Source organism: Mesoplodon bidens (assembly GCF_964165515.1).
Source record: "Mesoplodon bidens genome assembly, chromosome: 6".
NCBI classification, from domain to species: Eukaryota; Metazoa; Chordata; class Mammalia; order Artiodactyla; family Ziphiidae; genus Mesoplodon; species Mesoplodon bidens.
Window position 1 is genome coordinate 97,657,386 of NC_138162.1, and position 288,358 is coordinate 97,945,743.

At 39.8% G+C, this 288,358-nt stretch overlaps 2 protein-coding genes across 4 annotated transcripts; both read left to right on the top strand.

The window, feature by feature from the left end:
• Positions 1-4,749: 4,749 nt before the first annotated feature.
• Positions 4,750-18,892, top strand: NFIL3 (nuclear factor, interleukin 3 regulated). Of its 2 annotated transcripts, none has more exons than XM_081238339.1 (2): positions 4,750-5,027; positions 17,036-18,892. In XM_081238339.1, the coding sequence occupies exon 2, from the start codon at positions 17,211-17,213 to the stop codon at positions 18,597-18,599; it is 1,389 nt and encodes a 462-aa protein (XP_081094465.1). In that variant the 5' UTR covers positions 4,750-5,027; positions 17,036-17,210; the 3' UTR covers positions 18,600-18,892. The 2 variants fall into 2 exon arrangements, with proteins under 2 accessions (XP_081094465.1, XP_081094464.1); XM_081238338.1 differs by lacking the exon at positions 4,750-5,027 and adding an exon at positions 5,452-5,698.
• A 50,681-nt stretch (positions 18,893-69,573) lies between these two features.
• AUH (AU RNA binding methylglutaconyl-CoA hydratase) lies at positions 69,574-233,765 on the top strand. 2 transcript variants are annotated; one of them, XM_081237695.1, is made up of 10 exons: positions 69,577-69,903; positions 89,622-89,689; positions 89,805-89,892; positions 126,707-126,793; positions 155,724-155,816; positions 157,495-157,551; positions 223,647-223,834; positions 226,900-226,950; positions 228,504-228,551; positions 232,374-233,763. In XM_081237695.1, exons 1-10 carry the CDS (start codon positions 69,642-69,644, stop codon positions 232,449-232,451), a joined length of 1,020 nt encoding a protein of 339 aa, XP_081093821.1. In that variant the 5' UTR covers positions 69,577-69,641; the 3' UTR covers positions 232,452-233,763. The 2 variants fall into 2 exon arrangements, with proteins under 2 accessions (XP_081093822.1, XP_081093821.1); XM_081237696.1 differs by lacking the exons at positions 89,622-89,689; positions 89,805-89,892 and having other exon boundaries at positions 69,574-69,903; positions 232,374-233,765.
• Positions 233,766-288,358: the final 54,593 nt, after the last annotated feature.

Consider the following 288,358-nt stretch of genomic DNA (forward strand, 5'->3'; position numbering starts at 1 on the left):
TCGGAAAAGAAGAAGTAAAACAGTCACTCTTTGCAGATGATATGGTACTATACATAGAGAATCCTAAAGACGCTACCAGAAAACTACTAGACTGAATCAATGAATTTGATAAAGTAGCAGGATACAATATTAATGCACAGAAATATCTTGCATTCCCATACACTAATGATGAAAAATTTGAAAGAGAAATTAAGGAAACACTCACATTTACCATTGCAACAAAAAGAATAAAACACCTAAGGAAACAAAAGACCTCTATGAAGAAAACTATAAGACACTCATGAAAGAAATTAAAGATGATACAAACAGATGGAGAGATATACCATGTTCTTGGATTGGAAGAATCAACATTGTGAAAAGGACTATACTACCCAAAGCAATCTACAGATTCAGTGCAATCCCTTTCAAATTACCAATGGAACTTTTCACAGAACTAGAAGAAAAAAAAATCACAATTTGTATGGAAACACAAAAGTCCCCGAATAGCCAAAGCAATCTTGAGAAAGAAAAACTGGGCTGGAGGAATCAGGCTACCTGACTTCAGACTGTACTACAAAGGTACAGTAATCAAGACAGTATGGTACTGGCACAGAAACAGAAATATAAATCAATGGAGTAGTATAGAAAGCCCAGAGATAAACCCACACACATATGGTCACCTTATTTTTGATAAAGGAGGCAAGAATATACAATGGAGAAAAGACAGTCCTTCAATAAGTGGTGCTGGGAAAACTGGACAGCTATATGTAAAAGAATGAAATTAGAACACTCCCTAACACCACACACAAAAATAGACTCAAAATGGATTAAAGACCTAAATGTAAGGCCAGGCACTGTATAACTCTTAGAGGAAAACATAGGCAGAGCACTCTATGACATAAATCACAGCAAGATCCTTTTAGACCCACCTCCTAGAGAAATGGAAATAAAAACAAAAATAAACAAATGGAACCTAATGAAACTTAAAAGGTTTTTCACAGCAAAGGAAAACATAAACAAGACAAAAAAACAGCCCTCAGAATGGGAGAAAATATTTGCAAATCAATCAACTGACAAAGGATTAATCTCCAAAATATAAAGTAGCTCATGCAGCTCAATATCCAAAAAACAAACAACCCAACCCAAAAATGGGCAGAAGACCTAAATAGACATTTCTCCAAAGAAGATATACAGATGGCCAACAAACACATGAATGGATGTTCAACAGCACTAATCATTAGAGAAATGCAAATCAAAACTACAATGAGGTATCATCTCACACCGGTCAGAATGGCCAGCGTCAAAAAATCTATAAACAATAAACGCTGGAGAGTGTGTGGAGAAAAGGGGACCCTCTGGCACTGTTGGTGGGAAAGTACATTGATACAGCCACTATGGAGAACAGTATAGAGGTTCCTTAAAAAACTAAAAATAGAACTACCATACGACCCGGCAATCCCACTACTGGGCATATACCCTGAGAAAACCATAATTCAGAAAGAGTCATGTACCACAATGTTCATTGCAGCTCTATTTACAATAGCCAGAACATGGAAGCAACCTACGTGTCCATCAACAGATGAATAGATAAAGAAGATATTGCACATATATACAACAGAATATTACTCAGCCATAAAAAGAAACAAAATTGAATTACGTGTAGTGAGGTGGATGGACCTAGAGACTGTCATACAGAGTGAAGTAAGTCAGAAAGAGAAAAACAAATACCATATGCTAACACATATATATGGAATCTAAAAATATGGTTCTGAAGAACCTAGAGGCAGGACAGGAATAAAGACACAGATGTGTCCACACATGGACTGGAAGACATGCGGGGGTGGAAGGGTAAGCTGGGACGAAGTGAGAGAGTGGCATGGACATATATACACTACCAAATGTAAAACAGATAGCTAGTGGGAAGCAGCCGCATAGCACAGGGAGGTCAGCTCGGTGCTTTGTGACCACCTAGAGGGGTGGGATAGGGAGGCTGGGAGGGAGACGCAAGAGGGAGGAGATATGGGGATATATGTATATGTATAGCTGATTCGCTTTGTTATAAAGCAGAAACTAACACACCGTTGTAAAGCAATTATACTCTAATAAAGATGTAAATTAATTAATTAATTAATTAATTAAAATAAAACCTATGGGTTCCTAGAATTTTTTCACCTCCTGTCCATGAAATTTAATAAAAGGACAGAAGAGCTTCAAAAACCACAGTGCAGTGGAAAGACAAGGGTCATAGACACAGGGGCCCTGATGCTGCCCCTAGGGCCCCAGTGGTCACCAAAGGACTTTCAGTTGTGGAAAGTTTTCTGCAAAGAAATCCAGAAGCCACTATCTAGAACCCATGAGGTGGAGCTGTCCAATCTGGATCACTAGGTAGGGAGCCTGCCTTTCAGCCTCCGATGCCTCTCTTCCCCGGGGCATTGCTGCAGAACTCCTCCATCAGAGGGCAGACTCCATCTCCCTTAGATGGGGCATTTTCTCTCTCTCTGTCCCAGTTCACATTCAGTGAACCTGAATTCTCATTAGATATCCCAGTTTGCAGCTACCCCTGCCTGAAGAGGCCCAGGGTAAAATCTTCTGAATACATATGTCCTCTTAGGTATTTTCTCCCTTGAAACATCAGCAGTCGTAGGGTGCTTCCCATCTCAAGAAGGAGAGGCCACATTCTTAGTCATTCCTCTCTCAAGTTATTGGTGTTATATTTGCTTAATCAGAAAGTGTGTTGGTAGTGTAGTCAGATAAGGCTGAATGTGGTTGATTGTCTTCTGCCAGAAGTTCTCATCACGGTCCTGAACTTCTCTTCCCTCATCCCTCCCCCGCAGCACTGGAAGGAGCTGAGGGTAAGGAAGTTTTGACTTCATCACTTCAACCAGACCCCACTTCCTCCTCCTCCCAGGGACGTGGTAGCAACCCTGCTCTACACTCAGGCCCATGTTGATGTCTTACTGGAAGCCTCCCCAACCTGAGTAATTTGTTTCCTATGTTTCAGATTTTATGCTCCATTTACTCATATTAATCTGCAAGTGCTTGCCTAGTCTGTGAATGTTCTAGGATATAACATTGGACACCACCTCTTGAGTCATGCAGACAGATCCATCGTCGTATTGTTTGGTGGTTTCCTAATCACCAGGAGGAGCTAAAGAGTTATTTTCTAAGTTGGTATCACAGATGTATTTTACACCTCACCTAATTTCCAAGTAAGATGGCAGTTTAAAATGATGCACAAATATGATAGAGGCACAATCTAGAATACCCTCAAGTAATTAGAGGAGCATCGGGTTTCAAAATTCAGCATAAAGAACCAGTTTCCAGGTTCAGAGAATTCCTCCGCTATCACCAACTGGGGTGACCCCAAGCATGTTACCTACCTTTCTTGAATTTCTAAGTTGTTTTCTATAAAGCCATTTACTACTCATTCTACAACAGCTCTGGAATTCTATGAAATTATTTAAAAAGCAGAACAATGTGGAGAATATCTTTCCGGGGCGTATGCTCTGGGTGGCTCTGGATTTCTAGGAACTAGCTGCATTTCTAACCCTGAAAAGGTAACTGACATGCATATGGTTTTAGTTTCATCTAAGAGAGATTTTCAAAGCTATAATGGGTATTGTGAGGATTTGGAAAAAAGGAAATATATTAGTAAAAGTGAGAAAAGTGGAAAATATAAACCAAAATCAGGATTCATTCTCATCAGAGGAGTCAACTCTTTGGAATAAATGTCTAATAGAGGTGACTGACTCAAAAGCCATACAGAGATGTGCTTCTTGAATTGGCAAGCATCTGGAAAGGTGGATTTTGAAAAGATGCTAAAACTCATATTGCATGTCTACGTTTTCAGAGCCCTGTTGATAAATCTACACTTTATCAGATAAATTGTGAACATGGGTGTGTTCTGAACCACAACATTGTCCTTGCAGAACAGTTTGAAATGTGAAGCCTTCCAGAAACCTGATACGTGATAAGCATGTTTAAGCATCAGTCTCTGGGTACTTATAATTCTGTAATATGAGAATGGGGAAGATAGAAAGGAGACAAACTAGCAAGCATATTTTCTATTGATGATGGACGTTGGTGATGGTAACTGGGGGAGGGGGGTGTTCACTCTACTTTGGTGTTTAGTTCAAATTTTTCTTTTTTTAAAAAGTGTATTTTTATCATAGGAAAAAGAAGTGGAAAGTCATGGAAGGCGTTCAGCCCAGCTCCCGCATAGTCAAAGCAGACAGGAGGTCCTTCTGCACCTGCCACATTCTGTTTGGGCAAGTCGGTGCGTCACTGTCAGGAATATGGCTCCCTTAGCAAAGGCAGGCACTGCCGCTTTATCTGTAAATGCGCCATGTGTGTGCCACGTGCCTTTACAGTCTTTAGCCCTGTGACTTAAGTCGCCGCGAGGTGCCCTTTCTCCCATTTCTTTAGGTCTCTTACGTAGCCCGGGAATTTGGGGGAGAAGACAAGCACATCCAGTTAGAGGCAGAAATGACAGACTTGCTCCTAGCTTCGAGATTAAGAAAAGAGATCCTGAGCGGCCGTCTCAAACCCCAGTAGCAAACGCCAGCGGGCGTACCAGCTGGTTGAATCCCGCGGACCCGTACCCCGGGCAGCCACACTCGGCGTGGCCGAGGGACGAGGGCGGTGGGTGCCGATGGACATCGGCCAGCTTGGTTTGCCAGTCGTCTTACGCAACAACTTTGCAGCCATCATCTTCGTCCTAATAGTGGAGGGGGCGGTGTTCGTGCGTTGCGCTTTCTTCCCTCCATCCGCCCCCTCTCTCCGGGCAGTCGCGCTCTCAGGGGAGACGCGCCGGGCTTTGTAATCTCTGCCTACGCAGCACCGCGGGGCTCTGAACGGCCGCCCGGCCCCCTCCCCTCTGCTGCTCGCCCCGGCTTCTGGCCGTTCGCCAGCGCCCCCGCCTCCCCTCTCGCCCACCCCAAGGAGGAGGGGTCCTCCTGGAGTGTGAGGGGAGGGGGAAGGCGGAGGTCCCTGCCACGCCCGGGCCGCGGCAGCCTGCGGCCCTCAGCCCGGCACTCGGTCGGCAACAGGTAGCTTGGTCGGCTGCGCGCTCGGGGAGACGAAACGCGCGCCTCTGCGAGTGAGCGAGGGTCGCTGGGCTCAGAGAGGCACCTCGGTGACCGAGAGGGCTAAGGAGGCGGTGAGAGGAGCGGGACGGTGAGGCAGGGGTCTCGGGCCCCTCCCCATGCTCGCTCCGGTCGAGACGACCGCGCCGGCCGTTGCGCAACCCTGGAGCGGGGCACGGAGCGCTGGGCGCTGGGCGTCCCGGCGCTCGGGCGGCGGCGGTGGCCGCGGCCGGGAAAGGACGCGGGCTGCCGGTGGCGCTGCCGGGAGGGGGAGTGGGCGGGGGCGGGTCGAGGGCGGGGCCTCGGAGAGCCTGCCTCCGCTGGCCACGGCCATTGGAGGCGGGCTGGGGGCGGGTGCGGGCTCGGCGATTGGGGCCGGGGCCGCCCGTCACGGCGGGCTGGCGGTCGGCGACGTAGCGCCGCGCTCGGAACTGACCTACTAACACACATCTCCCGGCGCGGCCACGGCGCCCGCGGACCCGGCGCGCCGCCCGCCTCCCGCGCCGCGCCCTCGCCTCCGCCTGCTGCCCCAGAGGCCCAGCCGGACCCCGATCCCCGAAAGCCACCGGCTTCGCTCACGGCCCCCGTTCTTTCTCCCCGCCACCCCAGCTCGCCGCCCTGAGAGCAGGAACACGGTAAGCGCTCCGCCCACCGCCGGCCCGGGCCCGGTGCCCCGCTCCCCGCCCGCTCCCGGGGCGCGCGGCCGCCTGGCGCGGGGCGCGGGCCAGGCTGTGCGCGGGGTTCGGCTGTGCGCGGGGCTGGCCGGCGGCTGCGAGTGTGCGCGGGGCATTCATTACATAAACTTTTGCTGCCTTGTCAGGAGGGGACTCGCCACCTTAAGGTGGCTGCTTTGATTGCAGCGCCCTCGCTCCGGCACGTAGTCCGGGCTGGCTTGCGCTCCCCCCGCTGCTGTTGCATAATGTCTCCTGATTTCAGGAAAATTGATGTTTTGATAGAGAAGTGCGCCGGGGAGGCTGAGCCGAGGCTGAGCCTTCTCGTGGGGAAGGGCAGCGCTCTTTCCTTTCTCGTCCCTTCTGCGGGGCTGGCGGCGGCGGAGAGGAGGGGAGCTGAGTAATGGGGAAGAGTCTTGATTTTCTCGTTGAGAAAGAGCGTTGGTAGCGTGAATGGTGACGGCATTCGGAGAATGCCTGCGCTGCGTTTGTTTGTGTCCGGGGCTGAGTCTGCACAGACGTTTTCCACCCTGTTTGTCGTCAGCGTGTTTTACCAGCGCTCGGGGAGGTTGTGGGATTTGTACTTGCATACATTGCATAATCTGCCCACAGTGAAATATTGGCAAGGATTACGGGCTGATGTGGGAATGTGCGCGTACGTGTGCAATGATTTGGTAATTTTAGCGCCGCGTTGGATATTGGATCATTACTTACCTGTATACTACGTCCCCAATAAAAAAGATGTATTTTTAAACACTCCTACAAAACATAAAAGGAAGAATTCCTCGGTTTGTATTCTGATCTTGGATACTACCCGAGCTCGTCCCTTAGGTGTTCTGAGCTATTATTTTTAAACCTGGGACGAACCATTGTGACGTTCACCTCCCCACCTTCCTAATTTTAATGCATTCCATTCGATCAGCCCTTTTTCTCACCTTATTGTCATTGCTTTTTCAGACACAAGACAGATCACATAATAGTTTCCTGGAAATGTTGTATTATGTAACGGACGAATTTGCTGGCAGTGAGCACAGGAAGAGGGAGCTAATTACGTGATTTTATAATCTTGCTACAAAGAAAGTAGGACGATCTCAGTCTTTAAAATGTCACTGTAACAGTTTTTTTTTTAAAGGATATTTTAAACAGGAAAGTAGACAACTGGGTAAGCATTGAGTTTGCTCATGCAGCCGAATGTGTGTCTTTTGCCCTAAATGAAATGTGCGTTCTTCTAAATTTAGCCCTATCACATTTTAACAATTGTGGCCTCACAGCGCTATTTCTGGCGTTTTCTCCAGAGCTGTGTGCAAATACAAGTTCAAGGCCATTTGCTGTAGTTTTAACTCCACGCCTTCGGAGACCTTTGATAAGATTGTATTTTTAGGAAGGCATTTCGCAGAGCCCGGTGACTTGCTGGATGCTGACTCCCATTTATCTTTTTAAAGGACACTTTAGGAAAGTGCTGTTCCCTGAGAACAGCAGGGGATGGCCGAGTGTCATCTTCTGGTCTTGGCTTTTGTAAATAACAACAGCGAATGGGGTCACAGTATTTGTTTCACATCGTATTTTTATTTTCTCCAGACCAGATATGATTTATGGGAAACAGATATAGGTTAGTAGATTGTATTTTTTTGGTGGGTGTCCTAGTTTTATTCGTGTGAGGATTATATGAATATATAATGTACCCAGATTTTAAATTTGTCCTGGACTCTTACGTAGTGTGTATGTGAATATATGTATATGATGGTGTGTGTATGTCAGATTTGTTTTCCCCTAATGTACTATTAAAATAACTAAAAAGCAGGGTTGTGGACGGTTTTCGGTGGGAGGGGTCGGAGGAGGGGACGTATTACAGAGATTCACCTCTGGAACAAATTTATTACCCCAAGTAATTGAAGTCGCTTTCCAAGAAGCTAATATTGCTCCAGGCCCCGAATGTCAGACCCCGACCTACTTTGGAGCGCAGGCCGGGAGCCCCGGGCCTGCAGGGGGCCGCGTAGCGCCACCTTCCGATCGCGACCTCAGGGGTGCTCCCTCGCCTCCCGGCCCACCCCTCCCTCCTGCGGGCCCTTGGGGTCTGGGGGCGATATGGGGGTGGCGGGCGCGGACCTCGGTTAGCAGCAGGGAGCGCCCTTGGGCGGCGCTTGGACGGGGGCTGCAGGGCGGCCTGTGCTGCTCCTCCTCGCCCCCTCCTCACATTCCTTTGTTCTGGCGCGGGGGTCCTGGCGGCGCCAAGGCCCCGCTGCGCCGCCCACCCGGCGGGGGCGGGTCCTGGGGAGGCGCGTTGGGGGGCGCCGAGGGACCGCCCGGGACCCGAGAGTGCGATGCGCTCTGGGTTCGCTTGGGCAGGAGGAGGGAGGGGGAGGACGAGAGGGCAGCCGGAGCGGCGGGAGGGGAGCCAGGAGAGCGGGAGGGACAGGAGGGACCCAGGGCGAGGCCGCTCCGCAGCTCCAGGGGCCTGCCTTATTGCTTTTTGCGCGCTGAGCTTCTGAGCACCGCAGGAACCTTTGTTCGGGGAGGCTTCATTGTATGTCGGAGCCGAGGGCTTCTGATTCTCGTGAAGTGAAAAAGACCTAAGAAAACCTCCAAATGTCAGCACACCACAAAAATTGGGGGGAGGGGAGGTCCACTATTGGTGGTGGTGACGAGGAGAACCCCATCTTGACTGTAGCCAGTCGAGTCGATGTATTTATTTTTTTGAACCTTTAGTCTATGTAGTCAAAGGCTAGAGTAGAGAGAACTCAAATCCCCCGAGTTCAAAATTTTAAAAAATCAAAACACTTGTGTGGATGCCGCTGTCCTGCTATATAAGACTGTAGTACTTTCATCCTGGCAATAAGTCTTCCGAGGCTGTGCTCATGCAGTAAATCGCAGTGAATTCAGGGCAGCGTCACAGATGTTCTCTGAAAGGGCATCAGCGCAGTGCTCTGTTGAAAAGTTGGCTTCTGTGGGATCAAATCCTACACCCCATCCCTAATGGTTTCTCTCTTGAGTTTCAGGCCAGTCAGTAGTTAGGAAACAGTGAAGTGCTAAATAAGAACACAGGCTGTGGGCTCAGAAGAGCTGGGTCCCAGGCCCCAGCCTGTGATCTTGGGCACTGCCCTGATTTCCATAGGCCTCCAGGGTAAACTGAGGGAATAAAACCTGTTTAGCTGGGCACTTGTGGGGAGCTCAGTAAATGCTTCCTGTAAAAGTGACCAGGAACTATATATATATATATATATATATATATATATATATATGTATATATACACATATATATATATATATATATATATATATATACACACACACACATATAGACACACACATATATATATACATACTTTTTTAATAAAGGTATTCACCTTCATTTTTCACTGCCTAAGTCTCTGTGCAATAAGGAATAAAGTTTGAACTAAGCCTATAGTTAATGATTCTCCTTGGGACTTCTGTGGTAGTCCAGTGGTTAAGACTTCACCTTCCAATGCATGGGGTGCAGGTTCCATCCCTGGCCAGGGAGCTGAGATCCCACATGCCTGGGGCCAAAAAACCAAAACATAAAACAGAAGCAATATTGTAACAAATTCAATGAAAACTTTAAAAATGGTCCATATCAAAAAAATCTTTAAAAAAAGATTCTTCTTGAAATACTGTACTTTTTTGTTCTAATAATGATTAATTTCTTTCTCAAAACTATTTGCCATTACGTTTGATGGTAATTTTACTTTGAAGGGAATTCTTGACAGGACTGCAGAACCTCAGAGTACCCAAGTCATTGGGTTAATGTTTGGGGGAACTGTTTAAAGGAGCAGGGAGAGGTGAGTTGATGGTTGCAGGAGTGGTGTAAAAAGTGCCAAACAGCTGCCTTTTTTCAGTTCCCTTTACCTCTCTGTGATGGTTTTCCTGGTCCTGGATAATCTCTCTATCTGAAATTCCAGTCTGAGATCAGAGGCTGGTTAGACCTCACAGATGAGCTGTGTTGGGAGGGAGTGTGTGCAGCCTGTATGGTTAAAACGGTAGGACATGCCCCAGCTGCTGATGGTTGGCCCTTTTGACTAACACAGAAGTAAATTTCATTTGGTTTACCCTTACACTTGCAACATAGGGCAGTGCTTCACTATGAATTACGAGAGGCAAAAATTAGGCCTAGAACTAATCATCATCATCGTTTCCTTGATGCTGCTCATTCTTCAGAAATGAGATGAAGAGCTAATATTTGCTAAACATGTACCCTGCCTGTGCCAGGCACTGTGTTGACTGTTTTATTAGTGTCCCCATTTTAGACATGAGGAAGTGGAGACTAAGAGAAATTGATTAGCAGCCCAGGCCAGGAGCCTGAAAAGGGGATTGGGGGGTGGGTGACCCTCTGTCTCTGTCCCCTCCCTGAGTGTGAGTGCCAGCTCACTGGAGTTTTTGAAACAATTTCCTTTTCTGTGTTAAAGACTTATCTTTGCGAAGTGCAATTATAACATCACTATGATGCAACAAGCTGAAAATTAAAACCCTTTGTTCAGGCCCTTTCCCATGTTGAGCAATGTGCCTGACTCACCAGCTGAGTGGATATTTCTAGTTGACCTTGCTTTGGTCCATAGAGTCAGTTCTGAGATGTGAATGTGATTGCAGCATGGAATGGAAAAGGTGCAGTCATATTGCAGAGGCTTTATTTTTACCCTAGTAAAATCACACATACTTCATTATTTCCATTGTAATCCAGATGGCATTGATGCTGTTCAAAGTTGTTTATTTTTAATTTGTATTAAGGAATGAGAGCACACTTGGGATTCAGTTCAAAATATGACAGAAACAATGTAATTGAAGTTTCCTTTAATATTCATTTCTTGTTTTTGTAAGGTATGCCTGTATTTCACAGGGTTAACACATTGTTTGATATCCTGTTATTTTTCTAAATTATATTTGAGTTGATTTTTATCCAGATTGGACTTGTATAAGAATGTCGAAAGACATTGACCTTTGATCACAGACATTACATAAGAGTTTTCCAGTTTCAAAATGAGCTTGTATTGCCACCACCCCCCCAATTATCTCTCAAATTTCATTACAAATACCTTTCTTGTAGTTAAAAAATTACTGTTTCTCATATGGTTTTAATTAGAGTATGCTAGCTTGTTTTTATGGTAAGAAAGTTTAGTGGGGATTTACTAGATGCCTTTCGTAATAATCTGTGCTTTGAGGACTCATTTTCATTGGAAGCAGAATGATGTTTATAAGCTTTTTAGTTATCAGAACATGGTGTCTTTTATTAATTAACTTTCCAGGGATCTAAAGCTGGAGTTAAGTAGCCTTCAAATAAACACTAAAAATAAACATTTAAAATAATTTCTTCTATTCATGAGGCACATAATAAATGACATTTGTAATCATCTGCTCACTGGGAAGGAAAGTGAACAAGAAATTAAAAAGTCAAGCTGAGGAAAATTGGAATGATTCTTCAGTATAATTAGGGAAATTCAAAACCTTGCCCTACCATACCATTTCCTCAGCCAACTCTGCATGCACCCCATTTTTCCCATCATTATCCCATGTTGCATGTAGTCTAGTATTACCTACCTGTTGCAGAATTTCCTATAACTGGATAACTTCATAATTACCCATGTCCCTTAAGATTTCAGATTAGTTGCTAGACTGATAAATTATCTTTTTGGAACTTTCAAGAAAACAAATGGTCCCCATTTTGAAATGAATGCAGAATTTTTCATAAGGCATTAGTATTTCATCACCCCCATCCTCCCAGTTCCCCTCCCTGAAGCCTTGAAGTTGTTTGGATGTGTTAGCGTCTATGCATTTGCCCTGAGCAGTCTTCAGAATATTTTCATTGAGAGTTAGATTACAAACAGTAGCCTCTTTTTATAAAAGAACGTCAGGTCATACTATTTCATATTTCAATCCCTTAAATTATATCAATGCTATAATAAAATACAGTGTTGTCATCATATTTATTAAGTTTAAATATAATTTTCAAGTAGTCCTTTGTTGAGGATGAAAGGGCAAGAAACTTGAAATATTTTCATTTATCATAAAATTGCTCTGGTTTTGACACATTCATTTATAGAAGTACCCGAATAGAAAAAGTAGGCCAGTTTGTTGCTATGATAGGATAGATTTTGGCAAAGTGTGAAAGTCTGTTTATGTGTGTGTTCATAGCTGGATCAAGTATACATTTCTCTCTGACTTCAGAGTCTGTGTTACTAGACACAGAATTATATTATTAATGGGAGGCACTTCACTGGCACTTAAAGAGGTTTAACATAGTTTTCTTAATTTAAAAAGCATTTTTTTCAGCCTGCTTAGAAAATCCTCATGCAACTTCAATGTTTCCTTAGTGTTTTCATCCCCCACTCCCCACTAGATTTTATTTTCATCCATGAAAAGAAGTAAAGCATTTTGCTGAAACCATCATGTCATGGATTTTACCCACAGGAAGAAAATGTAGGTTAACATTTTCTAGTATTACTAGTTTAAAGAGCTGTGAATTGATTCATTAACTTTATTTTTTCACTAAGATGGCACTTATCTCAAAAATAAGCAACTGCTTCTTAGTAGAGAGATGGTTTGTAGTTTAACATAAAAGAATATTTTTCTTTAATGGTATCTATACTATACCTCTGAGGGTGTAAACAGTACATTCAGAGAGTAGAGAGAAAATGAGGTAGTTCTATCAAAATATTTCCAAATCATTGGGCACATCAAATAGTATTTCATCTTGTATTGACGGAATGTTAAAATCAAAGTATAAAATAGAAGCAATTTGCAATCTCTTTAAAGAGATAATAATGAATTTCTCTCATAGTAGATTTTAACATCTAAGCTATTAGTAAGATTTTAGATGCTTGAAACAAAATGTTTCTTCTCTTCTTGTTTTGTAAGAAGTTTGAATTGTCCACCAATATTTCTCTGAGAGATGTGTTGGCGGCCAGAGAACATATAGGTCTGTCATTGTAAACATAAGTCAGAAGGTCCCTCCTCAAAAAGAAATTTGGACTAGAATTTGTGTTGTAAAGCTTTATTCTTTTAGATAATTTTCTAAACCAAATTTATCTTAATTAAAAACAATATTTAGGTCATCTGACTTAAATAGACTTTAAAATCTGGGTTTATGAAACATAACTCATGCCTGCAGAAATAGTGTGATGTACTATGAAAAAGCATTAATTAGCAATGGTATATCCGAGTTAGGTGTGGGAAAATATGTCATTAGCATGTGATGATGACTCCTGCTCTTAAATTCCTCCTTTTATTTGTGTTTTTAAGAAGCACCCATATTATCTAATGTGTGTAATGAAGCTGATCATGCTGAGCACCCCAGCACCATAGAATTGTCATTTAGTGTCAGTTACTCACCAGAAAGGAAACTAGTGGTGACTGATGTAACACAGCATTAGTGGTGATCTGAAAACATGAGGCAGAGGTGAAATGACTGTTAAATTAATCATAAGGGAAAACACTGGAGTCTGAAATAAAGTCATTAGTTAGTTGAGCATAAAAACTGATGTCTTTAGAAGGCGTTGTAAACCACCTTTCGATTCACTTTAATTTAAATTTATTGTTGAAGGGCACAAATAGATTCTTTGCCCTCAACATCTCTGCCCTCTAGTGCTGCATGATCTTGGGAAAGTCACCCAGTCTTTCTGTATTTTAACTGCCCTCTCCCACCGTGTTGAAAATGGATACATTTTGGCTGTGTACCAAAAAATCACAGGTGACAATGCTAATAGCTATAATTATTTTCCTTCTATTTATTTTAGCATGTAGGTTTGCCTGGAGATTAAAATTTTAGCAGAGATATGAAAATTTAGAATGTTTTCTCAATTCATGAAATACTTGCAGGCTATACAACTCTGTGGAAGCTGGAGAAAAGTCCCAGATGGTACCTTTGTTGTCTTAAAGAAGTTCTGGCAGCATCTAATAGTGCTTTACTGCCCCCGAAGTCACTTAGTAAGTGGGGATATATTACCCAGAAATGAGGGTAACACAGAAAGGAACTATATGTAAATGAGATGCATTGCAGGGATACACACCAGAACAACCCTCTGGCAGTGCAGGAATGGGTACTGTTAGAGGAATTGGATTGGGGTCAGGGCTGTCCTGGAATCTGAGCTGTGCCCCTCGACTAGCTGTGCGACACTGGGCAAGTTGCTTAACTTCTCTGAGCCTTAGTTTTTTCATCTGAAAGTGGTTCTTATGAGGGCAGTGAAATAATGACAGGCCAGGTTCACAGTGCCTGTTGCATAGTCAGTGTTGAGTAAATGGCACCTGTTATAATTGTGTTTATTATCACCATACAAAGAAAAAGGCAGTGCAGCCAGAAACAATGTGATATGTGCACCAATCCCCTTTGTTGGCGGTGCTCCTAGCACACCCCTGGATGAGCGCTGTATTCACAAGCCTGTCTCCCACCAAAGACTAAGGGGTCCCTTGACTCTTGGGAGTTTGATTCTTCCTTCCCTCTTTATGTGCCCCCAGTCTGGCTCAGTGCCAGGTATACAGTAGGTGCTCCATATGTATTGAATAAATCAAGTAATGAATAAGAGAAGCTCTCTGTTACTAAGTTAAATATCTTTTTTAGAATTTATGTAATAATCAGATTTAAAAGAATGTATCAACAAAGTGTTTTTGGCACAAAGTTCTCTTACATAAGGCAAATGAGTGACTGTCAATCAGATGTTGAGCACCTAATAGGTTCAGTTTGTTGCTAGGATACAAATATATTAATTTGCGCCCTGAACTAACTTGCAGTCTAGTTGGACATACAAAACAAACATGTAAGAAGATACACATTGTACAAAATCAGCACCTCTCTCTACAGTATCTCGCACTGCTGATAAACTCTTTTCAACACTGCAAGGTTATTTGATAAATAATATTACAGAAAATATCCTAATGTCGTTATGGGGTGATTTGCTGGTGGAATCATAGAGGCAGTTAATATGTGCAGATGAAGGAAGAATCCAGATTCTAGTACACACAGTGAAATTCAAATAGGAAGAAGATTAACTGAAAAGAAATGGGATTTTTCTGCAGGTTTTGAATGTACCAACAAAGTTGTAGAGATGACAAAGTGGACATACAGTACTTAGACACCCAGAAGAAATGGGTTAAGAGATTTTAGGACAAGTGGGATATTTTTGTTGGAAGTAGTGTTATTTTCTCTATGCAGTGTGACAAGGGCTGCCTGCCCGCCCTCACTCACACTAGACTCAAGCGCGATTCTTTGGACCAGGAGATTGAAAAGAGTCCTAACTCACTCAATGTAGGTTTGAAATGATGAAACGATATGAAATGATGAAAGAATGAAAAGTTTAGGAAGAGTAACTAACACAGAATTGTGGTGCATTTCAAAAGCGTAACTGTAAAAACTCATAGGTGAGGTGAAATGTAAAAGGAATGTAATTTTTTTTTCCAAGGAAGGGACAAATTAAAAAATGCATGGAAGAGAAAGAGTCTCAAGTGGAGAAAATACTCACAATAATAGTGTGCAAGGAACTGCATAATGTTTTAAAAAACAGTAGTGTCTGGGGATACAGTGGAGATTTAAAAAAGCATCTTGGAAAAGTTCAATGTAATTATCTTCCTGGAACTGGAATTTTTACTCTTTGCTTCAACATTCATTTGATTTCATGGGGGAAGACTTAACTGAATTAGGGAATACAAATTCTTGACAGGAGGGAAGAATCCATTCAGTATATTGAGGGAAAAGGGGTTTTCATATCAGAACAAGAAACCTAACTGGAAATATAGGAAGCAGTGTTGTGTACTAAGTGATAGCTAGGAAGCTCCCCTTTCTACACCATCACGGCCTGCTGTGGCAGACTCATTGCCTTCATTTCCCATTAAAGCTATATTTTCAAAAACAAACGGAAGCTCGGTATTTGTAATCACAAGTTTTGCTAAGTTGCAACTCACTGTTTCCATTGGCTCAATTTGATGGACAGAAACATGGCGTTAAACCTTATTCTTGATGATGCTGAAATTATTACATCATTCCTTCTGTTCCTTCTGGAAAAGACACAGGAAGCTGGCAGTCTTTTCCAGCTGATAAAATTAAACGTCATTAGTCATTATAAAACTATGTACAAGAAAGAAAGAGAGACCTGAAACAAAAACATTAAATCTTTTTAATAGAGCAGGAAGAGTGCCGAATGAACAGTTGTCTTACCATGTCTCCTTTATGAAAGTATTACCTACTGGAAAATTAGGCAGAGGAGCCCTGTCCAGGAAGACAGATCCAAAATGACCACGAGAAGATTGTTATTGGAACTTAATATGGATTTATTATCTCCTGTCAGGCCAAGTTCAGATTATAAATATGTCATCAGTGGAAAAGGAAGCTAGTTGATGGTTCTATTTTTGAGTTCTTATATTTTGTTTGAAACTAATTAGTAAAATGGAAAGAAATTCTTTCCATAATTACATTCTCTTGGTTTAAAATAATTTTAAGTTTCAAGAAGGCACTGTACTTAAAAAAAAATCCTTTTGAATAATAAGCGTTTATTTTAGTCTGAAGCTACTTTATCAATGAAATCTATTATGACAGAATTGTCAGGACCAAAAAAAGCACTGTGGATGCTTCCATTTTAAGTGAATGTTTGATAAATCAATTTGAAGGAACCAGAAAAAAAAGAACATTTCTAACCTCATAGCACAAATGCGTCAAAAGAGATGGCTTTATTGAAAAGAGTCCTTGTCAGGTGTGCTGAGTCACTTGGCAGAACGACCGTGACATCAGCCACATAAGAGATTAAACAACTACAACTCAGTTGTTTGTGTGGCTTTTATTTTTATTTTTGTGGCAGTAAAAATTTAACTCCATTTGTATTTGATTCCATGTAATTACAGAATTTGTTTACTGACATTAAAGGGGTTTACTTGGAAAAGTTCCTTTTATGAGGTGAGCTTGTTTGCTTGGCAGTGATATAAGTGCTATCTAAAAGTATTCAGAAGCCCCACAAGATGCAAGTACTATTTAAAAACTTACCAACCAGATGCGATCTGTCATTTCCTTCCTGTAATGTCCTATCCCCACATGCCCCACCCCACCATTTTTTCTCCTGAAACACAGTCTTCCTCTGTTTTTCCCTGGGGCAGATGTGTTTTTTTCTCTCACTGTCCTGGACCACAGGTCTCACTGTGGACTTGTCCTTTACAACTTTACCGTATAGGTATTTGGGTACTTAGTTTCCTTGCAAGATTGTAAACTCTTTGAAGGCCAGAAATATCGACCCTCAATGCTTCGTGTACTTTCTTGTACATAATTGGTAATAAATATTTACCAGATGGATAACTGTTTCTCTTCATGTATTGCAGGTGACCTAGAAGACCCTACTCCGTTCAGTGAGAGAAGCCGAAGAGATTTATCCTGGACGGTAGAACAAAAAGAAGAATATTGATGGATTTTAAACTGCAGTTTTTAAAGCATTTGAGATTACTGAGGAAATAACTTCTTCTCCTGCACCGCATATATAGGTTAAGGTTGTTTCTGATGCAGCTGAGAAAAATGCAGAGCATCAAGAAGGAGCAGGCGTCTCTTGATGCTGGTAGCAGCGTGGACAAGATGATGGTTCTTAATTCTGCCTTATCCGAAGTCTCCGAAGACTTGACGACAGGGGAAGAGCTCCTTCTCAATGAAGGAAGCGTGGGGAAAAACAAATCTTCAGCATGTCGGAGGAAACGGGAATTCATTCCCGACGAGAAGAAAGATGCCATGTATTGGGAAAAGAGGCGGAAAAATAACGAAGCTGCCAAGAGGTCTCGGGAGAAGCGTCGACTGAATGACCTGGTTTTGGAGAACAAGCTCATTGCACTGGGAGAAGAAAACGCCACTTTAAAAGCTGAACTGCTTTCCCTCAAATTAAAGTTTGGTTTAATTAGCTCGACAGCCTATGCCCAGGAGATTCAGAAACTCAGTAATTCTACAGCTGTGTATTTTCAAGACTACCAGACTTCCAAATCCACCGTGAGCGCCTTTGTGGATGAGCACGAGCCCTCGATGGTGGCCAGCAGTTGCATTTCTGTCATCAAGCACTCTCCACAGAGCTCTCTGTCTGATGTTTCAGAAGTGTCTTCGCTAGAACATTCGCAGGAGGGCCCTGGGCAGAGTGGCTGCAGAAGCCCAGAAAGCAAGTTCCAGGTGATCAAGCAAGAGCCGATGGAACTGGAGAGCTATGCCAGGGAGCCCAGAGATGACCCGGGCGCCTACCGAGCGGCTGTGTACCAGAACTATATGGGGAATTCTTTTCCTGGCTACTCACACTCTCCCCCTCTGCTGCAGGTCAACCGATCCTCCAGTAACTCTCCAAGGACATCAGAAACCGATGAAGGTGCAGTAGGAAAGTCATCCGACGGCGAAGATGAGCAGCAGGTTCCCAAGGGCCCAATCCACTCTCCCGTCGAACTTCAGCGTGTCCACGCCACCGTGGTTAAAGTTCCAGAAGTGAACTCCTCTGCCTTGCCACACAAGCTTCGGATTAAAGCCAAAGCCATGCAGATAAAAGTGGAAGCCTTCGATCACGAATTCGATGGCACGCAAAAACTTTCTTCGCCTGTTGACATGACATCTAAGAGACATTTCGAACTTGAGAAGCATAATGCCCCCAATCTGGTACATTCTTCTCTCACTCCCTTTTCAGTGCAAGTGACTAACATTCAAGATTGGTCTCTCAAATCCGAACACTGGCATCAAAAAGAACTTAATGGCAAAACTCAGAATAGTTACAAAACTGGAGTGGTCGAAGTGAAAGACAATGGTTACAAAGTCTGTGACCCAGAGAATTTGTTTTTGAAGCAGGGGATAGCCAACTTGTCTGCAGAGGTGGTCTCACTTAAAAGACTTATAGCCACACAACAAATCTCTGCTTCGGACTCTGGGTAAAATTACTACTGAACAAGCTCTGGGCATTTAGAGATGTCATTTGCAATAGATAGTACATTTTGTATTAGGCTGAATTTTCACTGGACTTGTGATGTCATTTCACTGTAATGTTCACATGTTGACTGTTGGATGTCTTTCTGTGCACAAATTATTATGAAGATTAGACTGTGTTATCACCCTGCCTTGTGTATAGTCAAATAGTCCATTGCAAAGGCTGTATATATTGAACATTATTTTTGTTGTTCTATTATAAACTGTGTAAGTTACCAGTTTCAATAAAGGATTGGTGACAAACACAGAACTTCTGCTCCATTGCACTTAATTTTATGGGAAAGAAAGAGCAATTTAAGTTACAAAAGTAGATACTGTATTAAGATATTCTGCATTTTACTTATTTGGGGGAGTTTTCTCCCATCTATAGGGAAAACCAAAACATAAGTTCAACACATAATATTTCTTTTTCTAATTTGGCCCAGGCTATGGTAAATTCGAAAACCTTCCAAAGAGGGAGAGTAGGGAAGAGGGGGTGGGGAATGCATTTTCTTGCATTTGAGACCAGTAATTTACTAAATTACCCCCCATTATCTATTTTTCTTTAAGGTTACCTTTTCTCTATCCTTTTTTTTTTAAGTAGAAAAATCCAACTTGTTTAGCATCATTGTCTCTTTAGTCATCTCTCTTTTACGTATGACACATAGATGTAGATAGTTGAATCACTGACCAGTTTATTATTTAGAGGTTCATTAAAAGAGTGGATAAAAGACTAAGGATGAAGTCATTTTTATGTTATTGTAAATCTTAACAGTTCTCGAATATAAGTCTAGGGAATTAAGCTAGCGAAATATTGTTTTTATTTAGTTTCCAAAATTTCAAGGAACACATCAATGATCACATTACACCACATTCAGTCTATGTAATGACTGGTTTTTTTTTACTATTTGTTAAAGATGAATATAAATAATAGCTCCAGTTTGGAAACTCTTTATAATATAGAAGTCCAGAAGAAAGCATCATTCTAAGTAAACCGATGATATGATCATGACTGATCATTTGTCCAGGATCCTCAGTTGCCCCATAGAAGTAAGTGTCCTCAAATACAGACCATGTGTATCTTCTGTTGCAAGGCAGGACTGGCTTCTGGCTGGGCTGGAAGGATTGGGTAGATGTTGATCAAGCACAGCTTTCCCCATAGCTCTTCTCACCAAAGCCCTCTCCAGAACTGCTTCTTTTCACACTGACCTCTTCTGTATCCTAGAAGTGAGGGGGAGGACTTGGAGGCTTCATAAAACATGTGCAGGGGGCTTCCCTGGTGGCGCATTTGTTAACAATCCACCTGCCAATGCAGGGGACACGGGTTCATGCCCTGGTCCGGGAAGATCCCACATGCCGTGGCAACTAAGCCTGTGTGCCACAACTACTGAGCCTGCACTCTAGAGCCCGCGTGCCACAACTACTGAAGCCCACACACCTAGAGCCCGTGCTCCGCAACAAGTGAAGCCACCACAATGAGAAGCCCGCGCACCGCAACTAGAGAAAGCCCGTGCACAGCAGCAAAGACCCAACACAGCCAAAAATAAATAAATAAATAAAATTTAAAACGTGCAGGATGACTTAACACTCACTCTGTCACCCGTATCTCGTGGTGGCACCTAAGAAGGGCCCAGTTATAACATCCCAGTTTGGGGGTCTCCAGCGTTTTTGACTGCCTGGTTTGAATAAAAGCCTGATTTTTGATATCTTAAACTTCCTGCACTTTTATATTTTAAAAAACGATCCTTTGACTTAAAGGAAATGCTAGAACACGCACACATGCCATCCACTTTGTCCTTTTGGACACAGTGACCAGTTTTCTCTCTGAAATCTCCTGACTCAGAGAAATGTGTTGCCAGTCTTGGCCCTTGACCTTTCTTTTTTATTAGTGACTGGGTGAGGCCCAGAGGGAAACCTATCTCATTTGCAAATGTTATAAAGCAGAAGAGGGCTAAGATATGGGAGACAGTTGAGATCCAAAAGCATTTCACAGTCTAGAATGGATGGAATGAATCTAACACAATGAATTATAATAGCGATAGAGGATAAAGTCAGGTTCCTATGCGAAGTTGCAAAACAAAAAGCTGTCTAAGTTCACAACTGGGAAAAAACAATAACTACATATGGAGGGGAAAAAGCTTTAGTTCCCTCCAGCTTAATGTGAATCAGTGCCCAGTGGAATGCTGGATTGTGTCAATACAGTGTCCAAACGTGGACAACTGTCCTGCTCTCCTGGGCACACGCATGCCAAGAGTTGCAGTAGTAAACATAGTAAACATTCCAAACCCATCAGAGATGGAAGATTTTGCAGCCATGAAATAGGAGCAAATATTAACAAAACTGTTGGTAAACTGCCCCGAAAATGGACAAACCTTATACTGTGTGGTACTTAACTGTAAGGATCCAAGTGGATAATAGCAAAAAAGGTAAATCTTGAGTTGTTTCAGGAAGAATTATGCATCTGTCAGAGCAGTGCAGGAGCAAAGCACCCTGCCTATGAGGCCATAGTACCCCCCCCCATTAATTGCTAATGTTAGCTACTGTGGTGAGTATATTACATTTGGATGCCCTCTTCCTTAGTCATTTTATCTTAAAATTTCAAGGATGTAAGATGTAGCTTGGATGATGTTTAAGATGTTACTCCTTAAAAATAAAGAATGACATAAGCAATTCCAAACTCACTAGGAACCAAAGAAAAAGTCCAATTATACTGTGACAATTCTGTTTCACAGTGTCAACCGAGGAAATGCTATCTCGTCGCCCTCCCACTCACATCGTTCCCCAGAATAATAGAAAATGTGTTTGAAGCCAAATAAATCTATGACTGTACTAAGAAAGTAAGAGATGGAAGCCTTGGAGCACCATGATTTCGTAGGAATTCCCAGAAAGATGGCTATCAGGTAGGCTTGGATAGGGAGGAAGCTGCAGCCAGGAAAACACAGAGGCCCACGTGAGTCACTGGACACAAGCAGAGGGAGGGGAGCCTGAATGGTCAGCAGTGGGGCTGGTGGGGAGGCTGCAGCAGAAACAGCTGAATCTCCCCTCTACCAGCCCAGGACGAGGTGAGCAAGAGCAGGGACTGTGGTGGGGCAGATCCAGAGAGGCAGGCTGTGTCCCAGGGCCAACATGTAGAATGCAGACCTGTGTGTCCCCTTGTGGCCCGCCTACAGCCCATCCCTCCTGTGTCCAGCAGTATCTCGTTATTCTTCTTATTTTATTATTGTGCCGACTTTATAAAGGAGAATACTGAGACTCTGAGACGTTAACTTGCCAAAAATTCTCGCAGCGGCCAGAACCCAGGCCCCGTGGGACCAGGACGAGGCAGGCTAGCCAAGTATTGTCTGACACTTTAGCTTTTCCCCTGATATAATCAAGGGAGATGAGACTAGAGAGTTTCTCTAGCCTGCTGGAAAGAGGGGGGCAGTCTACGGAGGTGTCCAAGCTGTAAGTGCCTTTTCTCTGCAAATTAGTGAAAGTGCTATGTCAGCATCTACTCTTGTCTGGCATCACAGCTGTGTAATAACTCTTTTCCATCTTCAAGGGGCAAATATTCCCAAATAAAAACAGCTAACATCTGGGTAGGTCTCAAAAGTTATGCTCGATTTTTTTTTTTAAATGGTAGCTATTGAACTCATTTTGAAAACTAGAAATTATCTCTCAAAAATGAGAATCATTGCAGCACCCATTTGATTTTGTGTGTGTGCGCGCGCGTGTGCGCGCTTTGAGGGGCAGGATCTGGGGCTTGTTTAGGAAGTAGTACAACCATTGGAGTGACATTGTACGGTGTCCACGAACTACTCGCACCAGAAACATTTAAGAAAAACTTACCAAGGATGTGAAATTATGAGATATTCAAGATTCCAGTGAAGACAGAGAAATAAGAAACAATTTCGAATTCTGAGCTATAGTTGAATTAGAAACGTGAACTAGGATGTCTTATGGGAAGGTAAGATAATTTAAAGACTCTGGCAGCATTTTCTGCAGAGCTAGCTTACACTGATTCTAATGGATGTAAGGAAACAACAAATTCAAGAACTAATGGAGATAAGTGGTAGCAGTCTTGGCCAAGGAGAACAGGTGACATTAGAAGGTGACAAAGAACATTACTTAAAAAGTCAGGAGGGCTTGCAGCTATCTCCACTGAGTCATCATGTTGGAGATTGCCAAGGCATCATTGCTGTTGTTGAGTATTGATAATGTTACTGGCAGATGAATAGAAGTACTTCCTAAAGTAAACTAAATAAGTGAAGTAACCCAGACAGGTATCACTGCCATTTTTGATATCTCCATTTTGTCAGCCTTATCCACTTGAGACGGAAAAGGTTACTTTGGGGTAAGTGCTTGAATAACGTCCAAGGTTCTGGAGGTCAAGAATAAGTCCCTTTTGAAAGCACACAGGAACGAAATCCTGAAGATAGGAAAGCGGGGGAGAGGAGGTCATTCAGTAACAATACGTGGCAATTTAACAAAAGGGAAAGGAGGAACAGCAGAAGCCTCAGAAAGAATTACTCTTGAAGTGAGCAGATATTTCAACGTAACAAGTTTTTTTTAAAAGTTCTTCTAACAGCTGTACCAGATTTCCCAGGAGAGATAGAACTTTCTTCTTGAGAAGATAGCTTTGATGCACTACTGGGGTCACAAGGGAAGCCCTAAAAGCAATGGTGTCGGTAGGTACTGGGCACCAAGAGAAAGAGGTAGGTTGCTTTGCAGAGAAAGTGAAAGGAGATGCGAGTGGGGAGTGGTTTGCGCTTCTCAAGGAGCTACTTTTGAAAGGATGGGGGTAGAGAGAAAAGAGGAGGGAGGGAGGAGAGAGGAGGCCCAGGTAGGCCACTGATGAATATGTGTGTTAGAAAAAATGTTAGAAAAAACATTTCTAACACTTCCTTCTCAAATTGTCAGTAAGTCCTACTAGGCGCTCAGATGCTTTTGTGAATGGATTTTTGTTTGTTTGCTGGACTTTGGATCAGCATTCTGCAGAGCAAGGCAGCTCACCTGGGAGTAGGGGGATGGGGAAGGTTGATGACCCCAGGAGCCTGCAGAATCTAGAAGGGGACTTGGACCTTGACCACCCATGTAATTGAGGCTGGGAGACCACCTTATTGGGATCTCGGGGGTTATGGAGGCCCTGATAATTATCAATAAATACGATTTGCCTCTAGACACCCAGTTTTCTGCTGCGTATTATGGAGGAAACCTAGCAAAAAGAGACAGTATATCCTCTTGAAGAGTTTTGAATTTGCTTGTAACAGAAAAACCAAGACACTAAAAGTGGAAACAACCAGTAGACATTACCAAGAGGTAGAATGTGTGGGAAAGAGTATACCTGTGAGAGAAGGTGGAGGGCCTGAGGGACATCCCAGCAAGAAAAGAACAGGCTGAAGGGGGAATTAGAACTTGGACCACCAGGAAAAGCTGAGAGCAGGGATCATCATCACCACCATTGGGGGGGTGGGGAGGGTGCAGGTATTCTGCATCCCTGGAGAAGCGAATTCATTTAGAAGATTGGTAAGAAATAAAATTCAAAAGTAAGTGTAGAACCAGTTGCCTAAGGACTTTGAGTTCCAGTCCTGGAATTACCCCGGATTCACTTAGGAATGGCTGGAGGAAAACGTAATCTCCTAACTGCCCACTGAAAGACAAATTCAAGTGTGAGGTCAGGAGAGCAGGTGGGCGGCGGTGAAGGGAAAGATTTGAGGAAGGCCAGGATGAATCTGGGAGAGGGATTCACAGTCGGTGTGTAAAGGGTGAACAGGAAAGGATGCTGTGGATAGACACGAGCAGAGGTCTCCGAAGCTCCCAGGTTGGGGGCTGGGCTGAAGTCCTGCAGAGCTGGGGTGCGGGCTCCCAGAGGTCCACTGGGCAGGTGAGAGTGGACAGTGTGAGCCCTCCCTGCTCCTGAGCAGTTGCCGAGGTCACTGACCTCACCTGCCGCTCTGAGCCGCCCTTGTGCCCAGCCCGGGCAGGGATTGAAAGTGACAGAGCATTTTCACGCATCTGTGTCACCGGGTTGGAAATGTCCTAAGGGCGCTGCGGAGCCTCCAACTTCCATTCACTCTTGAAGTATGGACTCATAGCTTCTCCCCGCAGGTCCCCTAGTCCTGCCCAGGTGTGCACTGAATTCTCTGGAGAAAGAGGATGGGAGAAAGTTTAGAAAACCTGACAGTGCTGGGAGGAAAAGTAGTGCAGGACAGACAGAGACCCGAGAAAAGCAGGAGGTTCCCTGTGAGGCAGTCGGTCCGGACCTGCCAAGAAGAAATGGACCAGGCAGCTCCTGGTAGGAGAAGGGGGCTGTGGTCCTGCACTCCAGGAGGTAGTGGCAGTTGCCTGCGACACCAGGCAGCTCAGCAGGGATGGAGTCGGTGAGGTCAGCGACAGCAGTTTTCCTCCTCAGAACGTATCCAGAACAGCTACATGTAGAAGAATGAAATTAGAACGCTCCCTAACACCATACACAAAAATAAACTCAAAATGGATAAAAAAGACCTAAATGTAAGACGGGGCACTATAAAACTCCTAGAGGAAAACATAGAAAGAACAATCCTTGACATAAATCACAGCAAGATCCTTTTTGACCCATCTCCTAGAGAAATGGAAATAAAAACAAACAAATGGGACTTAATGAAACTTAAAAGCTTTTGCACAGCAAAGGAAACCATAAACAAGACGAAAAGACAACCCTCAGAATGGGAGAAAATATTTGCAAACGAAGCAACTGACAAAGGAGTGATCTCCAAAATATACAAGCAGCTCATGCAGCTCAATATCAAAAAAACAAACAACCCAATCAAAAAATGGGCAGAAAACTTAAACAGACATTTCTCCAAAGAAGACATACAGATTGCCAACAAACACAGGAAAGGATGCTCAACATCGCTAATCATTAGAAAAATGCAAATCAAAACTACAATGAGGTATCACCTCACACTGGTCCGAATGGCCATCATCAAAAAGTTTACAAACAATAAATACTGGAGGGAGTTTGGAGAAAAGGGAACACTCTTGCACTGTTGGTGGGAATGTAAATTGGTACAGCCACTATGGAGAACAATATGGAGGTTGCTTAAAAAACTAAAAATGGAATTACCGTATGACCCAGCAATCCCACTACTGGGCATATACTCAGAGAAAAGCATAATTCAAAAAACACATGCACCCCAATGTTCATTGCAGCATTATTTACAATAACCAGGTCATGGGAGCAACCTAAATGCCCACTGACAGACGAATGGATAAAGAAGATATGGTACAGATATACAATGGAATATTACTCAGCCATATAAAGGAACGAAACTGGGTCATTTGTAGAGACATGGATGGACCTAGAGACTGTCATACAGAGTGAAGTAAGTCAGAAAGAGAAAAACAAATATCGTATATTAACGCATATATGTGGAATCTAGAAAAATGGTACAGATGAACTGGTTTGCAAGGCAGAAATAGAGACACAGATGTAGAGAACAAACGTATGGACACCAAGGGGAGAAAGTGGGGGAGGGGTGGGATGAATTGGGGGACTGGGATTGACATTTATACACTAATATGTATAAAATAGATAACTAATTAAAAAAAAAATTTCTTTTAAAGAACTTACCCAGAACTCCTAAGCTGCCACACCACCAGCCTTTTCCAGCAGGCAGTCATAAAATCACTTCTTTTTTCTCCTACAATCTTAAAATCACATCACCAAACGATATGACAAATACAAGTCAGAAATTTAGCTGAAAAGCTCTGACATGACCACATATATCATCAGCATTTTCTGGATGCTTCACCAGTAATGAATTGACCCAACCAGGGTTACTGAGAAGGTGGACTGGAATGAATCTATTCTTGGTCTTCTATAAAGTAGGATAAATGTCACAATAAATTATGTTTTGCTTCTTTGATTTGTAGTTGCTTTTGTATTGTAGGCCAAGTGGCATCTGGGATCACATCTACATCACTGCTGAGAGAAATTGTGATAATTATTTAGATAATTCAAGTGAAAGGATTCTGAAATTTTTGTTATTGTAAATGAATGTCTTCTTCAAAAATCAAGATAATTGCCTTGCCATGAATATGCAAATTAGGCCTAAAGCTTGCAAAACACACAGAAAAGTCATTTTCCTCAGGGAGGAAGAAGCATTTTAGCACCTCCTTAGAGTCATGCAATAAAGCAGAAATGAGGACAGTGTCACTCTTGTGTTCATTGAGTTTGAAAATAAATTAACCTCAGGCCAGAATGTTCTGTGATGGAGAAAAATGTAATATAATAACCGATGAAAGCAATAAACAATGGCTAAGCAGAAGGAAATATAAGCAATTACTAGAACCTACTACTTTTTGTTTGTCACTGCCTACCATTTTTGCCAAGTTCTCTGATGCCTAAGTAACATGAACAGGATGCCAAAATTGAACTCTGCCTTAAAACTACAGTAATATGTATTTATGATGAAAGCATAATAGAGAACTAATAATAGGTCATTTTCCTGAGTATGCCTTTATAAGAACTCAGGGTGTGCTTTAAATGTATAAAATTATGGTGTGTGCCAAGCTAAGAGCACAAGCAGAATGTCCTCCGCATCCTCCTTTCTCATCCCCACCTCATCCTTCCCCACGCCCACCAAGACTGGAGAACAAGGTGATGAGGAAACCAGGATTCAGTGACAGCAGATGCCAAAGCTCCACTCAGAGGCATTTTTCTGCCTTTACTGACAGGAATTGTTTTGCCTCAGGAAACGTGGCTGGCCAGAGTAAGGATATGGGTGCTCTGGGCTTCCACACAACGCCATTAGTATTATGTATCTATCTATCTATCAAGAGAGATTGATTGAGATTTATTATGAGGAATTGGCTCATGAAATTATGGGGCCTGAGTAGTCCCACAGGTGCCCTGTGAATTTCAAACTGTGGGTTGCAACCATAATGGATTGTACCATTAATTTAATAGAAACGAATCTACTTTTCAAAGGAAGGAATAGACAACAGAACAATACATCAATACATCATATATATAAGTGTAGCCCTGGTTTTGTGAAACAGATATCCTTACATGTTTCCATTCATGCTGTAAAATAGATCTCATTATAGGTTAGCATTATTAAAATAAATTCTGATACAAGAAAATTAGAACTAAGTTTTCAAGACAATCACTTTGTAAATTAGATTATATCTATGATGTACTATTACTGCTGTTACTGATTTTTCCATCTAAAAATTAGGTCTCATGTTGTACACTTAAAACTAATATAATACATCAATTATATCAATATCTCAATAAAAATAAATTTTATTTTAAAAAAGATAAAAATTAATTCTTTGATATTGTACCCCTTAAGGAAAACTTGAGTAAGTAAACTGATCAGGCTCTGAAGATGCAAAACAAAACTGTTCTAGTACTGGGCTGGCCAAAAGGTTCGTTCAGGTTTTTCCAGACGATGTTAGGAAAAACCCAAATGAACTTTTTGGCCAACCCAATATTTTAGACCAGAGATTTCTGTTTATCTCACAGTCCTAGCTTTAAAAAAAATGTCCATCCATCCATCCATTTATCTATCAGTCTATCCATCCGTCCATCAATCCAATTCCAAGACACACACAAGCACACGCACACACACACACACACTCAGAATGCATGTACTAGAGTCAGTGAAAACATTAAATGATAGTGAAGCTTAATGTAACTTATTTTGGACAAATAAAAGTAAAAAGAAATTCCAATATTTTCCCTGCATCACAGAGGATAATCTTGTAACATCCTGAGCATTATGACCCCACTTAAAGACCACTGCTCTGCGTGAGGGGGCACAGAGGTAGAGGGATAATAATAGCTCTTCATTTACTTGATGAACCAATTGGGAGTTTCTTTTTAATTTTGTTTAATGTATGTATTTAGGACCTCAGTTCAAACTCTTCGATGTTCTGAATTTTAAAGATATACACACATCCCTATTTATTCTTCCCTCTATTTCTTCTCATTAGCTGGGATTTGAGGAGGTAATATAGCCTTATAAATATTTTAAAAGTTTGAACTATTTTGGTTGCCTATACAATATTTTGGAATTGAGGCTGAGTTTCCTAAGGTGCCTAAGACTGGTCTGTTACTAAAGTGAGCAGGAGAGTCATGGGCCTGCCTGAGTCTCTCCCAGGGGTCAGGGAAAGGCTGCATCACTGAGTGAAATTTAATGAGGCAGTGGGAACTACATAAAGTTGGGCTTTGAATTCATCAGGAGTCGTGTTTATTCAAGGTGCTGGACACCCAATTATGGAATAAAAGGCCAAAGAATATAAGAACCCCTTTAAAAGCTGTAAGTCCTCTGAGGGCTGGTGTTCAAATAGGCTTTGGGAAAATAACCACCTATTAAAGATTTTTGTGGGGAGCATCTCTGAATTAATCTCTTAAAGAATACCATCTGGTCTCTGAACTTAGAGCTTCTGTAAAATGACAACTGACCCCAAAGTCATTCTCCTTTGCTATTTTCTGCCTTCGGTTCCAGCAGCCTTCCTAATAATTATAAGATATTTGTAAGATTCACCATCTGTTACTGTTCACTATACGTTAGGCTTCTGATGTCATAAAAATACTAGTTACTTTAAATAGTACATTTTTAAACTTCTTATCCCCATTTGTGACTGTTTACTAAGGACTCCTTATTAAGCCATTAAGGTAAGTATGATAATTTATTATTACATATTTGTTTTTCTATAAAATGAGAGCAGCTTGTCTATAATGGTAACAGAATCTTCAGGAGCATCTGCCTTGGAGCTAACTTCTAATAGGCCTCACATGTAACAATCTGTTCTTCATGTATGGGACTCAATCACTGCTTGAGTCCCTGAGAAAAGATGGCACCAAATCAACTACTGCTGCTTCAATTTATACTATTTTTATGTCACTTTATTTTTGGCTACAGATATTCTCTTCTTGAAACATACAACTTATAAGAATCCCACAAAATTCCGTTTCTATAGTAAGGCTAAACTATTAAATTAAGGTAGTCATATATAGTAAATTCAAAGGATGCATTTTTTGTGACTATTTGAAGTAATCTTGCCTCCTTGAGGAATTCCCACAATGAATCAGCGGACCAGAAATCTAAGGTAAAGTAATCTTTTATAACATACAGGACAAATATCTGCAGAACTTTTGTTGTGTGATTAACTGAAGTAGCAATTCATTTGCAACCAATTTTATACACGGTTTAACTTCCGGTTTAACTTCTTAAAATACAAGTGCAATCAAGCCAATATTCTGGTTTCTTGCTGTGTAGACTAAGCTTTACTACTCAAAGTGTGGTCGAGGCTCCAGCAGCAAGGACCTGACATAGAAGCTTCTAGAACCACAGACTCTCAGGCCCCACCCAGAATTAGAATCTGCATTCTAACAAGATCCTCAGGTGATTCACGTATCCCCATTAAAGTTTGAGAAGTGTGATCTGTAGGGTGGCCCCCCCAAACTCTGTCTTGGTGAAATTAGTGAAAAATGGAGAATACAGTGTGTTTTTCATAAAGCTAAATGTATTCAACATTTTTTTTAGTAGAAATATGACTTGCCTACATTCTTGGTGTTGCTCCTTGTATAAAATGATGTTGAATTTCAGATGATAGAAGCTTGGTTTTTACTTAGTAAAATAAAAATTCAACAATCTTATGACAGATTTCCATTAACTCTTTACCTCATAAGAGATGTGCAACAATCTTGACAACATCTGCTATATGGGTTGAAGGCCAAACTCCCTCACATGCATAGAAGGCTCTTAGAATTGTCACCCCTCCCCGACCCCCCCCCAACCCCTCACCACTGTCCTCCAGTCTATTCTCCAGCCACCATGTTCTGGGCTCCACGTCACACAACTCTCAACTCCCCAAGTGAAGTTTCTGCTGGAAACCTGACCTCCATCTAACAAGCTCCTTCACTTTCTTTAAGCTCAGAACAAATTCCACCACACCTGTGAAGTCCTTCTCAATGGTGTTGCTGCAATGCTTTACTCACACTGTTATTGTAGTACTTTTCACACTGTGTAAAATATTGCTCATTTAGGTGTCTGTCAACACATCTAGACTGCGTGCTCCTCAAAAGCAGACACCATGTTCTCTCCATCACTGTCCCCTCAGCTCCTAAGAAAGACTGACACACACACGTGCTCAATATGCATTTGCTGGGTGGCTTTGACGTACTTGGAAATAAGTCCCATTTGAGACAGTTATCATTAAATATTCCATTAGATAGGAAGAAAATGGTTAATGGAAAGGCTACTGGTCCAGGAGAACAAGCCTCCAAATCTGGTCTCTGTTTGCCCTTCACTTGTTACGTGACTTTGGTTGAATCATTTAATCCCTTTGTGCCTCAGTTTCCTTATTTGTAAGGCAAGAATACCTGCTATAACTAGCTTCACTGAATTATCCTGACAGGGAAAAGCAAAGAATTATGAAAGAGTTTTTAAAAGTTAAAAGCTAATTCATCCCAATTCATCTTGGGATTGACATATATACACTATTGATACTATGTATAAAATAGATAACTAATGAGAACCTACTGTATAGCACAGGGAACTCTGCTCACTGCTCTGTGGTGACCATTAAGTGGGAAGGAAATCCAAAAAAGAGGGGATATATGTATACATATTGCTGATTCCCTTTGCTGTACAGTAGAAACTAACATAATATTGTAAAACAACTCTACACCAATAACAATTTTTTTTTAAAGTTAAAAGCTAAAACATTAAACACATAGTTAGATGTAAGTATGAAGCAGTACTCTTTCTTTTATCATCCCACTAGGATGAAGACATACCAAAGTTGAACTCACAGAAACAGAGAGTAGAAAACTGGTTGCCTGGGCTGGAGGTTTGGGAGAAATAGAGAAAGGCTGGGAAAAGGGAACATACTTTCAGTTATAAGATGAATAAGGTCTGAGGATCTAATGCGTAATATGACAACTATAGTTAATAATACTGTATTGTATAATTTTTTAATTTGCTAAGAGAGTAGAACTTAAGTGTTCTCACCAAAAAGAAAAAAAAAAGTACATATGAAAGGTGATGGATGTGTTAATTAACTCAATTGTGGGAGTCCTTTCACAATGTATATGAATATCAAATCATCATATTGTATACTTTAAATATATTACTATTTTATTTATCAATTATACCTCAATAAAGCTGGGGAAAAAAGAATAGAAATATACCACATATGCATATTAAGTAACTGTACTAGTTTGCTAGGGCAGGCTGCACAACAAATACCACAGACTGAGTGGCCTAAACAACAGAAATTTATTCTCTCACAGTTTTGGAGGCTGGAAGTCTGAGTCAAGGTGCAGACAAGGTTGGTTTCTTCTGAGGCCCTTCTCCTTGACTTGTGGACGGCATCTTCTCCCTGTGTCTTTACATGATCCTTTCTGTACATGTCTGTGTCCTAATTTCCTTTTCAGGTAAGGAAACTAGTCATATTGGATTAGGACCCACGCTAATAACCTCATTTTAACTTTATTACCTCTGTAAAGGCCTTATCTCCAAACACGTCACATTCTCAGGTACTGGGAGTTAGAACTTCAACATACGTATTTTGAGACCATTCAGCCCATAAGTGACGTATTTAACTTTGCATAGTAAGAACTTGGTGGAGTTTTAATAAAGCTAAGGTATCTCCTATGTGGTTTATCCACTCCACAAATCCAGCCAATTATTGGAGTTTCTAATTTTTTTCCAACAGTAGGTCATTTCAGAAATGCAGGCAATGTTAAATTAACAATGGTGAGCCAAGGCAGTTCATCCTTGGTAAATGGGATTTGATTTTAACATGACTCAAATGTATGGGTTTTCACAATGTTTTTAAAGTTATAAAAATATAAATTAAATATAGTATAGAAGTATAGAAAGAAAATGTTAAGGCTTCCCTCCACTAATATGATCCTCCTAAGATGACCAATGTTAAGTTTGTATTTTTTTCATATTAAAAATGCTTCTATATGAAAATTTACACTAAAACAGATGCACATATGGAGATTCCATATGGAGGTATTTTCACACCCATTTCACTTTTATCAGTAACCCATCATAGTATCCCAGTTTCATGGTGTAATTTCAGTGAAATTCATTTAATGGCTCAACATTACAATCAACACTTTTCAGTGTGTGGGGGGGAGGGGCAAATAATGTGCCTTCCACTTGCCAGTAACAGCAGGAAGCCCCAGCACTCAATTCCTTTCTTGTGTAGACTTTGCCCATTGGCCTCCCAATGCCTATTTCCAGTCCCTTCCCTCTTGCCATCCTCAGAATATAGAGTCAGTAACATAAGAGATGCTCACTTTTCCAGACTCCCTTGCAGCTAGGGGTGGAGATGTGACCCGATTTGTCAGTGAAATGTAAGGGAAGTCACTTATACTGCTGAGAGTGATCTGTTTCTCCTCCTGATAAAAGGGAAGGTGCCCACAAATGCTCTTCCCTGTCATTAGATAAAGTCTTGTGAGGCTATCCAGCCCAGAGAGAGGGCCAAGAAAACCACAGTCATGCTCTGACATCCAAAAGAAGAGTTCCCCAGCAATTGCACTATGTTGAAATTAGGAATGTCTGTTCATTAAAATACACCAGGTGAATGTCTTGTCAATCCACAGTGGGGGAAGATTTCTATAAGCACATACAACCAGCAAGACAGTCATAGAACATATTAAAAACTTCTACAAATCTGTAAGGAAAAGGACAGGCTTCACAAAAGAGGATATCCAATTGGCGTAAGTTCTTAGTTATCTGAGAAATGCAAATTAAAACCACAATGAGACACACTATACACCCACCAGAATGGGTAAAATTTTAAAGCTGAAAATACCAAGTATGGACAAAGATATGGAGCAAGCAAAACGTTCATACATTGTTGGTAGGACTGTAAATTGATACAATCACTTTGAAAATGACTTGTCAGTAGCTGCTAAAGATGGGCATATACATACCTTATGACCAGCAATTGTGCTCCTAGATATATCCCCAATAGAAATGAAGACATCATCCACAAAAAAAACCTGTACATGAATGTTCATAGCAACACAACTCACAACACCTAAAAACTGAAAATAATGCAAATATCCCTCAACAGTGGAACCGATCAATTAATCCCAATATATTCATACAGTGAAGACCCATGAACAACCTGGGTGAAACTTACAAACATAATATTGCACAAAAGAAGCCAGACTTAAAAAAAATACATACTGTGTATTTCCATTTACATACAGTTTTTTTGAAAGGGGCAAAACTACTCTATGGTGTTAGAAGTCAGGAGAGTGGTGGTGGACTTTGGGGAGGAAGGAGAGGTAGCACCTGGGAGAAGAAATGAGGAGGGCTTCTGGGATGTTGGCAAAGCTCTGTTTCCTGACCTGGGTAGGTTCACTTTGTGAAGACGGATGGACTGTGCACTTATTACTCTGCACTTTCCTATACACTTGTTATACTTCAACTAACAAAGTTTATTGATGAAGACACTACACTGAAAAACAGAGGAGGCAAAGTTTGTGCCCCAAGAAAATATTTGAACTTGCCCTGTAAGAAATGAGGAGCTGGTAAAGATTTTTCAGCAGAAGAGTGATGTGATTAGGCCGTAAGAACGCATAGGATAAACCAGAGTGGTGGTGAAGGGGAAGAGACTGGTAGGGAGAGCCGTGAGAAGCAATATTGTAGGAAAGAGAAAAAGGATGCTGTGCCTGGCAGGAGGTGGCAAACACAGCCTCTTCTGGGTGAAGCTGGATTTGCTGTCTTTGCTTCTTGATGTTACCATTCTCTTGTTCTCTTTACATCCCAGCTTTTTAATAACCATAAATGTTTACGTTTCTATCAAAGGAATGCCAATCTAGCAACACAACAAAAAGCAAATATAAACCTCCCATAGTCAAGTGATCAAACAGCAGCAGCAGAGTGAGGCAGGGTGAAATGATAAGCCTCCTAATGCGACCCGAAAGCAAGTACCCAGATGACAGCACTGCCATAGGATTCTTGCCTAAATACGCAGCCTGAACCTCACCCTCAGGAAATAACCAGTGAAAACTGAAATCCAGACATTCTACAGGACAACTGGCCTGTTGGACTCCTTAAAAAAAGTCAATGTTCTAAATTAAAAGAGACTAAAGAGGCGTCACCAAGTGCAATGTGTGAATTTTAAATAGGAAAAAGCTATGGATGACATGCTCAGAAATTCTAAGTATATAGGATCTTTTGGAATAGTTATTAGGTTTGTCATGTGATATTGTATACATATATGGAGACAGAAGAATTTCCTCATTCTTAAGGAATGCATGTTTAAACATTTAGCAGTGAAGTGTCATGATGTCTATAATTCACTTTGAAAAACAAATTCGAACAACTGGTGAATATACCTTTTACCAGTTAACAAACTGGTAAAAGGTATATTCAGGTGTTTGTTGTACTCTTCTTTCAACTTTTCTGTAGATTTTAAATTTTTCAAAAGAGAATTAGAAAGAAGAATCTCGAAGTACCATATGATTAAAAATAAAACTTAGTTTAAAAAATAAATATGGTTTAGAAACAATATGGGCCATAACACCCTATTTGAGAAATATTTCATAGGGCCAAATATATGACTGAGTTCCACGTTCTGATCAGTTAATGAAGCAAAATGTAGAGAAATGGGGTATAAAACCAGAGAAGGAACAAGATGGCAAGAAAATGGATAACGGCGGAGGAGAGAAGGTGAGAACAGATCCCAAATGCATGTACAGAGGCACAGGGCTCTCACGCTAAGCGAGAAGGAGACAGTACCGTACTCTGGAAAACTACCACTGAAAATGTTTAGTGATCAGAAGCAGCACAGTTCAGGAGCTCAGGCACCAGCTCTGGGATTCACTGGCTACAGAACTGTGGGCACGTTTCTTCCCTTTAATTTTTCCAGTTTCCTTTTCTCTATCAAAAATGAGGATTAAAATACAAATATCCATAGGTTGCTGAGAGAGGTACATCAAACACTTAACAAAGTACCCTGAATCATAAGTGTGTAACAGTCACTGCTGTTATGATCACAGATATATTTTACAAAGTTAGGCAGAAATGGGTACTCTGGAGTTACAGCTCCACGTAAGCTATATCAAATGAGGGTAATAGCCCACCTGGTGGGACAGGCAGCCTGGAGAAATCGTAATCAAAAGGTGGGTATTCAAGGAAAGTACAACCTTGGTAATCAAACAGGTCTGGGATACAATTCTAGCTCCATCACTTTATACTTATGTGTCTTTGGGTAACTTATTTCATCTTTCCAAGTCTCGGTTTTCTTGTGGGGTGCCTAAGAAGTTAAAATAATGAATGCCCTGAATAAATGGTAGCAACTTTTATTAAAATCTGAACAAATATGTGTAAAACATTCCTCATGATGTTATATTGTTTTAAAAATATTGATTGAACTGAATTAAGTAAGAATTTTTACCTTCATATATAAACAGCAAAGATGTTTTATTTGTGGGGGAAAAGACATAGATAAGGTAGATGACCTCTGTCTCAAAATTGTTTATTTAAAACAAAAACTGACCAGCTCTCCATTAGATTTTAGATAGGAAAGATGCTGAGAAGATAAGAAAATGCATCTGCATGTTACCACATCCCTTTGACATGCTGATCACCTTTCTCTTCAGTTCGGGTTTTTTTAAAAATTTTATTTATTTATTATTATTATTATTATTTTTTGCGGTACGCGGGCCTCTCACTGTTGTGGCCTCTCCTGTTGTGGAACACAGGCTCCGGACGCGCAGGCTCAGCAGCCATGGCTCACGGGCCCAGCCGCTCCACGGCATGTGGGATCTTCCCAGACCGGGGCAGGAACCCGAGTCCCCTGCATCGGCAGGCGGACTCTCAACCACTGCGCCACCAGGGAAGCCCTGGGGTTTTTTTTTTTAGCCTTCTCTTCAGTTTGTTATATTTTAGATGAAGTGAGGTAACACATAGTCATCCAGGTATGGCTGCTCCATGGCACGATTACGTTCTATCTTGTGCCTAATACCTTCTTTTTTTCAAGATGGAACTTAGGAGGTAAACAAGGGCACCCACATAAAGCACAGTAGAGAAGGCCAGCCAGTTTCTGGAGGAGGACACCACTCCAAACGCCAGAAGGGACTGAGGACTACCACGGCCAACCTCAGCGCTTTCCTCTGCCATGACTTCTGGAGATCTCTCCCCACACTGGATGCCATGTTGGCAGAAAGGAGGAGATGGTAATCCAAGAGGCTAAGAAGGGCTGTTCAAATTATTGGATTGGGCTAATTTTTTTTCTAGTTTTTAAAAATAGACTATTTTTTTAGAGCAGTTTTTTTAGAGCAGCTACATCACAGCAAAATGCAGCAGAAAGTACAGAGAGTTTTCCCATATACCCTCTGACCGCACACAGCACAGGTTCCCATACTATCAACATTCCCAATCAGAGTGGTACACTTGTTACAATGAGTGAACCTATATGAACACATCATTTACACCCAAAGTCCATAGTTTACCTTAGGGCTCATTCTTGGTTTTATTACATTCTATGGGTTTGAACTAATGTCTAATGACATGTATCCACCATTATAGTACCATACAAAATAGTTTCAATGCCCTAAAAATCCTCTGTGCTCTGCCTATGCATTGCTCCCTATCCCCTAACCCCTGAAAACCACTGATCTTTTTACTGTCTCTATAGTTTTGTGGATCAGGCTAAATTTAACATGGAGTAGGTATTTGGTTACATTTTTTCCCTGCTAATAAGTAGAAAGAAGCTTGAGAGAAACACCTGAATAGTTGTACACAATTGGAAGGAGCTATTCTTGGAAAGATCTGAGTTACAGAGTGAGTTCAGTTTTTCAATGTTGCTACATTGTTTTGAACAAGTTGAAGGTGGAGAGGCCACTGTATTAGCCTAGTGGTCAGGTATACCGAGTGTGGTGGTTAATATTATTGTCAACTTGACTGAATCATAGGGCACCCAGGTATTTGGCTAAACATTATTTCTGGGTGTATCTGTGAGGGTGCTTTTGGATGAGATTAATATTTGTATCAGAGGACTAAGTAAAGCAGATTGCCCTCCCCAATGCAGGTGGGCCTCAGCTAATCCATTGAGGGCCTGAATAGACCAAAAAAGATGGAGGAAGGGAGAATCTGCTCTCTGCCTGACTACCTGAGCTTGGGTTGTTCTACTGTCTTCAGAATGGGAATTATACCATCAGCTTCTCTGATTCTCAGGCCTTTGGACTCGGACTGGAATTTATACCACTGGCTTTCCTGGGTCTCCAACTTGCCGACAGCCTATCTTGGGACTTCTCAGCCTCCATAATTGTGTGGGTCAATTCTTATAATAAATCTCTATCTCCCTCCATATGTGTGTGTATATATGTGTATATATATACATACATATACTTCCTATTGGTTCTGTTTCTGGTTCTCCAGAGAATCCTGACTAAAACACTGAAATGTGTGACTTAGCAGTGCAAAGGATGCAGTTAAAGCCACAGATGTGTATAATATCTTCCCAAGAGGGTATGTCAGGAACAAAGAGACAGCACCTAGGTCAGCACCCTGAGGTGCCCACTCAGCATCAGCAGGGAGTCTGTAAATAATACTAGAAGGAGAGGCCAGAGAGGGAGGAGCAAAGCCAAGAGGCCTGGGTGTCACAAAAGCCAGAGCACAACCACATGAGAACACTGGACAGAGAGGCATTTTGAACAGAATTTAGATCTTTCCCCTTGCTGACTTGAGACTTTCAAACAGCAAATTCTCTTCTTTGACTTGCCTAATTTTCAGCAAATAAATATATACAGCTTCTCTGTATTTCTTTGAAATGTCACTCCCTGGGAGAGTTGGAAATGGAAATGAACACTGCATATTAAAATGTTTTCCTGTGAGGCTTAGTGGGGAACTGACATGGTGCCAAAACATCACTGTGCAGATTTCTTTTTGGAAAGGGCGCAATGCAGTACTCAATAGAAGGAGCTGGTTGTGATCTGTGTTAGCATTACTGAGTGGGCAGCCAGACAGTGGCTCTTCCTTTGGTGGAACAATATGAACTTTATGCTATTACTTGGGAGGTGTCCTTGTCCAAAATGGTTAACCTGAGTTTAATGAAGCCTTTCTACTTACCATCTGGTTTATGGATAAATACACGTAAAGGAGAAAGGGAAGTGGCTCCACAGGAAACAAACAGATGAAATCAGGAGGTGGGACCTTCTACGGTACAACTGTATTCAGTACACAGAACACAGTATAACTGTCCCTTCAAAAAGTTAAATTTGTATGAAAAGGGGTTGGGGTGGGCCCAGGAGGGGACTATGTTTTATTAAGAGAGATTATTCTAGACATAAAATGTAATGTACAGTCCTTAATTGTATCCTAAAAAAAGGCAGGTTTTGAGATAATTGGAAAACTTAACTATGAATTGATATTGGAGATACTGGAGAGTTATTAATTTTGTTAGGTACGGTAATAATTATGCGATTATAAAGTGAAAGCTTCATTTTAAAGAAATGCATACTGAAGTATTTAGAGGTGACTTGCCATAATGACTATAATTCACATTGTAATACTGTAGAAAAAATGGGGAGATGTCCTTATTCTGTAGAATATTTAGGGGTAAATGCTATGTCTGTAGCTTACATTAAAATATTCCAACCTGCTCCCAACAAATTAGTAAAGCAAATAGAGCATAATCAGAAAGCACTAATGTTCACCAATATCTGGTTGCCCCTACTTTCTAATGCCTGGAGAATTACACTCCCCCACGTTCTTGAAGCTAATATATTAGTGGCCAAGTTATTAGATCTGGCAGATAGAAAGTGTGCAGAAGTAATGAGGTACTTCAGGGGCAAACATTTAATCACCTGTATCGACTCTCCAGACTGCTCTTAGCCTGTGTCACAGCAAACCCAGAAGCCTCTTAAAACTAAGTGATGGGTGTATTTTATTACTCTCTCTACTTTTCTGAAATTTTTTACAATAAAATGTCTAAATAATAACTTTCTTTGAAAATGAGTGTCTCTATCACTGGCATTAATTCTTTTGAGATTTTTGCTTATTCACACCTTGTTTTGTGATGCTGGAGCCGACTCCATATCGTCAGAGTAAATATTTTGGTAAATTGGAAAAGAGTCAGGACCACATACTGCTTCTCAAATTTATTCTGATTGACAAGAATCAGATTCTTTAGATTTCAGTTTCCTTCCTTATAAACTGAAGGGCTTAGGCAATTCCTTGCTGGTCCAGCGGTTAGGACTCCGTGCTTCCACTTCAGGTGGCACAGGTTCGATCCCTGGTCGGGGGAACTGAGATCCTGCAAGCAGCGAGGTACAGCAAAAAAAAAAAAAAAAAAAGAATGAAGAGTTTAGACAAGACAGTCCCTAAGGTACTTTCCATTTACAAAATGGTATGACTAAACAATTTATGTACTTAATACCAATTATTTTTAAGTGAATATACACATATATACATGTATTATTCACAGTCGATTTTAAATCTATTTCCTTTTCCTTGAACTTAAATTTCATTCTTGATCATATTAACTTTATTTCTTGTGTAGATGCACTGCTTAAGGAACACATTTTTAAGAAACTTAGGGGGAGGAGAGCAAGTAAATTCTGTTTTACCATCTCAAGACATTGGCCAGAAATAATAGGCCATATGAAGAACCAGTGCCTACAAAACACTCGAAGAGGCACAGAGCCAGAGGGGAGAACTCAGTACATGGTACACTTAGAGAGATAAGGCTATTTATTCTTTTTTTTTTTAACATCTTTATTGGAGTATAGTTGCTTTACAATGGTGTGTTAGTTTCTGCTTTATACCAAAGTGAATCAGCTATACATATATACACATCCCCATATGTCCTCCCTCTTGCGTCTCCCTCCCACCCTCCCTATCCCACCCCTCTAGGTGGTCACAAAGCACTGAGCTGATTTCCCTGTGCTATGCAGCTGCTTCCCACTAGCTATCTATTTTACATTTGGTAGTGTATATATGTCCATGCCACTCTCTCACTTTGGCCCAGCTTACCCTTCCCCCTGCCTGGGTCCTCAAGTCCTTTCTCTACATCAGCATCTTTATTGCTGGCCTGCCCCTAGGTTCTTCAGAACCATTTTTTTTTTTTTTTTAGATTCCGTATATATGTGTTAGCATACGGTATTTGTTTTTCTCTTTCTGACTTACTTCACTCTGTATGACAGACTCTAGGTCTATCCACCTCACTACAAATAACTCAATTTTGTTTGTTTCTTTTTTTTTAAATTAGTTTCTGCTTTATAACAAAGTGAATCAGTTATACATATAAATCTGTTCCCATTTCCCTTCCCTCTTACATCTCCCTCCCTCCCACCCTCCCTATCCCACCCCTCCAGGTGGTCACAAAGCACTGAGCTGATCTCCCTGTGCTATGCGACTGCTTCCCACTAGCTATCTACCTTACATTTGGTAGTGTATATATGTCCATGCCTCTCTCTCGCTTTGTCACAGCTTACCCTTCCCCCTCCCCATATCCTCAAGTCCATTCTCAAGTAGGTCTGTGTCTTTATTCCTGTTTTACCCCTAGGTTCTTCATGACATTTTTTTTTCTTAAATTCCATATATATGTGTTAACATACGGTATTTGTCTTTCTCTTTCTGACTTACTTCACTCTGTATGACAGACTCTAGGTCTATCCACCTCATTACAAATAACTCAATTTCGTTTCTTTTTATGGCTGAGTAATATTCCGTTGTATATATGTGCCACATCTTCTTTATCCATTCATCTGTCGATGGACACTTAGGTTGCTTCCATGTCCTGTCTATTGTAAATAGAACTGCAATGAACACTGTAGTACATGACTCTTTTTTGTTTTGTTTTGTTTTGTTTTGTTTTTTGCGGTACGTGGGCCTCTCACTGCTGTGGTCTCTCCCGTTGCAGAGCACAGGCTCCGGACGCGCAGGCTCAGCGGCCATGGCCCATGGGCCCAGCCGCTCCGAATCCTCCCGGACCGGGACACGAACCCACGTCCCCTGCATCGGCAGGCGGACTCCCAACCACTGCGTCACCAGGGAAGCCCACATGACTCTTTTTGAATTATGGTTTTCTCAGGGTATATGCCCAGTAGTGGGATTGCTGGGTCGTATGGTAGTTCTATTTTTAGTTTTCTGAGGAACCTCCATGCTGTTCTCCATAGTGGCTGTATCAATTTACATTCCCACCAACAGTGCAGGAGGGTTCCCTTTTCTCCACACCCTCTCCAGCATTTATTGTTTGTAGATTTTTTGATGATGGCCATTCTGACTGGTGTGAGGTGATACCTCATTGTAGTTTTGATTTGCATTTCTCTAATGATAGTGATGTTGAAAGCTCTTATTCTTCTGAAGAAAGCTGGAGCTATTTTAAATGTCAGAATAAGGACTTGAATGCTATTTTAAGGCAATAAATGAAATACTTGAACAGAAATAGCAATCAGTAAAATACCTCAGTGGAATACTATGATTTGATAAGACTCTGTGGTGACTAAGGGCCAGAGGTTGGAAGCAAACACTTCCCATCATCACTCCTCTGGTCTCTACGTGGAGGGAGCCCCCTGGGATGACACCCCCGGCCTCTCTCACCTCCCCACTTTTTCCTTTGCCCCAGGGAAGAGGAGGAAGTCATCTGATGGTCATTTGGGGAGAAGAAATAAAGGGTTTGTGGCTTAGCCCCTTCCTTTTTTGTTTCTCTTTAGGATCTACCTCTCTGAGAAGTGTGCTTTCTCTGCTTCTCAGTTCCTTGAGTGTTAGGGGACCAGGTCCCCCCAAAGATGGGGAGGCAAATAGTTATAACAGCCAACCAGTTGTCCAGTACTGACAGATAAGTAGGTCTCATTCTGGAGCCCAGCACTGGCAAGCCTATTGGGTTGCAGATGGAAGCCATATTTGCTAATAGCCCTAACAGTGATCAGAATACTGTAACAGAGGAAAACCCGAGATAACACGAACAAGGACGTTGACTCCCTACCCGCTGCCCCATGTCTCAACAGGTGGGGCTGGGGGTAATGTAGTGCAATGTGCACTTTTGTATTGTTTGTTAATATTCAATGATACTATAGAAGACAAGAAAATAAATGGAGAGGAGGAAAGATGTAAGATAGACAAGTAAGTATAGGTGTAAGACATAAGTCTAGTTAAGTAGCTAGTAAGCAAGTAGAGTGGAAGATATTGGCAAACTTCCTAGGATATGTAGATAACGAGAAGAAGTTCCCAAGCAGAGTCTGTGTGTGTTAAACACAGATAGAGAAGGAATGGAAAGACTCAGAGAAACCTAAAATTCAAGACTATAAATATCCATGAGGCCCTGAGGCATGAAAGATTCATGAGGTTATAGCTCTATGTGTCCTCAGTCTAAGAAATGCAGCTAAAACCTGTAGCTGCTCAGCAAACTAACTGGAAAACAGTAATGGGGCCAGACATCCTTGTCCCACTGGCCACAGCCACCTTCTCTGATTGCACCTCCTTGCTCAACTCTCGATTCCAGTCTTCTAGCAACACAACAGGGACACTGACACCACAGAGACAGACAGGCAACATGAACACTGTGTCAGCAGGATTCAGAGTATGGCCTTTCCAACTTGTTTGTTCCTTACCCCGAGTCCGTTAACTAACCCTCTATCTTCCCCCTTGCTTCTCCCTGTGTGTTTTAAACTGACTCAACAAACGAAGTGCTTGGCGTAGTTACATTTGGCACTGTCTGTGCTGGGACCTCTGGGACCACTTGGCTGGTAGTATCCAGTTGGCAATGAATATGGGATAACTCTCCATGAAGTTAACCAGCTCACACTGGAGAAATGTTCTCTGAAATTAAAGCAATACTTAAGAGGAAAACCTCCAACCTAAGGGGACTATGAAAAACGGACTTGTGGTCTAGTGTAGAAAAGGCATTACACAAGAGATTAGAAATAAATCCGGGTCAAAACTCAATGGAAGCCTGGTCAAATCTGTAAGGAAAAATACAAAAAACAAAAAAACCCAAATCCCAAATCAAAGGAGATGGTTTCGGTGTTAGTGGGAGCTGTGACTAATGTGGATAAGCAGAGGTGTGTGGCAGAAATCAAGCTGAGGCTGCAACTGCCCACCCCTGGGAGCTGACCCTGGAGGACTCTGACACCCGACCTCCCAACTCCCCAGAGCACACAAGGAGGAATATTATGATCGAGCAAAATAGCTTCTGCAAATCTGAAAATACTGCTCATGATCCATCACTCATCAGAAAAATGAGGAACTTATACCAGATCAGAATTAAATGAATAAAGAATTTAGTCAAATCTTAAGCAACATACTGAATTAGCAGAGTGAAAGAAACAAATTCTACTCCAAGTCAAGCCATCAATATAGTTTTTGTCTTTTCAAGGTTGTCTTACAAGTGGAATCACACCATGTTGCACCTCTTGAGCCAGGCTACCTTCACTCAGCGTAATGCCTTTGAGATTGATCCCAGTCCTGTGTGTATCAGTCATGTGTTTCTTCTCATCGCTGAGCACAATTCCATGGTATGTTTGTACCACAGTCTGTTTATCCATTCACTTACTGAAAGACACTTGGGTTGTTTCCAGTTTTGGGCTATTACAGGTAAAGGTCTGTGCAAGTTTTGGTGTGAAAAGAAGTGTTTATTTTCTAGGGTAAAAAACCAGGAATGAAGTTGCCAACCAGGAGTGGGAAGTGTGTGTTTAACTATACGAGAAACTGTCAAACCCTTTTCCACAGCAGCGGCACCATTCTGCATCCCCAGCGATGTCTTAGGGTTCCAGTTGCTCTGTATACTCACCAGCACTTAGTAGTGTCAGTATTTTTTATTTCAATCATTCTAATAGGTATATAATAGTTCCTTCTCATTCTTTTTCTCTCTTTCTTGGTAAACTTTGGAGATCCATTGGTCATAAAAAACAAACAAACAAACAAACAAAAACTCTTTCACTTATTACATACGTGGAAGAAAAAGAATGGAAAGGGACTGAGGGAAAAAAATCCAAACAAGTGGGACTTACCTGGTGGTCCAGTGGTAAAGAATCTGCCTTCTAATGCAGGGGACACAGATTCAATCCCTGATCAGGGAACTAAGATCCCACATGCTGCGGGGCAATAAGTTTGTGCACCGCAATTACTGAGCCTGCGGGCCTCAACTAGAGAGAGGCCCTCGAGCTGGAACAAAGAGCCTGCGCTGCAGTGAAAGATCTTGCACCCTGCAACGAAGATTCTGAGTGCCACAACTAATATCCTACACAGCCAAAAAAAAAAAAAAAAAATTCAAACAATCAAAACAGCAATAAAAATGTCACACATCATCAGATGAAGGGGTTTGTTACCAGATGTTGTACAATAAAAATAAAAATGAGGGCTCTTCCGCTCTGACAAGAAGACCACACAAAGCCAACAGTACATTCAGAAGTTGGAGCTATATATCTAACCTCTGGCCACCCCTCTGTTATGGGAAGATCCAGGAAACTTGAACCTCACAACAACAAGATGGCCTTTGAATGAGTTAAGCAAGCCCTTCACCCCCACCAGTCCCTTCCCTTGAGTTGGAAGACACTATGCTTGACAACCACGTTTTCTTGCCTCGGTTTCACATCAGCAAATAGGCTTTAGGACTAAAACATCTGTCCCGCTCTGAATCTAAATAGACACCAATTTCTCACATGTGCACACATTTGCTCCGACAACATATTGGGTGTTAGAACAACCTGAAACGATAAGTTGAAACTATCCAAAACACTGACAAATGCTAGCGCAATGGGCTAGATGTACCCCAGTCCAGACTTGGCGGGAGCCAGGCTCTTTACTCATACAAAATTAAGAGGTACATCACAGAGCAGGCCAAACCAGAACCTGGGCCACTGCATTCCTCTGTGAAGCCACGTCCTCCCTGAAAGGGGCCTTGCTGCCGTCTCACAGAGCTCATAGAGGGAGAGGGGAGGGCCCACTGGGCACCTGGGCCCTCTCTGGCCTGGCTTACTGACGGAAGTGCTGGGCTGATACCCCACGGGGTTGCTTGGAAGGCGCCTGCTCTCCACCCACCACTGAGACCACAGTCAACCAAAGGTTGGGGAAATGTATCCAGTTTGCTCAATTACAAGCTATAATTGAAGACGTAATTGGCAACATATTTACACTTATTCCTAAACAATACCAAGCGCTGTCACTATTTGGTCTGCAACTGGCAGACTATAAACTGAGAAGTTGATGACAATAGGGTAGAGAAGTATAGCTAAAAACCACAACAGTTCCAAGTAATGGTCGGGTAGTCCAATTAACACCTTAAAGGAAATATCTGGAGCCATATAACAGGAAGTAATGGTCAGAGTAACTCAGAAAGTAAGTGTACTAATCAGACAAGAACACATTATCTCCAAGAAAATAGCAAATTGAATTCCCAAAGCCTTAGGAAACTCAGGAACAAATTCTTTGATAACAAGAGCAGAACACAGACACATTTCTTTAAATAAGGAAGCTGGTCTACGGCCACACCATCCTGAACACACCCAATCTTGTCTAAACAAGGAAGCTGTATTAACAGCTCTCCAAGGAAGTATGCCCTTCATCCGTCAAGGGAGAAATGAAATTATCAGAGGAGGTAAACTGAGCCAGAGACAGCAAATGGATTACAGACAGATACTCTACAGAGTGAAGAAACACTGTCTCACCACAGTGGCTATAAACTCAGGGTTAGCAATTGCTGTCCCACTAGGTCTGCAATGTCAAGGCCATTCCTGCAGGTGTCCAGCCATCTCTCTCCAGTAATGGGACCCGCTGACATACAGAAAATGACAGAGACACACTGGACAGTTAAGCTGTCAAGTGCAGGAAGGGACAAAGGACTTGGCTCATGCACTCAGATGAGGCGTCTCCCTCCCCTCATTTCCAGGCAAGAGGTACGTGAAGTTCCTTTGACTCATTTGTCTATGGAGATTTCTTTGTCTTAGAAATTGCTGGTTTTAAATGGAAGTATAGTTGAGGTACAATATTATATAAGGTACAGGTGTATAATATAGTGATTCACAATTTTTAAGGTTATACTCCATTAATCATTATAAAATATTGGGTATATCCCCTGTGTTGTACAATATGTCTTGTAGCTTATTTTATACATAATAGTTTGTACTTCTTATTCCCCTTCCCCTATGTTGCCCCTCCCCCTTTCCCTTTCCGAACCCAACCTCTAATTTGTTCTCCATGTCTGTGAGTCTGTTTCCTTTTTTTAATATTCACTAGTTTGTTGTATTTTGGGCCAATAGAGATTTAAGAAGCACCAATTAAAAATAGGTCAGAGTACAAAAATGAAAAACAAAAATAAAAAATAGGGTGTGTAACAAAATAAACTTCCAAGGTTTGAAGAGTGCTGGTGTTTCAAGATAAGCCTTTCTCTAACAAAAGTGGCCAAGAGAGAGCCCATAACAGTGACAAATTCATTCCATAACTAGATAAATCAAAAAGTAGAGAAAAAACTTTTATAAGTTAGTACTATTAAACATAGGTTAAATCGACTCTAAAATTTGATCTGTAAATGCAGAAGTTTATAAATTGTACTGAAAATTGCATGAATAATACTCCTATTTTACATGAGTCCTTGGACAAATTTATTAGTTTGGCAAATTTGGGTTCAAAAATTGCTGTATATCATATCTCTAATCTTATTATTTTAAACTTTCTAAATTTCCTCTGTTGGTCTTATGGGTCAGATAAATTATTGTTTACAAAAAATATTTTAAGGCATGAACATATAAACATACATATTTAACTAAATTAAGAAATAATTGTTGTTTTATAAAAGAATTGGTTCTTATAAACTTCAAATAATAGTGCCAATCATTTTAACTTGGCTATTTCACTTCCACTATCTGTATATGATTTTTAAACATCATCTTTTTGATTTTTAAAATCAACAACGATTATATTTATACTTATAATTTTTAAGATATTATACTTCAATTATACTCCAATAAAGATGTAAAAATAAATAAATAAATAATATTAATTCTTCAAATTCATGAACATGGTATATCTTTTCATCTGTTTGTGTCATCTTCAATCTCTTTCATCAGTATTTTATGGTTTTTCCCAGTACAGGTATTTTGATGCGATTGTATATGGGATTGTTTCCTTAATTTCTCTTTCTGACAGTTCGTTGTTAGTGTACAGAAATACAACAGATATCTGCATATTAATTTTGTATCCTACAACTTCAGTGAATTCATTGATAAACTCCAACAGTTTTTGGTGGCATCTTTAGGATTTACTATGTATAGTATCATGTCATCTGCAAACAGTGAGAGTTTTACTTCTTCCTTTCCAATTTGGATTCCTTTTATTTCTTTTTCTTGTCTGACTGCTGTGGCTAGGACTTTTAATACTATGTTGAATAAATGTGGTGAGAGTGGGCATCCTTGTCTTGTTCCTGATCTTAGAGGAAATGCTTTCAGCTTTTTCACCATTGAGGATGATGTTAGCTGTGGGCTTGTCATATATGGCCTTTATTATATTGAGGTTTGTTCCCTCTATGGCCACTTACTGAAGAGTTTTTATCATAAATGGATGTTGAATTTTATCAAAAGCTTTTTCTGCCTCTATTGAGATGCTCATATGGTTTTTATTCTTCAATGTGTTTATGTGGTGTATCACATTGATTGATTTGCAGATATTGAATCATTCTTGCATCCCTGGGATAAATCCTAGTTGATCATGGTGCATGATCCTTTTTCCTTTTTTCTTTAAATTATTTTGCATCCCTCATGACTTTTAAAGAGGGCTCTTTTTTAAAAAAATTATTTATTTTTGGCTGCATTGGGTCTTCATTGCGGTGTGCAGGCTTCTCATTGTGGTGGCTTCTCTTGTTGCGGAGCATGGGCTCTAGACGCACGGGCTTCAGTAGTTGTGGCTCGCAGCCTCTAGAGTGCAGGCTCAGTAGTTGTGACGCATGGGCTTAGTTGCTCCATGGCATGTGGGATCTTCCTGGCCCAGGGCTCGAACCAGTGTCCCCTGCATCGGCAGGCAGATTCTTAACCACTGCGCCACCAGGGAAGCCTGCATGATCCTTTTAATGTGTTGTTGGATTCTATTTGCTAATATTTTGTTGAGGATTTTGGCATCTGTGTTCATCAGTGATATTTGCCTGAAATTTCCTTTTTCATGTGATATTTTTGTCTGATTTTGGTAATAGGGTGATGCCGGCTTCATAGAATGAGTTCAGAAGTGTTCCTTCCTCTGAAATTTTTTAGAATAGCATGAGGACAGGTGTTAACTCTTCTCTAAATATTTGGTAAAATTCACCTGTAAAGCCATCTGGTCTTGGACTTTTGTTTGCTGGGAGTTTTTTGTTTGTTTTTATTTTATTGCTGATACAATTTCATTACTGGTAATTGGTCTATTTATATTTTCTATTTCTTCCTGGTTCAGTCTTGGGCAAGTGTACATTTCTAGGAATTTGTCCACTTCTTGTAGGCTGTCCATTTTACTGACATGTAGTTGTTTGTAGTAACCACTCATGATCCTTTGTATTTCTGCGGTGTTAGTTGTAACTTCTACTTCTTTATTTCTGATTTGGGCCCTCTCTCTTCTTTTCTTGATGAGTCTGGCTAAAGTTTTATAAATTTTGTTTATCTTTTTAAAGAATTTAGCTCTTAATTTCATTGATCTTTTCTATTTTTGTTTTGTCTTTATTTCATTTATTTCTGCTCGGATCTTTATAATTTTTTTCCTCCTATTAGCTTTGGGCTTTGTTTGTTCTTTTTCTGATTCATGTGGAGTAAGCTTAGGTTGTTTGAGATTTTTCTTGTTTCCCCAGGTAAGCTTGTATAGCTATAAACTTTCCTCTTAGAACTGCTTTTGCTGCATCCCACAGATTTTGGATCATTGTGTTTTTGTTTTCATTTGTCTTCAGGTTTTTTTTTTTTAATTTCTTCTTTGATTTCTTCAGTGACCCATTGGTTGTTTAGTAGCATAATTTTTAGTGTCCACATATTTGTGTTTTTATATATAGTAATCTTTATATATATATATATATATATATATGATTAGTTTAAGTTGCTAATCTCTTAATTTCAAACACATTTTAACAACCCTGTTTTAGCACTCTCCTGCCTTCATGGTTATTGTTTTTGACATCACATTTTATATCTATTTGTTTTGTGAATCCTTAACTGCTTATTGTGTATATAGATGATTTTAACCTTCCTACTAGCTTTGTATGTGGTTGATTTATTACCATTACTGTATATGTGCCTTTACTGATGAGCTTTTTTCCTTTCCTAATTTTCATGTTTCTGGTTGTGGCCTTTTCTTTTTTGTTTAGAGAAGTCCCTTCAACATTTCTTGTATTGGTGGTGCTGAACTCTCTTAGCTTCTGTTCACCTGTAAAACTTTTGATCTCTCCATCAAATCTGAATGAGAGCCTTGCTGGGTAAAGTAGTCTTGGTTAGGCTTTTCCCTTTCAACATTTTAAATATATCATGCTACTCCCTTCTGGCCTGCAGAGTTTCTGCTGAAAAGTCAGCATTATGGGAGTTCCTTAGCTTGTAACTTGTTGTTTTCCATTGCTGCTTTTAATATTCTCTTTTTATCTTTATTTTTTTTGCCATTTTCATTACAATATGTCTTGGTGTGGTCCTTTTTGCATTGATCCTGTTTGGAATTCTCTGTGCTTCCTGAACTTGGATGTCTGTTCCCTTTCCCAGGTTAGGGAAGTTTTCAGCTATTATGCCTTCAAATATGTTCTCTGCCTCTTTCTCTCTTCTCCTTCTAGGATCGCTATAATGTGAATGTTAGTACAGTTGATGTTGTCCCAGTGATCTCTGAAATTGTCCTCATTTCTTTTTAGTCTCTGGCCCTCTCACCTGTCTCATTATGGTTCCTTCTTTATATCTTTAATTGTAGATTTTTCAGGTAGGTTACAGTCTTTTTCATCAATAGCTGTTCTGTAAATAGTTGTAATTTTGGAGTGCCAGTGAGTAGAGATGAGCTCAGGGTCTTTCTACTCTGCCATCTTAGGACCTCTCCCAATTTTTGAGATCTTTAACTGACTTTAAGATGTCTGAGTAATATTAAATTAAGTTAATGAATAACATTGCCACCCAAAATCTTCGGTGATTAGAGTGTATAAATATAGATGGATTATAAAAGTGATCAATCACTCTATAATGCATATTTGCTTTCTGCAAACCTCCAATTAAGATGGTAAATTTATGTGAAATATATTACCTTTTATACTACACTCATAAAGTTAATTTATTTTAAAAAGCTGAAGTTAAAATTTAAAATTTTTAAGTAACTACATATATGTATTTGTGTGTACTTCAACAAGAATGCATATAAAATGTTTTAAACTGAAAAAAGCTTATGAATAATAAAGAGAAGAACAAATAGTTCAGATTAAAAATTATGTTGATCTTTGAAGATACAGTCTACTCTTTAAAGAAAAAGGAAACACTTTTGTTCTTTGTGTTCTGTGGAGGACACAAACCCACAGCTAACTCTTATCTTCCAAAAAGTCAACCTTCCAAGAAAGTGTTCTCTATTGGTAGCTTTGCACTAAATTTCTTGAATCTTTTTAAACAAAAATCTCTCATTTCTAAAAATCTAAATTTTAAACCTTGGTTTTCTGGCTTAATAATTTCCTGTCTTTAAAAAATATGACATGTATTCATATCCTACTGTGATTAAATATTTGACCACTTTCTTTTGATATTTCCTTTCCTTAATCTAAGTCCACAGTTAAGACAAAACTCTCAGATCCAAAAAGAGAAGTCTGATTAATTATGTGGTGATAAAACGTTATCAATATGTTTTAGTAATTGTTTACTTTTCAGGTTGAATAGAACATACTTGGATTCATGTATAATGATTGAGGCAAAACTGTTCAAAAATTGATGCTTTTATTTAGACACAAAACCGTTGTAATTTGGTAACAACTATAATACATACTTCATGAAAAAATTAAAGGTCCTGGACATTTGTCAGTATCCTCATTGATTGCAAGTTTCTTCTCTCTGGATCATTATTGGCTAGATATACCCCAATAGAGGCTTCCACTCTTCTACATTCTGATCTAAATACCATCAACTAACCAGAGCTATTCAGTATTATCACCCACAGGTGGTTTCATAAACTATAAATCAAAAAATGAGTTTTCTAGAACTGGCAACAACAACAAAAAAAACTCAGTAGAAAATGGTACCAGGTAACAAACAGACTTCCTAAGGGACAGTTAGGATTTCTAGGACTCTTTCTATCTAGAAGGAGATGTCATGTGTCTTATGCTTTTTTTTTTCTTTTAAAGCTTCCTAGGTAATTCTTATGTTCAGCTATGGCTGAGAACTACTGACATAAGGTGTGAATTGCCCATCAGTTTTGCAAAGTCACCCAATATTGAGAGTAGAAAGACATTCTTAATATTAATAAGTGGTGTTCTGATCTGCTTGGAGCTCTTGAATGTGGGGCCCATCTGTACCTGGGTACTGGAGCCCCATGATCTGCTTGCATACATAATGTTGAGATGGTTAGTTGTTGCATTTTCTAGCAACAAAGTTTTAGCAGAACTTTCTGAGTAATTCAATTTTATTATAAGAGATCACATTATTAAATTACTTTCAGAAGAATATACTGACCATAGAATTTAGGTTGTCAGACATACTTATAGGTAAACAAATCTGTGATATTAAAACTAAAAAATTAAATTATTTTTTAACTTAAAAATATCTTAAAATGAGAAGTTTGCCCATGCTTGCCTGTTTGAAATGGTGGTTTTCAGTTTATTTAAATGAGACTCAGAGAAGTTCTTTAACTTGAAATATTGTCATTTAATTCATGGATCCCATTGAAGAATGAAGTATTTAAAATATATGACTAAAGAAATGATGATATAATTATTTATTCTATAAGGATTAGTACAGCAGTAACAGATTAATATTATCTGCTCTACAATTCTAATTGAAAAATCAAATGCTGAATCTTGAGATACTTCTAAAATTAATTAGTAATTTTGGGGGGTTTGATCCTAGCTCTAAGTAACTTCATGGAAAGCCATAGACCTTATTTTTATTTGTTCAACAAGAAGAACAAATATTATCAAGAATCTAATTTGTATTAGGCATTGTAGTGAACCTTGGGATACCACGGCCAATAAAATGTACAAGGTGCTGTTCTCCTGGATCTTACCATGTAGCAGTAATTGGGTGTTGATCCTGGGAGAATACATAAAGGACACAGACAGTCTTCAAAGTACTTGAGAATTCAGTCCTGGCCTACACACTTGAAAAAGAAGAGCGCTCAGCCCCAACTATCAAAATTTGACATGTGGCTCTGGATTACATTTTCTGTAATTAAACTTCTGCACCAGTAGCATAACCTCAGTGGTGTGCTTGTTAAAAACACATGTTCTTACTCATATTTACTATGAAACAAGTCAGCTTTCTCTTTGGAGCTGAAAATGCCTTTTGACTCCAAAGGACAGAAGATTCCAGGGTATTTGCTGGGTTCTGGTAGATTGACTATCACAGAACTGATGTCAGTCACAAGGGGTTCCAGACTCTCCACCCCCTCCCTTAGGATCCACACCCCAAAGCACCTAATACTTGAAGGGGACATCTCTATTGTCTCAAAAAATAATGTGTATAATATGTATGATATTCTTAGGGTTTTCTCCTTCTCTTTCTCTTTCAATGTGATTAATTTATTATTTCCAGCAAAACGTTGATGATGTCTTCCTTTTCTCCTAAACAACAGCCACTGCCATTTTCTTAGAAAAAAGTCAGAGGCTCCACCACGGTGGGTACTCTGAGCCAGCCTCCTGAGTGGTAGCCTTTCACAAATGTAACACATGACAAACTTGTGGGCAAACACAGAAAGTCCCGCACTGTTGCTGATTATTAGGGATTGAAAGTCAAGAGTTCTTTTTTTCATGTCTCCCAAGGCCCAATTTAATTTAACTGCGTTTTCTATATTGGAGATACATAATTATCAAATGACTTCAGATGAGATGACATGTATGGTTTTTCTACAGGACACATTTAGAGTAAAGTTGCTGATCAAAACAAAGTCTGTCTCATTTTCTGAATTATTGATAAATTCAGTTGCTTAACATAAACTAAGCGTCCCAGGCAACACACTGCCCTTGGTGTGGTGGTTAGAAACAGGAACTTGCATTGAGTGTTGGGGTTGCAGATAAATGTAGCACGCTGACTTTTGTGGCCTTGGTCCAAAATGGGAATATTCTCATCCCACACTACAGGCTGGCAAACTTTAAATAATTAACGAATGATTTGAAAATATTTTGTGGTCTGCATGAAAGAAACTTCGTTTTGCAAATGAAAATGCTGTAAATATATGCTGTAAATATAATGCTATAAATATACACATGTAAATATATATGTGTTTTGGTTAAATCTCTGAGCCAATAGTCTCTAATTTTTAAAAGATCACACATACCATTAGGAATAGGGTAAAAAATTTAAACGTGTAACTTGTTGTGTGTATGTACATACATACATATATATATACATGTGTGTATGCATACATATAAACATACACAAATAAAAGTTATAGGAAGAGGTAAAAATATAAGCAGAGGTCCTAATGTCTTTTTTCCTACCACAATATATATTCTCTTAGACATCATTGTTCAATGCTAAAGTTATTGTATCTTAAAAGTGATAATAACAGCTAAGGTTTATAGAATTTTTATAATATGCTCTTTTATAATGTGCTTTAAGTGCTTTACATATATTATCTCATTTAATCTTCAAACAACTGTAGAGAGCAAATAATATTATTTCTCTCATTTTACATATGAAACGCCATTTCTCAAGGACACACTGCTAAGAGGCATCACTGAGACTGAAACGTATCTAGTTTGAGTCCAGAGACCATACTTTTAATCAATCACCATGCTGCTACCTGCAAACGTGACCTTAGTTTCTGCAAAGTCTTTTAAATTTCACTTCATTTTTTTCTTCCCTTACATCTAAAAATTATCAAATAATAAATTAATACGATTTTTTAAAACCGTAAGGGTAGAGTATATACAAAAGGAACAGGAAAAGTTTCCCTTCCCTCCTGACTCTATTTCCTAAGTGACTTGCTAAAAGATCTTAGGTGTTCTGATATGAAACATAGGAAGCATTTTTTTTCTCAGAAGTACAATTGAGTCTTTTTTGCCTCTTGTTTGGAATTCTGTTTTTGGTAATGGCAGAATAGCTCATATTGGACCAGATTTCTTGCAGATAATAATTGTAACCTCTGGACAAAAACAAACAAACAACTACTACAACAACAACGACAAAACCCACAGAAGAAAAGTAACTGAAGGCACTGGAAAGGTAAGAATAGAAAGAAACTGGAGGGGAATTGGAGGTACAGTACTGGGTTATTCTTCTGCTTTTATGTGTTTCTGCCTAGGGCAAGCCTCAGTTTGTATGGTGGATAAAACTCAGAAACCTGCACATGTACTGGCTGAGGAAGCAGAGGAGAATGTTTGGGGCAACCACAAAAGCTAAAAGTTAAGGGGAGAAATCTCAGAAAGGAGAGAGTTACAGAGCAGATGCCCCAAATTATCTGTGTAAACACTGCCCAAATCTCTGGCTGGCCTCTGGATGGTGCATGAGTCTGGCAGACTCCAAGCAACACAGATCAGGCTAAAAGAGCTAACAGGAGATCTCAGCTACCGTCCATAGCAGGAGAGGCAGAGTTTGTGTTCAGACAAGTTAATCGCCTGCTAAAACAAAATAATCAGTGCTATTCAGAGCAACGATAGAATCCAGAGTCTCTATAATATATCACCACAATGTCCAGAATATAATCCAGAATTATTAGATATATGAAGAAACAGAGATACGTGACCCATACTAAAAGCAGTGCTTCTCAAACATTTTGGTCTGAGGATCTCTTTGTACTTTTTAAAATTATTGAGGACCTCAACAGGGTTTTACTATGCATATTATACCTATTGATATTACCTCATTAAAAATCAAAGTTGACAATTTATAAAATTTATTAATTATTTAAAAATTGGATTTATTATTTAATAAATCCAATACATGCCAACATAAGTAACATATTTTCATGAAAAATAATTGTTTTCCAAAATAAAAGCAATTAATGAAAAGAGTGGCATTGTTTATATTTTTTCAAATCTCTTTAATGTCTGATGATAGAAGAATAGCAAGATTTTCATGTTTGCTTTTGCATCCAATCTATTGCAATATTATAGTTTGGTTTACATTATGAAGATAATCTGGCCTCACATAGTTGGAGAGATAGAAATATTTTAATAGCCTTCACAGATAATTGCGGATATTCTTTACTACTATACTAAAATTTGATAAATGATAGTTTCTCAAAGGTTTGTTGCAATGTGGAATCTGAAACTATATCATAGTCTGTTAAATTTCATGTTCTATTATATTAAAATCCATTGTTCTATATTGTATTTTTTTTAATCTTTAATCCACACATGATTTTACAACATTAGCTTTGGTCATTTGTAAAATCCTGGTTCATTAAGTTATGCAGACCTTTCAAATGTTGACTCATTTCATTGTTCAATATTAAAAATCACAGTCATTAACGTCATTACTGATCTCATTAGGCAAGTCTTTTTTTTTTTTTTTTTTGCGGTATGTGGGCCTCTCATTGTTGTGGCCTCTCCCGTTGCAAAGCACAGGCTCCGGACGCGCAGGCTCAGCAGCCATGGCTCACGGGCCCAGCCGCTCCGCGGCATGTGGGATCTTCCCAGACCGGGGCACGAACCCGTGTCCCCTGCATCGGCAGGTGGACTCTCAACCACTGCGCCACCAGGGAAGCCCTAGGCAAGTCTTTAAATATCAGGAAACTCTTACTCTCATGATGGTAGATACAAGTTTTTAAAAATTCCAATTTTCACTTGAAATTTCAAATTTTACTGTGGGCAATAAATATTGTCAATTTTCTTGAAGCGACAAACTCTCATTCATTTTTTAGAAAATACTGAATTCTGAATAACCAGTGTGTCTACTCATTGTCCTTTCAACTAAAAATGGTGTTTCATGAAAGAATCAGCTAGTTCTGTTCACAACTCAACCAACCACACAAGTACTTTTTCGATCTGCTTCATTATGCAGCAAAAGTGATTTATGCATGATTCACATCTTGTTAAAGAGAATATTAAAAAGACACGTATTTGGGTTTCCCTGGTAGCACAATGGTTGAGGGTCCGCCTGCTGATGCAGGGGACACGGGTTCGTGCCCCGTTCCAGGAAGATCCCACATGCCGTGGAGCGGCTGGAACTGTGAGCCATGGCCGCTGAGCCTGCACGTCCGGAGCCTGTACTCCACAACAGGAGAGGCCACAACAGTGAGAGGCCCCCGTACTGCAAAAAAAAAAAAAAAAAAAAAAAAGACATGTATTTAAAGGTTGAGATTTGAAGAAATTTGAAGAAAGTCATAGTATATCTGGCTTCATCAAGGCAATTCTTAAATAACTAGCCACTAGTACAGCTTGGGGCCACTACCTTGATTCATTCTAAAATGTTAGGAGTTTTACTGACAACTGCTTTTGTACCATCATTGCAAATGTTGACATATTGAAGAAGGCAAATAACATGTTAGTATCATTAGGAAAATAGTTGTGACCTTTCAAACCCCTGGAAAGCATCTTAGGAACCTTAGGAGTCTGCTAACCATACTTTGAGAACTGCTGCAGAAGAGAAAATATAAACAATGAAGACTGACCTCAAGACCACCCAGATGTTCTGATTAGCAGACCATGAGTTTAAAGCAACTATCAAAAGAATGCTCAGATTCTTAAATGGAAATATGTTCAAAATGAATGATCAAATAAGAAATCTCAGCAATAGAAACTACTCAAAAGAACCAAATGGAAAATTATGGAACTGAAAAATGCAGTTCTGAAATTTAAAAAATTCACTGGATGGGCTTAATAGCAGATTGGAAAGGAAAGAAGAAAAAGTCAGTAATTGGAAGGTAAATCCATAGAAACTATCAAATCTAAAATACAGAGAAAAAAGATTAAAGGAAAAGAACAGAGGCCCAAGACTTTAGAACTAGGAGACAACATCAAAATGTTTAACAAACTTGTAGCTAGAATCCAAGAAAAAGAGAAAGAGTGAGGCAGAGAGAAGTATATAAGTAAAAAATGGCCCAACATTCAAAGATTATGGAAAGACATAAATTTATAGATTCAAGTTGCTCAGAGAGCCCCAAGTATAAATACAAAGAAAGCCATACCTAGGTGCATGATAGTCAAACTGCTAAAAGCAAAAGATAAAGAGAAAATCTTAAAAGCAGTCAGAGGAATAACACACTATGTACAGGGAACAATAACAAAAGAAAATGGGTTTCTCATCAGAAACATGAAAACCAGAAGATAAAAGAACTACATTTTTAAAATGCTGAAGGAAAAAACAATTCTCAACCCAGAATTTTATATCCAGTGAAAATGTCCTTGAAAAATGAAGCTTAAATAAAGACATTTTCAGATAAAGGAAAGCTGAAAGTATTCATGACTAGCAAATGTACAGTTTAAGAATTGCCAGATAAGTTCTTTAGGTCAAAGGGAAATGATACCAGGTAGAAATTCTGATTTGCAGGATGGAATGAAGAGTACCAGAAATAATAAATACGGGGGAAAATATAAAAAACTATTTTCCTCTTGATTTCTTTAAAATACATATTGCTGTATAAAGCAAAAATTGTAACAAGTATCGTGTGTTTGTTATAGATGTAATATGTATGACAACTATGGCATAAAAGATGAGTAAAGATATAAAGAGACCTATATAGTTGCGATTTTTTAAAACATTTTATTTGAAACAGTACAAAATTAATTTTTTTTAATTTTTTTTCTTTTTTTGACGATACACGGGCCTCTCACTGTTGTGGCCTCTCCTGTTACGGAGCACAGGCTCCGGACGCGCAGGCTCAGCGGCCATGGCTCACGGGCCTAGCTACTCTGCGGCATGTGGGATCCTCCCGGACCAGGGCACGAACCCGTGTCCCCTGCATCGGCAGGTGGACTCTCAACCACTGTGCCACCAGGGAAGCCCCCAAATTAATTCTAAATAGACTATATGAAGAAAGTATATTGTAATCCATAGGTAACTGTTCAGGGGGAAAAAGAAGTACAGTTAAAAAGCCAATAGGGAAATTTAAATGGAATTCTAAGAAATTCAATTAGCCAAAAGAAGGCAGGAAAACAAGACCAGTGGAGTAAAATCAGATGCAACAAACAGAAAACAAATAGCAATATGGGAGGCCTAAATCGAACCATATCAATAGTTAGAATAAATATAAATGGAGTGGCTTCCCTGGTGGCGCAGTGGTTAAGAATCTACCTGCCAATGCAAGCGACATGGTTTCGAGCCCTGGTACGGGAAGATCCCACATTCTGAGGAGCAACTAAGTCTGTGTGCCACAACTACTGAGCCTGCGTGCTGCAACTACTGAAGCCCGTGCGTCTAGAGCCCATGCTCTGCAATAAGAGAAGCCACCTCAATGAGAAGCCCATGCATCGCAACGAAGAGTAGCCCCCACTCGCCACAACTAGAGAAAGGCCACACGCAGCAACAAAGACCCAACACAGCCAAAAATAAATAAATAAAATAAATTAATTTAAAAAATTATATAAATGGAGCAAACATTCTACTTGATGTCAGAGATTGTTACAGTAGATTTTAAGAAAGCAAAACTCAACTATTTGCTGTCTACAAGAGACACACCTTAAGTATCTGTCTTTTGTTTATAACATTTGAAGGTATAATTTACTTTCTTACATGGGCAGGAGAATAATAAACCCTAGAGATTCCTTGCTCTGCAGCAAAATCCTGACAACCAGCAGAACTGGCCATAGTTAAAAATTAAGACAAAAGTGTGCTTTGCTTGTGGCATCTGTCCACCCCTGTTTGAGTGCTCCCCCAATCCCCACCCAACCAAAAGCCCACTTCCTGTGTTTTGCCTTCTGACTTAAAGCAGGCTATGCTCTGTGTTTCTGCTGGGTGTAGCTTTGTTCCATTCCAGTATCTCCAAGTCCAGGTGTCTGTGGATTACTTAATTTGATCAAATAATTCAAGCTAATGTGTTATTCACTAAAAATATATTACTGTTCCATGGCATGGCTATAACAAGGGCAGCCAGTGTCTTAATCATAATAACTAATATTTATTTAGTAATTAAAGAAGGACCATGCTCAGTGCTAAGAACCTCACGGGTGCCATCCCATTTAGTCCTCCCCAAGAACTTTATGAGGCAGACGTTGTAACTGTTAACATTTCCCAATCAGGAAAAATAAGGTGTGTCCCCCCTGCCACATACGCACTGAGTTACATGTTTACAGTTAAAGTGTTAAAAACAGGATTTAAACTCAGTGTATCCAATTCTAATATCCAGTCCCTTAAATCTAAGGAATAGTGCTGGCATAATGACAGGCATGAGAAAAGAGACATGGGGGCAAAGTAGCCTTTTCATCCTTCAAAACTGCTTAAGTAGTCCCTGGCCCTATCTACGTATTGACCATGTAACCAGCATCTTTGTGGGGGAAGTGAAAAGGCACTTTGAATGCCGATGATGCAGGTCTTTCAGGTAAGTTATCTCATTTATGCTTTGTCACCTGGAAAGGCGGGCTCTTCTTACCCCGGTATGGCAGATGAGAAAGTATAAATGTTTTAAAAGTTATAAAATAAGGTGTACTGATCCTTGGTTTCAGTCATGCGAGTAACAGATTAAAAAAACAAAACATATATATCAGTTGTGAGTTCATTACTACAAACCTCTGTTTGCTTTGATCACTTCTTACAGAAAGCTTGTATTCAGATATCATTAGTATAATGAAAATAACAAGAACAAATGTGATTCAGAAACACTTTCTGAGGGTAGAAAAATCTTCTTCTAACATACTGGAGACTTGGCCTCTGAAAAGCTTGATGGCTATCCTCACAAATGTTGGGACACCCAGAAGCACTACACAGGGCTCTGAATATATATTACTTGCCTTACAGCCTCTCTGTCCATGAAGAAACCATTATGACCCTGATACTACAGTGCAATAAGAGCAGTACCACAAAGTCTTGAGAAGTAGTATCTGTTTGGTTGCTTTTTAAATTTTTGTTTGTTTGTTTCTGGATAGCCACTAATCAAAAAGATAGATGAACTGCACTGTCATCCGTTGTTTTCCTCTGAAGCTGTTGAAAGCCCTAATGGCCAGAGCTTAGCTAATACCTATTCTTTGAAAGTGTTAAGCTATCAGCGCCTCCACTATCACTGCCACCTGCCTAAATATAACAAGGACATTAATGAGGATAGCTAGGTGTCCTGGGGAAAGAAGAGAACTTGAATAGAGAGGTAGGACATTATGACAAAATTCCTTGTGCTGATTTGCACAGGACTCTGCAGCTTACTAGTTTTTTGACCTTTGACAAATTGGTTTACAAGCCAGAGTACTCCTCTGAGAGTGTCAGTGTCCTCCTCTTGCGCTTGCTCTGAGGATGAGGGGGAGAGCTGGCGGCACTGTTTGAGAAGAAAAACTTGCCCCCTATCCTCTTGCTTCAGTGCCTGGGGCCCTGCAAATTAAACTGGCAAAAGACATATCAATAGGAGAAAAAAGGTTTATTTCTATGTGTGTGCATACAGGAACCAACAAAAGAAGTAGCTAGCTCCCCAAATGGTTAAAGTTAGAGGCTTTAGACCTAACTTAGAAGGGGAAAGGGAGGGGACCTCTATGAGAAGAACAAAAAAGTCTCATTAAGAAAGACAAATGGGGCTTCCCTGGTAGTGCAGTTGTTGAGAGTCCGCCTGCCGATGTAGGGGACACAGGTTCATGCCCCGGTCCGGGAAGATCCCACATGCTGCGGAGCAGCTGGGCCTGTGAGCCATGGCCGCTGAGCCTGCACGTCCGGAGCCTGTGCTCCGCAACGGGAGAGGCCACAACAGTGAGAGGCCCACGTACCGGAAAAAAAATAAAAATAAAAATAAATAAATAAATAAATGAAAGAAAGACAAATGGGTTTTAAGGAGAACAAAGCAAAGATAAGAACATTTTTGATAATGTTTGTTTAAGCAGGTGTGAGTGGTCTTTTTTCTTCATGGCTGTGAAACTTCCCAAGGAAGGGATTTACAGTATGTTTATTTTGGTCTCTCTCCTGGGAGTAGACCCGCCTCCAAGAGGGGATTTATGACAGCCTCATTTCTCAGCAGCTCCTGCTTAGTCAGATAAAGGAAGTTCTTAGAAAGCTTCTTTCTGCATCTGTTGAATCTCAAATATCTTCAGCTTAAAATCCGGAGGCTGGTGTGGAGCTGGGTTAAGGGGAAATAGGTCAGCAGAGCTGGTTACAGGGAACTGAGGAAGAAGAGTCTCTGTTATAGACTCTATTGTGCCTCCCCAAATTCATATGTTGAAGCCCTAACCTCTAATGAAACTGTACTTGGATATATGGCCTTTAAAGGGGTAATTAAGATTAATAACATAATAAAAGTGGGGCCCTAATTCAATAGGACTGCTGTCCTTAGGAGAAGAGGCAGAGATGCCAAGGAAGCATACACACAAAGGAGAGGCTGTATGAGGACATAGCTAGAAAATGACCATCTGTAAGCCAAGGAATGAGGCCTCAGGAGAGACCAAACCTGCTGACACCTTGATCTTGGACTTCGAGCCCAGTTTGTGGTATTTGCTATGGCAGCCCACGCTGACTAATAAACCTTCTTTAGACTCGTTTACTGATGTAGAAGACAGAATAAACTCCTACCTACTTGAAAAGTGTATAAGGAACAAGGCACAAGAACCCCAAGACCTGAAGAGGATGGGCTAAATCACGGCTTTCCAGTTACACTCTGACAGATTGGGAACCCTTTTTACCTGGCTGAGAGGTAAATGAGAGACACTATAACTCTGAAGGCTAAAAGAGGTAAAGAGCAATGGTGTTGGCCTTCAAATCTTAGAATTTTATGGCCAATTCTCATCCTAGACATGCTCATAGCCAAGCAGAGATGTACGGCTCAGTGGGGAAGGCACTATTATTCAAACGTTCCCTGGGTTTGTCTGGGGGACCTTGATGGAGGAAGGGAATTTCAAAGGATCTGAGGGGCAGGGTAAGGCAAACGGGTGGCTTAGAAGAGAAGGCTGGCTGAGAAGCATGGAGTTCTTCCAGAAGCGTCAATGACCGGTTGACCAGGGCAGGTTTCCAGCTCAGTCCAGGGCAGCACAGGCTCATTGGCTTTGAATTAGGGTCCAGGTGGACTGTGGCATCTATCTTTTATTTTGTTTTAATAATTAAAAAAAAATTCTGTAACTGTTTTAGACTTACAGAAAAATCGAGAGTGTAGGACAGAAAGTTCCCATATACCCTACTCCCAGTTTCTCCTATTATTCACATCCTACATTAGTATGGTATATTTGTTACAACCAATGAACCTGCATTGACATGTTATTGTTAATTAAAGTCTACACTTTATTTGGATTCCCTTAATTTTAACCTAATGTTCATTTTCTGTTGCAGGATCCAGCCAGGATCCCACACTACATTTAGCTGTCAGGTCTCCTTAGGCTCCTCTTGGTTGTGACAGTTTCTCAGACTTATTTTTGATGATCTTGACAGTTTTAAGAAGTATTGGTTAGGTATTTACTAGAATGTCCCTCAATTGGGATTTGTCTGATATTTTTTATCATGATTAGAATGTGGTTATGGGTTTTGGGAGGAAGACCATGGAGGGAAGATGCCATTTTCATCATATCATATCAAGAATGCATACTATCAACATGGCTTATCGCTGTTGATGTTAATCTTGATCACTTGGCTGTGGTGGTGTTTGTCAGGTTTCTCCACTGTAAAATTAGTCTTTCTATTCCCCTTTTCATACTGTACTTTTTGGAAGGAAATTACAACATGCAGCCAACACTTAAGTAGTGGAGAGTAATGTTCTCCCTCTTTGAGGGCAGAGTATGTACATAAATTATTTGAAATTCTTTTGCTTGGGTGATATGTCTCTTCTCTCCTTATTTATTTATTTATACCAGTGAGTATTCATGGATATTGAGTTATAATTCTATACCCCTTCCTTCCTTCCTTCCTTCCTTCCTTCCTTCCTCTCTCTCTCTTTCTTTCTTTCTATCCAGATTTGGCTATTGGCAACATCCTTCAGGCTTATCTTGTATATTTCCTATGCTATCCCAGTCCTAGAATCAGCCATTTCAACAGGGACCACTTTTACTGAAGAATGGTATTAGAAACCAAGATCTGGGCACTAAGTGTGCTCATTGCTACTGGGATGTCATTGCTTCTAAGTAACTCAGCTGAGAAAGCAAGGAAATATATGTGTGTATACTAACCCATGTACATAAACTTTTCTAAATATTTCTATATGTAACCATCTGTATCTATACTAAGCTAAATATGAGTTTATACTGATGTCTCCAACTCTATTCCCTTATCACATACATCTTTCTAGCACCTCCCCTGGCTTATCTGTATTCTCCCACTCCAAGAGTGAGAAACTGGCAGCCACCATCTGCCATCCATTTACTTAGTTTTTCATTGGCTTAAAAAAAATTCAAAATGTTAGTATCGTTACTGGCATTATTCCCTTTGATGCTGTAGTTGTCCCAGATTTGGCCAGTGGGATTCCTTTCAAGCTGTGTCCTTTCACTGATGGAGATCCACCAATCTTTGAGCAACTCATTGTTTGCTGGCACAAGAAGATATTCTGGACTCTCCTTGTATTTTCTGTCTCAGATATAGAACCAGCCATGTCTTTAAGGAGTCCTAATCTACCCCGGCTTTTACTGAGCTATAATTCACATACAATTCACCCATTCAAAATGTACAATTCATTGGTTTTTAGTATATTCTCAGAGTTGTGCTACCATCACCACTATTTTAGAACATATTCATCACCCCCAGAAGAAGCCACATACATATTCTTTAGCTATCATCCCCCAATGTCCCCATCCCTAGACAATGATGGCATGTATCTTCAGAGTCTGGTGTGTATGTCTGTTTGTGTGTATGAGTGCATATGCCATTGACAATTATGGGGTTGGCAGGCGGAAGAGGCAATATCTGGGAAATCATGATCACACAGGATCTAATGCAGAGGGTGAAGTTTCCAAATGAGAGGATAAGAAGGGATTGGCCAAATTCCCCACAGATGGGAGTGGGGGTAGGGATGGGTAGGGTAAAGCCCTGATGATTATTTGGGAAAAGTAGATAATACAAGGTAATAATTAAGAACTCAGTTTCTGGAGTCAAGTGTTTGAGTCTCAGCTGTGTAACATATAACTGTGTAACTCTCAGTAATTTAAACCCTCAGTTTCCATGTCTATGCAACACCTACTCTCTGTCTCATAGGTCTCAGGAACTCACAGGCACACATGGTTGTACTTGGCACCTATAAATGTGACCTACATAATCTTGGTGGGGGATAGAGTATGGTGTCTGGTCAAGGAGACCTCTTCAGGGCAGAATGAAAGAGGGTGTCCTCTGCCATACTTTTTCTCTGGGGACAATGTCCTTGGGAGAGGTTCACCAAAAACCTCCAAGAGTCTGGGGATTAAAAAGAGATCCAAAGAAATTCAGGGGGCTGTTGTTTTAATTTTTATTTTGGGACTAAGCATGAGTAAAACTTTGTATCCTTCTTGAAATGTACCCTGTCCATTCTCTGTACCTTAAATTAAAGTTACAAGTATTTAAAATGCCTATTTAATACTTAAAAAGCTTTATAGAAAATTACACAGACAACTATCTTACCATGAGTACAATTATATGTATATATTTCTTACCATGAATGCAATTATATGTATATATTTCTATCATTTTCTGATCATTGTCAATGTGCACAATTGCTCATATTTTTATATCATAGAACATGTAGATTACAATTGTTCCCATGAGTAACTGTATACGTAGATCCTCATAGATTTAACATGACTGTAACTGTATACACAATTTCATACACTTGTCTTTTATATTATCGTTCAATTCTGAAACATATAATTAGCAATTGCTCCTAGATAGCTTATGTGGAAAGACAGTATTCAGTTTGTAGTTCCAGCTCTTTCTTGTGAAACCTATCATACTTTAGGGCTGTGAATCTTTATCTTAGGATTCATGAAAGTTTTGGTTTAAAAGTGAAAAATGAAAAGACTCTGTAGTAGGGACTTCCCTGGTGGCTCAGGGTTTGATCCCCGCCTGCCAGTGTTCGATCCCTGGTCCGGGAAGATCCCACATGCCGTGGAGCAACTAAGCCTGTGTGCCACAACTATTGAGCTTGCGCTCTAGAGCCTGCAAGCCACAATTGCTGAGCCTATGCACCGCAACTACTGAAGCCCGCGTGCCTAGAGCCCGTGCTCCAAAACAAGAGAAGCCACCGCAATGAGAAGCCCGCACACCACAATGAAGAGTAGCCCTCGCTTGCCACAACTAGAGAAAGCCCACACACAGCAACGATTACCCAATGCAGCCAAAAAAAAAAAAAATAAAGAAAAAAGACTCTGTAGCAGATTGTGCTCCAGAATATCTGCAATGCCCCTCTTTTATAGTAATAGAATTGTAGTTGGGTATATGGCTGCCTAGCACAAGGTTATATTTTTGGGCCCCCTTTGCTGTGGAGACTGTGTGGTTGCAGGAGGTGAGTAGAAGGAACAGGTGCCTTGATAGAATTGGGTGCTCCCTTCATCTTTTCTGTCTTGCTGGTGGCAGGGAGCAGCTACTCTAGACCCAGAGCCAGAAGTGAAGTCCCATGTCGAAGGTGGCAGAGCCATTTTACCATGTCTGGATGGTTAACATTCTCTTATTTAAGCCATCACATTCATGGGTGGTCCAGCCTTTACTCTGATATACCACTTTCTCGTTGATTGTTTCAGGTAAGACAGTTTTAAAATATACCCTCATTTTGAAAAAGCCCAGAAGCTTTGCTTTGTTCCTCACATAGTGTTTGCTAAGCTATTTTTGTCTCTCCACTTGTGGTTGGTCACATGTTGGTGTTTCATTTTACTGGTGACACCTATGCCCTCCTATGTGTTCTGTGCACAGAGCTGTGTTCTAGGAGGAATGGCTCCTGCCACTGGGGGTTGGCTGTATTCCGGGAGCTCAGTGTTGGTCATCCTGTATTGCACACGTTTAATATTACATAGAAGTAAGCATTAGAAAAATGTCAGGATGTGGCAGAATAAAAAGACTGTTAGCTGAGAGCTAGCTGGAGGCAAGATCCCAAATCCTGTAAACGAATGGTAGCAATTGTAGTAGTAATAGAATTCTGCAAACACCAGCCCTACCTTCCTCTCCTAACTGATACTCATTGTTCCCAGATCACATCTTTTACTGGAAAGTAGAAGGAACCAAAGGAAATTAAATTTTATTGGACACCTTAAGATTTATTGAGAGGTTGTGCAAAACAGTGATTAAGAACATGGGGACTGAGGTCAGATATATCAGGGTTCAAATTCCAGCTTCATGACTTATTAGCTGTAGGGTTTGGTAAGTAACTTAATCTCAGTGTACTCATCTGCAAAACTGAGAGAGCAATACCAACTTTGAAGTTTTCTGGACATTAAATAACATATCTAAAGTCTGGAATGGATTAAAAAGGAAGTTGATAAATGGTCATTAACATTATCTATTCTGTTCCCATTTCTTGATGTCAAGTGCTTTACATACTTATGCCATCAACCCTATAAAATGGGCATAATGTATTAAAAAACAAAATTTAACTGAGTAAATTTGAAGGTCTAATTGGCTTTATGAAATCTAGCAAACCAAGAGCTACTTGGAGAGGTTACACAACAAAGAAGGCTTTTATAGTAAGGAGGGTGGGACAAGGAAAAGAAGTTATTAGCAAAGAAAAAATAAAATTTCATTGCAGTAAAGTAAAAGTTCAGGTGACACTGGCTCCTCATTGGCTGAGCTATGGTGTTTTCTATTGGCTGGGCTTGTTGCTGGGCAAGAAGGAAGTTTTCCTTCCTCCCCTGTGGTAGTAAGGTAGTTGTACTTCCTGTTTGGGAGCGCAGGTTACTTCCTGGGGTAAGTAACTGACCAGCTTCCTGTTGGGGTAATTGTCCTCTTCATGCTTGGGGTAATTGACAATGAATCGTAGGATGTGAGAGTTCCCTCTATAGGCCTTCCAGACTCCTATTTTAGTTGCAGTTTCCTTTTATTAATTTTCACACATACTTATGCTGTCAACCCTATAAAATGGGCATAATCCTTCCCATTCTATAGATGAAGAAATTGAAGTTAAAGAATTTCTGAGGTGAAATAGATATCATACTAGCTATTTTGCAGATGAAGACATGGAAGCATGGAGTGTTTAAATAGCGCATGGATGTCTCAAAGCAAAGCAATTGTGGAGAGACGATCCAAAGCCATGTCCGACCTGACACTTGGCAATTCTCTATTAGTTGTCACCCCCGACAGGCTGTCACAGTCATGGTGATATTTGTTATTTGCACTAACTTTCAAGAATCAATTTTCTTCACAGATGGGCATATCCACATGACTCCTTTCAATAAAGACCAGAGTCACAACACTTAGGGAAGAAGCAAGTGTCCCTAAGTGGTGTTTTCTCAACTGGCTCTGTGCTCATCAAAACCATAGGCCATCCTTCTTACTCCGATTTCTAATATAACATAAACAATCTATGATTAGCTTTCTGCAGTTGTCCTAATCAATCACAAGTATTTTCTGAGGTTATATTATTTCAAATAGTACTGTGTCAAGTGTTCTGTAACTCCTTTATTTGAATTTACAATCTCTTGATGAGCCAACATAAAGATACCAAAACAATTAGCAACTAATACAAGGGAACAGTAATTAAATATTTAATTAAATAGCTATTGATTAAATAATAAAAATATTAAATTAATATTTAATAAATATTTAAACAGTAAATAAATATTGCAATTATTGCAGTAGTTGAACTGTAAATAGAATTCTGAGTTTCTTAGCAGAAAAAGTGAACATGATTATAAGAAAAGGGGAAAGATACAAGAGGAAGCAAAGTTTTTCCTTTTCTTCAACTTCAAGAGACTTCACAAGTGGCACTTTACAGAAGATAGAATAAAAGATGCCCTCAACAACGTTCTCACAGGAGACACAGAAATGGAACCCAACTGGCTTTTTCTTTTCATTTTGGATAAAGCTGAGGGTCTAACATTGGAGGAAGTTTTGCTTAATACTCAAAAATGTAATCAGTGCACAACAGCAGAAATTTGTGTGGCAGTGGGAATATTCTCGTAGCAGCATGTTTTTCAAACAATATTCCCAAACACGCCTTTTCTCCGTTGAGATTTGATAAAAGCTAGGTAGGAGAAAATTGTATACAGTGTGCTTTGATGGCCACCTACACTCTAAGTTGATATTCTGCGTTTCTGGTTGAGGGAAGGGCCTCTATGCTTTAAATCCCACCTCAGCATAAGGTTTGGCTGAGCCTCTTTGTTAAGATGGTGGCTCCTGATTAGGACTAGACTCCGGGACGGGCCGTGCCACCTGCTTGCGTTGGTGGGCTGAGGACCCTTGTTTTTATTGGTTGTTCTCACTACCTTCCTGAACTCTGTATGGTAAGCCTCATGTATGTTTATAGGCATGTTTAACCGATAACCCTTGGCCCTTATATACATGAGTAAACTGGAGTCCCACGCAGAGCTGCTACCCTGTCAGCCAAACCCGAGACCAAACATTTTAGTTCACCTTTGCTGCTAACTCATGACCCCAGGGCATGGCCCAGGGAGTGTAGGGAGGCGACTCTCTCCGGGGAGTTCTTATAGAATATGTTCCCCCTAAAATATTCCACAGCCTTGGAGAATTACTTTCTCCCTGCCTTTGCTGTACAAGCGATTACACCTCCTGTCAGGCAAGGGACTCCTGAGAAAGTGGAACCTGGAACGCTCAGTCATCGGTGTTGGGCGGGGCGAGGATTCGGGGCGGAGCCTGGCGCGAGAGGGAGGCTCTAGGGGCGTGGCCGGGCGGAGCGAGCTGGGGGCGGGGCCTGGGCAGGCCCTGCGGCGTGCGGGGGGCTGGCCTGCGCGCGGCGGGGGCGGGGCAGCAGCCGCAGGCTCACGCCGTAAACAGTCAACATGGCGGCGGCGGCGGCAGCGGCGCCCGGGGCCTTGGGCACCTTGCAGGCCGGCCGCGCTCGCTTGGTGGCCGCTTGCTGTGCGCGGCTTGGCCCTGGGTGGAGGCTGTCCGGCTCCTGGACGGTCCCGCGGGTCGACCCGGCGACCTGGGCTCGGGGCTGGACACCCGCGGCCGGGGGGGCGGCCTGGCGGAGGGGCTACAGCTCTGAGGTGAAGAAGGAGGACGAGCTGCGGGTGCGGTATCTGGAGGAGGAGAACCGAGGTGAGGGGCGCGACGCGGGCGGCCGCCGGTCCTAGGAAGGGGTTGCAAGGTCGAGTGTCCGGGCTGACGTCAGTGTCCGCCGAGAGGCTTGGGGGCCCTTCCCCTCCCCCACCCAAGCATTGCAGCTATATAGTGCTCTCCTTGCCTAAAAGCTTACCTGTAAAAGTGGCCCTACTCGGCGCCGAAGACAGAAATGCGGCTTACGTTCTATCTCTAGACGAGCCAAGGTCATTAAACCGGCTGTGTGATAGTTGCTTCCAGATTTTGTTCTTGCTCTGTGATTCCTTTCTGTCAACTCAGCTGTCAGGCGGAGAGTTTTGGAAGCTGCCTTGACAATGCACCTTATTACTCTGAGTCTTCTTCAGTTTAAAGCGGTGCATCTGGAACAATTTTTCCCCTTGCCCATTTTATCTTAGAAGGTTAGTTTTGTGGACTATTTCAGTTCAGTTAGACAATTTTGAGCATTTTCTTGGTCTTCCAATTCCCTTGCTAAGCCCTGGGAGACACAATTGTGGATGATGTTGATCTTGCCCTTGAGCTACCTCCTTGGGAGGAGATAGATGCATTAGCAGTACAATACAGTGGGAGGAAGGGTTGTGATAGAGGATGTGTGCCAGTCGGTGGGATTGCTGTTAAAGCTCAATTCCTTTCTTTCACTTGCCTTGTTGGGAGAAGTTAAATGGATCATGAAAGGTGGAAATAGCAGTTTGCCGGAAGAGTGGTCATTGAATTTTGACATGCAGTTATTGAGCACCTATAATCGGTTAAGCAGAAGTGCAAAACGAGTTAAGTCATGATTGCTGTCTTTAAGCAGCACCCAATCTAGCGAGGAAGATAGTGGTGATTAAAAGGTTATGCTGGCCATTCTGACTGGTGTGAGATGAGATATCATCTCACACCAGTCAGAATGGCCATCATCAAGAAATCTAGAAACAATAAATGCTGGAGAGGGTGTGGAGAAAAGGGAACACTCTTGCACTGCTGGTGGGAATGTGAATTGGTACAGCCACTATGGAGAACAGTATGGAGGTTCCTTAAAAAACTACAAATAGAACTACCATATGACCCAGCAATCCCACTACTGGGCATATACCCTGAGAAAACCATAATTCAAAAAGAGACATGTACCAAAATGTTCATTGCAGCTCTATTCACAATAGCCCGGAGCTGGAAACAACCTAAGTGTCCATCATCAGATGAATGGCTAAAGAAGATGTGGCACATATATACAATGGAATATTACTCAGCCATAAAAAGAAACGAAACTGAGCTATTTGTAATGAGGTGGATAGACCTAGAGTCTGTCATACAGAGTGAAGTTAGTCAGAAAGAGAAAGACAAATACCGTATGCTAACACATATATACGGAATTAAAAAAAAAATGTCATGAAGAACCTAGGGGCAAAACGGGAATAAAGACACAGACCTACTTGAGAATGGACTTGAGGATATGGGGAGGGGGAAGGGTAAGCTGTGACAAAGCGAAAGAGAGGCATGGACATATATACACTACCAAACGTAAGGTAGATAGATAGTGGGAAGCAGCCGCAGAGCACAGGGAGATCAGCTCGGTGCTTTGTGACCGCCTGGAGGGGTGGGATGGGGAGGGTGGGAGGGAGGGAGATGCATGAGGGAAGGGATGTGGGAACAGATGTATATGTATGACTGATTCACTTTGTTATAAAGCAGAAACTAATTAAAAAAAAAAAAAGGTTATGCTAACTTTAAAGGCTTGGCGAGAGCAAAGGGCTGTAGTACCCCCAAGGTTCATAAGATAGCTATATCTGGGGAGATTGGAAGACTCCAGAAGGGGATTCTGAGGGTTAAGTTAGGGTTTTGCCAGATGAAAGGGGTCCAAGGCATTCTTTGCAATGGAATGTGACATTAGTGAGGGTTCCTAGGCAAACTTCTCTGTGCTTCAATTTTCTTCTGTGTAAAAATAATACCAACTTTGTATGCCTACTGCGGAGATCAGACGAGAGGGTAATATAAATTGCTCACTGAGTATCGATCTAGCTCATAGGGGGCCTTCTGGAGTATGATGAGTTATTTCTTTTATTTGTTTATTATTTCATACAGACAAGAGCATGGTGAAAGGCATGGCATGGGAACACGTGTGGTGTTTTGGGGAAATGGCATAAGGCAAGTGTGGTTGTAGTGGCATGACAGGCAGAATATTGAGAAATTCAGCTGGAAAGTAGATTGGCAGTGGAGTGATTAGAGCCATGAACGCTACCATCTTTTGGGTAAGCTTAGTCTTGCCAGCATTTCAGTTACATTAGGTGAACCAGCAGTACATTAGATACAAACGCATTGTAGGTACAGCTAGTAAGGTGCACCATATTCTGTATTTTTTTGACCTAAATGAAGGCACATTGAAAGTAAATTTTTAGAAAATGTCTGGAAAGTCTTTCAGTTAGGTTTCAGATGGGTCAGGGAAAAGAAATCAGAATATAAGTCAATTTGATAAATTCAGAATGTTTTGTCCCTTGAAATGTAAAAATCAGCTATTAGGGAATATGGGTTCTTAAGAAAATTGACCCACTTCCTTTCAGGATTGGCAAGGTGACAACTCAGTTTTGTTTAACATTATATATGCTTTGCTTTGCTTTGCTTTACTGTCAAACCAGCAATAAGCAGTGCAAAGAAAAACATGAGTTCAAGGCTGGTGCAGGTGAAGGAATCTCCCTGGTGCCTTTGCTTATTAGAGGCGAGTCCAAAATTTGGTGCTCTTAGCAGCCTGCAGGGAATATGACAACTCCACTGGGTCAGAGGAGCCCCAGACTGCCCTCTGCCCTGTAGGCCTCTTTAGGCTGGTGGAGGTGGGTAAATGCAGAATACATCAGTACTCATAGGTTGCTTGGGTTCCAGATTTGTAATTTGTTGTGGAAGCACAGTTAGACAACCAACTTTCTTTAGTTGTTATTTCTTGCATTGTTGTCCAGCCTACTCAGGGTTTCAGAGCAGCAGTCCCGGTCATGGTTTACAGAGGTCTCTCCTGGTTTCCTGCAGTGGCTGCCTTTATAGGTCAACTGGTCTCCAGTCATTCTCCTTCCCAGTTTGTTCTTTGCACTGGTGCTGGGGTTATTTTTTCAAGGCCAAGCGAGAATCACATCTCTGTTCAGTTAAAAACCTCTAGTGGTCTCTAATGCCTACAAGCCCTCCCAGCCGCAGGCCTTTACAGACCATCCATCTCCCTTCTGCTGCACCTAAGCTTTACCTTTTCTTGCTCTTATGTGTCTGTGCTTTTGCACCCACCTTCTGGAATGACCTCTCCCTTCTCCCTACCAACCTTCTCCCAGTCTTGCAGGGTTCTACTCATAATTGTGACCCATTTTAAAGATCATTTTTGTGAACCTTATACCAACTTCTGGTAGAAATAGAGCAAACAAGCAAATGCATAATTCAAGTTATTGTTAATGCCTGCTCCTACCTCACCATTCACATCTGGCTTATCATCAGGTCTTCCCAAGTGCCTTTGTAGTCTTTCCATTTTTATCCATGTTCTTCTTTACCAACACTGCTCTTGTCCAAGCCTCTATCATGTCTCAGGTGGCCTGTTGCAGGGGTCAGCTAGCTCATCTTCCTACTACATGCTTTTTTTTTTTTTTTTTTAAAACAGGTTGATTCCTTTCACATTTTCCTCATGTTTTAAAGAATACATTCTTTAATTCCATATATTTTATGGCATGTGAATTCTATCTCAATAAAGCTATATATTTAGATAGATGTATATATTTTAACATTTTATTGAGATTAATTCACATATAAAATTAAAAATGTACAAATCACCACAATCCAATTTTAGAACATTTTTATCAATCTAGAAAGAAACCCTGTTCTCTTTGGCAGTGTCTCCCCATTCTCAATACTCCCTCTCCCCCCAGACTAAGACCCATTTATCATCTACTCTCTGTCTCAATAGATTTTTCTACTTTGGACATTTCACATAAAGAAATCATATGTGGTTATTTATGGCTTCTTTCACTTAGCATTTGGTTTTCAAGGTTCTGTTATGTTGTGGCATGTATCAGTACTTCATTTGTTTTTTATGACTGAGTAGTATTCCATTGTTTGGATTTTTTTTGTCTGTTCATTATTGATGTACATTTGGATCATTTCCACTTTCTGGATCTTGTGAACAATGCTGCTTAGAACATTCATGTATAAATTTTTATGGACATCCTTTTTTATTTCCACTTAGGAGTGCAATTGCTGGATCATATGGTAATTGTACTTCTATGATTAACATTTTGAGGAACTGCCAAAGTTTTCCAAAGTGGCTGCAGCATTTTACATTCCCACCAGCAAAGTATAAGGGATCTAATTTCTTCACATCATGAACAGTACTTGTTTGGTTTTTGATTATAGCCATCGGGTGTGTTGGGAAGTGATGTCTCATTGTGGCTTTGATTTGGACTTCCCTAATAGTTAAAGATGTTGAGTATCTTTTCATGTGCTTATTGGCCATGTATATTTCTCCTTAAGAGAAATGTCTTCTCAAATCCTTTTTAATTGGGTTGTTTGTCTTTTTGTTGTTGATTTGTAAGAGTTCTTTATATATTCTGGATGCAAGTCTCTAATCAGATACATGACTTGAATATATTTTCTCCTATGGGTTCTTTTTATTCTTGTTAATTTCGAAGACCCTAGGTTTTTAGTTGTGATGTAGTACAATTTATTTGTTTCTTTTGTTGCTGAGCTTTTGGATCATATCTAAGAAATTGTTGCCTAACCCAGGATCACAAAGATTTATAACTGTTTCCTTCGAACAGTTTTATGGTTTTAGCTCTTCACATTTGTGTCTGTGATCGATTGTGAGTTAGTTTTTGTGTATGGTATGAGGTAAGAGGTCACCTTCATTCTTTTGCTTTGGATATCCAGTGTACCAGTGCTATTGATGAGACTTATTGTTCACCACAGAATTGTGTTGGCACCCTTGTTGAAAATTAATTGACTGTAAACATAGAGTTTGTTTCTGTACTTTCAGTTGTATTCCATTTATCTACATGTCTATCTTTATGTCAGTACCATTTCTGAAGAATTTATACCAGAATTTCTAAAGAATTCTCAGTTTTTTCAGGGAAGTCAAGTCAACTGGTATTTTGATAGGAATTTCATTGAATAGGTAGATCAATTTGGGGAGTATTGCCTTTTTAACAATTTAAAATTTAACATTCCATGAACATGGAATATCTTTTCATTCAGCAGTATTTTGTAGTTTTCATTGTATAAGTCTTACACTATTTTTGTTAAATTTATTTCTACCTAGTTCATTCTTTTTAGATACTATTGTAAATGGAATTGTTTTCTTAGTTTTGTTTTCAGATTGTTCATTGCTAGCGTACAGTAATTCAATTGTTTTTGTATGTTGATCTTGTATCATGCAACTTTCCTGAACTTGATGATTTTTTCTCATAGGTTTTTAGTGGGTTTCTTAATATTTTCTATATACAGGATCCATGTCATCTGCACACAGAAGAAATTTTACTTATTCTTTTCCAATCTGGATGCCTTTTATTTCTTTCTCTTCTGTAATCTCCCCCGTTGGACCCTCTGTTACAGTGTAGACTAAAAGTATCAAGAACAAACATCCTAGTCTTTTTCCTGATTTGAGGGGAAGGCATTCAGTCTTTCACCATTAAGTATGATGTTAGCTATGGGTTTTTTGGTAGATGTCCTTTATCAGGTTGAAGAAGCCTCTGTTTATTCATAGTTCAAGTGTTTTTATCTGGTTGAATTTTGTCAAATTCTTTTTCTGCATCTATTGAGATGATTGTATGACTTTTCATGTTGAGCCTATTGATATGATGTATTACATTAATTGATTTTCAAATATTGAACCAGTCTTTCACACCTGGAATAAATCTCACTTGATTTTGGGGTGTAATTATTTTTATACATTGGTGGATTTAATTTGCTAACATTTCGTTGAGGATTTTTGCATTTATGTTTATGAGAAATAGTGGTCTTTAGTTTTCCGTTCCTGTGATGTCTTTGTCTGGTTTTGGTATACGGGTAATGCTGACTTCATAAAATGAGCTAGGAAGTGCCCTGTCTGCTTCTGTTTTCTGGAAGAGATTGTAGAGAAATTGCATCATTTTTTTCTTGGAATGTTTTGGTAGAATTCACTGGTGAAACCATCTGCATCTGATGCTTTCTGATTTAGAAGCTTATTAATTACTGATTCAGTTTCTTTAATATCAATAGATTTAGCCTATCCAGCTTATCTATTTCTTGTCCTGTTAGCTTGTGCCTTTCAAGGAATTGGTTTATTTCATGTAAGTTAGCAAATTTGTTGACATATAGTCGTTCATAATATTTCTTTATTATGCTTGTGGTATCAGTGGGATTCAGTAGTGATGAATTTCTGATGTTAGTAATTGATATTCTCTTTCATTTCTGATATTATTAATTTGTTTTCTCTTTTTTTTTCATGGGTAGCCTGGCTAGAGGCTTATCAATTTACTGATCTTTTAAATAAAGAGCTAACTTTTGATTTGATTGATTTTTCTTTACTGATTTTCTACTTTCAATTTCATTGATTTCTGCTGATTTTTACTTTTCTTCCCACTTATTTTAATTTAATTTGTTGTTTGTTTTTTAGTTTCTTAAGGTGGAAGCTTAGATTACCAATTGTAGACATTTCTTAATATGTGCATTCAATGCTGTAAGTTTTCCCCAAGCACTGCTTTTGCTGCATCACATGTATTTTGATAAGTTGTATTTTCAATTTCATATAGTTAGAAGTATTTTAAATTTCTCTTGAGATTTCTTCATTTATTTATATTTTACTTAAGTACCTTATTTAACCTCTAAGTATTTTGAGGTTTTCCAGCTGTTTTTCTGTTATTGATTTCTAGGTTTATTTCCATTGTCATTGAGGAGCATACTTCAGTATGATTTCTTTTTTTAAAAAATTTATTTATTTTATTTACTTTTTGCTGCGTTGGGTCTTCCTTGCTGTGTGCATGCTTTCTCTAGTTGCCGAGAGTGAGGGCTACTCTTCGTTGTGGTGCGTGGGCTTCTTGTTGCGTTGGCTTCTCTTGTTGCGGAGCATGGGCTCTAGGCACGCGGGCATCCGTAGTTGTGGCTCACGGGCTCTAGAGCACAGGCTCAGTAGTTGTGGCACACGGGCTTCGTTGCTCCGCGGCATGTGGGAACTTCCCAGCCCAGGGCTTGAACCCTTGTCCCCTTCATTGGTAGGCGGATTCTTAACCACTGCGCCACCAGGGAAGCCCTGATTTCTATTTTAAATTTGTTAAGGTGTGTTTTTGGCCCAGAATGTGGTCTGTCATGGTGAATATCAGTATGACCTTGAGAAGAATGAGTAGTCTGCTATTGTTGGATGCAGTGTTCTATATTCAAGTAGATCTAATATTCAGTTAGATTTAGTTGATTTTTTTGTTCGTGTTCAGTTCAGCTATACCCTTAATTGATTTTCTGTCTGATGGATCTATAAGTGATAGAGGTGAGTTGAAATTTGCAACTATGCTAGTGGATTTGTTTATTTCTCCTTGTAATTCTATCCGTTTTTAAATCATGCAATTTGATGCTCTATTGTTAGGTGGATATACATAGGTTATTATGTTGCAGAAGTGATCCCTCCAGCATTATGTAATGCCCCTTTTTCTGCCTGAGACTATTCCTTGTTCTGAGATCTGCTGTCTCTGAAATTAATGTAGCTACTCCAGGTTTTATTAGTGTTAGCATGGTTTATCTTTCTTCATCTCTTCATTTTTAATCAGTCTGTACCTTTATGTTTAAAGTGGATTTTTTGTACACAACATATAGTTGGGTCTTGTTTTTAATCCACTCTGACAGTATCTGTCTTTTAATTAGTGTATTTTAGACCATTCACACTTAAAGTGATTATTTAAATAGTTGGATTATTATGTATTTGTAACTGTTATCGGTTACCCTGTTGTTCGCGATATATATTTACAACTAATCCACGCCTGCTTTTTAATAACACTATACTGTTCCATGGTGGTAATGGTATAAATGCATATTCCTATTTCTTTCCTCCCATTCCTTATAACATTACTGTCATTTATTACCCTTTTCTGTAAGGTACAGTCACCCCATACAGGTACAGTCACCCCATACATGGTTGGCATTATTGTTTTGAATAAGTTGTTATCATTTAGATCAATTAGTTATGAGTCAAAAAGAATCTTGAAATTTACTTAGTAGTCTGTTGTTAGCAGTAGTTGGGCTTAATAATTCTGAATATGTTTCCTTTTTATTATAGGATAGAGTAAATGAAAAAAATGTTGTTCTTGGGAAACAGACTTTTCACTGTGGTAGGAGAGGGAAAGTACAAATATGGGATGGGGGAAGGTGAGGAAGAAACCTGTTGCCTTGGATTTGAATTAGAGTTATCAGGACACACTTACAAAAACCATAAGTATATTGTATATGTACATGTTTATATTTATTTCCTATTCTGACCATTGAAACAGTCTAAAAGGAATGATACCACAGTAGCAGTGAACATATCTAATGTCCAGATTATGGTTTCTAAAGACTGTTCCCCCACTGAAAGAAGCCAGAGCTCTTTGGAGAAATGTCTGATTTCAGGTCTGGAGCAGGGAAAGTGAAAGGTGAGCCTGGAATATCTTTGTGAGTCAAAAAACAAGGAAGTGTTCAAATACTAAAAGGAACATGTCAGAAGGACATAGAAACATGTTAAATACTGAAAGGAACATGTCAGGATATAAGCTTACAAGGGCTTTGAACATTAAAAAATACAGTGATAATGCATTATAGCACCTTGAATAAAGAATCCATGAAGCCATGGTGATTACTCAAGATGGTGGGGTAGGGAAGAAGATGTTTTTATAGAAGAATGGTAGGAATGATAGAAAATCACCACTTTTGAAACCACCAATGTAAAAATAAAGGAATTATCATGGCAGTGTGAGATACAGACCCTTTATCTTTTTCCAAATGGGTATCCAGTTGTCCCAACACCACTTATTCATCTTTACCCCACTGATTTGAAGGGGCATTTTTATCATGAGCTAAATTTCCATCTGGTCTTTCTGTTCTGTTTTATGGTCTCTGTAGATGTTGCACTTCTACATTATTTTATGATTAAAGCTGTGTTGTGTTTTAGTGTATGGTAGGGCTAGGTATTCCCTCCTTCACCTTTGCTCTTTCTTTCTTTCTTTTTTTTTTTCTTGGCTCTTCCTGCATGGTTATTTTTCCACATGAGTTTTGGAATCTCCATGTATAGTTTCAGAAAAAGGTATTTTTATTGACATTGTGTTGGATTTAAAACTAGGGAAATATTTATGATACTGCTTTCTTTTCTACCTAAAAACATGGTATGTGTTTCCATTTTTGCAATTCTATTTTGTTTTTTTTTTAAGGGGAGTTTTAGAAGTGCCCACCAGTAGGGTTTGCACATTTATGTTAAGTGTACCCCAGGTCATCCTGCCTCCTGTCTGGTTGTTCATAAAAATGAGATGATTTCTTTCAAATATATCTTCTGTGTGTTTGCCTTTCTTCCTCCCTCCCCCCGCCTCCTCCTCCCTCCCTCTCTCTCCTTCCTTCCTTCTATATGAAGGCTATTTTATCTGGATATTTAATTTCATGTCTTCTAAATAATGCTCTTTTGTTGCAGTAGTTTTTTATTTGATTGTTTTGGGTTTTCTAGGTTTACAGTCATCATCTGTTAATGATTTTCCACGTTGTTTCTAAAATTTGGGTATTATAAAAATTACATATCTCCTTTTGTTCATGTGAAGGAGTTCTGGGTTAGTTCATTATGTTTTTATTGTAAGTTCTTACTACTTTTGTAGTATTTTAAGGAGACTGAATTATATGTGGTTTATCAAAACTATTCTGTCAGTGGTTTTCAGTTCTTTGTGTATTACAAGTGATTTGTTAGTAAAAATAGTTAAATTATTGAGGTCTACAAAATTCTAAAGTAACAATATATGCTCATGGTAAAATAAACAAACAAACAAAAAACACTATGGAAGGGTGTCATCTGTTAACTTTCAAACCGTTTCATAAAAGTAAAGACTTTAAACTTATATTTTGAGTCTTTGCTGTGAATGATAATTTTATTCACTTTCTGGTTTGTTACCTTTATAATTATTTTTATAGACAGTATCTGGACTTTTTTGGTGTAAGTTCAGAAAATGTTTGCTGTTCTATATCCTTCATCTTCTAACCATACAATTTCTGTCATTTGTAACTTTATATCATCAAAGTTTATGATAGTTACATTTTGTTCTCTTACAGTTGTCCATTGCTCTATCTATAGATTGAATATAAACAGGGTTTATAATATTATTGGTAATAGTTATGTTGGTACTGCTTTCAGTATATCTCTAGAAGCAGTCTGCTTTCCATCTCCACTCCACAGCCTGAAGCCTGTGTGCTGTATCTCTCATCTGGATCTCTGCAGTAGCCTCTTGTTTGGTATCCCCCAGTATACTTTTTTTTTTCTTTTTTGTAACTGTAGGTGAAATTCACATAATACAAAGTTTACCATTTTAATTTTTCAAAGTGTACATTCAGTAGTTTTTAGGTTATTCACCATGTTGTACAGCCATCATCACTGTCTTAATTCCAGAACACTTTTATTACTTTCAAAACAAACCCATGCTCTTTAGTCAGTTTCTCCATATTCCCCCTCCCCCCCGTTTCCAGAAACCACTAATTTCCTTTCTGTCTTTACAGGTTTGCCTATACTAGGTATTTCACAGAAGTAGAATCATACGATATGTGGCTTTTTGTGTCTGGGTTCTTTCAGCCTAATGTTTTCAGAGTTCGTCTGTGTTATAGCATGTATCAGCACTTCATTCCTTTTTATGGCTGAATAATATTCCATTGACTGGATATAGCACATTTTGTATTTTTACTTTTTAGATATTATGAGTAATGCAGCTAAATACTTGTGTACGATTATTTGTTTGAACATAGGTTTTCATTCTTTTGGATAGGTATCTAGGAGTAGAATCATTGGGTCATCTGGTAATTTTATGTTTAGTGTTTGGAGGAACCACCAAACTGTATGAGAATATGAGAGTATGGTTGAGAGTTCCTATGTCTCCACATCGTTGTCAATGCTTATTTGTTTCCTTTTTTAAATTACAGCCATCTTATTGGGTATGAAGTGATACCTAATTGTGGTTTTGATTTGCATTTCTCTAATAACAAATTATGTTGAGCCTCATTTCATTTATATATCTTCTTTGGAGAAATACCTATTCAACTCCTTCGCCTGTTTTTCAGTTGGGTTGTCTTTTTGTTGTGAATAGTAAGAATTCTGTATATAATCTGAATATAAACCCCATATCAGATGTATGATTTGCAAATATTTTCTGTGGCTTGTTTTTTCACTTCTTGGTAATTTTGATGAAGTCTGGTTTATCTGTGTTTTCTTTTGTTGCTTGTACTTTTGTTGTCATATTTAGGACACTGTTGCCTAATCCAGGATCATGAAGATTATACCTTTGCTTCCTTCTAAGAGTGTTATAGTATTAGCTCTTAGATCCATTTTGAGATAACTTTTGTATGTGGTGTGAGGAAAGGGTCCAACTCCATTCCTTTGTGGGTGAATATCTAGTTGTCCCACAACTATTTGTTGAAAAGTCTTGCACCATTGAATGGTCTTGGTATTCTTGTCAAAAACCAATTGATCATAAACTTTTATTTACTTAGGTCTTTTAAAATTTCTTTCAATGGTGTTTTATAGTTTTCAGTGTACAGTCTTGAACTTTCTTGATTAAGTTTATTCCTAAGTATTGTATTTTTTTGATGTTATTACAAATTGAATCATTTTCCTAATCTCATTTTTGGAGTGTTTATTGATAGTGTATAGAAATTTAACTGATTTTTATATATTGATGTTGTATCACGCAACTTTATTGAGTTCATTTATTAGCTCTAATAGTTTTTGGTGGATTCATTGGGATTTTCTGTGTATAAGATCATGTTATTTGTGAATGGAAATTATTTTACTTCTTTTTTTTCCCTGTCTGGATGCCTTTTATTTCTTTTTCTTGCCTAATTACCCTGGCTGGAATTTCCAGTACAACATTGAATAGAAGTGGTGAAAACAGACATCATTATCTAGTTATTTATCCTAAGGAGAAGACTTTCAGTCTTTTAACATTAAGTATGATGTTAGTTGTGGGTTTTCTATAAATGCCCTTTATTAGGTTGAGGAAGTTTCCTTCTGTTACTAGTTTGTTGAGGTTTTTAAATTATTAAAAAAAATCATTTAAAGCATGTTGGATTTTGTCCAGTGTTTCTTCTGCATCAGTTGAGATGATCATGTAGCTTTCAAATGTTTTCTTTTATTCTGTTCCTGTGGTGTGTAACTTTGATTGATTTTTGTGCTGAACCACCCTTGCATTCCTGGGATAAGTCCCTCTTGGTCATGGCTGCTAGATTTGGCTTGCTAGTATTTTGTTGAGGATTTTTACATTTGTATTCATAAGGGAAATTGGTCTAGTATATTCTAGTATATTCTTGCTTCTAATCTGTTTTCTGCACTGTGGCCTGAGTGATCTTTTAAAAATGCAAGTTTGAATGTAGAAATAAATTTCCCCAACTTGAAAAAAAGCTATTAGAAATGCATAGCAAACATTATACTAAATGGTGAAATACTTAGAAACATTTTCATTAAAGGCATTGATAAAATAAGGGAACTTATTATTTTTGCTAATATTATGTTGGACTTGAAGTCCTAGCTAAAGTAAAACAGCAAGAGAAGGAAATGAGAAATTAACATTGGAGCAGACCATGTAACTGCCAATATTTCCAGGTAATGATTGCTTGTTGTCTTAGAAAATTGAAGAGAACCACTTGTTAAAAGTCTATTAATATTTCATAAATTTTGCCAGAAAAAGTTCATATAAAATAGCACTAAACTTTCCACATCCTCTCAACATGTGATTAGAAAATATAACTGATATAGAAATAAAAGCATTCACAAGGGGCAACAGATAGCCTTTGAAGATGTGCAAGATGAAGTCTCTTAAGTCTTTATTGAGGAAAAAAACAAGACCTGAAAATTTGCAGCATTGCTCCGTTATAAAGGGAAAGATTTAATACTTTAAATATGTTAGTTTCCTAAATATTAAACAACAAATATCCTAACAGTGTATTTTAAATTTCATTGAAAAGAGGTGTGTTTAAGAATATTTAAGACATTTTGAAAAATAATAGCTGGTAGACGTGGTGCTTACTGTACATTAGATAACAAAACATACAATATTGTTATAATAATTAAAGTAGCAGAACATTAGAATAGGAGTGGACCAGGAAATTGACAGTAAAACAGAGAGTCCAGAGAGTGATTTTTATAGTTATTTAGTATACAGTTGTTTGATTTTTGAAATCAGAAAGAAAATAGGGTACTATTTTATGAATGGTGCTAGCTAAAAATGTTTATGCATTTCAGAGAAAATAAGACACCTGCGTAGCTGAGAATAGCAGAAATGAAAGTAATCAATGTTAGGAGAAAGTATTAGAGAATTGTTTCAAAACATTAGGGTAGAGAGCTCCTTTATTTTGTTTTAATTGGTTTAGTTATACTTTTTCTTAATTACCTATACAGTTAGTATTGTGACCAATATTTAACATGGTTTGTTTTGAGAACTAGCAGTGCCTTCCTCCACCCCATTTCCTATACTCCAGAAGCAGTTATTTAAAACCCTTTGGCTGATTCTTTGGGGTACATGTTATTTCATATGTTATTTCATTTGAAATAACATACATGTGTTTCTACTTCTGGAATTTTCAAATTTAGGTATTACCTATCTATTGACTTTTTGCAGTGGAAGATAAGGGTTTGGCTCCCTTTCACACTCCACCACAAATGTGTACCTTCTCTTTTGCCCTCATCCTCACTCCATGGTTCTCTGGTAATTTCACTCTATTTCTAGGTCTAAGTGAATGTTGCCATGTTTTTTTTTTTTAATTTTTTTAAGAAAATAGCTTAATTGAGATATAATTCATATACCTTAAAATTCTCCTATTAAAATGTAAAGTTTAATGGCTTTTAGTATATTTACAGAGTTGTGCATCTATCACCACAATCAATTATTGAACATTTTCATTGCCCCAAAAAGAAACTTCACACTTTTTAGCTGTTCCTGCTCAATCCCTCCATCTCTACCAGTCCTAGGCAACCACTAATCGACCTTTTTTGTCCCTTCTGATTTGTCTCCTCTCAACATTTCATATAAATGGAATTATAAGGTATGTGCTCCCTTGTGACTGGCTTCTTTCACTCAACATGTTTTCAAGGTTCATCCATGTTGTACGTTTATTGATACTTTGTTGGTTTTTTTAGGCCAAATATTACACTGCGTGGATATACTACATTTTGTTTATCCATTCATCAGCTGAGGGATATTTGGGTTGTAGCCACGTTTTGAATATTTTGGATAATGCTGCTGTGATCATTTTGGTGCATTTGTGTGGATGTGTGTTTTCATTGTAAACCCTTTTTAAGGAAGATACTAAGCCCGAAAGTTGCAAAGGCAATAATATGCTATATAAAAAGTTAAAACGATGGTGCAAAAAAATACCATAAACAAGTTGAATTTTAAAAGTGAATGATAGGGAAAAGATCTGTTTTATAAATAATGGATTAATGTCTGTAATCTAAAAATTTATGAATTGAAATGCAAAAGACAACTCTGATAAGATAGGCAAACAATAGAACAGTTAATTCAGAAAACAAATGACAAATGATTATTAAACTTCATTAACTCAACTTTGGTTCATAAAATTAGGTGAAACTTGATACATAATGATGTTATATTCCCATATATTGTCAGAGATTTATAATATTCAGTGTTGAGCGGTAGACCAGTGATTCTCAATAACATGTTTAATGAGGTCCCCTTACTGACCTGAGATGAAATGTATAGATAATGTAAGCAGCTCACACACATAATTAAAAAAATCTTTAATAAAACAAAAGGTAATTTATGGCAAAATAACTTATTTCAATATATAATATTCCTGCTGTGATCATTAAAATATAAATAAGTTAGGATTTAAGAGAAGTAAGAAGACTAGAAGCCATTCTACAAAGTAAGTAGCGGAAAATAAAAAACAGTTGGCATAAGGGGATATTAGAATAAAACCTAGTATTGGGTTAGTAATAACAGACCAAACTTATTTGTATATGATAAGAGACTGAGACAATAGCCTGAATTGAAGAAAGGATAACATGCCAAGGTAAATTTTCAACTGAGCGGAAGTGGTATTCTCACAAATGAGCCGTGCCTTATTTATTTATTTATTTTGGGTCAAAATAATTCTCTACTGGGATGTGGGAGAGGGTGGTGACAGAGTAAATTGTGAGATTCAGTTCTCATTGACACCAAGTCAAACGGAAGTTCTCTCTTACCAGTAATATACTTGAAAATGCAGTGAATGTAATTAGACTTAACATAACTTTTTTTTTCTTTGTTTGATGGGTACCATGTGAAACAGAATTTATTAGAATTCCTCTAATTTTAGGTCAAAAACCTTGTACTCGAAAAGAGTGTATGTATCTGTGTGTAAAGTTATGAGTTTTGTGTATTCCAGTGTAATAGATCCTATGCTAGTGTATCTCATGCATCTTGTCTAACAAAGTCTGGTGGTTCCATACAAAGTGGTACACAGAATTGCCACAGAAAGTTCTAAATGGCTTGAAGGAGCTGAGTTCCAGTGTCCTAACTTCTGTATTTCTTTATAAATAAGTTAATGTGTATAATGTAAGACTAATTTGTTGGTACAGTTGTGTCTTAGTACAATGTAGAGGTAGTTTAAAAATATATTAGAAGTGATCTTAATTTCAGATTGATTTTGTATATTTTTTGAGAATTAGTAATAATATAAATATTAAAATATGTGGGCAAGGAAGTGTCCTTGTGCAGGTAATACACATAATTGGAGCTCTATTAAGATGTGCTACTGTGAATAAATAGGTACTGGTGATTTGGCTGGACAGTATCTGTATTTTTGAGAGTTACCTGTTAAAATTTAAGAATACACATTCTGTTGGACCTAGAAATTCCCCTTCTTGATACCTGAGAGATATTTATTGTACAGAAAAGAAATCTTCAAGAATGTTGATTGCAGCATTACAATATTTTAGGAAAATGCTCATGAAAAGGAAACTAAATAATGGAAATTCATTTCACAGAATATTATGAATTAAAAGGAATGTCTTGATGTAGAAAGATCTTTAAGGCCAAATTAAATAAATAAAGGAAATATGTATGAACCTATTTACGTAGAACAGCGCCAACAGAAAATACTCTGTGGTCCCATTTATGTAAAATAGCAACGATGAGCAAAACTATGGTCACAACTCTTTCTGTATGTAAATATATTTTGTGGAAGGTTACATATCAGCAGATAGCTATGACTACCTCTGGGGAGGAGAATGGAATGGGTCCAGGGAAGGAGGACTTTCACTTGGGGTGTATTACTTCAATTTTGTATGAGTAAAATGTATTCATATATAATATATATATATTTTAAGTCCCAGCTGAGTCACTTTGTTCAACTTTCAGTTTTGTGAGCTCTGTAGAGCAGGGTTGATGCTGTAATATGAACTTGTTGAAGATACACCAAGAATTTTATGATATTTTGTCAAAAGACAGGAAAAGTCTGAAACAGGAATTTAATAACCTTAATAACCTAGCAAACTTGTTTTGGCTAGGTTATGTGATGAGGATGCATGATAATTGAGTTATTGAGAAGCTATTAATTGTCAAATAAAGTGGGGCAGTTACAAAACGAAAACAATAGGCCCTGCAGAATAAAGTAAGGTTTTATTCCATTTTGGGGTATCAGTAGCTTACTGATACATTTGGTGGGACTGTTGTTAGGCACAGGATGATTCGTTTTAAATTACAGAGCTGATTTCCAGCTGTTTGAGGTAGAAGTGCTCAAAACATCAGGCCTCAAACATGGGACCAAAACCACTGGAATTAACTATGGTAGAAGCATTTTGATGGCACTTTACAATTTAGTAATAATGTCAACAGTATCCTATCTAGCATCTATTCATTATGGTAACACTTTAATTATTGCATCAAAATGTTTGTAGAAGGGACAATAATAATTAAATGCTGATGTTGAAAGCTTCACATATGTCTTACCATATGATCCTCACAACTGTCCCACAGAGTTTGGAACTATTAGTATCTTCTTCACTTAACAGGGTAAGAAACTGAGGGTCAGAGAGGTTAAGTAACTGTCCAGTGTCACATAGCTAGTGGCAGACTGGGATTTCAGTCCCAGCAGTCCGACCTCAGAGCCTGCATTCTTAGCCGGTCCCCTTAGAGTTGATAACCAGCTTGGGTGTCTCAAAGGCACTTCAGATTCACTTTAATTCAAAACTGAACTCATGAACCTTATCCCCCGGCACCCTCACCTCGGTGTTTTTTATGGTTCTCTGTCTCATTGAATGTCATCTTCTTTTCATCCAATTGCTGAAGCCTAAACTTTATTAGACACTCCTAATACCTCCTTGCAATGCATTCAGTCCTCAATCCAGTCAGTCATTAACTCGTTTTACATTTACCTCTTGAATACCTCTTGAGTCCTTTCACTTCCTTCTACTTCTGACTCAACTAACCTCAGCCAAACCTATTATCTGTTGACTGGACTGCAGCTTGTGCCTGGAAGTGTCTAGCCCTGTACACTTCGGCATGGTCTCCAAATATAGAAATGAATCCTCCCCACTGGCTGTATAAGTGTATTTACAATACTTAAACCTCTCTCAACGGTTACTCCTTATTTTTTAATGGGGCCTGTAATGACAATATCTGGCTGGTGCTGACCTCTCCTCTCATTGGGTACTCTCCTCCTCCTTCTGGCATGACTATTTTGTGATTTCTCCTATGTTGTTCCTGCCTGTAATCCAGCACCCCCCCTCTCCCCCAATACTCATCTTCCCAATCTCAACTCAGATAGCACTGTCTTGGATAAGCTTTCCCTGTCTATCCCTGTTTGCCCCCAGACCATATCAGTTCTGGTTCCAACTTACTGTAGCACCGTTCAGAGCATGCAAAGCATTTTGAATTGTATATTTCTATGATTTTTTTTTATTGATGTTTGTCTTTCCTTTTTAGACTATAGTTCCTTGAGGGCTGAGCGCCATAATGTGTACTCAGTACATTTGAATGAATTAATATCTAGTCTTAACCACTTGGTTTTCTTCTGAGGAAACTAAAGCATGAACAGTGTAGCACAGTCTCATTTTTCCTTCAAGTGTGGAGTTAGATTGCTATTTATTAGCTGAAGGTAGTTATTTAACCTCCTCAACTCCCAATTATTTTATCTGTTCCACAAGGATAAAAACAGTACCTACCTCTTAGGTTGCTTTGGGGATTATGTAAGTCAATAAATGTAAAGCGCTGGGAACAGTGTTCAGCACATAATAAAGGACTCAATTAGTGGTAGCTGTTGTCGTTAGTATTGGGACCTACCCAAGGTCATTCAGCTGTTTAATGCAGAGCTTGCCCTAGCAACCAGTTCTCCTTCATGATTTTCTCCTTACTGAGATCATTGGGAATTCTTGTAAATTTATTCTGCTGTGAGCCTAAGGTCGTTGAAAAATGGGTTTGAGCAGTTTCTTGCATAGAGAAGGCATGTGCACATTTTGTTGTCTTTGGTTTAACCCAATTACAAATAAGGATTACCCCTTTCCCTCTCCCCCTCAACCCCCCTCCCTCCCCACCTCAACCCCCCCGCCCCGCTCCCCCCCCCCCCCCCCCCCGCCCACCTCGCCCAACCTGGTGGAAGGCATTTTTGTTATACAAGGACAATTTGAGTTTCCTTGGGGAGCAAGAAGGTCGGGTACAGGTTTTAGAGGACTTTCAATATCAAATTAAGGTCTTTGAACTCGGGTATTTTGCAAATAAGAAATAAAGGATTTTAAACGGGGTGAATTCTATGCATGGAATTGGTTTTAGAAAATTGATCCGACTATAGCAATTGGAATGGGAGGCTGGATTTAGATGATGCTCTCTGATAAGCTTAGGGAAGTTAGGAGGGAGAGCTGGGCTTTGTAGGAGAAAGAATGAACTTCCTATAGATTCAGGTTGAATTGCTTATTGGAGTTCTAAGTGGAGGTGGCTTCAGGTTAAGTACATGGGACAGAGCCAGGAGAGAAACCTAGGATGAAAATACTGAAAGCTATGTAGTATGACAAAAAGAGTATTAACACCTGGTGTACTAGCAAAAAAGCTGATCCCACAATGCTCGCCTGTGAGAAGGAATTGTTAGCTATTGTGTACTTCTGTATATATTGAAGATGAAAAACTGTATTTTAAATAGTATTCTGTAACTTAGAATTTTCACCAGTAAGCGTGGCCTTCAACTAGTTAGTCTGATTTAATGATGTAAAATTTAGTAAAACGTGGCAGATTACCTTGGTGGTATTGAAGGAGAGAGGAGTTGAAGGGAACATGCTGTTATAAAGTTCTTCTCTAAAAGGCTGTAGAAAAGTGGTGAATATTAGGCATCAGATTGATTTTATAAATATATATACCACTTCTTCAAAATTATGCTTGAAAAGGAAGGTAAACATGAAAATTAGGGTAAAGCTCTTGAAGTGAACCTCAAGGTGGTGGTAGATTCCTAAGTCCCAAGTCAACTAGCTGTGTATACGGGAGTCTGTACCCTGAATACATCACTAACTCAAATGACTTTTTCTTTTTTTTCCCCTTAACTAGGAATTGTGGTGCTTGGAATAAACAGAGCTTATGCCAAAAATTCATTGAGTACAAATCTTATAAAAATGGTGAGTGTAAAGATTAAACTATTTGCTTCTAATATTAAGATACAGTGTTGAGTTGATAGCAATCTGAAAATGATTTTTCCCCCTTTTCCTTCTTACCCTCCCTGTTTCTGTTTAGCTTTCAAAAGCTGTGGATGCTTTAAAATCTGATAAGAAAGTACGGACCATAATAGTCAGAAGTGAAGTCCCAGGGATATTCTGTGCTGGTATGTAAATAGATTAAAATTTTAAAATGAGTCTAATTTTTCCTTAGTAGTAGCCTATTTTCCATTATAAAGTGTTCTGTGGTTTGAATTCCATTACCAACAATTCCTTTTTGTTTTTTTTTTTACTGTTTTACAAGAAAAAAAATGCTTTGTCAGTATTAGAAAGAAACCTTTGCTGCGTGTGGAAAAGTTGTTTTGGAAGTTGAAAAATAATTTGAGCCATTAAAATATATGTTTGTAGTACATGAATAATATTTATGAAAGATGAGCTGTGCAGGAAAAATCACGTCTCCTACTCACAAGTGTGCTCTGTATTAAAAAATGCTTTAATTGACTGGCAGTAGCTACCCCAGTATGGAATGTTAAATATAGACATATGCTTTTGTGTTTGTAGTAGTGCCCACTCAAGTATGTGTCCACGAATTGTACTTTTAAATTGGTATCTACAGCAGCGAAATGTTTTTTTTGCTTGTACTGTGTTACCAAAAGCCAAAGATTAAGTTGTCTTGCATTTTCCATATTTGTAAATATTTCTAAGTCATGAGATTGAATGAATCTGTTTCAGTTAGTCAAAAATATAGATGATTAAATGATAAAAGACAAAAAATGCTGACAATATACCGCATCATTGCGATTTACTAATAAGTAAATGAAGGCAGACGTTGACTGGGGCGTAAAAAATTTTTTTTTCAGTAAAAATATAAATGGGATAATCCATTTGAGATAATCAGACATTTGAGGGAACAACATACAGTATTTTATTCATTCAACAAGTATTTTTTGAGCATTTAGAGTATACCCAGAGCAATGCTGGGACTTAGAGGAGTATTTCTAGACAGAATGTTTTTAGAGGTGTCTTAGTTGAGGCTGATGTTCTTCAGTTTCATTGTTAAAGGTCCTCAGATTTTCCAAGCTTCCAACTCCATAGCTTCCACCTTAAAATATTGAAAAATTTTATGGTATTTAGGAACATTAGGTGTAAATGAGTATATATAATGATATAATGTACCATAGTAAAAGGATTAGTTTTAACTTCTTTGGCAGTCAAAGAGAGTAGGATTATTATGCTCAGCTGCCTGGGTGATGACAATTTGCAGTACAGTCTTCTGCTTTTACATCTGTCCAACTCGAGTAACACTATCCTCCTTGTAGGATTGTTGGAGGCTTGATGTGACAATGTACATAAAACACAGTGCAGTAGTCAATAAATTATAGCTGTTAATAGTTTTTATAAGGGCTTTACATATATTTAAACATTTTTTCTTAAACAGTATGAAAAAAACTTACACTGAGAGAATTAGAATTCTTGTATCTGTGACCTTAGGATCAGGTGACTGGGTGACTGAGTCTAACTTCGTGACCGATGGCTCTGAGGTCACTGCACTCAGGTCCTCTGAGGGCTGGTGAGGGGCTTATTGGGAAGACATTGAGCAGTTTGGGGGCTTTTAAGGAAGGCCCAATTATGTGAATGTTTGAGGAGTGATAGTGATAGTGGCAGAATGACGCTTCAGAAAGAAGAGTTGATTATAACTAGCATTACTGTCTTTCTGTTGGTAATGGGTTTTGTAATTATAACACTATAATGACTGGTAGAATTCTTTTTGTTTTACCTATTCCTTTGCTGCCCATTGGTTTTGTGGCTCCACATTACCCATGTTCTTTGGAAAAGGCTTTAATGCTTTAGCACAGTTTACAACTATCTTTTATAGGTTGCCTTTCTGGGGACATACTAGGTAATATAGCAGATGCTTTATCAGATTAACAAGTTAGCCTTGAATACTTTTTTCCAAGGGCTTATCAGATCTATTTTCTTTGTTGTGTGCTTTTGCATGATCAGGATAATTTTTTCTTATGTTTTAACATACGATTTTTTACCGTATTTTGTCCAAAATAAAAGTGTGAATTATAGAAAAATTGGGACAAATCATTTTAGTAACTTAGAGTATATAAATAAAACCATTCTTTCAAATTTCTCTGAAAGGTTTTCTTACATATATTTGGAACAGGCAGTTTAGTATGTCTGTCTTTATTAATATGTACACATTAAGTGTATTGTATGTTTAGATACACAGAATCTCTTTACATACTTAAAATGAATATTTAAACTTATTATAGCCTATAAAAATAGTAGTATAAAATTCTAATTTTTTTTTCTTTTGACATTTGTTTTCTTTTATCAACATAGATGTCAGTTTCTTTTTTTATACAGCAGGTTCTTATTAGTCATCAATTTTATACACATCAGTATATACATGTCAATCCCAATCATCCAATTCATCACCCCCCGCCGCCCCCGCTGCTTTCCCCCCTTGGTGTCCGTATGTTTGTTCTCTACATCTGTGTCTCAATTTCTGACCTGCAAACTGGTTCATCTGTACCATTTTTCTAGGTTCCACATATATGCGTTAATATACGATATTTGTTTCTCTCTTTCTGACTTACTTCACTCTGTATGAGAGTCTCTGGATCGATCCACATCTCTACAGATGACCCAATTTTGTTCCTTTTTATGGCTGAGTAATATTCCATTGTATATATGTACCACATCTTCTTTATCCATTCGTCTGTTGATGGGCATTTAGGTTGCTTCCATGACCTGGCTATTGTAAATAGTGCTGCAATGAACATTGGGGTGCATGTGTCTTTTTGAACTGTGATTTTCTCTGGGTATATGCCCAATAGTGGGATTGCTGGGTTATGAATACCAGTGATTTTTAATCTTTTGGGGTATGAGGTCTCCTTTTTAAGTTGTTAAAATTTCATGCACTTACACATTGTAGTGGTCCTATGTTGATTGAGAAGATGTGTAATGTCAAAATGCCACTCTGGTTACAGTAATGTATTTAAATGAATTTTCTTTTACTAACCACAGTGATAATCTAGATACAGAAAAATTTGTATCATAGTTATTATGGCTGTAGATGAAGTTTTACTATACATAGGTGCTTTCAGATACCATGCCATACCCTAGGCATGACTCCAGGTTGGGAATCGATGTTACGTTTTCTTTCTCGTGGGTTCGAACATTGCTTCTGGGTTTATAGCTTACCTATACTTCTCTTAGAATGCTGAGAAATATCATTTTGATAGTCAAAGCTCATTGTGAAGCACTGGCTACATAGATTATATTAGAGATTGGCCTGAATGTGTGCTGTCTCCCCTGCATGCTCTAGAAATTATTTTTTTATTCATTTAAAAATTTTATCTTGTTTTTTACACACACACAAACACATACACACACAAAGAAAAACTGAAATAATTTTGCTATTTCAAAATATTTTGGAGTCAAAATTTTAATATATTACCTATAATGAAATTATGAAAAAGACCTTTTGACTAGGCTGTTGCATTGTAAGTAAACATTTAATCCTCATCATCTGTTTATTTTTGTTCTTTCAGTGTTCTAACACTAAGTAGCAAAGTAGATATGTATTGTTTTTATCATGAAAATTTTATGAAGAATTTCTGAGATGGAGGATTTTTTCTCTTGAAATTCCTGAAATAGAGTATAAACAATTCTTGGTAATTGATTCCTGTGTGTAGAACTCTAAATTGAGTCACCGAATTATACTAGTGTGGGTTTTTTAAAAAAGTAAAGGTACTTTTGCTTCTGCTTTTGAGTTCTAGTAAATTATGTTCTGACTAAAAACTTCTCACTAAAATTGTCAATGTGCTTTATTGAATGTTGTATTGTTCAACTGGATGTAGATGTCATGACATGGTTAGATATATGGAGGCCTCTGAGTAACAAAGTTATCTAGTCAGTATTGTTTCAGAATCTTAGGTTAAGTTACACTTGTGTATTTGAATGTTAGTCCCTTAGAGAGTTTGCTAAGTAAACTGAAAGGATAGATAATCCACAAATTTTTATTAGTTTAGCATAGGGTTCTTTTCTTGGAAAAAAAAAAACAAACTGTGTTATAGAGGTATGAATTACTTGCAGTAAAATGTACCAGTTTTAGTACATATGTAATTGATTAGTTTTGACATGTTTAAACCATGACGACAGTTGTGATATAGAACATGTTTATCCCTTAAAAAGCTTTCTTTTTTCTTTTTTAATTGAAGTATAACTGACCTATAATACTATGTTAGGTCCAGGTGCACAACATAGTGATTCATTCTATCTATATACAAAATGATCACTATGATAAGTCTAGTTACCATCTGTCACCATACAGTTATTAAATATTATTGACTGTATTCTCCATGGAATACATTTCATTCCTGTGACTCATTTATTTTGTAACTGGAAGTTTGTACCTCTTAATCTCCTTCACCTATTTCATCATCTCCCTACCCTCGGCCCCTTTGGCAACCACTTGTTTGTTCTGTATCTATGACTCTGTTTTTGTTTGGTTATGTTTATTTGTTTTATAGATTCTACATATAAGTGAAATCATGCAGTATTTGTCTTTCTTTATCTAACTTATTTCACTTAGCATAATGCCCTCTAGGTCTAGCCATGTTCTTGCAAATGGCAGGATTTCATTCTTTTTCATGGCTGAGTAATACTCTGCTGAACATATAGGTATATGTATCACATTTTCTTTATCCATTCATTTATCAGTGGACACTTAGGTTGCTTCCATATCTTGGCTGTTGTAAATAATACTGCAGTGAACATATGGGTGCATATATCTTTTTGAATTAGTATTTTTGATTTCTTTGGAGGGATACCAAGGAGTGAAATTGCTGGATGGTATGATAGTTCTGTTTTTAGTTTTTTGAGGAACGTCCGTACTGTTTTTCATAGTGGTTGCATGAATTTATATTCTCACCAACAGTGCACAAGGGTTCCCTTTTCTCCACATTCTCACCAACACTTGTTATTTGTTTTCTTGTTTTTTTTTAAATAATAGCCATTCTGACAGGTGTGAGGTAATATCTCACTGTGGTTTTGATTTATGTTTCCTTAATCATTAATGATTTCATGCATCTGTTGGCCATCTGTATATCTTTTTGGAAAAATATCTATTCAGGTTATCTGCCCATTTTTTAATCAGGGTGTTTGTGTTCTTGATGCTGAGTTGTATGAATTCTTTGTATATTTTGGATATTAACCCATTATCAGATATATCCTTTGCAAATATATTTTCCCATTCAGTAGGTGCTCTTTTCGTTTTGTTGATCGTTTCCTTCACTGTGCAAAAGCTTTTTAGTTTGATGTAGTATCATTTGTTTATATTTGCTTTTGTTTCCTTTACCTGAGGAGACATATCCAAAAAAATATTGCTAAGACCAATGTCAAAGAGCATACCACCTATGTTTTCTTCTAGTTTTATGGTTTCAGGTCTTATATTTAAGTCTTTAATTCATTTTGTGTTTATTTTTATATGTGGTGTGAGAATGTAGTCCAGTTTGATACTTTTGCATTAGCAAAGTTATCCAGTTTTCCTAACACCATTTATTCCTACATCTTGTGTTCTTTCCTCCTTTGTTGTAGATTAATTGCTAATAAAAGTGTGGGTTCATTTCTGGGCTCTCTCTTCTGTTCCATTAACCTGTGTATGTGTTTTTGTGCAGGTGCCATATTGTTTTGATTACTGTAGCTTTGTAATATAGTTTGAAATCAGAGCATATGATACCTCTAGCTCTGTTCTTCTTTCTCAAGGTTGTTTTGGCTATTTGGGGTCTTTTGTGTTTCCATACAAATTTTAGAATTATTTGTTCTAGTTCAAATGCCATGGGGATTTTGATAGGGATTGCACTGTATCTGTAGATTGCCTTCGGTAGTATGGTCATTTTAACAATATTCTTCAAATCCATTAGCACAGTATATCTTTCCATTTGTTGGTGTTGTCTTCAACTTCTTACAGTTTTCCGAGTATAGGTCTTTTACCTCCTTGTTTAGATTTATTCCTAGATATTTTTGATGCAGTTGTACATGGGATTGTTTTCTTAACTTCTCTTTCTGATAGTTTGTTGTTAGTTTATAGAAAGGTAACAGATTTCAGTATATTCATTTTGTACCCTGCAACTTTATTGAATTCACTGATGAGTTCTAATAGTTTTTTGGTGGTGTCTTTAGGACTTTCTATATATAGTATCATGTCATCTACAAACAGTGACAGTAAATTTCTTTACATCTATTCTCCTCAGTTCACTGAACAGCTTTATGATCTATCTTGAACTCTTTATCAGATAGTTTGCTTATCTCCACTTTTCTTAATTCTTCTGGCATTTTAATTTGTTTCTTTGAAACGTATTCCTTTGTTGCCTCATTTTTCTCAGTTCTCTATTTTTATTTCTGTGTATTAGGTAGATTGGTTACATTTCCTGATCTTGGATAAGTAGCCTTATGTAGGCAATGTCCTATGGGGTCCAGCAGCACACTCCCCTCTGGTCACCAGAGCTGTATGTTCTAGGGATGCTCCCTATGTGGCAGGGCTAACTACTGTGCTGGTAGGTGGTGCTGGCCTCTGGCCTGGTTGGCTGCCAGGCTCTGCCTCATGGGTGGGGTTGGGTTCTGGGGCAGCTGGTTTCAGGGCCAGGTTGTCCTAGGGCTCGTACCAGCCTGCTGGTAGGTGGTGCTGTAAAAAATCTTTCTTATGCCCATTTGTAGTCAGTCTTTTCCCCTATTCTGACCCCCTTAAAACACTGATCTCGTTGCTCTTACCATAGTTTTTCCTCTTCTAGAATGTCCCACATATGGAATCATTCTATAGGTGGCCTTTTGTATCTGGCTTCCTTCACTTAGCATAATGCTTTGAGATTCACCCATGATATATATTTCAGTAGTTTCACTTTATTGCTGAGTATGATTTTTATTATATTGCTGAGTATTCATTTTATATGCTGAGTAGTCCATTGCATAGATATACCACAATTTGTTTACCTGTTTAGCAGTTAATGGTCATCTGGATTTTTCCAATATTTTGGCCTTTATAAATACCGCTTCCATGAGCAGTGACATATAAGTCATTTTGTGAACATGTTTTCATTTCTCTTGGATAAATACTTAGGAGTGGAATTATTGGGTTTTATAATAACTGTACCTTTTGTTTTGTAAGAAACTCCTACTGTTTTCTAGCCATTTTGCATTCCTGCCAGCAATGTATGAGCCTCCCAGGTGTTCCACATCCTTGTCAACACTTGATATTGTCAGTTTTTAATTTTAAACAACCTAATGGGTATGTAGTTATATTCAATATATAATTGTGGTTTTAGATATCATTTCTCTAATGAGTAATGATTTTGAGCATCTTTTCTGGTGCTTTTTTGTCACCTGTATATCTTTTTTGGAGAGTGTTTATTCAGATCTTTTGCCCATGTTTTAATAGAAATAAAAGTTGAATTGGTTATAGAGTTTCTAATATATTCTTAATACAAGACCTTTTGCAGATACATGTTTTTTAAGTATTTTTTTTTTTACTCTTTGGCTTGTCTTTTTCTTAACAGTTTGTTTTGAAGAACAAAAGTTTTTCAGTTGAAGTCCAATTTACTCAATTTGTTTTCTTTTATGGTTTGTTTCTCTTTTGTGACCTAAGAAATTTTGTCCTACTCCAAAGTCACAAAGACTTTCTCACACTGTGTTTTCTTTCAGAACGTTTTTAGTATTTACATTTTATATTTAAATCTGTGATGCATTCTTAGTTAATTTTTGTTGCAAGGTGTGGATTTAGGTAATGCGGTATCATAAAATATGTATTTGATTTTTGCCTTGGGTGTCTGGCACAGAGCTCCTAAAATCCTGGGAATTTCTCTGGCATAATAGGAGTATCTTTTTCAAGTGAATGAGATGGTTCAAAGCAGGAGCCTTAGATAACTTTAAGATGGGGCTGGTTGACAGAAAAATCAATCATGGGATTAGAGGGTTAGAACTTTCAGCCCCAGTCCTCCAACTTCGAGAAAGTAGAGGGGCCAAAGATTGAGTTCAGTCACCACTGTCCAATGATTTAATCAATTGTGCCTATAGAGTGAAAACTCCATAGAAACCTATAAACAATGGGGTTTGGGGGAATTACCAAGTTGGTGAACGCATGGAAGTGTTGGGAGGGTGAAACCTTTGTGTCCCTCCTCCCCCGTACCTTGCACCATATATCTCTTCCATTTGGCTGTTCCTGAGTTGTATTTTAATAATAAACTGGTAAATGTAAGTAAAGTGATTTCTTAAATTTTGTGAGTTATTCTAATGAATTATTGAATCTGATGAGGGGTTTGTGGGGAACTCTTGAATTTATAGCTGGTTGGTCAGAAGTATGGGTGATCTCTGGGACTTATAACTGGCATCTAAAGTGAAAGAAGTCTTATGGGACTGAGCCTTTAACCTGTAGGGTCTATGCTAATTTAGGGCGTTAGCATCGGAATTGAATTGAATTGTTGGACATCCAGTTGGTGTCAGAGAATTAGTGTTCACTAGTGAATTGGTGTAGGGGACTCCTCCCCCCCGCCCCCCAGCATTTAGTGTCAGGAATAGGATTTGCTAGACTGACTCATAGACCTCAGGGAAGTGCTTTATTTACTATTACTGGTTTATTATAAAGGCTACACCTCAGGAACAGCCAAAATGGTAGAATGCATAGGGCAAGATTGGGCTGGAGGGGGTTAAGGAGCTTCCATGCCCTCTTGGACATGACACCCTCCCAAACATGTGTTCAACAGTCTGGAAGCTTCTTGAACCCAATTGTTAATGGGTTTTATGTAGGTTTCATTACATAGCCACAGTTGATTAAATCATTGGCCATAAGTGATTGAACTCAATCTCTGGTTCCTCTACCCTCCCCAGAGACTGAGGGGTAGGGATAAAAGTTCCAACCTCTAATCATGGCTTGGTCCTTCTGGTGACCAGCCTCCATCCTAAAACTATTAAGGGGCCCTCTAGCAGTTATCTCATTAACATAAGCTCAGGTATGGTTGAGAGGGGCTCAGTATGAATAAAAATAGAAAATAGTTCTATAACTCAGGAAATTCCAAGGGTTTTAAGAGCTCTGTGCCAGGATCCCATGACAAAGACCAAATATATTTTTATTATATATTATAAAGTATATCCAATTCTTTCAGCACCATTTATTGAAGACTAACTTTTCATCCATTGAATTATCTTAGGACCTTTCTAAAAAAATCAGTTGACCATATATGTTTGAATTATACCCAGGCTCTCTGTGCTCTTCACTGTCTCAATTACTGTGTACAGTCTTGAACATGCTTGGCTAAATTTATTCCTAAATATTGCATATTTTTGATGATACTGTAAAGTGACATTTCTTAATTTAGACTCCTGATTTTTATTGCTAGGCTGTGGAAATACAGTTGTTTTTTATATGTTGACTGTATCCTGCAACCATCTTAAACTCACTTTTTAGTTCTAGGAATTTTTTTTGTAGATTCCTTGGGATTTTCTATGTAGATATTCAAGTCATCTGCAAATAAAAAGACAGTTTTACTTCTTCCTTTCCATTATGTTGGCCTTTTTTTTAATTCTTATTACATCAGTTAGGACCTTTATTACAGTGTTTAATAAAAGTGGTGAGAATGTTAGGGGGAAGGCATTTAGTCTTTCACCACTAAGTATAATTTAGCTGTAGTTTTTTTCACTTACGTACTTTACTAGGGTGAAAAAGTTTCTATTCCCAATTTTGTGAGGGTTTTTTTGTTTGTTTTCTAAATCATGAATGGGTGTTGAATTTTATCAAATCTTTTTTTGTTTTGCTTTTATTAAGATGATCATATAGTTTTTCAGTCTTTTAATATGGTGAATTGATTGATCTTCAAATATGAAACAACCTTGTATTCCTGGGATGCACCCTTCTTGATCATGATATATTATTGCTTTTATATATTGCCAGATTTGGTTTGCCAAAATTTTGTTGAGGAATTTTGCAACTTTGCTCATAAGGGAAATTTGTTTGTAGCTTTCTTTTCTTGCAATGTTTGTGTCTGTTTTTGGTGTCAAGGTATTGCTGGTCTCATAAAATGAATTGGAAAATGTTGCAGTTTTGTTTCTTCTATTTTGCTGGAAGAACTTGTGTAGAATTGATATTATTTCTTTGGTAAAAAGCACCAACAAAACCGTCTGGTCTAGGAGTTTTCTTTGTGGGAAGATTTTTAACTATGAATTTAATTTCTTTAGTAGATATAGGACTATTCAAGTGATCCATTTCTTTTTTAAGTTTTGATAAATTATGTCTTTTAAGGAAATCATCTGTTTTATCCAAGTTTCCAAATTTATTGGCATGAAGTTGTTCATAATATTCACTTATTATCCTTTTAATGTCTGTTGAATCTAAATATAGTGATGGTTCCTTTTTCATTTTTGATATTGATAATTCATGTCTTTTTTCTTAAAAGTTCTGTCAGAACATTTATTATTTTTCTTGATCCTTTCAAAGAACTGGCTTTGGTTTCATTGATTTTTTTTTCTTTTCTGTTTCCTATTTCATTAATTTCTTTATTATTTTCTTTCCTCTATTTTCTTTGGGTTAAATTTACTTCTCATTTTATAGCTTTTTAGGTGGAATCTTAGATCATTGATTTTAGTTCTTTCCTAATACAAACTTTTAGTAGTATAATTTTAATTTCTTCATTTCAGCATGCCAGAGATGCCATTAAAAATGACTCAGAGTACTCATGGCCTTTTTGTGGAACTAATAATTATTGGTTGTTGCTAATTCATTTCTGACCTTATTTCCATTAAAAAAAATACTACCGAAATAATCTTTTATGTTCTGTAGATATTATTTTCTTTTTAAGAAACAGGAAGTATATGTTAGTAATAACCTGCTGACTCATCTCTCTGCTTCCATTCTTGCCCCACTATATGTAGTACATTCCCCACAGTGCAGCCCAAGTAATCTAAAAAATAATCACTTCATTCCCCTACTTCAAATAATTCTCAGAAATAAAGTGTGAATCACTTCATTCCCCTACTTCAAATAATTCTCAGAAATAAAGTGTGATGGGCTGAATAGTGACTCCCAAAGACGTCCATGTCCTAATCCCTGAAACCTGTGTATGTGTGATCTTACAATGCAAAAGGGACATCACAGATATGAATAAATATAAGATCTTGAAATGAAGAGGTTATCCTGGATTATGTAGTGGGGCCAATATAAAGACAAGGTTCTGTTTAAGAGAGAGGCAGGAGGATTAGAATTTGAGAAGAGAAATGAGGATGGGAAGAAGTTTGCAGGGAAGAGGCCCTGAGCCAAGGAATGTGGACAGCTTCTGGAAGCAGGGAAAGGCAAGGAAACTCATTCTCTGGAGCCTCAGGAATACAACCCTGCCAACCCATTTTAGACTTCTGACCTAGAACTGTAGGATAATTCCACTAAGGTTGTAGTTATTTGCAGGGAAACTGATAGCAAATGTATAAGGTCTTGCTGCTCTGGCTGCCTCACCTTCTCCTGCTCCATCTCTCACCTTTCTTGCCCTTGTCCATCCCACTTGGTCCTGCAGCCCTTGTTCTCTGTGAGACAACGCTCATTCTCCTCTCAGGCTACTCAGTGTTCCCTTTGCTTGGTCTCTGCTCAAATGTCATCTCCTTAGAGAGTTGTTACCTTGCCATTTTAACCAAAACAGGCCTCCTTACTTCTCACCCTCTGTTACATTTTCCTATTTTAGCCTTGTCTTTGTACTTCTTAGTTCCTGAATTTATTTTTTACTTGTTTATTATCAATCTGCTTCTTCTGCAGATAAGCTCATTCCCTGGAATTGGGGCAGGTGCCCATTATCAGAAGAGTGCCTAGTCCATTGACAAATAGTTCATGGGATGAAGAACTGAAAAATTTTGGTTGTTGAGAAAGTAACGTTGGCAAAGATTAAATAAAACAAGCTTATTTTTGGATCCAGTACATATACACGTGGCTTATAGGATGAAGAGACAGCTGGCCTTGGCTGTTCTCCCTTAGCCCCCCTCTCCAGGCCTGCCCAGTTAGGTCATGCAGCCTTTGGTGGGGAGGGGGCATTGGAAGGTACTGAAGGCCACAAGAGGTCCTCAATGTAGAAGGCCCCTCTTCTACAGGGGAGGGTCCAGGGGAGTATAAAATTAGCCCGTGACTCTGGGTCAGGTTCGGTAGAGCACCAGCAGCTAGAAAGGCAGAGCTGAAAATATTAGAAAGAAAACTGAATTTGTATCAGTCTGCTTCTGGCAATTGATATTTAGCACAGTTTGCTTTCTGAGAGGGTCCCTTGGGAGCCAGAGTTAGTCTAGACTAGGGTTAGGGAAACTTTTTCGTAAAAGGCCAGATACTTTAGGCTTTGTGGACCTCTTACAGTCTTTGTCATACTTTATTTTAAAAAAATCAAAAAAAATTTTTTACAGTGCTTTAGAAAAATGTAGACTGTTTTTAGCTTGAGAGCTAAGCAACAACTGGGTGCAGAGTGGTCTGCAGGCTGTACTATTCTTACCCCTGGTCCAGACTTGATTCCTTTTTCTCCTCTGCTTGGCTGAGTCCATTTCCTGAGACCTGGCCCCTCACCTGTAGCTGGAGAAGCCAGGCTGAGTTCCGCTGAGCTCCACAGGAAGATGTTAAGCTGCCTGACCTGTGGAAGCTGTGTTGTGTCTCTTAACATACTTTAAGAAAAAGTGCCTTTTTCTCTTGCGCAATTGATGAATGATCCTGCAGACAACTCTGCAAGTCACAGTTGTACAAATATTTTGTTCACTGATATCATCATTTGGAAGAATGCTAGATTTGAAGGCCACTACCAGTTAGGATTATTTTGAGGTTTAGGGTTCCTGGAAACCTCCTGATTAGAATTTCCATTGAATAACTTAGGACTTTGGAGGGCAAAATAAGGTTTGAGAGATGGAGGTAGTCAGTATTTTCATATTCTCTAGAATAAAAATAAAGCCAACATGATTAACACATTAAGTAACAATATAATTTATTCATTTTAGTATCTGTAATAGTATTATAGACTTGTTATCTCTTCCTAACTGTAAACCTCTGGTCATTCTCCTTTTGAATTCTATGAAATACTTCTGTAAATTGGTTTTGTTTTTCTACAGATAGGACAGCCCTTACTGGGTGTCTTTCTTAAAGTGCTGCTTTGTTCTAGCAAGCAGTTATTCTCCTGGAGGATCTGCTTGACCCTTTTGAGGCTTGTTTTTAAAGTTCCTGATGTCTTTACTAAATGCCTGGGGTGTTCTGTACATTTTCTTGCTTCTTGCTGGTCATACGTGAACATCAGGAGTTGTTCAGACCACAGCTCCCTGTTGGTGTTCTTTCTTTGATAATTACCTATGAAATGATAATTGCCTCAGTTTAAAGCTTAAGGGAACCCCATGCAGATTATTAGAGCTCTCTCTGTGAGAGGCTCTCTCCTCTCTGGTTCCCTGTCCTGCAAATTCCAGCCACCCGGCCTCCCCTGCCCTCTCATGTCAGTGTATCAGCAAGACCAGTGTTGTTCTGTTTAGATCTCCCTGCCTTGCACCCCAGCCTGTAAAATGCCTTCAGAAAGAAAGCTGGAACAGTCAGTGGGCTCCCAGATCAGTCTGTCACTACCTGTTGATCAACATCTGAAAGATATTTCATATATATTGAATGAAGAAGGGCTAGTAGTCCAGTACCACTCACTCCCCATAGTCAGAGATGGAAGTCTCCAGTTCCTTAAATGGGGAATGGTATTTAAGAACCAACATCTGGGTGCTAAACATGCTCATTGTTCCTTGAGTGTCTTCTTCTTGGCCCTTTTACTGGGCAGAGCTAACAAATATGTAGATAAATAAATTAGATTATATATATATATATATATATATATATATATATATATATATATATATATATACATACACACATACTTACGTCAAGGTCTGTATTTATACATTGAAAGCCATGAGTTCATACTGATAAGTCCATTTCCAGTTCACCACAGGATTCATTCTCATTCTCTCCTATTCTGTATATGTATTATATACAGTATATTTACTCAATTGCTCAGTCCTGTTGTAATGCAGAAAATAGTTTCAAAATTGCTGATTCATACCACTGTGATAAACACACTTTCTAACTAGAGTTTGATAGAGTATTTATGTCTTTAGACTGAGGATATAGAGTAAAAATACTGTGTTAAAAAGTTATTTACGTTATTTTCCCTTCAGTTAATTACGTTTGATTCATATGAAGTAAAATTAGATTTCCTCACTCTTGTTTGAGTATGTGAAGAATCAATACAATTTCAAAAGTCGAAACTATTCATGGAAGTGTCACTACTCACTTCCTCCCTCTAATCCCTTCCGATTCCCACCCTTGAGGGTGTTAATGAATCTCATTAGTTTCTAGTTTATCCATCATATGTTTCTTTTGCAAAATTAAGGATGTACTTGTTTACCTGTTTCCATTCTTGTACAAGTAGGATTCTGTATGTACTCTTTTGCACTTTACTTTTTTTCAGTTAACAATATATCCTAGAAATCATTCCGTATTAGTTCGTAGAAGTGTCATGATAGCTAGAAGTGGGTTAATGAGACTTTCTGAAGATGGAGATACTCTCCCAGTTTGCTTGCTGATGAAACTGATCCTGATCCTGTTGAGAGGGAGAAATGACATGACTTTAGAAGAGAAGCCATCAAGGACTTCCCTGGTCATCCAGTGGTTAAGACGCCGTGCTTCCATTGTAGGGGGCGCGGGTTCCATCCCTGGTGGGGGAGCTAAGATCCCACATGCCATGCGGTGCAGCTTAAAAAAAAAAAAAAGAAAAAGAAAAAAGAAGTCTTCAAGCAAGCCAGGGGTCCTGGGATGCTGGGCAGAATGGAGGTTTTGGGTTTTGGTTGGTGAAAGGACACTTCACTGTGGGGAAGAATGAAGCTCTGTTTATTAGAGCCTTGAATTCTGATAAAATCCTTTTCTTTAAATGGGGAGTTGCTATAAATTACTTTGAGGAAAATTTGCTATATAGATTTTAAAAAACTATATTTTTTTAGAGCAGTTTTGGGTTCACAGCAAAATTGAGGGGGAAGTACAGAGGTTTCCAATATACCCCCTGCCTCCACTTACGAATAGCCTCTCTCATTAGCAACATCCTCCACCTGAGTGGTACATTTGTTACAATTGATTAACCTACATGGTTACAAGTGAGTAACTTTACACAAGGGTTCACTCTTGGTGTTGTGCATTCTGTGGGCTTATACAGATGTAAAATGAAATGTATCCACCATTATGGTATCATACTTAGTATTTTCACTGCCCTGAAAGTCCTCTGTGCTCTGCCTGTTCATCCCCTTCACCCTCACAACCGCTGATCTCTTTACTGTCTTCATGCTTTTACCTTTCCCAGAGTGTCCTATAGCTGTTATCATACAGTATACAGCTTTTTCAGATTGTCTTCTTTCACTTAGTACTATTCATTGACATTTTCTTCATGTCGTCTCATGCCTTGATAGCTCATTTCTTTTTATTGCTGAATAATATTCCACTGTATAGATGTATCACAATTTGTTTATCCATTTACCTACTGAAGGACACCTGGGTTGCTTCCAAGTGTTGGTGATTGTGAATAAAGCTACTGTACACAACTGTGTGCAGATTTTTAAGTGGACATAGTTTTCAATTACTTTGGGTAACTGCCAAGGAGCATGATTGCTGGATCGTATGGTAAGATTCCGTTTAGTTTTATAAGAATTTGCCAAACTGTCTTCCAAAGTGGCTGTACCATTTTGCCTTCCTACTGGCAATGAAAGAGAATTTCCGTTGCTCTACATCCTTGCCAACATTTGGTGTTGTCAGTGTTCCAGATTTTGGCTATTCTAACGAGTGTGTAGTGGTGTCTCTGTTGTTTTAATTTGCATTTCTGTGATGACATATATGTGGAGCATCTTGTCATAGGCTTATTTACCATGTACATATCTTCTTTGGTGAGGTGTCAAGGTTTTGGGCTCAGTTTTTAAATGAATTGTTTTTTCTTATTGTTGAGTTTTAAGAGTTCTTTGTATATTTTAGGTAATATTCCTTTGTCGGATGTGTGTTTTGCAAATAGTTTGTCCCAGTCTGTTGCTTGTCTTCTCATTCTCTTGACTTTGTGTTTTGCATAGCATAAATTTTTCATTTTAATGAAGTCCAGCTTATCCATTATTTCTTTCAAGGATTGTGCCTTTGATGTCACATCTGTACATTGAATTTATAGATCAAATTGGGGAGAACCGACATCTTGACCATACTGAGTTGTCCTATCCATGAACATGGAATATCTCTCCGCTTATTTAGTTCTTCTTTGATTTTTTTCCATAAGTTTTGTAGTTTTCCTTGGGTGGATCTTGTACATATTTTGTTAGATTTATATCTAAGTGTTTCATTTTTTGAGATGCTGATGTAAGCATTTTTAATTTCAAATTTCACCTGTTTATTGTTGATATATAGAAAAGCAGTTGATTTTTATATATTTAGCCTGAATTCTGCAACCTTGGTATAATTGCTTATTAGTTCCAGGAATTTTTTTGTTGATTATTTTGGATTTTCTATGTAGTAGACAATCATATCTTCTGAACAATGACAGTTTTATGTCTTCCTTCCCAGTCTGTATTACCTTTTATTTCCTTTTCCTGCCTTATTGCATTAATAAGGACTTCCAGTATGACATTGTAAAGGAGTGCCTTTTACCTGATCGTAGTGCAGAAACTTCTAGTGTCTCATCCTTAATTATGATGTTAGCTGTAGGTGTTTAATAAATATTCTTTATCAAGTTGAGGAAGTTCCCTTATATTCCTAGTTTATTGAGATTGGGTATCATGAATGGGTATTAAATTTTGTCAGATGCTTTTCTTGCATTTATTAATATGATCATGTAATTTTTTTTAAGCCTGCTGATGTAATGGATTCTTTTAATTGATTTTTGAGTGCTGAGCAGCCTAGTATACCTGGGATAAATCCCACTTCATTGTGTTGTTTAATTCTTTTTATACACTGTTGGTTTCAGTTTGCTAATACTTTGTTGAGGATGTTTGCATCTGTGTTCATGAGAGATACGGGTTTGTAGTTTTCTTGTAATGTCCTTCTGGTTTTGGTATTAAGGTGTTGCTGGTCTCATAGAATGAGTTAGGAAGTATTCCTTATGCTTCTGTACTCTGAAAAAGATTGTAGAAAATTGGAATACAGTTAACCCTTGAACAACACGGTTTTGAACTGTACAGATCCACTTATACACAGATATTTTTCAGTAGTAAATAGTAAAGCCCTCTGTGGTCCGTGGTTGGTTGAATCCATGGATGCATAGGAACTGTGGGTCCAGAGGGCTGACTATAAATTATACACAGATGAACCTCTGTGTTGTTCAAGGGTCAACTGTAATTTCTTCCTAAAATTTTTGGTAGAAATTTACCACTGAACCCTTGTGGACCTGGTGCTTTCTGTTTTGGAAGGTTATTTATTGATTCAATTTTTTAAATAGACATAGTTACATTCAGATTATCTGTTTCTTCTTGTGTGAGTTTGGGCAGTTTGCATCTTTAAAGGAATTGGTTCATTTCATATAGCTTATCAAATTTGTGGGCATAGAATTGTTCATAGTATTTTTTTTTGTTATTCTTTTAACATCTGTTAAATCATTTGTGTCCTCTTTCCTTTTTCCTTCATAAGTATGGCTAGAAGCTTATTTATTATATTGATCTTAAAGAACCAGCTTTTTTTCTTGTTGTTGATTTTCTCTGTTGTTTTTTGATTTCAATTTCCTAATTTCTGTTTTATTATTATTTCTTTTTTCTGCTTACTTTGGATTTGACTTGCACTTTTTCTAGTGTATTGATTTTAGATATTCTTTCATAACATATGCATTCAGTGGTGTATAAAATTTCCTCTAAGCACTGCTTTTTCGGTATACCACAGATTTCGATAAATTGTGTTTTCATTTTCATTTACTTCAAAATATTTTAAAATTTCTCTTGAGATTTCTTTTATTTATTTATTCATTTATTTTTATTGAATGAAATTTTTTAAAAATTCTATAGTGCTTGAGATTTCTTCTTTGACTCGTATTATTTAGAAGAGTATTGTTTAATCTCTGGGTGTTTTGGGATTTTCCAGTTATTTTTCTGTTCTTGATTTGTTGTTGAATTCTCTTGTGGACTGAGAGTAGACATTGTATGATTTCTTTTCTTTAAAATTTGTAAAGGTGTGCTTTATGGCCCCAAATGGGGCCTATCTTGGTGAATGTTCCATGTGAGCTTCAGAAGAATGTGTATCCTGCTGTTGTTGGATGAAGTAGGCTATAAATGTCAGTTATATCCAGTTGATTGATGGTGTTGTTGAGTTCAATTACATCTGTACTGGTTTTCTGCTTACTGGATCTGTCCATTTCTGATAGAGATATATTGAAATTTTAATTATGATAATGGATTCTTCTGTTTTTCCTTTCAGTTCTATCAGTTTTTGCCTCACGTAGTTTGATACTTGGTTGTTATATGTGTTAAGGATTGGTATGTGTTCTTGGAGATTTGACCCCTTTATCATTACATAATGTCCTTCTTTATTGCTGATAGCTTTCTTGGCTTTGAAGTATGTGTGTCTGAAATTAATATAACTATTGCTTTCTTTCGATTAGTGTTAGCATGGTATGTTTTTCTCTATCCATTTGCTTTTAATTTATATGTGTGTTTATATTTAAAGTGGATTTCTTGTAGTCATATGTAGTTCAGTGTTTTTTTTTATCAGCTCTGACAACCTCTGTCTTTTTATTGCTGCATTTAGACATTGATATTGAGTGATCATTGATATAGCTGAATTAATATCTACCATATTAGTTACTGTTTTCTATTTGTTGCCCTTGTTCTTTGTTCCTTTTTATTTCTTCTCTTTTTTGCCTTTTGTGGTTTTCAGAAGGCATTGAGCATTTTATGTAACTCCATTTTCTCTCATTTCTTAGCATGTCAGTTATATTTCCTTTTTTTACTTTTTTTATTGTTGCTCTAGAGTTTGCAATATACATTTATGGTTAATCTAAGTCCACTTTCAAATAATACTGCTTTATGGGTAGTATGATACATTATAATAACAAAATAATCCTAATTCTTCCCTTCCATCCTTTGTAATAGCTATTAATTGTTTCTCTTGTATACGTTTATACACATATAGGCACACATACACATATATATGTAAGATATATCCATAGGCAAACATAATCAAATACTATTATTATTTTGAACACATTGTTAAGAATAAGAAAAGTAAAAGTTTTTATTTTACCTTCACTTATTCTTCTTTGATGCACTTTCTTTATGTAGTTACAAGTTTCTGACTATATAATTTTCCTTCCCTCTAAAGAACGTTTTTAAAAAATATTTCTTGCAAGGCAGGTCTGTTGGCAACACATTTCCTCAGTTTTTTTTTATCTGATAAAGTTTTTTTAAATAAATGTATTTATTTTATTTGTGGCTGCGTTGGGTCTTTGTTGCTGTGCGTGGGCTTTCTATAGTTGCAGCAAGTGGGGGCTACTTTTCATTGTGGTGCGTGGGCTTCTCATTGCAGTGGCTTCTTTTGTTGTGGAGCACTGGCTCTAGGCATGCGGGCTCAGTAGTTGTGGCTCACGGGCTTTAGAGAGGCACAGGCTTAGTACTTGTGGCGCAGGGGCTTAGTTGCTCCACGGCATGTGGGATCTTCCTGGACCAGGGCTCGAACCTGTGTCTCCTGCATTGGCAGGCAGATTCTTAACCACTGCACCACCAGGGAAGCCCCTCTGATTAAGTTGTTATTTCTCCTTCGCTTTTGAAGGATAATTTCACAGGTACAGAATTGTAGGTTTGGTATTCTTGTTCTCTCAACACTTTAAATATTTCACTCCACTCCTTGCTTGCATGGTTTCTGAGGAGATGCCAGATGTAATTCTTATCTTTGTTCTTTTATAGGTAAGATGTATTTTTCCTCTGGCTTCTTTCAGAATTTATGTTTGACTTTTGGTAGTTTGAAAATATGCCTAGGTAGTTTTTTTTAATTTGTTGGTTGCTTGGTTTTTGCATTGGTGTTCTTGGTGTTCTCTGCCTGGTTTTCGCTGAGCTTTCTGGATCTGTGGTTTGGTGTCTGACATAAATCTGGGGAAATTCTCAGTCATTATTGTTCCAGATGTTTCTTATGTTTCTTTTTCCCTTTTTTCTCCTTTTGGTATTCCCATTATGCACATATTGTACCTTTTGTAGTTGTCCCTCAGTCCTTTGATGTTGGTGTTTCTGTTTTTGTTTTTTGTTTTTCAGTCTTTGTTCCTTTTTTCAGCTTTGGAATCTATTGTGACATCCTCAAGCTCAGAGATTGCTTCCTCAGCTCTGTCCTGTCTACTGAGAAGATCATCAAAGCCAGTGTTCATTTCTTTTGCAAAGTTTTTGATCTCTAGCATCTCTTTTTTGTTTCTTTCTTAGGGTTTCCATCTCTGCTTGCATTGCCCATCTGTTCTTGCATGCTGTCTGCTTTATTCATTATAGCCCTTAACAATTTGTTTCAAATTCCTGGTTTATAATTCCAACATGTCTGCTACGTCTGGTTCTGATGCTTGGTCTGTCTCTTTAAATTGTGTTTTTGTGGTTTGGTATGCCTTTTAATATTTTCTTGATAGCCTGACATGATATATTGGGTAAAGGCTGTGAATAGGCCTTTAGTAATGCGGTAAGGTGCTGGGGGGAGGGGAAGTGTTCTATTGTGCTATGATTAGTTCTCAGGCTTTTAGTGAGCTATGCCTCTGAACTGTGAACTTCACAAGTATTTCTCAGGGTTTTTTTGCCCTCCTAGGTGGGACTGGATGACTAGAGTGGGCTGGAGTTTGGTATTTCCCTTCCTCCAGGTCAGTTAGGCTTTGGTTTATCAGTTTTCCCTGAAGGCAGGCCTTGTTAAGAATAGAGTGCTCTGGTATTTCAAAATGGTTCCTTTGCCCCTTCCTCTGTCAGAAGGAGGAGGGGATTTTTCTCCAGTATTTATTTTGAGAAGCTGGTTAGGCTCTTGGAGGTAAATCTCAGAAAACTGTGGGGTACCCTTAGAGTTTTTAACCCTCAGAGTTGTTCCTACCGAGCCTCCAGCAGTTCATCAATTACAGTTCAGGTTTTCTGACCCTGGCACTGGTTTCCACTGCTCCTGAGTCTCTGCTGTGGTATGTTGTGATTCTCTGTATCTGTCTGTTTGTTTCTTCAGTCTTGGGAGGAGTGGTTTGTCCTGTGTCCTCCTCACCTCTCTTTCAGATCCTAGAAGAGTTGTTGATTCAGTGTATTCAGCTTTTTACTTGTTGTTAGGACAGAGTGACAACTTCCAAGCTCCTTGTATGTGGAACCAGAAACTGTTAAGTCCCTGTAACTTTTTATAGATGGAATTTTTATGTTTAATTGGATAAAAGGTGGTTTCAGATCCAGGGTGAAGAAATCTAAGTTAAAAGTACTTGAGAATTGAGTGTTGCTATTAAAGTTTTAGAAGCTATGAAGGTAATAATAACAAGAAGATTATGTTCCTGAAACTTATTTGGTTCTCTCCCACACTAAACCTTGGCTAGAAATTCCCTGTAATAATTAGGGCTAACCAATGCCCTCATCAATCAATCCCATTCCTTGAGAACAGATGTAGAGTGAATCTGACCCATTGGTTATCATTTGTAATATATCATCTAGTAGATAATAAGCATCAGATGGGAATCTCTCAGCTTCAGGTTACAGAAAAATTGATTCAAGTTGACTTCAACTACAAGGTAGTTAGGATTGCTCTAATTCAGTGATTCTGGGCTGTTATGAAATTCCTTTGGCTTCACTGTCTTCTATATGCCACCTTCATCCAGCTTGGTAGCCTGAAGCTTCAGTAGTTCAGGGCCTCCTGTCCATGTATGACCATGTTGAAATGAAGAGAAGAGAACCCTTTTGCCCAAATCCAAGCTGGAACCCTCACATTGATCTTGATGTGACTTCTCAGGGGAAGAAACTATGCCGATTTGCTATGGGAATGGATTTAACTTCTTTCAAAGTACATGGAATGTGGGAGGGGGCGGTAGAGGCAGACAACAGAACAAAAATAAGGCCACCTTTAGGAAGTGGGAGGAGGGTGGTAGATGCTAAGTAGACAGCCAGTATTCATGAGTTTTAAAATTCCTACTATCGGGCTTCCCTGGTGGCGCAGTGGTTGAGAGTCCCCCTGCCGATGCAGGGGACATGGGTTCGTGCCCCGGTCCGGGAAGATCCCACATGCTGTGGAGCGGCTAGGCCCGTGAGCCCTGGCCGCTGAGCCTGTGCGTCCGGAGCCTGTGCTCCGCAACGGGAGAGACCACAACAGTGAGAGGCCCCTGTACCGAAAAAAAAAAAATTCCTACTATAACTGTCTTCATTAGGGCCCAGCTATAAAGAAAACACATGGATTTCTTTCATTTATTCGTTTATTTATTCATCAGATTTCTTGGAGGAGAGCCTGTCATGGGCTAGGCACTATTCTAGGATCTGGGAATACAGCAGTAAGTAAGACAGAAATCACCTGCTCTTGTGGAGCCTCCATAGGCATGGGGGTAGGGGAGGCAGTGAAAAAAAAATTAACGTAAATGTGTACTGTGTCAGATGAATGCTCTGAATACAAATAAAACTGGGCAAGAAGAATGAGTTCTTGTGGCTGGCATGGGGGATTGCTGTTCCATATATGGTGAAGAGGGAAGACCTCTCTGAGAAGGAGATAAATAAGTAGAGTCCTGGAAGAAGTGAACTAGTCCTGAAGAAGTTCACTGGAAGAAGTGAATTTCCCTTGTGGATACCTGGGGAAGAGTGTTTTAGGCAGAGAGGTAAGCAAGAAAGGAGCCTGCTCTAGTAAATCTGTGTCTTTATTCCCATCTTACCCCTAGGTTCTTCATGACCTTCTTTTTTTCCCTTAGATTCCATATATATGTGTTAGCATACGGTATTTGTTTTTCTCCTTCTGACTTACTTCACTCTGTATGACAGACTCTAGGTCTATCCACCTCACTACAATAGATAGCTAGTGGGAAGCAGCCGCATAGCACAGGGAGATCAGCTAGGTGGTTTGTGACCACCTAGAGGGGTGGGATAGGGAGGGTGGGAGGGAGGGAGACACAAGAGGGAAGAGATATGGGAACATATGTATATGTATAACTGATTCACTTTGTTATAAAGCAGAAACTAACACACCATTGTAAAGCAATTATACTCCAATAAAGATGTTAAAAAAATAAAAATAAATAAATAAATAAAATAAAATAAAAAAAGAATGGAGCCTGGAGGCATCATCACTTTGCAAGATAATGGGAGAGCAAGAAGGTTAGTATCTCTGGAGCCCAGTGGACAGATGAGTTCTAGGAGGTGATGTCACAGAAGTAGTAGGAGTCCAAGTGACATAGAATTTTCACTTCTACTTTGAGTGAAAAGAGAATCTGGGGTGTTTTAAGCTAAGGAGTGACCTGAAAAGACTTACATTTTAAAAGGCTTGCTCTGGCTGTGTGTTGAGAATAGACTGTTCCAGAACTTCTGTCTTTGATCCCCTGCAGTTAAGATCATACTTGGACCAGTGTAGTAGTGGAGGTGGTGAAAAATTGTTGGATTCTACATGTATTTTGAAGGTGGAGACATGGATTTACTGATGAAAAGGAAGGGGTATGAGGGAGAAGAATCAAGGTTGATTCTGTTTTGATCAGAACATTGGAAGGATGGGGTTAGCATTAACTGAGGAGTGGAAGAATGCAAGAGGAGCATATTCTGGGGAGGAAATTTAATAGTTGGGGCAGGGGAGGGTTTATTGTGTTTATAAGATGCATATTAGATGTTCAACTGGATATGTCTAATAGGCAGCTGAATTTAGGAGTCTGTAGTTAGTTCAGGGTAGAGGTCTGGGCTTGAGGTAAAAATTTTGACATCATTCGTATACAGGTGGTATTTAAACTTCTGAGTAAATGAAATAAGAAGTAAAACAGTCAATCCAGAAGATGGTTAAAAAATAGGGAGGGAGATGGAGAGAGAAAAAAAGAACTAATGGGCTAAATATCCTAAAATGCAATTGTAGAAATAAATTCAAATTTATTACCTATCATAGTGAATGTAAGTGTACTAAATTCTTGAATTAGAAGACAAGCAATGGCTGGCTTAAGAAAAGTTATCACTAAGCTGCTTATAAGAAACACCTAAAGCATAAGGACATTGAAAGTTGAAGAGTAGAAAAAGATATACCAGTCTAATACTGACTAAAACAAAGCTGGTATAACTATATTGATATCAAATGAAATAGACTTTAAAACAAATTTTTATTAGCCAGTAATTATTAGAGTTAAAGAAGGTCACTACATAATCATAAAAGATTCAATTTCCCTTGTAGATAATGATGATTCTCAGCTTTTTTTGCTGTTAGAAACAGCCTCAAAATATACAGTGCAAAAATTGATATCACCCTAAGGAAAAATGGACAAATCCACCACCATAATGGGTATTTTTAGCACTTTTCTTAGTTGATGATAGATTAAACAAGGAAAAAGTAAGTCTATAGGAGATTTGAATACGTCACTTAGTAAACTTAAACCTTATATCGTCAGAGTCCCCTAGACCCAGATTTAATTTACTAGTTTCTTTTTTGAACAATTTTGCTTGTATGGATTGATGTTTTATGACTTTCATTCTTTCTTAGAGATCTTCTGAAGAACAGAAAATTTACTTTAAAAAGAAAATTAAAACTTCTTTTCTCTTGCAGTTACTGTATGGGTTCATTGGAACTTTTTATGAATCTAAGGTGCTGTGGGTTCTTATCTCATATCACTGTATCTTTATATTGTTAATTTCATCATCCTAGGAATAATTTTTATCATTACTTTTTAATTATTCCCAACTATGCTAAGAAAAACTAAAATAAGAAAATGGAAGAAAGATGGAATTGTCTAGAAACATGTAGAGGTCAAATCATTGCTATTGCATTATCTTTTTTTTTATTGCATTGCCTCAAGAGTTGCACATATTTTAAGAAAATATAACTGAAGTCTGGAGGTACCATGTTTGTAGTCATTCTTTTAGTTATCACTGAACACAGTTGAGAATTTAGAATTTTTCATTTTCCACACATAATGGTACAAGAGTAGAAAAGTTGACAGAGGAAGACATTTCACAGTTATTAGATGGGTAAAATAATGGTCAAAAGAGACAGCAGACTGTAGGCCCTAATCATGATGATGAACTTGATCTTATGAGTGAAATCTTAGACTGTGAGTCATTCACATGACAATATCCTAGATGAATTTTCTTGAACTCAAGAATTGATGAGTGAGCAGTATATTTCTGTGGTTTCTATAAAGGAAGTAGGGAATTTGCATCCAGTTAATCATTAGGTAGGAAGGACTTCACCATGCAATATTTTGTGTATTTTGTGACAAGAAGTTGACTATTCAGTTTTTCCAAAAGGATATGTGACATATTCTTGCATTTCATATGATGATGTACATGAGCATTTACTTGATACAGCTTGTAACTGAAGAGTGTTGAAGGCAGGTGTGTATACAGAGGTGACAGGAAGGGACTATATGGTATAGAAAAGAAAACAAATCATTGATCATTCTGATGGATGTTTATAAATCTAAAAATGAATATTTACAATCAGGGAACAATGAATATGGCTGTCCTCAGCAAGTTTATGAGCCATCCAGATTTTCAGAAGCCCAGCATTTCTACAATGCAAGTTCAAGAAGAAGAAGAAGTAATGATCATTTAGTAGAGCTATATTTGAAATCTGGAATCAGATTTTAAAAAACTATATGTCCCAGGTTCAATGTGTGTCAGTTGATGACCAGTTTCATTCAAATGATATAACCCTTTTCATATGTGTTCGTGTGTATGTGTGTGTGATAGATGTAAGTATGTGAGTGTATATATGCATACACTATGCATTTGTAGGTATGTTATATGTATAATACACATATGTGCACATACCAGGAAAATATAAAAATATATGGATTTTATGTATTTAAATTTTGACTAAAATTTTCAACTAATTTGATTTTTTATCGTCCTTTTATTTTTCTGTAAATTATTTATAAAATGACCTAAATATTAAATAAAATATTAATACAAAGAGTCTATCAGCCCAGCTGATAACGGGTTTTGATTATTTTTCCTGGCCTACTGAGGGGTAATGTCATGTACCTGTGTGGATCATTGCCCTCAGCAGTTGATGACTGTGCATCTCTTTTAAGCACACATGGAATATTCATGAAAATTAACCATCTGCTTGGCTGTAAAACCTGCACAGATTTCAAAGGCTGAATTCTGTGACTACAGGCAGTTAAGATACAAGTCATTTACAAAAGGTAATTAGAAAAAGTCCCCTACAGTGGGGAATTTAAAATAACTTCTAAATAAGTTACAGCTCAACAAAGGAATCTTAATGGAAATTAGAACATATTCAGAATTAAATTCTAACAAAATACTTTAAAAGTTGTGTAATATAGTTTAGATTGTACTTTAAGAAAGAATAAATGCTCAAGATGAATAAACTAAGAATCCAATTTTTAAAAATGACAAAAGTGACTACAGAATAAACCCAGATAGGGTAGAAGGAAAGAACTGAAGATGAACATAAGCTTATGACTTGGAAAAATACACAGTAAGTAATAGGATAATAAAGTCCAAAGTTGGTCCTTCAAAAGTCAAATAGCCAAATTTCTGACAAGATTTATCAAGGGTGAGGGAATAACTAAACAATATTCAGATTGAAGAAGGATCTCATAGGTATAGACTTCACAGAGATTAATCTGGTAAGATAATATTAAGAATAACTGATGTCAGTGAATTTGAAATTTTAAGTGGAATAGGTAAATTATTAGAAAATAAAACCTAACCAAAACTGACTTAAGAAATAGAAAACCTGACTGGTCCCGTAACAGTGAAATCACTTGGTCTCCATGACTGCAGAGGAACATTCTATCCAGACATTTCATGGAACAGATAATTCCGGTCTTACATATATTCTTTGATAAATTAAAAAAAGAAAGACCCTTTCTCAGCTTTTTTTCTGAGGCTAGAATAACCCTGATACAACCACCATACAAGAGCAGTACAGTAGAGGAGAACAGACACATCTTCTGGTTTTAGATAGACACCTCCCCAGGACACAGGGAGCATCTGTTCCATCTGGTGCTTTTTGGAGGTTAAGATGTAGATTGAGCCACCTGGAAATCCTTGCTTATCTTGACCTGAGGTTTTGGTTGGATGGAGGAGATGAAAGCCTATTTGGAGCGGGAGCAAAAAATACCAGGGTGCTTTGGATTGATAATACATGTACATAAACTGGAACAATTCTGAAATGATGACTTTGTTCACTGCACAGTAATGTTATACAAAATTGAGACATTTCATCTTTTACTACTAAGAAAAATGCATCTTAAAGCTACCATTTCTCACCCGTTAGATGAGCAGAACTTACTAAGTGTGGCAATACCAGGCACTGGTAATAATGTGGAGCAATGCACTGCTGGTGATAATGTATGGAGGTGGAATTACTTTGGAAAAACAATTTGGTATTAACTTTTAAAGATCATTTGCAGTTCACACGACCCAGCACCTGTACTCCGAGGGAAATGACTTAAAGCAGTTATCCCCCAGACTGAGGTTGGGTTCTCCTCTAGGCATTCAGGAGATACAGATTGTTTAAAAGGGACCTTGCTGATAACTTATATGTACTTTTTTGTAGAACTTTTCAGGCTGATCTGCAGGTTAAGTTACTCTTTACCATCTTCTCTTTCATAGTTGCTCTTCTTGCACTTTACAGTAGTCAATCCTGATTTTGCCTTTTTTTGCTTCCTTGACCCAGGGAGGAAGAAAGCTCTGAATTGCTATAAAAGGGGTATTTTAAAATACTAATGTTGAGAATTTCAACTAGGATCCTATTCTTATTCTGGCAGTTTCCAATTCATTGCTTTCAGCATAATTTAAGGACAGTAAAGTTTTTATGGAATTGTTAAATGCTTCTTGATTACTATGTGATTTTTCAAGAGCTGGCTCTAAAGGAGTTGAAAGAATTGGGTGATATTGCTGAAGTATTCTAGCAATAAATGATTTTCATGCATAGATATATGAAATAATGGAAGGAGGGGAGGTCGTCTTATCTATCTCATTGAGATACATTTCCCAAAAAGTTTACTTTTAATATCTAGTTGTTATCAGATTTGTAATATATTTATGCTTCAATCAATTTTATGCTAATAATGCTTATAATTAAAAGTCAGTCCAAGGAAAACTTCTAAACTTAGTGCTTCATGGTTACAGGGAATTTAATAAAAATTAATTCAGTTTATACAATATATATGTTTTGTTGCAAAGAAATGTGACAGTGGTCAAAAGAAGAATTTTAAGCATAAAAGCTGATTGCATCAGAAAAAAAATCGCAGCAAAGTGTTGTAGAAATACAACACTTCATAAAGTTGTTCATAAAGAAAATAAATGACGTAGTATTCTTACCGTTAAGCAAGGATTTGTTTCTTGTTTTAGACATGAATGATTTTGAGAGTCAAGTCACTGTGGTATGTAGATTCCACTGGATGCATTGACAATGGTATATATCAGTTGTATTTTAAGGTGCCAGTGTTTTATAGTGCACTGCAATCCTTGCAACTATTTAAATTATGAAAAATTGTAGGTGTCAATATAAAACTGTTCAAGGGAGTGCATCATTTTTCAAAATTCTTTTCAGCTGTAATGGGAACAAAAAATGTTGAAGACCACTGACTTGGAGCATTAGCTTTCAAGGGGGATGGTAACACTCATTGGGGAAGATATTAGAATTTAGGGGGGCATTTTTGCTTGTCACAATGACTGAGGGGCTTTACTGTCATTTGGTTATTGGGGGCCAAGGAAGCTAGGTATCCTGCAATGTACAACAAAGAATATTTTCATTGTTTTACATAACTTTTCTACTCACTGGACTAGTCTGCGACAAAGATAAGTAGGTAGAAATTTACTACATAGTAATCCTAAAGCATATTCAAAAGAAGGAATTTATTAAAAAAAGTCCAAGGACTTTAGGAGAGGACCATTTTAGTGGGCAATATTTAAATGAACTATATTCTCTCAGAATTGTTAAATAATATATTAACTCCATGCATTGTCTACTTAGGGTATTATGTTTCTGATGACTACATATTTAGTTGAAAAGAGTTTGCGGTAGATACTGCAAAAGCAATACAAATAATTAAAAATATGTAACTTAGAACCAAATATTAAATTATCAGGAATATATGGACTACAGAGATCTTACTGAATTTTATTATACTTTCTCAGTAAGACCAGTGTGATCATACTATTTAATATTGTAACGTGGTTCATAACTTTACTTCCCTCTGCACTCTAGATTCACATTTTCCTGTTATTTTTACTCCCAAACATTTATCACTTTTTATCTTGGTTATTTATTATATTTATTTTTTAGTATCTTTTTGTCCCCCTTGTTTAGAGACATAGTGTAAGAGGAGAGGGTGGAAGACAGAAAGAGCAGCCCTTTTGAGGAGTTTGGCTTTAAAAAAAAAAAAGAGGAGAGAAATTGGTGGTAGCTGGAGCAGGTAATGTGTATGGAGTCAGGATTTTTTTTTTTTTTTTTTTCGGTACACGGGCCTCTCACTGTTGTGGCCTCCCCCGCTGCGGAGCACAGGCTCCGGACGCACAGGCCCAGCGGCCATGGCCCACGGGCCCAGCCGCTCCGCGACATGTGGGATCTCCCCGGACCGGAGCACAAACCCGTGTCCCCTGCATCTGCAGGCGGACTCTCAACCACCGTGCTACCAGGGAAGCTCGGATTTTTTTTGGTCATTTTTTTTCATTTGTTTTTTAGGCAGGAAAGTTGGATTTATTGGTGGGCGTTGAGTAAGGAAGGGAAAGCACCATGGCTTTCATGAGTGCAGGCTCTGCCATTTGTCCAGGGGGCCCACGATTAGGGTTGTATTTGACCCGTAGTCATCCAGGATGATCCACTTTTCTGCCACCATGTCTTCAGATTCATCCACTTCTTGGAGATGTGGATCTTCTGGGGCCCAGAAACTTGAACTTGGCCCTGCATCGAGCCTTAATCACTTGCTCCTTGTTCTGCAGTTTGGTGCAGATGGATGTGATGACTTGGCCAGTGTGGACTCTGGCCACTGCGTGCTGGCGCTTTCCAAAGGCACCCTGTATACCTGTCTGGGGCCTAGATTGGGCACAGCATGATGTCAGACATGAATGTCCACTGGTAAGGGCTGTATCGAAGGTCCTTTAGGGCAACCCATACAAGCAACAGGCTGCATGCACTACCAAGGAAGCTGCCTTTTTTATTTTTTTAGTGCCTTAGTTATGTTTTGGTTTTTTTTTTAACATCTTTATTGGAGTATAATTGCTTTGTGTGTGTGTGGCTGCTTTTTGCAGCCATTGTACACCAGGCCTCCACAGAGAAAAGAAAGAGGCCTGATTAGCTGCAGAAGGAATTTTTTTTTAACGTAAATTTTTAAATTGAATTATAACGTACATAGGGAAAATTGCACAAACTGTAAGTAATAAATTTCTGCAAAATGAACTCACCTGTGCAATCACCACCCAAATTAAGAAATGAACACTACCATTACCAGCACACCATAATTCATCCCTTATGCTTCTTCCTATCATTAACCACATCTCTCACCCAAAAGATAGTGGAGGTTTTTCTGACTTTTATTACCAAATACTAATTTTGCCTGTTTTCAAACTTTATGTAACTGGAATTATCCAGCATATATCTTTTAAGGTTGACTTCTTCTCAACACGTTTGTGGGATTCAGTATGTACTGTTCATCTAGGAATAGAATATTCGTATTTGTGGGAATATTTCACAATTTATTCATTTTGCTGTTGATGAATGTTTGGGGTGTTGCTGGTTTCAGCTATTCTGAATAATGCTTCTGTGAATATGCTTATACGTGTCCTTTAGTGTACATATCATGTGTTTCTGTTGGGTGTGTATACTTGGGTGGTGATTTTTTTTTTTTTTTACCAGTTTTACTCCCAGCAGCATTAACTCAGAGTTCTCATTGCTCTATGCCTTCACCAACACTTTAGCACTGTACTGCTTATAAAACTATGTGTGTTTGTAATCGGTGTTTCCTTTATGCTTAGTCATGTTGTATTCCTTTTCATCTCTTTATTAGCCAATGTTATATACTCTTTCGTGAATTATCTGTACGAATCTTTTGCCTATATTTTATAGTTGGGTTATTTATATTTTTCTTCCTGATTTATAGTTCTTTACACGCACAGGACACATGTATTTAAGATACCATTTCCCACTCTTTTACTTGCATATTCACTTGCTTAATGATGTCCTTTGATGAACAGAAGTTTTTAATTTTAAAGAACTCTAGTGTTTTCCTTTTAAAAGTGTTGGAAAAACCTTTTAAAAATCTTTGTCAATACCAAAATCTTGAAGATATCTTTGGATATTTTCATTGAGAAGTTATTTGTTTTACCTTTCAAATTTAGGCTGTAATGCACCATTAACTGATTTGTTTGTGTATATGATATGAAGGGTCAAGAATTGTTTTTCCCCATATGAACCTTCAGTGGTCCCAGCCCCATTTATTGGAATGTTCCAGCAGTGCCATCTTTGTCATAAATCAAGCAGATCTTTTCTGGACTTGCTATTCTGTTCTATTGCTCTGTTTCTCTATCTTTGAGCCAGTGTCCCATTTTCTTACTTACTGTAGCTTTATAATACATCTTATTTTAATATAAATTCTCCAGCTTTTTCTTCTTCAAGATTATCTTGACTATTATTGGGCTTTTGCATATCCACTTTGTCAATTTCTAAAAAACATTGGGATTTTGATTGGGACCACATCGAATCTATTAATTCGTAGAGAATTTACATCTTTTAGTATGGAATCTTCTAACACATGAAATGATATATTCCCCCATTTATTTAGGACTTCTTTAATTTAGATTTTGTAGGTTTTTGTGTCAAGATTTTATACATCTTTTATTAGATTTATTCCTTGGCTCTTTGATTTTTGAATGTTAATATAAATGGTATCTTTTTAAAATTTCACAAATTTCTTTTGGTAGTACATAGAAAGTTGATTTTTTTATATTGAACCTGTATCCAGCAACCTTACTAAGTTCATTTATTTTTATGATTTGTAAATTCTTTTGGATATTCTTCATGTATAATTAAGTCATTTGCTGATGATGGCAGTTTTATTTTTTTCCTTCTGTTCCTTATAATTAAAAATTTTTTCTTATTATACAGACTAGTACATCTGTTCCCATCTGTAGAAGTGATAAAGAATATCTTGTCTCATTCTTAATCTCTGAGAGGAAGTAATTGACCATTAAAGGTGGTGTTAGCTATAGGTATTTTGTAATTACTCTTTATAAAATCAAAAAGATTCTTTTCTTTGCTATGAATTTTTAATTAATAATGAGTGTTAATTAGAGAGGACACCAAAAGTACAAGTAATAAAAGAGAAAAATTGATAAATTGGACTTCATTAAAATTAAACTTCGAAAAACCATCAAGAATCATCAAAAGATAAGCCACAGATAGGGAGAAAATATTGTGAATCATATTTCTGAAAAGGACTTGTATCCAAGATATAACTCTTACAACCCAGTAAGAATAAAATAAATTATCCATCCAAAAAATGAGCAAAAGATTTGAACAGACATTTCACTCAAGAAACTGTATGAATGGCTAATAAACACCTTGAAAAGATGCTAACCTCATTAGTCATTAGGGAAATGCAAATTTAAAACCATAATAAATACCACTTCATGCCCACTAAAATGGCTATGATAAAAGGACAGACTAGTGTTGGTGACCTTGTAGGACAACAGAGACCCTTAGGCATTGCTGATAGGAATGTAAAGTGGTGCAGCCACTATGGAAAACAGAGGCAGGTTTTTTTTCTTCTTTCCTTTTTTAAGTTAAATAGAAATTTACAATATAGCCCAGCAATTCCACTCTATCCAAGACAAGTGAAAAAATTTCTCTACACAAAGACTTGTATGCAGACGTTCATGGTAGTATTTTTCATAATAGCCAAAAAAGTAGAAACAACCCAAATGTCCATCAACCAATGATGAATGGATAAACAAAATGTCTGTCCCTACAATGAAATACTATTTGGTAATAAAAAGGTAAAAAGTACTGATTCATCTTTATATCATGGATGAACCTGAAAAGCACTACACTATGTGAAAGAAAGAAACAGAAGACCATATATTATATGAGTTAATTTATATGAAATGTTCAGAAAAGGCAAAGTTATAGGAAAATATCAGATTAGTTTGGGGCTAGAGGTGAGAACAGGGAGTGACTGCATATGGGTGTGAGGGATCTTTTTTGTGATAATGGAAATGTTCTAAAACTGGGTTGTGGTGATGGTTGTACAGCTCTGTAAATTTACTTTAAAAATATTGAATTGTGTATTTTAAATGACTGAATTTTATTTTATGTAAATTATACCTCAGTGAAGATGTTAAAGAATGAGTGTTGAATTTTATCAACTACTTTTCTGACCCTACTGAAAATTTATATCATTTTCACCTTTCTCAGTTACATAAATTAAAAAATTTAATATTAACAATTTAAGTCCAGTCGTAAATCTTGGACTGAGTATAAATTGGTCTTGTTATATTTTATTTATGTTACTACTAGGTATGATACACTGATACTTTGTTTAGGATTTTTTGAGACTTTATTTATGAGAAAAATTGGCCTGTCATGTTTTTTTCTTACAATGTTCTGTTCAAGTTTTTGTTTTGCTGTTCTCCATGTCAGCATTTTTAAGATTGATGGTAAATGTTTTTCATTATATGTTTGGAAGAATTTACTATTGGAGCCATATGGGCATGCAGTTTTCTTTGTAGGAAAGTTTTTAATTACATATTCAATTTCTTAAATATGTATTTGTGTTTTCAGATTTTCTGTTTCTTTGTCAGTTTTAATAAGTTGTGTTTTCCTAGGAATTTGTTCATTTCCTGTCGTTTTTCAAATCCATTGGGCCAAAGTTTTTAATAATATTGTTTTATTGTCTGTAAAATCCTTAGTATTACCCTTCTTTTCATTCTCGATTGGGACTTGTGCCTTCTCTGATTATCTATGATGAGTCTTGCTAGAAGGTCTATCATTTATTTTAGTGTTTTTCAAAGAACCAACTATTTTGATTTTTCTCTCACACATTTGTTTTCTATTTAAAAGGTTTTTTTGCTCCAGTTTCTACTTTGGGATTAATTTTTTATTTCTTGATAGGAATATTTGAAAGGATATTTGACTGCTTGCTTTATCAGTTACTGTGAAAGGTCTGTTAAAATCCACTGTGGTTGTAGACGTGGCAGTTTTTCATTTTAGTTCTGTTAGTTTTTGCTTTATGTATTTTGGGTCTGTCTTTTTTATGTATGCCAATTTAGAATTCTTATGGCTTTTTTAATGGATCATCATATTTATTATTATAAAATAACCCTCTAGCTTGAGTGATGTTTCTTGCCTTACTTCTCTTTTGTCAGAGATGAAGATAACTTTACAAGTTTTCTTTTGCTTAGTGTTTGCAAGTTTTTTACCCTTTTAGCCAGTCTGTGCCCTTATATTTGAAGACATATCACTTGTAAGGAGTATAAAATAAGATTTAAAACTCTGCTCTCATAATCTGCTTGAAAAATTCCCTGTAGTGTTTCTTTTCACGTGGGTCTGCTGGTGACAAGTTGTTGTTTGTGGGTGTGTGTGTCTGTGAGTGGGTGTGCAAAATGTCTTTATTTCACCATCATTTTTGAAGGATAGGTTTGATTTGTTTGGAATTCTAGATTGGCAGTTATTTTCTTTCTTCACTTTAAAGATACTCCTTTTCTTTCTCATACCATTGTGTGGATAAAGCTGCATCCCATAACGAGACACATCTTCTACACTTCTCTGCTGGGACTGGTGTGCAGTTAATGGGCCACACGTGTTAAGAGCAAACCGTGATTCCCTTTAGGTCCTGGCATGGCTTCCAGCAGCCTAGTCTCTTTAACCTGAGTGTGGTTTTCAAAGCCTGCTGTGTGGTCACAGGGGCAGAATGTTGGTAAAAGCCCCCCATCGGAGCTCTAGTTAGTGTGTTAGAGGGTACCCTAATGGTGCCCTGAGGCTGGAGGACGTGATGGATCCCATGATGCAGTTACAGGGGCTTCTTCAGGACCACCTCATCCAGAGTCCCTATCTGTCCCATCAGCTTTCACTTCCTCATTGCTTTGGCTCCTCTTGCGTCTATTCCCTTCCCCCACACCACACTACATTTAGCTACTTTTATTAACCAATATGTATTAGCTAACATGCACTAGGCAACATTTTATATTCTCAATTTAAAATTATATTCTTAATGTTAAATGACAGTGAGTTGAACCATTATTTCTTTAACAAATACATCCTACTAGTTTAGAATTCTTTTGACACTACTAACATTTTTCTTCCATGCTAAATTTTAATTCTTCATGGAAAAAATTATGAAGACATATATCGGACATCCAAAAATCATGACTACCTACCATATTGAGTACCCACCACTTAACTTAAGCAACACAGTATTACCAATAAGATTAAATTTCTCTGTGTCTATTGCCAATCACATCTCTCTCCCTCCCCCACAGAGGTCACCACCAATTGAATTTGGAATTTATCATTTCCATGTATGTTTTATATCCCTACATAGCATTCTTCTTTTAAAAACTTATTTAAATGGTTATTATCCTGTTTATCTTTCAGTAATTATATATAATGATAAATATATGTTGTATTTATTTATATAATTATAAATCCTTCAACATCGTTAGATTTATCCATATTTATACTCTAATTCCTTCATTTTCATGCTGCACATATAACATTTTGTTGTATAAATATGTCCCCGTTTTATTATTAATCCTTAGGATATTTAGTTTTTTTCCATTTTTTTTGCTATTTTTATACATGTGGCATTGAATGTTGTATGTATTTCCTTGGGCATATAGTTGAGAGATTTTCTAGGGTATATATACCTAAGAACTGATGGGTTGTAGGATATGTGTTTTGTCAACTGCAGTTCTCACTTCCACAGGAAGTATATGGGCTCAGAATCAGCTGCTGCTTGATGTTACGTCTAGTCATGATCAATTTATAATGGGCTAATAAGAAAATAAGTAGCTGAGTATGTACTATCTATGCTGTAATTTTACTTTGTTTTTATTTGTTTGTTTATTTTAATGGGGACATACCTTTTCTCAGTGAGTTTAATTTTATTAAAAAGAATGTCTTTGTTGAGCCACAGAGTAAACAATCCCTTAAGGAATTCCTTACGTTTATTTTTATCTGTTCCAAAGTTATGGTTCTGTGATAAACTCGTAATTATGAAATTGTCAATTTGCACATGCTTTAAGACCAGTGATTCTCAAATGTGATCTGGAGTCACGAAGGTGGGCATCCATGAAGTCCCAGTGATTTTCATAGTAGGAAGGTGTGATTTGCCCTTTTCACTGGGTTGGCATTTGCACTGATGGGACAGAAGCAGTGGTGGATAGAACTGACAGCATCTTTTCGAGAACCAAGAAAGTGGCATCAGTCTGTAATCATTTATGTTAACAGGAATGGGTTTATTTGTATTTTATTCAATGAATAAATAAATATTTTAAAAATTTTGTTGTTTCATTTTCTAATAGAATAACTATTGGTAGATATATGTAATCTTAACAATGCCTCCTTCTCTAAGAGTATAAAGGGGTTCTGAGACCATGAAGTTTGAGAAGCATTATTAAGCACATGGTAGATACATGAACAAACAAATATTATATTCAATCTGGTGCTGGTCTTCGGGAAGGAAAACTTAGATACTGTAATTCCTTTGATAGATAAATCTAGTCTGTCTTCAAGTTATATATGAATCTTAAGTAAACGTTCAGTTTGTTGCCTTAAAATTTGGTTTATAACTAGATTACATTTGTAAATAAAATACTTTGCAGGTGCTGACCTTAAGGAAAGAGTCAAAATGAGTGCCAGTGAAGTTGGTCCTTTTGTCTCCAGAATAAGAGCAGTGATTAATGAAATCGGTAAGCACAATTAAATTCTCCTTTTAGCATGCTGAAGGTGACCTTAAGTGTCAGATTTTAAAAGTTGCACACTGTCTTTATGTATACGCTTTGGCTAAAATATTTATATAGTTAGATAATCATGACCTATAGCTGGTTGTAAAACAGCATGTAATATATTTAATTTGAAAAGTTGTGAAAAATGTTTTTATAATTAAAGATGCCTCCTATTTATGATGACATGGCATATAGAGGTAATTATTAGAAAACAAAGAATAATTGGGTATAAGCCTTTGACATAAGTATTTATATTTCTTAAATAATTGCATACACAGACATATTTATAGATAGGGAATTTTTTTGTTTTTTACATAAATGGGATCATACTATCTCCTTAGAATTATAAATTTCTGTGTAATGTTTCTATTTCAGTACATATCAATTTATTATTAATACTTTTTAATACATTACTGCATAGTAATCCATAGCATAGTCTTATCCAGAATTTTAAACTATTTCTTCATTAATGAACACTTAGGATGTTTTTGTTGTTTTGTTTTTGTGGTTTTTTTGCTATTTTCGTTATTTATAATAAAGCAGTGATTATCTTTGTACAAAGTCTTTTAGAACATCAATATGTATATTTATAAGATAGATTCCTAAACATGGTATTGCAGTTCTAAGTATCATGTGTTCATTTTAATAAATCCTACCAGATTATTTTGCAAAAAGATGGTAATAATTTATATTCCCATCAATCACATGACAGTACCTGTTTCCTTATAGTCTTGTAGCATTTAATGTTGCTATTTTTTAAGTTTGCCAGAGTTAAAGAAAAAAATAATCTTAGCATTTTAATTTTCACTTTCTCAGATGCTAGTATATCTTTTCAGATTAGACTTGCCTTTCCCCTCCTGTAAATTGCCTTTTCACATTCTTTATCCTCTTTTCTATAGCATTATTTAATAATTATTTACCTAAAGCCAATTTTATATTAATCTTTTGTTAACTGTATTACAGGTATTGCCTCTTAATGTTCCACCCTAATTCAATTCTAGAAGCTTTAATATCTAGAGGGTACTAAGTCCCCATCATTATTATTTTTCTTTTTTCCTCGAAGATTTTCTTTGCTAATTCTCACACATCAATTCTTCCAAATGAGTTTAGAATTATTAATTTTAAAGTGAAGAAGAAAAATACTCTCACGAGACTGCGATTGGAATTTCTATAAATCTTGTTTATAAAGAATTGACATTTTTATGATACTGAATCTTTCCATCCATGATATGCATGGCTCTCACTTTGGGGGGGTGGTCATTCATGTTTTAATGTTCGTCAAGAAAGTTTTCTTCACATTGGCTTTGTCTTGTATCTTTTTCCCCCCTCAGATTTATCCCTAGCTGTTTTATAGCATTTATTCCTTTGAATGGGATCTTTTCACCGTGTTTCTGTTGAAGTCTGGTTATTGTTGTAGGTCTGTAGGAAATTTGGTAAATTTTATGTGCTTGTACTTGTATAAGTCATTGTTTTTTCTCAATTAATTTTCTTGTGTTTTCCAGAAAGCAAAAAATGTTCATTATATATAAAAATGCAATTTTTATCTCTTCTTTTTCCAGCATTTTAATCTTAACATATTTTTCATATATTCTCACATTGGCTAAGGTTTTTGGTACAATATTCAGCTGTTGAAGAGATCATGTTCATCCTTACCTTTATTTGAGTTTAATGAATGCTTTTAATATTTTGCCAGTAAATATCAAGTTCAGGGAGTTTTCTTCTATTTCAACTTGTTTAGGAGTTTGCTACTCTTTTCTAATCGAGAATAAGGGTTAAAGTTTGTCAACTGCCTTTTTGTTATGTGTCAGGATGGTATATATTAAAATTTGTCTCAGATTTTATTATACTGAATTGTATTAATAGTCTTACTGATGCTGCGCTGGCCTTGTATTACTAGAATAAACACTACCTGGTCATGGGGTTCCTGGTTTTTAATATATACTGCTGGATTTAATTTTATATACTTTGATATAAACGAGATGGGAATCTTCTAATTTTGTTTTTTGTATTACCCTTTCTGGTTTGGTATCATGTTTATACAGCCTTCATAGAATGAAGTGAAAAGTTTTTCACCTTTTTCTGTACTATACAGGGAAATCATCTGTTATTTGGAAGATTAGAATTTGACCATGTGGCATCTTTTGGGGTCTTGTGTGGTTTTGTTATTGTTGTTTCCTTTTTTGTTTAGGGCTAAGTTTTTAAAAAATATATGTGTTTTGATTTCTAGAATGTTTCTTGTCACCTTCATGACTTTTGTTTATCCTCTGCCAGTGTTATTGAAGGCTCTCCTCTGCTTCTCTCTCCAGCTTCAACCACATGGTGAGGATAGATGTCTTCTGAGGCAGAGCATGGGTTTGGTTTCCATGTTGGTCAGAGAACTTGATCTTGGAAGTAAAAGTTGATGCTGTCTGTAACTCTATATATATGCTGGGATGAATGGCTAAGACTGGTTCAGTTATAAACATTACGTTGATGTTTGTTCCCAGCCTCTTTCTATTTTATTGAATCTGAAATTGGAATTTTTCTGACTCTTTTTAAATGAAGAACTACTTTCTTTGTAGTGGATTTTCCTTTTCACTGGTTGAAGCTGTACTATTTCTGTTCTGGATCCTGATCCAGTACTGTTTTTCCTATTCCATGAGTTCCCCAATATTAGGTAATGATACTTTTCACTACAGCATTACAATGGACATAAAATTTTTAAGATGTCTTTGGTGGTGACTTAGTGAGATTTTGAAGGGCAGGTAAAAACTGTCTTGATCAAATCTGTTCATTTAGTACATTAAACCAGGGGCTAGGAAACTTTTTCTTAAAGGGACAGATAGCAGATATTTTAGGCTTTGCAGGGGTATTATGGTCTCTGTTGCAGTAACTCAACTTTTCTTTTTTTTAAAGACTTTATTTTTCAGGAGCAGTTTTAGGTTCACATCAAAATTGAGGGGTGGGTAAAGAGATTTCTCATATATCCCCTGCCACCACAATATGCATAGTCCCCTCCCCCATTATTAATATCTCACACCAGAGGTTACATTGGTTACAGGCACATTGGTTACAATTGATGAACGTATGTTGACACATTATAATTACCCAAGTCCATAGTTTATGTTAGGGTTCACTCTTGGTGTTTTACATTCCATGGGTTTGAACAAATGTAAAATGACATGCACCCATCATTATAGTGTTGTGCAGAGTGTTTTCACTGCCCTAAAAATCCTCTGTGCTTGGCCTATCCATCCCTTCTGCCCTCTCTGGCAACCATGTTTTACTGTCTCCATATTTTTCCATCATATAGTTGGAATCATGTAATATGTAGCTTTTTCAGATTGGCTTCTTTCACTTAGTAACATGCATTAAAGTTTTCTCCATGTCGTTTCATGCCTTGATAGCTCATTTCTTTTTATTGCTGAATAATAGTCCACTGTGTAGATGTATCACACTTTCTCCATTTACCTACTGAAGGACACCTTGGTTGCTTCCAGGTGTTGGCGACTATGAATAAAGCTGCTATATACATCTGTGTGCAGATTTTTGAGTGGACGTGTTTTCAACTCCTTTGGGTAACTACCAAGGAGCACGCTTGCTGGATCATGTGGTAAGAGTCTGTTTAGTTTTATAGGAATTTGCCAAACTGTCTTCCTAAGTGGCTGTACCATTTTGCCTTCCTACTGGCAGTAAATGAGTTTCTGTTGCTCTACATCCTTGCCAGCATTTGGTGTTGTCAGTGTTCCAGATTTTGGCTCTTCTAATAGGTGTGTAGTGGTAGATCTTAGTTGATTAAATTTGCATTTCCGTGATGACATATGATGTGGAGTGTCTTTTCATAGGCTTATTTACCATCTGTATATATTCTTTGGTGAGGTGTTTATTAAGGTCTTTGGTTCAGTTTTTAATTGGATTGTTTTCTTATTGTTGAGTTTTAAAAGTTCTTTGTATATTTTAGATAATATTCCTTATTCAGGTGTGTCTTTTGCAAATACTTTTTCCTAATCTGTTGCTTGTCTTCTCATTCTCTTGACGTTATCTTATAGTGCAGAAGTTTTTTATTTTATTAGGGTCAAACTTATCCATTATTTCTTTCATGGATTGTGCCTTTGGTGTTGTATTTAAAGAGTCATTGTCATACCCAAGGTTTCTAGGTTTTCTCCTATGTTATCTTATAGGGGTTTGATGGTTTTGTGCTTTACAGTTAGATCTGTGATCCATTTTAAGTTAATTGTGGGGTGTAGGTCTGTGTCTAGATTCATGTTTTTGCCTCTGGATGTCCAGTTGTTTCAGCACTATTTGTTGAAAAGACTATCAGTGTTCCATTATATTACCTTTATTCCTTTGTCAAAGATCAGTTGACGGTATTTTTGCGATCTGTTTCTGGGCTCTGTGTTCTGTTCCTTTATTTATTTGTCTGTTCTTTTGCCAGTAACCGTACTGTCTTCAATTACTGTAGCTTTATAGTGACTCTTGACATTGGTTGCTTTCAGTCCTCCAGTTTTGTTCTCTTTCAATATTGTGTTGGTTATTCTGGCTCTTTTGCCTCTCCATATAAATTTTAGAATCAGTTTGTGAATATCCACAAAATAAATTGCTGTGCTTTTGATTGAGAATTGCATTGCATAGATTAAATTGGGAAGAATCTACATCTTGACAATATGAGTTTTCCTATCCATGAACACAGAATATCTTCTCTCTATTTAGTCCTTCCTTGATTTCAAGCATTAGTTTAATTTCCTCATATAGATCTTGTACATATTTTGTTAGATTTATATCTTAAGTATTTCATTATTTGGGGTCTTAGTGTAAGTGATATTGTGTCTTTAATTTCAAATTCCACTTGTTCGTTGTTGGTATATAAAAGAATGATTGACTTTTGTATATTTACCCTGTGTCCTGCAACCTTGGTATAATTGCTTATTTGTTCCAGGAATGTTTTTGTTAATTCTTTCAGGTTTCTGCACATCATGCATGAAAATATCTTTTGCAAACAAAGCCAGTTTAATGTCTTCCTTCCCAGTCTGTATTACCTTTTATTTCCTTTTCTTGTGTAATTGCATTAGTAAGGACTTCTAGTATGATGTTGTAAAGGACTAGTGACAGGAGACATCCTTATCTTGTACCAGCTACTCAACTTTGACATACAGTGCTCAAGCAGCCACAGTATGTAAACAAATGTGTGTTTTTCTGTTACAATAAAATTTCATGCACAGTGAAATTTGAATTCCATGTAATTTCTATAAGTTATGAAATAGTATTTTAAATAGATTTTTTTTTCTACCTATTTAAAGATAGAAAAACCATATTAGCTCACAGGTTGTGCTGAAGCAGACACACGGCCTGATTTCTTTCCTTTCTCCATCTCAGCTGCCCTTTCTCTCTCTCTGTCCCTCCCTCACTGCCATCCATCTATCCATCCATCTCAGATGTCTTCTATCTTTTTTATTTTTTCTAGTTTTTAGAATTAATTCTAGTCTTCCACTTTTTTAATTTATATATTTAAAAAAATCTTTCAGTTCTAATTTGGATACATTGCTTCACGCTTGGCTCAGGGCTTTTCATTGGTTTTTGCTTTTCAGAGATGAAAGGTTTTAAGGCCTATGTATCCTTTGATAGGGGTCCTAAGATATTCTTCATGGAAATGGAGCATAAAGCTTACAGAGGAGTTGGAGAGTGAAGGGAGTAGTAAGAAAAACAAAACAAAACGAAAACCAGAAGAAAGTTCATCAGATCCATAAAAAATATAAAAAGAAGCATAACCTTAGGACAAATTAAATCATAAGATGTTGAAATAAGTAAAGTAATTACCATTAATGTCAGTTGATTAAACTTGCTGTTGACAGACATAGATGTTTAGATCTGATTAAAAAATGTAAATAGGCTGTGTATTGTTAATAATAGCCACATCTGGTATAGTTCTTTTTATACCAGGAGATGACTAACCAAAGGAAAGAGGTATGTAGATATATACTTTGAGATAAAAAGGATTATTAGTAAGATAGTCACCACATATGATAAAAGTTTAAATTTTTTAGGAAATGTCATACTGACTTGTATGCACCTGAAAACAAAGATCTCAAAATGTACAAATAAAGCCATATTGGATGTATTTAGGAGAAATTGTCAAATCCTCTGTCATTGTGGATAATTGCAACCTATCTCTCCCAACTTATCAGTGAGGTCAAAAGACAAAGATTAAAAATAAAGATTTGAACAACCTGAGTATCAAGTTTGGTTTAATATACTCTTAACCCCAAATAAGAGAGTATGTATACTTCTCATGAACATGTGAAACGTTTATAAAAAGGTATCATGTGCTGGATCCTAAAATCTTCATTAAATTTCATAATGCAGTCTACAGCAACATGGATGGACCTAGGTATTATCATATTAAGTGAAGTAAGTCAGAAAGAGAAAGACAGATATCATATGATATCACTTATATGTGGAATCTAAAATATGATGCAAGTGAACTTACTTACAAAACAGACTCACAGACATGGAAGAGAAACTTATGGTTACCAAAGGGGAAGGGAGTGGGAGGTATAAATTAGGAGGTTGGGATTAGCAGATACAAACTATTGTTTGTAAAATAGATAAACAACAAGGCCCTACTATATAGCACAGGGAGCTATATTCAATACCCTGTAATAAACCATAATGGGTAAGAATATGAAAAAGAGTATATATATATATTTACAATGTTGTGTTAGTTTCTGGTGTACAGCCATCCTACACTGGGAAGACAAGCCCCCAGAATGTTTGGCTTTGAAGGCCAGCAGTGCTTGCTTTTGGGAGAGCCAGAGGGCTGTGGGAAATAGAGACTCCACTCTTAAAGGGTACACACACAATCTTGCATCCTCCAGGACCTAAGGCAGATGCAGTAGTTGGAGAAGAGTGTGATTCAGACGCAACTGCTGATCTTGGAGAGCCTCCTGGAGAGGGAGGAGGCAACTGCAGCTCACTCTGGGGACATAGACACTGGTGGCAGACATTTCTGGGAACTCATTCTACCGTTAGGACACTGATGCTGGCAAGCACCATTTTGGAATTCTCCCTTTAGCTTATTAGCTCCAGGACCTGGCCCCACCCACCAGCCTTTCACAACCAGTACTGGGATGCCTCAGGCAAAGCAACTAGCTGGGCTGGACACAGCCCCGCCCACCAGCCTGCCAACTGCCTTAAGTCTCCCTGAGCCCACAGCCATCCTGGGACCTGGCCCTGTCCACCAGAGGGCCCAGGACCAAGCCCTGCACAGTAGTAAACTGGCACTAGTTCCCCCACCTGAGGGCCCTGCAGCTAGAGACCCTAGGACTTGGCTGTACACACCAGTTGGCCAGCACTAACCCTAGACCAATATCACCAGCCAGTGGGCAGGCACCAGCCCCAGGTCACCTTGAGCCCCATCCCTGCCCACCAGCAAGTTGATACACCAACTCCAGGACCCTGCAGCCAAAGACTCTAGGATCTGGCTTTGCCCACCAGTGGGCCAGCACTAGCCTCAGACCGACTTCACCAACTTGCTTGCAGGACCTGCTCTGGTGCACCCCACCCCCCATCCCACCCTAGGCCCTGGTACTGGTCCTGCCCACTAACAAGCCAACACCAGCTCCAAGACACCTTGGACCCCTCAGCAGGCCTCCCTAGGATCCAGCCCCACTCACCAACAGAACGACACCATCTTTGGGACACCCTGGGCCCTGTAGCCAGGTGTGTCAAGAGCTGGCGCCACCCACCAGCAGATCAACATTAGATCCAGGAACCCAAGCCCTGTAACCACCCACCCTGAAACCTGGCTCTGCCCACCAGTGAGCCAACAGTAGCCTCGGAACCCCTTGGGGATCCACAGCCAGCTGCCTTGCGACCCAGCCCTACCCAGCAGCAGCCGACAGACTCTGCATAAGGCAGGACCTGGCAACCAACTGAACTGGGGGTCAGCCACGCCTGCTAGACCATTCATAGTGGTCAGCTTGCTATAACAGAAGGGCCCGTGCAGTCTCCATAACGGGCACCCCTGGAGCATACAGCTCTGGTGACCAGATAGGAGTGTGCTGCTGGAACAGATAAGCCATCTCCTAGTAAAGGACAGTTCTCCAAGGTCAGGAAATGTAACCAAACTACCAAATATTGATAGATAGCAAAGAAATCAGGAGAAGATTGGATGAACAGAGTGGAAAGGTAGAAGTTTTTAACAAAGAGTTATAAAATATAAAATGAGTAAACAGAGGTTAAGAATGCAATAACTGAAAGAAAAAATACACTAGAAGGAATCAACAGTAGATTAGATGATACAGAGGAACAAATTATCTAGAAGATGGAGTAGTGGAAATCAATGAAGCTGAAGAAAAAGAAAAAAAAAAAGAAAAGAGGACAGTTTAAGAGACTTGTAGGACAGCATTAAGCATACTAACATTTGCATTATAGGGGTCCCAGAAGGAGAAGAGAGAAAGTGGAAGAGAACATATTTGAAGACATAATAGCTGAAAACCTCCCTAACCTGGGAAGGGAAACAGACATCCCCAGGCCCAGGAAGCACAGAGAGCCCCAAACAGCATCAACCGAAAAAGGACCACACCAAGATACAATTCATTGTATAATTAAAATGGCAAAAACTAAAGCTAAAGAGAATATTAAAAGCAGCAAGGAAGAGTAACAAGTTACCTAAAAGGGAGCTTCTATAAGATTTTCAGCTGACTTCAGCAGAAACCCTGCAGGGCAGAAAGTAGTGGCATGATATACTTAAAGTGATGCAAGGGAAAAACCTACAACCTAAAATACCCACAAGGCTTTCATTCAGATTTGATGTAGAGGTCAAAACTTTTACAGACGAAAAAAGCTTTTAGCACTACCAAACCAACTTCACAAGAAACGTTAAAGGGATTTCTGTAAGCAAAAAAGAAAAGGCCATTTTTTATAACATCTTTATTGGAGTATAATTGATTACAAGGATGTGTTAGTTTCTGCTGTATAGCAAAGTGAATCAGCTATATGTATACATATATCCCCATATCTCCTCCCTCTTGCGTCTCCCTCCCACCCTCCCTATCCCACCCCTCTAGGTGGACACAAAGCACCGAGCTGATCTCCCTGTGCTATGTGGCTGCTTCCCACTAGCTATCTAGTTTTTATCATGATGGATGATGGAATAAAAACAACCATCTAGAGAAATAGCAGTATTTTTGAGAAGGGGAAAAATTGTAACCTGGAGTGCTTTTTACTGCAAGAATACACATTTCAGGCATGATAAAATTTTAATATGATAATGTCAACAGGTAAAAGAATGTTAGAGAATCAAGATAATTAAGTTATAAGAATGTCATCTGATCTGCATTTCAGAATTCCAAGACCCTTTGCTCAGCTCTCTGCAGCCACCGTCCAAAGGGCAGTTGTTCAACTATCTGTCAGGGCTCATCCTGAAAAGACACTGGGAAAAGTGAAAACATGAGGAGAGGGTTTTGGGTAGTACTTTTTTTTTGTTTTTAGATAGATTAGTAAGGGAAAGGGGTTGCTGATTTAGCATTGTTGGGGATTCTAATAAAATCCCCTCGATCCTGGAGACCACATTAGCTGGTTTTGGAATTTACCTACAAGAAAGCAAATTTACTTTTCTAAAATAGACCTGACCAGCAGGCCTGTATATTCACTGATCCATGAACATTGTCACTCCAGGGAGCCTCCTTAGCTCCTTGTTAAATTTCCATATATGACTTGCTGTCTTCCTCTAAAGCCAGCTCTGACCATCCCTCCTTGAATCTTGGTCAGTTGGACGTTCTGCTTACTTGTCCAAAGGGTAATAAACACACCTCAAAATAAATTTAAAAAAAAGAAAAGGTCACGGGCCTCCCTGGTGGCGCAGTGGTTGGGAGTCCGCCTGCCGATGCAGGGGATACGGGTTCGTGCCCCGGTCTGGGAGGATCCCATATGCCGCGGAGCGGCTGGGCCCGTGAGCCATGGCCGCTGGGCCTGCGCGTCCGGAGCCTGTGCTCCGCGGCGGGAGAGGCCACAACAGTGAGAGGCCCGCATACCGCAAAAAGAAAAAAAAAAAAAAAAAAAAAAAAAAAAAAAAAAAAAGAAAAGGTCACAACTAGAAATATGAAAATTATGAAAGAAAAAAATATCATTGGTAAAGGCAACTGTATAGTAAAGGTAGTAAATCAACCCAATACAAAACTATAGGAAAGTTAACAAATGAAAGTAGTAAAATTACGTATATCCACAATAAGTAGTAAAGGGATACATAAAACAAAAAGATGTAAAATATGATGTCAAAACAGTAAATAGTGGGGTGGATGGAAATGCAGTGTTGTTAAAATGCATTTGAACTTAAGAGGGGAGCAGCTTAAAATAAATTACTTAATACATATATAATGGTATACATAAACCTCGTGGTAACCACAAACCAAAAATTTATAATAGATACACACGCACAAAACAAGAAAGGAATCCAAGCATAACACTAAAGATAATCATCAAATCACAAGGGAAGAGAACAAGAAAAAGAACAAAAAACAACTACAAAAACAACCCAAACACAATTTTAAAAATGGCAGCACTTACCCATCAATAATCACTTTACATGTAAGTCAAAAGATACAGGTAAACAAAATTGATAAACCTTTAGCCAGACTCATCAAGAAAAAGAGAGAGGGACCAAATCAATAAAGTCAGAAATGAAAAAGGTGAATTTATAACTGACACCACAGAGATACAAAGGATCATAATAGATTACTATGAACAATTTTTCACCAATAAAATGGACAACCTAGAAGAAATGGAAGAATTCCTATAAATGTACAATCTCCCAACATTGAACCAGGAAGAAATAGAAAATATCAACAGACTAGTTACCAGTAATGATATTGAATCCATAATAAAAAGACTCCCAACAAACTGTAGTCTAGGACTAGACAACTTCACAGGTTAATTCTACCAAACATTTAGAAAAGCGCTAGCACCTACTCTTTGTGAACTATTCCAAAATATTTGCAAAGGAAGGAATGCTTCTGAACTCATTCTACGAAGCCAGCATCACCCTGATACCAAAACCAGACAAAGATATCACATTAAAGTCATACGTTTTTCTCAATAGATTGATAAAAAGAATGAGAGATGTCAAATCTATCACAGATAAAGCTAAAGGTAAACTAGGAATAGAAGGGAGTTTTCTTAGCCTGGTATTTCTTAGTAAAATGTAAAAGTGGTCTCCTAAAATCAGGAAAAAGACAGGAGGCCCGGGCTTCCCTGGTGGCACAGTGGTTGAGAGTCCGCCTGCCGATGCAGGGGACACGGGTTCGTGCCCCGGTCCGGGAAGATCCCACATACTGCGGAGCGGCTGGGCCCGTGAGCCATGGCCGCTGAGCCTGCGCGTCTGGAGCCTGTGCTCCGCAACGGGAGAGGCCACAACAGTGAGAGGCCCACGTACTGCAAAAAAAAAAAAAAAAAGACAGGAGGCCTGCAATCACCACCTCTGTTCAACATTGTTCTGAAAATCCTGGCATTTGTGGAAAGGCAGGAAATAGAAATAAAATAATGACTGAAAAAGAAGAAATATAACACTGTCTTTCTCAAGTGATTGTCTCTATTGAAAATCTAAAAGGATCCACAAATTATTAGAAATAACGAGTGTTGCAAGATGGCTGAATATAAGATCCATATTAAAAAATAATCAATTGCCTTTTTGCCAACAGCAACAGACAAAAGATATCAGTCAGAAAGAGATATTATTGACAGTAGGAACAAAAATGAATCTAGAAACATATGCAGGCTGTATGGAAAAATTATGAAACATTATTGTAAGACATTTAAAAAATTAAATAGAGACATTGTCTTCTTGAATAGGAAGATTCAGTATCTAAAAGATGATTCTCACAAATGATTCAATGTACAGATTTAACTTAAAAGTACATTAATTTTGTGAGGAACTTGATGATCATAAAGAGGCCCCAAAATAGCCAAACGTTTCTAAAGAAGAAGAAAATGAGGGTCCTTGCCTTATTAGTACTCAAGACTTATTTTAAAGATATGGAAGTTAAGATGGTATATTACTGGCTTTGGGATAGATAAATTGACCAATGGGGTGGAATATAGAACCCAAAACAGACCCATAGAAGTAGGGGAACTGATAAGGAGAGAGAAGGCATTGAGATCACTGGGGGATGGCAAAGATTTGACTACATTTATGAGGTAAAACAAACTTATATGATCTTGATGGAGTGAAAAATTTCTTAAACACAAAATACAAAACAAAAGGAAAGGTTGATAAGTTCTATGAAATTAAGAACATCCGTTCATTAAAAGACACTGTGAAGAAAGGAGAAAGAAAAGCCACAAACTGGGAGAAAAGACTTGAAACACATAGCTGCCAAAAGATTCATATATATATATACATGCAGACATGGATCAACACATGCATACATACATGCAGCCGGGAAATCAATAAGACAGAAAAATGTTTCACACAAGAGGAAAGGGAAATAGGAAGTAAACATATGGAAAGATGATCAACCTCATATGCAATCACAGAAATGGAAATTAATACCACAGTGGGATGCTATTTTGTATTTACCAGATTAACCAAAAATTCTTATGCCTGACATTACCAAAGTTAGCGGGGAAGTGGATCACCAGGAAGTTTTATACATTTTCAATGGGAGTATAAATTGGTGTAAGTGGTTAGGAAAAGTTTGTTGGTGTTATCTTACAAAGTTGAGCATCCACATCCCAAAAGAGTCAATAGTTCACATTTTTATGGGGTATTTACCTAGAAGGGTGACTTTAAGACTGTTTTTACTAGACAGTAGCAAATATACTTACAATTTGGTCCAGTAAACACATAGGGGTGGGTGGGTATCAAAGATTCATGAAATAATTACCTTTCTTTGTGCATTGCAGTTTGATACTATCCTATTTTATTTTTAAAACTTCCTGATTTTGGTCTTCTAATGAGTGGTTTGCTACTTAGAGTTTGAAACAGCACTATGCTATAGGCATTTTGCACGTGTCCAGGGAGACTACTTATACCAGGATATAAGAAAAATACTGTTTATAGTAGCAATATTGTTCATATTAAAAAGCTAAAAACAAACAAATATCAATGACAGGAGAATGGATAGATGTTTTGGTATATTTGTACAGTTGGACATGGGCAGCCTTGCAAATAAATAACTTACACATGTAGCAGCAAAGATAAATCTTTGAAAAATGTTGAGTTAAAACAACATATAATGTTTTGTAAAACTAAAAGCAATGCAAAACAGTATATAGTTTAGAGATGTGTAAATGCAATGAAATCACATACATATACATGCACACACAGAGGAAAAATATGAGAATGATAAACACAGACTTCAGTGATTAACTTTGGGTTTGAGAAGGCAGGTGGAAGAATAGGTGAAGAACACTGGGCAGATAAGGTATTAGTTCTGACCTGTTTCTTACTTTGGTGATTTTAAGGGAGTTTGTTATTATTATGCTTCATTATATATACATGCTACATATATTCTTTATATTTGTCAAATTAGATCCATGTTTTTAGTAGCTTCATATATCTTGAGTTCTGCAAACCTTTCTTATGTTATTTCTTGAATAATTTTCTGCATTTTTTCTTATATTCTTTTTTCTTATTTATTTTCAAGAGAAGCCAGAATTCTAGATTTTTAGAAAATATCTCCTAGTTTTAAGGTTTTTCTTGAGAAGAAACCCTTTGAATGTCAAACAAAATTGGTTTATGGACCAGATTTGCACATAGGCCTCCAGCTTTCTTCTTGGTCCTTATGCTATAGTTCTCCTAGAGAAGGGCTTCCTGGGGCTATTTTTTCCATGGGAGGAAATGGTTTGTCTGGTGGATGTTAGTGGATGCTGGTGGAGGAGGATCCTGCATTGTACTCTTGGGGCTGTTCTATATGTACATGTGCTGGCGCCTGTTCATATGGACTCGAGGATTGTTAAATTTTCAGGAATTTTATGAGCTGGTTTTCAACAACCATACATATATTGAAATTGGTCATTGTAGCAGTATCAGTAATAGTACAAATCAGAATATATCCTACCTGTTTGATACCACTTTCCCCTTTTGTTTCATTATATTGTCATTTTCCACATTTAGAGTATCTTTCTCTGTGGTCTGAAGGGTGAATGGACTTTATTCTTGGTCATAGTGACTATTAGGCTGTGCTTGTTTTTAATAAAAGAGAGTCTATAAGGAACTTAGAGGTACTAGACTCATTTGAAAGCTATTTTATTAAAATAGAGGTCAGAAAGAAGTTCTGTGTTTTGAGTCACTAAATTCCTTACTTTACTTTTCCTAGCTTCTTAGAAAGCATCTTCTTAAAAAGTAACTCCAAAATCCTAGAACAAAATTTAGGTCTTTTGCTCTTTTCAAAGGGAAAAAAAAAAAAAAAAACAACAACTCTTATGGCTCTGTTTTGAGATGTTTTATTCTAAAGAAATTCTCATTGTTAGATGTCCTCACTGCCCCCCTTCAGGTATGGGATGTGTAGGTTGAAAGCAGTTAACTGACTATTTTAAAGTATTAGGCATCAGCAAGTCAGCATGGTTGCACAAACATGAGATGATCCCAATCTAATAACGGCTGTTGTTCCTGAACTTACCATCCCTCCTCCAGGTGCATGATGTGGGTACCTCACTACTGGGACCTCCATTGTGCAAATTAGCAGTGTAGAATATGCTGTTCTAGAGCAGAGGTGTTTATCTACTTATGACTAGTTGTTCTGTTAATTAGATGGTGTTTCATGAAGAGCTGGAAAACATTTTTAGAATTCTTTGTGAAGTAGAAACTCTGAGGGGGCAGGCCCAGTTCTCTCAAGTTGAGGCCTCAAGGGGTTGCTATCTAATAAAAAAGAAATGTTTAAAATAGGTTTTCACTAGAATTTTAAATTGTAGAATCTAGTGTGATGTGGATGATATTTTTGTAAATAATCTTCCACAGTGATTCTTTAAAATGCCAGGCATTTCTGGCTTCCTTTTCCTTTTTTTTCTGATGAAATAAAATTGCAAAAGCTTTAATTTAGCCATGTAAATGCAGAGCTGAATTTGCATTGAAATACAGGTAATTATGTTAAAAGGCTGGATCACAAAATTCATCTATCTAACAAACATCTTTTTTCTTAAGATTTTGTTATACTGTAATGTTTTATAAAAGGAAATAATTTAATTTTGAAAGTTTTCAAATTCTCTGATTAGCTTTTCTTCATGTGATTGAAAAATCTCCTGTTCTTATGCATTTTTCTATCAGAAAAAACTGTCTCTCTGGGTCAAATTTTTGTACAACAGAAGAGAAAAATTTTGTATGAAACATCTTACGTAAATTTTATGGGATAAACCTCATCTCAAGTAGTGCTTCTCATTTATTTTACTTTTGTTGGCATGATTTTGAATTTTAGAATTGAAAGGCTCAAAGCAATACAAAACAAGTCACTCGTAATTAAAAAATAAAGAAAAACCCACCACGATATAGTGGAAACACACTTCTGTCAGACTTTTATCTTTGCTTCCTTTCTGCAGGGGTTTATTATTGGAATCAAACTCTTTGCCTGTCCCAGCCTAGCTAGCTTTGTACAAGAGAGTATTCTTTAATGTTTTGGTAACTACATGATCTATCTTTCTTTCTGTCATCTTTATCTTAAGCTAGAGGTTACATTCTATTTCATAATATAAAGTTTTTCTTATGTAAGAATATCAGCTCAGCATAACATTTTCTCAGAGACATTGCCAAAGATGTTTATCTTGTTGTAGAAAAGTTAAATTTTGTACATTCCCAAAATCTAGTGAGTTTCTATGAATTGTTTTGGTATATGTTTATTAAGGCATACCATTTGTAAATCTCTTGATGTGGAGGCAGAAAATGTGGATTCTAGTCCTCTCTCTACTGTATGGTACTTTTCCTTTTCCTATCTCCTCTCTCTTGTGAGAACATAGTGGGATTTTTCCTCCACCTGTACCTAGTATCTAGCATAGTAACTGGCACGGTAGATCCCCAGTTGAAAGAGTAAATTGACGGGGATCCCATTGGTGTAGACAGGTGACCCAAACTGTACTGCTTTCCTCTCATCTTCAGATTGGATTCTCTGCTGGAATACCTTTCCGTCTGCCTGTACCTAAAATTCAAGGAATTATGCCTGTACTGGCCTGAGTTTGATTCTGTCTCTTCCATCCCAGTTCATGTTGTTTCTGGGATGTGACTGAGGATGATAGAAGGAACATGGATGGAGCCGTTTGATTAGTTATTGTGATTCGTAAATTAGGATAGCTGCCCCTTTGCTGGTTTGGAGTTGGAGGTGTAACTTAGGAGTTCAAGTTTGAAATGTGAATTTAGTTGATGCTTAGTAGACATCCAAGTGCAGATGTCAAGGAGGCAACAAGATAGAGGAGTTTGGAGTTTAGGCAGGTAGTCCAGGCTTGAGTTGTAAATTTTGGAGTCATCAGAATGTTGGTGCTATGTGAAGACTTGATAATGGGTGAGGCACCTAGAAAGTTACTGTAGAGAGGAAAGAAGTCTGCCAAACCTGAGACATTATAATGTGTCAGGTCTGGGATGAAAAAAGAAGAACCATAAAGGAGACTGAGAAGGATCAGCCAGGGTAGGGAGGTAGGAAGAAAACAGTATTCTGAAAACCCAACGGAAGAAAGTCTTTCATGAAGACTGATTGATCAAAAGCTGCTGATAGGTCAGGTAAGGTGAATGCTAAAGAATTCACTTGGATTTTGCAACATGGTCGTTACTGGTGACTTTAACCATGTACCCTTTTGGAAACAAGTGTTGAGCCTACTATGGGCAGCTGCTTATTTGGCTGGCAAATGATGAAAAAGCTCCATCGCTTAGCAAAGCTCCCAAAGCAATTTTGGGAGGCACCCTAATTTGACTTGCTGGGCTTTTTGGTTGTAAATCCGTTTAGAAAAAACTAGTTATCTGAAACTTTTCCTGGTTATGGAAAATACTTCCCATAATTTGATTTCTTGTAAGTAAACTACAAATGAGAGTATTTGGAAAAGTTTTCCTCAAAAAAACACACCAAAAAAATACATATATATATATATATAAATATATACCTTTCTGTGAAGCATAACGTCTGATTTATCGTGGCTTAATATTAGTCTCTGATGCTAATTTATCATGTTTAATAATAATCTCTGGTGTAAATTCAGAGTTTTTGAATATGAATAAAGTATGAATAATTTTTTGCCAAAGTTTAAAGTGTTGTATTTGTCACTTCATGCATTTAGTCATTATATTCTTTTTAATTACATAAAATGCTAAACTAAGAAATGTGCTTGTAAAGCCATAAATCTACCTAAAACTCTTTCTAGTATCCCATTTTAGGATTTAGAGATTCTTTTTTAAAGCAGATGGATCTTTTAAAAAGAATATTTATTTATTTATTTGTGTCAGGTCTTAGTTGCAGCAGGTGGGCTCCTCAGCTGCGGCATGTGAACTCTTAGTTGCGGCATGCATGTGGGATGCAGCTCCCTGGCCAGGAATCGAACCCCGGCCCCATGCATTGGGAGTGCGGAGTCTTAGCTACTGCACCACCAGGGAATTCCCAAGATTTAGAGATTCTTGAGTAATGAATACAAAAGAGCTTTCATAAATTCTAGGTATATCCATTTTAAGCTTTCCATTTGATTTAGAGGCATCTGATACTTATTCATGAAAAATCCAGAGGGTTTCTTTTATTTTTTTTCCTGCAGTTTAAGTTTTCACCATTATAGAATTCAAAGCTTTTTCAGATTTCTTTTTTGTTTTACTTTATCTGAAATAAAGCTGATTCTGAAAATACTTAATTGTTACCACAGTGACTGTTATAATCCAGTTTGAGAGATTATGCACTTGTTATATTTTCTTTGCTATTGCCTAAATGATTATTTGATTTTTATTTTAGATGTAGTGTGTTAAGAATTGATTAGTCAAGAACATTTTCAAAGTTTGCAGAATTGTTTGTTGGTCAGCGGGTTGAGCTGTTTAAAAATCAGTAATTAATTTAGTTAGATTGGATGCAATCCAGTTTATATTTTACTCTTCCCCCACCATTTGATGTTATTACAAATTAGAAATTGGAAGTACTGAATTATAGTATGTGAAAGATTGATTAATGAAATACTCTAGTTAGCTACCTTTATTAGTTTTCCAAGTAACTTACAGATCTCAATTTTAGTTTCCTTTATCCTCTTGCCAAGAATGATGGAAAACTGACACAGGTATCTAGGAATCAGTTGTTTTCCCTTATGAGTTGTTAACATCCCCTATTTATTGATCTGTAATCTAGAATAGAGTAGTTACACATCACAGTTTGCAACTGATGGTTTTTCTTCTCTTTTTAGAATTTTATTGCCTTTGCTTTCATTGGGTGTTAATTACATTATGACTGTAATTTTGTGAAAATTATAATGTTTTCCTAACTATAGCAGGAGTAATGGGCTTATCAACCAAGCTCTGTCACTTACTCTAAGATATTACCCTAGAATATTCTAGAATTTGACAAGCCCCCCCAAAAAAATTAAAAAATTTTTTTTGTCTTTTTCATGGTTGTTAGCTTTTAATTCCACAGGCAATATCTGAGTATGTGTTTAATGTAAAAATTTAAAAGCCTTTTCAGCAGCTTTCCCTCATTCCCTTTCTCTCCACATAAGTAATTACTGCTAATATGCTAATTTAATATGTATATTTTGGGGCCTTTTCCTGGCTTTTACTTGAATATATATTTACATACATTGATATATAGATTATGTACAAACATATATGTATATATGAAAAGAACCACATAAACAGGTTTTTAAATTTTATTTTTGGAAATTTTTAGTTTTCTAGGAATTTATCCATTTCATTTAGATTGTCAAATGCATTGGTTTAAAGTCATCCATAATATTCTTTAATCTGTTATATATCAGAAGAACCAACAATAATGTCCCCTTTTCATTCCTGATATTGGTAATTCATGTCTTCTCTTTTTCTTTGATCAGTCTCCAGATGCTTTTCAGTTTCATTATACATTAAAAAAAATCTGTATTGGGCTTTGTTCTTTATTGTTTCTGTTTTATTAATCCCAATTCTGGTTTTTATTAATTCCTTTATTTTTTATTCAGGTTTAATTTGCTGCTTTATTTTAGTTTATTTATGTTTTTAATTGAAGTATAGTTGATTTACAATGTTGTGTTAGTTTTTGGTGTACAGCAAAGTGATTCAGTTTTATATTAATATATACACATATGTGTGTGTGTTTGTGTGTGTGTATGTGTGTGTGTATTCTTATTCTTACAGACATAGAAGACAAACTTATGGTTACCAAAGGGGAAAGGGGGTGGGGGAGGGATAAATTGGGAGTTTGGGATTAGTAGATATAAACCACTGCTTTATTTTAAACTCATTCAGGTGGATCTTTATTTCACTTATCTTCTGCCAGTTAGACATATATTAGACCTTCTTACTATATCCTTTATCTCTGTATTTTCCATCTATTTGTTTTTCCTTACCTCTCTGTGAATAGTTTCTTGTCACCCATCTACCAGCTCACTAGTTTTCTTGTAAGCTGCACCTGATTTGTCATAAACATTGAGTTATTTTATTTCATTTTGTTTTCGTTCTCTAAAAAATCTGTTTTGTCACTTTTTATAGTTTACAGTTTCCTGCTTGGCTTTATGTCTTTGACAATCAGTGTTTGATGATTTTGGATCTCAATTTTACATGGATCTTTTTCTTCTTAATTGTTTTTTTCTACTGGTTCTTATTGTATCTTGTTTCCTTGGTTATTCTTTGGCTGTGTGGTAGACACTGTATTTGAAAAAGTATTTCTGGGAATAGTTTAGAATCTAGTTTTCTCCAATGTGGATTTTTATCACTGCAATTTAAAAAATGACTTCCTATTATTGTTTGCTATGGATATACCATAATGTATATAATTATTCCTTTATTGATGGGCTTATAGGTAGTTTTTAGTTTTTTACTATTATAAACAACAATGCAGAAAATATCATTATATGTATTACTAGGGAATCTGAGGGAGCCTTAATAAATAGAAATCATCCTTCTCTCTGAGGTTTGGAATAAATTGAAAAATAAAAAGTAGAAAAAAAGGCAAAATGTTATCTTTATTACTGATATGATCTTTATTACTTTATTACTGTTCAGTTGAAGGTTGTGGCTTTAGATCTGTTGATGAGATTTGCTCATTTGGATCTCCAGTGTTAGACCAGCTTACCCCAGTCAGAGCTACACTGAAGCTCTGGCCACCTCCCACAGCAGTTGGCCCAGATGCAGCGTTGTATAACTCACAGGGCACTTTTCATGTAGGCATGGAGGAGAACCTGTGTTCTTGGAGGCCAGGTGCATTTCCAAAAGAAGGAAGAAGGAGGGAATAGTTGAGCCAGGAATATGCCCATGTATTCATTTTTGAATTAGCCATTTAGATAAAAAATAATTTGTTAGGGAAGAAGAAACTTGGGGGCAAAAGTTATAGGAGAGTAGAACCCACCTCTGTAATGCTGTATATATTTAGTATGTCAGGGAAGAAGAGAACATCTGTATGACCATGTACACTGGACACTTTCCAGTTGGGAAAGTGAGTGGCTTTGTTAGAAAGTACCTCTGGAGGCAGGTGGCTGGAGCCTGCACTCCTGCTAAACTGATCCTCACACGTTGAGCCAACTCTCTGCTAGGTTACTAAAATGGGGAAGAAAATGTGCCTCCAGGCCACCCATATGTGTTTGTCTATAATTAGCTAGTAGTTTTGTTGTTATTTTCTAGTTTACTTATTGCATATTGGTCAGAGAATGGCTGTGACATTTGTACTGTTTTGAATTTATTGTGCTTTTGCTTTGTGGATGCTGTGTTAGTTGGTGTATAGGTATTTTATCACTGCTAGATCCTTATTGTGGATTTTTGCTTTATTAAGCCTTAATAAGTACCTTTTTTGTTTGTTTGTTTATTTAATGTTTACCCCAGTGTTGCCCTTATTTATTAAAGTTATGAGATATTTTCTTTGTATTTGACTGTGTATTTGACATCTTTCATATTTTTAAAATATTATTTTCTGTTTTGTTTTAGATGTTTCTCTGTTGTTCTGCTTGTTAGCTGGGTTTCGTTTTGTGATCCAGTTGGAGTTGTTTTCTTACTTGATGGTTATAGCTTCTTAACTGTATTGATAATGTTTGGTGTTAGGTCTGTCATTATGATTTCCTATGCCTTCTGATTTTGGTGATTTTACATTTAAAAAAATAATCTTAAGTATGCTGTGTGTTTTCATGGTTCTGTTTATAGGTTTATTCTAATAATGGGAAAGGGTTATATTTTTGTGTCACCTGGTTATCTTTATTATTAGAACTTTATGTAGTGTACTTGGTCCTCTGTTCCTTTAGAAAGTTCTGTTGACTTCTTACTATGAGCGGTGATGGAATCGGCATATTTCCAGTTTTAAATTCTTTCCTCCCACCTTTCTCTTATCCCATCATATTTTCTTACTGTTTTCTTTATAATTCTAAATTGAATCATATCTGTATTACTTGATTTATCAATTTTAAATTATATCTCTCTTGTTTATAAAAGATCAGGGAACTAGTGTACTTTCTTTTGTTTCTCTTGTTTTTAAAAGATCAGGGAACTAGTATACTTTCTTTTGTTTATCATTTTTATATTAATCAAGTCATATACTTTTTAAAAACAGGTTTATTGAAGTATAATTGACATACAGTAAATTGCAACTTTGAAGTGTACAGTATGGTAACTGCAACCTGTGAAAACATAACCATAATCAAGATGGTAAACATATCCATCACCCCCAGAAGTTTCCTTATGGCCCTTGCTAATCCTTTTCTTCTTCCCCTCCCTGCCCTGCACCTGTCCCCAGAAAACTACTGAACTGCTTTGTAACACTAGAGACTAGTTTCCACTTTTGAGAATGTTTTATAAATGGAACACAGTATGCATTAATTTTGTACGTTGTCTTTTAGTCAGCATACTTTTTTTTGAGATTCAACCATGTTTATCATGGATCAGTAGTTGGTTCATTTTTATTGTTGAGTATTGTTTCCTTGTATGGATGTACCACATGCTGACATTTGGGTTGTGTCCAGTTTGGGGCAGTTACACATAAAGCTGCTAAAAATATTTGTATGTAAATATTGACCATCTTTCCCTTTACTACTGTTACTCAAAGAATTAAGGCCCTTACTGCTGCTTTCTGTCAGTTTTGTGGATTGATGAGATTGTCAGGTTCTCTGGGGATTAGAGGAGGTATCCAGAGCTTTGCATGGGAATCTTCTTTTAAATGCAAATCCTGGTTTTAGTAGGTCTGGGTGAGACCTGGAATTCTACATTTTTAACAAGCTTCCATGCGATGCTAATGCTGCTGGTCCACAACCCCACTTTGAAAAGCAAGGATATAGACCCTGAGAGTTAATGAACCAAGGCAGTAAGGCTGTTTTTTCCTACAGGTCAAAAAGTAAACTACTTCTAGTGTTATACTTTTATTAGCAACAAAATAACTACATTTGCCCTGTCAAGCAGCATTTGAAGTGCCAGGGGCTCTATTCCATCTGAAGTAGCAGTTGACAGTGGAAGTCATTGCTCAGTTACACTTATTATAATCTCCCAGACAAGGCTGTTGAGTGGGAGCATGTGGGGATTTAACCTCAGCAGCATCCCCTCTCTGCATTTCCCCTAGGGGGGCTTTATTTGATTTGGAATTTTGGTAGGAAGGGGATGCTCAGGTGTTGGCTGTTCCTACTTTAATAACCTATATAGTCATATACTGGGGACAGTCTGGGTTGGGGGTTCCCAGGGAAAACTCGAGTCAGAGCTCTGTTATAGTCAACTGACTGGTGCCTTGCATCTATCTGGCTCCTGAGGTTTCCCCAGTTGGATCCACTGAACTGTGGTATTGCTCTAGGTTTCCAAGAATTAGAAGAGCACAGAACCAGTGTGCTTGTCAGAGTTTCTTAGGAGTCTCAGCATTTCCCTTTCCTCAGGTACATGGTTGCACGTCCTTTGGAAAGGATGGCTAACACTGCTGAGTCCTTCCTCAGGGACTCTGGGTCTGGGCTGTAAGAACTGGTGATAGGCAATAATGGGTACAGGGGAGAGCCTGGAGCCAGACCACCTGTGCTCCAGTTGTGGCTATCCTAGGCAACTAACAGCAACTCCTCAACCCAGTAATAGTTCTGATGTCATAAGGCTGGTAGGAGGTTTAAATAATATTTCTGAGGTGCTTAGGAGAGTGGCCAGACATAGTAAGCACTTTCTACTATTTTGCTAGATCCATAGGTAGCTACGTAGAAAGATAGGAAGGCATGTGCATAAGTGGTAGGCTTAGAAAAATCAAGCAGCTTTTCTCAGATTGCACAGTGGTCACTTTTCTGAGTCCTGGGAAGGGTGGCTCCCATTTGTGGGCCTCCAGCCCCTGGTGTGATGAGGTGACTGTGTTTGTTGGCGTCTAGTCAGGCCTGTTCCTTTCTCAGCGGCCCTGGCTGGACCTCCGGAGAGCCAACGTGCAGCCAGCATGCAGGCTTTGGGCAGGAGTGGTTTTATTTTGTTTTTTTGTGGTTCTTTGAAACTTGATGGCAACTTAACCTGAAGATAAAGTTTTAGCTGAAATTAGGGATAATTTGGAATTTATTATAACTTTCAGTTAACCTTGATTTTATTTCTATTCTCCTTGAACGATTTCAATAAAGTCAGACTTCTGGTATTACTAGATGGGCATTTGTTTTGAAATATTTAATTCTGTGATTTCTATAAGAACACTATTCTTCAAGCAAAACCAAATTTAAAACTCATGACTGACACTAGCAGTCCCTTAATAATCGCATTGTTTATGTTTTTCTAGAAACATCTGAAAACCTACATTATGTACTGTATTTATCTCAGAGCTGAAAGGAGCCCCTCACTTGTCTTTCCCCCACGTTTGTGGCCTCTGACTCCAGTTATGCTCGCAGAGGGTGTCCTGCAGACTCTGGAGTAGACAGGGCCTGCCTTGTAGCTCATTTATTTTCTCTTAAAATAGCAACACTTTAATTGTTTGCTTTAATTATATTTTTAGGAGAATTCAAAGGATGATTATCTTCTTTGTCATACCTGGCTCATTTCCTGGTGCTAAGCTCAAAATAGTATCTAATCCTGTTGGTTGCATAATACATTGAGTCATCATTTCTTCCTATTGCTGTTGGGAATAGCCACTGCTCGTGGCGGTTCCCGTTTCATTCAGTTGCACTCTGATACAACTGCCAATTTGATATTTCTTGGTTCTTTGAAACTAATAATCTGCCTTTCAGATGTTTGTTTTATTGAGTTTTCTCTAAGATTATTAAGTGCTCCCAAGTAGAAGAAATACTATGTATAAAAACAAGCATATTAGGTAACTATGAAACTAGCATGTATTTTGAGGTCACTTATATTTTCCTGAAAAAAGTTTACAAGAAAAACATCTTTCAGGAAAAAATTAGGATTATATAGAACTTCAGGATTTATAATATTGTAAAATGATTGAAATTTAATTACTTATTGAATGCTAATTCAGTTCTATTTAAATAATTCTTTTTTTTTTTTTTTTTTTTTTTTTTTTTTTTTTTTCTTTTTGCGGTATGCGGGCCTCTCACTCTTGTGGCCTCTCCCGTTGCGGAGCACAGGCTCCGGACGCGCAGGCCCAGCGGCCATGGCTCACGGGCCCAGCCGCTCCGCGGCATATGGGATCCTCCCAGACCGGGGCACGAACCCGCATCCCCTGCATCGGCAGGCGGACTCTCAACCACTGCGCCACCAGGGAGGCCCTAAATAATTCTTTTAGTAGGAAAAATTTTATAGTCAGCTTTACAGAATGCTAATTTATGTTAATATTCAAAAGTACCAAGTAGTTTACCTATTTAATGATTTGAGAGTATTAATACCCTATTTTCCGTGTTCTTTGTAATATAAGGACCCCACATTTCTTGTCATTTTTATTATATATTTTTATATAAGTTGCAATGTTAAAAGCTTTTATCTCCTTGAGAAAATATCTTAAGTTCTTAACTGTCACATTTAAAAATAATTTTCTTTACTTCCAGAAAGTAAAGCATATAGCAGAAAAGTATTATATTTTCTAACTTCAGAATTAAGAAAAACTTGAGCACGAGATGATTCATTTTAGCCCCTTCCCACCAGTGCCCTCATCTCCCAGGTCAGCATGTTTGCATTTGTTTATTTCTTCTCCTTTCCTACCACTGCATTATATAAACCCCATCCTCATACTTCAAGTCATGTAGAACCTGAAACCTGTCTGTTGAACATGCCCCTTCCCCCATCATTTTATTTTATCAAAGTAATGTTTGTTATAGACTTCTCACAATGAAGGGAAAGGGTATATATTCATTAATCAATTTCATCTGTGTTTTAACTTTTTTTCTTTTAGTGACATTTTATACTTCTGAAAAAATGGTGCTTTTTAACTTTCTATTGGCTAAGTGTGATTTTTAAGTGTCATATTTATTTGAGAATATTAACTAATAAAAATGTAGAGCAAAGCTTTATGTCTTTTGAGGCAATCGTTGCCTTTGTGTTGCAGTATTAAGAACATTACAGATGACCAGGAATTTTTCCTGTGTTCTTTCCATTATGCTTTAGAGATTATGAAGTGATATTTCTTCGTAATTTACAGTCATTTTATTGCTTTTACCCTTCTATTTAGTCTACATTTTCAATGCCAGTTTGATGTAAAGAAAAATTCCTTTCCATATATATCACATCAATTTGTTCCTATTTTTAGGGAAAAAAAACCCTAAGGAATATGAAATAACTCCTATTTACCATGAGTTGAAATTTTCAGAAACTGGAACTTGGTGGTACACATATTTCAGCCTTGGGTTTGATTTTGGAAGCCCTTTAAACTCATTTTTGTTCATTTGTTTTCTGACACGTCAGCTTCCAGCAGATATTTAGTGAGTGCTGAAGACACTCACTGTTGACCAGCATTTTTACACAGCAAGGAGAGAATACCCCACTCTCTTCCTGTTGCTCTCTCCATCTTAGGAACTCTGCAGTTTTTCTTTTCTGTAGCTCCATAGGGCTGCATATATTCATGTTGTTCCGTTAAAGTATTAAATGAAAGAAGTTAATAACAAGAAGAAGAGTAGAGAGAATACCAGAATTAATGGAGTTAGAAGAGGCAATGAAAAATCTTGCGGTTTGTTCCAGAGTGGTCAGAAGGATGTTATTGACCAGCATTGATATGATGTTAATCTTTACTTCTGAATGGACAGTAAGGTGGTGTGAATGCTCTTCTGGAAAAGTGTGTACAGAGTGCCATGGAAGCGTAAAGCAAGGGGCTTTTGAGCATTGCCTTGAAAGATAATTAGGGACTAGCTAGGCGTTCCAGGCAGAGCGCAGCTTGTACGCAGGTTTGGATGCGAATGACTTCTGAAGGTGCTTTAAGTAATTTGGGGCTGGAACACAGAGTAGGTGTGCGAGGTTGCAGAAGGGGCTGGGCAGGTGGGCAGACTTAGTTCATCAGGTGCCTCCTGTGCCATGCTAAAATTTTCACAGTCTTTACCCTGAATGTGGAATAAATCATTGTACTGTTTTAAGTAGGGGAAGAGCATGACCCTGTTTGCACTTTAGAAAGATTATCCTGCAAGAAATATGGAAGATGCATTGGAAGGGGCACACTGCAGGTGAAGGAGGTCAATTAGAGATCTCCTGCTGGTGCGAAATGAGGGGGGCCCAGAACTTTGGCTGTATAAAAGGGAGAGAGATTTGCCAAATTGTGACCTGTTAGACGGGACTTAGAAAACAATTAGATGTGAGATCATTGGAAAAGAGGACATCTGGGATGACTCCTGGGTGTCTGTCTTGAGTAACTTGGTGAATGGAGATGCTTGGTGAATGTGAGATAGAATCTAGAAGAAGGATTGACAGGAAGTTGATTTGAACATGATAAAGTATTTAAGTAGAGATGTCCAACAGGCAGGTAACTGTAGAGATACAGTTTAGAGAGAAGTTTGGGTTTGAAGTGGTGATTTGTATATCATTGGTATACAGATGGTAAAAGTTAAGGATAGGAAAAAGACGTCACCGGTAAGCGGAGCAAGAATGGTCTCAGTGAGATGAGTGGGACTAGAGCTGTGAGGTGGAGATGAGTGGGAGTGGTGAAACGTGTTTACTCTGTTCCCTCTAGACGCTTGTCTTAGATGGAGGTGAGCCAAGGCCATACATAGTGAGGCCTAGGGAAAGATTTTGATGGGAGAGACTTGAGAATGGGGAGATAGCAGATTCAAGGAGTCTAGAAATATGATAATTTCTATAGCTAGCTTTGTAGAAAGGAAGGAGGATTGGGAGCTGTGTAACAGTAATTGCATTGTACTTGTAGTGGCTTGAGGTGACCTTGGAAGCCAGTCGGATTAATTTACCATTATATTACTTTATTAATTTTTCTTTTTTGTCGGATAAAATAACTAGATTTTATTTTTTCATTAAACTCATTTCCTGACTGTAAACACTGACATAGCTGTCTATTCATTTTTTTACCAGGTGTGCTGTAAAGCACATTGTGTGGAGCACCTTTGAATTTGTCCTGTCCTTTCAAGCTTCCACCTCCCCCAAAATGCTCAGACAGGTGCAAATAGTGAAATATGCCCTGTTCCCAAGCCCCATTCATCCCTGCTCTATCAGGTGGTCCTTTTGCCTCAAGTGGCAGCATCTATGTGTGCTCTATCCCAGCCATTTCAGCTTTGCTCTTAGAATAAATTTGATAAATTTCTTCATGTGTGAAGAAAACTCAGTGTACTTCAACAAATTTGAATAAAGTTCTCTATCTGAGGAATTTCACATATTAGAATACCTTTGGAAGAGAGACTTCTAGGGATGGTGTTTTTAAATTTTATTTTTATTCATTTTTATTTTATATATTTATTTAAGTTGATATATAATTGGCATATAACTTGTGTAGGTTTAAGGTGAATGTGTTGATTTTATGTATTTACATATTGTAATATGATTACCACTGTAGCATTAGCTAACACCTCCATCATGTCACACAATTATTATTTCTTGTTTGTGGTGAGAACAAATTAGGAGATGGTACCTTTTTAATATCCACATTTTATTCATATGTTAAGGTTGTTCAGCCTAACTTCACATTCCCATAGTCAAAATAAAATTTATAGAAAGGATTCTGCTTCACAGAATAATTAACCAGTTAGTTTTTGAACTACTTATAAAAAATGAAATCTGTATATTTACAAAAGTTTCATTAAAATAATAGTGTTTCTGGACTAAAGAAAATCTGGCTTTGAGTTTTGTGATTGGCTCACCCCTTCCCAGTCATGCTTTTGGGCAGGTTCTCAGTGTCTCTTCCATCTGAGGTGTGTGGTATTTGATAGAGCCTGATCACTTTCTAGCTACTGTTCATCATACTCATTGCCAAATGGTAGAACTAGCGGGTTGGCGCCCAGCAACCACTTGGACTGCTTCTGTCTTGTTTGAGTAGATGTATTACTTCTTTGAATGAGGCTCTATCATTCTGAGCACCAAGGTAACCTATAAAAGGGTCACGAATTTTGCATTATACCTAAGTCATTTGAACTTGAGATTTGTGTGAACCAGAACATCTCATAAAAGACTTCAGGCTTGAAGATTACAGAATCAGAACTGTGATTCTTTTAATTCAACAGAAAATATTTATGAATGTATTTTAATAATATGGTAAGATTTAAAGATATTACTGCATATGTATGTGATGAAACCCTGTACGATCATTACATTTTCTAGAATAATGAAGAATGAAATGCTTATTTAGTTAAAAGTAAGAGGGATACAAAAGTCTGTAGACAATATTCCGTTTAAAATTATATTCACAGAAAAAAATGTAAAATAAATTGCATAGTAAGGTAACACTCTTACTGAAGAAGCATAAAATCTTTCTTTCTATTTCAGCTAATCTTCCAGTGCCAACCATTGCAGCAATAGATGGACTCGCTTTAGGTGGTGGACTTGAACTGGCTTTAGCATGTGATATAAGAGTAGCAGGTGAGAATTAATCCTATATAAAAACATAACTTTTTTAAAATGAGGTTTGTGCTTACTCTTCAGATCGTTCCAAATATTTTATTTTTTTCCTGTTGTTGAATAGAACATGTAGAAAAAAATCACCTGTTGGACTTAATGAAGTATTTAAAATTCCCAGTTAAGAAAACAGTCTTTTATAGTATCTTGTTCAGTCTTAGCAGGAGGAAAGGAGAACAGGAATCGGGTCAGACAGACTGAATTTGGATCTTAGGTCCTGCCCTTTTTAGATCAGTTTCCTCCTCTGAAATGGGGGAAATGACGGTTACTGTTATGAAGGTTAAATGAGTTCATGTACAGAGTATGCCTAGTCTAAGCACATAATTATTGTTAGCTATAGTAGTAATAGCTTAATCTCTTTGAGGCTCACTTTCTTCCTGCATGGTTTTCTGAAGACTGGATGAAGTGTTTATGAAAATAATGAAGGAAACAATTAGTGCTAGCCATGTGCTGAGTATTGACTTGGTGTTCAGCTAATACTTGACACCTATTAGCTCACTTAATCTGCCTAGCAACAACCCTGTGAGATAGGTACATATTGTGGTGCTTGAGGAAGCTAGTGCAGAGACAGGTGAAGAAACAAGACCCAGATCAGTGATGAGCTGGATTTGAACCCAGGCAGTCTGGCGTCACAGCTCTCACTTCTGTTATCCTGCCAGCGTACTGCATGCTGCCAATGCTGTCCTCAACACTATCTTCTCTATGGTCACAGTGCTGTCTGTATCCTTGTCCCTTATAGGGGTGACATACAGGGGCTCTGGGATCAAGGACTGGGCGAGGTAGGCAGCAAATATTTGTCACGGTTCTTCCCCTGGTTCCCACTGTCTCTTCTGACGGAGCTGCCTGTTAAATGTAGAGTCAATATAATTATGTTTTTACTAATTTTATGGTAACTGGCTCTTGGAATTTGCATTTGCTAATCCATGTGTACTTTTCCCCCTTTTCACTTTATTTTAGATCTTTGTTTTCTTGACTGAGATTTTTGGGTTTTAAATTGAAAAGCCAAGTTACACGCAATCCATTTCTGAAAGAATGCAAGTTCTGGGAATCAGGATATGAGAAGTAGTCCAAGTACATTTGGATATGCAAATAAGGAAATAATTAAGATGTTTTAAAGTAGCCGTGAAAACAAACATGGAAAGAGGAACCCTGTCCAGCTGTCAACAGCAAAGCCATTTGTCAAAAGTAACTAGAGATTTGGTCTTGAAAAGTTGCCATATCTGATATGATATATTAAGCTGTTTGATCTGGAGGACTGTTCAGGCAGCTAAAGAATTCATACTTGTCAGACTCGGCCTCTCTCCTCATCCTGAATAATTAATGAGATCTAAGCCTTCAAACATGGCTTGGCGGTATCAGGTCAAATTATGTAGTCACAACCCTGGTCTTTCTGCATCAAAAATTAATTCTCTGCCAAGCAGTTTTTAACAGAAAATGTTGTGTGAATCTCTTAATGTATATCATTTAGAATGTTTACTTATTTCCATAACTAAATGCCTTCTGAAGTGATTTTTAAAAAGATTTGTGGCACAAATTTAATTAGTAAACAGAATATTTGTAGCTTATTTTCCTAACTTTTTCAGGTCATCATATTTGAATTTGATGATGTGGATGTTACTTAATTTTCTTCTTTCCTTTTTAGCTTCTTCTGCAAAAATGGGCCTGGTTGAAACAAAGTTGGCAATTATTCCTGGTGGAGGTATGAATTGTTCACGCCCATCTTGATTTGTTCCTCAAAACAGAGCATAAGGCAAAAAGATGTTAGTTGAAAAGGCAACATTTTGGGTAAAGAGACTAATGCTGTGTTGTTTGCTTCTGTAGCAGAGTCCTTATTCAAAATGCATTCTTTAGCTTCCGTAGGTGTGAAGATTGCAGACGTGTTGCCTGTTGCTCTCTTTTTGTGCTGTGTCCTGTGCTTTTCTGTTAGATTTCTGAACTTTAAAATTATTGCATCAGTCACATTATTCTTGAAGGATAACACTGATATTTTGAAACTTTTATGTGAGTATGTAAACGTGTGTGCCCTCAGAGAGTTTTATACACACAGTCAGACCCCAGTGGAGGAGGGGGCAGGGTTTCCCAGGCTTCATGCCAGCTTACTTGTGTTTCTCTGCAGCTGGACAAAGGTTAGGGTTGGTGGGTAGCCTGAACTTGGAGCTGAGGAGGTGTTGTTTCTTCTGTTACTACAAAAGAGGTGAGCAGCTTCTGTTGGAAGACTCATTTAAGAAAGTACTTTTCCACCACTGATAATGAAATCTGCATCACCAGATAAATCTGAAATTTTTGTTCTTTCGTCTGATGCAGAGAATTTGGAGACATTCCCATTCTGTGAAGTCGTTCTTTCAAAAAGTTGACTTTACCTGAGGATGTGCACATTGGTAACTTATTAGTTTATGAATGAAATAACAGTAATAATGTAAAAATTAAAGGCAGTGTTCGAACACTTCCTTTGTACCTAAGTTAAAATTATATGTTTAACCTTATCATTATAAGAATATTTATCCTGGTTAAGGCGTATAGGTAGAGATTAAAGCATAATTCAGTAAAACTGAAGACTACCCAGATCAATATATAAGACTCACTGAGGTTTCTACTTTGGTAATCCGCAAAAATAATATTCTTGTAGGTAAAAGCATTTACTATCTACCTGTTTTACCATGCCAATCTTTTTCACAGTGACTCATGAAAACGCTAAAAGGATTTATAAGAAAATAGACCCAATTGAAAAGAATTATCAGATAAAAATATGTGAAATAATACAAGGTTTAGAAAAAGGATGATATGACATGTTTCTGAAATTCTTTTAAAGAAGTAAGCATTTATTCAGAATTAGGATATGACTGAGCCTAGAAAGATAGTGACTGTAGTTGAATGGTGGGCCCCCCAAGAGATACGTCAATCTGGAACCTATGAATGTGACCTTATTTGGAAAAGGGGTCTTTGCAGATGTAATTACCTTAAGGATCTTGAGATGAGATCATCCTGGATTATCTGAATGAACCTCAGATTCAATGACAAGTATCTTTATAAGAAGAGGAGAAGATTCATAAAAGAGAAAAAACAAAGAGAAGAAGGTCTTGTGAAGACAGAGACAGCAGAGATTGGAGAGATGTATTTGCAAGTCAAGGAAGAAAAAGGATTGCTGGCAGCCATCAGAAGCTAGGGGATTCTTCCTCAGAGCCTCCAGGAGGAAGCAACCCTGCCATGATCTTAATTTTGGACTTCTGGCCTCCAGAACTATGAGAGAATAAATTTCTGTTGTTGTAAGCCACCAAGTTTGGTAATTTTGTTACAGCAGCCCTAGGAAACTAATACAGTAGTTTTTAATGTTTAAGTATTTTTTTTGGAAAGGGAATTAGTAGGTGGCAGAGATAGGGGATGGAAGGAAAATGAACTTGATAATTTGAATATTTACCAAGTCCCGGATATGAAATGTTTTGTATTAAAACCACCAGAAGATAATACTGTTGTGTGAGAGTATAGTTGGGTTTGATTAGATGCAAAAAGCTTAATTGATTATACTAAGAAATGAGGGTGGTAGCTTTAGCTCCTTCCATCTTTCCTTGGGAGCTGCCTGTGTCATATTAGGTCTAGAAATTAGCATTTTCTTCCCAGTGTACTTAAGTTCTCTGGGGTCCTTAACAAATTTATTTGTAATAAAACTCAGAATGCTTTAACATTTTCCATTTGTTTATAAAGGATAGTTTTCTGTCTTTTTGTTTTCTTCCCTTTTTTTCTAAGTGAGTCTGAAGGAATATTAGTTGCTCCTTTAATATAATGAACCTTTCAAGTTTATAGCTCATAGTGCATGTAATTATGTAGTACTGAATTTTTTATTGAAAATGAATCTAATTTTGTATAAAGCCACATACTCACATTTAGATAATAAGGGGTGCATGCACAATTTTTGCTTCAGTCTTATATTAGCATTACGGCTATTAAAGTACCCCAAGTAAAGCCTGTTATTTTTTTTTTGTTTGTTTTTTGTTTTTTGAAATAATAGCAGAAAAGTTTGTTTTAAGTAAGGATTTTTTTTTAAGTATATCTAAAGGAGCTATTTCTGAAAATTTTATGGAGAAAATCCTCTTCTGTCCTATGCATAGAAGAATTTTTTTAATCCACAGATATTTTCTCCAATTTCAATTCTCTCCTCCCCTTTCTCTTAGATCAGGGGTCCCCAGCCCCTGGGCCATGAACTGTCACTGGTCCATGGCCTGTTAGGAACCAGGCCATACAGCAGGAGGCGAACGGTGGGCAACCGAGCGAAGCTTCATCTGTATTTACAGCCACTCCCCATTGCTCGCATACCGCCTCAGTGACGGCATTAGATTCTCATAGGAGCGCAAACCCTTCTGTGAACTGTGCACGTGAGGAATCTAGGTTGTGCGCTCCTTATGAGAATCTAATGCCTGATGATCTGAGGTGGAGCTGAGGCGGTGATGCTAGCGCTGGAGAGCGGCTGCAGATACAGATTATCATTAGCAGAGAGGATTGACTGCGCAGAGACCATAATAAATCAGTTGCTTGCAGACTCATCAAAACCCTATCAATGAGTGGCAAGTGACAATTAAGCTGCATCTGGTAGCAGGCTTTATAGTGGCAAGTGAGTTGATGTACTTCAGCTGTATCTGGTGGCAGGCTTGAAGTCGAATCCGATACTTATTTTAGTCTGTGTGTGGCCCGCCCATTATTTTATTTACCACTTTCGTCTGCACCTCTTTCCCACACTGCGCACTTGTCTCAGTCACATGTAAGCCCACAAGCTCACCCTAGCCAAAATGAGTAAAAAACAAACGTCACTGGAGAGCTTCTTTGAAAAGGGGGAGATACCTAATGAGACAGCAGAAGACCCTAAGACTGCCAACAAAAAGAAAGCTGCATTTAAAAGAAAATACCAAGAGTCTTACTTAAATTACGGGTTCATTGCAACAGGTGATTCACATTCTCCAAGCCCGCTTTGTATAATATGTGGTGACTGCCTAGCCAGCAAAGCCATGAAACCTTCAAAACTGCTTCGCCACATGGAGACCAAGCACCCTGCATCAAAAGACAAGCCTTTGGAATTTTTCAAAAGAAAAAATAATGTGAACACGAAGGACAGAAGCAATTATTGAAGGCCACCACTTCATCAAATGTGTCTGCTCTGAGAGCACCATTCTTAGTGGCTAACCATATTGCTAAAGCTAAGAAGCCCTTTACTATTGGTGAAGAGTAGACCCTGCCTGCTGCTAAGGACATTTGTCGTGAACTTTTAGGAGAGGCTGCATTTCAAAAGGTGGCACATGTTCCTCCTCTTTTGGCTAGCACCATAACTAGACGAATTGATGAAATAGCAGAGGTTATTGAGGCACAATAGTTAGAGAGGATTAATGAGTCACCGTGGTAATGCAATCCGGGTTGACAAGTCTACTGATGTTGACAACAAGGCAACAATGCTTGTTTTCTTTTTTTCTTTTTTTTTTTTTTTTTTTTTTTGCGGTACGCAGGCCTCTGACTGTTGTGGCCTCTCCCGTTGCGGAGCACAGGCTCCGGACGCGCAGGCTCAGCGGCCATGATTCATGGGCCCAGCCGCTCCGCGGCATGTGGGATCCTCCTGGACCGGGGCATGAACCCATGTCCCCTGCATCGGCAGGCGGACTCTCAACCACTGCGCCACCAGGGAAGCCCAACAATGCTTGTTTTTATGTGACATATTTTTCAGGAGGATGTGCATGAGGATATGTTATGTGCACTCTTGTGTTGGCATATGCACGGATGGAGTGGCTGCCATGACTGGACAGCTTTCTGGTTTTACTGCTCGGGTCAAAGAGGTCACTTCTGAATGTAAGTCTACGCACGGTGTCATCCATAGAGAAATGCTGGCTAGCCAAAAAATGTCACCTGAAGTTACCAATGTTTTGCAGGATGAGATTAAAATTATCAGCCACATTAAAGTACGTGCCCTTAACTCACGTCTGTTCATGCAGCTCTGTGAGGAGATGGACGCAGAGCACACACGTCTTCTCTTATACACAGAAGTGAGATGGCTTTCTGAAGGTAGATCACTGGCCAGAGTTTCTGAGTTACGAGAGCCGCTCCAGAGATTTCTTTTAGAAAGACAGTCACCACTGGCAGCACATTTCAGTGACACAGAATGGGTCGCAAAACTTGCTTGTGTGACATATTCCGCCTCCTCAACAAACTCAATCTGTCACTTCAGGGGAGAACGACAACTGCGTTCAAGTCGGCAGATAAAGTGGCTGCACTCAAAGCCAAACTGGAATTATGGGGGCAATGAGTGCACATTGGGATTTTTGACATGTTTCATACATTAGCAGAGATTTTGAAAGAGACTGAGCCAGGGCCTTCTTTCTCCCAGCTGGTGCGTGATCACCTATCTCACCTTTCAGAAGAGTTGGAGCATTACTTCCCAACCACAGAAGACCCCCGAACTGGGAAGGAATAGATCCGCGAACTATTTGTGAATAAGCCAGGTGAATTGACTTTGTGTGTGCTAGAAGAGGATCAACTGCTTGAGGTCACAAATGAGGGTGGCCTCAAAAGTATTTTTGAGGGCTTCCCTGGTGGTGCAGTGGTTGAGAGTCCGCCTGCTGATGCAGGGGACACGGGTTCGTGCCCCGGTCCGGGAAGATCCCACATGCCACGGAGCGGCTGGGCCCGTGAGCCATGGCCGCTGAGCCTGCACGTCTGGAGCCTGTGCTCCGCAATGGGAGAGGCCACAGCAGTAAGAGGCCCGCGTACCACAAAAAAAAAAAAAAAAAACAACAAAGTATTTTTGAGACAACTTCAAATCTCCGTACATTCTGGATTAAAGTCAAAGTGGAATACCCTGAGATTGCCACAGAAACACTGAAAACCCTGCTTCCATTTCCAACAACCTATCTTTGTGAAGCAGGGTTTTCTGCAGTGACAGCAACCAAAAAGAGATTACGGAGTAGATTGGGCATAAGCAACACACTTTGGGTGTCCCTGTCTCCCATCACCCCCAGATGGGACCATCCAGTGGCAGGAAAACAGGCTCAGGGCTCCCACTGATTCTGCATTATGGTGAGTTCTATAATTACTTCATTATATATTACAATGTAATAATAATAAAAATAAAGTGCACAATAGATGTAATGTGCTTGGATCATCCTGAAATCATCCCCCCCACTCCCGGTCCATGGAAAAATTGTCTTCCACGAAACCAGTCCCTGGCGCCAGAAAGATTGGGGGCTGCTGTCTTACATGATCCTCATATGAAAATACTGCTTATTTTTTTCTTAAAACTGTTTTTAAATTGGTGAATTTTCTGTCTAAAATGATCTCTGAGGTGTCCTCTTTTTTTTTTTTGACTGTAAACATTGCTGTTAAGTGTTATAAAGAGCTTACTATAATAGACGTAGTAGAATACACTGAATTTTTTTCTCCCTTCTTGGTGGTGCCTAACTTGCTTCCTGTTGTAGATGCTCATTGAGCAGCCAGGTGCTCATGACCCTCATCAGTGAGCCTTTCCTCACTGTCAGTGGTCCCAGCCTTTCATCTGTTTCAGACAAGGGTGGTTGCGAATAGAAGATGGGTAGAATGTAAGTGGGGAGAATTCAAATACAGGGAGAGTATTGTGGAAAAAAAATAATGCTTTGCTTTCCTTTTTAATACTATGGATGAAATAAATATTTTCGGGGAAAGTGTGTGAACTCCATCCAGTCTAGAAGACATATGTCTGTAAGACTAACAAAGAATGCTCTTCTAAGTTATTACAGGCTCATGGTTCCGTATGTTAATCCAAGTGAAACTATCTCCCCATTTGGATTTACTGTATGTTTGATCAGCCACAAGAGTTAACCGGATGCTCTTAGTTGTCATATTATCACTTCTGCACTTTTGTGATAACAGTTTACTGGGAAACTGTAATCAAAACCTGGCATTTAGTTTTCTTTCTTTCTTTTTCTTTTTTTTTTTTACTTGAACTTGAGTCTGAATAACAATGTGATTATTTTTAAGGTATATTTTGTAAATTTTCTTAAAATAAAACAAGTTAAATTATAAAGCGATTGTTTTGCAGATGTAATAGTCCTAATGAGCGTATTAATGGACAATTACTATAATGCAAGTTTTAGATTAGTGTTCTAAATTTCAGTTTTTACTTGATCATTAAAATTACATTGTTAATGAATAGTAAGATGGGAAGGAAGGTGGAAGCATACTAAAGCCAAATTGAACTTCTTTAAGTTGTATTAATCAGATATAATAAAAATGGAATGTAATTGACTGTCATATACTTAAACCAGTACTTTTATTTGTAATATATATATATTTAAGTATAGACAGATATTATAAAATATAAAATACCATGATTTAATGATTTAAAGCCAGTTTAAAAATCCTTAATATTGTTACCCTAGGATCTTCCTGTAATACTCTTAAATTATATTAAGGATATTTATACACTAAATAGCCCTACTCTGTTCTTTATTATTTTCACCTTTAAGAAAGCAGCTAAACTTCCTATCTTCTTCCCAACTGAGAGAATGCTCCAGTACTAGAAAATACAATTCTCTTTTGGAAATAGCTCCCCAAACAATACCACCCTTTAACACATTTATAAGAACGCAATAAAACAAGTTCAGAGGATTAGAAATCTGTTATTTGACAGTTTAGGAAATTTCTGTAAGTTTGCACAGAAAATGGTGGCAGATTCTTTTATTCCTAGCCTCTGTTTCTTACATCTTCTACTAGAGGATTTGGGGTATATGTCAAGAAACCTTATTATATCTAAGAAAACTGTTAAGGCTTCTTGCTTGGGTATACATCACTGTGGACAAGATGTCTAGTATTTCCATTGCTCTGTGGTTCTCTTTCATTCTCTCTAGCTTTTTATTTCGGAAATATTCAAACTTTAGGAAATGTGAAAGGCAGTAAAAGGAAACTCTTTATAACCTTTGCCAAGATCTGTCCCCGCCCATTCCCCTCTCCTTCCACTCTCCACCTCCCTCTCTCATATGTACATCCATTGTGTTCTTGCTGAACCATTTCAAAATAGCAAGGTGAACCTTTAAATATTTCAGTATGCTTTTCCTAAGAATAAGAAAGGACTCATATAACCAGAACACTGTTATAACACCTAACATATTAACATTATTATTAATATTCAGATTGCCTCAGGTTCAAAATGTTGTTTGTAGTGGTCTCTTTGTTTTGCTTTTCCAATTCAGGATTCATTTAAATGTCACACATTGCAATTTTGTGTGTTCTTTTAATCTCAGTAAGTTTTCCATCTCTTTTTTTTTTAACACTAATCTTTTTTAAAAGAAGTCAAGCAAATTATTGAAGTTTGCACATTCTGGATTTGACTGAGTTATTTCCTCACATTTAGGTTTATGATAAAAAACTTTTGCCAGGAATACTAAATGGGCCATGCTCTATATTTTCTTTTCTTTTCATTTGATGGCACTTAAAGTTAGGTTGTCCCATTTTGGGTGACAATACCTTTGATCAGTTGGTTAAGGTGGTGACTAACTGTGGGTATACTTCTAGTATTCTCTTCTTGGAAAGTTTTCAGGAAAAGAATCTTTAATAATTATCATTGGTATTGACTGTTTCCCAAATTAAAAAAGAAAGGAAGAAAGAAAAATGAGTTTTTTATGAAAAAAAAAGGAAGGAAGGAAACGTGAGCACTCAGTTTTCACAGGACCAGAATGAGAGTCCCCAGTCTTGTCTTTTTCTCCTCCCCAGGGTGAGGGGTTTGGGACATCACTGCATGTCTCACTGTAGGCTGTGTTTAGCAATAAGGCAGTCTCTTGGCATGGTATCCAGGAACTCTATTTTAAGGTGCGTCTATGAAGTAATGACAGATTTTTAAATCCAGCGTGTGCGTTGTCCTGAACACAGTAGTCATTTTGGAAAGTTTTGTTTATAACTTTTGTTGAAATCTTCTTAGAACATACATCAGAATCTGAGCTTATTCTTTTTTTTTTTTTTTTTTTTGCGGTATGCGGACCTCTCAGTGTCTGTCTGGAGCACAGGCTCCGGATGCTCAGGCTCAGCGGCCATGTCTTACGGGCCCAGCCGCTCCATGGCATGTGGGATCCTCCCAGACCGGGGCACAAACCCGTGTCCCCTGCATTGGCAGGCGGACTCTCAACCACTGTGCCACCAGGGAAGCCCCTGAGCTTATTCTTTTGACTGTCTTCAGCAGTGACTCATCTTGATCCTGTGAGGGTGAACTTGATTTTCATAAATAGCAAGAGACCTTCAGTGCCAAATCTGATTAATAAGGTCATACTATTTCCGGAAGAAGAAAAGTATAACAATAAAAATAAGACTGCTTTTCTTAAGAGGCTTATGTAATGTCAAACATTTACCAGTGTTGTGAGCAATGGATAGCACTGCTGGATTTAATGGACTGATTCCTAAGTGACCTCTAAAGACCAGCACTCGTTTTGCTCTGTGAAATCTAGTACATTTATGAACACACCTCATACAGTCTCATGCAGTCTCATTTCTTTGTACTTTTAAAATGTATTCAGTGACCACTTTACTTTTTTCTAATTAGGGGGTTTTGGAAGTTATTTGTCGACAGGACATATTGTTAGTTGTTGTAGAGGAAACAGATAGATATATCAATAGATGTAGATACAGGTATAGATATAGATGACTCAGCAGTGTTCCTTTAAAATGCCCATCTAAAATCTGGTAGGAGAGATTAAACATGTGTACAAGTATCATAACTGCTCTGTTATAAAGTTGTTGGAATCAAACACGAATAAAGCAGTTGAAACTGGGAATTGTGAGTTTGAGAAAACAGTGTGGATTCTGTCAGCTATAAGCCTCAGTTTATAAGACATGCAATGTGGGTCCCCAGCACTTCTCTAACCTTCTCTCCTATTGCTGCCCCCTTTGCTCACACGCTGGGTTCCAGGTATATTTATTCGCTTAATTTGAAAATTCTTGTTGACCCATGCACTCGTGTAGACACTGGGTATATAGTCATAAACAAACATGGAAAGATCACTGGGGACTCTGGGAATGGCCAAACACATGACATGATGCCTGACACTAGACAGATGTGATTGATAGCAGTTTCTTAGTCACATGTACTCACAGCTCAGGAGAAGCTACCACATGGCACACAGGACTACATGGAGGTTGTGCTTGGGAACAGTGAAAAAACAGTGTGTGGGAGGCAGGCTTTGTAGTGATGAGAGGGTGGTGTGCCCCCTCGTTCCTTAGGGAGGATGTGATTGGTTTTGTTTGAATAATTTCACAATCTGGCAGGAACCTGGAACCCTGTCCCCAGGAATAAGTAGGAACCATGCCTAGTCTTCCTGATGAGAGGTAGGTTGTTTGTCTAGGGGACTTAATTCATTGGAGCAGAGTTGGGAGGAGAACTTGTAGTCAGGCCATTTGTAGTTCACCTGATATCCCTAGGTGTCAGGCAGCACATGATATTGGGACTTCAAAATTTTAGGCCTTACCCACATGAACAAATGGAAATATAGAAAGTTTCAGAATAGAGACGACAGAAGAAAGAGTGAGTGAACTTTGCGATTAATGAATAGGAGTTACTCAATCTAAGTAACAGAGAAACAAACAAACAAAAAACCTGAATAAATGAACCTCAGGGACCTATAGGACAATACTGAAATGTTTAACATTTGTGTCACAAGAGTCTCAGAAGGAAAGGAGAAAGAGTGTGGTTCAGAAAAAAAATATTTGAAGAAATAATGGCTGAAGATTTCACAAATTTGGTGAAAGACATAAACTAAGGATTTAAGAAACTGAGTGAACCCAAACAAGATAAGCCCAGAGAAATCCAGGACCAGACACGTCATAATCAAAATGCTTAAAACTAAAGACCAAATACTACTACTAATAATAATGATATTTAAAGTCAAAGGAAAATAACATTATTTATAGGAAAACAATGATTTGAGTGATTAGATTCCTTATCAGAAACAGTGGATTCCAGAAATAAGTGGAATGGTATTTCTATATTGCTAAAAGGAAAGAACTGTCAACCCATAATTCTGTATCAAGATGAAGTGTCTTTTAGGAATGAAGGTGAAATAAGGATATTCTCAGATTAAGGAAAACTAAGAGAATTTATGGCCTGCAGACCCAGTGTGGTATTGGGGAAAAGATAGACACTTTGGTCTGTGGAACACAACAGAATCCAGAAATAGACCTGTGCAAATATGGCTGGTTGATAATTGATAATTCACACAAGCAATTCAGTGGAGAAAGTGTGGTGGTGGAAAAGTTGGATATCCATATGCAAAAGAAAAGAGAAAAAAAAACCACTTCAACCTAAATCTCACGATTTGTACAAAATGAACTCAAAATCATAAATTTAAATGTAAAATATAAAACGGTACAAATCTTTGAAGCTTCATGAAGCCACAGACTGTCTCTCCCATTCCCACAGTTTGAGACCACAGGTCCGGTAGTCATCCATCGAGTATTACTAAATGTGTAAATTATAGTTGCCCCTTGGTATCAAGGGGGATTGGTTCCAGAACCCCCTGTGGATACCAAAATCCATGGATGCTCAAAATGGCATAGTACACCTTATAAAATGGTGTAGTATTTGCATATAACCTATGCACATCCTTCCATATATTTTAAATTGTCTCTAGGTTACTTATAATACCTAATACAATGTAAATGCTGAGTAAATAGTTATAAATACAATGTAAGGGCTATGTAAAGACAGTTGGCCCTTGAATAACATGGATTTGAACTGCACGGGTCCACTTATATGCAGATATTTTTCAATAAATATACAGTTGGCCCTCTGTATTCGTGGGTTTTGCATCCATGGATTCAACAACTATGTATGGAAATTTCTGCCCGAAGTAGGTTGAATCCGAGGATGTGAAACCCACAGATACAGAGGGCCAACTGTATTCATTGTACTATGCCATTTTATATAAGGAACTTGAACATCTGCAGATTTTGGTGTATGTGAGAGCTCCTGGAACCAATACCTGCTGCATACCAAGGGATGACTATAGTTGGCAGCATGAGGCAAATTCAAGTCTTGCTCTTTGGAACTTTCTGGAATTTGTTTTTTCTGAATACTTTTGGTTGGAGAAGGTTGGATGAATCCGTGGATTTGGAGGGCCCGTTGTACTGCTCCTGGAGGAGATAGAATGAAATTAACTTCAAAGATGGGTTACACAAAGTAATTAGAGATTAACTATTACAGGAATATTTTGTTTACTTGTACTGCATGCTTTTCTTCATTAAAATTCACCTTATTGCTTTATATATCCAAATTGTATAAGTAATGGGATTGAATTAATCAGCGATTTTGACTGACCTCAGATTGATGTCTATTGTTCTCATTTTTGTTTTCTTTTTTCTTTTTTTTTTAATAACTAGTAACTTGGTATTTTAAGAAACCGGATTATTCATTTTGTGAGCAGCATGTTACTTTCCTGTTGTCTAGCTGTACTCAAGATAGCCTTATTTGCATGCTACAGAATCTGCTCAGGGTCTGAATGGGGGTTCCCTTGTATGTAGCAAGTTGTTTTTCTTTTGCTGCTTTTGAGATTCTCTAAAGAGACTCCTAAAAAGGTCTTCGTAACTTTTGCCACTTTAATTATAATGTGTCTTAGTGTGAGTCTTTCTTGGTTTATCTTTATCAGAATTCTCTGGGCTTCCTGGATCTTGATGTCTTTTTTATCCTCTAGGTTAGGGACATTTTTAGCCATTATTTTTTCAAACAAGTTTTCTGCCCTTTCTTCATTCTCTTCTTCTTCTGGGACCCCTATAATGGTACTATTGGTACACTTAATGTTGTCCCCTAAGTCTCTTAAGCTTCACTCTTTTCCATTCTTTTTTTTTGTTGTTGTTGCTTTGATTGGTTGAGTTCCACTGTCTTGTCTCTGAGTTCCCTGATTCTTTTTTCTACTTCATCTAGCCTGTTGTTGAACCCGTCTATTGTATTTTTCAGTCCAGTTATTGTATTCTTTAATTTTGTCACTTTTGTTTGCACTGTCTTAAATGTTCTGTCTCTTTGTGGGGATTCCTTTTTGTTCATGCATTCTTTTCCTGTCCTCAGTGAGCATTCTTAGGACTGTTATTATGAACTTTTTTTCATATAAATCCCTTGTCTTTGTTTTGTTAAGGTCTTTTTCTGAGGTTTTATCTTGGCTTTTTTTGGGGAATATATTCCTATGTTTCTTTATTTTCCCTGGTTCTCCGTGTTAGTTTGTATGCATTAGATAAAACAGCTAACTCTCCCAGTCTTGGAGACGAACCTTACTGTTCAGCCCTGCCCTAGCTCTTGATTGTCTGTCAAAGCTTTGGTTTTGTGCAAGTACCCTGCTTTATTCTAAGTGGCTGTCAGTAGTTGAGGGTGTGCCAGGACCTGTCTGTGTCTCAGAGGGGAGGACCTCAGCATCTGGATTCAGGCTGATTGGAAGCCAGACCCTTAGGCAGCAGCTTTTAAGGTATGTAAACATATTTCTTTCAGGGGAAGACTGGGAGATGGGCATTTCTGTGTTTGTTCCCTCTACACTGACCCTTCGGTGATAGCCAGTTAAGAAATGTTTCTTTGTTTGCTGTTGTACTTTTCAACCATTAACACAAGATCAGCTGGTCAGCACACCCAGGCTATCAAGGGATGTGTCCTCTAGGCAGCAGCTACAAAAGCTGGGGTGATGAATCTGTGCACAAGGTTCTTTCTCAGAGACCACAGCTACCTGGGGCAGGGCAGATGGAGGGTGGGAAGGTATGCAGCTTCCTTGTCTCTAGAGAAGATTGTAGTAGGCCCTTTGATGTGTGTTTAATTAGAAGCTGCCCCTTGGGGCCCAGCTATGAAGGTAAGCTAATTGGCTTCTTTCGCAAAAATACTAGGCCTTTTATTCAGCTACCTCTCCATTGTGCCATGGGGTGTATAGCTGGTTAAAAACTCTTTCTCCATTTGTTATAGTCTCGTGGGACCCATGAATATAAGCTTCATTGGCCTTCAGAGCCTAGTGATCAAGGGGTGTCTCCTGGGCAGCAAAAATCAGGGTGCCAGATTTGTGTATACAAACTCATTTTTAGGAGATTCTGGTGACTTGGAGTGAGACAGAGGGAGAGTGCAAAGATGGCGCCCAGTGGTCTCAGCTGTCTTTGGATAGTATTTCAGTAGGCCTCTAGATGTGTATTGAATTAGATGCTTTTTCCTTAAATCGTCCTCCTTCACAGAAAGACTGGGCACTTTTCAGGCAGCTGCTTCTCTGCTGGCTTTGGCAGGGGGTAGCTGGGTGACTCTGTGCGAGCTCAGAACTGTTTCTCAGTTTTCTGTAGCTGTCACTCTCGTTGATATGAGCCTGTTGACGTTCAAAGCTAGATATTTTGGTGTTTAATTTCTCAGGTGCAGGGCGGGCTTAAAAGTTGGTGTGCCTGATGTGGGATTCTAACGCTTTGCTCCTCAGGGAGAAGCTTGGATTTTTGAGTTCCTTCCGGATTGTGTGTCACCGCACTGGGGGTGGGGTTAATGGTGAGATTGTGCCTCAGCCTCTTCTACCTGTTTCAATGTGGGTTTTTTCCTAATTTGCCCAATGTGGAGGAATTAATTGCTCAGGTAGTTTTGGGGTTTCTGTTAAGAGGGCATTGTTCCTTATTTAGCTGTAGATTTGGTGTGTCTATGGGAAGGGGTGGTTTCAGTATCCTCCTATGTTGTCATCTTGAGCTAGAACTCAGTTGCATTATTTTGGTCGAACGACTGAAAGCATAATCAGGAAAGTTCTATACACCCAGAATGATTGTTGTTATTTTTCCATTCACTGAAATCTCCCCAAACTACTTCCAGGATCTATTACCCACAAAGATGAAATCAAACTTAAGAGTACCAGTCCTAAAAGGCATTTTGGCATGGGTATTTGAAAGGACCACCTTTCCTTTGAAACAGATTCACCAATGTTTATAGTTATTTGTTACTCGGAGATGTGCACCATCTGTCATGATTGTGGTTGAACTGAAAAACATCCTGTTAACATTCAGATGTCTTATCTTTGTAAAATTGACTGTTACTAAATAAGCTTTTTGCATGTAGGCTTACACTGCTAAACTAGGATGTGTTTTTACAATCACATGTCTCACTTTGCGCTTTTTTTTCATTTTACCGTGGCACTTTGTGAATATACCCTTTTGACCCTTTTGATCACTATTTTTGGCAACCTTTAGTGGTATCCCTTTTGTTGATCCTATTACGTGTAGCCAATTGCCAGCAGCCAGGTTTGTTCTTTTTCTACTCTTTCTTCCCCTTCTACCTTCTTCTGTCTCTTTCCTGATATCTCACCATTAGAAAATCACCTACTCCTTCCACCATGCCTCCTCCAGTGGAGAAATCTTGAACTACCCCATCCCCAGAGCCCATGTCCCTTTGGGGAAGTCTTCTGTGAGAGGTGGTATAACCTCAGTCAATAAGAAAGTAATGGTATTACTTTAAAATTTAACTCCTAGAGCATTTGAACACAAAAGTAATATTGCTATTTTTTTAAAAGGAAAACATATAATCACTAATAATGTATGATTAGAAATAAAAGTAATAATGGGAAGCAGTTTGGGGCTGAAGTTTCAAAGTTGAATTAATCTTTTAGCAGTTGACAGATTTCTTAAAAGCAATTGCTTATGTTGTCTCATGTCACATAATTTTGATGAAAACAATAGGGAAATATTAGTCCCAGTAAGTAATTATTATTAATGGTTTGTTGCCTGTCATTTCAGACTTTTAAATGTGCATCTACCAATGTATTAATACAGATCTGCATAGATTTTTTTCCCCTAAAAGTATGATCATATTATACATTTTGTTCTGTGACTTGCTATTTTTGATTTAATGATATATTTTAGATAATTGCTCCTTCCTGTCTTATTTATAACTAGTACAGAGAAACTTCTGGTGTTTCACTATAAAGCATTCTCCTGGCTTTAACTGAGATATATGTATCCATAATCCTATGAAGGAAATATCTTGACATATTGATAGTATTGAATTTTTTGATACTTGAATTATTTAGATAGATTTTCTATTATAGAGAGATTCTAGTTTTCTTAGAATGAACTACTCTGGTAATGGTATATTATTCTTTCATGCTTAATGATTCTTCTGGATTCTATATACCTATATTGAAATGGTACTGTTTGCACCCATTTTTATAGAAGAGATTAGTTTGAAGTTTTGTTTCATATGTTATCTTGTGAGATATTGGTAGCAGTTAAATATTAGCATCTTAAAAATGATTTGGAAGCCTTATTAATTTTCTGCTTTCTGGGATACTTGAAATAATACTGGAATTAAATAATACCCTTGAAATTTTGTATTAATTTTACTTTTGTGTCCTGATATATTTTGAGATTTTAAAATTCCCTTTTCATAATTGACAATTCTTGGGAAATATAGTTACCCAGATTTTCAGATATACTGACAGACTTGTATATCATGTGTTCCTATAATTCTTTTAATTTTCTTTCATATTTGGGTATTTGCCCTTATTAATTCCTTAATTTGTATTTTTGTTCTCTTTTTCATGATTTGTTTTTCCACAGAAAGAACCAGCTTTTAGGTTTATGGGTTTTTCCCCCCCCTTTTACTGTTCTTTTCTGATTTATGACTTCCTGCTTTTGTGATAATTCTACCTTTTCCTTGTCTCAGTGCTTTCATTGCTCTTTTTGAACTTAAAAATTTAGTTGATTTATCTTCATTTTTAGTGATGAAAAAGTTTGTATTTTAAAGTTAATTTTAGCTGTTTAACATTCATTTTCATATAGCACTTATATTATTTTCTAGATTTGTATTTTATTCTTATTAAATATTAACCTAAGAGTAGGGTTTTTGTTTGCTTGTGTGTGTTTTTTTTTCAGTTTCCAATTTATTTTTGGTGTTCTCTATTAACAATTTCTAGTTTCATTATAACATATTCAGATAATGTTTTCTGTAGTACTACTTTTAGGAAGTGCTTGCAGTTTCATTTTGTATATAACAATTGCATTGGCCAGTATTTGTAAATATATTCCATGGCCTTTGAAAAGAAAGTCTCCTTTTTGATTGTAGGGTTTAGACATAGTTTTATGTAATATCTCTATTAATTACATTCTTTTCTAGTTTTTCTGTATTTTGTCTGTCAGATTGGAGAGAGAGGTATGTTAATGTATCCACTGCTATTGTATTTCTGTCAGTTTCTTGTTTCTTTCTCAGATTTTCTTGAACACTTGACCCTTGAACTCCTCAGGGGTTAGGGGTGCCAACCCCCCATGCAGTGAAAAATCTGCGTATAACTTTATAGTTGGCCCTCCATATCCACAGTTCCGTATCCAGAGATTCAGCCAACCACGGATCGTGTAATACTGTATTACACATTTATTGAAAAAAAATCCTCATGTAAGTGGACCCATACAATTCAAACCTGTGTTATTCAAGGGTCAACTGTATTATATATATTTCAGTTCCATGGTTTTTGGTGCCTAAAGAGGTCATGTGTATCTTCATTATGGTTTATACCACTTCCTCAGTATGACATACCCCTATTGTCCCATTAAATGTTTTTATATTGAATTCTGCTTTACCTGGTTGTGATACTGTGAACCCCTAACTCATTCTTTATTTCAGGAAGAAAATCCCATAGTAAATAGGTTTCATAGGCCCAGTGTCTTTCAGACTTGTTTCATGCCCAGCTCTTCTTAAAGTAATTGTTCTTCCTTTTTGCCAGTGTATATTGTGCCAAATTTTGTTTCTATGGTACTGTGCATAAGTTCAGTATTTCTTTATATTTTTAAATACATATAATACAAAGATACTTCTTTTAAAAAAAGTTCTGTGTTTTATTACTTGCATTTTTCTTTGGGTGTGGCATTAGCAAAGTCCGCCAATTATCTTTATGGAGTTTCTCAAAAATAATCTTAGCCTACTGGTGTGGTATGATTGCCTATATTAGGCAATTATTAGATGTTGAAACAATTTCTTACTTAATTTTTCTGATCCTTAACTTTTTCTAAGCTTTGAAAATAGTGATAACATTATGAGAGCTAACATTAACTTATGGGGGTACGTAAAGGAAATTCATATTTGATATTGTCTCTGGCTATTATTTTTGCCCTTGCATGAAAAGATTATTTAAAACTTTTAAAAAGCATGAAGCTGTGCTTTAAGGAAGCTATTTTGGTTCTAGTCTCAAAGGACAGATTGCTATTCCTTTCCCACCCTAATGAAACTAGGTCACTGGCTTTTGGCACATCTCCATGATGTGATACTTATTTGATGTTGAAGTGCACTGTCTAGAAATAGTGATGCAATGTCAGCAAGGCCACTTTTCATTTCATGAACATAATTTCCAGTGCCCTGGAATTAATTTATTTCTTGACCTGTTTATAGTTACACTTGGTCATGAGCATTTCAGAGGCAGAGGAAGTATCTGGAAATGGTCATAGTCACCCTGTTAGGTGATAAATTATGGGGTTTCTGTTCAGCTTGAAGGTTTGGCTTGTTGAAGTAGTTGATATCTTATGAAAAACAAGGAGCTCTTTATTAAACAAACTTTTCCCTGATGCCATGGTAGGATTTACTGGCTCCAGGGGTTGAGAAAACTCAGCTAATATATGTATTTTTGAAGTCTGTTTTACTTTGACCAACTTTAAACACAATTGGGGAAGTTCCCTGTTCCATTCACTGGACAGGAGCAAGTACTTGAAAAATAAGGGGTAACCATAGGACTCCTCTAAAATTACTTATCTGTAGGTTCTAAAATTTAAAATGAGCTACTTTGAAGTCAGTTCTGTATCAGTTCAGTGTTTGAGAAAGAGATTGAGGAAAACCTCACTGAGTGTGGGGACTCCGGAGTGGGTTTATGGCTTGCTTCTCTGTGCCCTCACCTCCTAACGCATAAAGTGTGATAATAGTCATATGAGTATTTGATAACGGCATCGTGGGGATGAAAGCAGTAAATGGACATGCATTAAAAGGGTTCAGGTAGATAATGAGCATGCAATGCATTCATTTTCATCAGTATCCTTTTAATGTGTTTGTGTTTATAAATGTCCTTTTTTCTCTTGCTACCCCTGCCCCTTCCTTGCCGGATATATTGTCACTCTGTCCCGTGTGGTTAGGGAGGGGTACCTGCTTCACTTTAATTCTGCCAAGAGGGCAAGTCTTGGGAACAGCATCATTTGACCTGCTCAGGAAAGGTACTCCAGTAGGATTTTCTATATAGCCTAGCTTAATTGAGCAGGAGCTTTTCCAAACTGTAGAGTTAAAGGGTAAAGCTTGGTCAGGAAGTTTGCAGATTTAGGGTATTTTCTGCGCTTCAGTTTCATTGTCTGTTTAGTAGATGTTTTTCTTCTCTGCATTATTTAAAGTCCACTTTCATCTTATTGTTAATTTACATAGATTTATTTAATATGAGTTTACGTTCTTTATTTTTCAGAAACATGAAGAGTTGCCAATCTGATATTTACTTCAGTCTCCCTTCGTTTTCATACACTTTGCAATTATAAAAGTTTTGTTAATCTTTTATTCATAAATTTCACAACTTTGAGAATTCAGTGAAAAATAAGTTATAAAATCTGAAAGGATTTGAATGTTTTTATATAACCTGTATACAAACACATCATTAGGTATTGAAATAAGAACTTTATAATATCCTGTCCTCTTCCAGTTTGTAATTTTTAAAAGATAAACTGAGGCATATTAAAATTTTAAGGGTCTATTTGAGCAGAAATCTATTTGAATTGGGCAGCACCAAGCCAGAAGTGGTTAGGAGTGGTCCACCAGCAGGAGGTTAGGGAGAGACTTTTATAGAGAAAAAGTGGAAGCAAAGGAAGGAAATTATTGATTGGCTATATAGCTGAAAGCCTAGTTGGCTTTTTGTGATTAGTTGTTCTTAGTCTTTTGATTTTGTAACTTTGAGGCACTTACAGGCTTAGATTTTGGTTTGCTTACATAGGCTACCAAGGCATTTACAGCCACCTACTCTAATGGGCTCCTTGTTTACTTAATTTAACAAATTATATCTCTTTGCTGGTTTGATTATGTACTCCATGCATCTTCAGCACCGACTGCTACCAGGGAGGGAACTGGTCGATTTTGTTGACTTGTGTCAGCAACAGCTATCTAGCTCAGTGTCTGTGGAATGATAGGTGCTTAGTAAATATTCCTTGAATGAAATAAATTGGTTTTCTTTGAATGTTTTATTTCTAGGCAGTATACCCAGAAATTATGTTTATATGTTTTTTGGATGCGTTTCTGCTGGTTAACAGTGTGTTTAGTACATTTGTTTTTGGCTTCTGTTGCTTTCCTTATTGTAGTTTGTTTTTAACTAGGCGTGTTTCAGTGCACTTTGGGGACAAATTCTTCAGATTCCAGGGAGCTTGTAAAAACTGTTTCCCTGCTCTGAATAGCAGACCGTGAGAGGGGCTTCAAATGCCTATCATTTGAGCCTAAGGAGGCTGAAGAAGAAAGGAATGGATTGTCTTTCTAAAACTCAAGCATACCTGGCCAGCCCTTTCACACCTTTGAGAAGAGAGAAAAGAAAGTAGATTAAGATTCAGGAGTTTTTTTAAATGTTGTGGCTGCACAAAATAAAGCTGCAGAAAAAAAAACAGAGTGTTAGTCAAAGAGCTAAGACCCTTTTAAAATGCAAACAACTGAATTTTCATGAGTCAGTGGTTGCTCTGTAACTAGAGCAGTCAGCCCCTCCCAATCCCTGTTATTTGGGTCACTGTGCAATTATTTTTTGCTGATTTGCCTCATGAATGTACACACATGCATGTTATTTTTGATGCCTTGAAAAACATTTCAGTTGAGTTATAGGGATGTAGAGGATTTAAAATACTTGAGTTTGGTGCCTTTATTTTGTGCACTTTTAAGTAAGTGTAACATTTCTAATGCCAGTTGATATTGCAGAAATCTAAATTGTTCAAATACGTGAAGTTTAGCATATTCGTTTTAAACTATTGCCACACACAGTGTTAATGAACAGCCACCTCACTCAAATGTTCCCACCAGTATAGTAGAGTCCTTTTTAACGCAGATACTAGGAGATACATGCATTCCAGAGAAGAACGTTCTCCTTTGGTATTTATACCAAGTGAAGTTTGTTTTACACCACTATTTTAATGTACCTTTTTATCTGTTTTTTTTGGCCTTCCCAGCGTACGAACCCTTCTTTCGAAGTCTGTGGGTCCCTGCTGGCAGAGGTTTCTGCCGAGGAGTTTGAAGTTGAAACTTGACCTTCAGAGGTAGGGACAGTGAGGTTTCCTTTTGGCAGTGGTGGGGGCTTTGTCCAAGTCCTGGGAGACAGTGTCCTTACTAGTTGCAAGCCACTCTGGTGTGGGCTGGGGCTGCCATCCTGGCTAACGGTGACTCTTGGTTCTGTTTATTAAACATAGTTCTTTAGCATTCTTAGTAATTCTTGGAGTGGTCCAGAAAGCTTTCAGTAAATTTCTATTGTATGCAAATCAGCCAAAGTTCATTTACATTGCCACCAGCGAAGAAGTCTGACTGATACAGTTTACCCTTATTCTATCCATCTACCTCCACATCAGTGAGGTATAGTTGATGGTCAAGTGCAAGTGTTAATGTACTCAGAATTTTGTTCTCTTTTTTCTTCAGAATATATTCTATGCCTAGTATGTCTGACTTGATTTTTCCAGTAAGTATTCTTTTTGGTTTATAGGTCTGTGAGATGTATTCACTTATTTATCTTTTTAGTATTTTATTGAGTGCTTATTATGTCCCAGGTGTTTGTAGTGGCTGAAACAATATAGCAGTAAGTAAAAGAGACCAAACCCCTGCCTTCATGGAGTTTACATTTGAGGAGACCGTTGAATAAATAAAATATGTAGTTATGTAGATGGTGATAAATGTGATGACAAAATTAAGCAAGAGAGGAGAGAAGGAGCTCTGAACCAAAAGGCCATTGCAATGAGATGTCCTGGTTGGTCTTACCAACAGAGGTAGGGAGAGTGCTGGCACCCCAGCTCCATTTCTGGTGGAACAATTTGGAGGCCCAGGAAAGAGCAAGGCTCACTCAGAGCACTCATAGCTTCTGGACCACTTTGATTCTTCAGATGTGCTGGTTGGTCCAGGACAGTTATGGCAGATGCACAGACAGCAGATAGGCAGAATTTTTAAAAGAGCAGCCTAAATTCATTTCAGCAAGGGTATGCGTAATGAGATTAAATATATATATGCAGTTTTTTGTAGAATATTGTTTTAAAAGTACATTCAGATATGAGTTAGCATTTGAAATACTTTACTATAAAAATTTAAGCACCTGTTCTATTAAATCTAGACCATATGCTCATCATCCTAGTGTCTTTTTAGCTGTCCTACCACACACAAAGAATGTGTAGGAGCACGGGGTTTTAGAATAGCATAACCTCCAGAGGAGCTGCTATAGTTTTTCCTTAGTGAACATACAAAAATATTTCACACTGATGCTTATATGCTAGTACAATATATGTTGAAAAGTCTGGGCATTGTAGAAAATGAGAAGCATGGTGAAGATGTATTTCATTATGAAAGGACTAGTATATTTTATTATGCAGAAAAGCTATAAATATATAATTTGTTGAAGTGATTATCATAGGAAAAATTCTACTGAATGTCAGGTCTTTCTCCCCACCTATACTTTCACTAAATGCCTTACGATTGAATATTTATTTTTGTCAGTGTGAAGATTAAAGAAAAGCTAAGCAGAAGCAATCTTAATATCTTGTTGATTACATTCCGGAAAGAAGAAGAAATGGCAGAACATTAAGCCTAAATGCCATTTGCTATAATTACCCTGTGTGAAATATAACTGGTAGCTGTCAAGCTTTGATTGAAACTTACTGAAGGTTAGCACCAGCTGCATGCATTAATTGTCTCTGAGCAAATGCACATAACACAGCCACCATTTGGAAGCATCCTTTTCGGTATTTAATTTGTTGTAAAGTATTTCATGATTGAGTTTGGATGAATGCTGCTGTAACTTCCGATTTATTTTTTGCATCATTTCCAGCAAACAAACAAACAGAAGTCCTTTCAGTTAAATTCTTAGTACTCTATGAAGTGGTGTTTCCAAATTTCATAATACTGGGTATTTAGAGAAGGGGAACTTATAAATATTATTATTTTAAAGAAGTGTTTTGAAACATTTTTCTAATAAAGATTTATGTATCTACCCTTTTTGAACTATTAATATTTAACTTTTTCTAGATATATGAAATCCAATTTATACATTAATTTTTTTTTTTTTTTTTGCGGTATGCGGGCCTCTCACTGTCGTGGCCTCTCCCGTTGCGGAGCACAGGCTCCCGACACTCAGGCTCAGCGGCCATGGCTCATGGGCCTAGCCGCTCTGCGGCATGTGGAATTTTCCCGGACCGGGGCACAAACCCGTGTCCCCTGCATCGGCAGGCGGACTCTCAACCACTGCGCCACCAGGGAAGCCCAATACATTAATATTTTTTTACTAAGGTAGTTTGATCATCATGTTAGAATGTTTACTTTTACTTTCTTTTTTAGCCTTTTTAGTTGGAAGGTAGCAACCTTCAATTGAGTTTTCTATAAATACTAACATTTAATCTTCATAAAGTTTAGATTTTTTGAAAAGTGTTGAGGCACGCCTATTTTCTATATCAAAGTGATGAATAGTTTGTGCATTTATTTGGCAATTGCAAGTATATTTTCCTGGTGAATAGCTACAGTGTTTGATTTGCCAGGTACCATATATGGCACCAGATAGGCCTCACTAGGGTCTGTCACAGGTTGATTCTTTATTTACATTGATCATAATCTGAATTGAACAAAAATTCTATGTAGAGCCCAAACAGAAAGTGTTTATTCCTTTATTGCCCTATAGGGAACATTTAGTGTGAGTCCTCCAAGAGCCATAACCATGTGAATATGGCTCAAATTCATCAAATATCACTGAAAAATATTTCAGTATTGCTAGACTGTTGATGATCTGAAGTAGACTGTTGTTGCTTTTTGGCTGCCTAGCATCCATTCTCCTCTGTGAAAACACTCCAGTTTCCATGAGGAGATCACTGGGCCTGTTCCCACTAGGGAGGGAGCCAGAGTCCCCCCTCCTCTCCCTTGGGCAGGGAACCTTGAGCTCCTGCAGCGTGGGTTCTCTCCCACAGGACCCTCCAGGGGGAGGTGGAGCTCCCGCAGCATGACTCTGACTGTGGCATTGCCAGTTGGTCTTGACTGGTGTCTACCTGTTATCTTTCAGAGCCTCCCTTGAGAGCCTTCCGGAAATCCCCTTTTCCTTATGCTAATCAGAGTCAATTTTAGTTCCTATCACCTTCACCAGAATTTTAATTGGCTAAAGAAGCATATCCTTTTCAAGTCTAAAGTGATATTTTAATTTTAGTAAACGTGTCCTGTTCTCTCATATTATTCAGTTGGTGGCAGTCTCAGACTCCATTGCTCAGAGACAGTCCTAAAACACTTGCCCTGTAGACCCTGCCAGGTGGTCACTTTTTGTCTCTTTTTAGTTAGTGTGTGAAGACATGGTTTGCACAGGTCTGGATAGCAGGCTATAAAGGTATTTGGCAGTATTTTTCTGTTTGCTGAATTGTATTTAAAATTGTAGGAATGTTACCCAGTGCCCTAGTGTTCAAAGCCAGTTAGTTACTGGATGGTGTATGTCATAAAAGGGCAGCCGGAATAAAATGTTTCCTCAACTGATTTTTATATAATGTAGGTTTTTAAAGAAGATAAGCGAAAAAAGTACTTCATTTTCTCTCTTGTAATTTTAAAGCTACAGTTTTCAGGGTTAGAAGATGGCTAAACTTGAAGCATTACATTTTCAAATTCACTCATATAGAATAAAATATACTTTTATCATTGAAGACATTTGTTTTCTATAAAAATTAAAATATTGCTGGATGAATTATGTATTGAAAAGAAATTGAACTCTTTTCAGTCACTGTGAACTAGTGAAATGGAAGACTTGAGCATTTATAGTTAGATCTGTCACTACATGGTTTTTGTATTAGATCACTCTCTGACTCTGTCATAACCTTTCTCATTCGGCCTTCTGGGCAGTCAGGCATTTCTGTAGCTGATCCATCTCTTAGGAGGAAAGTTTCTCAGCATTTGGAAAGGGTTAATTATCTGAATCATACCACCTTAATAGGATAAACCTGGTGAAAGGGTAGTCAGACCAGCATCTTGTTTTGTACTCTTGTTTATTAAATATATGCTTCTCTTCTTTTCTCTATGCTTAGATGTGTTATGCACAATAGCTTTGAATATAGACTCATCACAACTGAGTATGTGTGGATTTACCTCAAAGGACCTAGACTTAGCAATGCATAGGCTAGAAAGGTATCCCAGCTTTCAAAAGAAAACCGAAATAGTTGCAACTGGTATATTAGCATAAAAATAGAAGCTTGGGGTTTTAAAAAATATGTATATGGAGTGTCATTTTTTTTCTCAGTGTAAGTGTACAGTTCTTTGCATATTCATAGGTTTTGCACACACTTTACATTTTGTCCCCTTCCTGACACAAGAGTGAATTATGTTGGAATGACTTTAACGCAGAGGATGTTCTTTTTGTAGAAATGTTACATGGGATGAGGAGGCCCATGGTGTAGTGTTAAAGCCTAATTTAATCCAAAGTTTGGATGAAGTACTTTGTGCTTTCAAGTATAAAAGAAAACAGTGTTCCGTGAGTAAACTTTCAATGGTAATGTTGTCAAGAGGAGGTTGACTCCATAGACTTTTAGTCTTCATTTTACCTAACTGGAGGCCATCCTCAGAGTCATCTGGAGTTGATGTTTGGTGACCAGAGCTTTCGTAGCTAAAGCTGGCAGTTAGTGGGACAGACTTGTGAGTCCAGGAATAGGGGTTCGGGCAGGAATGTGATATTTGTGGGTGGAGGGCCAGAACCAGCCAAACCACACTATTGTCTGTCTTCTGAGAACTAGTGTGGAAAAGGTGGTAGTAGCCTTAGGGGAGGAAAGCATTTATAGAGCAGGGAAAGGAGACTAGGAAGGGGGATGTGATTTCTTTTATCACTCCTGTATCTTGCCTGCCTGGAGTACCCACTGCACCAGAGAAGGGGTGACCAAATATCACCCATGTGAGACTCGGGCCCCCTTGAACCACTGAGAGCAGGAATGGGACATGGCAGTTGAAGGTGCTGATCACTTCAGTTGAAGCCACAACCAAGGGAGGAGGGTGTGTGCTCCTAGCATTAGCTTCACATACGCTTTCCACTTGTGGAGGACTGTGTGGGGCAAGTAGATGAGGGCCAGAGGAATAAAAAATGCAGGCAACTGAAAATATACATCTGAAAACCTCGGATTATTCTACTTGGCTATTACAGCCATTAAACAAGAACCAGACACCATGAAAAGGGAGCAGGTGAACAGTCAAGGGAAAGAGAGGCTATGTTCTACATTATGAAGGTTTGGAGTTAAAGGAGACTGGGTTAAGTCATTTACTAATTGTGTGGCAGGTTATTAATTATGGCAAGTTACTTAGATCTCTGAACTTTTCTTTCTTTGTGAATGAGACTGATGATAAATCTCTATTACAAAGGTGCTGTAAGGCTTATTATATTTGTTACCTTTTTACCTTTGCTTTGTACACTGCGAAGTGCCATGCAAATGCTAGTTGTTCCATGGAGTTTTACATTTGGAAGCTGGGGTACCTTTCTAGCACATGCATTGCTAAATCTGGGTCTTAGTGATACAGCAGTGGGTTGGGGGGGCACTTCCTTTTCTGCTATCTGGACTGATACCAAAGAGACCTGCGTTGTGATGCTGGAGAGCTGGTTTAACTCCTGACTAGCTTTGTGCTTCTAAAACTTCCCACCAAAGTGGACCTAAAAGGGAACACATGCACTCAGGGCTCCCAAACAGTCTGTCACATGCTCATAGTTTCTCTAAAATCTCATTTTATTTTACAGTTTTATGTAAAGTTTGCAGTTTAGCCTATACAATATATGAAACTAGATATACCTTTTAAGTTACCTATGACTAAGATGTTAAGAAGAGGGAGGGGGTCCTTCCTGTTCTATTAATTGGTGGGCAAGATGGGGTTGCCCCAGCCTGTGACTTGCGTGTCCCCAGACATAGCACACATACCCAGCTCTTGGGTTCCTCTTACTTGTTAAAGAAGAGGATTGGGACTTCCCTGGTGGCGCAATGGTTAAGAATACTCCTGCCAGTGCAGGGGACACGGGTTCAAGCCCTGGTCCGGGAAGATCCCACATGCTGCGGAGCAACTAAGCCCGTGCGCCACAACTACTGAGCCTGCGCTCTAGAGCCCACATGCCACAACTACTGAAGCCCACGCGCCTAGAGCCCATGCTCCGCAACAAGAGAAGCCACTGCAATGAGAAGCCCGCGCACCGCAACAGAGTAGCCCCCACTTGCCGCAACTAGAGAAAGCCCGCGTGCAGCAACGAAGACCCAGCACAGCCAAAAATAAATAAGTAAATAAATTTATTTAAAAAAAGAAGAAAAAGAAGAGGATTGACTCTGTGGGGCCTATGTCCCCTTCTAGGCAATTGTTCTGTGAAATCCCATGTAGCAGATATTGTAAGGAACTCTTGCCCTGATTACAAGATCAAATTATATGACAAACTCATTCTTCAAAATGGTTTTTAGATATTGTGTAATTCTTATCCAAATAGGCCAGTCACAGAGAACTTTGCTCAACAGAACTTATTATTATAGAAGCTGCAAATGATCAAATTTTGCTTGCTTAAAATATCCTTGAAAGTTAGTCATCAGTGCATGGCATTTCATTATGCTGGTCTCTCTACTTTTGTATGTGAGTGTAACTTTCCACATAAGCTTAAAAATGTTTAAGCCTTCTGGTCAAGAAGGTAGACTAGGCACTGAGCACTATCATTTGCCATCTGCCCGTTTTAAGGCGTCATCAAAATGAAAGCACAGACTGTAAAAGAGAAAAAAAAACGTTTAATCATTAACCAATAAATAGCAAAGCAAAGAGAGAGGGGTCATCAACAAGCAAGAGATTTTAACAACTTTTTTTTAATGTAGGAGATGAGACAGATTGAAAAACTCTAACCTAGATGTACTACAGGGGTGCCTCCAAAGAAGTGGAAGGCAGTCTTTCTAAGGGAATCCCAGAGGGGCTGAGAGTCAGCAGCTGTTTCAGAGGTTGTAACTTAGATATGAGATTTCCAGAAACAGCATACAATTGAAGGGCTGTTTGTTAAATTGTAGTGCAGATCAGTCCCCTGCCCCACTCTCCCAATGTACAGTGCACACGCTCACATTCACACGCGCATGCACACACACACTTAAAACAGCTGGCATGTACTATTAGGCAAAAGAGGCAAAAACTGATTCTGCTTCAGATATGAAACTAAATTCAGAAAACTAAGACTTCTGATAAGGATCTTACCACAGTAAAGCTCTCCGTATTTTGGGGCGTTTTCTGCTCAGCAGTCAGGTTCTTTTCTGTTCACATCAAGTAAAGCCTGCCTATCCTGGTTAAGCATAGAGTTAGAATTTCCAATTAGCAATGAAGCCTTTCTAAAGGAAAAAATAGACCAACTGACAGAGAAGAGGAGAGCAGTTCCCATCTTCCTGTATTTCCATCTTAAGTGAACAGACAACCAAGGGGTCATTGGGTTTATGAGGAAAACTTGAAAGGAAAAAAAATGGAGCCTTAAGGAAGCAGCTAATACAGAAGCAATGATACTACAAGAAAGGGCTATTAGGTTTATGTATTTATTTTTTAAAAGGATTGCTGAAATGAAAATCTAAGAAAATAAAGTTGAAGTAATCTTCCAAAATGTAGAGCAAAGACCAAAAAAATGTAAGAAGAGATGCATGGGAAGTTAATCTTTGAGGTTTGACATTTGGCTTAATAGAAGTAAGAAAAACGGAAAAAGAGGGGAGGAAATTATCAAAAAAGGAAGGGAAGATAATCCCAGAGGCAGAAAAGACACGTCTTTAAATTAAAAGGACCCATTGAGAGCCAGCACAATTAATGAAAACAAGTCACCCATGGGTATATGTTTGTGAAGTTTCAGTGCTTCAAGGATTAAGAGAGGATTGTAAAAATTTTCAGAGAGGAAGAAAAACAGATTGTCCAAGTATGAAGAAGTGTCAAAATCACATCAACAATGTTTTATCAGTTTCAACACTGGATGCTGTAAGTATTGCCAACAAAATCCAAAGGCAAACACACTTTTAACCCCAAATTCTGTACCTGACAAACTACCATTCAGTTGTAACAGCAGAATAAAGACATTTTCAGATGTACAAGGACTAGAAAAATTAGCTTCCCAAGTACCCTTATTAAGAAATAACTTGACCTTCAGGAAATAGAGGAATCAACCTAATTGGGCAACAAAGCAAATCCACAAATAATGGCAATAAAATAGGTCCAGACAACAACCATTACAAATTAGAGGAGTATAAGACCCATGAGGGAAAGCAAGGCTTGATAGCTTGGGGATAACCTCTGTCACTGCCCCCCTCCTCCTGCCCCCACCAAATCAACCCTCCCAGAAAGAAAACAATTAGAAACCCCAGGTAAAGCTCCTCTTGTGACCTAAATATGGGAGGAAAGGCCATGCTTTTAAGCAGTCAGTGAGAAAAATGGGTCTATTTAATTTTAAAACTAGAATTTTTTAAATTTCTTGGCGTGGTCAGGAGATCATGACATTGAATTTATAGAGAATGAAGTGTAATTTTAGCTGACCTCTTGGCCTGACATTAAATAATATTTATACATCATAATGTAGATGCTGGTTGTTGATTTTCAACTTTTAGAACCAGTCTGTGGTAAAGAAGGTTTGGTTACTGTTTACTTCAAGATATGAATGTACAGTCTTGATTTTGTTAAAGAAAAAGTATAGGTGAGTTGTGGAAGGGCAGAGAAAAGTGTATTGTACATAATGAATTAACCTCTATCCTCTGCATTTAAGAGCAGTGTACTGTCATTGGGACATTTAAAAACACTCATTCATGTCACTTCCTGTGAGCTTTGTTCTCTCACAAAACCCTACTTGAGAAAGGCTGCCACCCACTTAAAAATTTTTTTTAATGTTAATAAACTAGTACTGAAGATAGAATGGAATACTAAAATGCTCAATCTTGAAGATAAGAAAAGAACAGGTAATAAAGGTCAGATGAGAAAAATAGAAAGCAAATATCAAGGTGGTAAATTTAAACCTAACCATATTGATACTTACATTAAATGTAAAATTGTCTTTATATTTTCATTAAAAACAGATTGATTAAAAAAGTAAGACTCAATTATATGCTGTTTATAAGAACCATGCTTTAACTATAAAGATACAGATAGGTTAAAACTAAAAGAATGGAAGAAGATATATGCTAACAATAGATAAGAAAGCTGGAATAGCTATATTAATAGTTTGCAGAGTAAAAAATCTTACTAGTGACAAAGAGGGACATTTTATAATAACAGAACTTCAAAATAATTGAAGCGGAAATCCTCAAAACAGAAAGGAGAGTAAAGAAACCCACTATTTTTTTGCTGGAGATTCCATAATTAATGAAGCAAATGGAAAGAAAATCAGTGAGTATATAGAAAACTTGGACTATGCTATGAAACAGCTTGGCCTAATTGATCTTTTCAGAGTATTCCACCCAACAATTATAAAATTCACATCCTTTTTTAAAGTTGTACATGGAATATTCATCAAAATAGACAAAAAGGTGGACCATAAAATAAATTTTAAAGGATTGAAATAATACAGGCTATGTTTTCTGACCTCAACAGAGTTAAATTAGAAATCAGTAACTGAAAAATATGAGAAAAGCCTCTAGATGCTTGGAAATTAAAAGAATATGAAGTAAATCCATGGGTCAAAGAAGAAATCACAAGAGAAAATCAGAAAATATTTTGAACTTAAAGAAAATGAAAACAACATTAAATTTTGTGAGATGTAACTAAAGCAATGCTTAGAGAGAAAATACAGTTTTAAAAGCTTATATTAGAAAGCAAAAAGAAAGATCTAGAATCAGTGAACTGAACTTCTAATAAAGATAGGAAATTAGTGAAAAAGACTTTGTACAAACAACAGAGAAAAATCAGTAAAACCAAAAGCCAGTAACACTGCTAGCTAATCTGATAATCAAGAAACAAAGAAACAACCAAAGGAAGAAACAAATTACCAATATCAGGATTAAAAGATAGGTCATCCCTACAAATCCTACAGATATTAAAGGATTATAAGAGAAAGTTATAAACAACTTTATACCAGGAAACACACCAAAACTAACACTAGAAGAAATAGAAAATCTGAATACCTCTACTTTTTTTTTTTTTTTAAAGAAGTTGAATTTGTAATGAAAATTTTTTCCAGAAAGAAAACTCTGGGCACGATGGCTTCACTGGTGAAATCTATTGACCATTTGTGCAAGAATGATTACCAATCCTACCTAAGTTCTTTCAGAAAATAGAGAAGGAGAGAACAGGTCCCAACTCATTTTATGAGGCCCTCATTACTTTCCTGCCAGACCAACAAATGTATTGAAAGGAATCTATAGACGAGTATCCCTCATGAAAACAGACATAAAATTCTTTTTTTTTCTTAATTAATTTTTATTGGAGTATAGTTGCTTTACAATGTTGTGTTAGTTTCTGCTGTACGGCAAAATGAAACAGCTATACGTATATATGTATCCCCTCTTTTTTAGATTTCCTTCCCACTTAGGTCACCACAGAGCACTGAGTAGAGTTCCCTGTGCTATACAGTAGGTTCTCATTAGTTATCTATTTTATACAGAGTAGTGTATATATGTCAATCCCAATCTCCCAATTCATTCTACTCCCCCCTTCCCCTTGGTATCCCTACGTTTGTTCTCTATGTGTCTCTATTTCTATTTTGCAAATACGTTCATCTGTATCATTTTTCTAGATTGCACATATAAACGATATTACACGATACTTGTTTTTCTGACTTACTTCACTCTGTGTGACAGTCTCTAGATCCATCCACGTCTCTACAAATGACCCAGTTTCGTTCCTTTTTATGGCTGAATAATATTCCATTGTATATATGTACCGTATCTTCTTCATCCATTCCTCTGTTGATGGACATTTAGGTTGCTTCCATGTCCTGGCTATGATAAATAGTGCGGCAGTGAACGTTGGGGTGCATGTATCTTTAGGAATTATGGTTTTCTCTAGGTATATGCCCAGGAGTGGGATTGCTGGGTCATATGGTAGTTCTATTTTTAGTTTTTTAAGGAACCTCCATACTGTTCTCCATAGTGGCTGTATCAATTTACATTCCCACCGACAGTGTAGGAGGGTTCCCTTTTCTCCACTCCCTTTCCAGCATTTATTTTTTGTAGATTTTTTGATGATGGCCATTCTGACCGGTGTGAGGTGACACCTCATTGTAGTTTTGATTTGTATTTCTCTAATAATTAGTGATATTGAGCAGCTTTTCATGTGTTTGTTGTCCATCTGTATGTCTTTGGAGAAATGTCTATTTAGGTCTTCTGCCCATTTTTTGATTGGGTTGTTTTTTTGATATTGAGCTGCATGAGCTGTTTGTATATTTTGGAGATTAATCCTTTGTCAGTTGCTTCATTTGCAAATATTTTCTCCTATTCTTAGGGTTGTCTTTTCGTTTTGTTTATGGTTTCCTTTGCTTTGCAAAAGCTTTTAAGTTTCATTAGGTCCCACTTGTTTATTTTTGTTTTTATTTTTATTACTCTAAGAGGTGTGTCAAAAAAGATCTTTCTGTGATTTCTGCCAACGAATGTTCTGCCTATGTTTTCCTCTAAGAGTTTTGTAGTGTCTGGCCTTACATTTAGGTCTTTAATCCATTTTGAGTTTATATTTGTGTATGGTGTTAGGGAATGTTCTAATTTCATTCTTCTACATGTAGCTGTCCGGTTTTCCCAGCACCACTTATTTAAGAGACTGTCATTTCTCCATTGTATATTCATGCCTTCTTTGTCATAGATTAACTGACCTTAGATGCATGGGTTTATCTCTGGGCTTTCTGTACTGTTGCATTGATCTATATTTCTGTTTTTGTTCCAGTAACATACTATCTTGGTTACTGTAGCTTTGTAGTGTAGTCTGAAGTCAGGGAGCCTGATTCCTCCAGCTCCGTTTTTCTTTCTTAAGATTGCTTTGGTTATTTGGGGTCTTTTGTTTTTCCATACAAATAGTAAAATTTTTTGTTCTAATTCTGTGAAAAATGCCATTGGTAATTTCATAGGGATTGCATTGAATCTGTAGATTGCTTTAGGTAGTCTAGTCATTTTCACAATATTGATTCTTCCAATCCAAGAACATGGTATATCTCTCCATGTGTTTGTGTCATCTTTGATTTCTTTCATCAGTGTCTTATATTTTTATGCATACAGGTCTTTTGCCTCCTTAGGTAGGTTTATTCTATTCTTTTTGTTGCAGTGGTGAATGGGATTGTTTCCTTAATTTCTCTTTCTGATCTTTCATCGTTAGTGTATAGGAATGCAAGAGATTTCTGTGTATTAATTTTGTATCCTGCAACTTTACCAAATTCATTGACTAGCTCTAGTAGTTTTCTGGTGGCATCTTTTTCTATGTATAGTAACACAGACTTAAAAATTCTTAACAAAATTTTAGCATATTAAACCCAATAATATATAAAAAGGTAAGTTGGGTATAGGAGGTAAACTGCCTGTTACATGCGAATGCTGGGAAGAAGGACTTCTTCTATGAGTCAGGAATCTATGATTGTGTTTGTTCTATCTTTTGCTTTCCTGTGTCTGAAATGCCAAGAGGCTGGGAGAAAGGTGCGGGAGTAGGGGGATATGACTCTGACTTGAGCAACTCTGATGTAATGCTACAGGAGCTTGAAGACCTCCTATCCACCCTTCTCTGCCACTTTTTTGTTGTATGAACTGTAGCTCCATCACTTACCCACCCTGATTAAATTGCATAACATTTTATTGAACTAAGTGACATGGACTGTTGTACATGGATCCAGTCCTCAGTTAGTAGTCAATAAACATTAATTAAATTTTTTTTAATTTAGAAAAGATAATGTAACTAAGTGGAATTTAATCCGATTTATAAAACAATACAATTCCTCATATTAACAGAATAAAAGAAAAATTCTGTGATCATCTCAGTATTTGCAGAAAAAGCATTTGCTAGAATTCAGTATTGATTCATTATTAAAAAAAAAAACTCTTAGTAAATTAGAATAGCAGGGTACTTCCTCATTCTGAAAAAAGGCCTTTGTAAAATACCTATAGCTAACATATTCAATGATGAGAAGCTGAACCCCTTCCCACAAATAATGAAAACAAGGCAAGAATGTCCAGTCTCATCACTTCTATTCAACATTGTACTTATAGGTTCTAGCCAGTACAGTAAGAAAAGAAGAAGAAATAAAAGGCATACAGGTTGGAAAGAAGAACTCTGTATTCAGAGGTGCCGTATGATCGTGTTCAGAGAGAATCCTAGGAAGTTTACCAAAAACATTATTAGAACTAGTAATCGAATTGAGCAGAGTTGCTGAATATAAGATCAACATATAAACATCAATTGTGCTGTATACTAGCAATGAACAATTGCAAAATGAAATTTAAGGATCACTCCCATTTATAGTAGCATCAAAAAACATGAAGGGGCTTCCCTGGTGGCGCAGTGGTTGGGAGTCCGCCTGCCGATGCAGGGGACATGGGTTTGTGCCCCGGTCCGGGAAGATCCCACATGCCACGGAGCAGCTGGGCCCGTGAGCCATGGCCGCTGAGCCTGCGCGTCCAGAGCCTGTGCTTCGTGACGGGGAGAGGCCACAACAGTGAGAGGCCCGTGTACCGCAAAAAACAAACAAACAAAAAACATGAAGTATTTAAGAATAAATTTAACAAAGTATATGTAAGATCTGTACACTCAAAACTATCAAACATGGTAGAGAGAAATGAAAGAAGACTGGTGTAAATAGACATAACATGTTCATGTATCAGAAGATGCAGTATTGTTATGATGTCGCTTCTCCCCAAATTGATCTATAGACTTAGGTCAATCTTAGCTAAAATCCTAGCAGCTTTTTTTTTTTTTTAATAAAATGACAAGGTGATTCTAAAATTTATATGGAAAGGCAAAGAACAAAGTTGGCTGTATTACACTGCCTGATTTCAAGACTTACTATAAAGAAATCAAGACAGCATGATACTGGTATGAGAACAGACATACAGAATAGAAATTCCAGAAATAGACACACATACATGGTCAGGGAACAGAAGTGGGGAGGGGCAGCGATAGAAGTTCCACTTGTCATCTCATTATAAGAAGTGTAGAATTTCAGAATAATCTTGGTCCTAGTTTTATTAGCAAATGTTATTTTAGGATGGATTTTATGAAGTGTTATTTTATGCCACTAAATAAATCATAAGCTTAATTGCTGCAATCTGGGTAGATGTATATTTGTTTTACAGTTTAAGCCTCACTAACTGATTTAATAGACTAGCCAAAAGCAATTTCAAATACTTCCATATATTACAAATGATCAATCCTTATTGTTTCTAAAATAAGATGAAAGTGAAATAAAATGTTTGTATGACATTACTTAAATTTAATTATATTTAGTTTCTGTAAAACCGCAGATAAAATGCCAGACCTTAGAACTTGTCTTTCATTTATTTTTTAAATAGAGCTGCATAATTTATAGTGTTTTGATTCATGAGCAGTTAGCTTGTTTTTGGAAATTAAAAAGGGACATTTTCTAAGTGGTCACATTATACTTTTGTTTTTAAATAATAAAGGTTATTTCTAAATGATAACTTCACCGTGTATCAGGTTAGCATTTGGTAGTTTAAAATAAGAAATTCTACTTTATGATTCTGTAAGGGAGCATTATAAATAGCTTTTAGATACAAAACACGTACATATACATGCATAGGCATATTTAATCATTAAAAACTGCTTGTCAGGATAGTCATGGAAATGTCCTCTGTAACAGTTTTTCTCAGATCTATTTCGGACTTATGCATGTGTTACTGTATTTATCTTTATCTAATCAGCCCTTGCTGGAGGTTTTGTTACTTTATTACAAGCAGCTGTGTAAAGCTTTTTCTTTTAAAAACTACATTCTTTTGTAGTGCTGCCATCACTCATATGACACATTTGGGCAGCAAATTAAAGGCAAGTAAACTGTAGAACTAGATGAAATACATGATGTCAGTATAATTCATACCTTCTTGGAAAAACTACTCTTTCGGGCCAATTAACTTGAAGATATTAATTTTTTTTAAATCATAACAAAAGATATACTCAGGATTTTTTGTATTATCACGCTTAGGTGTTTTCCACCATGAAACTTCTTATGCTGGGTTTAACTATGACCGTATTTACTATTCTGAGGGTTAATAGCATGCCAACATTTAATTAGTTTGCTCTGATACTGAGAAATGGATACATATTAGTTTATACATCTAGTGAATTTATAAGACTGTCAGAAGTCTAAAATTCCAAACCTTTGGCCCAAATGGGAACTTTTGGCATATATAAACTCTTTAGAAGCCTAAACTTAAAATCTCGCTGCAACTTTTGTGTGACAGTTTGAAACATTACTGTTTGCAGGCTATAAACATCAGATTTAGTTGACCTTTGAGTTTGTGCTAGATTCCAGGTCCATTTGTGGCATCTACAAATGGGATAGGCATTATCCCATTGTCTCGTATTTCTCCATCAAGCCTAAGAGGTAAATTACTCCTATATCATAGATGTGGAAACTGAATCTTAGAACCTTCTCCAGGGTCACATAGCTAATTAAGGATATTTGATCCTAGTAAATGTATTGATTACCTCACTCCACCATTTAGGATTGTTGTTAGTTAAGAGAAGTTCTCTGATATGCAGGAAATAATCTTCACAGTGGAAAGATACTACATTGACAGCCCATAAATGGTCATCAATATAGACAGGTCTTTACTTTTTGTATGCACTGAAGAGATACTGGAACAATTTGCTATTTTAGATTAACCATCTTTTAATTCATTTTTGTTTCTGCTGCTGCTCTGTTAATTCAGATTTCCATTACCTGCCACCTGAGCTAATCCAGCATTTTGTAATTAGTCTCTGGGATTCTAGCCTCTCTTCGGTATGTTTATGTCCATATGATGTTTGGCAGATTAATTTTACTCCAAAACCTTCAGTACCTCACATTGCTTAACCAAAGGAAGCAGAAACTCATCCTGGCACTGAAGACTTGAATTTTGCTTCTCAGTTTTGCCCTTCCCATCCCATATCTGTGCCCCATGTGAGACCTCACCTGTTGTTGGGAGGGCCTTGAGTTGAGCTACAGGTGGATGACCTCCCTCCTTGCTCCCCATCTCAGTGCAGCCGCTTTGCCCCCTCCTCCCGGAAGATTTTCCCTGCTCCCTGACATAGCGCTTGGCTTATACCTCTTAGAGTACCTAATAATTTTAGCTCCAAATCACAAAATCTAGGAGATTAAGGTAAACAGAATAAGTGTGTGCACACCATCCAGAGATTACCTTCTTCACACTTCTGCACTTTTTTCTTGTCTGGTTTCTAGTATAGGCCTGTGCACTTAAGGCAAACCACATTTCTTTTGTTAACTCCTTTCCACTAATTTATTTGTATACGGACCTTTAAGAATACCAAAAAGGACATTAGTTTTACTTCCATTTTAATTCGTTTGAAATGTAATTCTTTTCACCCTTTGGCTTCTTGACTTTCTTATGCTAATTTTTTTTTACATCTTTATAGTTTGTTTCTTTGAATTATGCTTTATTTAATACCATTAAAATGTGATGTATATGCAGGAGAATTGTCTTACTTAACTTTAAGGAATACAAAGATTATCCAGTGTATAGTGATGTATTTAGACAACCTTGATGGGCTGGTCAGAAAAGAGGTTCTGAGTGTTAATTCACACACAGCCGCATGGGGATAAGGAAACCGCTTTAGTAAGCAAGCTTACAAAGCTACCTGCTGCCTGCAGTCCTCCTTGGCTCTCCAGCACCAAGATTTAGGATCACAGAAGAGCCACAAAGTCCCGAAAGCCAACTCCTCACCATACTTGACAAGAATCTGGTTCAACTGAAGCAGAGAGATGCCTGGTCTGGGTGAGGAGGCACTGTGATAAGGCATACAGGGCCATCTCCATCCCGTTAGTAATAATCGCACAGATTTCTTTATTACTGCATCTTTGATCATACCCCAAGATTTATTTCTGCTTTGACAAATGTTCTGTGAAATGTGTTTATAAACTTAACATAATACAGAGGAAGATATTATTTACAGACTTAGTTTTTAGGAGATACAAGTCATGATTTATTGATAAGTATGAATATCTGAAATCAAAATATCTGATAAATTCTGAGAGTTGAGGTTTGCTCACTTCACATGATACCATATGGAGAGCCCTAACGTGTGCATTCTGTGGAACATGAGAATGGTGCCTGCCAAATTCATTTTTCCAAATTTCTCTTGGAGAAGAAATCACTTACGTGTAATCTGAGGTTGAAATGTTCATTCAGTACAGGCTTGCTTTTCATTCTGTATTTCTGAAGGTCTGTTGTAGTCTTTGTAAACTTAATAATTTCAAGCAATGAAAAGGACCTTGTTTAAGGAATTGTATGATGAATTATTTTCTGAAGAGTAATAGACCCTGGTGTACTTTTAAAAATTATAAATCGTACAGTGGATTTAAAGGAAAAAATAAATAAATAACAAAAAACCACTAGTAATAAAAACTGGTATAGAAACAAAAAGTTTGACTGTTCTCATTAAATATGCATCTGTACCATATGTGATTAAAGTATAGTCCTGTAGTAAAAATGTGAAAATTAAAAGATTGTTTTGCTACCTCCATATTAAAAGGTCAATATTAATGGCTTTATTTCTTTGCCTTTAGGGTTTTATGATACCTTTGTTCCAGTTTAGTCAAAACATGTATTATATCCATAGCCAGTGGTATCTTATTCCTGATAATGTTGACTTCAAGTATTCTTTTGCTTTTTATTTCCGGTATGTGACCTCCTTGGTAACCCAGGTGTCCTCTATCCTTTGTGCTCCTGCAGGGACAGCTGCCCAGTCTTTGTGGCCATCAGAGACACAGAAGAGATAGGGAAATAGCCCCTAGCCATCAGAGAACCATTTAAGAGCACAGAGGACTTTGAAGGAACTGGAATAGTGACAGTATTTATATAACCCCTTACCAATTACAGTTGCATAATCATGGCACTTAGCGGGGCAGTGTGAAATATTCTTTGCTTGAGCAGTATAAGAATTTATCAAAAGATTTACTGAATGGCATGTATGTGGGGGCTGTGGGATTATCAGGGAAGAAGTCGAACGTTGAGGAGGAGCAGAAACACAGGGAAAGTTGACTCTATCCTGGCCTGCAGTCGACATTTGGCTCCCTTTTCCTTTTTCTTTTACAGGCTCATTGGGAGCTTATATCAGTGGAAACCACAGCTTCTGGCTTTTATAGTGAATACACGATCAGCCAGTGACTGACTTGTATTTCCCATTCTCCAGTGACTCCTCTCAGAAACCCAGCTACTTTGTAAGTAGTAAAGATCCAACATGAGTAAATCTATGAGTATTCACACTCCAAAAAGCATGACACCTTGGCAGCCTCTGCATTATAGAAGGACCTATGAGAGGAGGAGAAAGTTCTGTACTGGAGATGGAATTAGAAGAGAAGCACTCATTTTCATGTTTTGGCTGAGAGCCCAGCACTTACACGTGTGTTGGTGCACCCCAAACTTTGCGAGACCTTTCCTGTTGCTGTGGGGCCTTGGAACACCACTGCTACACTTAGGGTGACTGGCCAGGAGCCGATGTGTTTGATCTTGCAAAATACTTACAGCAGCAGGGTCATCCATCTTCTTCCCCTAAAAGATGATGAAACTGAGGTTCACTAAAGTAAAATGCCATCCCTTCGGGGACCCTGCAACCCCCTGTCCCCAGACCCCAGGACAGTGCCCTTTCACTTAGGTCATTGCAGACACGTTGATGGGCTCACAGCTTCTCCATATACTGAGGAAAATCATCATTTTGTTTACTAGTGACTTCCTCTTTTTATGAGACACAGCTTGGCCTTCACCCAGAGGAGCATGTTGGTGTGTCATATTAGGAGTCCTCTAGAACTGAAATCTGTATCCCTTTCTGAGTTGACGGAAACAAAGAGCTCTTGGGTGGCATGTTAGCACATCTCAGTCCACAGTCAGTCCAGTCTGATAGGCTTGTCTTAGGGGGTGACTGTCAGTCTGCCATCGAGGAGAAAATCAGTGATTCATTAGATATTGGAAACTTGAAATTGTATCCTGTTTAATGCGATTAAAGTTACAGATACTGTTTTCCAGAGAGAAAAAAAGCATAATGAATATGCTATCAACATTTTCTTTTAGATTTTTAGTGATTTAAAATCACATACTCCTTAAGCATGGGTCAGGCATCTGGCAGCTCGGGGGGAAGAGAGGGGAGTGGGGGAGAGCGGGGGGGGGCGGGGGTTATCAGGAGATTCGACTGCATCTGTGTGTGGAAACAGGAGAAAGTTCTCCTGTTGTTTCTGATCCTTACACCAGACCTGGCAGAGAAAGAACTTTAAAAACTTAATAAATGTTCGCTAAGTGATACAGTAACCTTTATGCCCCTTTGTAGAATGCTTTGATATGATTGTGGTATTAAAACAATTTTGCAGAGGAGTGAGAAAACCTGTACACGATGACAGGCTGAGATAGGCCAGTCCTGAGGAGGGGGTGGGGCACATTGGGGAGGTTGAATTTTGAAGGGTGCCCTGGGTCACCGCGTGGTGGGGTGGCCATGTATTGCCTACCTTCTCAGGGAGACAATATTTTTATTTCCCCACTTTTTGAAAGAAGAGGTTAGTGGGGACTGCAACTCCCAAGGAACCCCTGATTTTTTTTTTGAATTTAAATAACTTTCTTGTTTAAAATTAAGAAAAAGAGTGGTTGATAAACATGTTTTGAACATGGTCATTGAGTATACTTTTATCTGTCACATTCATAATCATGAGCAAAGATATAAAAGATATTTGAGCATTAAGTATATATTAATATATTTGTTACATTGCTGATTTTATGTTACTGCTAGGGAAAAAAATCTACTGAACAAACAGCTTTTGTGTAATCAGCTGAAAGAATAGGCTCAGGGGTAAGGTAACAGGAAGAGGGGGATTGACATGATGGTTTGTGAGATATTGTTTCCTTAGTTGTGTCACAGAGCCACTGTGGCTTTAGTCTTCCCAGAGCCACCAGAGCTCTTACAGAACTCTAGGCCTGTGTTCAGAAGTATTGCGTTCTTTACTTATTTCTATTTTTCTCTCTTTCATCAGTTACATGGAGCTCTCCACTACAGACATAGAGTTTGTTACGCTACTGACCATGAGTAAAAAAAATGCCATGCTAGCCTGCTAATTATAACATGTGTACAAGTGTCTAGCTACATTTTAATGTGAAGCAATGAAGACAATAACTAGTATTGTGTAAGTGAGAGGCGGTCAGAATGTAATGCTTACCTGGCAGCTCTTGAAATTCCTGTGTCCTAACCCATAGTCCTAACAGTGTCCTAGGCTACATATCTACTACCTCTGGAGCAGTTCCCAACTCCCACAGGTGTCCTTTGTATTATAGCTTTTAGGCTAGGGTGTCCTTTGTCAAAAATACAGCATTGTTAAGAATTTATGCTTTTAGTTTTTCTTTCTTATATTACTGTATTTCTGTACATTTTTAGGAAGGAGATATGTATTTGAGATTTCTCAGTAGGCCCCTTAAAGACAAAAATAATAAATAATACCAATTTAAACCTTTAAAAATAAGGCTTGGTATAAAGGCAGTTCATTGAGGGAAAGAATGGTCTTTCAACTATTGGTTGTCCATATGCAAAAAATGAACTCCAATCCATATCTCTTGCCATATATAAAAATGAACTCAAAATGGATCATAGACCAAAATGTGAAAACTAAACATATAAAACTTCAACAACAAATTTAGGAAAAGAAGGTTTATGCTCTTGGTTAGATATCTAAGATTTCTTAGGGAAGTTACCAAAAAGCACAATCCATATGAGAAAAAAAAAGAAATATTAGACTTGATCAAAATTAAGAGTATCGGTTGTCAAAAGACACTGTTAATAGCATAGATAGTCCAGTCCCAGACTGGGAGAAAATATGTGCAAATCATATATCTGATAAAGGACCTGTATCTAAAATAGGTAAAAAACTCTCAGAACTCAATAGTGAGAAAACAAAACACCCTAATTAAAAAATAGTCAAGTTATTTGAGAAGGCTCTACACCAAAGATGTATGAATGGCAAATAAGCACATGAAGAGATGTTCAAAGTCATAAGGGAAATGCAAATTAAAACCATAATGGGACACCATTAAATACCTAGTAGAATGGCTAAAATTAAAAAGACTAACTATACCAAGTGTTGACAAGGTTGAGGAGCATCTGGAAACTCTCATACACCACACATAGGAATGTAAACAAATGGTACAGTCAATTTAGAAAACAGTTTGGCATTTTCTTAAAAGGTTAAGGATACACCTACCATATGACCCATATGGTAAGACATGGTAGCAGTTTTTATATATATGTGTGTGTGTGTGTGTGTGTGTATCTAACAGTTATTTTTACAGCTGCATTGATGTCTTCCTGTTTCCCCCCCATTGTGTATGTGTACTGTGATCCATTCAGCCTATGCCTTATTGATAAACATTTAGCTTGTTTTTGTTCTTTTGTAGTTACAAATAACGTCACAATGAAAAACCTCGTGCATATGTCATGCCATTTCACATTTTTATTAGACTGTCTTTGAGTAAAATCCTAGAAGTGAGATAGTAGCTGGGCTAAAGGTAGCTACTCATAGATATTGCCAAACCTTCCTGTCATAGGGGTTATAACAGTTTGCAGGAGAGCAACCCCCCTCACTAACGGAGTTGTTGGTCTTTGGGATATTTGCCAGTCAGACAGGTGAGGTAGGGCATTTTGAGGCTGTGTAACTTGCATTTCTCTTTATAAGCAGGGTTGGTAGTTTTCACATGTTTAAGGGCCTGTGGGCGAGGAGAAACACTTTTCCTCTACCCTCTAGGTTCTCTGGCTAGGGTCCTGGAAATTAACAAAAGATTAATAATAATAAACAGTTCTAATAATTAATAATAAACCGTTTATTAACATGTGCAGCACACATACATGTAGGAGAAACTCAGTGATGAGTAACTCAGGGAGGCAGTTAGAATTTGGGGACATATGTACCATCTTAGCCTAAAGATGGTACTTTTTTTTTTTTTTTTTTTTTTTTGCCTAGTTGTTTTAACAATTTTTTTCTTCATGTCTGGCTTCCTGGAGTTCCATTTTATTTCTTAAGGTGTGGATTTTCATTTTATTTCCTAGAAAAAGGAAAAGGGGATTGGGGTTTCTGGTGGGGGCTGGGGGTAGGTTATGGAAAGTGACCAGGAAATGCATGGTAAGCAGGGGTTGTTTGGTCAGGTTCATAATGCATATATAAGTCTGTGCCTTCTCCACTGATAAGCGTTGTTAAAGGTTGTCCTCCTTTTCCTGGTACTGGAGAGGGAGACATCTTTACAAATGGAAATTTCCTTTATAACTGTACATTTCCTTTGCAAAAGAAAAACGTGTGCTTTATTTTTAGATCTTACGTCTGCTGTTCCTCAGTTGCCTTCAGCTCAGAATAATCCTTATGTCAAAGACATATTTTGGAGTAGTATATTCTGGTTTCCTTCAGGCCATTTGAATTTTCAATTGTCTAACTTTAGCCTTTTTCCTTTATTAAATTATCAGTCTCAATTTTTATTAAGAATTAGCTCTTTAGCTGTGATTTTTTTTCCAGTTGCTAATATTATTTTTCCCTTTTTGCCATTTGTCTCTTAACTTTCCTTAGGATTTTTCTCTTTTCTGTTTTTCCTTATGAAGTTCTTTTTTTTTTAACAGTAATGTTTTTTATTACCTATAGATATTGAGATATAGCCTCAGGTTATTACTAATTCATCCTACTTTTTTAGCCCTTAGTTGGCTTCATTTTTTACTTCTAGATCTCAATCTGTTTGGAATTTAACCTGGTATGTGTTGAGAGAAATAAATGCAGTTTTATCTTTTCTTCTCATGTTTTTGCCTTCATTCTTGAAGAATATGTTCATGGAGTATAGGCTTCTAGGTTGGCATTTATTTTCTCTCAGCACAGTGAAGATATCCCACTCTCTTTTGGCTCCTGCCATACCAGAGAAGTTGGCTCTGGTCTAGCTTTTGTTCCTTTGAAGATAATCTACCTTTTTTTTTTTTTTTTGCCTAGCTGTTTTAACAATTTTTTTCTTCATGTCTGGCTTCCTGGAGTTCTATTTTATTTATTAAGGTGTGGATTTTCATTTTATTTATCTTGCTTCTAATTCACTGGCACTCTTGCTGTGATGGGTATCCTTCAGTGTTTTGGAAATACCCAGCCATTATCTCTTGAAATACTGTCTCTGCCTATTCCTTCTTTCCTTTCTTCCTATACTCTGATCAAATTTATGTCAGACCTAATCACTGTTTTTCTTTCTTCTCTTTATGCTGCATTTTGGACCATTCTTCAGATCCATTTTCCAGTTTATTTATGCTTTGTTTTGCTGTGTTCTGTCTGCTGCCAAATACATCTGTCAAGTTTTTCATTTTGGTTCCTAAGTTTTCACTTTCTAGAAATTCTGTTTGGTTCATTTTTAAATCTGCCATGTCACTTTTTCTAGTTTTCTGTTCCCTAAGAACATGTTCAAGTTTGTCATTTATTTACATATGATAAATGTAGTTGCTTTAACGTATGTATCTGATCATTCAGTTTCTGAAGTGTGTGTGGGTCTTTTTACTCCGTTTATTGTTTCTATTGGTTTTTATTCATATCTTTTTCTTTCTGTGTCTGAATATTTTAGACTGCTTGCTGACCATTCCCCTTGAAAAATTACTCATAGGCTCTCTGATGGAGAATGAATGTGTGTCTCCCTGTCCCCCCCTCCTCCCAGAGGTTTGCATCTGTTCTGCCATTTGCCCTAGGACAATGCCAGTTAGATCCCTCAGATCACATTCAGTTCTTCAGGGTACACAGGTATCCAAGTTCTGTGGCACTGGTATACAGAACTACACAGTGGCAGGGAGTTTTTCTCTCTTTCTTTTTCCCCTCCCTCTCTTGCTCTGTTCAGCACCAAGGCAGCCTTCTATGCAGTCCTTGGTGGTTATAAGGATAGAGATCTGGTTTACCTTCCCCTTGGAACAGCGCCCTCTGAAGTCCCACCTCTGTAGTGGGTGGGTCTCCTCTAGCCTCCTTGTTCAGGCTCTGAGCCCTGACTTCTCTTCTTCCCCATCCCTGTGGCCCTGGAACCTTGGAACCAGAGCCTGAATTTTAATAGCTGTAAGTTACCTGAGACATACATGACTTGGGGGCTCCTGTATTCTGCTCACTTCTGTGCTTCCTGGTTTTCATCCCTAAAATGGCCTGAAAGTTCATTGCTATTCTTTTGGCTCTCCAGTGCTTTTAACTTGATAATCTTTTTTTTTTTTTTTTTTAAACCGGAAACCTAACATTTTTGTGTGTTTTTTTGGGAAAATTGTCTGATCCAAATAACCTAGTTCCTATCTCAGAGCTATAGTCAACCTGTTATACTTTTTAAATTTGTTTTTTATTAAATTTATAGATAAATTTTAGAAGGATTGAGATATCACCATATTAGGTACTTTCTCATACGTAAGTCAGTTGTTTGGAAGTTTTATATGGCTTTTAACTGTCTTATTTATTATACTTACCTGCCATTTAATGTATCTGTATGCTTTGTAGATGACTTTGGAGGCTATTTTTGTTTGATATCTGATCTCTGAAAGAATACAGACTGTCTAGTATGAATGACTTTGTATTTTTTAAGATTTTCTCTGTGACCTAGCATACAGTTAGTTTTCATACATATTGCCTATACATTGAAAAGTAATAAATGGGGTGCAGTGTTCTTTGGATCAAACTTGTTATTTGTATTTTTTCCCATAATGTATATCACGGGTGGAGAGACTTTTTCTGCGAAGGACCAGGTGGTATATTTGTCAAGCCTTGCAGGCCATGCAGTCTCTGTCTCAGCTGCTAATGGTGACTGTGTCCCAGTAAGACTAAAGTGTTCAAAGCAGGTGGCAGTAAAGATCAGGACTCTGTCTATGTCCTTACCAGTGTTTTGTCTTCTTCATCTATTGGCTTCTGATAGGATGGATCATACCTTCCCTTGCTTACTGTGGATTTACTCTCTATATTCTCAGTACGTTTCAGAAAAATTAAATACAGTTGTGCCTCTCTTTATATCTAGCGATTGTTCCTCCAAGAGATTTGTCTGTGTTCCAGCTGTCTTTTGCCACAATAATGCTGTGTAACAATCCACTCGGAAAGTAAGTGGCTCAGAACAATAACCATTTATTTAGCTCATGTGCCCATGCACGCGAGTGATTTAGGTTGGGAGACTTGGGCACGTCTGGTCCTGCAGGCCCCCCCACATGCCTGGTAGCTAGCCCACTTATTTGGTCCAGGATGGTCCCCCTGGGATGACTAGGGTGACTCAGTCTTTCCCCTCCATCCTTCATCTTCCATCCTCCGCAGGCTGGCTGGTTCCAGCGTGTTCTGAGTGTAGGCGGAGACCTGCAGGTGCTCGTGAATCCCCTGCTTTCTGCACCACTGGCCAACGTAGGTCACAGGACTGGCCCTGCCTGGGGTGGAGGGCAGAGGGGGTAGGTGGGGAAGGTGTGGCGCTTGGACTCAGACCCTCAGGATAGCAGCTGAAGTTCTTTTACTTTAGTTCTTTTACTTGGACACCCCTTATTAAACATTTCTTTTACACCATTCTTGCTTTTAATCCAGAGTTAATTGTTGGTATACTTCTTTGTTTTGAGGGAAAACTTTTCAGAATTATTTGAGAAATCTAATTAAAAAAACAAACAAACAGGGGCTTCCCTGGTGGCGCAGTGTTTGAGAGTCCGCCTGCCGATTCAGGGGATGCGGGTTCGTGCCCCGGTCCGGGAAGATCCCACATGCCGCAGAGTGGCTGGGCCCATGAGCCGTGGCCGCTGGGCCTGTGCGTCTGGAGCCTGTGCTCCGCAACGGGAGAGGCCACAACAGTGAGAGGCCCGCGTACCGCCAAAAAAAAAAAAAAAAAATTTTTTTTTTTTTTAGCCAACATTTTCCTGTCCCTGAAACAGGTGCTTTTTTTCAACCTGAGATATTTCATGTGTCTTGTTATCATGACAGATCATATATTAAAATCAACGTTTAAAACACGTGAATTTAGTTTTTAGTAAATTAGCTTACTTAAAGGAAAATGTGTGATATTGCTGTCAGGTAGACAAGCAAAAATCATTCTTGAAATGTTGATTTGTGCCATTATGTTTTAAGTGTCAGGTTTCCTGTAACTGAAGGACAGTGTTTTAGCGAATCTTTTATCTGTGGAAATGAAAGGACCGTGCTTACCGTCAGAGAAAGAAGACACAGTAAGGAGGAGGGGTCGATAATACAGAGAGAATAATTACAGTATGGTGACCCTAGGTCTCCGATCCTGGAGGAAACAGAGGGATTCCTTTTAGACTGGAGAAGGAGTACTTCCTCCTTCTGAGACCAGTGGTGTCGGTGGATGAGGAAAGGGGCAGGAGATGGAGAAGCCGGGAATTGAGGTATTGCCTGCATGTGTGTGTGTGTGTGACCAAGAGGGAGGGAGGAGATCCTTCGGGGTGCGTGCGTGACCAGAGAGAAGAGATGAGAGATACTTGCCTGCGCTAAGGCGGGGTAAGGGAGTGGTGCCATGTGGGTCCATCTGTACAGGAACAAGAGAGTTAGCTGCTCACCAGGACTTCCCTTGACCAGGGTTGTTCCCTGGCACTGGGGACTGAACTCTTGAGTACCATTCCATAGATCTTATCATTCCGTGCAGGGTGTTGTACTGTTCAGATGCGGAATCAGAGAAGGTAAAAGGGTGGCTTAGAGCACAGTTGAGAGTTGCCAGTTGGATACAATGAAAGATTAAGGGAATGGCAAGATTAAGGAGAAGATTTACAGTAAGATTAAGGATCGTGGCAAGAATGTGCCTGAAGGGTTCTGGCAGTGGGAAGAGTAGACGCATGGAAAGGAAGAGCAGTGTGAGGAGGCTGAAGGAGTGGGAGGGCTGAGAGGAGGAGTCAGGTGTAGAGAACCTGGTTTAAATGAGGGCTTAGTGTTTTCATGTAAGAACTTTGGGGGAGGCGGTTGGTGGCATCGTTCGGCTGCTTATGGATGACTTTGAGGTTCCCACACTTGTTTCAGCTTTCTATTTTGCCACCATCATGTGGCTTTTCATCCGTAGCCTCGTTGTCTTATGTTGTGTTAGGAACAACATTTTTCTTTGTTAAATACTGTCTATTTGTTTAGACACCATTTTATTTGTCTACGTTTATTTGTTTAGCTTCTAACTTCTTCTTGTGCATATACTACCTTTTTTGCAAGTATTTTGCCTTTAGCTGTATGTCTTTAGCCTTAATTCTTTTATGATGCTATTTTTAATGCATTTGTTAGTTCTGTAATAATGTTAATTTTGTTCCTCAGTATTTTTCTTAGCTCTGCAATCTCACTTTTCATTTCCAGTCTCTTGATTTAGCATCGCTCTTTGAGTCTCATCTGTTGATTTCATGTCTTCTCTAAATTGTCTAAACTTTCCTTTAGTTCTTGCATCGGGCTTCCTTAAAGACTGTGTCTTTAAGCATGCTGTGTGCTTTTGCTGTCTTCCACTGGTGGCTTGTTTGGTTTCCTTTGGGCAGTGAGGATGGTATATTTTTGTATTGTTAGAATGCCATGTCTTTTTCATCTCCACTTGTTTTTTTTTATCATGAGTCTCTATCAGGATTGTTGTTCGGTTACACAGTGAGTGAACTGTGGGTTGAGGGCTGAGTATTGCTTGTTTTTTCCTTTCATCTCAGAGAATGAAAGGAGAAGATGAGGGGAAGCAGGAATCACCCACCAGGGGCTGGAGGCAGTCCATTATGCAGCTTTATAAAAGTCCTTTCCCAGGGCTCCCTCCACCTACTCAGGGCCATACTGTTTCCCATGAGATACACCCTTTGTTCCCCAGCTAGAGACAGGGGCCTTGGAATCTTAGGACAGCAGGTCCCTGGTGTACACCAGCTCCGCTCCTGTCCCCATTCTCCACCCCCAGACACTGTGTGTACTCTCTTTCCAGCTAGAGATAGAGAGGATGGGTAAAAACCACACATGCGCACATGTGTGTGTTTGGCGGACAGGGCTGGAGATCCAGGGTGACTCCTGAGATAACATGGAGTGAGAGGGTTGTAGGTGGAACAGCTTCCCAGGTTTACTTTCTGACTCCTGCCTTACTAGCCCTGACTTGGGGCCTCTGTTATCCTGCCTACATGGAGGATAACGATAGTCCTACTTCATAGGGAGGTTGGAAGGATTAAATGAGGTAATACCTGTAAGCCACTTAACACCAGAGTTTGCTGCTCTGAGCAGGTGTCAACTCCAAGTACAGGTATACCCCACTTTTTGAAAGTTCCATTTACGCCACTTCACTTATGAAAGACCTACATTAGTACCTGTTTTCGCTCACCAAAAGAAAGCTGAAGAGGGTTTTCACTTTTATGAAAAAAGGTGAAAAATGAAAATAGCGTTCAGGGTTTGTTTTGCAGCAGCCGTGACTGAGGTGGCGTGTACCCTGAGCAGCGACAGTGGCCCCGCCAAGTTCCTTCCTCAGGAACCTCACTCAGCATCAAGCTGCCATAGCTTTCGAAAGCTGTGTCTGTGAGCATCTGTGCTTTATCTTGATTGATTTTGTGCATCGGTTAGCATAACGTGTCCTAAGGTAACTGCTGCTTTGCTTTATGAAGCCATTTTGGCTTATGAGAGGTCTCATGGGAACACTGTACTTGTGGATAGCCGGTAAACCTGAAATTGATGTCTCATAGATTTCTCACTTCGGCACTTTCCGTACTCAGTTATCCTGATCTCTCTGATCTTATTCTCACTTTCGCCTTCCTTTTTACTAAATCCTTGCTAATTGTTGAAGGTGATTAATGGTTAGATGGGCATGATAATTCCTGCCTTCTTTCTCCAGCTTTCCTCTTATCAGATAAAAACCAAAATGACCATCTCCCTATTCTGTAGGACAGCCTGATGAGAAGAGGGACCCTGTCCGTCAAAAAGTGCTTCTTAGATTTTTAAACTTTTCTTGGGGTGCTTTTTCTTCAAATGGGAAAGGGGTTTATGGTAGTATTGACACAAGGTTTTGTCCATTCGCCGTCATTGCCCCACGTGGCTTCTATGTTGAGATTTGTTCAGAGTCCCACCATGCTGCGGCCATACTTGAAATCTGTAGTGTGCATTGCCTGGCCTCTGCTTTTCGGTGACTGTGCCACTTCCTCTCTCTCATTGGTTTTTCCGTTCCCACTTCTCATTCCCTCCCTCACTGGTTTTCAACCATTTTTGTTGCTTTTTAAAGACAGTTGAGGAATTAGCTCTGAGCTAGCCAAATATCTACCCTAGAAAAATCTGCAATGTATATTAATTTGTAATCAGTGCATATTATGTCTCCAGTGTGTATAGAGTTTTTCATTTAAAATACTGACCGTATGGCTTAATTTTAATATTTGTATCTCAAACTTAGTTTTTCCGAACAACACCTTTGTCAATCCATTGTTGACATAAGCCACATATTGTAGGGTGGTTGTGACAGAACTTTTATTGTTCTTGCTGGGATGGCAACAGTTACACCTGTTTTGTCTGAAAGTTCCCTTCAAATGTTCTCCTGGAACAGGGAGAGGACAGAGGTTACCTCTGGAGCCTCCCATGTGTGGGCGTGTATTCAGGACATGCCAGAGGGAGTAAAGGGCAGTGGCCAACCTGTCTCATCCAGGTCATTTGCCCACATACTCAACAGTGCACATAAGAAGCTAGTTGTGAGATGCAGGTAAGAAGGAAAGGAGTGTCAGCCTTTAGACAAGTTAATTTCACATATATTTTACACCCAGCGGTGCCTTAGTGTAGTTTGAAATATGAAACTTAATGTTTTAATATGTAAAGAACATGCTTATTAAAACCGCAGCTGAGGTTTTTGTTCATTTATGAAAAAGCTGAGTAACTACGAGCAAGATGGGTAACCAAGAAGTCTACAGGTGGCCAATGTTTGGGGGTTTCCCCAGTATTTTATTATGACAGATTTGTTACTTTAATTGATGTTCTGTTGATCCTATATAGTGACCATTTAAAAAGTACATATCAGATAATTGTAAATTAGCCTACTGGGCATGAAAAAGCAATAGATGTGAGTGAATACATATCTGTTATTACAATATGTTGTGGGTAGTTTCTGTCCCTCATTTAGGGAGGGATTTTAGTTGTTTTATAGCATATGTTTGTTTTGTTTTGTTTCGGGTGTGGGGAGAAGGTTATTTATTTTCTTACAGGTTTTCTGTTTTTCTTGCGACATGACTTAGAATTATGAAAAACTGACTAGATGTTGGAATATTTTGTAAAAGTAATTTGTCTCCAGTAAGTTAGAGTTGCTTCATCTTGCTTGGATATGCTCTGAAGAATGGTTCATCCCACTTTCTTAATATGAAACAGTTGACTAGTTCTCTAAATAATAAAATCTTACACTGTCATTTCACAAGATGTTTCGTGGTTCTCCCAGTGAGGAATAATGCTAGTTAGTTCATCTTTATAGTTTTAGCCACTGTGAAATATCTTTTTTTTTTTAATTTATTTTGCTCATTATGCTGTTTTTCTGTTCGGTTTAACAACAACAACAACAAAAAAGTGGGCTGTTCCCTACAGGAGACCTCAGAAAGGGCCAGGGTGGAGGCACGGCCACACTGGCTGAGGCACCTTCATCTCAGGGTTTGTGCCTTGTGCTCAGTTCCACATCTTTTATGCCTCTGGCCTTTTCCTATGTAACACTAGCCCTAAAAAACATAGGATAAAGTAGAGAGAGGCCAGTATCAGAGAGCAGAGAGTGAGGGGGAGGAAGATCTGCCACCCAAATGGAAGGATGGCAGAAGTGTGTGTGCCTTCCCTCCTGTGGGCCTTGTGTTGTAATTGGTTTCTCTTCAGCAACATTTTCCCACTGGGAATTGACCACTGTGCGGTGCTTTTGATTTGAAGCTTTCTGCCATTGTACATTGCCTCTGATACCAGACCCAGTGGGTTCATTTTTCCTTTTGTTCCAGTTATCCAGTTATATTGTTATGCTGACTAACTCCCACCAAGGCCTTGCGTTACCAAAGGATGACTATATGAGGAGCTGTGTATCTGGTCTCTGCTAGGGGGAGGTAGCTTGCCATTAGGAAAAGCAGGTGGGCTGCAGAATCAGACATAACGTAGTTCACTCACACCCACTGGTTTACTAGTGGGCATGAGCTGGTTACTTTACCTCTCTGATCCTCTGATTTCCTGATTTATCAAATAAGAATAGTAATAGTAGTGGCCTCATAGGATTCTTGCAAAAATTATAAGAAATAATTTGTTAAATTACATAGTACATAGTAAATTCTCAGTAAATAATGGTGCTGCTATACCAGAATCTTCCGGACGCGCATGGCTCACGGGCCCAGCCGCTCTGCAGCACGTGGGATCCTCCCGGACCGGGGCACAAACCCACGTCCCCTGCATCGGCAGGCGGACTCCCAACCACTGCGCCACTAGGGAAGCCCCATGTGACCTGCTTTTGATAAGAAAAATCAAAAGTATTCAGATCTTCATGTTCACTCCATTGTTTAGTCATTTAATCAAATATTTATACATATTGTTTCTTTTATCAATAAGTTTTCTACTTTTCTTTACTTGTCCAGAAGTTTTCTGTTATCCAGAGAGAAAGCATCTGGATATTGAAGATCTTAAGCCATTTATTAGATTCCCCCCCCCCATTTAATGAAAATGTCAGGGTCCAGTTTTTATGAAGGACAGAGTGTCCACTCTTTTTGCTGATCAGTTAAATCAGTTCATTTTAGAAAAGTCTAGAAATACCTTTGATATGTAGGTGTCACTTTCTTTGCTGATCGTTGTTGGCAGAGACTGTATTTTTAATGGAGTGAGCTTTACAGAAGGAACATTTTCCATTTTACACTCTCCTTATCCCCCCCCGCCCATTATTTTTTCAAGATAATGGTTAACATGTTCTGTTCATCTCCTTGATTTTGAAATAATGAAAGATGATTTTAAAGTTTTGGGAAATAGTCTGAATGTGCTTTGGGAAAAAAAAACTGCTTTTTGGTAAAGGAAAGATGGGCAGAAGAAAAGATGACCCTTTGACAGTGTGTGTTGCTTAATCAATCTTAGACCCTGTGGTAAGCAGCCTCTAAATGTTCACGCCGTGTGTGAGTCCTCTCCTCGCGAAGGCTGGGCATTTCGACTCACTTCTGTCTAATAGAATATGGCAGAAGAGGTGGAAATCACCTCTCAGGTAGGTTATTAGAAGTCTGTGGCTTCTATCTTGTGCATTCTCTCTCTTGAATTACTCACTTTGGGCGGAGCCACCTGCCTTGTCAAAAGGTAGCCCTGTGGAGTAGCTCATGTAGAGGGAACCAAGGGAATCTGCCAACAACCACATGAATGAGCCTGGAAACAGAGGACTGCGGCCTCACGAGGGACCCAGAGCCAGTCCTGGCCCATAGAGAGAGTAAATGTTTGTTTTGAGCCACTGAGCTTTGAGGTGACTTGAAATGCACATGAAATAACTAATATACAGTCCATATTTAATCATTAGAGATGATGAAACTCTTTCTTAAACGCAGACTACCTGGTTTATGCTTTACCATAGTCACCATCCATTTGGGTTAGGGAACGTTACTGCGTAATTGGTTTGTTTTCAGTTTTTGAGAGATATCAAGCTGTTAAATTTGATTTTGTTTATACTTGATTTAATTTATATTACATGATTCATCCACTGAGGTAAACATGAAACGTATTTTTAGTAAATATCACTGTATTAAAGAAAGTTAATCAAGAATTTTCTTTAAGGCTGTCACATATATACATATACATATATGTATACGTATTTATATTCATTTGACACCACGATTATATACATATATTTATAAGTAATCTCAAGAGGGAGGAGCTATCCAGCCTAGTCATAATCCTTGTGATATACTTGTAAATAACTATTAGGGCTAAACCAAATATAATATATGTATCATATATAATATATAAAGCATACTTATATAAATAACTAGGGATAAAATAGAAAATATATTACATATAGAACAGTCATGCATAAGTGGCATATTATGGCACAAAATTTTTACTGCAGTTAGGAAATTTCTGTTACTGTGGCAACAGTAAGTTGTCTAATAAATGTATGCCACGAGATGGAAATCAAAATACGGAAGAGTCCATTGGATCCCTTCTTTCTTTTAGCTTTATTTTCTCTGAGCAATTACTGTATTTAACTTTAATCAAGCCTAGGATAGGTTTATGTTGAAGGCTGTTAGCAGTATCTCTGTTTCAATCTCATTTGTGATACCCACTTTTCTTGCATATGGCTCAGCAGTATTGTAAGAACAGATGAATCATTTGGTTTCTGGCTCATTTGGGCATGACAGAGGTTACCTAGACTGTAGAATACACGTCTTTCACTAGCCATATGCTGTCTCTTCTCTTCCTGCGGGAAAGGTGAGCTGTGGGGAAGTCTGCAGACCTTGCACCTCAGCTGCCTCACGAAGACTCTGTACGTGTTGCAATGAACCGTAGATTGTATCAAAGTTTCTTTGGTTTTGCAACAGAAACAAATATTGCAACCAAAAATGAGCTCAGGAGAAGCTGAAGGGCAGGAAACGCTATACTTGGGCTATCCAGTACTATGGCTGCTGACCACACGTGCTATTTAAATTTCAATTGATTAAAATGAACTAAAATTAAAAGTTAAAATTGAAGCTAGTCACGTTTCAGGTGCTCAGTAGCCACCTGTGGCTAGTGACTCCCATGTTGGACAGCCCAGAATCATCACAGAAAGTTATATCTGGCAGCACAACTTTAGATAAGCTTGCCTGGAAGCCTTGGCTTGAGTTGATGTACCCAACCATTTCCTCCATTCTTCCATTGCTCCATTTGTGATCCAAATTGCAAGAGATAGTTTGATTGGCCTGACTTAAGTCATTTGCCTACCCCTTGTCTATGCCGGGGTGGGAGAGAGGTTCCTGTAAAGGAAGCCTCCGGCAACCCCCTTGGAGCCACCAGGGGACCTGAGTTCAGAACCTCCGCAGCTGCAGAGAGTGGCAGAGGAGCATGCAGCACTGTTGGTGGACATTGGGTGGCCCAAAATGGACAAGTCATTTAAAAAAGTAAGGTACTTTGTTTCATGCAGTATATAATATATTCTTTGGAAGTTAAAAAATAGATAATAATCCTTCAGATACTTGATGTAAAAAGTATATGTAGGGCTTCCCTGGTGGCGCAGTGGTTGAGAGTACGCCTGCCGATGCAGGAGACACGGGTCCGTGCCCCGGTCCGGGAAGATCCCACATGCCGCGGAGCGGCTAGGCCCGTGAGCCATGGCCGCTGAGCCTGAGCGTCCGGAGCCTGTGCTCTGCGACGGGAGAGGCCACAACAGTGAGAGGCCCACGTACCGCCAAAAAAAAAAAACCCCACAAAAAAAACAGTGTATGTAAACATTTAAAAATAAAGTTTTGTTTTTAATCTGTCTCTCTAACAGTGAATGGGATAACAGTCAAGAAAACTTTCTAGAATAAATATTAATGAAAGCTATATCACAAAGGCTTTAATTTGTTGCTAGTCAGCTTAATTTGCTCTGGAAAAAAAAAAGTTTGATGTACAATATTTCTTTCTGTGCCCCAGTTCTTAAAAAGTTTTTAAGATTTTGCTAAGTGCTCCTTTAGCATAAGCCAAGCAGAGCTCAAACCGATGTATTTTAGGTACGTTCTGCTGGGGTTTAGCCAGTCAGGTTTTCCTTCTCATTTATTCCTGTCTTGTTTGTTTCTGTGTGTGAGTGTGTGTGTGTGTGTGTGTGTGTGTGTTCTCTCATTGTTTTGCAACATGGTAAAAAGTAAAAAGCCTCTGAAACAAAGTATTACAACACTTTAAGCATTGGTCACAAATTGAAGAATAGATATTTTTATGCTTTTTTATGATTGTGACATGATCTATTATGAGACCAGTAATCATGCCATGTTTGTTCACATAGCACACTTCTCTTTCTTTGTAAAAGTGAGAGGAAGTCAGTTTTGTAAGCATCTAGCCCAGATCTGTCAAGAAAGCTCTTGCCTAAAGCCCTCTGACAGAGTTCCACAGTAATCAGTTGAAACAGGCATTTTAATCCAAAGTTAACATTTTACTGTAATGTTTCCTCCACAATTCAAGGAAAATATAACCTTAAGTGGAACTTCCTGTTTACGAGAGGGGATTTAGAAATAATCAAAAGCGATATTTACTTAAGAAGTAAGAGTCAGAGATCACTTCTAATTGTATCAACAAACTGCCCTGAATGCAGTATCTATATAACTTTTCAACTTAAAGTATTTGTTGTAAGCATCCCCCTTTATTAGCATGGCTTCTTTCTCCATGGAGTCATAAGAGGAGGGAAATAAAAGGCTAAAAGGAAACCCAGAAACAAAACCAAAAAAACTTGGAATTTTCTACCTTGTACATGTTACTAAAACATAATTTATAATCCAAAACTGTAAATTATGTTCAGTTATTTACATACTGTATTATAATTGATTGTGAAATGTCAAAGCTTGCTTTAAATTATTTAAATACATGTAAATATGCAGAAGGAAAGTAGCATCTGTACTTGGCTTAATCAGGTTAGGACTTTGGTCTGGGAGGAGAAGGGTGGCAGATTGTTGCCAGCAGGGAATACAGAGGGGTGGGAGGAGACCAGATAGTTTTCCTTTCTTGTCTTCTCTGCAAAGACAGGCTTTCTGTGTTTAAGCCACTGCTGATATAGAGGTTTTGCTACTTTAAGCTTATTTTAATAAAAGTGCTACCATCCCAGGAGAGGATTACCTTGCCTGGGGCGGGGTGGGGTGGGGGGAGCAATGGTTCTTGATGCCTTCTCAAAATGATAGATTAAAATGATGGAAAATTTTTTAAAAGGAATATTTCAAATATATTTTCATTCTGTCTAAATAATACCTAGAGCTGAAAACATTTTGTTACATTTTTAAAACAATTTTACCACTTGAGTTAGCACCCATTTTCATTTTTCCATTATAATAGAGCCCCAGTTTTATTCCCTATGCGATGGCAAACACTCCGCAAGAAGTGCAGCCTTGAGAAAACTGGCCCCCAGGTTTTGTGGTTGACTTCTAATGGTATCAAGGAAGTGGTTAGGTCAAAGTAATAAAATTAAAGCTCTTTTTAAAGAGGCTGGCTTTAGTAAAGTGGACAGTGAAAATGTAAAGATCCGTTAGCATTACATAGTGAATTCCTGACTACCAAAGAACTCACTCTCGTGTTCGTTAATGCTCATCCTTGATGCTCATTTGTTTGAAGAAGCAGAATCTCGAAACTCAATGCAAAATCATTAAAAGAATATACAGAACATGCATATGAAATCATGGCTATTTTAGGTAAGCTTGGTCACGATATGAGTAGAAGTGTTAAATTTTTAAATGCAGCTCCACCGAAAGGAATCAGGGCTCTGGGAAAGTGACTGATTCAAGGTCTGGGGAGGAGATGTTCAAGTTGAGCTTAGAACATTTTTGTGATACCAGGTAACAAGTTATCAAAGACTATTAAGGTCATGTCAGTAGGACCCTAGAGCCAATCTAAGTAAGTTCCCACTGACCAAAGATGGGGTAGTTTGAGCATCAATAAAGATAAAAACTGCAGTGGAGTCTAATACTTCAACTATGTTAAGAGTTGTCAGTTTTGTGGTGGTTTCAAAGATTAAAAATTTCTTGGTCACCTTTGGAGGATGCTGGGGAACCGCCTTTTGATCTTGAAAATTAATAAATAAAGGGAAAGAATCAACTATTTAAAAACTGTAGTTACAAACTCATTTTTGTATTATTGATCACATGCAAAAGATATGACAGACACCATTTTGAGTGTTTTCATCCTGTTAGATTGTCTGTGGCTTCAGACCGTGGTTCAGAGCTACCTGCTTCCCAAATCTGAGTGCCAAAAAGAGAATTAGATTTGCATGTGAACAAACCCCAGGCATTTGCAGGTCTGCTTGCTCGTCATCAGCACGCTGTTGTTGACTTCCACGTTCATCAGGTGGCAGCAGTGACTCTCGCTATTCCTCCGGTCACGACCCAACTTATCTCTTAACTCACCTCCTACCATCTGTCTTATTAGCCCAGTACCCACCCTCATGGTTGTACCCTAGATTTCAGCGTCATCAGTAATGGCTCCATTCTGAATCTAGCTCCCTGCATGTCACTCTGCAACATCTTTCCAGTTCTTTTTGGATCTCATCGAATCATCACGTCCATGGACATTTTCACGCTCAGCCAAGTCCTTCCTCTCTTCATCCAGTTTAGATTTCATGGTCTTTTGTGGCATGACTTACTTACAAATGACCTTAACTACCTTTGCACCCACCTCATAGCGGAATTATAAGGACTAAATGAGCTAATTAGATACCTATGAAGTGCTTAGGACAGTTGACCTGGTATTATTACATAGTGTCTGCACAGTACATGTCAACTATTGCTATTGCCTAGCTCCTCGTCTTTTCTTGTACTTGTCTCGTGAAGCTCCAGCTTACGTACCTGCTCTGTGCCTGCCCCCAGATGGCTAGGGGTTTCTAGAAAAGACCATGCTAATCATCTCATGGCCACAAATCTCCAATGTGTAATTGGTTTTGCCCAGCAGTCTTGCCATTACTTCCCTAGTGTGTTTGCTTTCTACTCTCCAAAATGTGTGTTCAGATCTCTTTCCTTAATCCATCTACACTTGCAGACATTTTTGGTACAGATAACAGGAAACCGTATTTCAGGAGGCCTAAACAATATGAAAATACAGCGTAATATCACAAGAAGTCACAGCATAGGGCAGCCTCCGGATTGGTAAGTTCAGCAGCTTAGTGACGTCTTTCTGCTGTGCCATCTTTCGTTTGACGATTCTGCCCTTGCTGGCTTCCATTGTGGTCACAAGGTGGCTGTCATTGCTCCAAGTGTCACATGTAGACATGGAAGCATCCTGGGAGAAGGCCTGTTTATTCCTGGGAGTCTTTATTTCAGTGAGGAAAGTCTTGCCTAGGAGAGCCCTACAGACTTGACTTCACTGGAAGAAGGCTGGGGGAGTAGTGGTGGGGGTAGGTGTCCAGCTGAGCACCACCTTCCTCCTGCATTTCTGCCACCTCACTCACTTCAGTGGGCACTTCTCAGCATCTTGCTGACTCCTTCTCTGCTCCTTTCTGTCTAAATAGCCTCCCTAGGTGAGCACATCCAGGCCCCTGGCTTTGAATGCCGTCTGTGTGATAGTGATTATTAATGAACATTAGGCTGCCTGTCCAGTCACATGCTCGACTGCTCCATTTAGGTATGTAAAAGACACCCCACACTGAACATGGCCAGAGTGCACCCCCGCCGCCTCCTTTTTCCCAGTGTCAGTAAACAGCACTGCTTACTAATTACACTCTAACCAGAAATGTAGGCATTAGATTGATTTCCTTTTCTCCCGAAATCCATTTTACTGGCGGTTTTGGACACTCACCCCACATCCCTCCCCCTCTCCCTGCCTGTGCTGTCCTAGTTCAGGCCAAGCTGCTATCATACCTCACTCGGAGGACAGCAGTAGTCTCCAGCTGGGCACCCCACTTTGATCTCGCCCCTACAATCTGTTCCCTGCCAGCCTTACAAAGGATCTTTTAAAACACAAATCGAATTATGTCACCTTCCACTCAAAACCCTCCGGTGTCTTTACATAACACATAGAGTAAGATGTAAACCTACACTGCGTCTGTGTGATCTGAACCCTGCCTGTCCAACTTCACTTCTGCCACTTTCCTCACAGCCTTCTCCCCAGAGCAGCAGTGGCCTCCTCCCCTTCCTCAGTGCTAAGCTTGGCTTCCCCTTAGGGCCCTTGCATGGCTGATCTCATCACTGGGCATTCTGTCTGACCTTCATGTCTCTGCCCTGTTAGCATTCAGATGTGGGCCTCCCCAACCACCCAACCTAAATTAGTCATCTTATGTTTATCTCAGAACCTTTTTCCCTGCCTTAGATTCTCTTCGTAACACTCACCACAACCTCAGTTCTCTCTTGTCCGTGTGCTTGTTTATTGCTCTTGTTCTTCCCTTTCTTTATGTAAGATGTAAGCTTTGTAAGATCGAGGACGGCCTATCTGGTTCACTGCTGTTTGTTCAGCACCTGAGACAGCGTCTGGCACATACTAGGTCACTTGACCAATAAATTAAGAGATTGAACGAATGGATTTTCTCTGAGAAAAGTAGAACAAATAAACTCCCATCCAGCTTCATCCAACTATTTTTGAAAGAGAGAGAAAAACAAAACTCCTAGTATGTCACTGTATCTTTCATGATATTGGAAAGCACACAGTAGAAATTGACTTTGGCTACCCTACATGAAGAGGAAATTTATTACAAGGGTCCCAGGATCAATAGCTGGCTAGAGAATAAGGCTTAGAGCCCAAACTAGACCTTAGGAGCCCTGGAAACACACAGTCTGCACCATTGCAAGAACACAATAAAAGAATCATCAGGTTGGCACATCGCTGCCCCTGCATTGCCTGTAAGCTCCATGCTACAAGATCACCCATTCAGGACTCCCAGTCCTGAGAAGTAACATCCAGTGGACCAAACGTGACTTGGGTGCCTGCCCTGCTGTTCCAGGGCAGAGAGAAGGAGGATCTTGGTCTCCACTGGAGGGATTCTTTACTGTCCCAGGTTGAGTACAGCAGGGTGTATGTGGGGGAGTGTTCTCCAAAAGCAAGACCAGGATTTTAATGGGGGCAGTGGGTGTTGGGCAGCCGAAACGTGACAGATATCGAAAGCATGTGGGTAGTTCTTCTGAAATTTCTCTTTGACCCTGTTGGAGCCCTGCCACAAGTAGAATGAACATCTACCTACCTCCTCCATCTTCTTGGCTCATAATGACCATAGCTTGTCCTCAAACCCAAATCTTCACTAGTGATGGATGTTCCTACACCACTGTTTTCAGAAGATGCTCTCAGATGCCCCGTGACTTTCTGTCATCCTCACAGTAGTCCGTAGGTCCTTCCAGGCCCAGGGGACCGATGGGATCTGGGCCTGCTCCAGCCATTCTCGTCTCCCAGTGCTGCTCTGTGAGTCAGACATGGTCCCCACAAGACCTGTGCAGTATCCACTCCTTGGTTCCTTTTGTTCTTGGCTCTAGTGTCACCTCCTCCGAGCCCCTCCTTGGCCATCCTGTCTAAACTGTGTACACCCCACACCCTGATACACTCTACTCTCCAGCTAACAGTGTGTATTTATTTGCTTATTGTGGGCTTCCCCACAGGAATGTCAGTTCCTGGGAGCCGGGGTTTGTTTAGTTCACAGCTGTATCCATCTGCCCAGAACAGGAAGCTGCAATAACTACTTGAATGAGTGAATAAATGTGTCATTTTGGAAATGAGTTCCAAAAGAGGAATTCCAAAATGGTCCTGAATAACAAGTACACAGCATTTGGGGTGACTGTTCTGAAATGGTGCATATTCACTTGGTTATGTAAATTCTGTTGCCTCATTAAAAATGAATCATCTCCTACCTCACGTTTTATAGCAGTGGGTCAGCAGAGCCCACGGAATCAGAATCTCCTTGATGACAGAGCCAAAGCAAAAAGCCTTAGAAAACAACTGGCATTTTCTGAGCATTCCCACATTAGAAAGGGAAGGGTCAGTGTCCAAGATGCTTCCTCTTCATAACATAGTAATGTGGCTTTGGCACGCCGTTTCTGCTTACTACTCTGATGGATCTTCATGAGGATTCATGGGACACCACAGAATGCCTTCTTCTGGTAGATGATGAAGTGACTCAACAGTAGTTGTTTTTTGTGGAAGCAAAACATGCTCTGAATTTACTGCCCCTGGAAAGGGTTAAATTACTTGTATTTTAGCAGGAGCCTTGTGAGTTATTGTGGAAACTGACAGAAATACAGCTGATTCAGCTTCCGTTCATACTTCTCGTATTTGGTAGTACCGTGGGGTACTTGCAGGAGTGTCATGGGAGTGTATGACCTCCTGATACCATGGTCCCTTAGTGTTAACATTGCAACCCAGGAGAGCTGAGGCTTCCCAGATCCTGGAGAACTTCCTGGGAACACAGGCAGGAAGTGGCTTGAGAGGCTTTTACCCAGTGGTTGGCTCTTTGTCTCCTTGTACTGTGCTCTTCAAAAACAGTGTAGCACTTTTATTCCGATTACAGTGTCATATTACTGTTGCAGAACAGTTTTGAAATACAACCAGGCAAAATGAATAACAAATGATCATTATCTATCAGCTGATCCCACAGAGACAGCTTTCTAGATACATTTGATATATGTATATGCCTACTTATATTATGCACCTACTTATATATACCATACCTTTTATCAAGCAGCTTACAAACTTATTTCATAAGTTGCTCTTTACTGTCTTACCACATAGTAGATAAGAATCAGGCAGAGGTAGGTTTGGATCCTATTTCTATAACCTAACTTCGTGACTTTGGGCAAGTTACTAAAACTCTGTGAGTCTCAGAGCAGGGCCCACCTAGGAGTCAGGGCTCCATGCTGGAAGCTCTTGGGATGGACAGTAGTGTAAGTTTGAATAGAGTCTCAGACCTGTGTGATTTTGAATACATTAGGGTGGCTCTCAGAGTGGAATGATTTTAATTCCACTGGGGACAACCCTGTTTTTAGTTCTACTGTTTAATTTCTCCAGTCATCAAGACTGTATCTAGAGATGGCACTTTAGTGATCCTGAACTCAAATCCCTGTTGGAACTAAGCAGGTTGTGTGATCTATAGAAGCAAGCCTGGTGTAAGAAAATCAACCAAAAGAAATACAACACACTGTCTTCACTTCTACCTAACTCTAAGCTAATATTGGAATTTAGTATTCAGAATTAATAAAAGATGAATTGAAATAAATTCTCTCTAGTACTTCTTTTTGTATTTGGAACTTAAAATATCTGATGCCTTTTCTTCCACACCAGGTCTCAGTGGCACATCTTGTCTCTCGGGTTGCAAGATGCAATGCTATAGTGAACCTTGCTTCCCTAATGAGCTAATTGCTTTATTTCATAATAGAAAATAGCTGTTTATAAACAGAAGTACTTCCAAACTGGACTAGAATGTTGGCATAAAAAGATTTTCTGTTTGGAGTAACTACTCCTGAGATGGTTGTAGAAGTCTGAGATTCCACGTCAATCATATTTAGTGTTTTGTGTCACATTGCACTGCAGTTCAGTAACTTGCGCTTGTACGGCTCGCTGCTCACACTATCAGTATTAATTGACAAAGGCAAACTGAACAGGTCATATCATTCTTATAAAGGTTGAAATTATATACCTGGAGCTAGTGAAGGGTCAGTTAGTTACCTTTAATTCCATAAAGTAAAAATATAGTTCAAACTATCAGTCTTTGATTTCTGCAAACTGAATGCAACATATGAAAGTGGGCCAGATAATTTCTTACCAAACAGGTTTCCTAAAGATAAAGTTTTGGTAAGAATGAGCAAATTAAATCACACATTTGTCTAACTATTTAAGGATGTCTCTTTTGACAAGTAGTGTTAGGGAAACTGGATTTCTGCCCTCAAAAGAGGGAAGTTGGACCCTTACCTTATACTATATACAAAAATTACCTCAAAATGGATCAAATACCTTAATGTAAGAGTTGAAAGTACAAAACTTAGAAGAAGACAGTGGAAAAACTTATGACGTTGGATTTGGCAATTATTTCTTGGCCATGACACCAAAAGCAAAGGCAGCAAAAGAAAAAATAGATAAATTGGATTTCATCAAAATTAAAAACTTGCATGCCTCAAAGGATACTGTCAACAGTGAAAAAGCAACCCATGAATTGGGAGAAAATATTTGCAAGTCACGTATCTGATAAAGAATTGATATCCAGAATATATAAAGAACTCCTTCAGCTCAACCACAGCAGAACAACCCAATTAAAAAGAAGATATACAAATGGCCAATAAGCACATGAAAAGAAGCTCAGCATCACTAGTTGTTAGGGAAATGCAAATCAAAAACCACAATGAGATTCCACTTCACACCCATTAGGATGGCTACCATCAAAAAACAAACACAAAGTAACAAGTGTTGGTAAGAATATGGAGAAGTTAGAACACTTGTGCCCTATTGGTGGGAATATAAAATGGTGAAGCTGCTGTGGAAAACAGTGTGGCTCTTTCTCAAAAAAATTAAACATGCATTTACTGTATGTTCCAGCAATTCCACTTCTGGGTATCTACTCAAAAGAATTGAAAGCAGGGTCTTGAAGAGATATTTGTGTACACGTATTCATAGCAGTATTATTCCTCATAGCCAAAGATGGAAGCAGCCCAAGTGTTCCTCAATAAATGAAAGAATAAACAAAACATATTCATATAACGGAGTATTATTCAGCCTTACAAAGGAATGAAGTTCTGACACATACCTTCTGTCCATCATACAGAAGGACAAATACTGTATGATTGCACTTACATGAGGTTCCTAGAGTAGATAGCTTGTGATGTCAACCAAAAAAGCCAAATCGTGGATGCAGTGTTCGTTGGTGAGCCAAGTTGAGGATTTTTCCTTGGATCCTATGATGCAGTGTTTTCAACAGAACAGAAAGGTCTCTTCAGCACCAGGCCTCTCACACTCACATCATGCCCTGCAGCAACCAGTTAGGTTTGCATCCGTTTCATCCATCAAAGCTTAGAGTTCAGTGCCATTCAGCTCTGTTTCATGGTGTTAGTTTCATGACTGTTCCTTTGTTAAATATTTATAAAATCTTTATTCCTGGAGAATCATGCCATACACAAAATAATATGATGAATGGGCTTACGTGGACTTGCAAAATATTGAGTTTCCCTTGAATAAAAAGTGCAGCACTAACAATGACTGTTGAGGGTCACATTTGTTAATTTTGACCAAAATCTACATTAAACTTTCCACAGAACACAACAGAGAGTCATTTCCTAACATGTACTTATCATGAATACTATATCCGTAAGTACTTTAGTCTCATGAAAATCCTCATCAGCTCCATGAGTAAATATAGCTATCTGGGTTGTATTATTTATATCTCTGTTCTAATCAGCTGCCATTGGAAACACTGTAAATAACTTGTCTGTTCCATATAGCTTGTTCCGTAAGTTTTCAGACCTATCTTTACTACACTGAGCAACATCATTGTTTACAGTTAGATTTAAATTTGTCAGTGCTTCATTTTTTCACACACGTTTGTTTCCACGTTGTGTAAAATACCTTTAACCATCTATAACTGCTTGGGCTGTGTGAGCAGTAAATAACTGCAGTTTACAGAAGCAGTACTCATTTAATGTTCAAAAACAATGCCTACTGAAAATGTCAATCCTTTTGAGGTTTATTTTTGTTTCTTTTTTCTTTTGATCACCTATATTTTCAAAACATGGTCATCGTTCTCAACATGGTTGCTTAATAATAGCATCATAAGCTACGTTCTTCCGATGCTGGCGTGCTCTGTTTGTTAAACATGTAGGAATGTACTTAATTATTGAAGGGAAACATGCTTTCTTGAAACTTGTCTCCCCCCCCACTTTTGGTTGAGATGCGAATAAGAGTATATTTTGCCTGCCTTTTAATGTTGCTTAAAGAAAATCAAAACTTCTCAGTCTGTAGTACTGGAGTAGCAGGAAGTGGTGGAGGCCGTGGCAGACTCGAGTGCATTGCATCTAAAAGGTGCAGCTGCAGTTAACTTCCAGGTACAAGTTAGCTTTTATATGCAATTACCCACCCAGTTTATAAATGTTGGTAACTAGTGCAGAAAAAAAAGTTTAAACTTTATGGGCCAGAGAAACACAGTGAGCTTGTTCAGATGTTTGGCCATCAGTTTGCTTTTTGTCCTCTGAACCTTCACAGTCAGCCTTTCCTTGGCCTCCTGGGCAGTCCAGCCGCCACTTTAAGGATAAGACTTATAAGATAAGATTTAGGATTTGCAGCTGTTTTCATATTCTTATTGGTAGAAATTGAAGCTCCGAGTCAGAATATTACCTGCTTTTGTCCAGCTTTCTATTTAATGAGATCTCAGTCTCTTCACTCAAAGATATTGGGGTGAGCAGATAGATGGATCTAATGGATTAATGCATCAGGGGATGATTAGTACTTACACTGAAAAATAAAACCCCGGGACGAAGCCTATTTTCATGAATAATTATCTGTTTTTATTTTCGTTAAATTAAAATTAGTTTACGGTTCATTTACTGTAAATGAGTCTTCAAAAGCACATGAGTTGAATTGCTCAGAATTTGATGTTTTATCTAAACTGAAAGGGAAATGCCAAGCTTGATGGACCTGTCATTCCTCTGGTGAACCGGCTGAGGGAGAGAAAACTCCTTCCCCAACCAGCCCCTGACCCCAGCAACTGCGGTGCACCCTATGGTTCCTGACTTGGTAATGATTGTGGATTGGATTCAGGAACACACCAGCCATGGTGCAAGTAATGGTCAGTGTCAGGATCACTTAATAATGATATAAGGTTCTTAAGTGCTTTTGGGGTATTAATAATTTTATAAACTAATTAAGAAATTAGGTTCTGTCTTGAAGTAGTTTTCCAGTTACTAATTTTGACATATAAACTTCCGGCCCTGGTTTATTTTTATAAAAGAAGAAATGAAACATTGAAATGTTAAAAGGAAAGGGTGTCAAATCATTGCCTGCATTTTCTGTCTCATCCCCTGTGCAGGGGGCACGCAGCGACTGCCACGTGCCATTGGGATGTCCCTGGCCAAAGAGCTCATCTTCTCTGCACGTGTGCTCGATGGCCAAGAAGCCAAAGCAGTGGGCTTGATCAGCCATGTTCTGGAACAGAACCAGGAGGGGGACGCTGCCTATAGAAAGGCCTTGGACCTAGCAAGAGAGTTTTTACCTCAGGTATTTTAATTGCATTTCCTTCTTTTACTCTTTTTAGCTAACTTTATAACAAATTGACTAGATTAATATTAAGAGCCTTCAGGATTAAAATTAAGATTTGAAGATAATCTGAGGCCCCTATTGTAGCCATACGTTGATAATGTATCACATGCATGTTTATCACGTGGGACAGAACTTCCCAGCAACTTAAGTTGTTCGCCAGCTAGCCCTTCTGACCTGAACTGTACTCGTGAAGAGAAACGGTGACGGATGGGCTGTCACACTGGATCGCCCCCAAACTGAAACACAAGTAAGGAGCCCAGAGTCGATTATGCCAAGTGAGCTTTCATTGAGGTCCTATAGCCTGAGATAACCTGCTTGAACAGCACCAGTTGTGTGTCTTACTGTGTTTGTTTTTATGGTGATGTAGGCATTGTTTTAACTCCTTTGTGCACAGCATGCTTCCTCACAATTACACTTCAAATCCGGGACTCACTGCACGTTTCCTCACAGACCGTAATCCTCATGAGTGATATTAATAACAGCACATCAAGGGACCTGTATTGAGGGTTTCTTGGTTCTCTCACTCTTTTAGGAGTATTTTTCAAATATTCCTTTCTTCTGAAATCATAGATTAAAGGATTTTTGCTATGTAAACCATTAGTGACTTGTCTTTATTCCTAATGGCGTGTAAAGTTTTACAACTTCTGGAGTCAAAATTACTTCCTCTCTAACTCAAACAGTATTTGTTACCTCTCAGTATTTGTAACCAAAGGCCATGGGTCCTTTTGGGAAATCTCATGAAATCTCTCTCTAGAAAAATGCACGCACCCTCCACATTTGTCTGGAGTTTCGCATCCAGTTTCGGGAGGCATCCTTGGAGTTCTTTGTTGTAAGACAGGGCCCAGGTCTGCTGTGATGTACCTGTCCCCTGAGAGCTGTCAGACGGGTCCTCTCATTTGAGTTGGTTTCTGAAACCACACTGCCTGCTGTTGACGCTACTTCAGTCCTTCTCAGTTAAGTTACGAGCTATAAGCTCTTTCAGGGCAGGGCCCTTATATAGTTTATTCCCCATATGAGGTAACACAGAGTCTTATACTCTGAATTGATGGAGAGAGAGCAAGTAGAAAAGATTTTTACTAGTTTAAGAAAAAAAAACAGCTCCCGAGTTCTGAGATTCACAGCCTCTCCTGATCCTTGGATGGGAGCATTCAGCTCCCTGTTCCAGAGCTCTGCCCAGGTGGCTCATTAGCCCCTTGGCACCTCTGTGGTTCAGGTTCCTTATCTCACTCCTGGGAACTGGCTCTTTCTCCTGTGACTGCAGTGCTGTTAATGCCATCACTGCCCACAGCTCACCCCGCCCGAGAGCCCCCTTCTCCCCACCTCCAACCTGACATCTGGCTGCCCCCTACCACATGGTAAACCAGGCAGAACTCATAGTCTCTTTCATCTGAAGGACATGCCTCTGAGAACATTAATTGCTGAAATTAATTTTTCCCCAGGTGAAGGGAGATGTCAAATGACTTTGGAAAATGTATAACTGTGAAACTGTATACAAAAGTTACAAAACAGAATTTGAGGTGGAATAATATTCATTTTTACAGACCTTGTTACTAAACGATTAGTCTTCTAAATAATTAGAAAGCTTCTATAAAATTAGTATTTCTAGGTGATTTCTGTATTATATGTTACTTCCATTTTTCTATCTTAGAAAAAAAGTTTGTATACAAAAAAGAGGCACTAGTTTTTTATTTTAAAAGAGAAACGAATTAAGCGTTATACCTAGTAGCATTTTCATTTTCCTGTTTCTCCAGTTTTATAAACCTTGCTGCCCAAAGTGTGGTCTGTGGACTAGCAGTCCAGGCGTCCGCTGGGAACATGTTAGACTTGCAGAATCCCCGGCCCATGCCAGACCCCTGAATCTGCATCTCCATTTTAACCAGGGGCTTGGGGAGTTGTATGCATATAGAAGTTTGACTAGCACTTGTCTGGGTCAACTGGTAATAAAAGTGAATGGATAAGTTTCTTGTTGAGAGGAGCACCTTGTTAAAAAAAAAAAAAATGAATTGATGATCTTGAAAGAAAAAAAAAAGTAGTATGTGTAACATACATACAAATCACATCTGGAAGGATTCTAAGGTACTCACCTAAGCCTCGGAAAATTGCAGTCTCTGAAAAGGATTTTTCAGCATGTGATTTAGGAAGAGAATTTAGATAGGTTAAAGTAGATAACCAAAAAACGGCATTTTTCATGCCATCATACATTTATCCATTCACTTATTGGAGTCCATTGTTGTGCCTGTTATTTAGAGCCTCTTGCATTTTAATTCAAAAGATGCTTTAAAACATGCCATTGAATTCTAATTCATCACCCAGTAAACAGTTTTCAGGAATTTAAAATGTGATCGAATAATCAAATCCCATCTGGAGGATTATGGTTTCTAAGACAAAGTTATGTGTCCCTTCTCGCAGAGGACTCCCAATTCTTTCCTCTGTGACCCTCACAGATCCTGAAGGACTTATTTGGACTTGGAGCTTTTGTGTGATGTGGGAGCACTGCCTGGAGGACGCATCTTTACTAATACATCATCATCGTGGTTAGTTCCTGATGCTCAGGGAAGAAAGATTACAGCTCCACTGCCTGAAACAGATGATATCTGAATCCCATGTTAATCAATAGTGTCAGCCTCATTTCAAGCCCAGGGTTCTGTTGAACCACTAATGGGTGTGATATTGTGCCAAACACTTTATCTCCTTTTCTCTTTCCTACTTAACTTGTAGGGAAATTTGCTGAATAATGAAAAGCCCTCTACTGTACACATACCACCTGCTGACCTCCAAGCATATAGTTTGCTGTGCCACAGCATGCTGTGAAATCTGCATAACATGCTGGTGCAATAGATTATTACAATTACTGTTTAATTAAGGTCTTGCAAGGCTCCTAAAATAAATGTTCCATCAACTATCTTACAGCCATTGTTGCCTCTATGCCGTGGATCCAGCAATGGAAATTTCTGAATTTGACTGAGATGTACAACATGATTTGCATAAATAATTAAAATATGTTTCTTTAATTTGAATTTTAGGGACCTGTTGCAATGAGAGTGGCAAAATTAGCAATTAATCAAGGGATGGAGGTGAGTGCCTTAAGTTTGAGTTTCTTGTTGGAATAGGTAGTGGAGATTTATTCAATGAACCATTATTTTTTAATATTCTAAAATATAGCTGTTTCACTGCTATGATTACTGAAAGCTACTGAGGTTCTTTTTAGCTACATCAGTGATTGCATTCTGCTTATATCTGTTGTTGCTTCAGTATCATAATCACAGAATTCAGTAATTTCACTGATGCCCTGCAGCATATGACATGCTTATTATTTATGCCATTGAGTTAATAGATTTATTGGCTAGTAGTTCATAGAAAACCAAAACAAAAGGGCATTCTGTGTATTCTCAGCACCAGTGTCATATTATAAAAAAATGTTCTAAGGAGAACTTCCTGGCTCCAAGCTCCTCCTAAAGACGGAGACCATCTTGAACTTCTTAATGTGCTTTCTGCAGTGAGACACACATAAACCCTGCAGGGGGCCCTGGGGTTACTCTGGAGAGATAGCTCCAAAGGAGTGGAGGCCCCAGGACAGGGGAGAAGTAAGCACAGCAAGGGAGCAATGCAGGTACCCATTTACATTGGGCTTTTCATTACAGCAGTTGTATTTTGGAGAAATTAATTACAGGAATTTTGAAGAAAGATATTTCTTCCTTGCAGACCCAGAGGCCACTATATTTTCCTGGCCTTCACAGCAGTAAAAAGAGGTTAAATATATTAGTAATAAATACATTTTTAAAAACTTACAAAGTAGTTGGTTTTTTAAAATTCTTACATAATAATAACAATGCTGGGACTTCCCTGGTGGTGCAGAGGTTAGGAATCCGCCTGCCAATGCAGGGAACACGGGTTCGAGCCCTGGTCCGGGAAGATCCCACATGCCGTGGAGCAACTAAGCCTGTGTGCCACAACTACTGAGGCTGCACTCTCGAGCCCGCGAGCCACAACAACTAAGCCTGCGTGCCACAACTACTGAAGCCTACGCGCCTAGAGCCCATGCTCCGCAACAAGAGAAGCCATCGCAATGAGAAGCCCGTGCACCACAACGAAGAGTAGCCCCTGCTCACCGCAGCTAGAGAAAGCCCACGTGCAGCAACAAAGACTCAACACAGCCAAAAATAAAATAAATAAAATGAATTAATTAAAAAAAATTCTCTAAAAAAAAAAATAGTAACAATGCTAATAGCAAAAACCTTGTATGACCCTAACTACGTGCCAACCCAATATATAACTTATGTACTTTATAAAGACTTCACCTAGATTAACTCATTTGATCCTCACAATAACCCCATTTGGTAGATACTGTAATTAACTCCTTGTTCAGATACATCTCTCTGAGGCAAGAGAGGTTAAATAACCTGGGTAACCAAGGTTACACAGCTCCCACATGGTAGAGTCAGAATTTGAACCCAGGCAACCTGGTTCCAGAGTTTCTCGGGCTGGTCATACTTCTGATTTACTGTATTGCATCAAAGAATTCTGTTCTTTTGGAATAAGGTTATTAAATTTGAATTTATATTTATATTGAGTATACCATATTTTAAAAAGTAATTCTTGCTGAAATGAATTATATTTTTATCCTCAGGTTGATTTAGTAACAGGATTAGCCATAGAAGAAGCTTGTTACGCTCAGGTATGTAATACAACCACAAATTCAATGCAGATACCCCTTACCTTCTGTATAAGTCAACTAAATTATATATCACTGAACCATGATATATATACACTATTACAAAATCATACAGATGGGTTGAAATTATTTGTTTCTGCTGTTTGACTGTTACCAGCTCTTACGACTGATTCTGTTCCACATACTAATGACTCCTGTCTATGTAATTTAGAAAATGCTTAGAATAGTTAAGTTAGTACCATTTGTGCTGTAGCTGTCATCTCTCTGGCTCATGTTGTGTTTTCTGGGTGTGGTCTTGAACCCTCACTCCAGGGTAGAGAGGTGTGAGGAAGGCAGCTGTGAGCACATGCCTCCAGGAAACATCAGTATTTGAGACTCATTGGCTTTTCCTGATGTTCTGAGCCTTTCCTCCTACCCACTGAAAGTTCACTAGTTGGATTACATATACAGTTTTCTTTTTTGTACACAAATTAATAGGGCTTTTTATAGAGGAACAAATCTTCCTTCCTCCCTTTCTTCCATCCTTTTTTAAATGAAAGATACTTTAGGTGCTTGTTTTAAGGCATCTAAAGTAGCAAAAGAGTTTTGTTCTACCTTTTCTGAGAATTGGAAACTGTGTCAGCTCCCGGTTAAGCATGGAAGTACCATGAACTAGGAGCAATAGCTAGAGTGTTACTCTGCACCTGGTCTGTATATATAAATTACCACCTGTCATTGATGAGCACATACCATGAATGAACTAAATTACAAACCTCTTTGAAATGGACAACCTCAGAGTCTGAAGAAAAATTTTAAAACCATATTTGGCCACATCTTATCAAATGTAACAGGAATCATACAAAGTATTCCATCAGACCACAATGGAATTAAACGAGAAGTCAATAACAGAAAGATAGATGGAACCCCACCTATTAATGGTGAGATGTAATCTTTTTAATAAGGTTAAGCAGTGTACTTCTAAATAACATTTGTCAAAGAGAAAGTCTCAGGAGGAATTAAAATATATTTTGAACTAAATCCAAATGAAAATACAACTTATCAAAATTTGTGGGAATATATGAAAAACAATGTTTAGAGAGAAATTTATAGCATTAAATATGTATATTAGAAAAGAAGAAAGATCTAAAATCAATAATAACTTTCCACTTTTCAAAAGTGGAAAAAGAAGATAAAATTAAATCCCAAATCAGAATAATACAAATAATACTTTAGAGCAGAAATCAGTGAAATTGAAAAAGGGGAAACAAAACCAAAAACAAACAAACAAAAAAACCAAACCAAAACAAAACAAAACCAAAAACCAAACAAAACCAAACACAAAACCAAAAGTTGGTTCTTTGTAAAGATCTATAAAATTGTCAGACTTCTAGTCAGGATAATCAATGAAAAAGGAAGATAAAAATTATATCAGAAATGCAAGAAAGGTTATTACTACTGATTCTATGGACATTGAAAGGATAAAGGAATACTGTGAACTATATATGCCCACAAATCTGATAACCTAGATGAAATGGACCAATTCCTTGAAAGACAAAATATAACAAAATTCATCCAAGGAGAAACAGATAATGTGAATAGTCCTATGTTTGTTGTAGAGATTAAATCAATAATTAACAAACTTCAGAAATAGGAAGCACCAGGCGCAGATGGTTTCACTGGTGTATTCTACCAAACATTTAAGGAAGAAATTACACCAATTATCTACAATCTTTTCCAGAAAATAGAAGTAGAAGGAATACTTCTTAACTCATTCCATGAGGATGGTATTAGCCTGATAACAAAACTAAAGACATTACAAGAAAGGAAAACTATAAACCATTATCCCTCATGAACATAGATATAGAAATCCTCAACAAAATATTAGCAAGCTGACTCCAACAATATATAAAAGGAATTATATGCCACAACCAAGTGAGATTTTTTTCCCAGATATGCAAGGCTTGTTCAACACTCAAAAATCAGTTAATATAATTCATCACATAAACAGGCTAAAGAGGGAACTCTGGTGAAGAAATCACAATTTAAACAAATAGATATCCCATATTCATGGATAGTAAGACTCAATATTATTAAGATGTCACTTCTTCCCAACTTGATCATAGATTCAATGCAATCCCAATAAAAATTCCAGAAAGTTATTTTCTTAATATTGGCAAACCAGTTCTAAAGTTTATATGGAAAGTCCAAAGACCCAGATTAGCCAACACACTATTAAAGAACAAGGTTGGAGGAATGACACTACTTGACTTCAAGACTTACAGTAAAGCTACAATAATCAAAATAGTGTGGTACTAGCAAAAGAAAAGACACATAGATCAATAGAACAGAATAGGGAGCCCAGAAGTAGATTCATACAAATATAATCAACTGATCTTTGACAAAAGAGGAAAGGCAATTCAATGAAGAAAAAACAGTCTTAAAAAAGAATAGTGCTGAAGCATCTGGACATTCAACTACAAGAAAAAAAAAAAAAGAATCTAGACACTGACCTTACACCCTTCACAAAAATTAACTCAAAATGGGCCATAGACCTACATATAAAATGAAAAACTATAAAACTTCTTGAAGATAATAAAGTAGAAATTCTAGGTGACCTTGAGTTTGGCAATGGCTTTTTAGATAGAACACCAAAAGTGTAATTCATGAAAGAAAAAATTGATGTTTGACTTTATTAAGATTAACTTCTACTCTGCAAGAGACACTGTGAAGAGAAAGAAAAGACAAGCCACAGACTGGGAAAAATATGTTTGCAAAACATATATCTGATAAAGGACATGTATCCAAGACATACAAAGAGTTTTTAAAACTCAACAGTAAGAAAATAATCCATTAAAAACTGGGTATAAGGTCTGAAGAGATACCTCACCAAAGTAGATGTACAGATGGCAAATAAGCATAGAAAAATATGCTCCACATCATCTGTCATTAAGAAATGCAAATAAAAACAAGATACCGCAGTTTGGCCATTTCTTACATAGTCTTACTACATGATCTAGCAATCATTTTGTTACATATTTACCCAAATGAGTTGAAAACTTATGTCCACGCAAAAGCCTACACACCAGTGTTTATAGCAGCTTTATTCCTAATTGCAAAACTTGGAAACAACCAAGATGTCCTTCAGTAGGTGAATGGATAAACTGTAGTACATGTATAAGTGGGGTGTTATTCAGCAATGAAAGGAAATGAGCTATCCTACAAGGAAGAGACAAGAAGGAACCTTAAATACATATTACTAAATGAAGGATTTCAGTCTTAAAAGCCTGCATACTATATGATTCCAACTATATACCATTCTGGAAAAGACACTGGGGTGGGGGATAAGGGATGACTAGGCGGCACATTAGGGACGTTGAGGGTAGTGAAACTACTCTCTGTGATACTGTAATTGTGGATACATGACCTTATGCATTTGTCAAAACCCATGGAATATCCCTAATGTAAACTATGGACTAGTTCATAATATTGTGTTAATATTGGCTCATTAGTTGTAACAAATGTATCACATTAATGCAGGATGTTAATAATAGGGGAAACAGTGGGGGGGCTTGAGGGAGTATATGGGAACTCTGAACTTTCTGCTCAGTTTTTTGGTAGACCTAAAATTGTCTAAAACAAGTAAAGTCAATTTTATTGAAGTATATTTGAAATGGGAAAAAAAGCATCTTAGAGTTAGAATGATAAATTTGGTCACATAATTTAAATTGTTCAAATGATTTCAAAATTTTAGATTGTCTTCTAATTAGTTTCCTTAGTTAAAGCTTATTAAACTTTTACAGTTGTCTTTATTTTTTGGCATAGATAACAATGTTTTGCTTCTCTTAGACTATTCCAACGAAAGACAGACTTGAAGGTCTTCTTGCTTTTAAAGAGAAAAGGACCCCTCGTTATAAAGGAGAGTAGAAGAAAGAGAAATCTTTAAAATGCCAGTGTAATAAATATACTTCTGGAAGTATCTTTCAGATTCACGTATGCCTCAGCATCTGGAATCCCAGCGACCAAAGTGAAGAGCGAGTTATCCATATACTGAATTAAGTATCTGGAGTGGACCCCTATGTGTACTTGTTCAAATGTGCATCATCATTTTCATTCAGATTTATAAAGCTAATAGTGTATACTGTCAAAAACGCCAATTCAAAATTAGGTATACATTTTTAAATACCTCCTGCATATGAGGCTTTCTGTTCTTAATTTTTTTAATGTGAATAATTTATATATTGCACATGCTAGGAAAAAATATTGATTGTATGTCTCCTGTGCTACAGTATGAAAATAAAATTATTTCCATGTACCAAAAATGTGAAGTTATACCAAATAAAGTTTCCAAGGGATTGTACACATGCACCCACACATGTACATCTCATACTGAAAAAGGAGCTGATAGAATCCTGAGTGAAAATTATCAAATATAAGTAAAATTAGTGAAAAAAAAACATGGAAATTTTGCTCTTACCCCATTCTTTTTGTACTGAATAAATCATTGCATGTTGGATTTTAGAAGAAACCACCTTTCCATTGCTGATTCTGTCAGGTGACCTCTTTACCTAGTCAGTCTTAGAATACAGTATGGATGGTGGAGAATTAATCCAATCAGAGACTGGGACCAAAGGCCTCGTGGAGGCCAGCTGGAGGCCCGGAACTGTTGTACCTCTAAGCCCTCCTAGCAAGCGGCTTGGCCCCCTGGCCTAACCCAGATATAAAATGGTGCAGCTGGGCTTCCCTGGTGGCGCAGTGGTTGGGAGTCCGCCTGCCGATGCAGGGGGCGCGGGTTCGTGCCCCGGTCTAGGAGGATTCCACATGCCGCGGAGCGGCTGGGCCCGCGAGCCATGGCCGCTGAGCCTGCGCGTCCGGAGCCTGTGCTCCGCAACGGGAGAGGCCCGCGTACCGCTAAAAAAAAAAAAAAAAAAAAAAAAGGGTGCAGCCAAGGTTGGCCCTTAGAAGTGGCTTCGTCCTGGATTAAGGGTGAAGTGAAGCCTGTTTTCTGCTTCCTTCTCCCTAGCTATTTGCAGCTGATTTCAGTAAGGAAAGGAGGTGAACACATCACCCCTCTCTCCCCGTTCTAACAAACGTCATGCCTTTCTACCCCTGGCCAGGTAAGCAACTAGAAATGGAGGAGCTCCAGGGGTGTGTGAGTTTATATAGCCTTGCCTGCGGGACAGATAGGAAGTGTGTGGGAAATAGCTATAGAATTCAGTGTGCAAAAGGGAGCCGAACGGTACAGCTCCCTGAACCAATTTGGGCTAGCTTTATTTTGTGTTCATTTGATCAAACCACACTGCCTTTTGAGGCTGCATCCAGGGCTGAGTCCAGCAGTGCTGGAGAAGCCCCCCTTTTCCAGGACCCACGCCTGTTATTTGCCGGCTCCAGGGGTCCCCCACTGTCCCCGAACACTGCAGCTGCGCTTCATTGCAGTGAAGTCAAGTTCGACACATGGGTGACTGCCTGTTTCATGCATTCCCATGCTCCACACCACAGCCTCCTTGCTCTTTTAAAGCATATAGAGAAAAAAAATAATAAAGCATATAGACTTGGAATTTTTAAATCACCGAAACTTTTGTTTTTTAATTTGAGAAATTGAACTCTCAATCTCAATTCTAAAATCCTTGAAAGAGGTAAGCGTGGACTTAACCTCAGCTGATGGGCACCCTGCCAGGGGGCAGGCCTGCTTACTGTGCGCGTCCTTGTACTACAGCAAGTGCTGTGCTCTTTGTCACCTTTGCTGCTGACACTGTGCAGACTATGATGTTTACTCAGCTGATCGCCATCATATGAAAGGAGCTTATTAAAATTTACATTCAGCTCTGTGGTGATTGTATCTGGTGGTGTGTACACTTTGCTGATAAACTTGTACCATTCATTTCCTGCAGGATGATTTGCAAATACAGTGCTGGTCCTTGTTTTCATGATCCTTCAGACGTTTCAGGACCCCTTGGCTCTGTCCGTGACATGCGCAAATGCCACTTCCATTCTGAGTAGGAAATAATTATGTTCATGGGGAAAAATATTGAGTGTGCTGAGTGACTTGTCTCTCCTAACTTGGATTCATAGTCTGCTGCTGATTGAACGCCATTTAATTTCCTAACAAGTTCTGATTAAGTCCCTGGAGTGATTAAGTCAATGGAGTGTATCTGAAAGCAAAGACCTCATCCTGTAGTCACTTCAACGTGTCTGCCCAGCTGTCTGTATAGATGTTTGCCTTTCCCTTGGTTTTCTCTTCAGCAGGGCAGTCTTGCTGGGGGTGGACCTAACACTCCCCATGGGTCGAAGCCCAGTGGCTGGGTGCTGGCGGGGGGGGGCGGTGCTCGTCCCTGAGGGAGTGCCTGCACCAGCACGTGGGCCAGCAGCTCCTTTTGTTTTCCTCCAGGGCTTGGAGTGTTTTCGAGTCCTTACACTGAAACCACATGCTGCAAGCTGGTAACACAGTGGATGTATCCATATGTTCAGATGAGTTAAAGGCGACCAAGAGGGAGGATGATTAACCGGACACACAGTTCAGGGGAAAAACAGTTCATGTTATCTCAGAGCAGGAGACCTACTAGTCTTGAGGTAATGTAGTGCTGGTTAATTTATAACTTACCTCTGAAAGAAAAAGAGATCTCCAAGTGACAGAGATTCTGAGTTGAGAGGACTTGTAATCAGCCAAAAGAAGACTCAGATTTCCTGTGGTTCATTTTCTGTGATTTAAAGGATCATTTCAAGTTTGTGTTGTTTTCAATAAAAAATAGACATGGTTTTCCTGTTTTTTTTTCCCCCCCTCTGGCTGTCAAGAAATTTGGCTTGTCACACAGTGTTACTTTTCTGACAATACTTAGCACTCTGGACATGGACTAGAGTAGTGGGGTGTCATTTCGTGTATACCATACTTACAGAAAATGCTTAATTTTCCTATGGACTCATAGCTGGCTACCCATTGACCCTTTTCCTCACTTAATCTTAACTCCCTCTTCTGGTTAAGTGAGGCCCTACATTTGCTCTGATTTGGGGTCCAAAAATCCTGGCAGGCAGGCAGACTTCTTAAATGTTTAATCCTGTCATCATTATTTGTCTACTTACCTAGTTAAATAGTGTATGTCAGCATTTATTGGGCTTTATCAAAAGACAGAAATTTTCTTACATTTAAGAAGAATGTGTACATGTGTCACAAAAGAAAAAATAGAGCAGTTTAAAGTTACTTGGTAATATTTTGGTAAAATGAGAGCCACTCTTCTGCATAGGTGAGACGCTACAGATTGTGGTTGGGGGTATTTTGGCAGATAGGGGGATCAAACACTGCTCAAAATATTTGTGGGTCTCAAGCCCTAAAAACTCACGGTTTCAAATGACTTTGGGAACCTCCCAAAATTCAGTTACCCCTCAGAGGGATAGCTCCTAATCCTCAAACAATTTGGTGTGCCATATTTCTCAAACCAATCCTCAGGGCAGTGTGAGCCAGCTGGGCACCTGACAGGGAGAATAAAGGACCCCAAGGACAGACCAAGACATGCACCTCTCGAGTGGTCAGGGCCAGCCCTCATGACAGTCGTCCACACACCAGCTTAAAGGAGGCAAGGTAGGAATATAGCCCTTCCTCAGTGAGCTGACAATTCCCTGGGACCAGCAAAGTGAGCTCATAGCCACCAGCATGTCAATCCCATCTTAAAAGTATAGAAAACACAGTATTATATGTTTTAATCACGGGAACATTTTGACAATATCATTGAAGATACTAATGTGAATACAATGAGAGAATTAGGGTCGGGTATTGTTATGATGATAATGACTACCATTTATGAAGTCCTGAATACTTCCAGGTGTTTCCATGCGCCATTGTATTTACTCTTCATAGCATCCAGGAAAGAAGAGGCACTGGTTATTCCTGGAATCTAGAGCAGGATTACAGGTGGGTGGTGGAGTCAGGAATTGAACCTGGAGCTGTTGACCTGTCATTACTCTTAAGCCTGGAAACAGCTGAACAACACAGCCAAAGGCTACCGATACATGTGTATGTCAACCTTTGCCCAGATTGGTTCTAGTTTTCTCATGACTTGGCAAGAGATAGTGTGTGTATCGAATGATCTGATGATGGGCAGACAGTGTGACAGTTACAGCGGTGCCTGCTTAGCGTCTCCTTTAAACCGAGCCCTTTGCCTGCATGTTCACATCCAGTACTCAGAAAACTTAGGAAATGGGTTTGTCATTTTCTAGCTTAGGAAGCTGAGGCCAGAGTTGGATTTGTGTCAGGCATTCTGAATTCAGAGCCCCGACGTTCATCACGACACCTGGAGAATACAGAGCCAATCTTGGCAGCTATGAGCAGTGAGTCTGAGGACTCATGTTTGATAGGGATCAGAAAGGAAGCATGTGTGGGTGAAGAGCACCCCACGCTTCTTTTGGAGAAACAATGTGCATCTTGCTCTATTCTACACTGGTCAGGCTCACGGAGAGTCTTGTATTCACTTCTCAATGTCACAGGTTCAGGTGGCTGTAGATTCCCTCTGTGCTTTTCTGGAAAGCACACAGGAGTTCTTTTTTTTTTTTCGTTATATTTTTTGGCTGCGTTGGGTCTTCATTGCGGCACGCAGGATCTTTGTTGAAGCATGCGGGATCCTTTTTTGTTAGAGTGCGAGGTCAGCTGGGGGTCTGTTCGGGTTTCTCTCTAGTTGAAGCGCTCAGGCTTCTCTCCAGTCACACAGGCATTCTTTGCCCAAGTTTCAACTCTTCCGAAACCAGTGATGAGACCAGGTAAAGCATCTCCTCCCTCTGAGCCTGTTTCTTCATCTGTAAAGGGATCGTAGTCCTTTGTGATAACTGCAAAGACAGACTGGATGTGTCCAGGCAAAAGGCCTTTGGAATCAGTAAGGTCACCTTCTACAGAAGTGGTGGTGATGTTTTACTTGTTTCATGTTTCAGAAGAGAACTGTTGGGACAGGGAGGTGGGTCTCAAAACCACGTCCAGTTCGGGGCCATGTTCAGGAACCTGGGCGTTCACTCAGGAGACGAGGTCAGGGGAAACCTGGTGGCTGTCTTTTTTAGAACCACAGTGTGAAACTGGAACCTTCGAGGCTGCCAGGGGCCAGAAGAAGCCACACAGGCCCCCCACCCCCAAAACCCCTCTTCTGCTCTGCGTCTGTCCACAAACAGAGATGAGGGCTATGGTCAGTAGGGGAAGCTGCTTCCACTCTCCCAGGACCAGGAGCAGCTCCCTGACACTGAGGTTGAAGCAGAAAGTGGGCAAGGGGGTGGGACAGAGGACAGTTCTTCTAACTCATCTCTGTCCCTGAAGTCATCCAGATGGCACCCCTTCAGCTCCCACACGGGCTGAATAGATGGGAAATACATGGCTGCAGAGGCAGCTCACTTGTTGGGCTGGGTCATAAAGAAGCACAGAAAGCAGTAATCTGCTTAAGTGGGGCTGTGGTTAATAACAACTCTGGTCCTTGGGATAATCCATAGTTTAAGCAGTAGTTGTTTTAATATTTTAAGAAAACTTATCCTTAGGCCTGAACGCCATGTTTATAGCACCAATTTTGAGGGCTGGGAAGGAAGGATTGCCCATTTTCTCATCACCCTGCTGGCTTTCACATGGCTGCCTGGTAGCCTCCCTGTCACAGAGGAGATGCTAGAGGATGCAGCCCCTGTGGCGGGTGAGCCGTGACCAGGCCAGGAACAAGGTGGGCTTCCTGCACCATCCGCTCCCCACATCTCACTGCCAAGTTTCGGTCCTAATACATTTCCAAAGACTGCCTGTCCAATGTTTTCCAAACACAGTCTCTCGTGAACCCATTTCACAGAGTGGGGCCTGAACTGTTCTGAGAGAAATAATAAAATCACCGTGGCACTGAGTGACAGCTCAGGAGGGAACTGTGTTCTTTTATTTGTGATGTTCACAGACCAAGGTTTCGGAGGAATTGGAAGATGGGCAAGTGTACTTCTTGACCTTTCTGAAAATAGTCTGAGTCACTTTCACTTTCAGCCTCCGAAGCGTGTTAAATGAATCCTTTGTGTAGTTTACAGAAAGTGAAGAGCGGTTTGGCAACCGAGAAAAGTTCCAACTCCTCAGCCTCTCCTACACTGAGTAACATTTCTTTTGAGTTGTCTATTAACACTGTTCTGAAACAGACAGACGTTTTACGAAGCCTAGAACTTGGCTCATGAGTGGCCCTAATTTGAGTGCTTTAAAAATACAAGAAATGTGTGATGTGCCACAAAACACAGGAAATGACAGCCCACATCTGACTTGGTGGAAAGAAATTGTAATTATTGGAAAGGTGTGATTGGTATATTTATTCGTATTACCTGTCAGTGACTATGAGATGTTTGCAGAACACGAACAGAGGTCTGCACGTAACAAGAAAGGTACTTTCTTTTGCTCTGGTCTTTGTGGGAATGTGTATGTGACTTGTGATTGTCCAACCACTCTTCTAAAAAGGCTGACCATCCGCAGGCCTGGTACTCCTGAGTTCAGGTAGAATGCATGAGCTCTCATTCGCTATGTGCGTATTAAAACAAAAAAGTTCACCTGTGTAGATCTGAAACTATATGTTGAATTTCCTGAAAAACTCGACAGACCTGACATTTTTAATCTACCCCAGGATAAGCTAGTCTTAGAAAGTGAATGTGAGGAGGAGTGTGGTGTTTAAGAGAACCAGGGAAAGGAGTCAGCCAAGTCCTGGCCTGGATCAGTCCTACCTGGCTGTGACCGTCAGCAGATGCAGAATGGAGGGAGGCCACATCTATAAGAAAAAAAAAAAGACCTCATCTTGTCTATTCATTAACCTGAGGGCAGGGATTCTCAAAGCTGCTGGCACCTGGAAAAAGTACTCAAGATATATTTTGGGACTCCATTCCATAACTTCTGAATTGATTCTGTGTTTGGAGCCCTAAACTTGCTATTGAGATAAAAGCCACCTTGGTAAATTTTTTTTTTTGAGCTATAATTCACATACAATAAAAGTCGCCCTTTCTAGTGTACAAGTCAGTGGTTTTAGTATATTCACAGAGTTATACAACCATGACAACTATCTAATTGTAGATATTTTCATCACGCCAAAAAGAAGCTCTGTACCCATTACCAGTCAACCCTGATGGCCCCTCCCCCCAGCCCCTAGCAATCACTAATCTACTTTGTCTCTGGATTTGCCTACTTTAAATACTTCATATAAATAGAATTATACGAGATATAGCCTTTTATGTCTTGCTTTCTTCACTCAGCATAATATTTTCAAGGCATATCCATGGTGTAACATGTATCAGTACTTCATTTCTCCTTAATAATATTCCACTCTATGTATATACCACATTTTTTTTATCCATTCATCAATTGGTGAACATTTGGGTTGCTTCCACTTTTGGGCTATTATAAATAATGCTGTTATGAGCCTATCTGTACAACTATTTGTAGGGATATATATTATCACTTCTCTTGGCTATATACCTAGAAGTGGAATAAAACAACTTTATGTTTAACTTTTTTTTTTTTTTTTTTTTGCGGTACGCGGGCCTCTCACCGCTGTGGCCTCTCCCGCCATGGAGCACAGGCTCCGGACGCACAGGCCCAGCGGCCATGGCTCACGGGCCCAGCCGCTCCATGGCACGTGGGATCCCCCTGGACCGGGGCACGAACCCGTGTCCCCTGCATCGGCAGGCGGACTCCCAACCACTGCACCACCAGGGAAGCCCCTATGCTTAACTTTTTGTTTACAACTTTATGTTTAACTAGGGCATAAAACAACTTTATGGGGCTTCCCTGGTGGCGCAGTGGTTGAGAGTCCGCCTGCCGATACAGGGGACACGGGTTCGTGCCCCGGTCCAGGGGGATCCCACGTGCCACGGAGGGGCTGGGCACGCGAGCCATGGCCGCTGGGCCTGCGCGTCCGGAGCCTGTGCTCCACAACGGGAGAGGCCACAGTGGTGAGAGGCCCGCGTACCGCAAAAAAAAAAAAAAAAAAAACTTTATGTTTAACTTTTTGAGGAACTACAAAACTGGTTTCCAGAGTGGCTGCACGATTTTACAATCCTACCAGCATATATGAGGGTTCTAATTTCTCTACATTCCACCAACACTTGTTATCAGCCATTTTGTTTATAGCCATCCTAGTGGGTGTGAAGTAGTATCTCATTGTGCTTTTGATTTGCATTTCCCTAGGGACTAATGACATTGAACATCTTTTCATGTGTTTGTTGGCCATTTATATATCTTTGGAGAAAAGTCCATTCAAACCCTTTACCCATATTTAATTGGGTTATGAGTCATTTTATTATTGAGTTGTAAGTGTTCTTTATATATTCTGGATATAAGTCCCTTATTGGATATGTGATTTGTAAGTAAGTCTTTCTTCTGTGGGTTGCCTTTTCACTTTCTTGATGGTGTCCTTTGACCATTTCAAAGTTTTAAATTTTGATGAAGTTTGGTTTATCAATTTTTCCTTTTGTCTGTGCTTGTGGATCCATATCTAAGAAACCATTGCCAATACAAGGTGGTGAAGATCTGAGTTTTTGTCCAAGAGTTTTTTAGTTTTAGCTTTTACATTTAGATTTTTGATCCACGTTGGTTAATTTTTGTATACCATGTAAGACCCAACTTCCTTTTTTGTATATTGATATCCAGTTGTCCCAACACTCTTGTTGAAAAGACTGTTCTTTCCTCCATTGTACTATCTTGGTAACCTTGCCAAAAATAAGTTAAACATAATGTAAGGGTTTATTTCTAAACTTTCAATTCTATTTCATTGTCTCTCCTTATGCCATCATCTATTCATTTGATCATGTGGTTGCTGTTTTTTATTCTACTGATATGGTTATTACATTGACTTATTTTCGGATGTTAAACCAACCGTGCATTTCTGGGATAAATTGCTTGGTCATGGTGTATACTCCTTTTTTTTTTTTTTTTTTTTTAAATGTTGCTGGATGTGGCTTGCTAGTATTTTGTTCAGGATTTTGGGGTCTATGTTAATAAGGAATATTATTGTGTAGTTTTCTTTTCTTGTGATGTCTTTGACTTTGACTGCTTTGGATGTCAGCATAATACTGGCTTCATAGAATGATTTAGAAAGTGTGGAAGTGTTTCCTTCTTCCTCCTCTTTTCCTCCCCCTCCTCGCCCTCCTGTCAGATGTCAATAGCTCCCCTGAGGTATTCACATCTGCAACTATTATTGTTGAATTGTGTATTTCTCCCTTCAATCCTGTTAGTTTTGCTTCATTTATTTTGGACTCTGCTGTTATACGTATATATTTTTAATTATTATGTCTTCTTGATGGATTAACACTTTTATCATAATAAGATGTGCTTCTTTATCTATAGTAACTGTTTTTATCTTAAAATCTGGTTTGTCTGATACTAATGTAGGCACTCCAACTTTCTTTTGGTTGTTCTTTGCATGGCATATTTTTCCTATCATTTTGCTTTCAACCTACTTATATCTTTGAATCTAAAGCATGTCTCTTATAGACAGCACAAAGTTGGATTATATGATTTTAATTCATTCTGCTCCTTCTGCCTTTTGATGGAGTTTAACCATTTACATTTAATGTAATTATTGATAAGATAGTATTTGCATCTGCCATTTTGCTATTTGTTTTCTACATGTCACGTCTCTTTTTTCTCTCTTACTTCTTTGTGTTTAACAGATATTTTCTAGTGTACCATTTTAATTCCCTGGTCATTTCATTTGCTGTATATATCTTTGGACTTGTTTTCTTAATGGTTTTTTGGGGAAGTACAATTACCATCTTAACTTATAAATCTATTTTGGATTGATACCAGCTTAATTCCAATAGTACATAAAAACTTTGCTCTAATGTAGCTTTGTACCCTTCCCTCCCTCTGTGCTATTATTATCTTAGAAATTAAATCTTTATGCATTATAACTCTGTGAGAATAGCTTTATAATGATTAATTTATGCAGTTGTCTTTGAATTCCAATTGGAGGGAAAAAGTTACAAATGAAAAATACATTTCTACTGTCTTTTATGTATGTAATTAACTTTATCAATATACCTCATTTTTTTTTCATGTGGATTTGAATTACTCTCTAGTGTCCTTTCATTTCAACCTGAAGGCCTCCCTTTATAATATTTATTATAAGAAAGTTCTGCTAGTGACAAATTCTCTATGTTTTTGTTTGTCTTGGAATATCTTGATTTTTCCTTCATTTTTGAAGTGTAATTTTGTTAGATATAGGGTTATTGGTTGACAGTCTGTTTTTTTTCAGCACTTTGAATATGTCATGCCACTGCCTTTTGGCCTTTATGATTTCTGATGAGAAATTAGCTGTTAATCTTATTGAGAACCCCTTGTAAATGACAAGTTCCTTGTCTCTTGCTACGTTCAGGATACTCTGGCTTTGGCACACATTATAATGTGTTTTGGTGTGGATCTCTTTGAGTTGATCCTGACTGGATTTCACTGAGCTTTTTGGATGTGTAGTTCATGTCTTTTGTCAAATTTGAGAAGTTTTTGGTCATTATCTCTTTAAATATTCTTTCTATCCCTTTCTGTCCTCTCCTTCTGGAACTCCCATTATATATATATTAGTACATTTGATGATATCCCACAGGTCTTTGAGAGTCTGTTCATTTTTCTTTGATCTTTTTCTCTCTACTTTTCAAATTTGATGATTTCTATTGATATGTTTTCAAGCTTACTGATTCCTCTTCTGTGTCAAAACTGCTCTTGAGACTGTGTAGGGAATTTTTTGTTTCAGTTTATATTTTTGACTTTAGAATGGTTCTTTAGTTCCCTTTTTACAATATCTCTTTATTAAGTGTCCTTGTTTGGTGAGACATTGTTCTCATACTTTCGTTCTTTGAACATATTTAAAAGAGCTGATTTAAAATCTTTTCTAGTAAGTTCAGAGCCTTAGCCTTTTCAGGGACAGTTCCTATTTGTTGCTTGTATTTTCCTTGTATTGGTCACACTTCCTTATTTCTTTGCATGTCATAATATCTTGTTGAATTATGGACATTTAAAATAATATAATGTCCAATGCTGAAAATCAGATCCTTGCATCCCCTTCCCACATTTATAGTTGCTGTCCATTATTGTTGTTATTTGTTTATTTATAGATTTGCCTGAAATAATAATGTATTCTTTGTTATGTGTGGTCACTGAAATCTCTGCTTGGTTAGTTCAGTGGTCAGCTATTAGCTGGACTGATATTCCTTTAAATTCCTTGAACCAATAAGTCTCCAGCTCTTGCAGAAGGGCTCTGTGTGCATGTTGGGGCATGTCATCAATGCTTTGTCAGGGAATTGGCAACCCTGGTTTAGTCTTCACTTCCTATTTGTTCAGAGCCTCAAGGTCAACCAGAGGTAAGAGCTACGGCCTTCTCAGGTCTCTCCTGAGTGTACATACAGCCCTGCACATGCATATTACCTTCTAGATTCCTAGGAATATGTTAGAGCTTTTCATAGCCCCTGTGGGCATCTCATTCCCCATTTTCTCCTTTTCAGTGTTTTGGTCAGCTTCTTGGTTATGCCAATTGTAATCACTCCCTCAGACAATTTGGATGCTAAACAATTGTCAATTGTTGTTTTCCACAAATACTCTACAGACAAGTCTGTTCACAGTGAGGGAGCTCTGAGTCAGGTCAGATAAAGGCAAGACCTTTGATTTGAATGGGGTTTTCCCACTAGTTGATTCTCCAAGGAGCTGCCAGACAGGTCAGATAATGACAAATTCCTAGGAATAGAGCTGTGGGGAGCTCTGTCATGGTGGTAGTCTGATCATGGCTACACTGACTTTGAGGCTGTTGGATTTCAAGCTGTACAAGGAGTTTGGAAAGGAGGCTGGATATACAGCAATTTAAAAAGCCACAGAGCTTGATGTTCTTATTGAGATTCAGTCATTTTTCTTGAATAAATGCTCCTTAGATTGTTGCAGGCTTTTGGTTGAATTCCAGTGTTCTGTAAAAGTTGATTTTGATAATTATTGCTTACATAGAGAAGCAGATTTTTGGAGATTCTCCTTCCACCATTCCCACTGATGACACACACCCAGCTGATTCTAATGCAACCATGTGTATCATGGGATGTTATTGATAAATAAGGTATTCAGAGTAGCTTTCTGACTTCTGGTACATCAGAATTGATGTCTATTGAATAAACTGATGTTTGTTGAATAACAGTAATAATAGAACAATGATAATATATTGATCATTAATTATTAATATTAATAATATATTAATCATTATTATTAATATAATATTTATTATTATTATTCCACCAGGGAGTTCCCTGGTGGCCTAGTGATTAGGATTCTGAGCTTTCACTGCTGTGGCCTGGGTTCAGTCCCTGGTTGGGGAACTGAGATCCCACAAGCTTCACAGTGTAGCCAAAAATATATATATAGATCATTAATTGTTAATATAAATAATATATTAATAATTATTATTAATATAAAATTTATTATTATTACAGCCCCAAATATTTTCAGTCAAAATGTAAAGTTTATTTTTAGTCCAAAAAGAATAGGCTTTACTGCTGTGTTGTCTTTTAAATGTGTTCTCTGAGGATGGACCCAGGAAACAGAAATTTGCTGCTCCAGCTGAGGCCTAGTCATAAGGTTGGCTTGGTCTGTGGAGGATTTGTGTTCATTCAACCACCAGTGGCTAAACTGAAAGCCATAGATCAAAGCAAATCAATCCATAAATGCAGAATTGAAGGAGTGAAAATCAGAAGTTAATTATTGTAGTCCTAGCATTTATAAGTGTTTTATATTTTAGGAGAAGTATAAACTTTTCTTCCATGCTGTTAAGTTCATGTTCCATTGCTGGACATGAAGACTATGATGACAAAACAGTTTATTAATTTGAACTTGTCAGTGATCTTGGGCAGGATTTCAAACACAGTAAGAGTTTGCTAGTGATGGAATCCAAGAGTTCTTTTCTTAAAAAGAAAAATGAAAATAATCAAGATTAAATTTGATGATTGACTATTTCTAATATAGGCTAGGGAGCCAAATATATTCTAGTTGGTTCCTAGAATGCATAATTGGCCCTCGGTTAAGTTTCAGAAGAATTTTTCAGTTATGGTGTTTTTGAGAACAACAGGTCATTTTGCGGAGTTCTCACACCTCCACTGGCACTGTTAACTCTCAGAGCTCCTCAAACACAGTGGCCAATTTTGTTAATGTGGCTAATTACTGGTGTGCTCCACTAGAGTCTGCGTTGATGTTACAAAAACAGTTTAGGCTACACAGACTCTTTACTCATGTAGTAATTATAGCTTATTTGTCTTGAGTATTTCGCAAGTGTTCTCTTCGGATAATACTGGCAAGATTAAGTAATAGTTTCTCGCTAACAGTATTTCTCAAGAACATCAGGCATGTTGGATTGAGATTTGATGTATTACGGGTATGTCTTTGGCTCCTGGCATCTTCGACCTTTTACTTTTCTTATGTATAAAATAATTTTATGGTGGGGCTATGTCTATTGTGTCTAACACAAATGCCAGGAACTATTTGAGCAAAATATTTGATTTTCATTTTATGGGGTAGTTTTTACAATGATCAAGTGTAACACATCCCAGCCAGCCACAACACTGTGCTAGAAACCAGGGGCTTCAAAGAGTCTTCTTTTTAGAACTCTGAAGGAACTGAAGCGCTATTTCTCCATATCATCCAACTTAATTATTGGCAATAAGTGACGGTTGGCAGGAAGCCTGCATCACGTGGTTCCAGTTCTGCTTCAGAAAATGTCAATAAGAGGCACAAACCCTGGCCTGCGTTGTGCAGCCGTGGGCTCGGATCCCCTGACACATGATTCAGAGCCCATTATGCAATGTGATGCTCACTGATTCATGGTCGCTTGCACAAGAAGTTTTTCATTACCCCGAATGCAAGCATCCTGGGAATGATTAACTTTGTGACATAACTCTCATCATACAACTATGGAAGATTCTAACAGAGCTTCAAGATCATGTGCTTCAGAAATAACCAAATGTGTTTTGGCTCCTTAATGGGTCCGTGATTAACAATTGCTTTAAAGCCACTGAGTAAAACAGAGAAACCTATTTGGGATTTTTGTTTGGATTGGGGGTTTCATGAGATTGGTTCATGTGTGAATACTCTTCTACCATATTTTAATTTTAACTTTATGTATTCTAGTTTGCTGTGGAAAAAGATCTATTTTATAGTACTCCATCTTGTGAGCTCAATATTGAACATAAGGTTACTTTTATTTTTCTTTATTTTTTATATTGGGGTGTATTTGATTTACAATGTTGTGTTAGTTTCAGGTGTACAGCAAAGTGATTCAGTTATACATATACACATATTTATTCTTTTTCAGATTATTTTCCCATATAGGTTATTACAGAGTACTGAGTAGAGTTCCCTGTGCTATACAGTAAGTCCTTGTTGATTATCTATTTTACATATAGTAGTATGAATATACAGTTGCTTTTATTCAACATTTTTGGGCCACAAAGCTATGCCTCTTATATCCCCATGCATGATGGAGTGTTACTGTGATGGTTGTTATTGATTTCATATGACTAAAATGGTAAATTAAAATTTTGCATTTTGTTAAAGATTTTCGAATCTCGGTTGAGTACAGTATGACATGCTTGGTGTACTACGACTCTTTGATGTGAGTGGCAGGAAATCAACCGAAGTTGCTTAGGCACAAGGGAGCTTCATGGCTCTCAGCGTGGACAGGACAGGGGAGCCAGGGTCTCAGAGCTGCAGGGACACTCTCCATTTCTCATCAAGTGTCCTCGGGCATGTAGCTTCATCCTCTGGGCCTGACTTCAGCTCCAGGCTGCTGATCTTACAACCAGGGAGGAAGGGAAAGCCTCTTTGCTCAGTTCCAACTCAAAATCTCCCAGGAGTGGCCTCTGCTGGGCCTCACAGATCACATGTCCTCTCTATGGCCACAGAAGTGGGCATTATGAGTGGGGGAGGGGGACCTCTCCAGCAGAAGGGAGGGCTGCTGTCTGGCCCCAAAAATCACAGCAGCCACCGAGGGCCAACCTTGATCCAACTGGTCATCCGTTCACCATGATGCCCCCAAATCACCTTAAAGCATTTCCTCCTTGTCAATCCACAACTTGCCTTAAAGCATTTTCTCCTTTACATCTACAACTTATATTAAAGCATTCCTCCTTGTATGTCCACAAACGCAGGTGTCTTGCTAAGAGCAACCCCAGGTTCTGCCCAGCAGCTGCGCCCAGCTCTAACCTCATACCACTAGGTCACGTCCATTGCTCTCGAGGTCAGGTTTGGCTCCACAGAACCAGGTAGCCTGTGGCCTCCATACTGTTCAGCCACCTCAGCACACTGTACCCAGTGAGGGAGGGAACCCTTTTACAAATGAGTACAAAGCACACTGAGCTCTCTATCCCCACAATATCTATGTCACAGGGGGGACATAACAGGGCTGGCAGGTCTCAGACATCCGTTTTCTGACCCCCTTCCCTGACAGTAGATTAAGCCCCTTAGGCAATCTTCCCACCAGGTTCCTGCTGATAGGCTTTTCTCCTGAAGGATGATTGGAGAGAACTTCGTGGGGGTCTTTATCCCTCACTGATTCACTTTTGTCAGTGCTGTTGTAGAGGGTCCTGGAGGTTGTCATAGGCTGGGGATAGACCCCTGAAGATTGCATCTAGCTTTTCATAGATTGAATGCAGGGGAGGCAGTCCATTATCCAATAACTGATAACATGATCCTGGTTAAATGACTAGTTTGGGACCTGGACTGGGTGGAATCTAAGGACTTTGCCTCCTAAGCTGTGTGCTTGGGGATTCTGCTCTCTCTAGACCTCAGCTTAACGACATCTGCTTTAGACCAACAGCATATCAAAGGCTTGGGAGAGGGTGATGGTTACTAACGAGCTCCAGCGTGTGGCCCTGTCAGCAAGGACCTAAATTAGCCAGGTAGGTAAAGAACACAATCCACTGGCAGGGAAAGGGGTCAGGTAACAGAGGGGGCTCAGTTGGGATAGGACACCCAGGTCTGTGTCAGAACTCTTTTGGTGGCAAGAAACACAAACACAACTTGAACTAAACTAGACAGGAAAAGAGAATCTGCTGACCAGACAGCTTCTGCGACAACTAGATCTGTAGTCTCAGTCTTTTCTCGTCTCTCCCTCTCCCATACCAACTGGTTCTCCATGCAGGAGAGGCCGTGTCCCTGGTGGTCCCCAGCTTGCATCTTCCCAGCCTTTCTACCAAAGTGGAGGGTGATCTTACCTCCATATTTTGGGAAGATATTTTGGTAAGGACTTGGGCCCTGGGGCGGGGGTGAGGTGCTATAATTGACAGCCCTCATTAGGACTCCATGCTTGGAGTCGGGGAGACAATGCAGGAGACCCCCACCACACTTGGTTTTAATGACAGCAGACGGCCGTGTGGAGTATCATTGGGCAGGTCCCTGTGACTATGTCTCCAATTATTAATGCATTTTTTTTTGTTCACCTCTGCACTTGCACTGTGGTCAAACACCCAGGAAACCACTTGGTTATTACAAGGGTCTACAAATCCATGTTGCCACCAACTGGGTAAATATGCTTGGCACAGATATGCCAATGCTTCCCCAGTGTTTCAAGAGTTGTTGTGTTTAACAAAGTGCTGGTTCATCTTAAGTTGGTTCATCTTCAGTCACCACTTAATCCACATTTGTTATTCGTCATTTTATTTGTTTTCTAAGAGGATGATCAATGTCCAGTTACTTTCATGTAGGGCTCCTCAAAATATGATGTCCACACTCAGAAACACAGGAGCCCCGTTTTTTTATTGCACTTAGAGCAATTCTACAATTTTCTGCTGCAAGATGACTAGGCAACACCAGTGGACTTTTTCTAAATAACACGTCCTAACATACACATACTACTATATATAAAATAGATAACCAACAAGGACCTAATGTATAGCACAGGGAATTATACTCAATATCTGGTAATAATCTATAAGGGAAAAGAATCTGAAAAAGAGCAGATATATATAAATGTATAACTGAATCACTTTGCTGTTCACCTGAAACTAATACAACATTGTAAATCAACTATACTTCAATTTAAAAAGAGAGAGAGAGAGAGAGAGAGAGAGGGAGAGAGAGGGAGAGGGGGAGAAATAAATAAATCACATGTCCTGTTCTGTAAATAAAACTTCTAAAGAAGAGAATGCTTGGTTTTCTTTCTCCTGAACAATTTACACAGTGCCTGCATGTTTGATGAGACGCTTAGAAGGGATGTAAGATTCGTTAGCCTACAGTGCAGCCACTTGTTCCTATGAGAAAAATGAGACAAGGGAAAAGGAGGTGAAGCAGGAATCTAGCAGCCTCCCCACTGTCCATACACTCTCCTCCAAAGCCCTGATTCCCTTCTCTGTGAAGAGCAGATGGTACAATAACCTTGTTCTCTTGGCTTCACGGGACGGCGGTGGCAGGCAAGTGTCCTTATGCAGACGGAACCTGAGCTGTGTGAAATTCAGGCTACAGCCCTACTCTCATGGCCCTTTCTTTCCACTTCAGCTGGGGAGCCTGGCATGTTCTAGTTTTAGCTTCATTGCTAAGGGGATGCATTTGTCCACCCATCGAGCTTCGGAGAGGTTCCAGTCCATGCGACTTCCCACACTGTGGCTTCATCGAAAGCCAAGAGAGTGGGTAAACATTGACTTAGGAGTCATCCCGGAGCCAGTGCAAAGGTGCAAGAAGCAGGTCCCCGGTCTGCCTGATGCTGCCTACGTGCCCGGCGGCTCTGGAGAGGTCGCTGAGAAGGACAGAGCTGCTTCCTGGAACAAGGTGCTGATAAGAGGCAACTTGTCCTTAAGTGTCAGTTGAACTCCACTGTGGGTTAGGAAATCCTATGTCATAACTGCTGCCCTTAGGATTTTGAGTACTGGTTTCCCCAAGAAGGACTCTGTATCTGGAGAGAGAGAGAGAGAGAGAGAGAAAGGGAGTGTATGTGAGCAAGCACGACTTCCTTTCAGTATTTATTTTGGAAAACGTTCAGAGAGACCAAAAATAATGACCAGCAAGGGGGCTTCCTCGCTGTGCTCTGTGCAGGTCTCGGGGTCTCTGTGCAGACAGACAGCACCCTCAGTGCTGGGCACATGGGCAGTCCTGCTGAGGAACCACAAGAGCCACTGCATGGTGACCACGGGGTCCCCGAACCCATGGGGTGGGCTCGCTGGGATGGGTTTATCATCTTTGTTGTCACGCCTTCCACGCCTGTACTGACCACCTACTTCTACAGCCTTTCTTGCAGATGTCTTCTGGCTTGTAGGAGAAAAATGGCCTTTAGATCTAGGTTATTCCAGAGGGTGGAGTGAGCTAAGTCCAGTGGAGGCTAAAAATAGCCAGAGACCAGCCGGCCTGGTCAGGCCTGTGGGCCTGGGGACTGCCTGCTATCACCCTGGCCCTCCCTGGACGCGCCACATGCCAATACTGGTTCCAGAGCCCGTTACTCATATGTCAGATTCCCACTGTCGTGATGTTATTGCATGCACCAACTGCATTTTCACAGAAAAGCGTGAGTCACTCCCAAGTGGGACTTCGAGAAAGAACTCGGCTAGAGAGGCAGGGAACAGCTCTCATAAACCGGAAAATTAGGCGGGGAAGGGGCCTTTTATAGCATCAAGGGTTGGCTCTTTTTCCATAGGTTAATTTTTATCTTAACAACCAAGATAAGGTTGGCTGGTCTTTTCATAAGAAATCTATTTAAATACAAAGGATTATTTGAACTTCTTTTTAAAAGCCGAGGGCATTTTTTTGTGGTGCTCAATTTATAAATAAAATAGATTAGGGGTTGTTTGATGGACATTTACGATGCCGACTGCCAGTGACTCTTGACAGGGCACTCTCTCCGCACCGCTCTCGGGACAAAAAATACCCTTTGTTCTTGTCCGCGGGGACGGCCCTGATCAGCCAGGCATGCCCACCCCAGACCCCACGAGACGGGGCTTACTGCTCGGAACAGATGGTGATTTTTCAAACTGAATGCTATTCTGGTGCACTTACTTAGGAAAAAGATCTAAAAATAGACTTGAATGAGTATAACCTGCAAAAATAAGTTGTCAGCTTCTTTTTACTCCTGCTGGGTTGAAAACAAAGCTGTCAGCAATTTCTGTGCATTGAGGAATCTGTGTGCTTTCTTATTTTAGAGAAAGCTTTTTCAGTAGGACTGCAATTGAGTCCCCTTAAATCTCTCAGTGTCAACAAATTACCATCTGTTGTTCTGGAGACTTTCAAGCTGATGAGACCTGCTCCTCACTTGAAGCTGGGGGCAGTGGTTTGCCCCTCTGAGAAATGGGGCCTGAGGATGGGGACCAGTGCTGCGCCCCTGGAGGGGCTGGTTGCAGGATCTCGAGGTCAGCCAGAACCCTTGAAGCCTGATGCCGGGAGCAGTCGCCCCCTCGGTGAAGACACTGGGCTTGGAGATGAGGTGGCGATGACGTCCCGGCTGGGGAGGCCTGATGCCTGTCGTGACTTAGGGAGAAATAGCCAGAGCCCTGGACTTTGAGGGGATGGGCCAAGCACTCAGCCTCCCTCACAAAGTACCTGGTGCCGTCTTGCCTGGTGGGCGATGTGCGCCAGGCTTGTAGAGGCTCTCCACGCCCCTGTGCAGCATTGCTGTCTGTAAAATGACTCCCATGCTAACAGGGTGATGTAAAACCTAGAGAAGTCAGGCGGTGGATGGAGCCCTTGCTCGTCCTGGGAGGGACTGGCTTGAATCTGAGAAAGAAAATGAAGCTGGAAATGGCACTTCTCCTGGTGGAGAATTGTGCTGGTGGTCCCCAGACTCGGTCTAGGCCCGAGCAAGCGCAGGCTCTTGGGGCTGTGCATCCCTGCTGAGCACTCGCCATGGTCCCCAGGGAGTGGTACCCAGCCGGGGAGCAGGCTCTGCCAGCGCAGGGAGGGAATGGACACCTCCTCCAGGAAGCCCTCTCAGCCTCTGCTCACTGAGCACACACTTCCCAATGCCAAGCAGTTTTTTAAACGGTTTCCCCCCAAATCCAGATGACCCACCCATAGGATTTGGGATTCTGCTGTTTGAAACATTCTCTGCTCAGTCTTCTCTGTATTTTAACCTGCACATGCTTTCTCGAAATAAGGGAAACATCTCCCAGTTCTCACCTCACACGTGCCCGACACACAGGTACACACATGGGTACACAATCCCCCCACACACACACCACAAACACACACATACCCCCCATACACGAACACCACACATACACAAACCAAACACTCACGCACCACAAACACACGCTCTACATATACACACACATGCACGCACACACACACTGTGCTGAGGAGAAGAGTGCTTTCTCTTGGGATGGGTATGGTGACGTATCAGAGGAGCAAAAGGAAGACGAGCGAGATTCCCCAGGGGCGGGAGGGCAGAGAGAGAGAGAGAGAGAGAGAGAGAGAGAGAGAGGGGCTGGGCAGGCCAGTGCCAGAGGACTGCCGGGGCTCTAAGAACCTCCAGCCCGGCTCCATCAGGCTGTCAGAGAGGGTGCAGGGGATGGTCAGGCCAGGACACTGTTGGAGGCTCTGGGAAACTTCCCGGCCTGTTTCTGTTTGATGAAACGATCTCAATAGCCCATGAATTAATGTAGCCTGTGTGTGCTAAGCAGGGAGGCTAGACTCCCACTAGCACTTTCCCCGAAGGCTGAGCTGGGACGGAAGCCCTCTCGCCTGCCCCGCCTCTCCACTGTGTGCACACTTTTTCAAAGGGAGCATCAGTCCATTTGCCAACCAGAGGCTCCAGATTCCCGAGGACACTAAAGGGTGCACTCCCCGGCTTTTAGCAGGGGACTCTAAGAAAGACCATGGTGAACTTGTGTGTGTGTTTCTGACCCTGCATGACAATTCTTACAGCACTTTCTTCTGGCCAAAAGCACATTGGAGAATCAAAGGTTTTGACTATTTCAAAATAATTTGAAAGGGTGCTAGTGACAAGTCTAGGGCCCAGATGCATTGTCTGGAAAGGGAATGACGTTTCAAAGGGAATAGAAAGGATGCAGTACTTCAAAAATTAAGTGGAACAGACGGATGAAACTTAATGGCCTTTAAACCTTGTAAGAATGACTGTCTTACCCTTGGGCTGCTTCCTGGGGTCCAGAGAGCTCTGCACCCCAGCTCACCCAGCTGTGCCCCCGGCAGTGGGATCCCCAAGAGAAAGTATCTGGCCATGAAGCGAGGAGGCATGGGAGGAGGACCTCTCAGAAGAAAGCATCTCGCTGAGCCCCCTAAGATGTCATGTAAGTATATGGTCATGTCAGCGAGGATTCAGAGCTGAGGGAGTGGTTGCATAGCAATGATGTGAGATATCTAAAGCCACACGTTTAGAAAAGAAGTTCCTGTGCTCTGGCAAAGCAATTGAAGTCCTGGGGATTCGTCCTGAGAAACTAATCAAGGATGTGCGCATAGAATGTTAACCTCTGAAACAACCCTCAACAATAGGAAGATGGGGAAATACATTCTAGCACTTGCACTCCCTGTACTGAAGATCGTGTTGTAGAAGTATGTATATAATTGTCACGGAAAAATGTTTACTGTGTGCTGTTAGGTTGAAAAAAAAAAACAGTTACAATTCAGTTGGCACAGTATAATCCAGTTTTCACGTAACGATACATATACCTTTTCCAATTTTTTTACAGTTGTATTAGTTTTCTATTGCTGCTGTAACAAATCATCACAAACTTGGTGGCTTCAGACAACACACATTTGTTATCTTACAGTTCGGTGGTTCCAAAGGCTGACATGGGTCTCCCGGAGCTGAGATCATGGTGTCCGTATGGCTGTTCTGTCTGGAGGCTCCAGGGGAGGATGTCTTCGATGACTTTCGAGCTGCTGGCGGCCGCCTGCCCGCCTGGGCTCGGATCCTCACCCGCCTCTGCAGAGTAGCAACAGCAGGTCAAGTTCTTTTCCTGCACCTGTGGTCTCTCCTGTCCTCCTCACCCACAGCTGGGACCTGGGACCAAGTTGGACACACTCAGGCTGTCCAGGAAAATCTCCCTATTTTAAGGTCAGCTGATTAGCATCCTTCATCTTAATTTCCTTCATTTCATCTGCTACCCTACCCCCTTTACCATGTAACCTAATGTATTTACAGGTTCCATAGATTAGGGCACAGACATCTTCCCGAGATTAGAACAGATACCGGGTGAGCCAGTATTCTGCTCACCACAACACGTGTACTTTACTGTAATTAGCCAAGAAGAGCCCAGAAAAGCAGGAGGCTCTGGGCACTTTGTATTAGTTTTCCTCCCAGTTTTAAAGATTCATTTCTGGAGGAAGATTCCACTTCCTCCAGAATTAGCTGATGTTCAGGCATAAAGTTGTTTACAGGTGAATTCATGACACCTTTGACTCTTCTCCTGTCTCAGACCTTAGGTAACAGACCTGCAGCTGCTTTTCTAACAAACTGTTGATCAGCAAAAATAAAGGGGCTACAGAAACATTCATTTTTATGCTGTTCCCTTTTGGGCTTCATGCAAAGACAATTCTGTGTAAATGTACAGTTGACTCTGATTTGGAAATCTAAAAATCAGTCCATCCTTGTTATAAAAAATTTTTTTACAATTGTAATTATATTGATGTTCATATTGTATAAAGTAACTCATTTAATAAAGTACTACTTTGATTTTACAACATCAAAAAAATAGAAATAAAAAAATAAAAAGTATCAAAAAAAAAAAAAAAAGAAGTACACAGTAAAGTGTATTTTACTGTAATTAGCCAAGAAGAGCCCAGAAAAGCAGGAGGCTCTGGGCACTTTGTATTAGTTTTCCTCCCAGTTTTAAAGATTCATTTTAAAGATTCATTTCATTTCTATAACCATAAATCCTATGGTTCCCAGCTCCTAGCCCGAGGAGGAAAGGGCAGAGGATGCTGAGGGTTTAGCAGAGCTGTGACTCTTCCGTGGTCAAAGGGCCCCTTAGAATGCCGTGTTTGGCCCTCCAATCTCCTACACATGCCACTTACTGATGCACCCTGCCGGGGGGCACAAAAGCACAAGACTCCCATGGGACAGCCTCTGGGGACACAAAGCAGGACAGAAAATGGGTCTGGGGTCCAGGTAATCAGAGAACAGATGCACATCCAGACCAGGGCATACCTGCCTGGTCCCTAATGGCTCTTCACCTTGGTGGGGGGAGGACACATCACCTCAGGCTGCTGGAGATCATTCCGTGAATAAAATCCCAGCATCTGGCTCGACCTAGCACTTCCGAGATAGGACACTGACCATGACCCCGGGTCATCTTCTCGACCAGAGAAGCTGTGTTTGCTCATTTCTCACTTCATCGATGGAACTCTAGTCCTTAAAGTATGATTTCTCTGTTGGAGGGGGTACAAGGCTGCTCCTAAATTCATTTCAAACTCTTACTAACAGAAAGCCCTGCCTCTGAAGGGAAGAAATGGCTTTTCTTTGGAGACACTCAGGCTTTGCGGACATTCAATACATGTATATAAAGTTGCTGGGCCAGGGCTTCCCTGGTGATGCAGTGGTTGAGAATCTGCCTGCTAATGCAGGGGACACAGGTTCGAGCCCTGGTCTGGGAGGATCCCACATGCCGCAGAGCAACTAGGCCCGTGAGCCACAACTACTGAGCCTGCGCGTCTGGAGCCTGTGCTCCACAACAAGAGAGGCCACAATAGTGAGAGGCCCGCGCACTGCGATGAAGAGTGTCCCCTGCTTACCACAATGAGAGAAAGCCCTCGCACAGAAACGAAGACCCAACACAGCCAAAATAAATAAATTAATTAATAAACTCCTACCCCCAACATCTTCTTTAAAAAAAAAAAAAAATGTTTGCTGTTTAAAAAAAAAAAAAAAAAAAGTTGCTGGACCAGACAGAGGCTTGAAGCAAAGGGGCAGGGAACCCCTCCACCTGGCTTGCTGAGCGCAAGGCCACTTCTTTCTGTCAGTGGAGAAGCCCACCTGTGATGTGGCCCAAGGTAGCCTCCTGCCCGAAAGCCATTGACAGCCTCGGTGCCTAAACCTTCAGCCCTTCCAGGTGACTGTGCTGAGACAGCGGCTTCGAGAATGTCCAGGATGCCTGGAAGACAGAAACGTGAGGTCTGTGTCCTGGCAGGTGGTGAACAACCCCGAGGTCACAGGATGAGGCCCTTTGCTGTGGCCCAGGCTGGCTTCCTAGAAACCAGGCTGCTGTGTACCTTTAGGAGAGCAGCTAATTCCATATTTTAAGTGGTTTTATGAATCCCTTTTGGGGGCTTGCTTTTTGCTGTGGGATTTTAAAGAGAGTATATCTAAAATACAGCACTTGGGATTTTTCTCTTTCCACCCCAGAGTTTAAGGACTTCAGCAGTATTTTTTTTTTTCAAGCTTCAACCAGTCCTATTAAGAGTCAAAATCTGTTTTCTGTCATTTAATCTTGAAGGTGAGACAGACTTTCCCTCTGAAGGTCACCCCTGTGCTGCCATCTCGCTCACCTGCCGGGCTCTCGAGAATGTCACCCAGGACACCTCCACACTGCAAGCCTCTTCAAGGGACATGTGTGTCTGTGTTCTGGGCACTCGGGGTCAGCAGAGCCCCTGTAGTACAGAGGTGCCTGAGTGTGGTTAAATTATTGCCAGGAAACAAGCCATCCCCAAATCTGGTGCTCAGCACAGCACAAACTTTTATTTCTTGCAATTCTGTGGATCAGGGTTTGGACAGGGCTCAGCGGGGCAGCTCTTCTCCGGTGGCATCGGCTGGGGTGGTGCCTGTGGGGCTACGTTCAGCTGGGAACTCCACCGGCTGGAATGTCCTGGAGGGGGTCCCGTCTCCAGAGCCTCTCCTCAGGGGCCTCTGGTCAATCATGTGTCCAGCCTGCACCTCCTGGCAACACAGTGCCCCGTCTCTACTTGGGAGAAAGTAGATGCTCGAACCCTCTCAAGGACTGGATGCAAAATCTCAGAAGGTCACTTCTACTGTAGCCTGTGATCAAAGCAATAGCCAGGCTGGTCCAGTTTCAAGGGGAGAGGAAGTGGCTCTAGGCCTGTGGGCCAGAGCAGGGATGCAATGAGGTCACGTTTGGACAAAGAGCAGCACGTGCCAGTATTGGTCAGTATTCCCTACACAGCAGCCATTTTCATTGCCGTGACCCGCTTTGGTCCTCAGCTGGTATTCAAGGTGGTCCCCTGTGTCCACCCTGTCCTAGGGAGCTTGCGTGTGGGGCGCGTGCAGTGTGTGCTTGGTGGGCACGGCCACACATCCGTGGTACCTCTCGTTCCCTTGAAATTGAGAAACAACGCAGCCCACACCCCACACTGTGACGAAGGCCAGATCCTGGCCCCCCAGGTTATGCAAATCCCTGAAATCGTTCTGGACCCCGATTCCCCTGAAATGTTTCAGTCTGTACGGACACACATCCTAGCAGGACACCTGCCCACCCCCAGCCCCGCAGATGTGCACAGTGACCTTGCTCAGGTGTGTGCCTTGAAGCTGTAGCAGGACTGCCTCTCTGCACAGCTGCGGGGGGGGCACCACCCACACTGTATCCCTCATCCTCCTGGACTCGAGGGTGCCACCCAGAGAGCACAACAGCCCCAGAGCATCTGGAGTGGCAGTTGATGTCATAGAACCAGGGACCTATGGACATCCTGGTCCTTAAAGGTTGTGAGACCACACAGCCACCAGGGCTCTCTGTCTCTGTGGAACTGAGTCTTTGTCCTTTTTACTCTCCCTCCCACGGGCTCCTCATTTTCTGGGCAGGGTAGTTTGGCCTGTTTATTGCCTAAAGGTGCATTATCCATCACCCCTTCCCCAGCAGTGCCCTCTTTTTCTCTGGGTGCATCTAGGGGCTTCCCTGAATAGAGGCAGGTCCTCCCTGAGGGTCTTGGGTGGCTGCTGGTAACACGAGAAGCTGTTCCCCTGGACCAAATGCTATGGGAGGGCATCCCAGGGCTCCCACCCAGTCCAGAGAGGCCGGTGGCTGCCTGGAGGAAAGGCCAGAGCTCAGGGCAGAGGAAACAGCCTTGCGGAGGCCAGGTTCTGAGGACAGGGTTTGTTCACGGAGCCCTTTGTGTGGAAGCTCTCAACCCTTACTGCATACAGCAGTCTCCTGGGAGGTTTTTAAAATCCACATGCCTGAGCCCACCCAAGCTGCTTAGACAAGGGTCTCTGGTAGGATGCGAGTTGTTGTCCTGGTCCAGCCACAAATAACAGTCATTGATTTAGTGAATGAACATGTGCTGGGATTTCAATCAATGAGTATTTTTAAAAAACCTAACTGCAGACAAAAAGGTACTGATACTGAAAATGGGAAGGGGTACAGGATACGGGTACCAGTGTAGTGAGAGAATTCCTGTGTTTTCCACCAGCAAAGAAGCCAGGCTCCCTAGAAAAGTGTTTCACAATTTTTCAGCACATGAGATGAACAGCTTAGCCTTCTCTAGCTAATTAAGTAAACGTCGAATCTGAGACCAGAATTGCAGACAAACGTTCTGGGTTTAACTCCAGGCACTATTGGCTGGCTTGGGAACGAGAGACAGACCAGCTGTCTGGACGCACTTGTGCTTACGTTTGTGGCTGTGACACAAGTAGTAGCACTTGAACATTCATAGTATAGCTTATGAATTATGCAGAATATATTTGCATTCTCATTTTGGTAGCAGCACTGAAAATAGAAAGCAAAAAGTTAGAGAGAGTGAGAAGAAAAGGCAGCAAGGAGCAAAGTCAAATGATATTCTTAGAACTTTATATTTGAGATGGAAAGTTGAAGTCACGAAACCAGACAGATCTCTCTTTCTTTCCCTAATTAATTATAGGTTGTGAAGTCAGGGTGTGGGCTGGTGTATTCCTTTTTTAAAAAAAAACGCATTTGACAGCTCTAGGCATCCTGGATTTCATCAGTGTCTCCAGGTGCGTTGTAATTCATGTGAAATGTACACCTGATTGCATAACTGCATGATATTACCTGTGTTTCTTCATCAAGCTCACTTACATCATCTCAGGCAGAGGAGGAGAAATCCCACAGCACTGTTTTACCCTGCAGGCAAATTTGTCACTCCTTTCCTTTTTTAAAGGAATAACTTTATATCTAAAATACTTTAAAAATACAAAAAAGACAAGTGAAAAACATCCCACTACTTAAAATGTTCGATAATCTGCCCTGCCTTTCATATTTTGGGCTTGGAAGCAGAACAAAGGGATTCTGGTCTGGGTTTTGGAACCGGGTCACCTGGGTTCAGATTTGCCACCTTTGAGCCATGGGACCTTAGGTAGGTCATGTGGCTATTCCCTTGCCTCAGTTTCCTGATCTGTAAAGTGGAGGTAACAGTTGTAACCCCCTTGTAGGATTGTTTAGAGGATTAAATGCATGAATATGTGTAAAGTGTTCAGAACAGTGCCTGGCACAGGGTGGAATTCAGCTAACTATGATCATCATCATGATTATTCCTGACTGCACCCTATGATTAAAAAGCAGACACATGCACACACATGTGTGACAAGCACACGTGCACAATTACACACACACACATGCACACTCACACATACATACATGGACACACACATACATACCTGTGGACACACACACACACACACACTTTTTCCCACAAATAATAGCATCATAATCTCTGTGCCGGCCTGCAGCTTGCTCTGTTTTTCACCTCACAATAATCATGAACATTTTTCCCGGTCGGCAACATCTGCTTTCCTCTGGGGCTGCCACTCCTCTCCTGGTGGACATGCGGTTGTTCGGAGGTTTTGTTGCCACACACGTACTGCTGCAAGGCTTGGCCTGGGTTGGGGATATACAATTTATTTTATTTTATTTTTTTGAGGTACGCAGGCCTCTCACTGTTGTGGCCTCTCCCGTTGTGGAGCACAGGCTCCGGACACGCAGGCCCAGCGGCCATGGCTCATGGGCCCAGCCGCTCTGTGGCATGTGGGATCTTCCCAGACTGGGGCACGAACCTGTGTCCTCCGCATCGGCAGGTGGACTCTCAACCACTGCGCCACCAGGGAAGCCTGGGGATATACAATTTTAACTGCTGCTCACCAAGATTTGTGTCAGTTTGCATTCCCACTGACAGCGGGGGGCTCTGGGCCTCTCTCTCCACCTCCCGATGGGAGTGGACACGGCCCTGCACTCTGCCAGCCCAGTCATTGAGAAATGCACTGTCCTTGTTTGAATCTGCATTTCTGTGATTATTATTTGTGTGTTGGCCTCTCATTTGTCTTGTGCAATGTGAAAACACCATTCTGAACAATGTCAATAGATTCTTTGGCCTTCACAGTTTGTTTTATAGCTGATCCCTTTTTCTACAAAGAAACAAAAAGAAACACATACAGACAATCCACAACTTACTCAAGCCTGTTGTTTGCCAAATTAACACATTTTGGTAAAGAAGAGTTCTAAATTTGGAACCTTAACATTGTTTCCAATTGTACTATTTTTGAAGTGCTCATCTTACAAACCAAATCATTATGCATTAAGTCATTCATTCAAAAACTGATTACTGAGCCCCTAACTGTGTGAAGGTCATAATGTATTGGGGCTTTTAGATTACATCAGTAAACAACTTTTTTTAAAACCCTGCTGTGTGGAATTTATGGTAGATCTTAGACCAAGTGGGAACTGAGATCAGGGCCCCAAGGCAGGAGGTGGTTACTCTAGGCTAGAGCCCATGATGCCTTGGGTTGGGGTCCCCAACTTGCTTCATGCCCCCCACCTCCACCCCTGGGCTGTGAGGGAGGGCAGGTGGGCTGGTGGGCAGATGGGCCTCCCCTCCGGATGCCCTGGAGGCCATAAGACATGATGGGCCAATGGCTCCTCAAGGCACCAGAGCCCTTCTCTATCCGGGTGAGAGAACAAAGCCCAGCCCCTGGGTGCAGGCTCGCCTCTCCTGCCTTTCTCTGAGAGAAGCTCCAAGGAGGAAGTGTGTGATCTGCACCCACTCGTCAGGCATGCTGCTTTGAATCTGTACACACAAAGCCAGCGTCTTGGGACTTGCTGAGTCTGGCAAGGGCAAGCCAGGCTGCAGGGGCACCTGGAGGCCTGCAGGGACCAGCCCTGGGTCTGGGCCGGGCCCCTGGCCTGTCTCCTGCACGTATTTGTGAGGGCTTGCTCTGCGCCCACAGCTCCCAGTTGAAATACCCCAGGAAGGGACTTCAGTGGCTTGTCCTTGGCCGAGGCCTTTCCCTCTGACCAGAGCAACCATGGCCAAATGGGTGGCAATTGTCACCAAGCCAGCCGGTGGGTCGCTGGTGGGTCCGTGCTTCCAGGTGGCAGCTGTTGCTGAACCGTGTGGTTGAGGTTTAATCCTCCACATCTTCAGGGCCTCCCCCTGAACAGGGAACCAGGTCACAGGGGTCTGCAAAGCCCAGTACTGAAGTGGTCACTGTGGCCTGTGGGGAGCCATGGGGCTGCTGACATGTGGGTAACAGAAGGCCTCACCCTCCTCTCACGGAGCCTGTGCTGGAAGGGGGTTCACACACGTGCTCCACACAGGTGCCAGGAGGTCCTGGGGGAAATGCCCAGCTTGTAGGAGCCGGCAGGCCTTCTGAGGATGGGGATGGGCAGTGTATAGTTTCCGGGGCCACTGTTACTGATAGTTACTAATTTGGTGCTTAAAACACCACAGTTTTATCGTCTTACTGCTCTAGAGGCCAGAAGTCTGATATCAGTTTCACTGGGCTGAAGCCAAGGTATCTGTAAGGCTGGTTCCTTCTGGTGGCTCTGGGGAAGAATGATTTCCTTGTTTTTTTCAGCTTCTAGAAGCTGCCTGTGTTCCTTGGCTCTTGGCTTCTTCCTCCATTTTCGAAACACATCACTCCAGTCTCTGGTCCCATCATCACACCATCTTCTTTTTTGCCATCAGTATCCCCCAGGTAAGAACTCCTGTGATTACACTGGACCCACCCCAACATCCCTAACACATCAGCAAAGTCCCTTTTGCCATATGAGGTGACATTCACAGGTCCCAGGCTTAGGACATGGATATCTTTGGGGGCTATTCAGCTGACCATAGGTGGGAACCCCTTGGAAGGACATGTACTGATTATCTGGGCAGGGACGGTGGGAGGGGGCTTCCAGGCCAAGAGGGCAGCACACACCACCCACGGCCCACTCCTTGCTGAGAGTCAAGCTGACCCACTGCTGACCTGGCCAGATCTGCACCGGTTAGTTCTGCACTGTTGGCCACTCTGCAGAGGGTGTGGGTCCTTGTGGGGAGCTATATACCAGTCAGGGTGGCCGGAGTGAGGGACACAGGGCTGGCTGCAGCGCAGAGTGGTGGGACGTGTAGACCTTGACTGTGCCCACCTGATCATGCAGAGTGGGCAAGCATGGCGGGGGGGCCGTGGGGAGTCCAGGGCCGGAGAGACTGGAGGAGGAACGCCTAACAGGTGACAGTGAACTTGGGGGCGGCGGTATGACTGGAAGAGGGACCAAATGGGATAAACATTGGGAGGGTAAAACTCACCAGCCTGACCCTAGGATCCTTGGGAATCTGGCCCACGTGGTCCTCGGCAAGCCATCGGGGCACAGCCCATGAGGCCCACCCGCTAGTTTGAGGCTTCTTACTCCACCCCCCCATCCTGTGACCACCGGTAGTGATGGATTTCCCCTTCTAAGCTCCTTGAGGACCACGTCTAAACAAACCCATGTCTCTGTCACTCCCGCAGTGCCCCCTCCTGACCTGCACCCGCACTGCTGAAGTCTTACCAGGTGCGTGGTGAGCGGGCCAGCTGCCAGGGGTCACGGCGAGGGACAGAGTCACCCCTGTGCAGGGGAATGCATAGTTGGTCTCAGATGGCATAGTGGTGAGGGGGTCCAAGACCCCCCAGAGACTGCAAGTGACAGCCCATCCTCCACGTGGCAGCTCACTTTGTCTGCAGAACTTTACACAAATAATGTTGATTTTGAGCAGCTCTGGTCCAATCCCTGATTGCTGTTAGACAACGGTAAGCCTTGGGCCACGCCCAGTAGCTCCCAGTTTGTCACAAACAAGGTCGCCTATGGACTGACCTGACCTCTGGCCTTCTGCCAAGGGAAGCAGGAGGAACTTGCTGCCTCTGCCGAAACGGCCCCGTGGTGTGGCCGTGCACCACCCTGAGAACCCTGACAGGCCTGAGACGCCCAGCGGGGTGAGGGAGGGGTAACCGGCAAATCCCAAGTGTCAGGTGGGGCATGAGGCAGGTCTGCGTCCCCAGGGACACAGGCCAGTGTTAGCTGGCCGCCTCTACCCCTCTGCCCACTTCACACCCTGAAGAGCTCAGCTTTCCCTTCCTCTGGGCGTGTTTAGCCCAGGACTGATGGAAATGGGGCCCAGAGCCATGCAGCCAGGGCCTTCCTGAGGAGCATGTGTGTAGTGTCCAGAGTCTCTGGCCAGGGCTCAGCAGCTACCCACACCTCTGCTGGCTGCTGCATTGCCTCTCTGAGCCCCAGACCTCTGCTCAGCACCCTTTCTTACGCAGCTGGACCCACTCATGGCCTGAACTCTGTTCCCCCGTTTCCCAAATTCACCCAGCTCAGAAATTTCCCCTGCCAAACCACAGAAACAATACTTGGCTTGTTTCCTGGCAAACACACCTTCTGCAGGCAAACTTGACCAGCCCGAAGATGGGTTTATCATGAAATCAAGTATTACACTGAAGTTCACTGGGGTTTTTCATTGTCCTTGAAAATGTGAAGGCAAGTGGGGCCGGCATGTTTCAGAGCAGTGTAAGCAGGTTGCAGACTGTTAACTTTGTAACATAAACCCTCTGGGACATGGAAAATTAAATGAATCACCAGTGGGGATAGGATTCTAGGACACGGGGCTCATACACATTCACCATGGAGGTTGCAAAAGAAGAAAGGGCCACGTTACTTCCAGTTTGCTTCTGGAAGTGAAGCTTGGGACTGACTCAGAAAAACAGGAGTTTCAAGCACTCTTGTAAGATTTGAGGCCAGCCAATCCTCTGTGCTCTCAGCATCCCACTGAGGACACTGCTGCCAGCCCAGCAAACGCTCAGGAACGGTTAGCAGGGCTTCTGCTCTGAAACAAACAATTCCCCAGCCCTGGAATTGTGGGAGTGCCCCTGTTCCTCATCTTGGGCCAGAATCCTTCTCCCACTTTGTCATCACTCCAGGAATGATCTCACACTCAGGTCAAGCTGCCAGGCACGTCCCAGACCTGGCACTTCTGGGCACAGAGACTGAGACGCCAGCCCCACTTTTCTCTCAGGAAACACAGGGGAAGGTGAAGGGTGTGAACAGATCAGCAGAGAGACAATCTTGCATTAATTCGTGTCTAGTTTATTTTAAAATTTATTTATTTATCTTGGCTGCACCGTGTGGCCCCCTGGATCTTAGCTCCCTGATCAGGGATTGAACCCACGCCCTCAGCAGTGAATGCACGCCAGTCCTAACCACTGGACTACCAGGGAATTCCCCATTCATGCCTATTTGAAACATCAGCTGGGAAGTACGGCACTTGGAGTGTCAGCAGAACTACCTTCATCGGTAGCTAATTACCTGCAACTCCCTCCAGAACTGATGGCGCTAAAATCACACATCCTGGCTGCTCTTCTAGGACAGTGCATCACACGCCATCTTGGGTGAAGGACCGTATCTTTTTGGTTGTTCCCCAATCTCTCTTGGACTAGTACTTTTGTAAGAGGCAATGAGCATGAATTACTAAAGCATGGGCACACATTGGATGATGCCGCAGTGTCAAATTGCTGTAAAGGTTCTAAACCCTCACTCTCTGCTTTCAGGGATCTAGTCATCGAGCAGGATGGGCAGTTTGCAAATGGACCTCGGGCCACAGACCACACTGGGGTGGCGCTGGCAGCCCCACACCCCAGATTCTCTGTGCGTGTTCGTGAACAAGCTTTCTATTGTTCTTATAAACCACTGGTGCTGTCAAGCTGCCAGCCACAAAGTCTTTTGTCAGACCCTAGACCCTGAATTTTCAATCGGGAAATGTGGTTATACCATTGATTTCCCATAGCTGTTGTGTGTCTCCCTCTCTCGGGACTCTTAATGAAATTATTCTGTGGAGGGACGCTTGGCCATGTTGACTCCTGGGTATCTTGTGGTCCCTGAGGATATTCAGTTGGTCAGTCACTTGTTGAACTGAGTTTTATCCTCTAGGTAGCACGCTGGCTCTTAATAACTAGTTAAAGAAGTTCTCATTCTCATGATCACAGATCTTCTGAGCAGGAAGGTCACTTAGCTACATAGTGGAAACCACAAGAACATCTGTCAAAATAGAAACTACAATGCTTTCTTCAAAGAATTCATGTTTACACATTTATAAAGTTCTCCAGCACACGCCAGTAACAAGGAGCATAAGCCCATTTTCCTCCTGGATTTTTCTATATCATTCTTCTACAAATCCCTTCCCAACACACATAGTTTTTCCAGGGTTCTAGTTACTATACTGGGGTTTCTGCTAAACCAGTAATTTGCTTTTCTGTGTTTCTTTGACCAGAGTTCATTTTTCTTTTCTTTTAAAACAATGTTTTATTACCAAATAGGGCAAGCTCTTGAAAGACATCATGGAATGTAGTTTAATATATGATGGGAGTTGAAGTTGGTTCTCCTTGGCTTGAATTAGTCATTTCTATTGCAGTGGAGCTGATTCGACTTTGAGATCTCATGAGAGTGTTAGCTTATTAACTTTAGTGCCTTAAAAAGTGGTCTTTTTTGGGGGTAATATTTTGTTATGTTTTGGTGCTGATGTCATGCTTGTCTCAGAAAACATGTCAGGATGTGTTCCCTCCCCCTCTATTTCCTGAAAGAGTTTGTGCACAATTGATGTTGTTAATTCTTTGAATATTTGACGGGCTTCACTTATGAAACTGTGGGTCTGGAGTTTCCTTGGTGGGAAGGTTTATGATGAAACTCAATTTCATGAGTAAATATAGGGCTATTCCCATTTTCTCCTTTATCTTGTGTAAATTTTGGTAAGTTGTACTTTTCAAGGAATTTGCCCATTTCATTCAGTTGCCAAAGTGATTAGCACAGAGTTGTTCACAAAATTGACTTCTTATCTTTTGAATATCTATTATAGTATCTAAAGTGATAACTAGTCTTTCATTCTTGATATTAATGATTCGTGTCCTGTTATGATTTTTTAATTGGTCTAGTTAAGGGTTTATCTATTTTGTTGTTTTTAAAATACCAGGATTTAGCTTTACAATTTCTTGGCATTGTTTGTTTTCTATCTTGTTGATTTCTGCTCTTTATTACTTCTTTCCTTCCACTTACTTTGGGTTTACTTTGCTCTTCTTTTATTAGCCTCTTGAGGTGGACATTTCCTCTTCTCTAAGGTAAGTATTTAAAGCTGTAAATTTTCCTCTAACCACTGCTTGAACTGTATGCCAGACATTTTGATATGTTGTATTTTCACTCTCACTCAGTTTGAAACATTTTCTAAATTATTTCTGATTTCTTTTTCTGAAACATGCATGATTAAGAAGTGGGTAGTTTACTTTCTAAATATTGGGGTTTTCCTTGTTTATCTTATAGTTATTGATTTCTAATTTAATTTCTTTGCAGTCAGAGAAACTGTGCCATAAATTTTCAGGTCTTTTAAATTTTTTGAGATTTGCATTATGTGTAATTTTCTATGTCACTTGAAAAGACTATCTAATGATATATAAATAGAAATTAAGTTAAGGCAAATGATGATGTTCAGCTCCTCTCTGTATCTACTGATATTTTTTTCTAATTGATTAATAAATTGCTGAGAAAGGAATGGCAAAATCTCTTACTATGATTGTTTCTTTCTCCAGCAAACTAAGCAGAGAAAGGGACTTCTTTCATCTGATAAAGGGAATCTCTGAAAAGCCTAGAGTTAACCTAGAGTTAATACTGTCTATACTGTCGAAATACTGAATAATTTCTAAGATCAGGAACAAGATAAGGAAGTACGTTCTCTCTCATCACTTGTGGTCAATGTTGCACTGAGAACCTAGCTATGGCAGTAAAACAAGAAGATGTGAAAGACATAAATTGGTGGGGAAGAAATAAAGCTCTCTACTTGAACATGGCATGACTGTTTACATAGAAAGTCTGAAGGAATCTACAAAACCACTCACATTAGTTGCAGGATACAGGTTAATATAAAAAATTAATTGCCTATGTATATATTAGCAGCGAGCAACTGGAAATTATATTTGTTTAAAAATTCCATTTATAATACCAAATAGAATACTTAAAATGCATTTAACAAAAGATGCACAGGTCCTGTTCACAGAAAGCTACAGAACATTGCTGAGAGGGACTTTTAAAAAGACCTGAATTCATGGAGAGATGTACCATGTTCATGGATTGCAAGTCTCAGTAGTGCCAAGACATCAGTTCTTCTCAAGTTGATCTATAGCTTCAATGTGATTCCAATCAACATTGCAACAGGGTTTTGTGTAGAAATTGAGAAGTTAATTCTAAAATTTGCTTGAAAATACAGAGGACCTAGAATGGTCAAAGCAATTTTTTAAAAGTTGGAAGATAGGTAGTACCTGAGTTTCAACTTCCTACAAAGCTGCTATAAGGAAGTGGTGCAGTGTTGCAGCCAGGATGGACTGGTCCATAAACTGGACATAACAGGGACCCACACACAGAGGGTCAGTTGATTTTTAACAAAGATGCCCACTCAATTAAATAGGGAAAAGACAGTTTTTTTAACAACTGGATATCTTTGGGGGAAGAACCCCACATCTACCCTTGTTCCATACATGAAATGAACTTGAAATGATCATAGACATAAAACTCCTGGGAGAAAATCTTTGAGACCTTGTGTAAGCAAATAATTTTACATAGAACACAAAAAAATCATAAACCATTAAAAAAATCATAAACAGGATTTATCAAAATTTAAAACTTTTGGTCTTTGAAAGACACCAGTAAGAAAACGAAGATGCTAGTCCCAGAATAGGAGAAAATATTAGCAAGGCCTATATCTGATACATGACTTGTAAACATATTTTACAAATAGAATATAAACCTCAATACTAAAAGGGAAAACAATACAATTATAAGTAGGAAAAGGATTTGAGCAGACACTTCTTCAAAGATGACATATAAAAGGCTGATAAACACATGAAAAGATGTTCAACATCAAGTGTCTGGGAAATGCAAACAAAACTACAGTGAGATACCACTACACTCCCACTAAGATGGCTAAAATTAAGACAGTCTTAGTAGGAATGTAAAGTGGTGCCAACATTGCTAACAGTTTCTTAATATACCTGTCAGATGACCCAGTTTTTCCACTTCTAGATATTTGCCCAATGTAAGTGAAAACATATGTCCTCACAAAGACCTGTATGTGAATGTTCCTAGCAGCTTCATTCACAATAGCCTATCCACAGCTGAACGGATCATCACTCTGTATTACAGACCCACCTCAGAGATACTGTGGGTTTGATTCCAGATTGATAAAGCAATTATCACTATAAAGGGAGTCATGTGAATTTTTTGGTTTCCCAGTGCATATAAAAGTTATGTTTACACTATAGTGAAGTCTATTAAGCATGCAATAGAATTATGTCTCAAAAAACAATGTACATACCTTAATTAAAAAATATAAAACAAAAAAGTTATAATAGTAACATCAAAGGTCACTGATCACAGTTACCATAACAAATACAGTAATAATGAAAAAGTTTGAAATATTATGAGAATTATCAAAATGTGATGCAGAGACACACGAAGAGAGCAAATACTTTTGGGTAAATGGTGCAGATCGATTTGCTGGATGCAGGGTTGCCACAAATCTTCAATTTGTAAGAAACACGTCTGAGAAGTGCAATCAAGTGAAGAGTTGTACACCAAGGTACACGTGTATATGCATCTAATGGGAAACTACTCAGCGATAGAAAGGAAGAGTCATGTACCAAAATGTTCATTGCGGCTCTATTTACAATTGCCAGGACATGGAAGCAACCTAATTGTCCATCAACAGATGAATGGATAAAGAAGATGTGGCACATATATACAATGGAATATTACTCAGCCATAAAAAGGAACGGAACTAAGTTATTTGTAGTGAGGTGGATGGACCTAGAGACTGTCATACAGAGTGAAGTAAGTCAGAAAGAGGAAAACAAATACCGTATGCTAACACATATATATGGAATCTAAAACAAAAAAAAAGAAAATGGTCAGAAGAACCTAGGGGCAAGATGGGAATAAAGATGCAGACCTACTAGAGAATGGACTTGAGGATATGAGGAGGGGGAAGGGTAAGCTGGGAAAAAGTGAGAGAGAGGCATGGACATATATACACTACCAAACGTAAAACAGATAGCTAGTGGGAAGCAGCCGCATAGCACAGGGAGATCGGCTCAGTGCTTTGTGACCACCTAGAGGGGTGGGATAGGGAGGGTAGGAGGGAGGGAGACGCAAGAGGGAAGAGATATGGGGACATATGTATATGTATAACTGATTCACTTTGTTATAAAGCAGAGACTAACACACCATTGTAAAGCAATTATACTCCAATAAAGATGTTAAAAAAAAAAAGAAAGGAATGAACTATTGATGCAACATGGGTGAATCTCAAACTCATTACTGCTGAGTGGGAAAAGCCAGATCGTACATACTTTATGATTCCTTTGATATACAGATTTTAATCTGCAAATTAATCTGTAGTGACACAACTCAGATCAGTGGTGGCCTGAAGCCAAGTGTGAAGGGAGGGGCTTCAGAGAAGCCTGAGGACTCTCTGGGGATGCTGAGAATGTCCTGTAGCCGAAGGCAGCTATGGTTCTGAGACGGTATGTGTCAGAATTCCTCAGACTGTAAGCTTGAAATGGGTGCAGTTTATTGGATATAAATCATACCCTCAATCAAGTTTTGAAAAAGCAGCCCCGCCTCAGGTTGGGGGGTGACCGAGTACTGGAACGTAGAACAAGAACCCTGGAAAAGCTGGGTGGTGGCGGCATGGTTATGTATACACGGATCCACAGGGGTGGAACCTGAGACCAGTGTATTTCACTCACTTTAATATGTAAATTTCATACCTTGATTAAAAAAAGAAAAAGTCCTTGTTAACTGTCAGAAATGAACTACACTGAGTAGTGTTTTAGGTCAAGGATAATTCCTACAAGTTTTCAACAGAGATTTATTTTTTTCTGTAAAGAAAACATATTTTCTTTTGAATTAGGTTTCCTCCTTTGGATTTGCTCAGAATGGTACAGACCAATTAATCAGGAAAGGATATGAAAGCTGCATCTCTTTAAGTGTTCAGCTGGCATCTCAGGGAAAGTTGCCAGTGCATTCTAAGGATCATGCAAATTGACCTTGGGCTTTTGGTTTGCATTGCTAAAGTGAGAGGACCTACCTTTTGTTGGCTTCTCTTTGTTGAGTGGGAAATTAGTCTCTGGGTCTTTTCTGATCAGGTGATGAAACATTGCCCACTTTCCTTTGTTTTTGCAAAGGAAAGGGTAGTTTTTGCTGGAGCCACCATTTCCAGTTTGTGCTGCAGAATTCTAGGACGGTTCTAGGACTTGAGCCTCCTGATGTCATTCCTGGGGTTATGGTCCTTTACATAGAAAAAGGGAATTTGCAGATATAGTTAAAGTTACTCATCTGTTTACCTGAGAATGGATTATCTGGGTGGGACTCAACTAACCTGAGAGCCTTTAAGAGCAGAGAGTTTTCTCTGGCTGGTCACTGGGGAGGGCGGGGGGCAGTTGAAGACATTTGACGCGAGGGAGTTTCCCTGTTGGGGGCTTTGAGATGACACAACAGGAGACAAGGACCTGGGCATGGGTTCTAGCTGCTGAGAGCAGTTCTGCTGACACCCGGCAAGAAAGCAGGGTGTTCAGTCCTGCAGCTGCAAGGAATGAATGAGCCTGGCAGTGATTCCTCCCAGCACCCCCAGGTAAGAGCCTTGACTGCACCCTTGCCCTCAAGAGGCAATAACAGAGATGCTCACCAACCCACCTGGACTTCTGACCCACAGAGCTGAGAGATAATAAATGGGTGCGGTCTGAAGCTGCTAAGTTCATGGTTAGTTGTTATGCAGTAATAGAACCTGAATACACAGCAATGATAACCCAATCACAGTAATAAACCATTTGATAAATACATTTGTTCCCAGTTTTACTGCTGTTTCATGGAATAATGAAAGTGATTCTATTTTTTTTGGGGGGGGTTGTGGATAAGGTCCACTTTCTAAGCTGTTGCTAGCGTGCTGGTAAATTATGGTCTATCTTCTTGGGAGAGTGCTTCTAAATTATTGTTGCTCAAAGTGTGGCTCCTGGACCAGCAGCAGGACAGACATCACCTGAGAACTTGTTAGGAGCTCAGAATCCAGGGCTGCATCTCAGGCCTCCGGATGCAGGATCTACACTTCAGTTGGATCCCTAGGTGAGGTGGTGCTTATTAAAATTTGAGAAGCAGTTGCCCTGAAGTTGCAGAGTGTAGCTCTTATGGATTCTTTTTTTTTTTTTTTTTTTTTTTTTTGCAGTACGCGGGTCTCTCACTGTTGTGGCCTCTCCCGTTGCGGAGCACAGGCTCCGGATGCGCAGGCTCAGAGGCCATGGCTCACGGGCCCAGCTGCTCCGCGGCATGTGGGATCTTCCTGGACCGGGGCACGAACCCGTGTCCCCTGCATCGGCAGGTGGACTCTCAACCACTGCGCCACCAGGGAAGCCCTCTTATGGATTCTAAACCCCCAAGTATCACCTTTGTTGGCCAAGTCTGGAACCTAGACACCCCACCAATGGTGGTGCTACTCTGGCACCTGGGTCTGAATCCCTGGGCTCTTATACAAGAGACTTTTCATTCTAGTTAGTTTTCCTCTTGGCTTCTGAACCTTCTTTAGGATCTAAGTCTCAATCATGACACCCGAGCAGCACCTGTACCTTGTGTGCTGTGTCCTGTCCACTGGAGTGGGACCTGTGTGTTCCAGCTCCTGTGAGAATTCCTTCTCAGGGGAATTCAATGTCCCCCAGCCCCAGTTGTGTGTATCTGAGGAGCACCTCAGAAAAGCATGTGGGACATGTCACCAGCTGCTGCTGCTGATAGCTGTGGTCTCTGCTAGCCAGAGACAAGCAGTCCCACTGTGACAGCTCCCAGGCCTTCACATATTTTTTTCAGTGGTCCTCATAGAGGGCACGGGGATGGCACGGGTGGCTCTTTCACATGTGTGCTGTGGTCAGCCCAGTGGGGAATTCCAAGGGCTGTGAGTCAGAGCATCTCTGGTATAAGCTCATCTCTGCTAATATCTTCAACTTCTCTCCTCTCTCCTCCCGTAGACTACACATCCCTAGGGAAATGGAACCTCCTTTCACATCTGACCCTTCACTGGCGCTGTTTTCTCTTCCTGAGAAACCCCACCCATCTCACCACCTGAGATACTACTTCTTCCAGGAAGCCCTCCTGGAATTTCCCCTCCCAGCCTCCCAGTGAGGTGCCCCTGATATTTGCTTCCATGGTACTTTGGTCATCTGTTGCAGCACAAAAGCACTCTTAATTGGGTGGCTTAAAACCACCATTTTATTTTGCTCCCAATTCCTTGGGTCAGGACTTTGGGAAGGGCTGGCCTGGGTGCTTTCACTTGGCTTCTCCCATGGAGATGTAGCAGATGTCATCTGGGACTACAACCACCTAAAGAATCAACCGAGCCAGCCACCCACGAGGGTACCCTCACATTAATGGCTGGCGGCTGGAAATTCAGGCCAGGCTTTGACTGGAGAACCCACAGCTGGCCTCTCTCCATGGCTGGAGCTTCCTCACACATGGTGCTTGGATTTTAGGAGCGGGTGTCTTGAGACAAGTATTCTGAGAGACACAGGCAGAAGCCTCAAAGCTTTGTCTTGCCTCGTCTAGAATGTCCATAGGTTACATATATCTCATTTCTATTAGTCAAACGAGTCATACAAGGCCGTCCAGATTCAAAGGGAGGGTACTTGGACCCCACCTCTCAGTGGTGAGAGCAGCAAAGAACGTGCAGCCACATTTCCTCTCGCACATGGGACCACATGCCCTGGTCATCACAATCGTCTCTCCACTGAGGATCCCCTCCGGCTTGTGGGCCATCTCTCTCAGGGCTGTCTCCAAACACAGTGCCCGGCACCTGCTCACACATATTTGTTGGCTGATGGAATGAGTCAGAATACAGTTTAGCAAAATCGGGGGAAAGGCACGGTGGGAGACACACAGAAGAACCTTACATGTGATGTGAATTTATTGTGTATGGAACAAGGCTTGAAGTAAATGCAGAGTCATTCACTGGTCAGCTCCAAAGCATGGGGTCAGCCATCTATAGGAGCTCTTGATTCCAAGGACCTGTGACCTCCATTAATGGCGGTCCTGGAGTGGCAGCCTGTCACAGAAAGACTTCATCCAGGATACTGGAGTCCAGGTGGGCCAGTGGGGGCACCCCACACGGACGCGAGGAGGAACCGTGTTGGCCTGCTGGTCTACCCAGGGAGAAGCTTCTCCAAGGTCTCCAAGCTCTGGTTCAAGCCCCTGACAGTACCCAAAATTCACCCAAGCCCTCAGCGTGAAGGACATCTCTGAAACAAGGGTCACATTGAGCTTGTTTTAGGAGAATGTGGTAAAATACGTTTCTGCCATCCTCAGCTTAAACTCCCTAGTTTGCAGAATTTTATTTACAGCAAAATGTTGATTTACCCACAAACATCCTGCTTTGCTAAATATACCGCTGGCTCCTAGAACAGGGCTGTGGTTTGAGAGCGTGGGTTCTGCCTTCCCTTCCGAATGCTGGCAGGCTGTGTCCGGTTCTCTCTTCTGTGGTGCCCACACATGATGGGAGGTGAGTGGGAACTCAGCCTGGACTGTCCTCCAGCACAGGCCTCTCACAACACGAGGGCTGCTGAAGATGGGCCTTTGTGTGACGGACCTCTCTTGGGGGACCTGGCTGCGGGGAGGAGGACTTGCGGGAAGTCTGGTGCCCACTGCCAGGCATGGCCCTTTTGCTGAGTCTCTTCCCCTTTTTATAGGCTGAGATGGTTTTGGGGGTCACCCAAGATATCTGCACTGCCAGATGTCTGCGACGGAAGGGAGGACTTGGAGGTGATTCAGTCAGAAGGGAAAATCCCACCCTGGAAACACCACAGCTTCCAGAAACAGAGGTCCGAGGCCACAGGCTGCTCTGGACGGCGAGCCTGAGCTCCAGGAAGTGGCCGGTGAGGCCCCTGTCATCACTGTTGTAAAGAAAAACACAGGGCCGGGCAGAAGAGTAAGAGGGGAATGAGAGAAAGGGAAACAGATCACACATTTATTTCTCCTTAAGCAGTAGGAAGGCGGGAGGGGAGGAAAGGCTGAAGAAACAAGAGTCAGCTCCTGGTCGATGGACACTTAGGTCCACTGACAGATGAATGGATAAAGAAGATGTGGCACATATATACAATGGAATATTATTCAGCCATAAAAAGAAATGAAATTGAGTTATTTGTAGTGAGGTGGATGGACCTGGAGTCTGTCATACAGAGTGAAGTAAGTCAGAAAGAGGAAAACAAATACCATATGTTAACACACACATATATGGAATCTAAAAAAAAAAAAAAAAAAAGGTCGTGAAGAACCTAGGGGCAAGACGGGAATAAAGACACAGACCTACTAGAGAATGGACTTGAGGATATGGGGAGGGGGAAGGGTAATCTGGGACAAAGTGAGAGAGTGGCATGGACATAAACACACTATCAAATGTAAAATAGGTAGTTACTGGGAAGCAGCCGCATAGCACAGGGAGATCAACTCGGTGCTTTGTGACCACCTAGAGGGGTGGGAGGGAGACGCAAGAGGGAAGAGATATGGGAACATATGTATATGTATAGCTGATTCACTTTGTTAGACAGCAGGAACTAACACACCATTGTAAAGCAATTATACTCCAATAAAGATGTTTAAAAAAAAAAATCAGCTCCCGGGTCTGCTGGTGAGCTGGGACAGCCCCAGGGATAACCTCCAGGAATCCCGAAGGAAAGGGGATTTGGAGTGGGGGAGGGGAGAAGGTGGGATAGACACTAGAGCAGACGGAATACTGGACTCAAATGAGAAGAACGCTCTCCTGGCCCCTCTGCTCTGTCAACGAGGGCTGTGGGACCTCACAGGCAAAAGCCAAGCTAATACATGTCACCTCACAGAGCCTCTGTGGTCACGTCTGTAAATGGGGGTCTGCAGGGGTTTATGCAAGTTAAAAGTGTAATGTTATATATAAAGCCCATAGCATGGTGCCCGACATAGGGCAACTGCTCAATTAATAGCAGTTTGTATTTTTTATTCTTTGATTTTTGGCACCAACAGCATCAACATATAGCTCTGAATTTCCCTCTATTTCCACCTGACAGTAGAAAATCAGTAGGTACGAGGTGTAGAGGCTCGTGGCTAACACGTTAACTTTCTCTCAGGTTAGGCTGTTTAAAATCTCACAGGGACTCTAGCAGGTAGAGGTGGCACATGTGCTATCCTTCTGATGGAACAAAGAGACAAGAAACCCAGGGCAATCTCTGTTCTCAGCCAAGAGTCAGTAAGCACTACGCCAGTGTCCTTCCCAGAGCCATACTGTTTCGAAGACACGGAGTTGTCTTTGATCCGAATCCTCCACAGCTTGGATGCCAAGTGACCGTCTATGGAGAATTAGGAACTGGGAGAGAGGGTAAAGGAAACCTTCTTTTTGCCTGAGTAGAGAATAAGCCGCCGGCTGTGCAGAGTGATGGGTGACATTAACTTCTCATTTGCCAAGATGATTTCCCTGGCAGGTTGGTGAGTGAAGTTCGCTGCTGAGAAAAGTCAGCTTCCTGTATTTGAGGAAATCAACCACAAAGCATTCTTTTTTTTTTTTTTTACATCTTTATTGGAGTATAATTGCTTTACAATGGTGTGTTAGTTTCTGCTTTATAACAGAGTGACATCCAGTAAATGTTTGTGAAACTTGAGTTGTCCTGAGTGAGGTGAGGATGAATCAGCAACGCCCACGATAGAGATCTTTCCTAATGCACAGAGCTGTGGTTCTCATACTCCAGAGACCGGGGAGCTCCAGATGAGCCAAGGTGTCAATATTTACCCCCAAGGAAATCAGCAAACACCAGGAATCAAATCGTTTCTTCCCCCTTCCTTTCTCAGAGAGCCGTTTACCAGCACAATTAAGGATGGCAAGAAACCCAACTTTTAAACAAGGGTTTTTGGTGGGGTGTGTCTTCCCAATTCCTGCTGACAGAGGAGGTGTGTGGGGTAGGCCTTGCTCTCAGGCAGCCACCCGAGCTTGAGGAGTCTGTCCAGGCAGGACATTGCAGCCCCCGATGACCAGCCCAGTGCCTGGTGACATTCTCCATGGGTCCCACAAATCCTGGGTTGGTGGGGGACAGGCAAAGGCTTCCAGATCATCGAGTCACGTTCAGAGGGAGCCATCCTTTTGTCCCCTTTCCTCCACTTTTCTCACTTATAAACTTGTTCATTCCCTCAGTCAACCCTCAAGGGTTACGGTGTCCCCAGCACGCACCCCTCGTCAGGCTCCTTAGGCTGCAGGGAGCCCACTGGGTGCCTCTGCAGGGTGGGAACCTGGCCCCACGCGCCTGCCATCACCTCCTCCCCTGAAACCACAGTGTGACATCCATCCCAGGGCTTGGAGCGTCTCCTTTGTTTTTTTTTAAATACCAAATGATTGCAGGCCCCTGAGAACCGGGGCCCCCAGATGTCTGGGCCCGAAACTCTGGGGTTCACAGATTGCAGAGTTGTTGGTGTGCTGTTGTTGGGAGGCGGGTGGGAGGCCCATGCCTGTCCCCCTGCCGGCTACTCCTGCAGTCCTCCTGCCCTGGCCTCCCCTCGGCAACCTGAGACCCACAGTCCAGCTGCAGATAGGGAAGGAAGAGACCCCAAGGGCAGAGAAGAAGATGAACAATGTTAAACAGTGACGGGAGGGACAGAGAGGCTGCCTGGCAGAGCGGAGGGCATGGGGAGGTTCAGCCCAGCGCAGCACCCTCCGGTTTTGGGGGGCATCTGGGTCCCCCAAACCCTGGGAGAGGGCGGCTTTCCTTTCCACCCCTGTCCAGAAGGACAGCCAGGCAGGGGCAGCCCAGCCACGAGCACTGACCACATCTCACGTGGTCATCTCCCTGGGTGACATCAGTATAAGACTCTGATATTTTCTATGGAGCGTTTTGCCAGGAAGAGAGGTTTTGATTCCTCTGCTGAGATAAAGATATTTGATGATGAGAAACTGAGTTCTCTGGAGCGTGACATCGACATCAGAGGGGTGATGCAATGAGGGGCATGGTGCAGGCTTAGATGTTGGTCCTCACAGAGAGATATTCATGGAGGTGGATGAGCCTCCAGCTCCTGGGATCTGAGTGTGGGTCAGAGTGCAGAGGCCATGACCAGACTCCTCTGGTCCCCAAATGATGGAGTTACTGCTGTGCTGAGAGTCCTGGGAAATTCTTGACCGTGGATGCTCCAGTCAGGGTCCCTTGGGCTGCATTACTGTTTCTGCTCCTTGCTCTGGGCTTCTGTGTGCTTTTGCTTTCCTGGCTAGCACTTCCTGGGGGAGGTTGTCCTTGAGATGTTCTTGAATTGCCCTTGGGCTGCTGGAGATGTTTTGTTGGAAGGGCCCAGGAGTTGTGGTCTCCATTTCTACCCCTCCCTGGCCCATGCCCTTGGCTTGTGGGGTGCCACTTCTACTCTGGGTCTCCAAGGGCCAGGCTGAAAACTCCCCCATTCCCTGGGGACTGGCCCAATTTCCCCCAGCTTGGTTCTTTGTCTATGCTATGCTCTGCCTTCCCGTCATAGTCTCTCCTGGGAGCCCTGCTTCATCAATCTCTTACATGCACCCTCATCTCAGGACCTGCTGAGGAACCTGGGGAACCTGGGGCAGCCCTGCTCCTGACCTTGTAGGGAGACCTAGCAGAGCCCTGAAGAGTGGCTTTAAGCGGGCAGAGAGGGCATGTCCGGGGAGGGCAGGATGCAAAAGGCTCATGTGTGAGGATGTGCCCTGGGGTCCTGCAGACACAGTGTAGTGTAAGGCCTCGGCTGAGTTTGGGAGGAATCCGGTGAGAGGAGAATGGGCCGAGCATGGCCAGGCGCTGGGGGACAGGCCTCCTCAGGAAGGTGTGTGCTGGGGACAGGCGTGTTCTAGATCCGAGGCACAGGGAACCTGGGATGTCACAGGTTATTCACTGCGTGGGCAGGATAGAAATACTCACTATTTCTCAGGCCTCTTGCCTCGAGCAGAACTCTGGCTACTGCCAGAGACTGTCAGATATTTTTCTTTGTGTCAAAATCCCTATGGATAAAACCTTGCCAAATGGTTTTCTAGCTTTTCAAAGCAGGATAACTGCCTTTATGAGTGGGTTGGGATGGGCTGGATCCACCCTTCACTGTTGCTTCAGGCTTCGGGTCTCTGTTTGTTCACTCCTACTCTGGATGCCTGAATTTGTCCCCAAATATTCGTTGAGCACTCGCCCCTCTCCAGGCTGGGCTGGGCCGACACTGAGATGCAGTGTGGTCTGCACCCCTGACACTAACATTCTGGTGGGAGACACAAAGAGAGGACATACGTTAATAATTAAGTCTGTAATTAGGGTGATTACAGACTCTGAGAGGGGTTAAAGGGCAGCAGGAAAACAGTGATGGGGGGGGAAGGGGTGGTGCCGAGCTCAGCAGGGGGTGGGGGAGCCTCCCTGAGGGAGGCAAGACAGCACATTAATTGGGGTTCACTGGCAAACACACAGGTGACCAATGTGCAAGGGCGATGCCAGGGAGTGACCTGGAAGTCAGGTGACCCCAGTGGGGGTGGGACTAGGTGCCATCAGGGAGGAAGGCAGGACGCAGGACACACCCTGACCCGCCGGTGTGATGGGCAGGCAGTATATGACTTAGCTCCTCCCCTAAGGAATTCTCTGAGAACCTGGATGAGGACAGGAGTGGCAGGGTGGCTGGGGTGAGGAGGGCCCGTGGAGGGGGCTCCTTTCGGGGGCAGCAGGTAGACACTTGGGGGCGGGGGTGCAGGGAGGAAGGTGAGGTCCAGGAAGGCCACTGGCTTCTGGTTTGAGAAACTGGGTTAGGGTTAGGGTGTGGGCGATCGTTCCTCGAGACGGGAGAACAGAGGCTCCTAGCATTTCCTCTGGGATGGGCAAATTTGAAATGCCAGAGTGAAAATCAGGGAGGGTTCTGGGCAGACAGTGACATGTGAATCTGGGGGGACTGACTACGGTCTTTAGAGCAAGGCTCTAAAAGGCTGAAATGACCAAGGAACATTCACTGGTTGTTTGGAGACACCAGCCTCTATTGGCTCTTCCTGTCTTTTTTCTGAGTGTCATTTTTACACACTTTGTCACAGGGTTACACCACTTAACCTTTTTTTTTTGAAAAATAACTTTTAAACAAACTCTTGAAATAAACCTCAGCTTTTCCTATGCTATCTGTGAGATATCTGAAGTTTGATATGATGGAGATAGCCAAGCTGGAGATATATTATTAAAATTGTTGAAATAACAACCTCTGTGTGTCCACACATAAAAATTGCGTGTGAACCCCACCCCTTGGGTATGACCCCGGAACGGAAACAGATCCCAGGCATAGCTTTGCCTGTTGTGAGCTGCAGCTTCTTAAACTTGAACATCAGTTTTCTCCTCCATGATATGCATAGCGTTCCCTCACGGAGCTGTGAACCTCACTGAGATAACCATGAGTGGTGGCTAATTTTATGTGTCAACTTCACTGGGTCACCAGGTGCCCAGATATTTGGTAAATATGATTCTGTGCGTGTCTGTGGGGTGGTTTCCAGATGCGATTAGCATTTGAATTGGTAGACGGGGTAAAGCCGATTGCCTTCCCCAGTGTGGTGGGCCTCATCTAATCAGTTGAAGACCTGGCTAGAACAAAAAGTGGAGGAAGGGAGAATTTGTCCCTCTCTCTGCCTGCCTGCTTGAGCTGTGACATCAATCTCCTGCCTTCACCCTGGAGCTTACAACACTGGCCCTCGGGTTCTCAGAAGAACACCACCGGCTTTCCTGGGTCTCCAGCATGCAGACAGCAGAATAGGGGACTTCTCAGCCTTCGTAGCCTACCTCTATTTATCTATCTATCTATCGATCGATCTATCAATCTATCATCTATCTATCTATCTATCTATCTATCTATCTACCTGTCTCCTGTGGGTTCTGTTTCTCTGGAGAATCCTGACAAATACATGATGTAAAGGTCCTGGTATAGGGTCTGCCACACAGATGATCATAATCTTTGTTTTCTGCATTCTCTATCAACGCACAGCTTCTCCTCTGTAGGATGCGGAGGAGCCAGGGCCTCTGTTTAACTGGCCTTTATGTAAAACCAACAGGTGAGAGCACTTGAGAAACACTACTTGATAATAACATACAATGATAGTATCAATAAACTTGGAGCTGGATATTCCTTAAGAGATGACTTCAAGCATTTTAGAATAGGTACACAGTTTGCCAAATCTTCTGCGGAAAATTGTGTCAAGGCTGCCCAGGTAGAAGATGGTGCTCTTAGGAACGAACAAAAGCATTACCTGGGAGCTTGTCGTCAATGCAGATTCTCAGGCCTTGCACCGAACTCTGCCATGCATGACCCCAGCCGCCAGCCACGCTTGGCTAGTGGGCCCTTGAGATGTGGCTCATGCCACACACGGGAAAAATAATACTTGGGGCATGTTAGGGTAAATAAAATATCCTGTTAAGATGAATTTCACCTTTTTCTTTTGACTTAAAACATACTGTCACCAGGAAAATTTAAATTACACATGTGACTCACATGGTAATTCTACTGGACAGCACTACACGCATACCTGCAGCTCAGAATCTTCATTTCAGCAAAAGCTCCCTGGGTGATCTGTAGCCATGAACGTTTGAGAAGCACTGCTCTGGGCCAGGGGTTGGCAAACTACAGCTTGGGGGCCAAATCCTGCCCACTGCTAGTTTTTTCAATAAAGTTTTATTAGGACAAGGCCAGACCCATCTGTTACACATTGTCTATGGCTCTTCCTGTGCTTCTTTCTTTCTTTTTTTTTTTTTTTAAATAAATTTACCTATGTTTGGCTGCATTGGGTCTTCGTTTCTGCGTGTGAGCTTTTCTCTAGTTGTGGCGAGCCTGGGAGCCTGGGCTACTCTTTGTTGCGGTGGCTTCTCTTGTTGCGGAGCACGGGCTCTAGGCGCACGGGCTTCAGTAGTTGTGGCACGTGGGCTCAGTAGCTGTGGCTCTTGGGCTCTAGAGCACAGGCTCAGTAGTTGTGGCCCACGGGCTTAGTTGCTCCGCGGCATGTGGGATTTTCCCAGACCAGGGCTCAAACCCGCGTCTCCTGCATTGGCAGGCAGATTCTTCACCACTGCGCCACCAGGGAAGCCCCCCTTGCCTCTTTCACGAAAAGCTTAAGGCTGGCAAAGCCTGAAATATTTACCATCTGGCGTTTAACAGTAGAGTTTCCGACCCTGGTCTGGGCCACTGATACTTCTGGTCTTTATGGCATGGTCCCCGACGCTGCTGTACCTGATCCTGTTCTTGTCAGGAAAGTCCCCTGACATGGTGCCCCTGGTACAAAGTACCCCTGGAGGCCTGCCTCTTTCCTGGAAGTCACAGAGGAGGCCAAAGATCCTTTGACCATCGATGGAAAATATTAAAAGATGATTTAAGATCAAAAGTCCCAGTCACATTGGAAAGGCCCTTCAAGGTCACCTGGCTGCTCTCTTGTTTGCTGAGGGTGGACCAAGGCCCCACAAGGTTACGTGGGCTTTGGGCCACCCAGCTGCTGGAGCTTCCGTGTTGTTTTTGCACCAGGCTGTTTCCCCAGATCCTGGGTGTGGGGGGACCTCCCCTGGCGGGCCACAGAGGTGTGATGTGCAAACATAGCAGGGCTTTATCTTCACGTACTGAGACTTGGTTTGGGTGTAACACTTATATCCTGTGCCAGTTTTAAATCTTATTAAAGGAAGACATGAGATTTTTATGTTAATCAGTGGGAGGCATGGAGTGAAAAAAAAAAAAAAAGACTAGGGCTTCCCTGGTGGCGCAGTGGTTGAGAGTCTGCCTGCCGATGCAGGGGACACGGGTTCGGGCCCCGGTCCGGGAAGATCCCACATGCCATGGAGCGGCTGGGCCCGTGAGCCGTGGCCACTGAGCCTGCACGTCCGGAGCCTGCACGTCCGGAGCCTGTGCTCCGCAACGGGAGAGGCCACAACAGTGAGAGGCCCGCGTACCGCAAAAAAAAAAAAAAAAAAAAAAAGACAAGACGAGACTGAGAATTATGGTTCTGTTTTCCTGCTACTTAAAGTCTGGTCCACAGACCAGCAGCAGCAGCTATGCCTGGGGTGCTGATTAGAAATGCAGAAGCTCAGTGGCCCCTAGGTCCCGGGTTCAGAATCTGCATTTAACAAGATCCTGAGGGAGGCATAGGCATGTAGCATTTGAAACTCATCACTCTTAAGTTGTTCTTCAGCTTCAGTGCATCTTAAAATCATCAGGGGACGTTTTAAAATTATGAAACTGGTCCCTGCTGCAGCGCTTCTGACATCATGGTCTGGGGCCAGGGCTGGGCATGGAGAATTTTAGGGTCCCCGTGTGGGGTGAATGTGCAATGGAGGATGAAGACGTCAGCCTACACTGACCCTTCTCACTCTGAATTTCACAGCTAAGAACTCATGCTATACGGCCTAGGTGGAGTCATCAAGGAATTTGCTCTTGACTCAAGACTCGCGCTGCTTGAAGCCCACTGTTGGTTTCCTCACCCAACCAACAAGGTTCCCCTCCCACCAGAGGTATGAGGTCCACTCCTCTCTGGGTTCTCCACACTTTTGGTGAAACTTCTGGAAGGTGCAATGTGGAATGTGGCTGACCTGCCCGACGTGGGGCGGGGGATGCCCCGGCTCCAGCTGTCAGGGCCGGTCACGACATCTCTGCTCTCTTCCCTCGGCTTCAGACTGTGGGGCTTGTGCCAGGAGGATCTCTCTGTCCCCTTTAGTCTGTGGATAACCATGAGGGGCAAGTCCCAGGGCTGGGGCCACTTGTGCCCTTGCAAACTTGATGACTGCAGCCTGAAGACGGGCCTTGCTGGGCGTGCAGCGATGCTGCAGCCAGACATGGGCGCCTCCACATAACTGGCATCTTTCAAGGCTTGTCTGGCTGAGACCCCCCAAGACAGGGCAGACCCCAGGCTCTCTTCTCTCCCAGCTCTCATACAGACAACACTTGCCACCCAGGGAGGTTGGAGGCCCTTCTGATGTCCAGGCTTCCCTCCTCCCCTGGTTCCTACGGGGCCCCTCCCTGCCGGGACCCTGGGCTGCTGCAGCATCAGGTGGTCCTTGCCCGGCTCTCCTGCGGTGGGAAGAGCGGGGCATCCGGGAGGATCGGAGCCAGGTCTGCCAGGTGCCCTGGCATCGGGGGTGGTACGGAGCCAAGGTTCGCTGGCTGGCACAGAGCCCTGCAGGCATCTGCCCAACAGACCTTCTTGGACTGGATGCATTTTGAGGTACTACAATTTTAGGTGGTGAATTGTTCTTTCTCATCAGTACTTTATTACAGGAATTAACGTTTTTTTTTAATGAGCACATACTTTTAAGTAAAATAAGAGCATTTTTTTACCACAGTAAAACCCAGTGTTAACTGCATCCGTCAGCTGTGTGGCTCCAGCAAATAACGAACTCTGTTTCCTCCATCCCTCTCGTCCCCTCCTGCCTCAGTTTCCTACTGGGGGACTCAGGAATCCCTTACTTGGCCACTGTAAAGATTAGAAATAATGCACCTACAACTTGGAGCTCAGTGCAGGACTGGGCGAGGCCTGGGTAAATGTTTGCAGACACAAGACTGGGGAACAGCTGTTAGGGAAGCTTTGTGCCTGCTGGTTAGTGGGGAGAGCGCTCAGCATCGGAGAGGAGACTCCCCTGTGATAGGTGAAACACCGAGCCTGCCTCCCTGGGCCACTTGCTGCCTTCACTCCAAATCCTGTCTGCTCTGCCAGGTTCCTGGGACTACGGTGGGGAGGAGGGAGGGATGGAGAGGCATCGTAAGGATAGAGGCCCTGGCTCAGGGCTGGAAGGGGCCAGTAGGGACAGCTGGGTGTGCGGGCAGCCAGAGAGTGGAAGAGGACAAAGGCAACAGGTTGAGAAGTGTAGAGGGATCTGGATGTCCCCCGTGTGGTTGGAGAAGCATAGGTGGGACCTGAGTCATTCTGGAGTCCTTCTTGGTTGTCCTGGCAACGGCACCCCTGGGCCACAGAAAAGGGCTGATTCCCTCAAGTGATGGCGTGGCCACCACCTGCTGACTGAAAGCTGAGACATGTATACACAGTGTAGGATGGAAACTTATAGAAGAGGGAACACCTTGGTGAGCAGGTGAACCTGGGCAGCAAAGGCTTCAGTGGGTGGGTGTGCAGCAGCAAGAGGGAAGTTTGGCACTTTTTTTTTTTTTTTTCTTAAAAGAACTAACTCATTCTTTCGAGGCCAGTTCATGAGAACCAGAAGCAATGGTGCTTGCAGTCACAGGAATAGGTTGGATTTCCTTGGAAGGAGAGGAGAATGTTCCAACAGTGAAGGTTTTCTTCAGCCTGATGAAGAGGTAGTGAGACTTCACTTCCCCAAAGTAAAGCTGACTGAGCCTTGCTTGGGGGAAAGTACTCCTGGGAGCCCCCAGCCCAGCCCAGGTCTTCCTTGTCCACTGCAGGCTGGAACCTATCTCAGTGCCTGAAGGCCTGTCACCTGCTTCTTCATGTTGTCAGCTGCATCTTCAAACCAAGTCCTTCCATGCTTCCCATCTCTCTGAAGCCACCTTCAGCCACGTCTCTTCTTGCCTCCAGCCAGAGAGAATTCTCTGCTTTTAAGGGTACATGTGATTAGACTGGGCCTGCTTGGCTAACCCAGGACAATCTCTTATCTGATCTAATCCTTCTTAAAGCCTATAACCATACTCACCTCTACAGGGTCCTTTTCACTCATTTGCAGACAGCTTTGGGGGTCTTCTGCCTCTCTCTCCTCCATCTGCTTGTCTGGGAGGCAGCCACACTGACTATGGTCTCTACAGGGGAGCTTCCTGCACCATCCACCACGACCCTGCAGTTAATCCAGTAGAAGGGGGAAGAGGGCACTGAGCCTTCTCTCAAGATGCAGTTGAGGAAATGTGACCAACAGAATGAGTTTTGATGTTCACTTTCCCTGAAAAACAAATATAACGGATGGATTTTTGATGAGCAAATCATGAAAATCATGGCTGGATTCAGAGCGTGACTCATCTCTTTAAAGCTCGAGCTATTTTGAAATGACAGGCTTCCCTCTTTAAAAAGACACTAGAAGTCAGCACAAGGAGCCTCTGTGTCTAAAAGAACACATGCGTGGACAGGATGCATTAGAGGGATGAGAAGCTCCTGTCCTGGGGGACTATTCCAGCGCTCATTGCCTTCGTAAGGATAAGACTCATTTAAAAGGCAAAACCCCACAAACTCAAATGTGGTCAAACTGTTGCCGAAAGTAGAGGTGACGTCCGAGGTGAAGGAAACAGAAGTCTGTGGTTTGGTAGCTGTTTTCATGATGAGTGATGTTATTTCTCCAGAAAAGCTCTGCAGTCAGTTCCATTTTGCTATTGGGCAGCTTCAGGAACTAATTCAGCTGTGGTTTCGTGTCTGATCTTGGTGGTACTCTTGTTTTTTTGTTCCATCGTCATGGTCACAGCCCAACAACTTTTGGAGAAAGGGGGAGAGCAGATCTCAGTTATCTATTGCTGTGTAACAAATCACCCCAAACTCGATGTCTTAACTCCACCATTCTATTAAACCAGCCCTGAGAGTTGGCCGGGGCCAGCCACAAGGTCCTCCTACCACCTCCCTTGGGACCTCTGCGCTGGCAGGTCATGGCCAAATCACCTGGCATTTCACATGACAGGGACATGTGACAGCTGGGCCTCTCTTTCTCCTTGTGGCCTCAGGGTCCCTCTGTGGGGTCTCTCCAGTGGGTAAGTGGACTTTTTTTTTTTAATTTATTTTTGGCTGTATAGGGTCTTCATTGCTGCACATGGGCTTCCTCTAGTTGCAGCGAGCGGGGGCTACTCTTCGTCGCGGCGCGTGGGCTTCTTATTGCGGTGGCTTCTCTTGTTGCGGAACATGGGCTCTAGGCGTGTGGACTTCAGTAGTTGTGGTCCACGGGCTTAGTTGCTCCGTGGAATGTGGGATCTTCCTGGACCAGGGATTGAACCTGTGTCCCCTGCATTGGCGCCACCAGGGAAGTCCCAGGTGGACTTCTTAAATCAACATTTGGCAAATTTTCTGTAGAGGGCCAGATAGTAAATAGTTTAGGTCTTGTGGCCACGTGGCCTCTGTCATCAGGACTCTGTAGCAGAAGCAGCTACAGACAATGCATAAACGCATGGGCATGACTTTGTTACAATAAAACTTTATTTACAAAAACAGGTGGGGGGGCAGTTTTAGCGGGGGCCGTAGTTTGCTGCCTCCTCTCTTACATGGTCACCCAGGACTCCTGAGAACATGAAAGAAGACACTGATGAGCCTTCTTTGGCCTGGGCTGGGCTCTGGCACAGCCCGCCTTCATGGGGTGGGGGGGGGTACTTCCAGGGGCAGGGTCCCTGGGCATCCCTGGGGGCACACTTCCCCAGGGGCAGGGAGATGCAAGGGTACCCCTTGGTGACTGATGGTAAAGAAACATTGGTATGTGCAGTCCTCATATTTAAACCAAGGAACAGAATTCACCTGTTGAATGAGCCTTCTCTAAGCCTGGGGTGCGTATTGCTGACTGTGCGTTACTGGAAAGAAAACTCCAGGGCTTGATGACTGCTAAGCGCTGCACTACCAAGTGACAGGACCTTAGATCACCCGGTTTCATGGAGAGGATACTGTCATCTCTGCCCCTTCCTCTAGCTGGTTACTTTTGCACTTGGATACGGGAAACAGAAACCCTACGTGACGGTTATGCTCAGAGATCGCAGCCGTCTGGGCCGCCCTGACAATCGCATTTTGTTGGGGTCCAGATGGACCTCGCCTGTGTTCTGCCTCCTCCTGCTCCACCTCTGTTACTCAGTGCCCCAGGCTAGCGTGTGGATAATCCGGTGTCCAAGGAGCAGCTGTTAGAGGGCTAAGCGTCCCTAGTCTCGTGGGGAAGTCCCCCTGACTCTTGCCTGCACCGTTTCACAAGCCTCACCTGACTAGCCTCCAGCTGCCCCCCACCACCACTGCAGTGCCATCTATGGGCTTGGTTTTATAACATACTGGATCATGCCTCTCCCTATGGGATAAATCCCTAACTGTTCCTCACCACCTGAACATAGGCTCCGTCTGAGGTTGGTGCTCCAGGCCCTCTGTATCCCCGCTTTACTTGCCTTCCCACCCTTCCAGTGCATGCTGATGCTGCCCTGGACTCTTCAGTATTCCCCAAGGAGACTGGACCCTTCTGCTTTCTCAAGTTGAGTCCAAGCCTCCAGTCACTTCCCACATTTGCAGGTGATTCTCCAAATCCCAACCTAAATGTCCCTTCCTCCAGGAAGTCCTCCCTAGTTCTCCTAGTTGGATCAAATGCTCCCTCCTGAAAGAACACCAGCACAAAGGAGAAAGAGAGAGAGAGAGAGAAAGAGAAGGGAAAAAAAGGAAAAGCAGATCCTAGGTATTTTACTGAAACATATCCTGGATGCCCCATGAGTACATTCACACATGAACTTAGTAGAACACATTTACCTTCACGGAACGCAAGAAAGTATAAATGAAAATCCTAAGTGATCATTTCTGATGCTTAATGATTCATCTCTTGCCTGGTGAGCACTTTGTGCCTCACAGAAGTGTTTCCCAAGTTGCTGGCTGTCATTTCCATGTTGTGTGTGTGTGTGTGTGTGTGTGTGTGTGATGCATTAAAGATCAGGCCAGCATCTAAATTCCATGTTGCTCTTAATTTCCCCAAAACTTTCTTACAGATCAACAGCAAGCCTTTTTAAAAACCAACCAACCAACCAACCAGAAAGGCAGAAGGATC

Excerpts from the sequence above, each read along its gene's own strand:
- NFIL3 (XM_081238339.1), top strand. The coding sequence starts at position 17,211 with ATGCAGCTGAGAAAAATGCAGAGCATCAAGAAGGAGCAGGCGTCTCTT.
- AUH (XM_081237695.1), top strand. The coding sequence starts at position 69,642 with ATGGCGGCGGCGGCGGCAGCGGCGCCCGGGGCCTTGGGCACCTTGCAG. Across the intron at positions 69,904-89,621 it reads TCTGGAGGAGGAGAACCGAG|GAATTGTGGTGCTTGGAATA; the intron begins GTGAGGGGCGCG and ends CCCCTTAACTAG. Across the intron at positions 223,835-226,899 it reads CAAGAGAGTTTTTACCTCAG|GGACCTGTTGCAATGAGAGT; the intron begins GTATTTTAATTG and ends TTTGAATTTTAG.